Source organism: Pongo pygmaeus, chromosome 14 (assembly GCF_028885625.2).
Source record: "Pongo pygmaeus isolate AG05252 chromosome 14, NHGRI_mPonPyg2-v2.0_pri, whole genome shotgun sequence".
NCBI classification, from domain to species: Eukaryota; Metazoa; Chordata; class Mammalia; order Primates; family Hominidae; genus Pongo; species Pongo pygmaeus.
In genome coordinates this window covers 56792166-57080523 of record NC_072387.2, presented here as the reverse complement: position 1 = coordinate 57080523, position 288358 = coordinate 56792166, and the positions used below count along the sequence as shown (strand labels likewise).

At 38.1% G+C, this 288358-nt stretch overlaps 4 protein-coding genes, 1 long non-coding RNA gene and 2 pseudogenes across 16 annotated transcripts; 6 read left to right on the top strand and 1 right to left on the bottom strand.

The window, feature by feature from the left end:
- Nucleotides 1-10260: 10260 nt before the first annotated feature.
- Nucleotides 10261-67909, top strand: RCBTB2 (RCC1 and BTB domain containing protein 2). 8 transcript variants are annotated; one of them, XM_054446762.2, is made up of 14 exons: nucleotides 21621-21639; nucleotides 32418-32516; nucleotides 34782-34877; nucleotides 41429-41584; nucleotides 41814-41964; nucleotides 44272-44438; nucleotides 44993-45151; nucleotides 45290-45397; nucleotides 46423-46565; nucleotides 54153-54343; nucleotides 55202-55328; nucleotides 57311-57450; nucleotides 60685-60815; nucleotides 66624-67909. In XM_054446762.2, exons 3-14 carry the CDS (start codon nucleotides 34821-34823, stop codon nucleotides 66762-66764), a joined length of 1671 nt encoding a protein of 556 aa, XP_054302737.1. In that variant the 5' UTR covers nucleotides 21621-21639; nucleotides 32418-32516; nucleotides 34782-34820; the 3' UTR covers nucleotides 66765-67909. The 8 variants fall into 8 exon arrangements, with proteins under 8 accessions (XP_054302735.1, XP_054302737.1, XP_063506933.1 ...); XM_054446765.2 differs by lacking the exons at nucleotides 21621-21639; nucleotides 32418-32516 and adding exons at nucleotides 21859-22025; nucleotides 35223-35287; XM_054446764.2 differs by lacking the exon at nucleotides 21621-21639 and adding an exon at nucleotides 35223-35287.
- LOC129011624 (uncharacterized) lies at nucleotides 50265-51156 on the top strand. Its single transcript, XM_063650866.1, has one exon. The coding sequence runs from the start codon at nucleotides 50413-50415 to the stop codon at nucleotides 51034-51036; it is 624 nt and encodes a 207-aa protein (XP_063506936.1). The 5' UTR covers nucleotides 50265-50412; the 3' UTR covers nucleotides 51037-51156.
- A 7066-nt stretch (nucleotides 67910-74975) lies between the features above and the next one.
- On the bottom strand, nucleotides 74976-249869 carry RB1 (RB transcriptional corepressor 1). Of its 4 annotated transcripts, none has more exons than XM_054446102.2 (27): nucleotides 249438-249869; nucleotides 246080-246206; nucleotides 207290-207405; nucleotides 204798-204917; nucleotides 202159-202197; nucleotides 201013-201080; nucleotides 189679-189789; nucleotides 186849-186991; nucleotides 184837-184914; nucleotides 182213-182322; nucleotides 181205-181282; nucleotides 176291-176378; nucleotides 172746-172862; nucleotides 170143-170199; nucleotides 169703-169734; nucleotides 169547-169623; nucleotides 168343-168539; nucleotides 97651-97769; nucleotides 94330-94475; nucleotides 90868-91013; nucleotides 86926-87030; nucleotides 85688-85801; nucleotides 85432-85595; nucleotides 83470-83500; nucleotides 80034-80176; nucleotides 79473-79522; nucleotides 74976-76868 (listed from the first exon to the last, which is right to left on the bottom strand). In XM_054446102.2, the coding sequence occupies exons 1-27, from the start codon at nucleotides 249572-249574 to the stop codon at nucleotides 76795-76797; spliced, it is 2787 nt and encodes a 928-aa protein (XP_054302077.1). In that variant the 5' UTR covers nucleotides 249575-249869; the 3' UTR covers nucleotides 74976-76794. The 4 variants fall into 4 exon arrangements, with proteins under 4 accessions (XP_054302077.1, XP_054302082.1, XP_054302081.1 ...); XM_054446107.2 differs by having other exon boundaries at nucleotides 74976-76887; nucleotides 249438-249842; XM_054446106.2 differs by lacking the exons at nucleotides 83470-83500; nucleotides 85432-85595; nucleotides 85688-85801; ... (19 more) ...; nucleotides 246080-246206; nucleotides 249438-249869 and adding an exon at nucleotides 80355-83341.
- On the top strand, nucleotides 133458-135597 carry LPAR6 (lysophosphatidic acid receptor 6). Its single transcript, XM_054446108.2, has one exon. The coding sequence runs from the start codon at nucleotides 134313-134315 to the stop codon at nucleotides 135345-135347; it is 1035 nt and encodes a 344-aa protein (XP_054302083.1). The 5' UTR covers nucleotides 133458-134312; the 3' UTR covers nucleotides 135348-135597.
- On the top strand, nucleotides 225041-225530 carry LOC129011274 (PEST proteolytic signal-containing nuclear protein-like; annotated as a pseudogene).
- On the top strand, nucleotides 233059-236682 carry LOC129011271 (protein phosphatase 1 regulatory subunit 26-like; annotated as a pseudogene).
- Nucleotides 249788-264556, top strand: LOC129011275 (uncharacterized). Of its 2 annotated transcripts, XR_010123575.1 has the most exons (7): nucleotides 249788-250001; nucleotides 250985-251139; nucleotides 256349-256479; nucleotides 257016-257051; nucleotides 259015-259178; nucleotides 261589-261690; nucleotides 262305-264556. It is a non-coding gene; the product is annotated as an uncharacterized LOC129011275 (long non-coding RNA). The 2 variants fall into 2 exon arrangements; XR_008493305.2 differs by having other exon boundaries at nucleotides 256349-257051.
- Nucleotides 264557-288358: the final 23802 nt, after the last annotated feature.

The following is a 288358-nucleotide window of genomic DNA, read 5'->3' as shown; positions in this document are numbered from 1 at the left end:
TAAACCTGAATGACATTCTGTGAGTATTGCATTCTAAAACTTATGAATTACAGATAGTGATACTAAGAGGAAAAATTATAGTTTTAAATGTCTACATTTTTAAGATAGAAAGTAGATGAGTTAAATGTTCAATTAAAAGTTAGAAAAAAAGAATGGAGTAAACACCCCAAAATTAGAATTACATAAGAAAGTCTAAGTAATTCTCTGACAAGATTGATCAAGAAAAGAAGGCACAAATAAACCATATGAAAAATAAAAGAGTTTAACATAAAGATCATTAAAACTTAACTAAATACTATGAACAACTTCATGATAAAAAGGGCATTTTTGGTTTAATGTAAATTATGTAAATTGACTCAAGAAGAAATAAAAAACTTGAGTAGGTCTATATCCAAGAGTAATATTTTAAAATATTCAACTGATACAGGGTAGACAATGATGAAACCAAAGGACAACTAACAAATCCAAACAGACAATTGCTGAAAAAAACTGGTATTGACTTATCATGGGTACTAGATTACTTTCAACCCCACTCATAACTTTTGAAAAAATTAATTCAAAGGTTTAAAAAATAAACATACCAAGAAAGCACTATGCCCAGAAGAGTTTACAAACAAGTTTTACCAAAACTTTAAGGGGCACATAACTCTTTTTCATGTGCACAATGTGCAGGTTAGTTACATATGTATGGCACATGTATACATATGTAACTAACGGGCACATTGTGCACATGTACCCTAAAACTTAAAGTATAATAATAATAAAAAGAAATGTCTCTAATAGAGGCCAGGTGCAGTGGCTCACGTCTGTAATCCTAACACTTTGGTAGGCCAAAACAGGCAGATCACCTGAGGTCAGGAGTTTGAGACCAGCCTCGCCAACATGGTGAAATCTCATCTCTACTAAAAATACAAAAATTAGCTGGGTATGGTGGTGCACACCTGTAGTCCCAGCTAGTTGGAAGGCTGAGGCAGGAGAACTGCTTGAACCTAGGAGGCAGAGTTTGCAGTCAGCTGAGATCATGCCACTGCACTCCAGCCTGGGCAATAGAGTGAGCCTCCATCTCAAAAAAGAAAAAAGAAATAAATGTTTCTAATGGAAAAGAAAACTCATTTACCCACTTAGAACCAGGCAAGAAAATATAAGAAGGAAAAATTGAATGTAAGCCTATGTATAAATATAGGTGCAAATACTATAAATAAAATTTTAGCAAACTGAATTCAGCAATGTATGCAAAAATGTTATCATGACTTAGAAGCAGAGAGTAGAATGATGGTACTAGATCCTGGGAAGGATAGTGGGAAGAAGGGATGCCAGAGGTTGGTTAAGGAATCAAAAGTACAGTTAAACAGGAGAAATAAGTTCTAGCATTCTATAGCACTATAGGATGACTATAGTCAACAATAATTTATTGTATATTTTCAAACAGCTAGAAAAGAAGATTTTGAATGTTCCCAACATGAAGAAATAATAAATGTTTGAGGTGATGGGGATGGTAATTACCTTGATTTGATTATTACACATTGTATGCATGTATCAAAATATCACCCTGTATCCCATAAATATGTAAAATTATAATGAGTCAATTAAAAATAATAATTTAAAAAATTATTATGACTAACCAGTTTATCACAGGAATGTAAGGCTAGTTTAAGGCATGAAAATATATTAATATAATTTGCCATATTAAAAAATTTTTTTAATATATGATCATCACAATATATGCCCAATAAAAGCATTTAATAAAATTCAACATTTATTCATGATTTTAAAATAAACAAAAAGAATATTTAATTGAGGAACAGAAGGAAACTTTCTTAAACCATCAAGAACATTTATTAAAAACTTATTACAAATGTCATACTTGGTGGTGAAATGAACTTTAAAAAATTGTGCTCTTAGTTCTTAGTGATGTAAAGGGAAAATGCAACATTATCGCAAATGTGAATGAATTTTATTCCTCTGACATTTCTCTTCATATCTAAAAATTTATTATTTGCTCCCATGATATACATCAAAAATATCTAAATTTTTTAGCATAGAGTCCAAAGCTTTCTTGATTATTGCCACATAAAGTAGATAGTATCCCCACTGGCATCAGTTAAGATCGGTTCAGTCGGCCAGGCATGGTGGCTCACACCTGTAATCCCAGCACTTTGGGAGGCCGAGGTGGGCGTATCACGAGGTCAGATCGAGACCATGGTGAAACCCCGTCTCTACTAAAAATACAAAAAATTAGCCGGGCATGGTGGCAGGCGCCTGTAGTCCCAGCTACTCAGGAGGCTGAGGCCGGAGAATGGCATGAACCCGGGAGGCGGAGCTTGCAGTGAGCCGAGATCGCGCCACTGCACTCCAGCCTGGGCGACAGAGTGAGATTCCGTCTCAAAAAAAAAAAAAAAAAAAAAAGATAGGTTCACTTACAGTGTGCAGAGAACACACGAACAGTGACTTATAGAAGACAAAAGTATGGTATGGCAACTCTACAGTCATCAGAGACCCAGGCTCTTTCTCAATTGTTGCTCTATCATCTTCAACATATGGTTTCCATCCTGTGGTCCAAGAAGCTACTTTAGGTCCAGCCATCACATGCACATTCTGGCCAAACAGATGGAAAAAGTGAAAAAGAACGAATATCCCCTATCTCTAAGGACATTTTCAGGATGTTGTACACATCACCTTATGCTTATATCCCATTGTCTTAGCTATATGCCATACCTAGCTACAAGCGCAGCTGGAAATGTAGTTTTTATTCCAAGTGGCTAGTACCCAGCTAAATTTTGGGGCTTCTATTATGGGGAAAGAAATGAAGAACTGATATTGTGAGAATAATCAATAGTTTCTGACACACCATCCTTCTCCCTTTCTTTTCTCCTTCTCCAAAAGGGAGAATACTAATTTGATTCCAGAATATTGACTGGGTCATGTTGTCACAGAATCCTTGCGGTATCACTTCTCCAGCCAGAAACCTCTGTGGCCGGGGTGCCTTCTGCCTGAGTATTGCTCATGCTCATTGGGCTCATTCCGCCCACTTGGCCCAGCAGGCTGCACTCAGCTCACACTACTGGCCCAGATCCCACACCTGCCAAGTGCCAGCCAGGCATAGACCAATGAAGGGTGTGTGGGTGAGTGAGCACAGGGTCCAGACATGGCACACAGCCAGTCACACTGGTGGGGCAGGCAGCTCCAGGCATGGGCATAGGTACCAGCTCCATGCAAGGCTGCAGCTGGACTAGATGTACTGCATGCAGCTTCCACTATGGGCACCTGCATCTGGACAAGGGGAACATGGTGGCACCTGGAAGTTTGGAGATGCCAGAAACTGCAGAACCCCAAAGAGGTTATCACAGCCTTGGTTCAGGGAGCCCCTAGGTCTGGGATGCCCAAAGGGCCATAGCGCTTCTCTCCTTGTCACCCACAACATGGTGAGAGGGAAGCTGGGGGACGCATTTCAGCCCTGTTTGTGTTACAGCTCTTTTAGTCCTGCCATTTGGCAGGTCCTGAGTTCTTGTCCCATGTCCAGGAAGAATGAGGTACACACACAAGTGGATGGTGAGCAAGGCAGAGAGGAGCTTCATTGAGCGGCAGAACAGTTCTCAGGAGACCCTAAGTGGGTAGCTCCTTTCTGCAGGCAGGTTGACCAATGAGTGTCCAGCCCTCAGTGGTGAGGAGACCCAGAATGGGTAACTCCTATCTGCGAAAGGCAGGTTGTCCCATCATCAGCCTGAGTCTGGCTGAGTCCAGAGTTCTTATGGGCTTCAGAGAGGAGGGAGTGCATGCTGATTCATCTGTGAGTGGCCATGGATGGGCCGGGAAAAAGCACCATAAATTCTCACCCCATTTGCAGAACTGGCAGCCTGGCCCCCCAGCTTCACACCATCCCTGGCTTGAAGGTGGGGCTTCACTGGAGATCTGTCCCTTTCTACCCAGAAGCCTGTCTGCCTCCTGCCACCATCAACCTGCCCTCTATGGCACCCATGGCGCCCAAGCTGTTTGTGCTCAGGGGTGCCTGCAGGCCCCTGCAGAGCTGTCCTCAGCACCCCCTCATCATCCCTCTGGTGCTCATGTTGGAGCCCAAAGTCTGGAAGGAGCTGAGGTGGCAAGGGGCTGGCATGTCAGTGCTGCTCCAAGCATGTGCACACCTGGCCAGGTTGCAACAATGCTTGGGCTTGGCCTCAACTTTCCTCCTAAATTGGAGCAGCCATTGGGAGCAGGGAGAGGCCAAACAGTGGGTGCAGGCACTTTCAAGCCTGCAGGGGCAGGGGTGCTTCCTGGGTCCCCAAGAGCACAGGGATGACTGGGTCCTCAGCCTCGGCAGAGTGGCTGCAGCTGTGCCCAGGAGGGCAGGGCTCTACTCCTCCAACTCAGAAGCCCCCACCTGTTCCCTGCTCCTGTCAACTCCATGGATCCTGCAGCCCCTGCTGCACCTTTCCCACTGCAGTTGGCATCATGACTGCTGCTGCCATCGATATTACTCTTGAACAGAGCCACTGCACAATAAAAGGTCTCATGCATAGATGCATTGATGAAACCCTTCTTGGATGCTCTGCTCCATTTCTTCCCTCCATTAAGCTGAACTGGTAAACTGATCAAGGCTTGGTCTGAGGGATAATCTAAGCATCTTTGTTTCTGGTCTCTTTTTCTTGATTTATAATTGTCTGGTTGTTCTCAGGGCAGGAGTTTGCTAGTGGCTTGCTTTGGGCATGCATGGGATGTGAATCACATGCTTCCTTCTACTTTACCCAAAAGTCATGTCTTAAGGGTTATGGGCTTGAGACCAGCTAATATGCAAAATAAAATGGATATATTGGTTTTAGTTTTAGAGAAAAAGTACTTGGAATCAAAGTCAAAATCTCAAGGGACTGCTCAAGTAATAAAAGATGGTAGCTAAATTGTTTTACATATAGAAGGAACCAAAGAGGCTGGAGGCTGTGAGGTGGAAGGATCAGAAGGAAAACCACCTATAGTAGGATGGGGCAAGGAGAGATGAGAAATGACAGTGGGTATCTGCAGGCTGTGTTCTGGGCAAATACCTTGCCAACCTCTTTTTTCTTATCTGTGAAATATTCAGTAAAGTGTTCATTGTTCACTAAGGCATTATATGAATAGATTCTTGATGGAATTCAAAGAGGAGGAGGAGACAGGTGACAACCTGGATTCTACCACTTGCAAGTTCAGAAACTCAAGACAAACTAACTTAAGAAAGAGAAAAGGAAAGTAAGTTGGCTTATAAAACAGGGAAGTCTGGGGATGAATTTAGATTTACGCATAGTAAATAACATTGTTTTCTCTCTCATTTCCCTTCTCTCTCCCTGCATTTCAATCTCTCTCTCTCTCCTTCTCTCTCCCTGCATTTCAATCTCTCTCTCTCTCCTTCTCTCTCTCTCTCTTTCTTTCCATGGCTGCTTCTGTTTTCCTCTTTCTGTTGGCCTCACTCTTTTCCTTTCCACTGAAGACAGGCTTCCTCCATGCAACCAGGGAAGGCACCCACTGGTAGCCCCAGATTCACATTCTCCCAGCCCAGCCATCCCAGCAGAAAAGCAATTCACTCACCACATTTGTGTATCAGTTCAAAAGAAAGCTGTTCCTGTGGAATCATGTGGCCATTCTTAAACCAATCAGTATATCAAGCATATAATGAACCATGAGCAACCCAGTCTGGATCACATGACCATCCCATGGCCAGAAAGTAATTGACATCCTGTCAGTCCATTTGTGGTGCTATAACAAAATACCTGAGACTGGGTATTTTAGAAAGACAGAAATTCACTTCTTACAACCCTAGAGGCTGGCAAGTCCAAAATCAGGGCACGAGCATCTGCAATCTGGTGAAGGCCTTCTTGCTGTGTCCTCCTATGGCAGAAGATAGAAGGACAAAAGCGTTCGGACTCCATCCATCGAGCCCTTTTATAATGGCATGAATCCATTCATGAGGGCAGAGCCTATATGACCTAAACACCTCCCAAAAGTCACCATCTCCCAACACTTGCATTGGGGATTAAGTTTCCAACACATGCATTTGGGAGGACAGATTCAGATCATAGCACAACCCCATCCAGACCATATGGAGTTAGGAAAATGTTCCCCAAGGCAAATGGGGTACTGGGACCAAATGTGCTGGGCAGGCAACAATAACAACAATAACAAGATCAAATAACCCAACAGTTTCCCCAGTCCACTATACTATGTTATGTTTTCTATCTTTAAACTAAGATTAAATCACCACCCCAGAACTGAGCAATTCATATTCTCCTACCACTGTGAAAGTGTTGAATGGATGGTGTGGAGAAATAAAAATGGGCCTAACAAGGACTGATAATACCATTTTTGAGTCAGAGGAAAATTATGGAAAAAACTGGGTTTGGCTTGGCAGCTTTTTCAGGGATGCCAAGTTCATGACAGAATGGATTCCTAGAAATAAGATTAAGATGTCAAAGTATGTTCATATTAAATATTGACAGATTTTACCAAATTGCACTACAAAGAAGGGGTTTCAGTGTACACTCCCACCAGCAATGCCTGTTTCCCACACCCTCAGCAACACTTTATATTATAGAACTATTTAACCTCTTCCCTCTGAATAGTTTATATGATGGCTTTGCAAGGCAGGGTAGCTTGCAATTAATCGTGAGAGGAAATACATGGTTTTTTTCCCCAGATTTCTTAGCTGAGGATGGATTCTTTCTTTTGTGTATGTAATGATCTATGCCTATAATAAGTCCATTTTAGTTCCTTTTCTAAAATGAAAGGATGTTTTAAAATGGAGATAGTAATGTGCATTTACTCAATATAGAGAACATATGTGTGTTTTTTAGACCAATTCCATCAGTGTAGAATGTGATTTCATTTCAGGAGTTTAAGTGAACAGACTGAGAGAAACTCTTAAAAAATATGAAAGATTAAAAGGCCTGAGAGATAAAACAGTTTTCATAGAGAAGAGAAAATCTTCTGGAGAAAGAAGCTAATTTTAAATTAAACAGACCGCATTCCCAAATTCACTTGCTGTATTTATGAAGCACTGTTGGAGAGAATCTGTGCTTCATGACCTGACACTGCTGAATGGTGCAATCCTCCCACAAATACCAGGGCTGGCCTATACCTGTGGTTTTGCCCCCAAAAGCCAAGGGCAAAGTTACACTCAGCCAGAGTCTTAAATGCCTGGCTAAAAAAGGTCTGAAACACAAAAGCAAATATGGGTAGGTTTTCATTTATTCTTTTTCCAAAATGTCAAAAGCAGATATTTATTTATTTATTTGAGATAGGGTTTACTTTGTCACCCAGGCTGGAGTGCTGTGAGAGGATCATAGCTCACTGTAGCCTTGAACTCTTGGGCTCAAGTGATTCCCCAACCTCTACCTCCCCAGTAGCTAGGACTACAGATGTGCACCATCACACCCAGTTATGACCAGGCCCATTCCAGAAATTATAAGAACACTCCAAGGTGCTAGAGATGGGGGTCTCGCTATGTTGCCCAGATGGTCTCGAACTCCTGGCCTCAGTGGATCCTCCTAAAGTGCTGGGATTACAGGCATGAGCCACTGTGCTTAGCCTTAATTTTTTTTTTTTTTTTTTTTTTTTTTTGAGACAGAGTCTTGCTCTGTCACCCAGGCTGGAGTGCAGTGGCATAATCTCGGCTCACTGCAACCTCCACCTCCCAGGTTCAAGCGATTCTCCTGCCTCAGCCTACCGGGTAGCTGGGATTACAGGTGCACACCACTATGCCCGGCTAATTTTTGTATTTTAATAGAGATGGGTTTTCTCTATGTTGGCTAGGCTGGTCACGAACTCCTGGCCTCAAGCAATCCATCTGCCTCGGCCTCCCAAATTGCTGGGATTACAAGCATGAGCACCACACTCAGCCTGGCCTTAATTTTTTAAATAAGAGGTTGTATACATGTTTTACCTACTAGATTTAAATAGAAATTTTCTGTGTATGATTAAGACTAGTTATATATTAAGATAGAATTAACCATGTAAGCCTTCTGATATTGTAGCAACAAATAGAGATGAAAGGATGCAATTTATACATTCTCATGAAATGGTTACTTGAGTTCCATTGAAATCTGCGTTCTTAGCCTAAATGTAGTAAATTGAGATAATATGGATAATCTCAGTCAAAACTCATTTATCTCCTCATTATTTAACTATATCAGGTCCAAGTTATGCCATGTGACTCAGCTCTTCATTTTCTAAAACTTTAAAGTTTTAAATCCATAGGAAGTTTCATCCATTTTTAAAATATGCTGTAAAATATGCTGGATTCAGACAGACCTGGGCTTGGTACTCAGTTCTTCTTGAACAAGTTACTCAGCCTCTTTAAGCTTCTCTTTTATAAAATGAGGACAGTGACACAGTGCTCATCTCATGGAGTTATTGTGAGGCTTAAAATAGGTCATATGTAAGGGCTTAGAGCAATGCCTAAACACAATATGCATGCTCCAATATTGTCATTATCACTATGATTAATGGCACATGGTACCTAGTACACAGCACTCAATAAATGTTAGTTCCTTTTCTCTCTAACAGAAGCTCTTGTTGCCATGGTTCTGCATTTCAAATCATTTGCCATATACATGTCTTACCACTAATTGATATTCTAAAGCCAAATCAATTCAGGGTAAAGGAGTTACACTGAGACAGGAGTTTCAGGGACAATGCTAAAAACATCAACTTTGTATCTAAAAAATAGTTTTGATCATATTCTGTGAACAGAAGAGAACTGTATGACTTAGCGGTGTCAGCTTTCTAGCATTATCTTCAAAACACAATTCTGCATTTCACAGTGGATGCATTCATAGGGATCCATAGGCCTGTATCCTCTGATGAGCCTAGAAAGCATCAGAATAATCCTCTTGATGTCTCAAACACTGAAAGAAAAAGGGAGGGGACCAGCAGGTTTCCTGAGGATTGTCTCTTTGGGGTAGAAAATCCTCTGAGCTTTTTGGAAGATGTGGAAGATGTATCTGATCCATGAGCTGGTTCAAGTGGTCCTAGTGGGGAAGGAAAGGGAACAGGGGACTAGGAAGACTGGTTAAATGAGGGCCTGGACATTCCCATGAATGAAGTAAGTGGCAGTGCTGGGTCATAGGTGATCAGGAAAGAGAGACTGCTATGGAAAATGTTGAGATATATAGGTGTGCTGGGAAAGCATTCTAGGACGTTGAAACCCCGAGTGAGCCAAGGAAAAGCTAAATCCTAATCAAAGAGAAGTCCAAAAGAAAGCCCTGTCAATCTTGTGGAAAGAGATGAGAAATAGAAGTGAATTGAGGTGAAAAGTAAATAGAAGAGAGCATGGGGCATAGCCACAGAACCTGGAGCATTGCATCGCATCTTCCTGGTTTCTCAATAGTGTAGGTCCTGCCTACTTGGCAGCCCTGTTGTAAACCATTGACTGATAATCGCCTCCAAATTTGCCTGTCTTAAGCTTCATTTCTCCTTCTATAAATTACTTGAGAAGTCCCCTGGGAATAGAATCAACAGCTGTTTCGGTGGTGATGTTGGGGCAGGGTTTCAGTCCCACGGGCCATACCCCAGGCTGCATAGCTCCAGGGGATAGGGCCAGAAATTTTCTACAGACCTCTCTCTTAATTTTAATTTTGGAAACCCTGAAGCTGAGTTTACCTCAAACCCATTACAAGGGTAATTATCTCAAAGTTCAGAAAAAATTAAAATGTTCATGTTGTTTCTTATTCCACTGTCATGTATATGAGACCATCAGTTTAGACTATACTATTGAGCTTTAGAAACATTATACCAGGTCTTGCAAAATGAGACGATACATTGGTTTCCAAGGTTTCTCTAGCGACTTGTGTCTCAGGCCCCAAACCCTAGATAGGAACTAGCACACCAGATAGGAATCTCAGGAGAGAGGATTAAATGGACTCTGGTTCTAAATAATACAGACTCAATACCGTTTCTTCTAGGTGAGGCTCTTAAACTTTCTCACTGACCCATGCATTGTGATTTCACAGCTGGGATGGCATTCTTGAGCTGAAGCTGATGTGAGATTCCGGATTTTGAACAGCTTGGTGGGGAGACAGCCCCAACCTTCCTTCCAGGTTGCAGATTTGCTGCAGTATCTCCAGACCCATGTTGGCTCAGACTGGAATGGCAAGATCAGGTTTGAGTTCCTGCTGTTCCAGAGAAAACTTAGGAAGGCCTCATCTGACCTCTAACTAGATTTCAGAACAGTCTGTTCCCTAAAGTGAAATTTGAGTGAAGAGCCAGTTTTGTAGGAAGGCTGCAAATGATCAGGCCCATTCCAGAAGTTATAAGAACACTCCAAGCTGAGGGTGTGAGGAACACCATCCCACTGAATACCCTAAAAGGAGAACAGAGAGAGGATATCAAGGCTCCAATATGGCCCTGGGATTGATGGCCTACTGTTTTTGTACTGGGGTCAGGATCACATCTTTATCTGTATGTATGGGGAAGTGATTCCTACTGTCAGTCATCAAGTGAAGAGGTGGATCTGTCCAACCAAAACACAAATCTGCAGATGTCTTGGCTTAGTTTTACGAGTTCCATGCTGGCTGCCAGGAACCAACTGTTCCTCCTTTAGAGCTCTGACCGAAGGATGGACAGAAAAATCTTGTTTTCAGTTTAACCCTTCTGAAGACTCCAATGATGCTAAGAGAAAACAAGAGAGAAATGACCAGAGACTATACAATGTAAGTATTTGCCTAATTCCTGCTTTTTCCTCTCCTCTCCACTCCATCTCAAAACCACTGCTCAAATTCCTCTGGATTCCTTTAACCACGTCTATTTGTTTCCCTACATCCAACCTGTCCCCCTCATGTCATCCTCCAGACCGTATCTGCTCTTTGTTTAATATTTATCAATGCCTTTGAGGAACTGCCTTTCTAGATTCATCTCCAGCCTCGGCTCCATACGTTTCTTTCTGGCATTTCTGACTTTACTTTATGAGATCCAGAGAGTAAGTTTATAGCTTACGTTGAATTTGTCACAACAACTTTCATAATGCAGGGCATGCAGCACTGAGCCTATTTCCTTTGTCTACTGTGATAGCCTGGCCTTGACTCCCTGTGCAGGACCAGCCATTTAAAGGATCATTAACAAAAGAAAGAAGACCCTTTTTCAATTTTACTCTGGAAGCCTAGAAATTTTTTAAAAATATCCTTTCTGTTTTAAGAATATGCAGTGTCTTAGGAGAATTAAATGGACCCAAGAAATTGAAATTTCTTAAAGGTAGGCTAAAGGGAGACTGCTTAACATTTTTACCACTAAGTGAAAAATGTACTAATTTTATTTTTCTAGTGAGTAGAAAATGTCTGTCTATAAAACTCATGTTTTTCTGAAAGTGTTTTCTCTGACAGGATGACTGTGTTCCACTGGGCTGGAAAGCATTATTAAGTATAACAATAAACTACACAAAGAAAAAAATCACAAAAATTTTCAGATCAGGAAATGCTTAAATGTTTCCAAAAATGTTTATCAGTAAATGTTATTCCAGAATTGAAACATTGCCTGTTGATGATCATGCCATGGAGAAAATCATGTAATGCCAGTTATGAGATCTTATATATTTAGAAAAAAACCCATTATAAGTAACATGAGATAAATAGGAATCATACTTTTTAAAAAAGATTATTATTCACATAAAAATTTAAACCTTAAACAATATAAAAATACAAGAGAGAAATAAATTAGTCAATATTTCAGCTCTCAGAAATGACCACTCAATATTTAAGTATTTCCAAGCAGGTCTCAGTGTAAACAGACACACTTGTGTTCAATTTTACATATATAGTTTTTATGACTTGTATGTATATACAGCTTTCCCTGTCAAAAAGTCTGGATCTGCAGTATTAGTGTTCACAATTGTGCATTTGTGTCACGTATATCCATTGAGATGTTCCAAGCTGCAGCAGCACCTCTCCAAACAAGTCCTCATGTGACAACCTAAAAAAAGCAGGAAGGGAAGGAGGGGGCAGCTGGGTGGGTGGGTGGGCGTGTGTTTTCAGAGGCCTCCTAGTGGACTTCCTTGTATGAAACTGAAGCATGATATTTCCCTGACCCCTTCGTGGGACTCACAAAGGGGCTGTCTTGTTTACTGAGCCCACAGCTCTCAATTCCTTGAGGGAGGGAGCACGCGAGCAAATGAGGCAGGAACCGGAGTGCACGGGTGCTAGAACTAGCCAGCTGCTTCAGTGCCAGCAGGAGTGAACTCCACTCACTTGGATCTGTTGCGCTCCACTCCTCACGGGAGGGAGCACATAGGTGAGCAGGTGCAGGAGCCAGGGCGAGTGCTTTTGGGTACTGGCAGGAGTGAACTCTGTGCAGGCCCTGCGGCAGCATCTGCAGGGGGGTGTGCCTGCAACCCCTGAAACCCCAGAGGGAGTGCTACAGTGCCCTTTTAGCTTTGCCTGCTGTACACAGACAACTTGAGTGTTAACAGCTCAGCAGTTCCTCTGCCTTTTCATATGAGGTGGCTGCCTTCTGCCAGAGAGGGCAAAGGGCAAGTGTGACAGCTTTTTTGTATCCTCACTCATGGCTCCCGAGCTCTTGTCCAGCATCCAGGAGAAATGAGGTCTCATGAATGAATTGAAGGATGGTAAATGCATGGATTTTATTGCCAATGAAAGTGATCGTCACCAAGAGAGGGAGCTGAAAAGGGGACAAGATGGGAAGGTAATCTTCCCCTGAAGTCTGGCAGTCTCCAGCCAGATTCTTCTCCAAAGTTACACCACCAAGTTGTCCTTCTGAAGTCAGGCTGCTTCTCTCTGATGTCCAGCCGTAGTCCCTGATGTTCAGCTGCTTCTCCTCTCTCTGCCAGCTGAGCCTGATGTTTTTATAGGCACAGGATGGGGGACAGGGTGGGGCCATGGTTGCTTTGGAAAAGGCAACATTCGAGTAGGGAAACAGGGGCGTAAGTTCTAACTTTGGGCCGCAGTCTCAGGCTTTTCAGCTTGAGATGGGGCTTCACCAGGGACCTGCCCTTCTTTGCCTAGAATTTCTCTGTTCCCATCCCCATCAAAATGTCTATGGCTAGGACCAGTCACATGGCCCCCCCAGACACTATCAAGTGAGAATGAATTGATATGACTGTCTCAGACAAGCCAGGCTTGCTCCTCTGTGATCATCACAAAAACCAGAGTCCTGTGGGCAATAAAATAAGCTTAAATTCATGAGTTCACAACAATACCAACAAAGAAACTCAATTGGTGGCCATTGCAGACTGCTAATGACCAACCCATTATTATAAAATTATTATAAAAACTGGCAAATTAAGAGACAGAATCAAATGCTTATCATGCTTTTCCTATATCATTGGGAAATCAAATCATTGAGGAAGAAAGTTTCCCTTTATAAAAGCATGTCAGCTAATAAATGAAGATGAAATGATAGGGTTAGGATATCACCATTTCCAGTATCTGTTGAGTTAATGGATCTAGGTATTGAGCACTAACAACTACCAATATCACAGAAAGAAACGACCCAACATTATATGCCTCCTGGTGGAAGGACACAATACCATCTAGGAAGTCATCTTGCCAAAAATATAGAACCTGAATCTAACCAAGACTCTAGATCCAATCACACCAATTTGAGGGAAATATGAAGGGTACATTCAAGGAAATCAGATTTTGGAAAACTCAGTGATTGGCACAATTGTAGGCTACAGTTTGTTTACACCTCTACTTGTTTTTTTTTTCTTTTTTTAATTTATTTTTTATTATTATACTTTAAGTTTTGGGGTACATGTGCACAACGTGCACGTTTGTTACATAGGTATACATGTGCCATGTTGGTTTGCTGCACCCATCAACTCGTCATTTACATTAGGTAGTTCTCCTAATGCTATCCCTCCCCCAGCCCCCCACCCCCAAACAGGCCCCAGTGTGTGATGTTCCCCTCCCTGTGTCCATGTGTTCTCATTGTTCAGCTTCCACTTATGAGTGAGAACATGAGGTGTTTGGTTTTCTTTTCTTGTGTTACTTTGCTGAGAATGATGGTTTCCAGTTTCATCCATGTCCCTGTAAAGGACATGAACTCATCATTTTTTATGGCTGCATAGTATTCCACGTACACTTCTACTTTTTATAATTCATAATGTACAGAAAAACCTTTAGGCCAAACTTAAAATATGCAAGGAGGCAGCTTTAAGCTAAACTTGATTTAACAATTATAAATGTTTCTTATCAGATTTAAGGTCTGCATTAATGTTAATGCTGGCTGGCTTTTCCTGAATTCCAAAAGGGAGGAGGGTATAATGAGGCATGTCTGACCCCTCCTTCCCATCATGGCCCAAACTAGGTTTTCAGGTTAACTTGGAGCGCACGTGGCCAAGAGGAGGGTTCCGTTCAGATGGATGAGGGGCTTAGAATTTTATTTTTGATTTACAACTATTAAGCATGAACCTAGCCTTCAGCGTATGTAGCCACTTACTAAAGATTTCTTTGATCAAAAATGACTACAGACTATTAAATTTTATCAAACATTTTCCTCATCGTCAATTAAAACATTTCTATTCCTTTGACCTATTATTATGGAGGAATATATTAATCAATTTCTTAACACTGAATCATATTTACATCACTGAAAGGAACCCAATCTTGGTAATCATACAATATATTTTTTAAATTATTGCTAGTTTCTATTTGTTACATTTTATTTAGTATATTTTTCCTACTTAATATGCAAAATGCCATCTTTATCACATTTTGTTATCAGTTGGCTTTGCAAAAATCTTAAAATATTAAGGAAACACTAAGTCTAATCCTCCATTTTTAAAGGTAAACATTTTTGAGGCCCCCAGAATATTAAGTGACTTACTAAGTTCACATTATTTTATTATTTTTTTAATTCCCTGCAAGTGTTGCACATCTACTCTTTTTTTTTTTTTTTTTTTTTTGAGTTGTGGGGTCTCGAAAACTCTGTCACCCTGGCTGGAATACAGTGGCACAATCAAGGCTCTGTGGCCTTGAACTCCTGGGGCTCAAGTGATCCTCCCACCTCAGCCTCTCTAGTAGCTGAGACTACAGACATGAGCCACCACATCCCACTAAGTTCTTTTGTGTGTGTGTGTGTGTGTGTGTGTGTAGAGACAGGACCTCACTGTGTTGCCCAGCCTGGTCTTGAACTCCTGGCCTCAAGCCATCCTCCTGTCTCAGCCCCACAAAGTGCTGGGATTACAAGTGTGAGCCACCACACCTGGCCGTTTTCCACTCTTTATATCCAGTCTTGCTAATTTCAACTCCTAAAATTTTCTCAAATCCATGTTTTCCTCTCTCTTTAAGCCCACGCCACTGTTAACACTGAGTTCAAGGACAGCTGGTGTCCTGCCAGGGTTGATGCAATAGTGTCTTCAAGTGGTTTCCCTGGCTCCAGGCTCACCCTTCTCCCCACTGGCATGATGGTGAGCCATCATGTTGTCCTCCTGCTTAAAATCTTTTGTTAGATCCTATGATACATCTTGCTGTTACATTGCCAAGGCCTTCTATTATTTGGCCCATTTACCCTTACATCTCATTTGGAAAGAGGCCGCATGGTCCAGTGGAAAGAGCTCCAGATGGGAATCAAAGATGGATTTGAGTCCTAGTTCCACCTCTTACTACTTATGTGACCTTAGGCAAGTTACCTAAGTCTCCACTATCTCACCTGTAGGATGGGGCAAAAATGACTTAAGTTGCCAGTAACTGTAATGTTGACAAAAAGAGTCAAACTCTGTAAAATATTTGAAGGGGTTTATTCTGATCCAAATATGAGTGACAGATGGCCCATGACACAGCCCTCAGAAGACTGTGAGAATATTTGCCCAAGGTGGTCAGGATAAAGCTTGGTTTTATACATTTTAGGGAGACATAAAACATCAATCAATACATATAAGGGGTATATTGGTTTAGTCCAGAAAGATGGGACAACTGGAAGGAGCGGCTTCCAGGTTATAGGTAGATTCAAAGTTTTTCTGATTGGCAATTGGTTGAAAGAGTTAAATTATTGTCTAAAGACCTAGAATCAATAGATAGGAATGTCTGGGTTAAGATAAGGGGTTATGGAGACCAGGGTTTCCATTATGCAGATAGAACCAATAGAAGGGGATGTCTGGGTTAAGATAAGGGGTTGTGGAGACCAAGGTTCTCATTATGCAGAGGAAGTCTCCAGGTAGCAGGCATCAGAGAGAATAGATTATAAAAGTTTCTTATCAGAGGTGATTCTCTCCTGGAACAGGAAAAAGGAGGGAGGAGGAGGGGATTCTCTTTAGAATATAGATTTTCCCCACAAGTCAGCTTTGCAAGACTATTTCAAGATATGGCAAAGAAAATGTATTTGGGCTTAAAATATTTTAATTTGCTTCCTTATCTATCATGTGATGTTATGCCAGAGTCAGGTTGGAAAGTAGGCCACGTTACATAGCACTAAGTAAAACCCATCTGATGAGACTATGGTTTGGAGGGCGTGACTCCCCAGGCCCCAACATGGTGAAACTCGGTCTCCACTAAAAATACAAACATTAGCTGGGTATGGTGGCACGTGCCAGTAGTCCCAGCAACTTGGGAGGCTGAGGCAGGAGAAGCACTTGAACCTGAAAGGCAGAGGTTGCAGTGAGCCGAGATCGTGAAACCGCACTCCAGCCTGGGTGACAGAGGGAGACTCTATCTCAAAAAAAAAAAAAAAAAAAATTATTGCTATTTTAAACAATTAATTTTTACAAATTTATTTTTTAATTAACAAAATTCTTTATATTTACGGTGTATAACATGATCTTTTGATATATGGATACATTATGAAATGGCTGAATCAAGCTAAGTAATACATGCATTACCTCATATACTTATCATTGTGTGTGTCTGCTGAGCACATTTAACATCTGCTTTCTTGGCAATTTGTAAATATACAAAACATTGTTATTAACTACAATCACCCTATTGTACTATAGGTATCTTGAACTTATTCTTCCTACCTAACTGAATTTTTTTATTCTTTGACCAATATCTCCTTAATCCTCCCCAGCCCCAGCCCCTAGTAACCACCATTCTGCTCTTAACTATGAGTTCAACTTTTTAAGGTTCCACATATGAATGAGAGCATGTGATATGTTACTTAATGACCTCCAGGTTCATCCATGTTGTCACAAATGACAGAATTGTCTAATTTTTTTTTAAGGCTGATTGATTTTTGACAAGGCTGTGAACACAATGGGAAAAGAACAGTCTCTTCAAAAAAATGGTGTAGGTAAAATTGGATAGCCATATGCAGAAGAATGAAATGAAACCTTTTTTCTCACACCAAATACAAAAATCAACTAAAAATGGATTAAAGACTTAAAACTTAAGACCTGAAACTATAAAACTACTATAATGTAGGGGAAAACTCCATGACATTGGTCTGGGCAATGATTTTTTTGAAGATGACCCCAAAAGCACAGGCAACTAAAGCAAAAATAGACAAACAGAATTACATCAAACTATAAATCTTCTGTACAGCAAAGAAAACAATCAACAGAGTGAAGAGAAAAGCTAGCAAGTTGGAGAAAATGTATGCAAACCGTACATCTGTTAGGGCATTAATATCCAAAATATATAAGGAATTCAAACAATTCAATAGCAATAAAACAACCCAATTTAAAAATGGGCAGAGGACCTGAATAAACATTTATCAAAGAAGAGATGCAAATGGCCAAGTAGATGAAAAAAAGTTCAACATCATTAATCATCAGGGAAATGCAAGTTAAAACCACGATGAGATATCACCCCACACCTGTAAAGATGGCTATTATAAAAAAGATGAAAAATAACAAGTGTTGGCAATGATGTGGAGAAAAAGGAACCTTTGTTGATGGGAATGTAAATTAGTACAGGCATTAAGAAAACCAGTACAGAGGTCCTCAAAAAATTAAAAATACGACTATTTTTAGCAATCTCATTACTGAGTATATGTCCAACGAAAATGAAATCAGTATATTGAAGAGATATCTGTGCTCCCATGTTCACTGCAGCACTATTCACAATTGTTGAGATAAAGAATCATCCTTAGTGTCCATTCATGAATGAATGGTTACTTTAATTTTCTACAATTGCCCTATTCCCTCCATATAGCCTTTGTTTCAGCCTTACTGAGCAATTTATAATTCTCAAACACATCACATTTCTTATTCTACTTAGACTACTTCCCTTCCCTAACACTTCCATCCCTAACCTTTGTTCTCTTAGCTAACTCATATACACACTGACTCAGCCTCCCAAGTGGCTGGGATTACAGGCACCCACCACCATGCCTGGCTAATTTTTATTAGCAGAGACGGGGTTTCACCATGTTGGCCACGCTGATCAAGAACTCCTGACCTCAAGTGATCCACCCGTCTCCGCCTCCCAAAGTGCTGGAATTACAGGCATGAGCCACGGCACCCAGCCCACACTGAAAACTTAATGCTAAAGTAATTTTGGAAAGCCTTCTTTGATCACCTCTTGGTATTTTGTCATTCTTTCACTATTGCCACAATAAGTGTATATGTTCCTATTATCATCTTTATCACTTTTATATTCTAACACCAATTATAACACCATGCTGAGATGCACAATGCTATACAGCATGGTAATAGCATGCATCAGTAAAGGTGCAGTGTGACTGATACCTCTACAAAACACAGAGCTGGGCAGTGCACCAATTTAATGGAGTCTCAAGGAATTTAAGTTCTAGAAAACTAAGGTGCTACCCAAGGTCATTCACCTAATCAATGGCACATAGGGCACCAAAGTGCAGGCTGCTTGCAGTCATTCATTCATGCATTCAATCTGTAACAAGCAGACTGATGTAGAAATTTACTGGTGTTAAATTTTTGTTCTGGAGACTCAAAGAGGAAAAAAAGAACATTTTCCTCTTCCCTGAAGCATAATTAGACTTTCTGAAATTCCAAGAAAAAGTCAAAAGATGGCCCCATCCAACTTTTCTTGTGATTAGGGCCTTGGTGCCTGGATACCTGAAAAGAAAAAAGCAAGATGAATTCCTCTGCTTTTGGATAACTAAGGGAGGCTTAAAGATACCCCAAAAGCAGAAGTAATTAGGGGGTTTAAAAAGGGAAGAAAGGGAAGACTTTTATTGCAGGTGGATCCCCATTGTGGGCTGGAAAAGGACAAGGGCTCCTAGTTTCACAAGAGTAGTGTCATGAACTTGTTAGGACATAAGAAGTGGCAGGACTAAAGCCATGTCTTGAAATACAATTGCTAAGGGAATGAGAAGATAGAGAAGTCCAAGAACCAAACTCTGGGCATGCCAATGGCTGGAGAAGTGGTGGATGAGCCAACGGAGCTGCCAGTGAGGTGGACGAACCAAGAGACAGGGGCCACCTGAAGGCCAGCGGAAGAAGATGAATGCTTCAAGATGGCAGCTGTAAGCAAATGTTTCTAATGCTGCTGATAGTTCAGGTGAGATAATGGAAAAGTAACCACTGATTTAGCAATTCTGAGGTCATTGGTGACTTTGCCAAGAGGAGTTTCAGTGGAGGGGTAGGGGCAAAAGCCTGGCTGAAATAGATTCAAGAATGAATAGGAGGGCCAGGCATGGTAGCTCACATCTATAATCTCGGCACTTTGGGAGGCTGAGGTGGACAGATCACCTGAGGTCAGGAGCTCTAGACCATCCTGGCCAACATGGTGAAACCCCATCTCTACTAAAAATTCAAAAATTAGCTGGGCATGGTGGCACACACCTGTCATTCCAACTACTTGGGAGGCTTAGGCACGAGAATCACTTGAACCCGGGAGGCAGAGGTTGCAGTGAGCTGGGATTGCGCCACTGCACTCCAACCTGGGCAACAGAGCAAGATTCTATCTCAAAAAAAAAAAAAAAAAGAGGATGAATAGCAGGAGGGGATGAGGATACAGTGAGTATAAGTGACTCTTTTAAGACATTTTGGAAGAGACCAGAGAATACATTGGTAGCTGACAGGGGACATATAATCAAGGAACTTTTTAAAAGATAGGCAAATGTTGCACAATGTTAATATGCTTATGGGAATGATCAAAAAATTAATGATACAAAAATTAATAATGTAGGATTGAGAGGTGACAACTACCTGAGTGAAAACCTTGAGACTGTAAGGAAGACAGGATCTAATACAAAGGTGGAAGAGTTGAACTTAAATAAGAGCATGCACAGCTCATTCCCAGTAATGGGAAGGAATACAGAGTGCACAGGTCCAGATGTAGGTAAACTTGGGAGATGTGGTGATGGGAACTTTAACTCCTGAAATACTAACCTATACTCTCTCAGAGTCTAAATTTTTAGTCTACTGAATTCAGCAATACAATGAAGTTTAGCAGACCAAATTATCCAAAAATGTTGAAGGAAACTTATATGTGATCGAGACATTTTTACCTTTTACTTTTAATTTTGACCGCCCTGGGAAAAACTGTTGAACCCATATAAAATTAAAATCTTTAGTGAAACACATTCTTTTATAGGTATATATTAAAGTTTTAACTTCTGAGATAATATCAGTTTTCAAAACACTAAGACATGTTTTTATTGTTAGCTAATTGTCAGGCTTCAGCTGAAGCACAGCGTAACGCCTGCATGAACTTCAGCTGTCCATAACGCGTAAAAGACCAAGTGTGCAAGGCAAACAGATCTTGCCATGGTTGCTAATGAAAGAAACTTAATCTCTTGGGGCCTGAGTTGCCTTATCTGTAAAGTAAGGATAATCCTTGCCTTACAGGATTATTGTGAGCTCCAAATAAGATAAAGCTCTTGGCACACAATAGGTGCTTAAAAAAAAAATGTCTGCTATCATCACTGAAGTGGGCTTTTTCTGACAGCAAACCTGTTTAACTCATAAATTTCTTTCATTGATAAGATGTAACCAATGGAGAAACTTGGGGCAGGCACACGATGCCTCTCTGCAACTTCCTGTTAATGTATACTTACTTTTTCTTCCATTTAGAGCTCTACGAGAAATACCTGTGTACCATCTTGCGTGCCTCCTTCTGAGGCTCAGTGGGCTATGCTCAGAGAATAGAGATAAATGTCTGCCCTCTGTAGCAGAAAGGCAGTTATACATTTTAGAATGATGTTTTTCCGAAGAAATGACAAAAGCCAGACGAAACAGATTGACACGGTCACTGTGGTTTGGAATCTCAGTTTTTCTATTTAGCTTTACTACTTTTGGCTCTACACCGTAGAGGAACCAGTGTCCTCATGAAACAGCCAGTATAAAAGCAAGCAGCTTACTTCATAGGAATAGCTAATAACATTTCACTGTTGAGCATTTTACCAAAACCCACTCAGGTCAATTTAAGTGTAGAGCAGTGGAAGAAATTATTGCACATTGCAAAGTTGTGGTGCATTTTACTTAAATCTACAAAGGCCAACAGAAGTGCAGTGTAATATAATAAATTACTGCAAAATACACTAATAAGGGGAGAAGGTGGCTGTTTCCGAAGCCCTTGGCCCCAAGGTAACTGAGGTCATCCCCCTGAACCCCCCAGCACACATCCTCATTATTTCAGCATTTGTACTATAGGGGTTTACAAGACTTCCGCCCCACAGCAATGGGGTGAAAACGTGAAGTGATCGGAGCTCCCAGATAGAGGGGCCAGCAACAGAAGAAAAGCTGGGGAAGGCTGGAGGAGAGGGGCTGTGGAAAAGGTTGCTCTCAGCATCATACACGCCTCATCCTTCTAGGTCGGGTATCCACAAATTCCCAAAATTTGCGAGAACGTAACCCTGGAGAAGGTGGGGGTGACCCACGGAGGAACTCCCTGGAAAAGCGGAGGCGGCCCCAATGGGAGACTCCCGGGGGTCAACTCCGAGGGGAGGGGGCGTCTGCGAGAAAGGGGAGGGGCGGCGGTGGGCAGCCTAGGGAGGAGAGGAGGGGCGAGACGCCGTCGCCAGCCCCCTCCCCTCGTCTGCACTCCCTTCCTTTCCCTCTCGGCCGAGCACCCGAGCGCATCCCGCCGAGGCCGGGCCGTTTCAGGGGGAGGCGCCAACTCGTCGCGGCGCCGGGCCCCTGACCGTGCAGTAACCGCTACCCAGGAGGCGGAGCGGACAAGGCTCCGGCCTGCGCGGAGGTAAGAGGGTGGAGGAGTGGTGTGGGAGGCCGAGGGGGATCGCGGCCGTGACGTGGGATGCTGTCAGGTACCACTGGGGCAGGCCACCCCTCCCCGCCCCTGCGGCCCGGCCTCCCCGCCAGAGACCGCTGAGGGGCCCAGGGGACTAGAGCCGCGACCGTGCCACAGGCCTAGGCGTCGTCGCGCATGCGTAAACCTGCTGGCGGGAGTTAAGAGCTAGGTTCTGGGGCTACACCCAGCCCAGGCCGCAGGCAGAGGCGGCCCTGCGCATGCGCAATTCCGCTGGCGTGGGCCCGGCGCGCTGCTCTGCGACTACATCCTGCCCAGGCCGCCGGCCTAGGCTGCGCTGCGCATGCGCGAGTCCTCTGGTAGGGGTCGCGTTTGGCGTGGTTCCAGGGTGATCATCTGCCCGGAGGCCGCTCTCTTCCTAAGCTCCCGCGTCAGGTGTGGCTGGGAGGGCGTCACAGGTCCCAAGGGAGCGTCTTGCCTGAAGTTTCTCCTTCCTAACCCACTCGCTGCACTGCATAGGTTGCTGATGTTTTCATTTCTGTGGCCTCGACCCCTAGGCTCCCTTCTCATAAATCTAGTACCCCAGGTCCCGGGCCCCGGACCGGCTCGCTAACTCAGTGGCAGTATATGCTTTCGACATTTGGTCCTGATGTCCAGGAATAGCGCGGAAAGTTTGACTTTGTTAGGCGAAGCCGTTTTGGAACTGTGGAGGGATGGGAAGAAATCGCCGAGTGTCTTAAGCCGCGACATACTGCTCTGCTCAGCCCTGGAAATAGAGGTTTTCAGACATTGAAAACTTTCCAAGTGCTCCGTCTTGGCGAGAAAGAACTGAATTGGAAGGCGAATTTAGAATGAACTTTTTGCTTTTGTTCTTTGCAAAAATTACATAAAATGTTGCAACAGTTCGAGACCAGGACTATAACAAAACACATTTCGTGGAGCTACTTTGTACTGCGCTTGGCGACTTACCTTGTCAGAGCTGAATAAAAGTGGTTGAGTTCACAAACAGTGCTCTGGATCGTTGCTCTTTCCCCCAGACTCGAAAGTGACAGTCACTGTTTAACGTTTATTGAGCCTCCTGGCTTTGCACCTTCCTAGTATTGCGTTCCTGCTGGGTTTTACACCTTACTAGACAGCGGGTCTTAGTTAAGTCAGTTTCGTGACTCCTGGGGCTCCTGTGAAGAGTTTCTAACAATGTCATTACTGTGTGCTTTGTAATCTTATATGATGTGCTGATACAGATATTTGGGGGCTGGAATAGAAGAGCCACTTAGGCTCAGAGAATGAGTACTCTAGGTGAAATGTAATCTATTTCCTGCTAGACAGTACATGCGTGTTATTAAGCAGCAGGTAAAAGCAACAAGAATGATACGTTCTTGCATTAGGTATATCTCCCAATGCTATCCCTCCCCCCTCCCCCCACCCACAACAGTCCCCGAAGTGTGATGTTCCCCTTCCTGTGTCCATGTGTTCTCATTGTTCAATTCCCACCTATGAGTGAGAATATGCGGTGTTTGGTTTTTTGTTCTTGCGATATTTACTGAGAATGATGATTTCCAATTTCATCCATGTCCCTACAAAGGACATGAACTCATCATTTTTTATGGCTGCATAGTATTCCATGGTGTATATGTGCCACATTTTCTTAATCCAGTCTATCATTGTTGGACATTTGGGTTGCTTCCAAGTCTTTGCTATTGTGAATAATGCTGCAATAAACATACGTGTGCATGTGTCTTTATAGCAGCATGATTTATAGTCCTTTGGGTATATACCCAGTAATGGGATGGCTGGGTCAAATGGAATTTCTAGTTCTAGATCCCTGAGGAATCGCCACACTGACTTCCACAAGGGTTGAACTAGTTTACAGTCCCACCAACAGTGTAAAAGTGTTCCTATTTCTCCACATCCTCTCCAGCACCTGTTGTTTCCTGACTTTTTAATGATTGCCATTCTAACTGGTGTGAGATGGTATCTCATTGTGGTTTTGATTTGCATTTCTCTGATGGCCAGTGATGGTGAGCATTTTTTCATGTGTTTTTTGGCTGCATAAATGTCTTCTTTTGAGAAGTGTCTGTTCATGTCCTTCGCCCACTTTTTGATGGGGTTGTTTGTTTTTTTCTTGTAAATTTGTTTGAGTTCATTGTATATTCTGGATATTAGCCCTTTGTCAGATGAGTAGGTTGCGAAAATTTTCTCCCATTTTGTAGGTTGCCTGTTCACTCTGATGGTAGTTTCGTTTGCTGTGCAGAAGCTCTTTAGTTTAATTAGATCCCATTTGTCAATTTTGGCTTTTGTTGCCATTGCTTTTGGTGTTTTAGACATGAAGTCCTTGCCCATGCCTATGTCCTGAATGGTATTGCCTAGGTTTTCTTCTAGGGTTTTTATGGTTTTAGGTCTAACATTTAAGTCTTTAATCCATCTTGAATTGATTTTTGTATAAGGTGTAAGGAAGGGATCCAGTTTCAGCTTTCTACATATGGCTAGCCAGTTTTCCCAGCACCATTTATTAAATAGGGAATCCTTTCCCCATTTCTTGTTTTTCTCAGGTTTGTCAAAGATCAGATAGTTGTAGATATGTGGCATTATTTCTGACGGCTCTGTTCTGTTCCATTGATCTATATCTCTGTTTTGGTACCAGTACCATGCTGTTTTGGTTACTGTAGCCTTGTAGTATAGTTTGAAGTCAGGTAGCGTGATGCCTCCAGCTTTGTTCTTTTGGCTTAGGATTGACTTGGCGATGCGGGCTCTTTTTTGGTTCCATATGAACTTAGATGACGAGTTGGTGGGTGCAGCGCACCAGCATGGCACATGTATACATATGTAACTTACCTGCATGTTGCGCACATGTACCATAGAGCCTAAAGTATAATAATAATAATAATAATAATAATAATAATAATAAAAAGAAAAAAAAATTCCTAGCATCACAGAATAAATACTACTTGATCATAATGTATGAGTCAATTAACATACTGCAAAATTTGGTTTGCTACTATGTAGTTGAGTATTTTTACATTTGTGTTCATCAGGGATATTAGCCTGTAATTTACTTTTTATAGTGCCATTGGTTAACTTTGGTATCAGGGTAATGCCAAATTGGTAAAATTAGTTTGAAAATATTCTCTCCACTTCAAATGTTTGTAACAGTTTGAGAATAATTGGTTTTTATTCTTCTTTAAATGCTTAGTAGAATCCATAAATAAAGACATCGGGTCCTAGACTTTTCTTTAAAAAAAAAAAACGATAATGTGAAATAAAGCTCTAGAGTTTGTTACACACACACACACACACACACACACACACACACACAAGAATGATACGTTCTTGCATACCCCACCTCCACCACTCAGGCCTTATTGCTCTTGCTGGGCTCGCCAAGCGGACCCTCACCCAAGGGCGTCTGCGTTTTGGTATTTCCAGTATGCTCAATGCTCACTTTACCACTCTTCGCAAATCTCCATGGCACAGAACTTCATTTAAGTCTTGAAACAATTGCCATCATTTCAGAGAGGTGACTACCTCACCTAAACCGGCTGGCTCTCGAAACTCTTGTACTGCTGGTTTGGCTTTGTAGCACTTAATCACCATCTGATATTACATATTTGTAAGGGTATGATCAGTCTATCTCCACCATAATTGAAGCTCAGAAGGTATTTGTTAATTGTAGAAATAAAATGGGAAACTAACTTACTCCAGAGATATTTTTGTACTGAACTCAACCTAGATTCATTCATTTATTCAACAAAAATTTATTTTCTATCAGGTCCTGTCCTTGATGCTTGGGATGCATCAATGAACAAAAGAGACAAAGATCCCTTCCCTCTGGAGCTTACATTCTAGCAAAGAATGATAAAAAACATATTTGTATATTAGGTTAGAAAAGTACAAATGCTATGAAAAAATGAAAAAGGAGAACAGAGAAAGGGAATTGGGAGTGCAGGTGGGGGTTGCAGTTTTAAACATCATGGGTACGGTGAGTCTGAGGATGAACCAAAGGTTATGTTTAACATGGAGAACTGGGTTTTAGAAATAAATCTTCTTCTGGGAGAAAACGTTCTTTATCATGCTCTACAATGTCTTTTATGGGAGCCCACAGCATGACCCTTGTGATAAATGTCACCATTTTTTATAGTATATAGGTGAAAAAACATTTTTTTCCCAAATAAGAGTTCAAATTATTCAGGAGTTTATAGTTTAACTTAGCACATCAAATGAAGACGCTGGACTTTTACAAGGAAGAGCTAGCCAGACATCTATGTAAATTGTGCTGAGAAAAACTGTATGTTGTCTCCACAGTTTTTGCAATTGCTTCTAAATGTCCCTCTGATTGTGGATGACTAGTGAAGATCTTTTCTAAGCATGGTCATTGCTTTTCTGTATTTGAAACTGTGTAGGAGAGGAGCTTAAATCACCTGGTGTGATGTTATGCTATAAGGTATTAAATGACCTCTCTTAGAGGTATCTGAATGAACCAGATAGACCTAACTAAATTTCAATCCATAATTAAAGAAGGCTTAGAGAAAGAGGGTGATGGAGAAGAATAATTTTAGAAAGTAAAGTGTGTTTCCCCTCATGTCCTTTACTTACATAGATTACAAATACTCTGTTCAAACACCAAAATATTATTAATCTAGGACCATAAATGTAAGGAATCCGTGGAATTTGCTTATGCCCTATGAAATTGTCATATTCAAGTTTGGTTTTATCGGTGGTTAAAGTAAAATTTAAATGCCCCAAGATACTGCTACTGTTGAGGTTTACTTGGATTTAAATTACTACAAATCAGGCCAGGCACGGTGGCTCACCTGTAATCCCAGCACTTTGAGAGACCGAGGCAGTCAAATCTTCTTGAGCCCAGGAGTTAGAGACCAGCCAGGACAACACGGCAGAACTCTGTCTCTACAGAAAAACGAACAAAAAAAAAAATGAGCCAGGCATGGTGGCACACACCTGTAGTTTCAGATACTTGGGAGGATGTAGTCAGAGGATCACTTGAGCCGGGAAGGTTGAGGCTGCAGTGAGTCATGATCACACCATTGCACTCCAGTCTGGGCAGTAGAGTAAGACCCATCTCATAAATAAATAAATAAATAAATATTGCTACAGATTAAAATTGTCCAGGAAAAGGCAGATTGGAGACCAGGAATTACTGGGGTTACAGAGTGACATTAAGGACTCTTGTTAAAGACTAAAAGAGAGTTCTACATGGAGATTTTACTTCAAAGGAGTGGATAGCTTGCCTCCTGGTAAGGGATATTCATAATATCCATCAATGGAAGGCTGAGATGATACTTCCAGCTTTCACTGTCTGGAAGGAACATGTATCCAGTTCACATGGTGATCACATTCTAACAACGTGAAGGTTTCCAGGAAACTTAAACCATAATAATTTTTCAGCATTAATCTGACATTAGAGCGGGTTTCTTTTATGTCTTCAGCCTTGCTAATTGGCCTGAGCTAATAGCTCTTATGTATATCTCCCTATGGAAGATGTTTTGAGCTAACAAGCACCAGTAGGAGATGGTATGTGAATAAAACAAATTTTGACTACATTATAATATGTCCTGTATTATGCTGTGTATATGCATGTATATAATACTGAACAAAACCGATCTCAAGTGGAAATGAGCCAAGGCCAAGAGGGCCTGCCATGTTGAAGGAATATATATGCTGTGGGTCAAAGATCTTTAACAATTAGGATCTCTGTAGCAGGTGTGTTAAGATTTTTTTTTGAAAAATCGGATTAAATCTATAAGGACCTAGATTTAAAATGGATTTACAAATGAGATCTCAAGTCTCAACTCACATTAGTGCATATAACAACTTAAAAATATTTTTATCATTTATGTTGGTTATTTTTCATATTTGAAAGTGACACTTTTGCTGTGTGTGGCTGAAAAGACCGAAGTTGTCAAGCTCAGTAATCTTTTCAATTAAATACCACTTTGCTTTGTACTGAAGATCTAATTCATCACTCTTGTTGAAATTTGGAAAACTTTTAAAAAAAACAAATAATTAAAATAGTAACAGTGTTTCTGTGTTCTACACAACAGTTTTCTGTTTTTCATGAACATATGGCAATACCATTTCCTTTGAGGTTGTGTGCTAGTTTTAGTTATGCTTTTAGTGTTTTAGTTTTGTCCGTCCTGTTTATAATTGTTCCATTTTAATTAGCCACGTAGGTATTTTACTGTTACTTGTCATTGATTTTAGACATCTAAGTGGAGCTAACATTACAGCTAACACTATCCCTTTTTGCAAGTGAAAATTGGGATCATGTTTTATTGTATATGTATTTATATTATTTATAACTTGAAGATGACCCTTAAAAAGCTATTAAAGATACTATCTAATGACTCACCTAAGGATATATTTGGGAACCATCATTATCCTTTTGAAATTTACGTGGTCTGCAGCTCATTAGCACACTGATGCTGTAAACTGCATGCTGGTGCCCTAAAAGACATCGATATTATTTAATTTTCTGTTTCTTTTGATTATAAAAGCATCAGCAAATGTGTTACCCACCCAGATGGGATAATTTTAAGCATAGAGTTCTATATTGAGAGAATTCTAAAAATATTAATGTGTTTCTCAAGCATAGCTTTAGAGTTGATCTCGTTAAGTTGAATTTTAAAATATGTAATACTGGGACTTCTCTGCAGGAATTGCTATTTTTTTCACCCCTTCTTCTGTAATCACTTCTAAAGAAGAATTATTGGCATTTAGAAGCCCCTGATTAACTGCAAAATATCAGTACTTAAAACCTACCATTGGGTTGGGGTAATGTGGACAGAAGTCCCTAAGAGAGCTGGATATTGTTTTGCTCTACGTTATTCTGTTTGCTCTCGTGTATTTGCTTTCAATTCAGTTCCTACTGCAGGCACTGAATTAATATTTGTTGAATGAATTAGGCAAATGAACCTATGTCCCATAATCAGCTTAACTCATTTTTTAGGTCAGAGGTATTACCGAGTAATATAACACATTGTGTAGCAGATACACTGATTAATACTGATTACTTTACCAAAAATAATATGTACAGACTGCCTGTTATATCTTTTGCACAGGGAAATGAATTATTTGACTTTATGTGAGGATTAAGAATGAATGTGTTTATCACATTATCAAAAGAGTGTCCCCTTATTCAGTAGTCTTCAACTGTGTAGTTTTTAAGAGTGTAGAGAAAACTCTCAACATAGAATATATAGAAATAAGGAGTTATCTGCCCCAAACAGGGATACTTTAAAAATAAATTCGTGAACTGTACAATTAGGAAAACAGCTAAAATAGGAAATGTCATGTGACAGGTTACCTTACTTGATATATATTTGGCTTTGAAACATTACTTTTATACAGACTTGAACTACTGGCCACCGAGTGTCCCATTTGGAACCTTTAAAGACAGAGATCAGTGGCAGGAACTTCTGCTTGGAGAGGGTACTTATCATTACATTTTCTATTTATATTGTGAGGCAAACATTAGCACAATAAGATTCTGTAAAAACAATTTTAGGTTTCATTTTAATAAAATGAGGAAATACATAAGAGACTGTTTTGCAAAGAACAAAGCACCTTTTAATATAAATAACTATATATCATATATATATATATATAAATATATATGAGCCAAGTATATATCCCAAAACAAACATATAAGGGAAAAACTAATAAAGTAACACATAGTAAGATAGTAAGATAATCTTTACTGTCATCCAGTAGCAAGATGATATGAGATGATCTTATGCTGTAACACTGTCACTATGAAGAAAATCTTCCCAATACTGTTGCCAGCTTCTGCCCTGGCTCTACAAAAAACATTGCCCTCCTATGCAGAAAAGGGGGACATCTGTAAGCAGATTTAGACCATAAGTAGAAAGCACATTTTTGCCATTTTAATACACTGATATTAAACATTTTTTAACTATTTTGGATTTTTCTTACAGGTACAATAGTACAAATACTACTCATTGGATATGTCGTTTAATCCTCCTATTTAAAAAAATCTATTTATTATTATTATTTTTTGAGATGGAGTCTCACTCTGTCACCCAGGCTGGAGTGCAGTGGTGTGATCTTGGATCACTGTAACCTCTGCCTCCCAGGTTCAAGTGATTCTCTTCCCTCAGCCTCCCAAGTAGCTGGGACTACAGGCACACACCCTTACGCCTGGCTAATTTTTGTATTTTTAGTAGAGATGGGGTTTCACCATGTTGGCCAGGCTGGTCTCCAAACTTCTGACCTCAATTAATCCTCCCGTCTCTGCCTCCCAAAGTGTTGGGATTACAGGCGTAAGACACCGCGCCGAGGCTATATTCATTATTTTAGAGACAGAGTCTTGCTCTGTTGCTTAGGCTAATGTGTAGTGGTGTGATCATAGCTCATTAAAAAAAAATTATTATTTTTCTTATTTTTTGAGATAAGATCTTTGTCACCCGGGCTGAGTGCAGTGGTGCGATCATGGTTCACCGCAGCCTCGACATCCTGGGTTCAAGCGATCCATCTATCTTAGCCTCCCGAGTAGCGGGACTACAGGTGTGTACTACCACGTGTAGCTAATTTTTAAGTTTTCTGTAGAGACGGCGTCTTCCTATGTTGCCCAGGCTAGTCTCAAACTTTTGGGGGCCTCAAGCGATCCTCAAAGTGCTGGGATTACAGGTGTGAGCCGCCATGCCTGGCCTTCGTAGGGTATTGATTCAATTTTATTTTATAGATGGCTAAAGAAATTATGAGTTTTCATTACCAAACGTTTATTGAATTTCCATGTCCTTGGTAAAGGCAAAATTAGAATGATAGAATTCTCATTTTAAGAGTTTATTTTCTTTAACATTGGGTAACCTTAATCTCTCCATCCTGAGATGATTAATTTAAGCTTAAAATCTTGAAAACCATCTTGTCAGACGGAAAAGCCGTAGCATACCAATTCATTGACAGAGTTACATGGGACCTTTTATCTTTGGTATTTCCTCCACCAAAACTTCCCCATGAAAAAATTCCCATCAAAGTCTAGCCATACATATGTTGGTATCTATAACACATTAAAATAGTACTATCTTCTGTATGTTTTAAAATGTTATCAAATAGTATACCATATGTATCATTTTGTGACTTAGTGATTTTGGTGAACATTGTTTTGTAGATACACCTGTTCTGATTCTAGATAATTTATTTTAATAGCTATATAGTATGCATATGCCACAGTTTATTGGTTTCGTTGATCAATTCGTTCTTTCTTGCTTTTTGCTATTGGGAATATTTGTGTGTATGCTCTAGAGTTTATCTAGGGCAGTGTTGCTAAAATTGCAGGACTTGTTAGTGATCTGGAAATTAGTGGGCTGAGATCAGCATTTTCTTTTAAAATGAAATTGAACAGGATAAAATAGGGTAGAGTAGGGTAGAATACAATAGCATAAAGTAGAAAAATGGAAAAGATATCAAGCATCTCATGTAGGAGGAGTAAGAATTATTTTGTGAAATTTTTGTTTCAGTTGTATATACATATCAAAAAAGATGGAAAGACTGCTGTGGTCTAAATATTGTTGAATTGTTCTGTAAAGTCATTGTACCAATTTACATTCCTTCTAGCAGTATATATGAGTGTGCCTTCTCATCTACATCCTCGCCAGCACTAGGCATTGTCTCCCTTTAACTTTTGATGATCTGATAGAAGAGATCTCTTATTGTGGTTGCATTTCGATGATAAATAACATGGTGAACTTGAGTATCTTTTAATACATTTATTAATTTATTCTTCTGTGAACTGCATGAATCCTTTGCTCACTTTTGAATTGTGTCGTTTGTTTTATTCTTACTGATTTGCAGGCATTCTTTATATATTTTGTGTATGGATCCTTTCCAAGCTGTCCATTATGTATGTTACAAATATCTTCCGCCATTCTGTGGCATATTTTTCCCTTTGTTCAAGTTTACTGCTCTTTTCTTTGTGTTTTATGCTTTCCTGTCTTATGTATGAAATCTTTAACTGCTCTAAGGTCATAAATATATTTCTATACTTCTAAAAGTTTGAAAGTTTTGCTTTTTTTTACATTTCCACATGGATTCTCTTTTATTTTCCATATGGAAATACTGTAGATTAAAATCTCCTTAGTGTGCATTTTTTTCATGTGTTTCAGTGTCCAAATTGTTGAAACCCTCTCCTGAAGCTTATAAAGTATGATATTCTAAAGTTATATTTTATAACTTTAGTATTTTTATAATAGAGCATCTCTGCTGCTGACTTTTTAATAGTAGATAGCACAGATACAATTTTTAAACTGTATTTTTCTCAGATAAAGAATGGATTGTTAAATGTGCAAGATAGTATGTTCTTTTCCTTCTGTTTTTCTCTAATAGAATTTATTTGTGTATTTATATTTCCAGTCACATTAACTTTGCTCTAGAAGACAACTTTACAAGGATCTAAAAAGAACAGGATTAAAGATGACTGAATACTGGGTTCCAGAAATTTAAAACAATCAGGTACAAAAGTTTTTGGAGGGAATGCTCCCAGCCAGTCAGTATAAAATAAAACTGTTGAGAATGTACACAAGAAAAACTTGAAGTATCTAGCCCTGAAATACAGTGGAGGGTCCCAAAACAAGGGCTTTGGAATAGTCCTGGTTCAAATACTGGCTCTGACACTGATTGGTTGGTGACTATTGGTCACGTTACTGAAATGTGTGAATAAAATGGAGGCAATGATTAACCTGTTTCATTTGGATATTATAAAGATTAAATGAGATAAGGTGAGGCACTTAGTGCCTGGCACAGAATAACTTTATTTTTACTGTTGTTATTGCTGTTGTTATTTAGAATACATTTTATCACATCATGGATATGGCTTTCTGTATGTATATTGTGAATTGTTATTTTAAGTATGTATATCAACATATCGTTAATAGCCTGGTGAAATCACATGGATAACAGGGTAAGGTAATCTCCACATGTATTGCACAAACTATACGTGCAAATTGGGGATGATAGTTTTCTTTATTATGTATGCATCACATTGAAATAATGTAAAAAAAAAAAAGCCAACCATCTCCCACAATGCTAAAAAATTCAAAACACTTTTTAATAGTATTATACAATAGTAATTAATCTTGACAAATTTTTAAATCTTGAAGGACTTTTTGATTGACAAATATGAAATTATGTTAATCTGACATTTCATTGAATTTGAATCCTGCACGTCATTTCTTTGAATGTGGTAATTTCCATGACATACATACAATTATGTCTTAACCTGATGTCAGATAAACAGAATGGCCTGTTTTCCCACCATTTTAATTTTAAAGAGTTTAATTATGCTTGAAATTGATAAAAGACACTGAAAAGAGGTTATTTCCTACTCAAAAGCCCAGGATCACTTTTTCATGATTTTAGCACATTAGCAAGATTTCCCTTCTGCTAGGAACGAAAGGGGCCTAAGGTAGTGCAGTGAGGGGCAGTCACATCTCTACTTGGTCCCTTCTCCTTTTTTCTCTTCTCTCCCTCTTTCTTCTCCTCTCCTTTTATTTTTTATTCCAGTAAACTTGGGGCAAATATGGAAAAAGTGTTTCCTGGTAGGATGAGGCAGAAGGAGAGGGAACTTTGGTTACAGGCCAGTTCCAATATACAAAAAACTGGGTTCTAAGGATGCTTTGTATGAATACGTTGCGTTTACTCTGAGCCTTGGGCTGTGGGTTATAGCAATGAAGGAATCATCGTCTGCCCTTTTGAAGAGCTTACCAATTAATAGAGAAGGTACATCATACAAGAATAACTGTCATATGAGGCAGAATTTGAAAAATTCCATCAGTGTAGTTAAAAACAAAACAAAAAGTGCTGTGGAAATACAGAGAAGAGGTCCCAGCCCATTTGGGTAATCAGGATCCACACTGATGTAAATCTCAGTGGCAGTCATGCTGGGTCTTAGAGAAAATTAGGGTTTTAACAGATCTGCTAAGATGCCATAGATAATATGTAGTAAGTATTAATTAAAACGACAGAATATCTTTCCATATTGTCGATCAGATCAGTTTATAAATTTTTAAGTGAGAACTTCTAAGTAATCTTCTTAAAAGCAAGCATATCTTTTTTACTTGTTTCCAAATGTTAGAAAGTAATACTTTGCTATTAATTTTCATAATTTTAAGTTATTATAATTCTGAATAAATTATGATTTCTCGTATTCTGAGAGATCTTTTTATAGCTGAGGAAAAAAATTACTAATATCATCAAGGGCATAGAAGACATTGATAAGGAACACTGTTTAGACTTGGCCGTATTTTGATTATTGTTTTTATCTGTCTATTATGAGGCTCTCACTCTACTGTAGAAAATACCAGATAAAATGTTCTGGTGTTAGTACCTGAAATAATAGATTGTATTTAAGTAAATAGACCCTACCTCGTCAATTGGAAAAAGCAACATCATTAAATACAGCCTTATTAAATTGCTTTTTGGAGGAGAGAGAATATTTTATTTTTATTTATTTTTAATGATGAAATAGTTAACTACATAATGATTAAACCACAGTCCAGACATATTGCATAGCTTCTGCTAGGGCTGCTCCTGCTGTTACTTCTACCTGGTAGAAAGTAGGTGATATGGGCATGGTTATTAAGGCAAGAACATTTCGTGCATTGCTACATATTTGATGGCTGTTGTTTCAGATTTTTCATTAAGTCCAGAATAACAAAGCCACATTCATTCATTCATTTTTTCATCATTTTCATTCATTTCTCCTTTTTTTTTTTCCAGCTTAGCAAATCATATATTCTTCTGTGGAGCTGAGAATTGATGTCTGCTCTTCCCAGTGATTTGGAAATTTCCAATCCCAGAGAAAAGTTGACAAAGGTCTAAAATTTATTTTTCCTTATCATAGGAAGTCAACTCTGAAATGAAAATTTTCTACTCATTTCCTTTATAGAGTTAAGGACACATGTATATTTTGAGACTACTTTTTCAGACCTCAGCAGGAAGATTCCCGTAAGAGGCCATCCAGTAGTTCCAGAACAGTTAAAACATTTTTGGAGTTTTATAGCTGTTAATTCCCGTGCCTAAAGCTGAATTCCTTTATCTTCCTTTCACAACATTTGAGCTTAGCTTATTTTCTCTGCTAATCAGAAGTAAAGTAATTTTAACCTGCCTGGTTCCATCGAACATAAGGGATCCTGATTTTACCACATACTTTTTCCTCAGGGACTGCCCAGGACTGAGTCCATATGGAAGAAGAACTTCCTCTTTTCTCTGGAGACAGTGGCAAGGTTAGAAAAAAATCATGCCCTTGGAGCATGTGTGTTCTGTTGCATGAAACATACTTCATGAAGCACCTATTGGTCACCAATAGGAAAATCAATGAGATTCTATCTTTGAGGGGCTCACAGTGTAATCACTGAGATGCCAACAGATAATTGTTGTGGGTATGGAGAATGCTGAAGGGGCCAGCAGGGAACTGATATACCTCAGGTGCAGAGAAAGGGCTCCCAGAGATGGTGACAGTGACGGATGAGGCGCAAAGGCCATCCCCTACTTTCAGACAGTGCTGGCCTGCAAGAGGCTATGAGTTGATCAATGTTTATCCCATTCCCAGAGATTTTTAAAATTATAAACTGTCTGATCTTAGATGATACGTTCTCAATTCATCATAGACATTCTTTAATTTCTTTCTTCATCACATCTGAACATGACAGTCAACCAACTTAAGTCTACTCAGTGTCCAGTTGATGTTAAAAGCCTCATATCTTCCTGCATGCGTATTGATTTCCATCTCGTGTTATTTTGTTGAATTTACATAATATCTGCTTATTGCTATTAACAGCTTAATATTAACTGTCACTATTATTTAATAAAATCAGGTCAAAATTCAATAAAACTGTAAATAATTATGCAAAGCAAGCATCGTGTACAAAGATGGCAAAGCTTTTGAAACTAAACTGTAGCTTTACCATGTGCAGACTTAAGTGTTCATTTGTGAGCCCTTGTAGGAAAGTCCAAAAGTAGCTTATAAAAGTAATGTGTAGAACTCGAGAGTCTTACAAAAATGTTAACAAAAAAATTCCGAATTTTTCCTAGGAACAGGTTTCATAAACTAAAGAATAGATTCACCAAATCAGCAATGAAATTACTGTATTATTACTACATAGTGATTGAACATACACAAATATATATACAAAGTGTTATAATGAATGAATGAATATTTATAATATAATGAATACTATATAGTGAATATATTTATAAGATATAATGAATATATACCAAGTGTTATAATGCTAGAAGGTACTCAAAAGGTGAGGTGTTGGCACTTTTTCTTAACTCTTTTTTGCTAGGTATGCCTAATGTAATTTTGATTCTCTTTAAATACACTGTATTTTAAATTGAATTGCAACAACTTGATAGTTGTCTATAATTAAGTGAAGTATGGTTGTACACTTGATTCTTCATATTGCTGGAGAAGCATAGTTATACAGGTATCACACACTCAAAGGAATAATAAGGTGCAATTTGGTCTCTAATTTTGTGGCAGATTTATTTCCTTAATTATGTTTTCCTCGAGCTAATATTAAAATTTCACTACTTGACATTTCTCAAACAAACGCCAGGTCTTGAAGGAAGAGGAGGTGGGCTAGATGTGAGAAAAGTAGTAAAAGAAAGCCAGCCTGGGTTAATTATCACCTGCAGTAGTGTTATTTGCAGTAAGGAGGGTTACCTGTGCCAAACCAGGACTGAATTCTAGGGACACCATATTGCCATGCTCTCGTTCCTTAGTAGTGCTTTATTCCCCATACAGATTTTTCTCTTGACCATACTTGGCTCTTGCTCAGCCAGTTTCTTCCTTGACAGTTGGGCACGGAGTTGATTGGGTCATTCTGCAGAGACAGCTGCTGTCATGCAGAATGGCTGCAGATAGATTGAGGCTCCTACGGGGGACTATTGTGTGAATCCTACATTGTTTCATGAGTGTGCTGGACAGAAGAATGTGTATTGCTTCTGTGAACAAAGATGCTGTAATTCCTTGAGACTGACACAGGTAGAGTATCCCTTATCCGAAATGCTTGGGACCAGAAGTGTTTGGATTTCAGATTTTTTTTTTTAATTTTAGAGTATTTGCATTATACTTACCAGTTGAGTATCTTTAATCTGAAAACCTGAAATCTGAAATGCTCCAATGAACATTTCCTTTGAGCAGGACCTTCAAACATCATAATTGGTGCTCAAAAAGTTTTGGGTTTTGGATTCAGATTTTTGAATTAGGGATGCTCAGCCTGTATTAAATATGTACTTCAAAAAATGCAAATACATGCATTTTATAAATTTAGTCATCAGTTCCCTAAGTAATAGTTGCCCTAACAAACTTAAAAATTGGGTCTTTGATGACTAACTTCCAACAGCCAGCCTTCTGCCAGAAATTAAAAGCAATGTATTCACATCTCTGTTGTACTTAGGTTATATTGTAATTATTTGTTTGCTATTAAATTGTGACCTCCTTGAAGGGAATGATCATGTCTTATTTTTGTATCTTAGTCAATGATACTATCAGATCCCACATTCTCTTGACTTGTAGCATCATTTCATAAAACTTACAGACTGGAGGTTTCATTAAAGAAAACACACACATTGGAATCCCAGTAGCCAGTAGAGTTACGGGCTGGGTACCATAGGTTTTTTATACAGGTGGACCAGGAAGAAAACCTAGAACTAATCATTTGTAGACAGGTGTGTAAGAGCTGGCTGGAATTTACAGCCTGATTCTAGACATCCAGAAAACCATTTGATTTTATAGCAGAGCAGGACGAAATATAAAACTCTGCTTGCAAGGGAAAAATGAAATATCAGTCAGTCATTGTATCTTTCCATGTGTGCTGTTTGTGGAAGACAACCCACGGTAGGTATTATTGCCTGTTCCTTAAGGAGTCTGAGAATAGCCAAAGCCCTGCAAATGCAAGCAAACACTAGGTCTACAGGCAGTATCATAGTTTATGTGAACTTTTTACTCAACAATCAGATGATATGTGGAAAGAACTCTGGGCTTTAATCTGGCTCATCTACTGAGAAGCTAGTGATCTTGAAAGATTACTTAGTCTCCCTGTGCCCCAGTTTCCTCATAGGTAACATGAGAATAATATCTATGTCCTACAATTGTTGTGAAGATCAGAAATAAGATATAGACATTATTAGATTATTAACATCTGCGTTAAATACTTGTTCCACTTCCTAAACCTTGTTCTTTTGGAAATTTACAGACTTAAAATAGGAAAAAAATTAAAAATGAAGACCTCATAGAAAATAAGATTTCTTCACGATATTGGGTGGTGGGGTAATTTAAAGTAGAAGCTTAACTAAAAACTAACGTAACAAAATTCCATCCTCAGCTCTATTGTGGCCTTGGGCAAGTTGCTCTTTTTTCAGTAAACCAAATGTCACAGAGAAGAAATACAAATTTTAAATAAAGATTCTTGGATTCCTCGATTAATGTAACATCACCATAGAACACTGTGTTCCTAAAGTTATATATATAATAAAATTGGGGACATAGTTTTACACTTGCATATAACTGGAACTTCTTACATATGTGAGATTTTTTTTTTTTGAATTCCAAATTCCAAATTAAGGTTGTCCTGTAGGAAATGCCTGTGGATTTTCCTACCTCTAAGATATATATATATGTATATATATATATATATATTTTTTTTTGTAAAGTACTCTGTAACTAAAGTAGATGCAGAAACAGTAAGCACTGTTTCAAAAGTGAATGGGAGAACCAACTGTTGGTGTTGCCCAAAAGATAATAGAAGGTGTCTTTCTTAGGGCAAGGTCTTATGATCCAAGTGGCACGTGAGGGAACATGACTAGATTTGGCATCAGGAGAGCTTAGCCCTGGTACAGGCTCTGCCATTAACTCACAGGGTGATGCCGATAGCAGGGACAAGCTGCTTGTCTTCTTTGTTAGTTTCTTTGTGCTGCTGTAACAAATGACTACAATTCAAACAACAGAAATTTCTTTTCTCACAGTTCTGGAGGCTAGAAGTCTGAAATCAAGGCATCATCAGAGCGATGCTCCCTCGATATCTCTCAGGAAGAATCTTCTCAGCTTCTGGTGGTGGCCCCCAGCAATCCTTGCTGCTCCTTGACTTCCAGATGCATTACTGCAGTCCCTGTGTCTGTTGTCACCTGACCTTCTTCCCTGTGTGTCACTGTGTGCCCTCTCGTCTTCTTTTAAAGACATAGTCATTGGATGTAGGGTCCACTCTAATCCAGTATGACTCCGTCTTAACTCATTACATCTGCAAAGACCCTATTTCCAAACAAAGTCACCTTTTGAGGTTCTAGGTGGATCTGGACTTTGGGGGAAGCCTTTCAACCCACTGCAGCTCCTCTCTGGGGTTTCTTTGGGTTTCTCAGAAAATTATCTTTTGAGCTCTTTTTAGCTACAGCATTCAATAGTGCCATGAAGATTATTCAGAAAAGATAGAAACCTGAAAACAAAGCTTTATTTACAAGAAAAAAGCTGGTGGCTCTGCTTGTTTTTGCTTTAGGTCCAGTGGCCATTGGGACAGCTGCTCCAAGCATCCTAGCTTCCCTTTACTGACTGCAGACTTTACTTTGGATACAAGTTAATACTGTTGACCGTGATCCAAAGGAAACTTAGAAGTTTGAGGACTTAGTAACAAAGTTGTGTTTGATGATATGGCTCAGGTGAAGTAGAAATGGGGAGCTCTGGAGCCGAGAGCAGGGATTTGGGGCCCAGTTTTCGGAATGGCTTCCATGTGAAGGAGTTACAGAGGATGGGATGGAAAGGAGGGCTGTGAGTCTGGAAATGAGTCACAGCCATTCATTTACTTGTTCATTAACCAACACAATGGTAGGTATTGCATTGTTAGCTCCTTTCAAGGGATGGATGACATGGTGGTGAAAGACTCCGTCTCTGTCCTCCTGAAGTGTACTCAGGAGTCTGTGAAGGTGGCCCCAGAGAAATTCATGTTAATGAGGACAGGGGAGGCTTACTAAGTTAATAGTGTGGACTTGAGAAGAGCAGAGTTGCTGACTTGTGCTCTCCTAAGGTGGAAGGGACAAGTAGGTGTTCAGATCTGTAGAAGGTAAGTGGATAGTTCAGTCAGTTATACACCAGACCGCATTCCCAGTAAGGTTGATTTAATAACTGATGGGAAAGAGAGGCCTTAGAAAATCTTTGTTGCTTTAAATAATGTATAAGTTTGTTGATGTTGTGGGAAATAGCAGACATGCCATTTGATAGACATATTGGCTGTTTATGTATCTTATTATAACCTTCAAAATGTTGGCAAGTTGAAAAGTGTATCAGTAAAAATGCCTCCAAAGTAGCAAATAGGTAAAACTCTTTCAAACAAATTTATAACTTGCTCTTATAGGAGTGTGGGTGCTCATGATCTTAATGTGTATGCTGTTAGGGGGTTAATTGTGACCCTGCAACATTTATGTGTTGAAGTCCTAACAGCCAGTACCTCACAGTGCAACTTATTTGGAAATGGGGTCAGTGCAGATGTAGTTAGTTAAGATGAGGTCATTAGGTTGGACCTTAATCCAATATAATTGGTGTCCTTATAAAAAGGGGAAATTTAGATGCAGAGATATGCAGGGCATGGGGGGAGATGATGTGAACAGACATAGGGAGAAGACAGCCATCCACAAGCTGAGAGAAGCACAGCCTGGAAGAGATCCTTCCCTCACAGCCCTCAGAAGGAGCTAGCTAGCTGATACCTTGAGTTTGGACTTCCAGTTTCCAGAACCATAAGACAGTAAATTTCTGTTGGTTAAGCCACCTCGCTTGTCACTACTTTGTTACGGCTGCCTTAACAAACAAGTACACGTGTTTTCTGGGTGTTTCTTCCTGCCAACTCCCAAACTTGCTTGAGGGATGAGGAAACCCACCAGTTCCTCAAACTGAAGGCCAGGTAAAGCTTGCCCATGAACTAAAACTTTGGACCATTTTCCTTGGTGTCACTTTCAGCATTGTTCTTTACCAAGCATTGTTCTTGACTTAGGCAGCAGATGACATGGCAGCTCTCTCTCTCTCTCTCTCTCGCTTTTACAACCAGCCTAGTTTCCACAGCTACTTTTAAGACATAGCCAACACTTAAAGTATCTGTTGAACATTCAGTTCCCAGAAGCCCAGCTTTGGATGACTCCTGTGTCCTTGAGGACAATGAGTAGCGGAGACCTGGTTCCATCCGGGCCTCCGCTGCTCGATGGCTGTGAACCGCCCAGAAGCAGCTGACAGAGGCAATCCCTGCAGCTGCGAGAGGCCTCTCGAAAATAGATGCAGTTTGTTCTTCCCAAAACCAGTGTTCGCCCTCTTCTACAGAACTGAAGGGGCAGAGAAAATTCACTTTTTAATTTGTCGTTTCAACATATATTTTTTTCCTTTTCAGCCAGTACAGGCTACTCTGTCATCTTTGAAGATGTTAGATGTGGGAAAGTGGCCAATTTTTTCCCTTTGTTCTGAGGAAGAACTACAGTTAATTCGTCAGGCTTGTGTCTTTGGCAGTGCTGGCAATGAAGTTTTATACACTACAGTAAATGATGAGGTAATTTTGAAGAAAATAAATCAGCTACTCACATTTTTAGAAATGGATTTGCCAAATTGAAGATCTTGGGGGAACTAAGGAATAAAAGGTTAAAAAAAAAGCATGGAAATTAGGTTTTATTTATTATATAAAGAAGCAGTTTGCTTAAGGAAGATGATTCCTGTTTGGATGTAATTTATAGATTTGTTAGAAATAGAACTGCTTGAACTAACAGTGGTTTTTCCCATAGATTTTTGTGCTTGGCACAAACTGCTGTGGCTGTTTGGGGTTAGGTGACGTCCAGAGCACCATTGAACCTCGGAGACTGGATTCTTTAAATGGCAAAAAAATAGCCTGCCTCAGCTATGGGAGTGGTCCACATATTGTCCTTGCAACAACAGGTAACCTAGGAACCCCATGTAGAATTTCAACTTTATTTGCAGCTGCCCTTGAGAACATTGTTTAATTGGTTGAGAGTTGCTAGCTCTTCCTGTGAAATTGACTATATTTTGGATGCCATTAAACATGAATGTATCTGAATGCCAGCATAAGGTGATGTGGCAGATGGAATCTAGGAATCATTGGCATTTTAGGTGTATGAACGACAATGCTATAAGCCCAGTAAACACTGCCAAACTGATTGTGGACTTTGGCAAGTCTGTCTGAACTTTGGATTCTTGATCTATGAATTGAAAGACTAAACCTTGTATCCAACATCTCCCCACCAACTCTTAGCATTTTGTGATTCTTACACTAAAGAATGACTGATGGCTGTAGTTGGCGTTAGTAGTAGGGATTAGCCACTTCATAAGGGATTGCCTAGAAAAATTCCTTGCTCTGAGTGAAGCAAGGAGGAAAAAAGGAAGAAAATAAATAAAACTTCTCCCCAGAAGGTCGTAACCATGGATTTGTAGTTTAATTCACATCAAGACTGAACGGTCCAACAAATCTCAACCCTTGAATTTATTCAAGGTACTGGATGGCAAGTGCCTTAAGGGCATGATAGAAGTTAATGCAAATCCTTTCTAAGGGAAGGCGCCTTTATCCTTGGCCTGAGAGAATTAACCAAAATAATTGTTCAGTGGCAATAAGCAGCACATAGTCAGAGATAACCAGATATACAGTAGTCGCCCGTTATCCTTGGTTTTACTTTCTCAGGTTTCAGTTACCTGCAGTTGACTGTGGTCTGAAAGTATAAATTTAAAATTTCCAAAATAAACAATTCATAAGTTTTAAATTGTGTGCCATTCTGAGTAGGGTGACATTTCACCATCTTACTCCATCCCACCTGGGACATGAATCATCCCTTTGTCCAGCATCTCCGCCGTAGACACTCCCACCTGTTAGTTACTTAGTAGCTGTCTCAGTTATTAGATTGATTGTCTTGGTTGCATAGTGCTTGTGTTCAAGTCACCCTTATTTTACTTAATAATGGCCCCAAAGTGCAAGAGTAGTGATGCTTGCAATTTGGATGTGCCAAAGAGAAACCATACAGTTCTTGCTTTAAATGAAAAATGGAGAGTTTCCATGCTGAGGTTGTTAAGATTTATGGTAAGAACAAATCTTCTATCTGTGATATTGTGAACAGTACATTTTGTAATTGTTCTATTTTATTATTAGTTATTGTTGTTAATCTCTTACTATGCTTAACTTACAAATTAAACTTTATCATAAGTATATATGTATAGGGAAAAACAGTATATACAGGTTCAGTACAAGAGTCTTAGAATGTATCTCCTGCAGATAAGGGGGGCTTGCTATGCAAGGAAACAAGGTACCATGAATGGGAACCAGAAGAAACAACATACAGCAAGAACGGATTACTAAATATCAGGCATTAAAATTATCAGACACCAATTATAAGACAGCTGTATTTATTGTTTGAAGAAATTAAAATGAGCTTGAAGATAATCTGCAGGGATTATAGAAGATTTGAAAAGATCCAAATGAGCAATATGATTATCAAAATGAAAATTCAGTGGACAAATTTTGTAGCAGTTTGAACACAGCAAATTAGTAAAATTAGTAAACTGGAAGATGAATGAGAAGTCATTATTCAGAATATAACACAAAGAGACAACACGCTGGAATATACAGATGAAATGAGTACAAACTGTATGATTCCATTTATTTAAATTTCAAAAACAGGAAAAACTAAACATTTGTATGCAAGATGCATATGTGAGGGCCTTTTGGGGGGTGATTATAAGGTTATATTTCTTGACTTAAGTAGTAGTACATGGGTGTGTGCTTTATAATTTATAAAGCTACATATATGTTTTATAAACTTTTCTGTATATTATGCTACTCAATAAATAATAACAAAGATTTTTAAAAATCAACTTGGTGATTATTTTAAAGATAAGGAAATTAAGACCCAGGGGAGTTAAGTGGCCTTATAATCTTTTGACTTCATTCTAATGTTTTTGCTATTACTCCCAGCAGCCTTTTCTCTGCTCTTTATTAAAAACTTATTTTCCAGTTATTATAACTGCATGCATTTACATTTCACCTTGTTGCTTTGAGGTAGAATGCAGTTTATACTTTCCAAATAGATTCTTTTGTAGAATGACTTTGGTGGAATGGGGAAGTTGATTAGCTTTTTGCACCTGAATTTTTAGATTTCATTTGTGGAAGCTGTGCTACATATATTTTCATATAACGAAGTAGATGTTGTAAAAACTGGTTGTCTTTCTTTTTATTTTCAGAAGGAGAAGTCTTTACCTGGGGTCATAATGCTTACAGCCAGCTGGGCAATGGGACAACTAATCATGGTTTAGTGCCCTGTCATATCTCTACTAATTTGTCAAACAAACAAGTCATTGAAGTTGCCTGTGGGTCTTACCATTCTTTGGTGCTAACATCTGATGGAGAGGTGAGAAAAGTCAGCATAAAGCTCATTGATTTTTTTCAATAAGATTATGTAGACTTCTATAGTAGTCCTGGAAATACAATCATTTGATTAAAATAACCACCTCCCTCAAATTCAGCCTTATTTTTGGTAGCAATTCACAGTCAGGGTGTTGATGTTGTGACATTTACCTGTACGTAGTAAGGTCTTCCATAATTGCAAAATTTAAAAGGAGGTGTTGTTCCTTCTCTGTTGCTGTAGTAAAGAGGTTATTTGCAATAAGAAAAATCCCCAAATGCTGGAAAAGATGGCTGGGGCAAAGTAGATACTTTTGTGTTACGTTTTATTTAATAGTAATTGTTACGGTTTGTATAGATAACACCAATAACCTAATTTTATAAAATCATGTACATTGTGTAAGAATGAATTTTGTAAACACTTCTCTGCCTGTGTTGTGAGGATTTATGAATGTGAAGCACTTTGAGAGGAAAGACTCGGTGCCACAAGTACATGTCAGTGTCCAGTTGAGACACTTTATAAATTAATGTGTTTCATTTACTGATCTTTCCTTTAAACAGGTATTTGCCTGGGGTTATAATAACTCTGGGCAGGTAGGATCTGGATCAACAGTTAATCAGCCAATCCCTCGAAGAGTCACTGGCTGCCTACAAAATAAAGTAGTTGTGACTATAGCGTGTGGGCAGATGTGCTGCATGGCAGTAGTAGACACGGGGGAGGTAAGGAAGTTATTTTACATCTTGTTTAAAAACCGTGTTTGCCACATGAGTCTCATGCCAGTATGGTATGTCCCACATAACAGACAACTTGCTGGCCATTTGTCTCTTGAGAGGATTGAGGGTCTCATTTTCTCTCAGGTCTATGTCTGGGGTTACAACGGAAACGGGCAGCTCGGACTTGGCAATAGTGGCAACCAGCCAACCCCTTGCAGAGTGGCAGCTTTGCAAGGCATCCGTGTCCAGCGGGTACGTCCACTGTCAGTTTGTGTGCGTGTATTTTTAAGTCTTCACTGGCAAAGATATCAATGTATTAAAAACATAGATTTGTTGGCAGGATGAAAAGTTTAGCTGCTTGGATGTCTTCATTAAAGTAAAGGTTAAATCTCTTTTTCCTTGAATTAAATTGCAGCTGTTCAGAAAATTTCTGTTCCAGGGCACTGTCACATACCTTTTGGAATATAAATTGTTACAAGCTTTCCTGAGGAAGCTTTGGCATAGCGTACAAGAGCCTTAAAAGCCTTTATACACTTGGACCTGTAGTTCTACTCCTAGGGAATTTCCCTGAGGAACCAACAATTCCTGTAACTGTCTTACAGAATTAGTTAAGAAGATACATATACATATAAAAAAAGGATAACTTTAATAAAAAACAATAGGTATAACAGAATTTACTAATCAAATCATAAGTTAATGATTAGATAAATTATGCCAAGTATATATGCTGGAGATGATGTATTATATACAAAGAATTTTTAATGATGTGGAAAACTGCTATGTGTAATGGTAAATAAAATGAAGCAAGATACAGAACTGCTTATACAACATGATCAGTAAAAAAATGCTATAGGTGCATATCTCTATGTCTATATAGAAATAGAAAAAGCCTCTGATCTTCAGAGTACTTTTATATTTATATTTTTCTATATTTTTCAAATTGAACATGTTTTACTTTTATAATCAAAAAAGAAAATAATTATTTAAAAAATACGAGTGTCTGTTTCTTACATTCCACTCATACCCCTTGATTTCTGTGAGCATTAAAGCTCCAGTGAACTGGGGCAGGTGCTCACGCCAGGGAACTCATGGCAATCTTACTGCAGTTCTGGCCCACATGTTCTGGAAGGATGTTGGTTAACTTAATGCTTGCCTCTACTACGGGTAGGCTGCCTCTTCCTTTCTTTTTTTTCATTTTTGATTCTTAACCTACTTTGTGGAAGCAGTGAAATAATTGCTTCTATTTGCAGTCCTGAGTGGATTTTTTTTCCTTCCAGGTCGCCTGTGGCTACGCACACACATTAGTATTGACAGATGAAGGCCAAGTGTATGCTTGGGGCGCCAATTCTTATGGGCAGTTGGGCACTGGCAATAAAAGCAACCAGTCCTATCCTACTCCTGTCACTGTGGAAAAGGACAGGTAACATGGGCATTTTCACAGTCCCCACACTGGTCTTTGGTGATTGTGATTAAACAGGACTTAGATATATAGAGAATGGTGGGGAATGTACTGCTAGTGTTAGAATATTATTTAACAAGAGTATTTATTCCTTTAGAAAAATTGGCTTTGGAATTGTTGGGGAGGTTGATTGTATGTTAAATATGCTATTTTCACTTACCCATGTTTCATCTATACCTCCAACAGCTATTCTAAGCAAACTGCAGTGACTAAACTTGCAACAGCTGTTCTGTTACTCTTCTGCCTTACAAATCACCCTTTTGCCCTCCTCCTTTTCCTGTTTTACATTCTTAAGGGGGTGTCAATAACATTCGAGGTCGCTCTTCCCTGGCTTAGGAAAAGGTACCTTGCATGGGGTATAAAGCTGGTCAGGAAATTAAGATTTACTTTTGTGCACTTGTTTGCAAGGTTGTGTTATGTAATTAGCACATCCAGAATTAGTTTCCACATTATTCTGATATTTTTGAAAGCCTTTGGAATTTCTCAAGCATGGTCAGATCGCTGCCTTTTCACTTTTCATTTCTTGACAGTAGTATAGAGCAAAAACGTTTCATTATCTTTTCTTTTAAACCAGGGTTGCGGTCATTGTAGAAATGAATGCTGCTGTTTTTACTGCATATATCTTTATTATATTTAATTTTAAAAGAAATATACAGACAAACAGATTAGCTCACATTTATATGCAGTTCTTTTCTAATTTTCTGTTGGAATACTTAACAACGAAAATGAAGAACCAAATTGTCATTTTTCAACTGCCTCAGTTTTCATTTGAGTATTGCGAACTTGGCTGACTTTCTTTAACCTATGTTTTAAAAGTTTTATTTAACCAATTTAACATAGGTTAATTTTATAGGTTAAATAAAACTTTTTTCTCCAAAAACCTTAAAATTTAAGACCCCTGGCCCCTTCAGAATTGGGAGGAGGGACAATAATGGAGGCAGGAGGTGGTGCAGGCAGATGCCTGCAGCTATTCATTCACACATCTTGTAGCTTAGAGCTCCTCAGAAGAGAAGGGACAGTCCTGAGGCTTTGAATAACCACAAAAGTGCCTCAGCTGGTAGGGACACTTAACATTTAAACTGAAAAACAGAGTTAAAGGATCAAATAAAGATGACATGGAAATAAAAACGATGGATTTGTGTGGCCTGTTATTTTTTTATTTTTATTTTTTGAGACACAATCTCCCTGTCATCCAGGTTGGAGTGCAGTGGTGCAATCACGGCTCACTGTAGTCTTGACTTCCCAAGCTCAGGCGATCCTCCCACCTCAGCCTCTGGAGTAGCTGGGACTACAGGAGCGTGCCACCAAACCTAGCTAATTTTTGTGTTTTTTTGTAGGGCCAGGATTTTGCCACGTTGCCCAGGCTGGTAGCTCCTGGGCTCAAGCGATCCTCTTACCTCGGCCTCCCAAAGTGCTGGGATTACAGGTGTGAGCCACTGCGCCTGGCCTGGCCCATTACTTTTTATGGTGCTCCTACACTTCCCCAGAACTTTAGCATATCCGTCCGTAGTCTCACAGAATCTGCCATCGTTGCCCACCAGTGACTTGCTGCATTGCACTGCTGGTCCCTGATCCAGAATGAACACCCAAGGCTTCTGATTCAGGTTCTCACTGGGGCAGATGGATTGTGGGGCATCAAGGTGGGAGAGAGAAAAAGTAGCAGAGAAGCAGGTAATGGGAATGGAAGCTGTGTGAGTGCCAAGTTGCTTAACTAGACGTTGGGAGTTATCTATTGCATTTCTGTCTTCTTAAACTGCAGTTATTTTTGAATTATAATTTGGCTGTAAAAATCATGGATGGGCCAGGCACTCACGCCTGTAATCCCAGCACTTTGGGGGGCCAAGGCGGGCAGATCGCCTGAGGTCAGGAGTTTGAGACCAGCCTGGCCAACAAGGTGAAACCCTGTCTCTACTAAAAATACAAAAATTAGCTGGGCGTGGTGGCGCATGCCTGTAATCCCAGTTACTTGGGAGGCTGAGGCACGAGAATCCCTTGACCCCAGGAAGTGGAGGTTGCAGTGAAATCGCAACAGTGCACTCTAGCCTGGGCAGCAGAGTGAGACTCTGTCTCAAAAAAAAAAAAAAAAAAAAAAAAAAATCATGGATGAATGCTTTAAACGAGATGTTCCTGATTTTCTCAGTTTTCCGTACTTGAATTTCAAGTGGTGGTTTCTGAACTTGCACAGTTTTAACCAGGCACTCAATCACGGGCGTATTCCGAGGGAGGGGTTTATAGGTCTGTGCTGGGACTTGTTCTGCACTTCTCCACCCTTTCCAGGGATGGGAAAGTCAAGTATATGTCATAACTTATCCCTCAGGAACCCCGGAGCCTTACTTCTGACTCTTCTGTGGCCCATTACAGGAAAGCCTGACTAATTAGGAACTGGATTGAATGTGGGGTGGGGTGGGTTTCAGTTCTTAGTTACCTGTTCACACAAGTGGGAAGGAGAAATCTGTCTACATTGTTTTCTTTGCTGGAACAACCATCCAAGGGAAACCTTTTAAAATCTTTCCCAGAAAAAGATTTTATTTATGATGGAGAATACTGATAATTGTCAGCAATTTATGTTTACATAAAAATAAGTTTAATGATTAAAATGATTATCTTCTCCTAATCCAGTCATTCCCAATCTTTCTGAAGTTTCAGTACCTTGGGGACAGATTGACCAACATTTGTATCTTTGTTCTTAACGTTCCCTAACAACATATTTTAAACTAAACTGATGTAAAGCTAACTTTTCCTTGAATTTCTGAGAATTCTTCGACTTCTGAGGTAGTTGGTATAATACTTGGGCTCTTACAAAACCAGGATTGGGAATCCCTGCTGTGGATCTGTCATCTTTGCTGTTTCTTCTCCAATATTCTTCTCCCTCACAGATGACCTTTCACCCCTCTTCAAGGTTTTCCGGTTTCTATTCTTTCTCACTCTCTGCTTTTTCATTTCTAATACTTCATAGCCAATAAGCTCAGCAGTTGTTGTTGATCATTCCCTTGAGGTGACACAAAACCTGTTTATTATCAACATGTAGTGATTTTTTTTTCCCATTAAAATTGGCTACAAAATAAAGTGTGAAATACGCCAGACATCCTGATAGTAAAGGTTAGCTCAGTTGATAGTCATTGTCTGTCGCATGTCTGACTGGAAAATTGGAACGTCGGTGTTTGCTGCTTGGTATGAGTCCAGTTTGAAAACCAACGATGACCTTAGGCAATGGCAGGATTCCTTAGTGGTTGCTTGGGTCACAAGCCTAGACCTGAAAGTACCCTCTAAACTTTCTCCACTCTCATTCCTGTAGCAGCTACTGCAGCCAACCAAATCTGCGCCCCACCCCTGACTTCCCATGTGGAGCCGGGTGTGCCAGGTATACGTCACAAGGCCATGCCCAGGGACAGGCAGCATCACGTGGCCTTCCCTGATCCACCCTTTGGCTCTGTCTGTCCCAGCCCTTCTCTAGAGAGTAGTGTCCCACTTCAGGTCACCAGCTGCTCTAGGGGCAGAGGCTACCCCCTTTCATGGACACTAATAACAAATAACAAACATCTCAGAAGGGAACATAGGAGCAACATTATTTGGCTTTTCTGATGTTGGGCAGATCAGTGAAGGATGCTGTTGTGCTCCAGTCACTGACATTTTTCATAGAACATTACCCCAAAGGACACAGAAATGATTCCAAAAAATGTAGAAGTCTTTGCCTAGTAGGTCACTGCGAAGTGCTAAAATCTGAAGAAAGGAAGAGCAGTTCACAAATGCTTATCTCCACATTGTTCATTGGGCTGCCCTAACCTCCCCTGCTCCCAGAGGATACCAGATGGCTTTACAATTGAGGTGGTTCGAACACAGAAGGCCCTTTTTCCTTTTATTAATTGCTCAGCTATCTGTACATTGGCCCCCACACCTGCCACCTGACCAGCGCAGCTTCTGCCTCCCTCAGCACTGCCAGCTGGGGGTTTTCTTAGACTCATCCTCTGGGCCACCTTCCGCTCCTCTCCCTCCCTCTGCGTTAACATCCAGGCCACCCTCATTACTCCTTGGCAACCTAGCTTGGGTTGGCCTCCTCAGCCAGCCTTCCAGACTGCTCTTTCTCTCCCTTGCAGCCTGTCTTGCACACCACTGTGGCCAGGTCAGTCTTTTGGAGAATACCATTTCCTTACATCATGGCCCTGTTTACAAAGCTGTTTCCCATTTGCCTATCACATCAGATCAAATCAGAACCCTTCGGCTCTGGATTGAAACCGATGCCACTGTTGCTGGCAAGCCTCATTGCCCTCCGATCCCGGCGTTGGCCTCTGTCCCTGTCAGGCCTCGTAAGATGCTGCTCTCTGCCGTCCTGCCGTCTCCAGCTCTGCCTGCATGTTGGTCCTGCATTGCTCTCCACCTCACAGACTCTTATTCCACGGCTCTGGCCAGTCCAAAGCATACATGGCCCAGTTAGTTCCCTTTTACTTGAAATATTCCCTGAGGAGCCCCCAGGTATTTTTCCTTACTCACTGGAGACTTGTAGTCAGGGCCACACTGATGTCATTTGGGAATTATTTGCAAAGTCACAGATCTGGACTCTCTCTCCAGCTAAATCATGAGTTCCTCAGCTAAGTCACGGGCCCACAGTTCCTGCAGCAGCTGGTAAACACTTTTAGTCACGGAAGGAAGCCTTTTTCGGTTCTCAGCTCTGCCAAGGAACTTATTTCATGTACACAAAACCACAAACCGTGAGAGGATTGCTGCCTGTATCCTGTTCCCCCTCATCTTTTTTTTCTTTAAAAAGATGGTAAAGCTGATTATAAGAATTTAAATAACGTGGCCCTAGAACTACACTCTGACTCTGAGCCCTGTGTCCTGCCCACAGCACCAGGCCATGAAGACAGACCATGTTGCTATCCTCACATTTGCTTGTAACTTAGGAGGCTTGCCAGTAAAATCAATGGTAACAGTGGACGTACTTCTCTTTGAATAAGTTTATTCTATTTCCTTCTCCCATTTTCTTTATTTGTTGGAAAGAATGGTGCTGATTGAGAAGCCAAATATTATTAACCATTTTCCCCATCTGGCACGGTTCTTTTGCACAGCACTGGATTAGGCCGGGGGACTGGCCTAACCCTGCAAATATCAGGAAAGGACTCTTCTAGGGAAAGTCATACTAATCTGAATTGATCACTAGAAATACATGGTCTCTACCTAAAAGATGCTTTGTCACTTAAAAGGCTGAGTAGTCGTCATAATGTAAAGAAACCTCTACTGTCATGCAACCATTTGCACCCAGCCGTTGTGCCTGGTTGGCACTTAACATTTTATCATTTGATTCTCACACCAGCCTTGCAGTGTGATGAAACCAAGGCTCCTAGGTGCTAAGTGACATTCCCCTAGTCACGCAGCCTAGTGGTAGAGCGAGGATTCAAACCTAGTTTTTGTTTTCCTTTGAGCTGGAGCTGCAAGAAAAAATAAATAAATAAATAAATAAAAAACAAACCTAGGTTTGACTCCAAATCCTGAGCTCTCCCCTGTGGGCCATCGTAGCCTCTTTTCCTCTAGTATTTGTGGGTGGTTTTCCTCTAATAAGTCAGTGAAATTGCTGCACATGAGAACAGCATGTTTCAGCCTCTGAGGCGAGCCGGTACAAGCTCCAGGTTCTGTGATGACACCTCCCTCCTGGTTTGAGAGCAACTGCCTAAAGGAGGCAGTGGAGGATCATCCTCACCCTTCAGGTGCTAGCCCGTGTCAGTGGGGTCTTACACAACCTTTGCTCTGTGTTGTTGAGTCTTCCTCAGTCAGTAAAGTGACCCATAGATTATATTCAGTAAGACACCATGTTATGTGCTTAGAGAGAATTAAGCCAGTGATTAGGCCTGCTGGAAACTGGTCATCTCGCTGAACAGGTGAAACGGATGCATAAAGTAACAGGGCCAGGCTGGAGTGGTGTGGACAGGAAGTGCTGCAGGAGCTCAGGTGAGCGGGAGTCCTCAAACTTGGGGCAGTTTGAACTGGGCCTTACAAGATGGGTAGGGTTTGTAAGGCAGAGAGAAAGAACATTCCTGAACAACCATGTATGAAGACATTGAAGGGCAATGAGAAAGCCCGTTTGTTGAAACAGGGTGTGTGGACAAAATTGACTTGTGAGATGTCTACAGAGGTGACGCCAAATCATGGACGGAGTTATGTCGTGTGTCAGGACTTTATCTGAGAGAAGCCACCGCCCGTGTGAAAGTTCTGATGAGAACAGTGTTCCAAGAGGATGATTAACCTGCCAGCACTGTGTGAGTTGGGGCAGAAGAGAGAGTCTAAGGCAAGGGAGACCTGGGAGGCTGTTACAGGGGCCAGATGTGGGGTGTGCCTGACCCCCCAGTGGTGGCTGAGGGGGACGTTACAAAGAAAGCATCTTTGTTATTTAACTGGATATTCTAAAGAAAGTGGTAAATGAGGAGGGAGAAGTCAAAGATGACCCTGAAGTTCTGAGGATGCTGGTACCATTGTCTGCTGTAGCAAAATCAAGATAGGGACTTCCCCTGGGTTAAAAGAGTTTACCATTTTCCTTTAATCTGTATGGTGGCTTATTCTGATGGAAAAGAAATTACTTCCAGATCAACAAGACAATGTTTTCCATTAAGAAGTGTTCTGAGGCCAGGTGCAGTGGCTCACACCTGTAATCCCAGCACGTTGGGAGGCCAAGGTGGGCGGATCACTTGAGCTCTGGAGTTCAAGACCAACCTGAGCAACATGGCAAAACCTTGTCTCTACAAAAAATACAAAAATTAGTCAGGTGTGGTGGCTTGCACCTGTAGTCCTAGCTACTACAGAGGCTGAGGTAGGAGGATCACTTGAGCCCGGGAGGCAGAGGCTGCAGTGAGCCAAGATCCAAGATTGTGCCACTGCATTCTAGCCTGGGTGACAAGGCAAGACTCCTCTGTCTCAAAAAAAAAAAAATTGTTCTGAGAACTACCTGCTCATCAATCATGAACTTAGAGCAGTAGGGTATATCACATAGTGATCCTAGGGAACTGCTCTCCTGGGCTCCAGGTCATACAGCCCAGTGTGGTAGGACTACTGAATTTACTCTGTGCAATAGGAGTTGGAATGACCCATAGCATTCTAAAAATTGGTGAAGTCTTCATTAAAATATTTGTTTATTGGCCCTCAGTCCAGATGACCCAAATCTTTATTATTTTCTTCGGTAAGTGATGTTTTAGGGGGAAAAAATTTAAACCACCCTTTTTTGATAGGGGGGACCACTACTCTTGTGGGTTATACTTGAATTTCAAAACAGTATGGTGCATGTTTTTATAGGCCTACTGGCTAGAAGTGGTACAAACAGATCTTCATTAGTTATAAGTGCCATTGAAGTGTGGCTTAAGTGTAAATAATGGTTTGGTGCCTGATAATTTAGGAGATGAGGTGTATGAGTCATGTGGTGTTTTTTTTTTGTTTTTGTTTTTTCCTTTTCCTGACCCTTTTTGTAATTTTATGATGTCCCACATCAGTTAAACCTGGCGGGAGGAGGACACAACTTGTTTCTGCCCCTGGTCACTGTGCTTATGTGGTGTGTGTTTGTGAATTTAGGATTATCGAGATTGCAGCCTGTCACTCCACACACACGTCTGCGGCCAAGACGCAGGGTGGGCACGTGTACATGTGGGGCCAGTGCCGGGGTCAGTCTGTGATCCTCCCGCACCTCACCCACTTCTCCTGCACTGATGACGTGTTTGCCTGCTTTGCCACTCCCGCCGTCACGTGGCGCCTTCTCTCCGTGGGTAAGCTGGTCACTGTCCATTTGGGGGATGGCCTGAAAATCTGGGAAAGAACTCAGGGCTTTACTTTGATAATGAGGATTTTGTTAGGTGCACTATCATAATTTATTTTTCTCTGATGGGCTTCTGCAAAAGGGAACTAGTTTTATTTTCTTCAGAGCATCAGAAATCAACACCAGTACTAAACTAAAAGTAATTTTATTTGACTACTTTTTTTTTTTTCTTTAAGAGAGAAAGATGAAGTCTTGCTCTGTTGCCCAGGCTGGAGTGCAGTGGCGCAATCATAGCTCATTGTACCCTTCAGCCCCTGGACTCAAGCGATCCTTTTGCCTTAGCCTGTTGAGTAGCTGGGACTATACATACCCACTACCATGTCTGGCTAATTTAAAGAAACTTTCTTTGGAGGTGGGGTCTTGCTGTGTTGCCCAGGCTGGTCTTAAACCGTGGGCCTCAGGCCATCTTTCTGTCTCTGCCACCACCAAAGTGTTGGGATCACAGGTGTGAGCCATTGTGCCCTGCCCTTATTTGACTGCTTTTTAATTTTACCGAGAAACTGTGTTTTTTACTTTTAGCTAGCGTATTTACTCAAAATGTTTAAAATTTCATGCAAAATTAGTGATGTGGCTTGGGACTTTTTCTTGTTATTTTGCCAGATTTATAAGCAGATATGTGTGAGATTCTTATTCTTAATGATTGCAGAGATGCAAATCTGTCTTCAGGGGAAAAAACCCATTGCTCAGTTGCTCAATTATTTTGAGGAATTGGTACTTTCGTGAGCATCAGTAGAGTAGTGCCGTATCCTGTCCTGTGTGTTCATTATGTCTGTAGCTAACTCTGGAAGCATTTGCATTATTCTCCTAGAACCTGATGACCACCTCACGGTGGCTGAGTCACTGAAGAGGGAATTTGACAACCCGGACACTGCAGACCTGAAGTTTCTAGTTGATGGAAAGTACATTTATGCACATAAAGTCCTTCTCAAGATTCGGTAAGGAATCATTTATTTGAGAATTGAGAAAAATAATTCATTCAACAATTATATTCTAAGTGTCCAACTATATTAGGCACCTCAGTAATAAATAAAAATTGTAAGGCTGATTTTGCTCTTACAAGCATACAGTGGAGCCGGGAGAAATATACGTGAAACAAGAAATAACACAGGTTGTGTGTGGTTCAGGGAATCAGTACCATAGGCGTTCCTTAGGCTTGAAAAGTGGGGTGGTCACCTTGGCAGCAGGGAGCAGCCAGCGCACACTGCAAGTGTGTCCTGTGCTCTGAACACCGTATTGATACTTGCACGTCCATCTTTACCCTCTCTGCCTGGGAATCAAGCTCAGCTCTTAATAATCACCTTCTTATAATCACTTGTGGGGTACTTTTAGATGGTTTAAAAAAGAGAAGATCAAGGCCTTTCCAGACCAAAAAGGTCTATAGTGAGGCTAGCACAGAGATTTTTAAAAATCACATTTGTGAATGTTTTTGGGCAGTGAGCTGTGTGCATTTCAAGTGTGCAGTTTGATGAGTGCTGACACATGTCTACGCCTGTGAAACCACTGCCCCACATCCAGACAGAGAACATTCCCATTACCCCTCAAAGACCCCTCATGTCCTAGCCCTGGGTGACTGCAGCTCCTTCTGTCACTGTAGATAAGTTAGCATTTTCTAGAGTGTATTTAGATGGGATGGTACAGGATGCATTCGTTTGTGCCTGGCTTCTTTCTCTTACATGATGATTTTGAAATTCATTATGTTGTTGTGTAACAGATATTTAAATCCTACTGCAGTGAGTCACAAACTCAACACAGCATTTTAGTCTCAAGTTCCTCTTTAGTAAGATCAAGCTGTGCAGCGTTTGTTCACTCTCTCTATATCACATCAACCTGCATGAAGGAAGGGGGGTGGATTTGTTTGCCGTAACACAGTACTACAGCCCGGGTGGCTTAAGCAACATAAAGTTCTGGAGGCTGGAAGTCCCAGATCAAAAGTGTCAGCTGGATGGGTTTCTTGTGAGGCTGTGAGTGAGAATCTGTTCCTGCCTCTTTCCTAGCTGCTGGGGATTTGCAGACAGTCTTTGGCCTTCCTTGGCATGTGGCTGCTTAACTCCAGTCAGCATGTGGCATTCTCCCTTTGTGCATGTCTGTGTCCAAATTTCCCCCCACCTTATTTTTTTTAGATGGCAGAGTCTTTCTGTATTGCCCAGGCTGGAGTGCAGTGGCCTAATCTCGGCTCACTGCAACCTCCGCCTCCCAGGTTCAAGTGATTCTTCTGCCTCAGCCTTCTGAGTAGCTGGGATTACAGGTGCACACCACCATGCCTGCCTAATTTTTGTATTTTTAGTAGAGATGAGGTTTCAGCATATCGGCCAGGCTGGTCTCGAACTCCTGACCTCGTGATCCACCTGCCTCGGCCTTCCAAAGTGCTGGGATTACAGGCGTGAGCCACCGCACCCAGCCCAAATTTCACCTTTTCATAAGGATGCCAGTCATATTGGATTAGGGCCCACCCTAGTGACCTTCTTATAACTTGATTACCTCTTTAAAGGCTCTCTCTCCCAGTAAGGTCACATTTTGAGGTATTGGCCATTAGGACTTCAACACAGGAATTTTTAGAGGACATCATTCAACCCATAATGGAGTGAGGAAACAGAATTACTTAGATTTTATAAAAATAAACCCACTGATTTCTCTAAATGCTGACAGTGGTTGTGGTGTGAGAGAGATGCCAGGGAGCCCAGCTCTATCCCCATTAGCACAGCCATTGGGGCTGCTTCCCAGGCCACCCCTGGCAGCAGGTTTGCATGTACAGCCTTGCTGAATAAATGATTGTTTGAAAACCCTGGCCAGCAAAGAAAGTGAGGAGCCACAGCAGGGACGTGCCAGTGTGCACCTTCGAGAGAAGGACGTGGTCCTCACAGAGGCCGTCTGTCCTGGCTGGGAAGCTAGGATCTGACATGCTGCTTTTTTCCTTCAGATGTGAGCATTTTCGTTCGTCATTGGAAGATAATGAGGATGATATTGTAGAAATGAGTGAATTTTCATATCCTGTTTACCGGGCCTTCCTGGAATACCTGTACACAGACAGCATCAGCCTTTCTCCTGAGGAGGCAGTAGGTAATTGCCAAAGACTTCCAAAAACTTGGCAAAATGTTGAGGAACTGACAAGATGGTTTCTATAGAACCTAAAAGAAAGTCACTGTGAGGGTAATTACAGAAGTATTTCTTTTTGTGTGTGTTGAATCCAAACACGTTTCCCTTGTTACTACTTTATTACAAAGGTTGACTGGACAGATAAGAGAGAGAAGAATCAAATCATCACCACCGTGGAGCATTGCAGGCAGCAGCATGGAGGAAGGGACAGAGACCGAGGGCCATGCAGCAGATCCCCGTGTCTCCACCAGCAGGGTCCGGGAATTACACTTATTTCAGACTGTGGGCCTGAGTCAATCAAGTCTGTGCCCAGCGGCTTCAGAGGCTGGGAAAATGGGCATTTCCAGATGGCCGTAGCTTGGCTAAAAATTCTGTGGTTTCAGTAGAAAGGAAGAATGGATGTGTGTGTGAGAGAGAGAGAGAAAGAGAGTGTGTGTGTGTGTGTGTGTGTGTGTGTGTGTGTGTTGGGGTAGGGGTCGGGAGAGAGTCAACTAGCAGCTCTGCCACAGGAGAGATGTGATCTGTGTTTAAAACATCAGTTATTATATTGGTTCAGGTGTGAGATGATGGTCTCCTGGGTTGGGGTTGTATAGCAGTGGAAGTATTGAAAAGAGATCAGATTCTAGATATATTTTAAAGAGGTTGCTGATGGGATTTGTTGATAGATGGGATGAGAGGTGTGAGTTGAGAGAGAAGGATGGCTGCACTGAGGTACTTGGCCTGGGTAGCTGCCTTAATGGAAGTCCTATTCACTGAGGTGAGGAAGATGGAGAACAACAGGCTTGCTCTGGACTTTGAAAGTCAAAGGAGTTTGAGCTTTCCATTAGATACCCAAGTGGCAATTTTTTTTTTTTTTTTTGAGACGGAGTTTCACTCTTGTTACCCAGGCTGGAGTGCAATGGCACGATCTCAGCTCACCACAACCTCCGCCTCCCGGGTTCAAGCGATTCTCCTGCCTCAGCCTCTCGAGTAACTGGGATTACAGGCATGCGCCACCACGCCTGGCTAATTTTGTATTTTTAGTAGAGACAGGGTTTCTCTATGTTGGTCAGGCTGGTCTTGAACTCCTGACCTCAGGTGATCCGCCCGTCTTGGCCTCCCAAAGTGCTGGGATTACAGGCGTGAGCCACTGCGCTTGGCCCCAAGTGGCAGTTTTTTATAGGCCCACCACTAATATTTGTGGGGCTCTAGCCAAGACTCCAAATGGAGACCTATGTTCCATGCGTCTAAAAATTTAAAGTTATATGTCAAGCTAATGAACTTCAGATAAAAATATGTCCAATCCTCCCACCTTGAAAAATGTAATTTCATTAAGGAAAGGACAGGTTTCAGTTTTAGTTGACATTTAGAGTTGCAGGACTTCTTGTGCCAGAACCCAATGGCACAGGCAGGACAGACCCCTCCTCCAGCAGAAGGGTGTGTGGGCACCCTAGCTTGCATTCCAAGCTCTATCCACCCCCAACCCAGGTTACCCTTTTGGGCCAGGGGTCTGCACATTGGTGGTGGGGTCTAAGGGAGGAAATACCCACACATGTGGCCTCAGGGCCAATTATGCAGGCAGTCCCAGGTTCCCAGGTACCCAAAGTGTGGTCTAGAAGTGGGCATGTGGCTCCTTAGCCACCCCGTGCTGAGGGTGTGTGTGGAGGAGGCGCAGAGCCGGGGCTTGGGGCAGAGTCCTCTTTTAGGGCAGTGCAGCTTGCATGTGTGTCTGAAGCTTGGGGCCAAAAACAATGAAGCCATTCACAACTCAAGATTTCAATGTCCTCCAGTGGGCTATCTGTCTTTTCCTCTATAACTTTGATAATATTTGTTATTAAAAAAGCAAGTTTCCAACCAAAGTCTACCACATGTATAAGATTTATTAGCAGATAGACACAAAAACAATTAATATGGTAAAATTGATGAAATCCCAGCTCTTTATACTTCGTACACTCTACTAAGTACCTTGCATGAGAAGTTAGCTTGAGGTGGACATGACAGTGTTCTAGTAGCCGGATTCGCTAACCTTTTGATCCTGGCTACCACTCATTTCACCAATGACAAACTAATTCTGACATTCTTTATGCTAATTACAAATCCTGTAATGAACATTCAGAAAAACAAATAAGATCTTTCAGATGCTGATTGACTGCTTCAATTAGAGTACTTCCTATCATTCCTTGGGGTAGATTAAAATTAATTTACGTATGTCACCTCACCCAGTCTACATTGAATTACTTGAAAATAGGGACAGGTAATATAACAGGGCTCACCTGCATATATAGATGATATTTAAAACCCTGGGGCTGGGGTTTTGGGAAGTAAGTGAGGAAAGTATCTGAGGATTTAACCCTGGGGCACTCAAACATTTGGAAGTCAGGAAAAATGATCCAGCCTAGAAAACTGAGGAGCAACTAATTAAAGAGAAGAAGAATGCAAGCAAGTGACAAAGTGTCCTAAGGAGGGCATTATCAACCATATCAAATTCTGTGTAAATGTCGAGTAAGAGGAAACCAGAGAATATTGCACCCTCAAAGACATTGTGACCGCCACAGGTGTGACCGCCACGGGTGTGACTGCAGTAGTGGTGGGGATGGGGTTCTGCTTGTAATGGCTTGAGGTCAGAATGGGAGGTGGGAAGATGGAGACAGCAGATACAGATAGCTCTGTCTAGGAGTTTTGCTGTAGAGAGGAGCAGTAGGATAGGGTAACAGGAGGCAGACACGTGTCCATGAAAGGATCTCCCCTCCCCTCTTCTCTTCTCTCCTCCCTTCCCCTCCCCTCCCTCTCCTCTCCTCCTTCTTTTCTTCTGTTTTCTTTTCTTCTTTTCTTTTCTTTCTTTTCATGGCGGGCACTCTTACAGCATGTGTGTGTGCTCCTGGGAATGGCCCAGGAGAAGCTGACATTGAGATTGCAGGGGAAGGGGGTCATTCAAGGTGCACATGCTTTTTTCCTAGGAAAAAAATATTAAAGCTATTTTCCCTGTGCTCCTGTTTTTCAACAGCTAATGATTTGTGTATCGTATTTGCTCAGCTTGGCTGCCGTCCTGGGTAGAGCCCCACACTGAAGTGTTAAGTGTCAGTCAGCATCAGTCTATGCAGCGCTTCACTGAGGATTATATCCAAAATAGTGTCAAAATCATCTCTGAGTGGCTGAGTGAGCGAGTGTAAATCAGGATGCTTGAAATCACTCCCGCTAATAAACACGTCTTCCCTCCAGGACTGCTAGACTTGGCTACATTTTATAGAGAAAATCGTTTGAAAAAGCTCTGCCAACAAACTATCAAGCAAGGCATCTGCGAGGAGAACGCCATCGCTTTGCTCTCGGCTGCGGTGAAGTATGATGCCCAGGTAAGGAAAGCTTGCTTCCAGCTGCCGGCCTCCTGGAGAAATGGAACCCAGGTGTCTGCCTCGTACCTTAAACTAAAAGAAAGTCTGGGTAGAGGAAATATTTAATATTTAAAAAAAAAATGAAGTAACAAGAGTACTAGACAACACATAAGCGAGTATTTATATAATGTTGGGATGGACATCAAAGGCAGAAGCCATAAAGGAAAAGATTTATAGCTCTGACTTAAAAAGATAAAAAACTTTTATCCACGTAAAAATACCATAGAGAAACTTACAAAGTAATGAGACACTGGGAAAAATACTTGCAACATATAATGAAGTCTGTTTACCAGAGTGAAAAACAAAAAGACAATAGGAATAGTTTGGTTGAAAGAAATGGACCAAAGAACAAATGGCTCTATAAATAGACAAAAAACATAAATGAAAACAAGGTATAACTTTTCACCTGTCAAAGCAGGAATATATTTTTAGAGATAATGTATAGGATCAGAATAATGGTGTTCTCCTAAACTGCTGATGAGAGTACAAATTGGTATGGAGAACAATTTGGTATAATATGTATTAAGCGCCTTAAATTAAAGACGTAATTCTTCAAGGAATTCACTTATAAGTATTTATCTTGAGGAATTAATCATGGATTTGGACAAAGACTTAGCTTCAAAGGTGTTTACTGCAGCAGTTTATAATTTTGAAAAATTAGAAAAAGGTTAGTGTGAATAGTGGAGGCTTGTTTATAAAATGTTAATATCAAGAAATTATGCAGCTATTCAAGATATATCACTAAGTGAAAAACTGTTATCCTATTTTTATTTTTTAAAAAAGTATAAATAGCTGAATAAAAAACTAAAATTCATTATCTACATAGAAAAAAAGACTGAAAACTATGCTTAGTGGTTATTGAATAGCGGGATTGTGGATGATTTTTATTTTCTTCTCTTTGCTTATTTTTTTTTTAACTTTTACAGTGACCATGTATTGTTATGATAATAAAGAAAGGAAAGAAAACCAATCTTAGAACCAAATCTTTAGGAAACAGGCCGTAACATCTTCGAGTCAGTTTCCTTTTGGTATAAGGATATCCTCTCCTTTGGTCAAAGAAAACAGAGACATTTTAATAGATGAAAGGTTATAACTTTTTTTCTGTTTACATAAATGATACTATGCTTATTAAAGAAAATTTGTAAAAGACAAAAAGTGAGGAAGGTAATGACTCATCAACCAGAGAACATTAGCACTTTCATATAACAGCTTCTGAGTTTTTGTTTTATGTCACATTATATATTTGTAAATACTTGAAACCTAGATTTTTTTTTCACTTAACATTTAAAAAAAAAGTACTACCTCAAAACAATGACATTTAAAAGCACAGTGAACGTTTTATATCAAGGCAATAACACACTGAGCACTTACAACACAGAATGTTTCACGGTCAGACAAGATCTCTGCACTTTTCCTAGTCCATTCTTTAGCATCACGGTGATGAACCGTGGTGATGGAGGGGCCATCTCAGATGTCAAGATGGTGGCACATGGTGTTTGCATCTGAATCAGGCTTCATTTTTAATACTTTTTTATATTCTCTATTTATGTGAATTATTTGTCTGGCTACCTTCCAGCTCTCTGTTTTCTAGAAAGTAAGCTCTTTGAGGCATGGCAGGGACTTCGTTTTGCTCACAACCATATCCCCAGTGCTAGGACGGCGTCTGACACAGAGTAGGTACTTATTAAATACTCCTTTCATGGATGTTCAGTTTTGCCTATAGAGATGCACTGTTTTACTACAGTCTGTCCAGCTAATTGCTGTACCCTAAATTAGTATAATAGACTATAAGTAAAATAGACTGTATATGTACTTAATGTAAAATACAAGCTTTTGTAAATGAAGAACAGTGCTGTATTTGATTTGCCTGGCTCAAATAAGCAAGAAATGGGCTCTTTCAGCAAATTATTATCCCTCATGCTGGACTGTCACTTAGTACATAACTAATATGAGCCAGGGATTATTCTAAGCACAGTTCATGTTTCATTTACTCCTCAAAACAACCTTATATGACATAGGCATTATTATATTAGATCCAGTTTATAAATGAGAAAACTGAAGCTTGGGGAGATTAAGTAATCTGAGTAAACTAGTAAACTGCAAAACTGGGATACAGTCCAAGATTGGGCAAATTTTAAAACCGCATGTTTAACTACAATTCTCCATTGTCCTCAATATTTTGAAGTCAGGAGTATTTATGCATGGATTCAACAAATATTCACTGAGTGCCTGTTACATGCCTGGCACTGCCCTAGGCACTGGGGTACTCCAAATGAACAAAACAATCCAAAATCTCTGCTCTCATGGGAATTTCTGGTGAGGGGAGATGGGTGATCAATAAATGAACAGGATATATAGTATGTCAGATGGTGACAAGTGATATGGAAAGAAGTAAGCCAGGGAAGACAGCCTAGGGAATGCCATCCTGAGATGAAAGTTGAAATTTTAAATAGAGTAGTCAGGGAGGCAAGACATCAGTGAGCAGGTGACTCAAGCCAGAGACCTGAAGGAGGTGTGGGTGGTGTGTTTGGGGAAAAGCAAGCCCGGTGTGGAGGGAGCACAGTGGGGAGGGAAGTAGCTGATGAGGCAGGGAGATGGTGCGGTGGAGGTGCACAGTGGCGTGTGTGGGAGGAGGCAGGGCCTGCAGAGCCCATAGGCAAGTTTCAGGAATCAGAGTTCCAAGGTGAGTAGCCATCAGAGGGTTTGGAGAGGAGCAGATATGATGCGCATTTGGAAGTAATCCTCCTGGCTGCTGTGTTGAGGAGGGAGGGAGGGAGGGAGAGAGAGAGAAGGTGAGAGAGAGAAAAGTAAGTGTGTGTGTGTGTGTGTGTGTGTGTAAGTGATGATGGTGGATTGGTCCAAGTTATCACCTGTGGGGATAGTAAAAAGTGGTTAAGATTTTGAATAAAGTTGAGCCAACAGGATGTGCGGATGGATTAGATGTGAGGAAAGAAAAAAGACGACTGAGGAGGTTCTGTGCCTCAGCAACTGTAAGGATGAAAGTGGCATCTATTGAGATAGAGAAGATAGGAGCAACATTTTGGAGGAAATATCAGGAATTTGGTTTTGAGTATGAGAAGTATGTGATGTCTATTAGACATCCAAATGGAAATGTCTAATAAGCAAATTGGATAAGCAAGCCTGGAAGTCAGAGAGAAATGTGCTGAAGTCAAAGCTATGAGGCAGTGACGTGAGACAGGTTTGAGGATTAAGTCCTGAGCACTCTGTGCTTAGAGGTTGAGGAGATAAGGAGACACCAGCAAAGGAGACTGAAGAGGAATGAGCAGTAACGGAAGAGAGAAACCAGCAGACCGTTTCCTGGAGGCTGGGAAAGAAAGCAAAACAGGAAGGAAGAAGTCCGAACCACACCAGATGCTGCTGGCAGGTCTGCACGAGGACTGAGAACTGACGAGTGGGTTTGGCGATGAGAACGCCGGGGGGGGCCTTGGCAAGCAGTTTTAGCGTAGTGAGGCGGGAAGTCTGATCGGAGCGTGGAAGTAGAGGAACTGAAGATAGGGAATAAAGGCAGCTTTTCATGATAATGTTATTATAAAGATAAAAAGGAAGAGGTTTAGGGGCATTTGAGGTAAAACATCTTTACTTTTTTAAGATGTAGGAAATGGAAGCTTGTCTAATGATGCAAATGACTCAGTGAAGGGGAACAAGCCAGTGATGTAGGGGACAGTTGGTAGAGCAGGGCCCCTGAGTAGGTGGAGCAGTGGGATCTAGTGACAGAGCAAGGGCTCTGCTTTCTATAGGGTCTTGGACCTTTGATCCAGAGAAGATTGCATCCACAGGCCTCTCTGTAATAGGCAAGGAGACGTGGTAGGGAGAACTTGTGGAGGTTCTTTTCAAGTGATTCTGGTTCTCAGTGAAATAGGAAGTTATGTCAGCTGAGGATGAGGATGAGAGGGGAGATGTCAGGCTTAGGGGGAGAAGTATGAGAGTCCTGTAGGAGAATGAGCAAACTAGGAGAATGTGGTAGGACTGCAGGACAGAACAGAGGGCCCCATTTTGAACATGAAGCCGTATAGAGTGGTAGCATTCAAAATAGACTACAATTCTTTAACTGTAAAATAATGGGGGCCTTGTTTTATATGTACAGAATTCCCCTATAACCAGTACTACCACCCTATGCCAATTTATTGAATTCTTAGAATCACAGGAACTCTTTCCAAGTCCTGTCCTTAATTTAATATTTAGGGGAAGATCCCACTCTACAATAAAGTAAAGGAGCATGGATCCAAGTGATAACTTTTTAGGGTCCTTTCATTCTTTCATTAATTAGCAATTTTCCTGATGCTATCCAGATCTGTGAGGCATCAAACTGCCCAGCCACCTAACTCCAGACACACTCTAATGTATGTGGTGTAGGTATGAATTCCTCCATTCCTCTCTGTAGAGTTCAGCCAAAGAGATGATGCATCTCTATCTGGTTTCACTTTTGTGTGCTGTAGGCAAAAATGTCATTTCTGAAAATTTAAGCAACAGCACATAATTTTAAATGGATCCTGAGATATTCAGCATGTATCATTGAGGCACATTTTTATGTATAGTATGCTGTGATGACAAGTGGGTGTGTGAATTTTCCCTGTTTATCACTGAAGGCTTACCTGGGACAGAGACACATCATATTGCTGGTGTGGTACCAACAGCCTGCCCAGTTATGTTCAGGCATGAAATAAACATTTTCCTAGTATAGTTTCTTTCTTTTCTTAAAAGAAAATGTACCGTAGGTTTATATGTACATTGGCAAGGCTATCAGCATTATTTTTTTTTTATTTTTTCCATCTTCAGCATTTGCTATAATTTATGTCTAAAGAAGAAAAGACTATCATGTGTAATGTGCATATGTAATTGCTTAGAAAGTATTTGGGGCTTTTATTTTTTATAAATTACCTACAGTAGCTTGAAGAGGAAACTTTTAAAAATTGACCACCATCTAGCAGCATCTTGTCCTAGGCCAAGTAGCCTAGGGTTTGAGGCATATTGGAGGTCTCAGCAGTCTGCCCTCACTTCTCCAGGGCCAAAAAGCATCTGGTCAGCCTCATTCTGATTTTCAAGTTATAGTTCTAATCTAGAGAATTATTACAGCATTATTCTTTGGCCCAGAGTGCATTACAGTAAGCCAGAAAACACCAATCTATCGGGTCTCTCTTACCAGAGACTTGGAAGTCATGATTTCTTTAAAGCATTTTCCCAGTTGAGATTATTGAAGGCATACGTAGTGTGATCAAATCCATCCTTCCCATCCTGTGTCGTCTCATAAAGGGAAAAAGCGGTGGCCTGTTAGTGACTTCAGAGCAGCAATTTCCTGGCATTACTGCTTTTTATGGCTTACCTTTTTCTTCCATCAACTCTTTATAGGCAGACATACTTAAAGACCCTGATATAAATATAAAAGAGGAGTATAGGGCTTTTAACAGTTATTGAAAGTGAAATCAACAGTTACAAATACTGTCACTAGACAAAGGAACCAAGGAATTCACACACTCACGTGCCTATCTCTGGGAAGAAAAAGATTCTTTACCTAGGTTAGTGCGGAGGAACTTGAATGTTACTCTGTGCTACTTAAATTTTTACAAGCATAGATGATTCATATTTGTTATACTTTTTATGACTATTCTTTAGGTATTACCATGCCATCATTTCCTCCACTTGGCTATCAAATCCTTTTTCTTTGCCTAACTTGTTTTAGCAGTTTTCATGCTATGTTGCATTGAATTAGGAAATATGAATTTATTAAACCATCTTTGTTGTTGTTCCTAGGATTTAGAAGAATTCTGCTTCAGGTTTTGCATAAACCATCTGACTGTAGTAACACAAACATCAGGTTTTGCAGAAATGGACCATGATCTCCTGAAGAACTTTATCAGCAAAGCAAGCAGAGTTGGAGCCTTTAAAAATTGATCCCATCTACAGGAAAGGAGTTTTTGAGCCTTTCCATTTCCCCTGCAAAAGCCAGAGATGAATCACTTCTCTTTAATTAACAGTATGTATGATGAGCTACGTTTGGCTGAGTACTTGTATCTGTCAAAAGAAGGATGGTGGTGAGTGGTCTTTGTCTGCCTAAACCCAGTTTATGTAGAAAGCATTGAATGTTCTGATCAGATGTGACTAAGGTCAAGGAAAAAAAATTGAAATATCTTATTTACCATTTCCTCTTTTGAGTCACTTAAGTTGGACACCTTTGGTACCCTGGTCTCAGTGTATGCTATTCTGGCCCAAATGTTCCATTATTCAGCTGGCTAATACCACATAGATAGCTTGACGAGGAGTGCTGTCCTTACCACATTTTCAGCACTCAGCACAGTGCCTTGTGTATAATAGGCACTCAATTTATTATAAATCTTCAGTACATCCTGAGAACAGCTTTAGTTGTGGAATACTGGGGGAAGGAATAACTTTCACAAAATAAACTTAAAACAGCCTGTAATTATTGAGGTTCATATTCTTCTGTTATATCATTCTGAGAAATTGTGGCTAATTTAGAACATTGTTTAGAATTCACAAAAGGCCTTGGCAATTAAATTGTCAGAGTCCCAAGGGCTAATTTTAATTTTCTTTTTACTTGGAGTCGTTCATTAATTTCTCACATAGGATTATGGAGTATGAAGTATTATCTTTGAATGAAATTCCTGGGCTGATCTGCCTTACATAATCACATAATGTCCTTTGCTTTTCTTTGTGTTAAGAGGGATTTGCCTCTGTAAATGAAAATGACAATGTACTTTTCTTGTAGTTGACTTTCATGTCACTATAAAATAGGTCTCTTAACCTGGCACCAGTATAACTATAAAGCACTAGCTGAGAAGGAACTGATACTTACATTTCATGGACAGCATTAACAAGAATGAGATAAATTTATACTTTTTAGATCAAAACAAATTACCTAATTGCAAAAGAGAAACTGGAATGGAACATAGTCTCAGATTCTTCTAATATGTATCTCACAATATCATGTAATGTAAAGAAAACCCTTTTGGAATTAGAATTCTTGTTCTGATGCTGAACTATTTGGTAATAAACTGCTTATTTGCAGATAACAGAACAAATGTGTTGGGTTTTTTTTTTTAATCCCAAAACAGCAGCAAAATTATAAAATGTCAACCTCATGTCTCTTAGATGTACATAAATCAGTTGGATATATTATACTCTTATCAAGCAGTTACTCAGATAAAGTCTCATAGGAAAGCCCACCCTAGACCACAAATAGCTTATAAACAACCTAATTATCATTCATATTATTGCCTTGGTCTGCTCTTTATTGGCGAGGTGACTTTTTTGAAGACTATTTTTGTAAAACAGTTTTAGGTTCACAGCAAAATTGTGAAGAAAATACAGTTTTCCCTTATGCCTCATGCCCCTACACATGCACAGCCTTCCCTGCTGTCAACACCCCCCGACCAGAGTGGTGCATTTGTTATACCTGATGAACCTGCTTGGACACATCATTATCACCCACAGTCCATAGTTTACATTAGGGTCCATTGTTGGTGGTGCACATTCTGTGAGTTTGGACAAATGTATAATGACCTGTGTCCATCATTATTGTATCATAGAGAGTGGTTTCATTGCCCTAAAAATCTTCTGAGCTCTGCTTATTCATCCCTTCCTCCTTTGCCCCTAACTCCTGGCAGCCATGGATCTTTTTACTGTATCCATAGTTTTGCCTTTTCCAAAATGTCATATCATTGGAATCATACAGTATATAGCCTTTTTGGATTGGCTTCTTTCACTTAATAATATGCAATTAAGTTTCCACAAGTCTTTTCTTGGCTCGATAGCTCATTTCTTTTTAGTGCTGAATAATACTCCATTGCCTGGATGTACCACAGTTTATCCATTCACCTCCTGAAGGACATCTTGGTTTCTTCCAAGTTTTGGCAATTACGAATAAAGCTACTATAAACATCTGTGTACAGGTTTTTGTGTGGACATAAGTTTTCAACTCCTTTAGGTAAATACCAAGGAGCATGATTACTGGATTATATGTTAGTATGTTTTGTTGTTTTTTTTTTTTTTTTTTTAAGAAACTGTCAAACTGTAATTCAAAGTGGCTGTACTGTTTTTCATATCTATGAGCAGTGAATGAGAGTTCTTGTTGCTCCACATCCTCACCAGCATTAGGTGTTGTCAGTGTTCCAGATTCGGGCCATTCTAATAGGTGTATAGTGCCATCTCATTTTTGTTTTAATTTGCATTTCCCTGATAACATATGATGTGGAGTATTTTTTCATGTGCTTATTTGCTATCTGCATATCTTTGATGAGGTGTCTGTTCAGATTGGTAGCCAATTTTTAAATCTTTTTTTTTTAATTGTTTTGAGTTCATTATATATTTTGGGTAACAGTCCTTTATCAGATATGTCTTTTGCAAATATTTTCTCCCAGTTTATGGCTTGTCTTTTCATTCTCTTCGTTGGGTCACATTTTGAATCCATTATTTCTGCTATGATTTGGATGTGGTTTGTCCTTTGCCAAAACTCATATTGAAATTTGATCCCCACCGTGGTGGTGTTGGGAGGCCTTAGGGCCTGGTGGGAAGTGTATGGGTCCTGGGGGCAGATCCATTGTGAATAGATTAATGCCCTCCAGCAAGAGTGGGTTCTGGTTCTCTTGGAACTGAATTAGTTCCCAAGACTGAGTTGTTATAAAAGGGGTTTCAGGCCGGGCGCAGTGGCTCATGCCTGCAATCGCAGCACTTTGGGAAGCCAAGGCGGGTGAATCACGAGGTCAGGAGTTCAAGACCAGCCTGGCCAACATGGTGAAACCCCATCTCTATTAAAAATACAAAAAATTAGCCAGGTGTAGTGGTGGGCACCTGTAATCCCAGCTACTCGGGAGGCTGAGGCAGGAGAATCACTTGAACCTGGGAGGCGGAGGTTGCAGTGAGCTGAGATTGGCACCACTGCACTCCAGCCTGGTGACAGAGTGAGACTCTGTCTAAAAAAAAAAAGGGATTTCAGCGACCTTGGTTTCTCACCACATGATGTCTTTGTGCACATCTGCCCCACTTTGGCTTTCCACCATGACTTGAAGCAGCCCGAGGTCCCCAGCAGATGCATCTGCCCAATCTTGAAGCTTCCAGCCACCAGAACCATGAGCCAAATACACCCCTCTAATTTATGAATTAACCCAGCCTCAGTTTTTCTGTTATAGCAACACTAAATGGACAGAGTTTCTCTTTAACAAATTGCTTAACCATTTTTCTTCAGACTTTATCTGCTAGAGGCAGAGTCTGAGTGTCTCTAGATCTAAATCTGAATCCTGTTTTTAAAACTATATAGTTTTATTCTGTTGTTATTTTAGAAGTAGCATTATACCATTTGTTTTAATTTTTTGATAAGTTTGCTGTTTTATCCAACAAAAAAACATTCAAACATGGCAAGTACCTATAGCATCTGTTCTGGCCATTAGACAACCACAGTCTTTGTTTCTTTGGTCTCTCTCCCCCACCTTCCTGTGCTAGCTATAGCTGACTAAGCTTTTATAGCTTCACAGTGTCTTCCTTTTTCTTGCTTATTTCTGACAGAGTCTTCTGAAGCTCCTCAGTGCCTTTTTCTTTTGTGAACTCATTTCATATAAAAATTGGAACACTCAAAGGGGAACAGATAAGTTTACTTGGGGATGAAAAATGGACTACCCTTTACACACTCCACCATGGGTCAGTAGGCATACTGCCAGAGTACAGGTTGTTACTCTGGACTCTTACCCCGTTTTGCTCCCTAAGCTTTGTTTTGTGTAGGTTTACATGCCTCTTATCTCTGCACACAACAGAATAATCTATGGATTTTTTTTTTTTTTGAGACTGAGTCTCGCTCTGTTGCCCAGGCTGGAGTGCAGTGGCGTGATCTCGGCTCACTGCAAGCTCTGCCTCCCAGGTTCATGCCATTCTCCTGTGTCAGCCTCCCGAGTAGCTGGGACTACAGGCGCCCGCCACCACGCCCAGCTAATTTTTTGTATCTTTAGTAGAGACGGGGTTTCACAGTGTTAGCCAGGATGGTCTTAATCTCCTGACCTCGTGATTCGCCCGCCTTGGCCTTCCAAAGTGCTGGGATTACAGGCGTGAGCTACTGCGCCCGGCCTTTTTTTTTTTTTTTTTAAGACAGAGTCTTGCTCTGTTTGCCCAGCAGGCTGGAGGTGTGATCTCAGCTCACTGCAACCTCTGCCTCCCGGGTTCAAGAGATTCTCCTGTCTTAGCCTCCTAAGTAGCTGAGACCACAGGCGCACACCACCATGCCCAGCTAAGTTTTGTATCTTTAGTAGTGACAGGGTTTCACCATACTGGTCAGGCTGGTCTCAAACTCCTGACCTCAGGTGATCCACCCACCCTGGCATCTCAAAGTGCTGGGATTACAGTCATGAGCCACCACGCCCTGCCCAAATTCAGTACATTTTAAAAGCTCCACAAGTAATTTGATGTTCAGCCAAGGATAAGAATTAGTGGTTTAGCCCTTAAAACTTCTGACGCCAAACGATAAAGAAGAGCTAGTTTTAGATCTGAGAGATGACAGATGAGTCCTGGGTGGGGGTACATCTATCTGAAAAAACATGCTTTCTCTCTGGTCTTTGAGGATAGGCTTGCCATTGACACTCCTATGGGAAGGAAAAAGATTTCCTTTTTAAAATTTCCTTCTAACAGATGAGTGTTTGAAGAACCTTAGTGATATGTGAGAGAAAAGGTACATTTTCATAAGGACACTACATTAGAAATTAATGGATCCTTTTTTTTGCACAAGTTTATCTTAGATTTTCCCAAAAGTTTTGTTTCCTCTCTTGCTCACACAAGGAAGTCAATGTTTTAGTGCTTCTAAAATAATTGTCCACTAATTTACACAGAGAAAGGTTAAGATTTTATAGGAGTGAAGAAGTGCCCTCATCTGCTGATAGAGGTTTGTGAAGATGCCATTGAATTCATTTTAAAAAACAAAGGTTAAGAATGTTATGTTCTTCAGGTTATAGTTCATGTAAATTGCCAGTCATTCTGAACCTTAACATGGAGAGTTTTATTTAGAGGCTGGATTCTTAACCAGGAATAATGAAAAGATGCAACTACAAACTATATAATCTTAACTATCTTATTATGCAACCCCCGTTTATTACATCAACAGAGTTGGGAGAATTGTGAAGAGAAAGGAAAAAATCAAATCTTACTGTTATTTTTAATTCAATCTTTGTCAAAACACATAGAAATACAAAGCTTCCCAATTTTCTCAGTAAATTCAGTTAAAAATAACATTTTGTATTTAGGAAGTAACTGAGGTTGGTCTGTGTAGTACATTTAACCTTTTGTATTGTCATTGTTTAATATGACAATTGTCATATGTCAATACTAATATATATAGTCCCAAGATAATGGACACACAAAGTATTGAGAATGGATGACTATGCTTACTGTGTATTAAAAGAGCTTGTTTGAATCTCACGTAGATATTATACAGTGCTACCATAATATATTTCTATTTAAGAAAGTACACCTGTGGTGGAAATTTAATATTTCTGGAGGTAATGTTTGAATCGTCCTGTAAAATATCTATTTAGTCCAAAGGAAAATTCTACTGAAACTTTACCTATGCTGTGTGTACTATATTAGCCCTAAAATGAGGAACAAAAATATACTTCTAAAAGCAAGTTTCTATGAAATCATCCAGATGATAATAGAACTAGTATAACTAGTTTCCTCCTGGCCATTTGTACCTTTAGAAAGCTGTAATGAAAAAGTAAATAGGCCAGGTGCAGTGGTTCATACCTGTAATCCCAACACTTTGGGAGGCCAGAGTGGCAGATCACCTGAGGTCAGGAGTTCGAGACCAGACTGGTCAACATGACGAAACCCCATCTCTACTGAAAATACAAAAACTAGCCGGCGTGGTGGTGCGCTCCTGCAATCTCAGCTACTGGGGAGGCTGAGGCAGGAGAATCGCCTGAGCCCGGGAGGTAGAGGTTGCAGTGAGCCAAGATCGTGCCATTGTACTCCAGCCTGGGCAACAAGAGTCAGACTCCATCTCCAAAAAAAAAAAAAAAAAAGTAAATATATGAATTTGAATTTGCCCCTTTTATTATAGTGGGTATTTATTCATTGGAATATACTAAATTCATCTCTAGAAGTGAACAATTCTCCGCCATGCAGACAAAATTTTAGTGTCATTTAGGCCGCTTGATTTTCACGTGACCTAAGAGACTGCATTTCATTGAAGATCCCCGCCCAATATAAATACAGCCTATTGAGATATGCTTGCTGCTTTTCCTGCTCTGCGCACTTTGCCTTTCTTCTTTCAGGAACAAACATGTCACTGTTCCAGAAGGAAAGAATTTCATCTGCCATGTTTTTGAGAAATCATATAAATTTAAGATAATCCCTTGTCTGAAACCCTTGGTGCCAGATGGGTTTCATAATTTTGGGGGAGTTTAGAATGATTAGATGATAATATGGTACATATGCCAAATAATACGTAACACCTAAGGTGGGTCTGGGTTAGCTCCCACTCAAACATATTAATATTTCTGCAGTGAAATGAGAATATTCCAATTATGATAAAGATTATAAATAGCTCTGTGCCAGTTTACATATGGTTTTGATGCCATATGACTTTTGGCACAAAACACACAGAATCACTTGGATTTTAAAGCTTTCTCAATTTTGGAACTACAGATAAAGGATTATAGACTTGTAATATACATAAACGCCTTTTATACTTTGCATTAGACGAAGAGAAATACTTGCTGCCCATTTTGCTATGACCTCCTAATTGTTCTTCAAACACACCAGACATACTCCTACCTCTCTCTGTGGAATGTTTGACTCCTGTTTGTGTCTGGCTCACTCTCTTGTCTCCTTCAGATCTTTGCCCAAATATCACTCAAGTCTTTCCCTGATCACTCTCTTTTAAATTTTAAAACTCCTTTCCCTACCAGCCTTCCTTGCCCTCCTCTTTGCTTTGTTTTTCTCCGCAGTCTTTAATACAATCTCACATACTATGTATTCCTCATTTATTCATTCATTTGCTCTCTTTGCCTGAAACTAGAAAGTCAGTTCTGCAAGGATGGGGATTTTAGTTTTATTTATTCATTGTTATAGCTCTAGCATTTAGAACTGTGCCTGGAATATGGTAGATACTAGTACATGGCATTTTAAAAGAGGAAGAGAGTGTTGTTTGTTTTCACATACTTGGAAAAATATGGAAAACATATATTCTGTTTCTTCCTCTACAGATGGACTTTCTAGGTGCTAGACCTAAAGTGGTAAATAAGCATAGATAGGCTGATGGTTACAATCTGGGGTGGGGAGTGGCTAGGGATGGGGAGACAGGTAACAAGAAAGGCAATTTCAGATGGTGGAAAATAGTGATAGATGGATGCTGTTACACTTTTGAAGGAGAATGATACAATACAAAGTGATGATTTTAGCTTGGTGGTCAAGGAAGCCCTCTGAGCTGAGTTCTGAAAGACAGAAAGGAACTGGCTATGCAAAATTTTGGGAAAAGAGTATTCCAGGCAGAAGGAAGAAGAAATATAAAAGCCTAAGGTAAGAATAGGCTTGGCATTTTAAAGAAAAAGGTTCAGTGTGGCTAAAGCACAGTGACAAGGAGAAAATTCTACAAGATGAGGATGGGAAGTCAGTAGGGGCTTTATAATTCCTGTTAAGTACTTCAAGTAGAGAGCAACGTGAATCAATTTATATTTTTAAACAATCATTTTTGTTCTTTATGGAGTTTGACAGTAAAGAAAGAAAGGGAACAGGGAGACTAGTTAGAAGTCTTTAGCAGTGGTCCAGACAAGAATTAATAGATAGCTCCTAAGTTTTTGACTTGATAAGTGTTTAATAAAATGGAGAAAGACCAGGGTAGAAAAAAATAGATTTTTATTTATTTGATTTTAGTTTATATTTTGAGACATTGGGTAGAGGGGAGTAGGAATCAAGAGTTCTGTTGGCTATAAGAGCCTTGACCTCTGTGAAAAGATCAGGGCTGAAGAAATAAATTTGGAAATCTCTAGCATATAGAGCCCCTTAAAGGCTAGGAATGGATGAGATACTAGGAGAGTTATCTTCTATCTATCTTCTCCTAGATAGAGAAGAGAACATTAGTGTACTTAATACAAAGAACACAACATCAGACCATTAAGACTCTTAACAACTAATTTATTTTAAAATAGACAAACTATTAATTGTAGAAAATAGTAACATAGCAATTTTAAATGTACAGTTTCAACCAATACAAAAAAGCAATAAAGCAATAATATCTGAAGCATTATTTAAGAAATCTCAATACACGATCTCTGAAGTTCCTAAAATTCTGGCACTAATTCTAATGTGAACTTAGTAGCAAAAGACCCAGAAATAGTAAGCCCTTGACCTAAAAACTAACTGATTTGTATGATATTCATGCAGAAATAATGATGAAATGGAGTCAAATTTTCTAGTGTCGTTGTTATCAAAATAACTGTCAAAATAGTAAGTTTGAAACTTAATTGAGCACAAAATAAAATTTTGTTTTCTAACAAGACCAGATTTCTTTTTAAAAATAATTCTGAGTTAGACAAAGTGATTTTCCTAAAAGCTAGCTGAAGCTACCTTAAATATCCCCTATTTTAAGTTACAGCATCTCTAAATAAGTTAATCACACAAGATAGTTTAAACACACCTTTAGGTGTAGGGGAGGGGAGAAGCGCCTCTTTTTCTAATGCAGCTGTTTTAATTTGAAGCTTTTGCACAAAATCAGATAGAAACATTAATGCCTAACCCATAATGACCCTTGATTACTTGTAATTTTGGACTAGAAATAATGTGGCTTTGAACATGCCAGTGTTAGACCATACTGACTTAAAAAAATAAAAGATAAATAGACAATTGCCAGTTCAAAAGATACATGGAAGACATGTACCATTCCAGAGAAAACACAAACCTTCCCAAATTAAGGAGGGCAGAATAATTTTGAGATGCAATTAGACAAATCTCTATGAAAAAAAAATTAAGGCTCCTATAGTTAACAGTCTGTTTATGGAGTAAAATTAATTTGTATCTTAATTCTTCAGGACCAGAAACATTAGAAAGTGCACTTGGGATATACTGTGTTAGGGTCCTCTATACCTAAGATCTGGTAGAACACTTTACTTTTTCAAGTACTAGATGGGTACTTTATAAATTCAGTGATCTGAATGGTATAAAAACCAAGAGTACTATCAATAATCCTCATTTAAAAACATAAGTTGGATGAAGAAAATAATCAGTAAGTTCTTTTAAGTTCTGAGGTATGAAATCTGTTTCAGTAGTATGATAGTATCATATGGTTATACTTTGCTTCCAGCTTTTATTTAATTAAAAGCAAAATTTTATAAAACAAGCACACAGTATATCAGATTCCAATAGTAAAATAAAATCTAATGTGTGAAATTCGTAATTTTTTTCTAATTTCTAATAATATCCATTTTTGCAGAAGAGTTCAGGATAATTTGGGTGAATGGGCAGTCAATCAAATTGCATTTGGAAGATAGATAGGACACATTTTCTAAGGATGTTCATGTTAAATTAAAAAAATATACATATAAATTAATAAAAACAAGAGCAAACATCACCTATATGCTACAAAAGAAGGCAAAGTAGTCAGACAGGCATGGGTTATCAGGACTCCCACTCTAGGGCCATTCTTACTATCCATAAAGCACAGCATATTTTACTTTGGAAGAGGAAACAATCTGCTACAACTTTTTATATGGCAGGATTTACACAAGATTTTCAATCTTGTATAAATAACAATGACTAACATTTCAAGTGGCTTAGGAATCACCCAAACAATTGCATCTGCACATTTTATATCCACAAAAAGAGCTGAAGATATTAAATGTGGCCATAAACAGAACCTGGGAAAGTTATACAGTCACATCTGTCAGAGACAATGAATCCAGAGGTGTACACAGTATCCACCAAGGTCCTGAGATCCTCATTTCTCTTCCTTGTTTGAGGTATCCATGCTATCATTCATTTTCTGCTTTTGCATTCGTGTTCGAGTAGAAGCTGGAAAAAGGATGAAGAACTGTTAACAGCATTGATGGTACTGGGCAAGTTGGCAAGTGGCTGCCATATATATTATGCTCATGTCAAATTGATGGTGCTCAGGACCTTGCAAAAGCAGTGGTCTTCATTCTAGTATTTGACAGTACTTAGGGAGTTATAGTTAATTTATTGCATATTTCAAAATAGCTAGAATTGTAATGTTCCTAATGCAAAGAAAAGATAAATGTTTGAGGTGATATATATCCCAATAACCCTGATTTGATCATTACACATTGTGTACACATATCAAAACATCACATGTACCCCTAAAAGATGTATAACTATGATATATCAGTTAAAAAAAAAACAAAAATTCCCTCCCCACCCCAAAAAAAGCAGTGGTCTCCAAATCTTTAAAAATCATATATCCCTGTGAGTAAATTTTTTTCCAAGCCTGTACCACAAAAATATGTATGTATGTACAAATTATAAAACACATACCCCAAGCAAACATTAAAATGAGATAAATAGAACTTCTATTTTATGTACCCCAAAAGATGATCTTGCATACTTCAGGTATGCCCCATTTTGCAGGCCACTATTCTAGAGATGAGGTGGTTGATGCTTGGCATATACTTCAGCAGACTAGAATACTCGGCTGGCCCAGATTGAATCTGCCAGAGTGAGTGGTGGTATTCTTTACAAAGCTATAGTTTCCCTTATGTTTGCAGATGCCTTGCAGGTACTGCAAATACATCAGATCATAGCTCATTTAAACTAAGCATGGATTTTTTTTTTTTTTTTGAGACAGGGTCTTGCTCTGTTGCCCAAGCTGGAGTGCAGTGGCATGATCATGGCTCCCTACAGCTTTGACCTTCTGGGCTCAAGCAATTCTCTTACCTCAGCCTCTCCAGTAGCCGAGACTACAGGCACAGGCCACTATGCCTGGCTAATTTTTGGATTTTTTTGTAAAGATGGGGTCTTGCTATGTTGCCCAGGCTGGTCTTGAACTCCTGGCCTCAAGCAATCCTCCCACCTTGCCCTCCCATAGTGCCGGTATTACAGACATGAGCCATCATGCCTACCCGGGCCATGGCCATGTTAAAAGCATATTATGAATTACAATATAGACAAAGCCAGGATACTTATTAAATTTCTTAAAAATTCTTAACTTGATTTTAGAGGTAGGCATGAGCTCTTTATAAAGAAGCACATTTGGAAAAATGGAATGCCCTTCCATTCTGGGCAATCCAGCATTGTATGATGATCTTTTCTAAATGTAATTCTTTAAGAAAAGCTGAAGAGCATCCTAAAGAAATGCCTTAGCCTCAGGGGTTAAAATTCTGCCTGCTTTGTCACAATTTTGTAGATGCACAAAGGTCCTGAACTTTGGCCTGGCAGAGGAAGCTCACCATCATAGCCAAGTGTGTCACTGGGAAAGGTACTAACTATAGCAACTGAACTCTTCTCTAAGAAAATATACATGTTTTTACAGCTTTCAGCTCCTTTTTAAGTGCATATTTGTGGGTTCCAAAATGTTTCCATATGTCTTCAAGGCCTGATTTTGGTTATAAGCCTCTTGTCTATTTTCATGTACTGAGGGGAAAAGATGCAACTATTTAAAAGTTAAAATAGGAATATATAAGTTGACATAAAATCCAAAAAGAGATTCGTTTATAACTAGAAAATTTTGTTTTAGTTATTTAGTTTTAATTACACTTTAAAAATAATACATAGAAAAAAAGCATTCTTTTAAATATCTTATTTTCAAAGTTAGTATCTACAAAGATGTATTAAAAGAAAGCCTCTCATTTTAATTGGTGTTGTTCTCATTAGTGTGTCCTGTGACCTAGGAATGATAGTTTTAACACCTGTCTCCTGAATATTTGTCTTCTTTCAAAATCCCAGTTCCTTTTCCTATCAATGGATCTGGCAGCAGATACCGGGAAATGTTACACTCACTACCATAGCTACGTAAGACAACCCAATAGTAGTTAGTGAACATTTATCTCTTTCCTAATGTGCTTTCCATCTACTATACTTGGATTAATTTTTTTGTCTAGTCTCAGAGTAGTTTTGAATAGAATTCCACTTACCCTAACATGATATCACTCTGTATAACTTGGAAAATGACATAGTGTTCTTTATTAAAATTCTGATTTCCAGTAATGGAAACTTTTGTTTGAAATTGTTTTAAGATTTGCAAATAAGGGAAGTTTAATAATGGTAGAATCAAAGGTTATTCCTTAAATAAGGGTGATGATGTTTACATATGCTAGGTTTATAAAACCTTTCCCTATAGCTAACACTCCTAAATAGTTCCTCTTTGTAGTTCTGCTAAAGTATTTTCTAACTGTAGCCATTTGTGTTGAATGTGGTCAAGCAATGTTTCACTTCTTAGTCTTCCTGCACGAAAGATCATAGAAAGGGTAAAAATGACCTTCACTTTGCATCATACATTTAATCCACAAATGTTTGTAGATAAATAACCTTGATTGAATTATATTTTAAATGCATAAACAAACCTGCCAACTGAATAAATTATATTCTTTTATATAACGAAAAGACTTCTTGCAGTGTAAGCAATTGTTTCTTTCATTTACACAAGGTGAAATAAGTACTTACTCATTTCTGCCAGTTTCTGCTGAAATTTGGACTCTCCTGGGAGATGTTTACTGCAGATTAAAAAAATGCAAAACATTTCATGTGTATTTATAAATAGAAAACTCAAATTTCCAGTAACTATGATGCTTTTGATGACTTATTTTATGCTATTATTTTAGTGAGTAGCTTTTAATTTTAAAATTTAAAAACTAACCATCTAAAACATAAATGTCACAAATTTATGATGCTATGTATTTTTTCAGTGGTTCTTACAAAACACAGTGGTTAATATTTTTCAAGAGTAAACATTTTTAAATTTAATGTTAAGAATAACAAAATTTTATCAATAGCTTTGTAAAAAAGATCAGGGTTTATTAGATATCTTCACTGAATGTTGGTACGCAATTTGTAAGGTGTTTTTAACTTTGCACTACACTCATATCTATTATTTTGAGCCATTCTCACAACTTCCCAATAAACTTGCCATGAAAGAAATTGGTATAAGCCAGGAGCAGTGCTGAGACTCTGGATTCCCCAGATGACCATCTCAGCTACTGGAAAACATTAAAAAATGGTTCCTACCTTCCATCTGCTTCATCTGATCCTTCAATATCAAAGCGTAGTTTTTTCAGCGGTTTAGGAGGGTTGCTTCCTTCAGCACTTCTTTTGAGCACACGGTCGCTGTTACACACCATCTGATTTATTTTCTGGAACTTCTCAGAAGTCTACAAATTACAGAATTCTTTACTTTACATCATTAAATGCCAGTGTTTTATAGTTAGCAACCTCAAGTTATAGTCTGAGGTGTGTCAAAAATCAGGTAGAGGTAATAACTTCATTTAAATTTTCTGCTTCACTGGACCAAATAAAAGATAAGAAAAATCTAAAAATCAGAATAACTACCTAATTCCATCCCCAATTAAACACCCACTCTTTGTAAATCCTCCTGTCTTTTCCCATGCAGCTCACATTCTTCCTCCAGCAACTGCCTACTCTGCAAGTCCTGGTTCCTCATTTTCAGAACCCACCATACAGGACTACTTTTCAGCAGTAGGCAAATCAGAACAGCTTTCTGGAAACTTGTTTTTGTCATTTTTTTTTTTTTAGGCTATTATACAACCAGAAGGAAGGTCACAAGCATTTGATAAGAGATGATGTGTTCAATGAATAATAATTTTTGATTCACTTTATGGGTATTATGTTGACAAGTCATATAGACTTTCTGATATAAATTATATCTGATTTGACTGATAGATTCAACAGTGAGGATTAGCTTTGCCAATTATACTTTATTTTCCAAAAATTAAATGAGCGAATTCTCCCAATATTAAATTCAAAACAGGTTTTGATGGTAAATCTATTTGGAGCACATATACCATTTAACAAAAACTAAATCCCATGCTGCTATTAAATGTATAATATTTTAAATTATCAGCTTTAAGATATGGAAGTACATTCAACTTTTTCCCAATTATTTTAGAGGTTATGGCAAGCAAAAATGTTTGAAGACCACTATGTGATACCTAGCCAGCTCCAACTGTCCTTATAAGGTCCCATAGCTCCTTTGTAAAGCCTGACAGCTGCAGCCCATCGTGAACTATTTGTAACGCACATTTTAATATTTGGTCATTTGGCATACAAACTTTTACCTCTCCCTAGTTACTTGAGGCAGTGTGGTGGGCAGCCTCTCAGATGGCTCCCAATGACCCCACCTCCTGGTATTCACCTCCTTGTGTGATCCTCCTCTCGTGTGTGGGCTAGATCTACTGTTGTCTTGCTTCTAACCAAAATAATATGCCAAAAGTAATGAGCTGTCATTTCCAGAATCAGATTACAATAAGACTGTGACCTCTCTCTTGCTCTTTATTTCCCTGCCTCCCTCAGAGTCCCTGCTCTGGGCAAAGCAAGCTGCCATGTTGTAAGTAGCAAGTAGCACTATGGAGGGGCCCAAGGGCAAGAAACCAATAGGGGGGCCAATAGCCATCGAGGATCAGCCAACAGCCATTTGAATAAGTCTGCCAGTGAATGCTCCTCTAGTGGAGCCTTGAGATGACTGCAGGCCCAGCTGACACCTTGATCACAGACTTTGGAGAAACTCTGGCCCAGCTAAGTCATGCCTATATTATTGACCCACAGAAATGGAGATAATAAACGTTTGTTTTAAGTCACTAAGTTTGGGGGTAATGTATTATGTAGCAATACATAACATAGGCAGTCTTCCCATTCCTATAAGAATATAAGCTCTCTGGCCAGGTGCAGTGGCTCACATCTGTAATCCCAGTTCTTTGGGAGGCTGAGACAGGGTATTGTGGAAGCCAGGAGTTCAATACCAATCTGGCCAACATAGCAAGACCCTGTCTCTACAAAAAATTTAAAAATTAGCTGGACATGGTGGTGCATGCCTATAGTCCTGGCAACTTGGGAGGCTAAGGTGAGAGGACTGCTTGGGCTGAGGAGTTTGAGGTTACAATAAGTAGGTGACAGAGTGAGACACTGTCTCTAAAAATAAAAATTAAAAATATAAGCTCTCAGGGGAGTGGAGATGGTGCAACATATTAACAGTAATGCATACTGAATATGGGACTGCTGAATTAGTGACTTTAATGGAAGGCCAACTAGGGTTGTGGATTTGCAGCCTAGAATAAATGTTTCAAAGCAAAGCTTTCCCTTGGATCTCCTAGAATGAAGCTCTGCCACTTTCACTGAGGCAGGATCTCATGTAAACAATTCCTAATCTGTGTACCAGAAAAAGAATATCCTAGAAGTCTGAGAGGAAGGACAAGCAAAAAGTGCATATGTATGGAAGGAGACCAGTAGGCAGGGACAGGCTGGTGACATTTGGATATCGGGCTTACATTTTGGAGTATCTCATTTCAAATCACACTCATAATGAGTGAATTTCAAAACTGTATAAACATTCCTGTGAGGTTATGTACATACATACATGGTATCATCGAAAGATATTTGGTCTTTGTCCCCGGTTCCTGGAACAGAGCTCCTAAAACCCTTCAAATTTCATGAGTGATAAGGGTGATGGGACCATCTTTTGTTCTAATGAGGTGATACTTGGTGGGTACCTAGCTAATTTAGGATGGAAGCTGGTTGCCAGAAAGACCAAGTCTTGAGTAGAAGCTTGGAACTTTCAGCCCCACCCTCTATCCAGGGAGGGGAAGGGGTTGGAGATTGAGTTAATCAATTATGCCTATATAATGAAAACCCCATAAAAACCCCTCAACAATAAGGTTGGGAGACCTTTGGAGTTGGTAAACATGTCTAAGTGCTAGGAAGGTGGTGCACCCCAACTCCCCAGGGACAGAAGCCCCTCTGCTAGGGACTCTTCTGGACCTCACCCTATATAATATTTCTTCATCTGGCTGTTCATTTGTATCTTTTATGATGAACTGATAATAGTAAGTAAAATATTTTCAAGAGTTTTGTGAGTAGTTCTGGCAATGGATCAAACCTGTAAGGAAGAGGCACTATCGGAACCCCCCAACTTTGGATTCAAGTCAGACGGAAGTGTGGTGTAGCCTGGGGACCTGACACTTGTGACTGGTGTCTGCAGTGAGACCATTTCGGTGGGACTGAGCCCTTGGACCTGTGGAGTCTGATGCTGACTCTGGGTAATTAGTGTCAGAATTGAATTGAATTGTAGAACACCAGAGAGTTGAAGAATAGATTTGGGTGAGAAAAAAATCTCACACATTTGGTGACAGAAGTGTTGTGAGCAAAAACAGCTCACGTATATATGTATGTATATACACAAATGTATATATGTATTATATAATCTCAAATGGATATTTAGAAAAGTTTTGAAGTTCACCAATTAGGAGTATAATTTGAGATTAAACTTGATTTGAAAGTAAATCTGAGATATATATATCTCATAAAATTCTATGCAATATGCCTGGATGAGGTGTTTGAATAATTGCACTTGGAAATTCAAATTATAGAAAGCTTTAATTTCTTTTATACTTACAATGCATACTATTATATTTCATAGAAAGAAAATACTCACCCCAAATGATTCACCAATTGATACTAAGATTCTGTCAAGTTAAGATGAAATACCAATTAGTAATAAAAAACCATATACAATTTTGCAGAGATGAGCATAGATACATCATTCTGAACTATTAGGAATACCAAATTAAAGGTTACCTCTACCCTAGAACCACTGATAAACTATATTCATTTGGGAATTATTCTAACAGTGCCCGTTTAATCATATACTCACCTAGTCTCTTAGTTTTAAAGCAAAAGTTATAGGTCTGCAAGAACATATTCTGCCATTGCCCATATTTAGGGAGGGCAAAGGAAAGTTTCAAGTTTACCCCTACTTAGCTCTTCATAAATCAATGGGTAAGTTATCAAATTTCTTTCATATTTTCTCATTTAAAATTCAAGTTATATTTGGAAAAAACTTAGAATATTAAGTAATAATCAGAATTCTAATTAGCGTCTATATTGATATAGTAAAGGCTATTTATCATATATATAGAGTCAGAAATCTTTATTAGTCTGTCTTTATTTGAACCATATAATTTATGTTCTTTATAATAAAGCTGAAGAACATCATTAGCCTGATATGACTCGACAAAGATTTGAAAACATGAACATGGAACTAGTGAATATAGAGATTTTTTTGCCCTCCAATTCCTTGATAAGTGGCCATCACTCTACATATAATATTTGATTAACCAAAGTACCTAAATGTACTGGGTAGAGTGTTAAGATGCTCTCCTAATGCCTGGTCAATGATTTATTAGTTAGGATGTTCAGAATGTGACGTTTTTGCTGAAGAATACCAACACAGAATTTATTTCACTAAGGATCAGCAAGTAGCCATCATTATCACCATAATATGGACTAATTATCACTATTAAAAAAAACTACCTAAGTATACATTTTCATATAGTGGCATGGAACAATGTAAATTTTCTTAAATAGACATGACGCGGCATCTTAGCAGCTTAGAACAAGTAGTAGATATCAGTACACAGATATCCAACTACAAGAACACCAAATAAATAAAGGATGCTACAGAGACACATGAGAGCATTTGTATCATATTGCCAATTATTTCTTACTTCATATTTTTCTGTAGAGTTTGAAATTTTTATAATGAGTATGTACTACTTAAATAACTAAATATACCACGCAATATTTTCTGAAAGGCCAACATATGCCCCCTTTTCTTGCCCATTAGGTATAACCATATGGGCTGATAATTTCTGAGATGAGACTACATTAACTATACTAGCTAATCTGCCTCCTACTTTACACAAATAAAGTCAGTTTCAAATAGCCCATGATAACATATAATTAGTCAACTGAAGCACTTCAAAGCCAGAGAGCACTTGTGGTTGGATGTGGAAGATAATATAATGATTTGTAGTTGCATACAACCTTTCATCTGAGAATTTAAAACAGCTTCATACTCATCATTTCCCTGATCCACAGCACCCTTGTGAAGTAGAGATAGAGACCTGCCCAAGGTGAGGTGTAAAGAGGCCGACGGCAGGATTAGGGATGGACCTCTAAAGACTTAATTGACTGTAATCTACATTTAATATAACAAGCAAAAGGAACAAAATCCACAGGAAGCAAAATTTACAGGACATCCAATAAACTACAAACTAAAAGTACTCAACCTAAAGTAACCTGCTTTGTTTAGCAGATTGGCTATTTACAAAAATATGAAAGTGTTTTGAAACATATAACCAAACTGGTTCTCAAACTGTTCTCAAAAGAAGATACCCTAACAATCAGGAAAGCTGATAACTAAATCTGTAAACCCATCCAAGTAAATAGATTTTCTTCACCCCACCCCCATATTCTTATTATGTTACTTAAATAAGCAAATAGAGTTTCAAGAGTCTAGCTTGTTTGAAATGAAGACTGCTTTATATTTTTTATTCTTGGATCAAAATAATCCCCCTCTCATTCTTTACTACTTCCCTAAAGAGAAAACACACACCTTGATCTTGGAGTCATTTTTGTTGGTGTCGGCAGACCTTCTGAAATTTTATATGGACTCTTCAGGGGTGAAATATAGATGTTCCCTCCAGGAATCCGTAAGGGTGAACTAGGAAACTTGTAAGGGCTTCGAGGAATGTGAGGTATTGGTGACAAGGTAGGGGGCTAGAGCAAAAACAAAAAAGTAGATTTTTATATAATGTTTTGGTGGACCCATTACATTAGATTTTTCCAATCAAAGGATACTTTCAACCTACCCTGGTGGAAGCATACTGCAAAATATTTGTTTTCAGTCTCTGCATGAAGACCGAGTTATAGAATACTATAATAGAATCATACTCCTCTTCTTTGATCAAAACACGTTTGAATGTCTGAGGAAGAACAGTAAAAAAAAAAAAAAAAAAAAAAAGTAAAATTTACTTGTTAAATGAATTTTCAAATTTCTACCCTTAGATTTTCTTTTCTAATAGTTTATAATACTTTTTGACTGGTAAGAAGCACATATTATAAAGGAAAAAATAATAAATAAATAAAATTACTTCTTAGGCTTGGATTATAGCTGCTCTTCTAGAAGTGAAATGTCACAGAATGATTGAGAGAAATAGCCAGGCAGCAGCAGATGGAATAGCTGGCCATCCAAGAAGAGAGGAGTAGATAGACTGGTAGAATGGAAAGCATGATGGGAATCAAAGGGCCGGAGCTGAGCGAAAGCCAATAATATTATCCATCAATATTTGGACTACATTCTCTGGCCTGTACCTCCCGGTATCCCCCCAATCTATAAGAGTTTCAGTATGCATTACTCAATTGCAAGAAATAGACATTTAGTAAAAGCACTATATTTTAGTGATAGTTAGATTTCACTCAAATTTTAGGTAAAAACACAGAGGTTATATCAGATGCCTCTGATATATACAATTAAAATGATTGAATTTAGAAAATAACTACAAACATACAAACAAAAATGACTTGGTTTGTATTACTTTTGAAAACTCCAATAATAAATGGGAAAAATATCCCACAACTCACTTTCCACAGAACAATATGAAATGTGTCATACCAAGTATATTTTACTACTACTATTTCTCTAAAGGGAAGGTAAACCGGAAACACAAAATGTGTTTATACTGAACATCTGTATTATTTATTTGCAAGGCTGCATTTATACTGGCTTTTCCTATAAAGTAATAAAAATAACTTCAAAGAATATCTAATGTTCTATGACTCATGTCAAGTTTATTACAAATACCTGCTTATTACAGGGATAAAATATTACTGATTAACTTTATAAAAAACTATGAATATGGGTAATTTCATAATTACCCTTATCTTTCCAATTCTATTTAAGTTACAAATAAGTAATATAAAAGTTTTTATTTGTGAATTTACATAATAAGGTCAGACAGAATATATGATCTCATTAATGAATAAAATTACCTGTGTTATGTTATGGATATGGATTTATCAAAAAAACTTACTACGGAAAATTACCTACCTCCTGAACAGCATGAGGAAGATCCTTGTATGCTGTTACAATGATTTTGAATTTAAGGTCTATATTCTTCACTTTGCATATGCCATACATGGAACACATCATAATCTAGTAAATAAATATGATGTAAAAGTAGTCAGAATTTTATTACATGGTTTTGTTCTTTAAAAATACCATTTTCTTTCTTTTAGCCTCAAAAAAGAAAGGTTTAATTTCCTACAGAGTTATTTCTTTCCATACTGAGCTCAGTTTGAAAGTCTACATGAAGTGTTTAACCCAAAGTGTGTTTAAAGAACAAAATGCAAATCACCAAGGCTCAATTATTCAGGACTGATCACCTGGTTTGTAAATTACCCTAACTTTGGCTCTTGTCCCTTAAATGTTTCCCAGAAAAGTTGAAACTAGAATCAGTTAATTTTGTATAACTAGCACTTCAAAAAGCCAGGTGTGAAAATGTTTCAAACTATTAGATAAAACGATATTGAACACACTTGGTGATGGTGGTAAGGAGGCTATGGTGACTGGAAGAGCATGTAAGAGAGTCTTATGTGTTGCTGACAACGTTTTGTTTCTTGATCTGGATGCTGGTTATATAACTAAGCTCAGTTGATGAATTTTTGTTAGAATGTATCCTTTTGATACACAGGTTTTTACATATGTGTATTACATTTCAATAAAAGATATTTTAAATGCAAAAATAAGATCTGAAAATGATTCCCTGTGACTTTAAAATGTCAGACTTTATTTGTATGAACTTTATAGCCTAATTTAAGTACTCATTGCTTCTGCAACATTCTCGCTCTTACCTACTATTGCCAAGAATGCCAAATAATCATTTTTGCTTGGCATCCTACAGCCAAGTGTAGACAGTGTAGTCCTGGCATAAGAATAGCTTATGTAGATCAACGAAACAGAATTGAGAGTCCAGAAATAAATATTTATATATTTACAGTCAACTGATTTTTTGACAGCTGTCAATGAGGAGAGAAAAAAACTTTTCAAAAAACGGTGCTGGAACAACTAGTTATCCACAAACAAAAGAATGAAGCTGGACTCCTACCTCAACTATATTAAAAACTTAGCTCAAAACGGAGCAAAATCTAAATGTAAGAACTACAACTATAAACCTTTTGGAGGAAAACAGGGATAAATCTTAACAACTTCAGATTTGGCACTGGTTTCTTAGATATGACACTAAAGCATCAGTAACAAGAAAACAACTACATAAATTGGACATCATCAAAATAAAAAACTTGTGTTTCAAAGGACACTAACAAGAAAGTGAAACAACTCACAGAATGGGAGAAAATATTTTCAAATTATATATGTGATAAGGGACTTGTATGTAGACTACATAATAACCCCTTACAGTTCAATAATAACGAGACAAATAACCCTATTAAAAAATGGGCAGTCTGGGCATGGTGGCTCATGCCTGTAATCCCAGCACTTTGGGAGGCCAAGGTGGGTGGCTTACTTGAGCTCAACCATTCGAGACCAGCCTGAGCAACATGGCAAAACCCTATCTCTACAAAAAAATACAAAAATTAGCTCGGCGTGGTGGTGTGTGCCTATAGTCCCAGCTACTCAGGAGGCAGAAGTGGGAGGAACACTTGAGCCTGGGAATTTGAGGCTGTAGTGAGCTGTGATCATGTCACTGCACTCCAGCCTGGGTGACAGAGTAAGACCATGTCTCAAAACAAAATGGGCTGGGCATGGTGGCTCATGCCTGTAATCCCAGCACTTTGGGAGGCCAAGGTGGGCGGATCACAAGGTCAGGAGTTCAAGACCAGCCTGGCCAACATAATGAAACCCTGTCTCTACTAAAAATACAGAAATTAGCCAGGCTTGGTGGCACACACCTGTCATCCCAGCTACTCAGGAGGCTGAGGCAGGAGAATTGCTTGAACCCAGAAGGTGGAGATTGCCGTGAGCCGAGATCGTGCCACTGCACTCTAGCCTGGGTGACAGAGCAAGACTCTGTGTCAAAAATAAAAAATAAAAATAAAAAAATAAAATGGGCAAAGGGTCTGAATAGACATTTCTCTAAAGAAGATATACACATGGCCAGTAAACACATGAAAAGATGCTCACCATCACTAGCCATCAGAGAAATGCAAATCAAACCACACTGAGATGCCATTTTATACCGACTAGGATGGCTATGATTAAAAAAAAAAAAATTAAAAAGTTGGTGAGGATATAGAGAAATTAGAACCTCATACATTATTGGTAGGCATGTAAAATGGTATAGCCACTTTGGAAAATGATCTGGGCATTCCTCAAAAAGTTAACATAGAATTATCATATGACCTAGCAATTCTACTCCTAGGTATGTACCCAGGAGAAATGAAAACATGTACGTGAATGTTCACAGTAACATTATTCATAATAGCCAAAAAGTGGAAACAACCCAAATGTTTATCACTTTATGAATGATAAGCATAATGTGGTACATATCCATACAATGGAATATTGTCTGGCAATAAAAAGGAATGAAGTACTGATACAAGCTACAATACAGATGAACCTTGAAAACATTATGCTAAATGAAAGAAGCCATACACAAAAGACCACATATTATATAATTCCATGTATATGAAATGTCTAGAAGAGGCAAATCCATAGTGAGAAAATAGATTAGTATTGCCTTGGGCTGAGGGGGTAGGGGAATAGGAGGTGACTGCTTGAGGGTATGGAGTTTCTTTCTGGTGTGATACAAATTCTAAAATTGATTGTGGTGATGTTTGTATAACTCTGTGAATATACTAAAAACCACCGAATTGTACATTTTAAATGGGTGGTTTTTATGGTGTGTGAATTATTTCAGTAAAGCTATTAACTATATATGTATATATTTTTTTAATTAAAAAAAATTTTTTTGAGACAAAGTCTTGCTCTGTTACCCAGGTTGGAGCACAGCGGTGTGATCTCAGCTCACTTGCAACCTCCGCCTCCTGGGCTCAAGAAATCCTCCCACTTCAGCATCCCAAGTAGCTGGGACCACAGGTGCAAGTCACCACACCTGGCTAATTTTTAAATTTTTTTTAGAGACAGAGTTTTTCCAGGTTGCCCAGGCTGGTCTCAAACTCCTGAGCTCAAGCGATCCACCCACCTCAGTCTCCCAAAGTGCTAGGATTACAGGTTTGAGCCACTGCACCCAGCCAAAAGTATATTGTTCTTATTAATCTATTTTATAGAGAAAAAGGAGGATATGAAAAATGATTCTCTCATTGCAAACTAATTGACTTCATTCGTTCATTCAATAGGTATTGTTTTAAATCAACTGATTCTTAAGTCTCATGCTTTTTTCACACTAAAATGATATCTAGCTCACTACTACATACAAAAAGCCTAGGATAAGAAGGTTCTTCAGCTATTTTTTTAACAGGTAAGATCTTTTGTGTCATTAAATAAGTAGTTACTAAAATGTACTCTTGAGCGTTAAAGCTTTAATTTGTAAGAATTACAACAAAAATGTAAATGGTAGCCAAAAAGTGAACATATATTAAGTCTAATAAATTGATCTAGTTTCTCATTTGAATCTAATATTTTCTTTAGAAATCACTTAACAAGGCTGGGTGTGGTGGCTCACGCCTGTAATCCCAACACTTTGGGAGGCCTTAGGCAGATGGATCACCTGAGGTCAGGAGTTTGAGACCAGCCTGGCCAACATGGTGAAAACCTGTCTCTACTAAAATACAAAAATTAACCAGGCATGGTGGTACACGCCTGTAATCCTAGCTACCTGGGAGGCTGAGGCAGGAGAATCACTTGAACCTGGGAAGCGGAGGTTGCAGTGAGCCGAGATTGCGCCACCGCACTCCAGCCTGGGCAACAGAGTGAGACTCTATCTCAAAAAAAAAAAAAAAGAAAGAAAGAAAGAAAGAAATCAGTCAACAAGTAAGTAGGGAGGAGAGAAGGTGAAGTGCTTGATTTTCTTACTTGGTCCAAATGCCTGTCTCTCATGAGTTCATACTCATTCTGCAGGGTGTGCTGGAAAAGGGTCCAGATGATGTGTTCTAGTTCTGGGTGCTCAGACAGAAGGCGTTCACAAAGTGTATTTAGCCGGAGATAGGCCAGCCGATACACTGTGGGAATAAGAAAAATTAGTCATTTTTACTGTTCATTTTGAATTACAAGTAGATTTTTTTCAAATCATGAAATTGCTCTAATTATAATGCTGTTAAGTAGCATTTTAACAGAAACCTCATTTCTACCACTCTTTTTTTTCCCCCAGAGAAACATGTTTACTGGTGGGATACAGATGAAGAAATGCAGAGGGCAAGGCATGTGAGAAGGGGCATGGATTTTCCTTGCCCTCCCCAGACACGCTATTCTCCAGGAACCTCCAGTTGGACAAATATCCAGAAGCTCCCAGAACCAGGTCCTTTTGAGTTTTTATGGAGGCTTCATTATGTAGGCATGAGTTTTTCTAAAAAATAGGTGTTTGGGGGAACAGGTGGTGTTTGGTCACATGAATAAGTTCTTTAGTGGTGAAGTTTAAGATTTTTCTACCACTATTTTCCTTAAAAATAATTGATTCCTTGGGTTAGCACAGTTCTAGGTACATACCAGGCAGAATGATACTTGCTGAATTAACTGTTATGGCATGAAATTGGGGCAGAGGTGGGAAGTAGTGGAGGAAAGATCATAAGACACTGTAAAATTAGACAAACCCAATAGGGTTTGTTTCAATTCCATTAATAATCACTCACCACTGGTCATTCCCACTATCAATATTAAAGAGGAACAATCATTTTTTTAAATTATATAATTGCCAGTGTCTATGAATTTTTCCAATCCTAAAAAAATTAAACCACACATTTCTCTATAAAATACCAATGGAACATACTCTGTTGAAAAATGGTAAACTTGTAGATTACCTAAATGTAAAATGACTGCAATATGTAATTTATTTAGTTTATAAAAAATACTACTGAAAATGCAAATTTGGCAAAAAGGAATCCATAAAATTGAATTTTCCTTCATCTACTTTAAATATCATATAAAGACCCTTTATTTCTTTCAACGACTTGCATGCGGCAATTTGAACTTTTTAAAGCTAACAATTTATCTCAGTGGTCTTAAACTTTAGCATACATCAGACTTAGCTGGAGCGTTGTTAAAACAAAGTTTTGAGGGCGCTATCTTAAGATTTCTGATTGAGCAGGTCTAGGTTGGAGCCCCAGAATTCTCATTTCTACAATTTCCAGGTGATTGGATTCTGCTGGTTGCGAACGACACTTTGAAAACCACTGCTCTAACCTAAGGATAATATCTGACAATATGCCTGTAAAGCTCAGCATAATTCTTACTTGAATAAAATCAGGAAAAAGATTATCATGGAGGAACATGACCTTTTACTGTCTTTCAAAGAGTTCCAAGTGGATGTGCACTAGGAAGTGTATATGCATGCACAGACACTCAAATCAACCTCCCCAGCCCACCATATATATATACACACTCAGAGAATGCTACATGACCTGGTTACTGGCCTTCTTAAATGTCCTGAAAATATCCAGGAAATGTGTCTGCAGTAGGCAACAACACACTACTTTTGTATGTACATCACACCCGCTGCAGCAGGGAGGCATGGATGGGGCGGCACGCTCCAGGAAGCCCGGAGGAGCCGGGGACAAGCAGGAACCCCGCCCCTTCCGAGTTGGGACAGGAGCTCCCCAGTGCTTCTGCAGCCGTCCAAGCCACTGCTGCGGACCCAGGCATCCCTGTGCTCTCTGGGCTGGGGAGCAGGTGGGAGTCCCACCCTCCCCAGTGCAGCTGCAGCTACCCAAACCGTGGCTGTGGACCCAGGCATCTGTGTATTCTTGGGGGCCCGGGAAGGCACCCCCCCCACCGCCCTCGCCCTCGCAGGTTCAGAAGTGCCTGCTCCCACTGCCTGGTTTCTCCCTGCTGCCAGCGCCCACTCCAATCTCGGAGCAAAGTCAGGGCTGAGCCTGGGTGCTGCTGCAGCCCAGCCAGATGGGCGCACGCTCAAGGCAGCGCTGACACGCCAGCCCCCTGCCGCCTCAGCCCTCTCCAGACTTTGGGTGCTGACAAGCACGGCGGGGAAGCTGAGGCAGGGGCTGAGGGCAGCTTGGCACTGGCCTGCAGGTGCCCCTTGATGCATGGATGGTGGCAGGAGGCAGATGGGCTCCTGGGCAGAAGGGGATGAGTCCCTGTTGAGGCCCCACCTTCAGGCCAGGGAGCGCTTGAAGGCTGGGGGTGGGCGCTGCCAGTCCCACGGACAGGAGTGAGGACTTGTAGTACCTTTTCTGGGCCCACTAGTGGCCGCCCATGTACCAGTCGGTGCACACTTTCTTCCCGCTGAGGCCCACAGAAGCCCAAGGCTCAGCCAGAGCAGAGCAGAGGATGGAGAGACAACTAGCTGCAGAGAGGAACTACCCTCTCTACTGATAGCTGAACACTCGTCAGGACGAGCAGCTGCAGAGAGGAGCTACCCTTTCTGCTGAGAACTGAACACTTGTTGGGACGACCTGCCTGCAGAGATGAGCTACCTTCTCTGCTAGGAGCTGAACACTCATCGGGACTTTGTGGTTACAGAGAGGAGCTGCCCACTGTGGGTCTTCTCTAAGCTGTTCTATTGCTCAATAAATCTCCTCTTCACCTTGCTCACCCTCCACTTGTCTGTGTACCTCATTCTTCCTGGTTGCGGGACAAGAACTCAGGACCCACCAAATGGCGAGGCTAAAAGGGCTGTAACACAAACAGGGCTGAAACATGCCCCTTGCTCGCCATGTTGTGGGTAAAGAAGAGAGAAGAGCTGCGGCCCTTCGGGGAGACCAGAATTGGGAGCTCCTTGAGCCAGGGCTGTGACTCCCTCTTTGGGGCCCTGTGGTTTCTGGCATCTGCAAGCTTCTGGGAGCCATTTTATTGTTCCCCGGTGCCAGCTGTGGAAACTGCTTGTGGTGCGTCTGGTCCAGCTGCAGCCTCACAGAGAGCCGGCACCTGTGCCAGCTCCTGAAGCTGCCCGCCCCGCTGCAGCAGCCAGCATTTCTGACTGTGTGCAATGGCCAGATCTCATGCTTGCTCACACACCCCTCTCCGTTCCATGTCTGACTTGCTCCTGGCTGGCATGGACCCAGGCTGGTAGTGTGAGCCGAGTGCAGCCTGTCAGACCAAGGGGCTGAAACGAGCCTGGTGGGCCTGAGCAAAAATCGATCAAGGGCGCCACAGGCCACAGAGGTTTCCGGCCAGAAAAACGACTCCGAATAGTCAGGAAAGATCTCGCAACATTATCATTTCCATTTTATAGATGAGGAAGCTGAGACACAAAGATATTAAGTGACTTGCCCAGTAATGTACCTAGAAAGTAGAAGAAACATGATTTGAACACGGTCAGCCTAGTTTCAGAGTCCATGCTCTTGAAAATAACCATCTACTAACCTTTTTTATAAAACAGTGACAGAGAGGTAGATTTCAATGGCTTCTGGGTCTGGAAGGCTGAGGTTGCTTGTGTCTCTGCATTTGCAGTAGAATTTACACGTGTAGTTGAACCTTTCTTCTTTGGAGATCTTACAGGAGAAAGATACCTAGATATATTTAAAGGAAAAGTCTTCATTTCAAGTTGGCTAAGAATCACAGATTATACATACACTTCAAGGTTGTACACCCAGATACATCTTGTCTATTTAATTGGTATTATATATCAAATTCACTGAGCAGACTATTTATAATGCAAGCTGGGAAAGATATATTAATAGGAATACTGCTTGTCATCATCATATCTAACTCTATTTTAATAAATGGCTTTTCCTGGGGATTACTGCCTTATTAGAAAACAATAGCTATATATGTATAATGTACAATTTTAATAATTATAGTGGGATTGAGACCATAAGGTGATTCCAGCTTAAAAAACAATTTATTGATATTAAATAGTGTTATCTTGTTTTTGTGATTCTCCTCCTATGGTTCATATCTAAGATTTCAGTTATACACACAGATTTACATACACCTAAATTACACAGTACAGAATTCTATGAATTAATACTTCAAATAACATTATTCAGATTTACACCATACTAAATATGTCAGGCATAACTCAAGGCAGGGATATTAGCAAATATTATCGTTCTGTGTTGCCCCTATTTAACAGAATAATCTAGATCTACTTTCTGATTTTCTTTTGGTAGCTGGCAAATGAACTTATTTTTAAAGACAAACTTTAAGAACAAAGAGAACAGGAAGTAGAATTTGTACCTTACTATGGATGTTTCTACAACATGTAGTTTATTAACCAGTACACTAAGAAAAGCGACTCATTATCACAATGATTTTAGAAGGACCAGTGTCTGGTCTAGTATCCACTTTGGATTTTCATTCAGTTCACTGACAGTATTGTAAACTGGCCTAACTTGGGCAAAGTTAGTCTCTGAAGTTCTAGGTGTAAATATCCAATTACCTACCGGATATAACTACTCGAATCTCAGACTTAATAAGAACAAAGCAGAGCTCTGGATTTATTTTCCCATCTCAAAGAATAGCTCCACATTACATCTAATATCTTAAGTAAAAAACCTAGGGTTATTTTTAATTTCTCCGTTTTCCAAATTCCTGAAATTCAACATAAAACCAATGTAAAACCTATTAATTTATCTCTAAATACACCCCAGATCTCTCCATTTCTATTTCTAATACCATACCTTAGACCAAGTCACCTACATCCCTCATCTGAACTACAGAAATAGTCTCCAAATTGGTTTCCTCGCTTTTTGCCTTGCCCTGTCCCTTTCTTTCCTCCAAACCCACCTGTACTTCAGAGAGCAGCTAGAGAGTGGACCTTTAAAAATACAAATTATAGCAAGCTCCATTCCTGCTTAAATGGTTTCCCACTATCCTTATAGAATCCAAACTCCTCACTATGGCTTGTGGGAACCTACAAGATCTACCCCAGCTTAGCTCTTCAGTCTCATTTTGCACCATTCTCCTCTTCCAATAACCCAGCCACACTAGGATTTCTTTCTTTCTGTTCCTAAATCCAACTAAGTTTGATCTGCCCTACAGCCACTGCACTTACTGTTTGTTCTGCCTGGAATGCACATCATGCAGATTTTTGCCTAGCTAGCATCAGCTTGCCCTTCAGGTGTCACGTCAAAATATCACTTTATCAGAGAAAGGAAAGTGCCACTAAGCATTCTATCAGCCTCTCTGTTTCTCTCTTTCACACCACTCTGTTTATTTCCTTTGTTGCACTTATTATACTCTAAAATCATCTTACATCTTGGTTTACTTGTTCATTGCCTGTGTTCCTCCTCCAGAATGTAAGCTCTATGAGGGGAAGGACCCAGGCCATCTTACTTCTGTATTCCCAGTGCCTACACCACTTTCTGGCAGTTAACAGATGACTGTTTCTTGAATTTAAAAAAAACAAGGCTTAACTTATTTATATAATGCATTACTTAGGAAACAAATGTATGCATGAAGGCAGGGTCTCCATATGCCAGAAACACTTTGGGTACAAGTTAGCCTGAAAATGACATCTCTGGAAAATGGTCCCTGCACTAATACAGAATACTGTAATGTCAGTTCCTACACAGAATTAAACAGAAACAAAATATTATGCACATTTCTGTGAAAGGCAATGTAGTTAGAGTGATTAAGAGCCTGGGCTTTGGGATTAGATAGCTTGGGTTTGAATTCTGTTGACCTTAGGCAAGTTATCTTATTTCTCTAATTCCTATTTTATAGATAACAGGCTGACAGCAGTATCTATTACCTTATGGGCTGTTATGAAGATTAAATGAAAAAATAAATCTTAAGTACTTAGGCCATTGCCCAGCACACAGTTAGTAATTGCTTTTGTGAAAGGAAAATAAACACTTGGGACTCCAATTCACTATGCCAAAAGGAAAAAATTAAGCTGAAGTCTGAGTCATGCAAGAAACTGCCTTTCCTTTTGTTCCCACACAAATAAATACAGATAAAAGGTTAAATACCTCCACAGATAGCGACTCTATGTTCACCTTATTTTATGTAAAGTGTCGATTCACTCAGCATGAGATGGATAGATCATTGACGATTCCTCTACCTGCTCTTTTTCTCTTGCAACATGTGGATTACCATACCCTTTTTCTTTCCCCTCCAGACTGACTTTCCCATTTAAATATTGGAGCCCTCAAAATCATCATTGGAGAAAGGCACAGATCTCTCTCCTGGGCATGTCCTTAACCTTGGCAAAATAAACTTCTACATTGATTGAGACCTGTTTCAGATACCTTTGGGTTTACATTTTCTTTTCCCATCATCATCACCAGCACACAACTGGTGTGTGTTAGTCCACATCCCATACTTCTCCCTACACTTATCCTATGCTTCACTCCAAATGGACTGACCTGCACACTCTGAAAAATGTTTTCTGCTTGCTTTGATATTTTTGAGTTAATGCCATTCTGACTCTTGGAACACACTCCTCTGTCTCCTCTATTCTCTCCAGTTTCCATGTTGAAATCCTATTCCACCTAAACTGCCAACACTGCCATGAAAACTGCTCTCATTATGCAAATCCTAGGTGATTCAGTAGCACTCTGTACTCTTTTATATGACTTTATTTGGGTCAGGTACCTTTTATTACTAATTTCTTAAAAACAGAAACAATTCTTATTCAAAATTCTATTCCCTACAGTTTCATTATAGAATGTTACATTGCACTTATGCTTAAAATCTATTTGCAGTTTGAATGGTCAACATAACATATATTTTGCTTACATATCTGCTGCAGTGTGATTATTCTGGAGAGGAAGATTAAGAGGACAAGCAGATTCAAGGTGATCAGTTGGTCCTTCTCGGTCCTTTGATTGTTTAATAAGATCAAATAAAGGTGAATCCTATATGAAACATGATGAGATTAAAACCACATTAGTAAGCATAATTTTCCCAGGTACATATCAAAATCATATTGTTTGACATGGTAAGCACTGTGAATTTTAGGCACAATTGACAGTGGCAATTTAAAAGTCAGAATGAAATATTTTTCTCTACTTTGAAATTCCCAGTTGACAATTTTTGTACTTCCCACACACAAAAAAGTAGAAAAATGTATAACCTTCAATGCTTATATTAGAAAATAAGTTAGAAGTTAGGGGGAAGACGGAAAAAAAACAAAGAAAGTGGAGAGAAAGAAATGAAGACATGAGCAGAACTTAATGAAACTGAAAACAAAGATAAAACACAGTTTGGTCAACGAAGCTAAAAATGGGTTCTTTGAAATAACTAATAAATCTCCAGTCAGATTGATCAAGATAAAGAAAAGAGATAGGCAGTATTAGGTTGAAAAATGGGACATAATCACAAAGATTAAAAAGATAATAGGGAATTATTATCAATAATTTTACATCAATAAATTGGAAAACGTAGACCAAGTGGAAAATTACTACAAAAATACAAATTACCAAAACTCAATAAAAAAGAAATAAAATAACTTACATAGTCCTGCAACTATTAAATAATTTGAATCAATAATTTAAAATCTTCCCAAAAATAAAACATCAAGCTCATTTGGTTTTACCCGTAAATTCTACCAAACATTCAAGGGACAGATAATTCCACTTTTACTCAGATTGTCTTCCTGGAATGGAAAAACTAGAAACATTCCTCATCTCAATTTATGAAGCTAGTACAATATTGATACTAAAACCAGTTCAAAGAGCAAACAAACCCCAAAGCTAGCAGAAGACAAAAAATAACCAAGATCAGAGCAGAACTGAAGGAGACAGAGACAGAAAAAATCAATGAATCCAGGAGCTTATTTTTTGAAAAAATTAATAAAATAGACCACTAGCTAGACTAAGATAGAAGGAAAGAGAGAAGAATGGAATAAACGCAATCAGAAATGACAAGGGAGATACCACCCTTACCCCACAGAAATACAAACAACCATCAGAAAATACTATAAATACTTCTATGCACATAAACTAAAAAATATAGAAGAAATGAATACATTCCTGGACACAGACACCCTCCGAAGACTGAACCAGGAAGAAATCAAATCCCTAAGTAGACCAATAACATGTTCTGAAATTGAGGCAGTAATAAATAGCCTACCAACCAAAAAAAAAAAAAAAAAAAAAAAAAATCCCAGGATCAGATGCATTCACAACTGAATTCTACCAGAGGTACAAATTTCTACTGAAACTATTCTAAAAAATTGAAAGGAAGGGACTCCTCCCTAACTTATTTTATGAGGCCAGCATCATCCTGATAGCAAAACCTAGCAGAGATACAACAAAAAAAGAAAACTTCAGGCCAATATCTCTGATGAACATCAATGCAAAAATCCACAATAAAATACTGGCAAACCAAATCCAGCACACACCAAAAAGCTTATCTACTATGATCAAGCTGGCTTCATCCCCAGAATGCAAGGCTGGTTCAACATATGCAAACCAATAAATGCGATTCATCACATAAACAGAATTAAAGACAAAAACCATATGATTATCTGTGGTTGCAGAAGAGGCCTTTGATAAAATTCAACATAATGTTAAAAACTCTGAACAAACTAGGTATTTAAGGAATGTATCTCAAAGAGCCATCTATGACAAATCCACAGCCAACATAATACTGAATGAGGAAAAGCTGGAAGCATTCCCCTTGAAAACCAGCACAAGACAAGGATACTCTCTCACCAATCCTATTCAACATAGTATTGGAAGATCTGGCCAGGGCAATCAGGCAAGAGAAAGAAATAAAGATATTCAAATAAGAAGAGAGGAGGTCAAATTATCATCTTAACCCAAAACTTTCTTAAGCTGATAAGCAACTTCAGCAAGCTCTCAGATACAAAATCAATGTGCAATAATCACTAGCATTCCTATGCACTAACAATAAGCAAGCAAAGAGCCAAATCATGAATGAACTCCAATTCACAATTGCTACAAAATGAATAAAATACCTAGGAATACAGCTAACAAGGGAAGTGAAGGGTCTCTTCAACAACTACAAACCACTGCTCAAAGAAATCAAAGAGGACACAAACAAATGGAAAAACATTCCATGCTTATGGATAGAAAGAATCAATATTGTAAGACTGACCATACAGCCCAAAGTTATTTATAGATTCAATGCTATTCCCATTAAACTACCATTGGCTTTCTTCACAGAATTAGAAAAAACTAATTCACATGGAACCAAAATTCATAAAATTCATATGGAACCAAAAAAGAGCGCAAATATCCGAGACAATCCTAAGCAAAAAGAACAAAGCTGGAGGCATCACACTACCTGACTTCAAACTATACTACAAGGCTACAGTAACCAAAACAGCATGGTATTAGTACAAAAGCAGACACACACACGAATGGAACAGAGTAGAGGACTCAGAAATAAGACCACACACCTACAACCATCTGATCTTTGACAAACCTGACAAAAACAAGCAATGGAGAAAGGATTCCCTATTAAATAAATGGTCCTGGGAGAATTGGCTAGTCATATGCAGAAAATTGAAACTAGACCCCTTCCTTAAACCTTATACAAAAATTAACTCAAGATGAATTAAAGACTGAAATGTAAAACCGAAAACTCTAAAACTCCTAGAAGAAAATCTAGGCAATACCATTTGGGACATAGGCATGGGCAAAGATTTCATGATGAAAACGCCAAAAGCAATCACAACAAAAGCAGAAATTGACAATGGGATCTAATTAAATTCAACAGCTTCTGCACAGGAAAAAAAAAAAACCTATCATCAGAGTGCACAGACAACCTACAGAATGGGAGAAAATTTTTGCAATCTATCCATCTGACAAAGTTCTAACATCCGGAGTCTACAAGGAACTTAAATTTACAAGAAAAAAACAAACAACTCCATTCAAAAGTGGGCAAAGGATATGAACAGATCTGAATTCATATAAATTGGAAATTTCTGGATGACTAAAACTACAACAAACTAAATTAAATGGAATCTTCAGAAGTTAAACAACATTGGTTAAAGATGGCAAATTCAATGCATACATTAACTTTCTCTCATAAAACCCCACTAAAACGGCAATAAACTGACTTATTTTAAAAGACATAAACCTTTCAGATACAGCTTTTTTTTTTTAAGAGACAGGGTCTTGCTCTGTCACCCAGGCTGGAGCATAGTGGCACAATCATGGCTCACTGTAGCCTCCTGAGTAGCTGGGACTATAGGAATGCGCCATGGTGCCCAGCTAATTTTCTAAAAAATTTTTTGTAGAGACAGGGTCTCCCTATGTTGTCTAGGCTGGAGATACAAAATTTTGAAAGCCTGGAAGGCAGATACACAAATGGTAACCTACTCAGTAGGTTAGAAAAAACTGAATTGGAACTCAGCAGTGAGGAAAGCCAACAGGCAAACCAGATAAACTTTTAACCCACCAAAAGGATGTGGCAGTGGTGATACCAGGTACTTTGGGCAGTGAGGTACTGAGTAAGAGGATAAAAGACCTAAAGATATGCAATGGGGGTTTCTTAAGAAATTGCTCTATCAAATAACTACACAAGGAAGTTCACAAACCTCACCCAGGTGCTCAGAGCTTCTAACTAATTTTTAGTGATTTACTCTTTCATATGAGTGGCAATCAAATATTTCCAGAAAGTCCCTAATATAAATGTGCCAAAACAAAACAACAAAAAGGCGATCTGGGAGATGCAGAAACTATGCAGGGAGGAGAAATTTAAAAAGAAAGAAAAAAAAATGGCGATTACTCAACAGTTCTTTCAAATAGGAAGTTACTCATGCCTAAGCAATACATTCCTAAATACTATTTTTATTATTTATTCTGCTCTTAATTCACTCAACAGAAAAAAAAGCATGAAGACCAAGTTTAAAAAAAGCCATTAGCAATAAAAGCACAGGTCCTGGAATTAGAGATATATAAGCTCAAATTCTTGTCTACTAGTTTGAAGTTTACTAGTAATGAAGCATTTTGCTCTCTGAACCTCAGTTTCATTACTTGAAAAGCAGGAATACAGCACTCATTCTGCAGCATTACATGATACGTCACATGAAGTGACTTCAAGTAGCCACTTGAACATTCAACTCTTTTCTCAGCTTTCAGTGATTTGGCTTGATTATTTTATTTGAATCTCTTGGATGTATGTATGAATGTGTTAAAGATGCGCTTTCAACTCTAAACTTTCAGGAGAAAAAAACTGTCTTTTCTTAAATTTACTCTTTTCCTTTCTACATGTCAAGTAGGTACTTGATAAGCTGTGAATAAAAAGAGGCATGCTAATCATATAGTCATTACACATATCACTGCAAAAGTTTAACAATTTTCAGCCCTTTTTCAGTTCCAGCAGACCAACAGGAGATGGGTTATTATCTGTAATAGTGACTCACTACAGAAATAATTCTTAAAGTGGAGATGGTGAGCATGAGTTGTCTCCTATGGAGCCATCAGAAGAAAAGGTGTCCTACAGGAGCTGGATTTTATGGGGGGAGAAAAAAGAGAAGGTGGCATGTATGCTTTGGAAAAAGAAGCAGACTCTACAACTCCCATCATATAATTTTTGTTGACAAGTCATCTTTTCCTATATTCATTAGGGGCACTGCAGTATAAATAATGGCTTTCATCTGAGCAAAGTAATGCTAACAATTAACACTTAAGAAATTCATTCCAGCTAATACACATATTGTTATACTAAATATTTTATACTTTCTAGCCATGGATGAATTGAATATCTTTAACTAAAATGGTATGAGTATAAACCCACATATATTCAAGAGTGGCCTACTACCAATTTTTCTCTCAAACAATGAAATTTTAGGAGACTCTTGAGACCTTGCAAAGATGTGCAATTAATAGGACTTAAGTACACTAATTAGATATTTTAGATACTTTCCAGATATGAGATAAAACCTAGTTTGTGCTTCAGATTCACCCAATAGGATTATACTAAAAGTAAATTTCTCTTCCAAGGATTAAGGTGGCATTTTTCACCAATAGTCTTCATATTTCATTCAAATATCACTTTTATCACTCCATCACCCCAAACCAAATGGTCACACAGATATATAGATATTGGTTTATGATGATGAGTATGTCATGATCATGGGAAAAGTATAGTGCAGTAGGTAGGAGCACAAACTCTGGAGCCACAGTACATGGGTTCAAATCCTGGCCACCTGTAGCTACATGACCCTCGATAAGCTTCTCAACTGTAGAGCAGAGATACTAATGATAATAGTAGTAACTTAAATCATAGTATATGAGAAGTGAATTAATAATGTTAAGAATTGGGAACAGTGCTTGACACAGAGTAATATATAATATTTGATATTATTATGGTTGTGATTATTTACACCTATGAGTGCCATTATACAAAGAACACTCTATTTCCTCAAATGTATGACTGTATGCCTAGTTATCCATCCATCCACCCAGTATATATTGTATGTCTATGCTAGGAAGTAGAGCCATAAATGTAACAATGCTCCATTTGTCAGACACTAAATAGCCTTCAAGGAGTATTTCAGAAGCATCTGCCCTATTTGACCTTACTCAACATCTTCACTTGATGTCTATGTATAAAATAAACTTTAATCATCCTCTACCACCCCGCAAAAAGGTCTGCTTCTCCCTAGTCTTTACCATATCATTAAATCACTCCTTATATCCAGTTGCCCAAAGCAAAAAAGACAAGGAGTCATCATTATTATTCTTTCTCTCATACTTATCCAAGACACCAGGCAAGTCATATTGGCTCTAAATTCAAAATATATTCCAAGTCTAACTTCTTTTCATTACCTATACCATTGCTAGAGTCAGAGCAATTCTTATCTCTTTTCTGTCCCACTGCAAAAGCATCCTACAAACTGGTTTCCATACTTCTACTCTTGCTGCCTCCTAGATGTCCTCATAGAGCTAATACGTTACTCCTTATCCCACCTCCATACTCAAAACCCTGCAAGAGCTTCCTGTCACACGTAGAATAAATTCAAATGCCTTATCTTGGTTTACAAAACACTACATGAGTTCTGGCCCCTTGATACCTCTCAGACCTCATGCTCTAACACTCTTCTTACTCCAGCCATCCCGGTCATCTTTCTATTCCATGATTGTGGCATAATTCTTCCTTTCTCTGGGTTTTTGTGCTTGCTGTTTCCTCTGCTCAAAATACTCTTTGACCATGCTTCCTATGACTCACCCCACTCTATCATTCACATATCTCCTCAAATAGCACCTCCTAAGCAAAGCCTTGTCTAAATATCTTGCCTAAGACAGCCATAATTCCCATTTATTTGCTACTCCTACCTCTGCTCTATTTCCTTCATAGTATTGATCACCACTTGAGGTTATGTTATAAATTCACTTATTTTCTTATTTATTATCTCTCTACTAGCAAGCAAGATGCAGGAAGGCTTGGGCTTTGTCTGTCTTATTCAATAGTATCCCCAATGTTTAAAACTGCCTGGCACACAGTAAGGGCTCAATAAACATTTGTTGAATAAATGAATAAAGTGAGAAGGTTGATATTAAGATAACTTAATCTCAAAGTTATCTGAGATTAACTCCACCTCAAAGTGAGAATAAGATTTAAAATGGGGCCAGGCGTGGTGGCTCAGGCCTGTAATCCCAGCACCTTGGAAGGCCGAGGCAGGTGGATCACCTGAGATCAGGAGTTCGAGACCAGCCTGGCCAACATGGCGAAACCCCATCTTCACTAAAAATACAAAAATTAGCCGGGCATGGTGGCACGCACCTGTAATCCCAGCTACTCAGGAGGCTGAGGCAGGAGAATCGCTTGAACCCAGGAGGCAGAGGTTGCAGTGAGCTGAGATCGTGCCACTGTACTCTAGTCTGGGTGACAGAGCAGGATTCCCTCCCAAAAAAAAACAAATAAAGGGAACCTTCTTAGTTACATATACCCTAAATCCTCTAAAAATATGTGTTATCTGCTCCTTTCCCCCAGGTTTTTTACCTCAAATATTAGTCAAATAGAATACGTGTACATGTATACCTTAGCCATTAAGTATAAACAGATAAACCATTTCAGACTTGGGTCTTTGAAATAATACTTTGTTCCTACTTACATGGTGCTCAGGGTCTGGTGAGAGGAGGCACACAAACAAGGAAATAAGTATGTGATGACAAAGTCAGAAAAATCCTATGAAAGCACAGGGTTCTCTCATGAAGAACAAACAGGGAGATCCAGGTGGATGGGGTGGGTTCAAGGAAGGCTGATCTGGGAAGGTAACATGGATGCTGAGCCTTGAAATGTGAGAAGGAGGCTGTGCTTTGAAAGGAGAAGGGGCAGAGATCTTCCAAAAGATGAAAGAACATATGCTAAGAAACTGATGTTCTTTCAGAAAATGAAAGAGGCCACCAGAACTAAAGTACCCAGGTGGGATAGTGGAGAGGTTGCTAAAGAAGAGGTTTCTGTATGATCATGCAGAATCTGAAAGACCATGGTAAAACATTTAAATATTCTAAGAGAAACAGGAAACCAATTACAATAGAAATTCTGTTTTAGGATAAGTCACTAATATAGAGATAGCTAGTTCAATTGTGTCTGGCTTCCTATCACATCACTAGCACTTAATACAGAATTGGGGTCCTAAAAATATTTGGCAATGATGACCTGTGTTGCTTTCAGGAAAGTATTCCAAGTGATAGGGCCCACCATAATCCATATTGCCTTAGCTCTGTTACAACTGACAAAATTTTCTATCAATTTCCAACTTCCTAGCTCCAATGTCTCAAGAATATGCCAGGCGGGTGTAGGCACAGCTCCAGTGTCAGCAAACAACTTTGGGGTTGTATGCATATAACTCAGGAGTTAACTCTATTGATCTGTGAAATTAAAAAAAAAAAAACAAAAAACTACTATTTACTCAATTCACTTAAGTCTTTAACTTCATATTATGCAAAACTGAAAATACATAACAACTGTTGTGTTGTTATAATGTTGGGTGTGGTAGGCCTCAGGGGCAGGCCTCAGACCTTCTCTTGCCCTCCTTTAACCTGTTCCAAGGCAGGACTCTAATTTTTCCCCATTGTTGTAAATTGTGTGTCTTTAAGAACCTCCCCAGAGAGGGTTTTTGCCCTATAATGTAGGGGAGGAATGCTGACATCATAAAAACTGGATTAGGAGAGCTTCTGGATAGCTGAACACATGGAGGTTTCTGGAGGGTGTGGCCCCCAGAGGGCATGGAAGCTCTGCACCCCTGCTCCCATACCTCACCCTACGCATCTCCTCATCTGTATCCTTTGCAATATCCTTTGTAATAAACCGGTAAGTGTGTTTCGTTTGATTTTTTCTTTTTGTTTTTTCAGACAGTCTTGCTCTGTGGCCCAGGCAGGAGTGCAGTGGCACAATCTCGGTTCACTGCAACCTCTGCCTCCTGGATTTAGGTGATTCTCGTGCCTCAGCCTCTGGAGTAGCTGGGACTACAGGGGCATGCCACCACACCCAGATAATTTTTGTATTTTTAGTAGAGATGGGGTTTTGCCATGTTGGCCAGGCTGTTCTTGAACTCCTGGCCTCAAGTGATCTGCCTACCTCAACCTCCCAAAGTGCTGGGATTACAGGCTTGAGCCACTGTGCCCAGTATCCTTGAGTTTTGTGAGCCGCTCCAGCAAATTAATTGAACCTAAAGAGTGTGGTGTGAGAACCCCAATTTGAAGCCAGTAGGTCAGAAGTTCTGGAGGCCTAGGATGGTGTCTGGGGGTATGAGGGGCAGTCTTGGGCACTGAGCCCCCAACCAGTGGGATCTGACACTATTTCCAAGTAGACAGTATCAGAACTGAATTGGAGGATGCCCAGCTGTTATTTGCTGCTTAGTGTGTGGGGAAAAAAACCCACACATTTTGTCACAGAAGTCTTTTGTGTTGACAACCGTTGTGGTGGTATGAGAGCAGAAGAAAAACACAGTTTGAGAGAGTTTTTTCCTACACACCACTATGTTCTGGGTTTTTACTTCAGCAATAGCATGTCATCAACAAAAATGTTTTTCAGCTTATCTTTTTTCCAGAAGAAAAAAAAAATGTATATAAGCAATATAAAACATAGCCAGGTCTAAAAGCAACGGAGGTGCCTAAGATGGAAGCACCTTGTTAAAGCAGACTGAACAGATCCAGTGTAATAAGAGTTCAGAAAATCTAATGATTAATTTCAAGCTTAGACGATTAATGGCCTAGGTCATCCTTAGAATGTCTGCAGGATTCTTTTTTTCTTCCCTACATTTTAATTATAAGCAAACCTTGAATATTACAATATAGGGCATTCTTTTCTTAGCAATACAGATGAGAGTTTGAAATCATAATTTTAAAATTGTTTTCTCTGATAACTATGTGTTCAATTTGCTTTGTAAGCTCCTTTCATTTTCTATTTATTATGAATACATTAATTTTTTAAATGAAAAGCAAGTATAAGAGATGTCTCTTTTTTACCCTTTAACAAAGAAAACCCTTTATCTATGAGTGCAACTACGATTTTAAATTTAACTAAGTTCTTCTTGGTTAAAACAAAATCATATAATTAATATTGACTCTAGCCCTTGATCATAAATTCTTTGACACAGTAGAAGAAAGCCAAGGCAAGGCAGACCGCCTTACCCTAATCTTTACATATATGAAGCCAAATACTAAATTTCAACCAAAAAATTAAACTTTGGATCATGTGCCCATCAGGCTATGCATGTAAATAACAAACATTAAAGTTAAAAAATATGCATTAGCTATTTGTACATAAGTAAATGAAAATTAACAGGGCCCAACATAGACAATATTATACATAAAAGAAAGATGTCTTCATCAACTCTAGCCTCTCTCTTCTTTGCCTCACAGAACATAGCAAAAGTTATCTCCCAAATTTCAACTACTTCTATCTCAGGAAAAATAGTTAATATTTTCTAGAACATCTGACTTTAGTTTTCAGTTATATTTTATACTGTAAACTCCTATTTTCTGATATGGCTTGTAATTTATTTGGGAGGCACCATATATCAGAGTCCCCAAGGAAGCTTTATTAAACGTGCATGCCAGGTTTCCCTTTTACTCCCAGGATTTTGATATACCCAAAAAGAGAGAATATCTACATGTTAGAAAAGCTCCTAAGCAGATTCTAATGTAATCCTACTATTCTATCTCTTTCCTACCCTATTCCTGATACTTCTCTCATATACATATAAATATATTTAGACCTATGTATATATGTATGTATGTATCTATCTAATCTCCTCCACCACCTCCTTAAGAAGTATAAACTATATTCCTGCGTTTTTCTAATTCTGATATAAATTTCTGAAAACTGACTTAATATTCTTTCTTAAATAGCAATATTGTGATAACAGTTCAATTTCTTGTCTTCTTAGGTTCAAAAAGGCCTTCTTTCAAACCTTCCCCAAAGCCTATTTTCTGGAATACTAATAACTCAGGCAAATTTGAGGTCTATCAAATGTAAAAAGTACAGACTCTACTGTGAATCTCAGAAATTCTCTAAATGATAACACATTCAATAGCTGACAGAAGACTTTTGTTTCTCTTTTTCCCAGCATTTGGGCTAAAGTGATGATACGGTAAGAATGCAGAATATTCTAAACATTTCATTAACTTTAGTTTATGAGGATTAATTTTTAACTTTATCCCAGACTCAGTGGGCAAAAATTTTGTGTGGACTGGTGAGGATACTGCACTATAAGGAAGATTAACAACCGTAATCTTTCTCTCATGCCTGATTTCGATAACTATGATTAATGATTCAAAGTCATTACCTTATACTTCATGATTCTATTTTATTTCTCTCACTACCTCACTACCAAAATTCTGTCTTCATGATTATCTTAATTTAATAAGAGTACTAGTTAATATTTATTGAATATCTACTATATGCTAGGTTCTATGCTAAATATTTTACATATATTATCTCATTTAATCTTCAAAATATGTCCATAAAGTAGATATGTGTATTTTATAGAAATTATAAATTTTGCCCCATATTATATGGCTGATAAGTGATAGAGCAGTGATTCAAACCCAAGTCTACCTGTCTCTAAAACTTGTGCCGTTAGCTGCCATACTAGCATGGGAGTCACATTCCTTTGCTTACTGTCTCTTTCACTCCTTCTTTGCCCATTGTCATGCTTTTAACCATGTTTCTAGGTTGCTGTTTACCCCTACAATTAGTTCCACTGGCCACAATTCCATCTATCATTCATTCACTGATCCATTCATCTAGAGATGCTAAGAGAAATAGCACATTCATAGTAGTACCCACTACATAGAGTTGTTGTGAAAATAAAATAACCTATATAAAAAGTTTGGTATGATACACGACACATGATAAGCAATCAATAATTCTACCCTCAAAGAGTTTAACAGATGACATTTATTGAATGCCAGACATAGCACCAACCATATTACTTATATTATTTAATTCTCACAACAAACTCTGGAAAGAAGGTAACTATTTTTTAAATGCCATTTTATAAGTGAAGAAAGGCAGACAAGGAGTAAATTGTCCAGTCACGTGACTAAGTGGTGGATCCAGGACACAGTTCCAAACTGTTTGATTTCAGAGCCTTTGTTTTGAAATTTTATGCTATAGTTTACAGTCTAATGGAAAAAAAAAACAGATAAATAAATAAAAAATAGCAACACAAAGTGCTAAGTACCACAATAAAAGAATACATAGGGTGCCATGAAAATCAGAAGAGCAACTAACTCAGATTAGGAGCATTAGAGAAAACTTCTTGGAAGAGATTATGCTTGAGTTGAATCCTAAAGAAAGAACAAATTATTTTAAGTAAAAAGCAGAATAGTGTGCTCAGAAGCAAGAGAAGAAAAAATAATATGGCCCTAGGGAAACTTCATGTAGCTAATCTACAAGATAACAAAAATAATGCTTACTATAGGGCTGTTTTGACAATTAAATTAGATAATAAATGTAAAGTGCTTAGAAGGGCACCTGGCACACAAGCCTTTGAGACAGAAATTTTTCTTTCCATAATGCTAAAATACAGATTTCATAGCAAGGAAATAGCAAAATATAAACTCACTGAAGGATTTTAGACAGGTGACTACCAGGGTTCAGATGGGACTTTCAGGGAGTTCTTAAAATTCCAATGCCAAGCATATAATGGACACTTGGTAAATATTTCTAGAATATTGACATATGATGCAGCCATATCATGAGTTAAATTAACTACAGCAAAGCACAAACAAGAAAACTGATAATAGGATTTGTTTTCTAATTGACACTAAGTCATAACTGTGGCAGCCAGCCTCCAAGATCTCCCTAATAATCTCTGACACTGGGTATTTACACCCTTGTGTAGACAGTTCCTAAACTGTACCAGGGCTAGTCTGTGGGCCAATGACATAGGGCAGAAATGATGGCATGTCACTTCTGAGATGAATTTATAAAAACCTGCAGTTTCCATCTTAGGTTCTCTCCCTCTCTAGGATCTCTTCCACTGGGGTTGAGGCAGGGAGCTGCTATGGAGTAGCCCTATGGAGAGGCTCATGTGGCGAAAAAAATGAAGCCCCTGGCCATCAGCCAGCAAAGAACTGAGGCCTGCCAACAACCACACGAGTGAACTTGGAGGCAGACTCTCCAATCCTAGTGAAGCCTTAAACTAGCTGCAGCCTTGGATGACAATTTAAGAATCTCTCATGAGGAAACATGAGTCAAAATCACACAGTTAAGCCACTCCCAGTTTCCCGACTTTCAGAAATTGTGTGAGATAATAAATGTTAGTTGTTCTAACAGATAATTAATATAGCAATTGATCTTTTTTAACTATAAAGAAAAGATTTCATGGAATACTTAACTTTTGAAAGTAAAATATGTATATTTCTTTCTAAAGCATTGTTTCTATCCAGGACTTGGGCAGTAGTTTTCTCTTGTACTCATCTCATGTTATTACTTATCTACTCAAATTAACTGTCAGCCTAATTGCTCTCTGAACAACACTTCACTCTGTTTTGCTACTTAGTCCTGTGAAGGAAACCAGGCTCTCACTGTCAGCAAGATTAGTATAAATTTCACTGAGTAAATAATATTGATAGAAAAAGTAGAAGCCATAAGTCTGTTCTACATGACTTTTCATAACTAACATACATTTCTAAGGCAAGCATGAACTTGTCTAGAGAGTAAAGGATTCCAAGGCTATTAAGTCAAGGTGCTCCGAAAAGATTCTGATTATCAAAGTAAGTACAAGTCAGTAGTGCTAGTAGAAAAATTAACAATAGAGGAAGTGGAAGGCAGAAATTGCTATTGTTTTCTGGGTATTTTAAGGAATATTATTAGAACTACATTACAGGAAATGTTTTTGTACTACCCTAAGCTAAATTCTAAGACTGTTTTGCCTCGCAAGAGGAAACTAGAATAGAAAACAGAAGAATTTTGGCAGACCTTGGCCTTTCTGAAGATCTTTTCCATTTTACCTTGCTGGTCCTTTAATACTAATATTTCTGCAGATCTGCTTGCCAATACATATGCTGGCTGAGCCACTATCATGATTTTTTTTTTTTTTTTTTAAGAGAGAGTCTTGCTCTTGTAACCCAGGCTGGAGTGCAGCGGTGCAATCTCGGCTCACTGCAACCTCCGTCTCCTAGGTTCAAGCGATTCTCCTGCCTCAGCATCCCGAGTAGCTGGGATTACAGGCATGTGCCACCACACTCAGCTAATTTTTGTATTTTTAGTAGAGATGAGGTTTCACCATGTTGGCCAGGTTGGTCTCGAACTTCTGACCGCAGGTGATCCGCCTGCCTTGGCCTCTCAAAGTGCTGAGATTACAAGCATGAGCCACAGCACTTGGCCTCATGATTTTAACTATATCTATATTATTCCTAAGTCTACATTTCTGACTAAAACTATGCTTTCAAGTTCTAGGTCCATATTTCCAACTGGACACCAAAGATATCCACATGAATATGTGGCAAACATCTCAAATATAATAGGTTCAAACATTAACATGAACTCATTTCATTCATCACCAACCAGCTATGAGATGGTCTTTCAATATCTACTTTGGTTAATTGTGTTATCAACCACCTAATCACCCATAGTACAAATCTTAAAATTATCCTCAGTTAACCTCAGTTCCATCCAGGACCTAATCTTTTCATTCATCCTTTTAACATATTCATGTCTTTATATTTACAATAGATTTCTTTTGGATAGCATAGAGTTGGGTTTTGTTTTTCATGCACTCTGATAATCTCTGCCTTTTAATTGGGCTGCTTAGAGCACTGACATTTAATGCAATTATTAATATAAATAGTTTAAATTCTACATCTATTTGTCTCATCTTTTCTTTGTTCCCTTTTTGACAAAGATACAAAAGCAAATCAATAGAAAAAGGATAGCCTTTAAAACAAATGGTGCTGAAACAACTGAACATCCATGGTGCCCAATTCAGCACTCCCTAAAAAGAACCTCAACCCAAATCTCAAACTTTGTACAAAAATAAACTTAAAATGGATCATGGACTTAAAATGTGAAACTATAATTTTTTAAGTATAAGGGAAAATCTTCAGGATCTGGAGTTCTTAGATTTGACACCAAAAGCATAATCCATAAAAGGAAAAAGTGATAAACTGGACTTTATGAAAATTAAAAACTTTTGGATGAGAAAGATGATGTGAAGAAGATGAAGAAAGAAGCTACAGGCCAAGAGAAAATATTTGCTAACTACATATCTAACAAAAAAGACTAGTATGGAGAACATATAAATAACCCTCAAAACTCAATGGTAATAAACAAACAATCCAATCAGAAAATGAGCAAAGACATGAAGAGAAATTTCACCAGAGAAGAAATACAGGTCACAAATAAACAGGGAAAGGTTAATCAATATCATTAGCTATCATCCTGATGGGAAATGCAAATTATAACCTCACTGAGATATCCTTACACTATCAGAATGACTCAAATAAAAAATAAAGACACCACCAAATGATAGAAAGAATGCAGAAAAACTGATCACTCACTCGTATATTGCTGGCGGAAATTTAAAATGATTCAACCACTCTGGAAAATACTTTTGCAGTCTTTTATCAAAGAAAATGCAAAATAACCATACAACTCTTCAATTTTACTCATTAGGCATTTATCCCAGAGAAAAGAAAACTCATATTGATACAAAACATAAATGTTCATAGCAGCTTTATTTGTGATAGCCAAAAACTGGAACCTGCCCTGATATTCTTCAACATGTGTCTGGCCAAAGAAACTGTAGTACATTCATACTACAAAATACTAGTCAGCAATAAAAAGGTATGAACTATTGATACATGCAATATAGTGAATGGATCTCCAGAAAATTATACTGAGTGAGAAAAAAAACTAATCCTGTTTGATTCCACTTATATAACATTTTTGAAATGACAAAATTTGAGAATTGAAGGGCAGATTAGTAGTGGCCAGGTGTTAGGGACAGGGGTAGAGAGGCTGGAGGGATATGGGTGCAATTGCTTGTGGTGGTGGATCCATGGACCTACACATTTTCACCAGGTCAAGCTGCCTGGTGGAATGGTGTATAGTGGAAACCCCTGAATAGTGTCCCTCTACAGGCCTGGTGTTCCTGGGCTGAGACAAAGAGTCTCGGTTGTAGGGTTAAAGAGACTTGTGGGCCAGGGTGTTTTTTGTGGCTGGGTCCCTTCTGCTGGTTTCACTTGCTTGCCAGGAGCTTCCTAATGGGGAAGGGAATCTTAGGAGTCTTAGGCTTGTTGGATAAAAGCACCTGAAGAAAAATGACTAATGCTATTTCCAGATATTGCTGACAGAGCAATATTGAAATACTCTATCTGTTAAAATTTTTTTCTCTGTTTTTATTATCAAGACTGAATCCAAAAACAGATTCACTGAAGAATAATTTTATTTATTTATTTATTAAATGGAGAGAGATTCTCACTATGTTTTCCAGGCCGTTGTCAAACTACTGGCCTCAACTGATCCTCCTGCCTCAGCCTCCCAAAGTGTAAGGATTACAGGCATGAGCCACCAGGCCTGGCTCATTGAAGAAGAATTTTAAAACTTCAATGTTTCAATTTATAATATAATAAAATACAAAGCTATTATGATTGAAGAAATTATTTATTTTAATTCTCAACATTTTAAGAACATATATTCTTGTAACCTTTAAATAAATATTGAGGCCAGGCACAGTGGCTCATGCCTATAATTCCAGCACTTTGGGAGGCCGAGGCAGGAGAATAACTTGAATCCAGGAGTTCAAGACCAGCCTGGGCCACATAGCAAGACCCTATCTGAAAAAAAGTATATATGTATATGTATATAAATAAAAAATATTGAGGTAATAAAGACAAAAGTTGTAAGATATGCTTCTTCTCAAGAAGAAACTAATTCAAAGATGATGAATGGAATAAATCTGAATAAGCCAAAGTCCTTGTTTGTCTAGTTTAACTGAAAGTTTTCCAAAAGATATCATTGTTTTGTAATACAATGCATACCTACTAAAGGTAAAAAAAAAAATGCATTTTTGTTAACAGTAAAACAAATACAACAGTGGAACAGTGTTATCAAGAAACAATCATGCTTTTGTCATAGGATTTGGTGTAAGTTATAAAAAATGGTTTCATTTAAATACAGTCTATCCTATGTGGCATACTTATTTAAGACTTATTTAGTGGCAGAAATTCTCTGAACAAAAATTTTTTCCAGATTCATCTCCAGCAGGTACTCTGAGGGAGTCCCTGAAAAAGCTCTTTTAAGTTACAAAGCAAGGCAACAGAATCCCAATTCTCTTCTTCAAATAGTACACATCTTAAATAAGAATTTTAATGCTTCTAATCAAAGATAATTTTAAAATTTAGGGTTAGTGGTATATTTAAATAATTTTAAATGTTTTAAAACATCAAAGTACATTTTCCTATGTTCTATATTTACCAGGTATACTCATAAATAGAAAAGCACATATGTATCTTTTTGGAAAAAAAATTAACGTCTAAAAGAATCTATTTCTAATAAGTCACATTTTAGATATTTCATAATACTGAGATTTAGTAGCTTACATGTATGTTCACATCAGAAATTAATTTATTTCTCATATTATTTAAAATGTACAGTGGTTAAAATCACTTTGAGAAACTTATGGTATGACAGAGTTTATAAGACACAGTAGAAAGAGTTCTTATCTAAGAGCACATAAAAAGAAAGAGCAGTATTCTATTTCAAATTAAAGATATTATTCTCTGATTTCAACTATATAAGCATAATAGCAAAGACTGAAATTAAATCTGGAAAATCATAAACAGCTGATTTACGAGAGTTGTAGGGTTATGCTATCTTTTTTCCTTTTAATTTTATTCTGTCTCTTATAATTGCTTTTTAAGAGCCTTAATAGTAATATCTCTCCTATATTATAAATTAAAATTTTATTCCAAGGAAATAAAATTTTATATTCCTGTATGCTCACTCAAGCATAGTTAGGACAAATAATTGACAGAAGTCAAGGAAGACAGTTGACATAGGCTGTCAGATGTCCCTGCTATCAGGGAAATTAAATTCAGGAGAAGAAAGTGCAGTCTCTTGAGGTAAACAGGATGCTAACCAAAGCATTAAAGAGTAAAAGACATGAACCTAATCACTGAATGGTGAGAAGAGACAAGTCAGGATGGAATGTGACTGAAATGGAACTGTTGACCTGGGGCTCTTTAATGAGAGACAGCTACTCTCTGAGAAGTATTTAGTTTCAGAACACTGGCAAGTAGCCCAAAAAACAAAACAAAACAAAACAAAACATGCATTCCTATTTTATGAGGTGCCATGAAAAATAAGAATCAGAAGCAGAAATGTAGAATCTTGCCAAGTTGAAATACGGTTTAGAAATTTCTAATTGCCCCAAAGATCTTGGGGACATGAACATGGTGAGTGAATTTCTGGGAGGTGAGCTGGAAATACAGATTGGAGAAGGCCTTTTAAAGATGTTGATCAGTTAAAGGTTAGTTCCCTGAGACAACCACATGATTCTTTCCTTCACTTCTTTCAAGTCTCTGTTCAAATGTCCCCTTGTTAGCAAGGCCTACTTTGACCTCCCTATATAGAACAGTAAAAGCCCACCCCCTTTTTCCTCCTAAATTATTTTTCTTCAGAGAACTTATCACCATATGACCAGTTGTATAATTGTTTATTTATTGATTGTCTTCTCCAAATAAAATACAAGCTCGGGGATTTTGTTTTATTCACTGCTATATTCCCAGCACCTAGAAAAGCACCTGGTACACAGTTACACTCAATAAATATTTTGCTACTGGAAAAAAAATAAGTATCAGTTGACCCAGAGATGAAGACAACATAAGCAGGAAAAATTTTTAATATGCCTGTCTTAATTCCCTATTTATATGGCCAGGGCAAAAATCTAGCAATCTTTTTCGGTTGGATTGAAATAGTCCACTTCTGTTTAACTAAAACAACAACAAATGGCTGGGCTTTAACAGCGGGCCTTTTGTAGAAGCAGTCCTTTGGTCTTTTGTTTCTAACCTTTCTGGAGTAGTGCTCGTATCTTCTAGTATAGACAGGAAACCCTCAAATTTTCCAAACATGTGAAAACACTTGATTAAAGCAAGCACACTAGAAAACCAATAAAAAAAAGTAACCACAGAAATTTTGCTCTGGGAATAGATGACTAGTGGCTTAGAATCATACCAATAATTCTTCTTTACCTTTGAGTATCAGTATCTGTTAAAGAGCTAGTCTCTTTCTTTGAATTCCAATTGGGTTAAGAGCGAAACATTTATCTGCATAAATGCCTAAAGTCAAAATATGTTTTTGGTTTTAAGCATACTTGCTTTAATGTTCATAGCACTAGTCCTTAAAAATCAATCATCTATAATAAAAAGAAAAGAAAGAAGTCTAATCAAATGTATAGTCATTTTTATTTTGAAGGCCAAAACTTAAAAAATAAATACAAATATTAAATTTGGGTACCTAAAACTGAGAACCACTTTTAAGTTAAGGACAAAATGATATGCTTGTTTAGATGCATTTCCCACCTTTTTGAATGGGTTGTTATTTTTTGTTAGTTTGCTCTAACAGACTTGTTTCCATAAAGAAATTTGTCATTTAACTATTCTGTAAATGTTATAACTCGTATGATTCATATGATGGACTGATGTTTTCTTTCCACTTTATGTTGTTCTAGCAACAAAATTATTTAGTCAAACCTATCTTTTTTTAAACATTAGATTTTATATAATACTTAGCCTCTACTGCTATTTTTAAATATATTATTTTATTTTAATTGTTAGAGTTGGGCTGTCACCCAGGCTGAAGTACAGTGGCATGGCCTACTGCAGCCCCAAACTCCTGGGCTCCAGAAATCAATCCTTCTGCTTCAGCCTCTTTGCTGGGATTACAGGTGTGAGCCACAGCAGGCCTCTACTGTTTTTTGTTTTTTGGGTTTTTTTTGTTTTTGAGATGGAGTCTCGCTCTGTCACCCAGGCTAGAGTGCAGTGGCACAATCTCGGCTCACTGCAACCTCCGCCCCCTGGGTTCAAGCCATTCTCCTGCCTCAGCCTCCCGAGTATCTGGGACTACAGGCACGTGCCACCATGCCCAGCTAATTTTTGTATTTTTAGTAGAGACGGGGTTTCACCATGTTAGCTAGGCTGGTGTCAAACTCCTGACCTCAGATGACCCACCTGTCTCGCCTCCTGAAGTGCTGGGATTATAGGCATGAGCCACAGTGCCTGGCCTCTACTGTTATTTTTCTAACGTGCTCATTTTTTTCCAGAACTTATATGGAGTCATTTTTTAAATGAAGTCATTTTTTATTGAGATTATTGATCTAGCTAGAATTTATTTTGGTATAAAGAATAAGTCAAAGTCTACCTCTTTTTTTCAAATTGCTATCCTGATAACTCATGAGCATTTACTGAATTATCCTGAATTTTCTCCACTGATTTGAAGTGGATAAATTATCATACATTAAGTTCCCCTGAGTATGGGATTATTTCTGGACTCCTTATAACTAAAGAAATGCAAACTAAACAAGATACTACTTTGACCTGTTAAAAGTCTAATAATAATCTGGTTTGGGTGAAGGTGTGGAGAATGCAAATTAGGAAGGGATTTTTTTCTTGGAAATGAAACTGCTAGGCAATATAACCCACAGTATCTACAGGTGAACAAACTTGTAAAAACATGCACTGAAAACATACTGAGATTTTTACTGGAATGGCATTAAATGTATAGATTTGTCCCAGGAAAACTGCCTGGCACATGTTCAAGTGTTCTCTTATGGCCTTTATTAAAGTTTTGTAGTCTTTTGCATTGTTTTCATCTACATCCAGCACTTTGCCTATTAAGCTTATTCCTAAGGTATTTTATACTATTTGTTATTGCTCTAAATTGAATATTTTTCATTACATTTTCCAGTTGATTATTGCTGGTACATAAGTTGTCTTATTTGAGAGATTGGCACCAGTTAATTTAAAAAGCTAAGCAGGAAATCCTTTTAAAATAATATACATAATTCCGTATAACATTTTAATTTTAAAAACACAAAAAGTATATTCATTTGAAAATCTCTTTACGTAAAGGTCAAGGTTTTTTGGTTTTTTTTAGTTCTAAGTTGTTTTTCTTCTATAAACCACACCAGTAATGTGGGTTTATGATTTTCACTATGTGCAGGGTGAGGACATAAAAATGCAAAGGAGACTGAGGCCTAGAGACACAATCCTTCTACTTTCCGACCTGGGCGGGTTCGCCCCTCCTTAGGCAACCTGGTGGTCCCCTGCTCCTGGGAGGTCACCATATTGATGCAGAACTTAGTGTGGACACCTGATCAGCATAGCGCACAGCCCAGAACTCCTGGGCTCCAGTGATCTTCCCACCTCAGCCTACAGAATAGCTGGGACTACAGGTATGTGTCACTGCACCTAGCAATCCTTTCTAGTTTCTTACGTTGCCCCCTCATATCTTTTCTACATCTAACTCTACAATATTTTCTGCAACTTGCCTCTGAGTCATTTCAAAGCACCGAACTTGGTTTGACTAAAACAACCCTTTTTTGCACTTCAATTTTATAACATTACAATAATATGAAAAACCAGCAAATATAAATCTGGGAGTAAACAATGCTTAAACTTTTAATACACACACAATTTCACTACTGGGAGCAAAAGAATTCAGGTATATCAGAGAATAGCTTTACAGCCACAAGCATGCAGCTTCCAGGAGCATCCCGAGAGACCAATCCTTTTCAACTTCTACCCTTCAGTAATAGGTAAAAGATACAAGTCAATAAGTGTTTACTTTAACTGAAGAGTACTTGGATTTCTGATAATAATCTATGCTGGAAGGTGTTAAATTTACTATTCACAGAAAACCCTTGTTCTAATTATTTGAAAGCAGCAGAGATATTTCCTGCTTTTGTATAAAACTTGGCACATTACTATGTACAAATGCAAACTTTTTACATAAATAAAGATGAAGCTAAAAGTGAAGGATGGTCATCATACGATTTTAATCTACAGAAGGATGAAAATATCTAAAATCTCTTAATCTTAAATTTCTATCATAATGTTAGAATTTAGTGTTTTAAAAAGTCTATATAGCTTACTCATTTAAAGAGAAAGTTCTTTGCTTAATATTTACCTAAGCTATGGACGAAGTTTTCTATTTTATGTCTGATACGGTTTGAATGTTTGTCCCTTCCAAATCTCGTGTTGAAATGTGATCCCCAATGCTGGAGGTGAGGTTTGGTAGAAGATGACTACATCAGGGGGGTGGATCCCTCATGAATGGTTTAGCACCACCCCCTTGGTGATAACTGAGCTCTCACTCAGTTAGTTCACAAGAGATCTGCTTGTTTAAAAAGTGTATGGGACCTCCTCCTTCCTCTTGCTCCTGTTGTCACCATGTGACATGCCTGTTCCCCCTCCGACTTCTGCCATTAATATAAGCTTCCTCAGGACTCACCAGAAGCTGAAGAGATGCTGGTGCCATGCTTCCTGTACAGCCTGAAGAACCGTGAGCCAACTAAACCCTACTCTTTTCTTTATAAATTACCCAATCTCAGTTATTTCTTTACAGCAATGCAAGAACAAACTAGCACAACATCAGTAAGAAAAAAAGGGTGACAGCTACCTGTTACAATGAGAACATTTGACTAGAAGTCAAGAAACTAGGATTCGAGCTCCTGCTCCAGCAATAATCAGCTATGGTTTTAGTTTCCTAAGTTGTACTTGAGTGACTGGAAGGAGAGCTAAACTATATACCAAAGAAGACGAATGACTAGTTGTAACAGGGGTAAGGTGGACTTTTATTCTGAATTTCTAGGATCTAGTGCTAGCTCCAACATTAGAGGATATTAAGACTAATGCAATATGCAACGTGTTAACCACTAAGCAAACTAACTTAGAAATATATGCGGTTTTTATAAGCAAAGCCTATGTCTATTTGATTTAAATTGGCTGTACATTAGCAGTGCTAACAAAGGCATACCAAATGCATCACATGATCAGTTCTTTATCTGACAGCGCACAGGCATTCTATCTGGTCAAGAAAACAAAACAAATCTTATTGTTCCATGTTTTCCCACAACATAACCTTTATTTCTATAAAGTTAAGATATTATAGGTGATGTCATCTATAATAGTATCTTTTTAGAGTTTTACATTCAAAATATGTTTTCATTTCATTTTATTCTGAAAACTCTTCATAAGGTCAAAAGGGCATGTCATATCCATCTTAAAGTTCAGGGCAGAGTTTGCCCAAGGTAAGGTCAAAATTTAGAAATCAAGGATTCTGGATCTCTAGGTCACAGTGCTTTCTATTATCCCTTTATGCATGCACTCACTGAGTTGTATTCTTTCATTAGACAAACATGTATAAGGAACTGGGTTGGGTATTTCTTGTGAGGACCCAGTTTTTAGTTTTGACTTCGTCATTCTCCGCCAATAATCACTTTGTAATCCTAAGCAAGTCACAACTTCTCTGAATTTTAGTTTCTTGGTCTGTAAAATTGAGACAATAACATATGTTCTTTCTGTCATTCAAAATTAGTGTGGAGACTAAATTAGATAGAAAGCTAAGAGCTGAAAAGAATTCTATAGGTCTAATTTAATACTCTCCTTTTACAAATATACAACAGAGAAGCTAAATTATTTGCTCAAGGTCATGTCATTTTTTTTTCCTTTGAGAGTTGAGGTCTCTGTATGTTGCCCAGGCTAGACTGGAATTCCTGGGCTCAAGAGATCCTCCCACCTCTGCCTCCTGAGTAGGTGAGGCTCAGGAGACGCACATTAATTTTTAGTAACTTGGATTAGAATCCAGGTCACTTAACACCTAGTGAAACTGGTCCTTTCATTACACTTTGCAGCTTCTAGAGTAGGTGAAAAATTTTTGAAAGCTACAACCTACCTAGCCTTTCCCAACTAAGGTTTTATGACCAAATTCAGCCTTTATGCCACAAGGCATATATTGTATGTGAAGAATTAACATCTTCCAGGAATTCAGAGTAGGACTAGGTTACAGAGCATCCTTCAGAGAATGGAGAAAATAGTCACTCAAATAGTTTTCTGTGTTTTTGGATGAGAAAGGCAACATGACTATATTAATGGGACATTATTACCAGGAATGGCTCTAGCCTTCAAGACCTGAAATTTAAAATTTGTATTCAACTGTAAAGCCTAGCCTTTATTACACATCATCTCCTCAAGAAGCTCTTTACTAAATTCGTAGATTCTCATGTCTGTGTTACTAATAGCTGTTGTTATATCTTGTATTGCAATTATTTCTTTGTTTTGTATTCTTTTTTTTTTTTTTTTTTTTTTTTGAGACAGAGTCTTGCTCTGTCACCCAGGCTGGAGTGCAGTGGCATGATCTCCGTCACTGCAACCTCTGCTTCCTGGGTTCAAGCAATTCTCCTGCCTTAGCCTTCTGAGTAGCTGGGATTACAGGTGTAAGCCACCACACCTGGATAACTTTTTTGTATTTTTAGTAGACAGAGTTTCACCATGTTGGCCAGGCTGGTTTCGAACTCCTGACCTCAAAAGGTCTGCCCACCTTGGCCTCCCAAAGTGCTTGGATTACTTGCATGAGTCACCACACATGGCTTTGTTTTTCATTCTTAATTGAATTGCACGAATATGTCTTAAAAGGCAAACTAAGTACTGTGGAAGTACAGAAAAGGAACTGATGAGATTAAGAAGACTCCATAGAAAAGACGTGATATGATTCTAAGAGTTGGAGATGAAGAAGCAACAAGAGAACTCGGAAAAAAAGATAAGGAAGAAGGGACAACTCAAGTGTATGCACAGATAAATATGCTTATTCAAGTTTTAAATCTTACCACAATAACATTTTCACTCCTCTTGATTTCCTTTCCCTACTTGTTTGAACCTGCTTCAACCATCATTCCCATCAACTTTTACTTTGCTCTAATCATCATTCATCACCCTTTAAATCTTTCCTCTTCTACTCCCATCCAACTCTATAAAAGTTGGTTCAACTCTTTGAACTTGGGTAGATGACTCACATTCTGGTAAAAAGTAACATAAAGTATTAAGTGTTTACAATAATGAAAGGAAGGTAAATCACTTCGAAATGATACCAATAGACTTATGGTAATACTAGTCTAGAATTTAAGATTTTTTCTCCTTAGGCTGAAAGATCTTTTTATAGAAAATAAATATATTCTGTCAACATAAATTACAAATGTTCATTTCTCAAATTGAAAATGGTTTATTTGTTTCTATACCTAAATAGAAAATTTTATCATAATGAGCATCAAAAGAATCCCAAATGAGAAAACTGCTTTTTTCGTAAGTGTAAATTAAGGGATGGAAGTCACATTTCACCATGACAAACATTTGCTGCATGCAAAATGACTAAAGTAAGTTTAGAATAATTCTTTTTAAATTTTAAAATATCAATGTTTCATACTTTTTTCTTTCTTTCTTCTTTTAAGAGACAGTGTCTCGTTATGTTGCCCAGGCTGGAGTGCTGTGGCTATTCACAGGTGTCATCAAAGAGCAATGAAGCCCCAAACTCCTGTGGCCTTAAGTGATCCTCTTGTCTCAGCCTCTAGAGTAGCTTCGACTACAGGTGTGTACCACTATGCCTGGCTCACACTTTCTTTTGAACTTAAATGAATTTATTTCTGTTTTAAGTCTCACATACTCTCTCATCTGATCTTTTTCTTTTTTTTTGCATATCCCCTGTTCTCAATGTTATGTACAATTTCAATTATGGCCTTCAAAACTTTTAATGAGAGAATTCTTTAAAGTTTTAATCGATTCCTCTTTGATCAATTTTATAGTAAAAGAACACGGTGTCTTATTGTGGAAAAAAATAGATTTTTTAAAGAAGAATGCTATTGAAACATAAAGGGAAGCCTTTTACAAAATATTTAATCTTATACATGTTTCTTGTGCAATCTGTTTCAAAAATCAGAAATCCTTAAACATAAAGAATGGAAGGTGACTCCTTGATCTATTATACCTGAGAGTGAAAAAACCCAACCTGCGGAGGTTGCAGTGAGCCGAGATCGTGCCACTGCACTCCAGCCTGAACGACAGAGCAAGACTCTGTCTCAAAAAAACAAAAACAAAAACCCAACCCAGCAGCTTAAGCAGTGAAAGTACTCAAAGAATCAGAATCAGATGTCATTAAATTTTAAAAACCGATGCATTACATAATGAAATTCACTCTATTTCATTCTTTTTATTTATTTACTTATTTATTTGAGAACAGGCCTCTCTGTCACTCAGGCTGGAGTAAAATGGTACAATCATAGCTCAATGCAGCCTCAATCTTCTAGGCTCAAGTGATCCACCCACCTCAGCCTCCCTGGTAACCAGGACTACAGGTGCACACCACCACACCTGGCTAATTTTTTGAAACAGGGTGTCACTATGTTGCCTAGGCTGGTCTTGAAATCCTGGTCTCAAGTGATCCTCTCATCTCAGCCTCCCAAAGTGTTGTGATTATAGGTGTGAACCATAGATCCTGGCCAAGATTCACTATATTTTGAATTGGTTGTATATGTAGGCTATATTCTTTCCTTTTTGTTTTTTTTAGACAAGGTCTTGATCTGTCACCAGGCTGAAGTGCAGCGGTACAATCAAAGCTCACTGCAGTCTCAACCTCCTAGGCTCAAACAATCCTCCCACTTCAGCCTCCCAACCAGCTGGGACCACAGGTTCACATCACCACACCCAGGTAATTTTTAAATTTTTTATGGAGACAGGGTTTCCCTATGTTGCCAAAGCTGATACACTATATTTCAAATCAGTCTACAAGGTTATTATGGCAACAGTCCTAAAAAAAGGCTTGTCTTCACCATTTTTTAAAAGTATTATACTTCAAGTATTGGGATACATGTGCAGAACGTGCAGGTTTGTTACATAGGTATACACGTGCCATGGCGGTTTGCTGCACCCATCAACCCGTCATCTACGTTAAGTATTTCTCCTAATGTTATCCCTTCTCTAACCCCCCACCCCGACAGGCCCCCATGTGTGATGTTCCCCTCCCTGTGTCCATGTGTTCTCATTGTTCAGTTCCCACTTATGAGTGAGAACATGTAGTGTTTGGTTTTCTGTTCCTGTGTTAGTTTGCTGAAAATTATGGTTTCCAGCTTCATCCATGTCCCTGCAAAGGACACAAACTCATCCTTGTTCATGGCTGCATAGTATTCCATGGTATATATGCGCCACATTTTCTTTATCCTGTCTATCATTGATGGGCATTTGGGTGGGTTCCAAGTCTTTGCTATTGTAAATACTGCTGCAATAAGCATATGTGTGCATGTGTCTTTATAGTAGAATGATTTATAATCCTTTGGGTATATACCCAGTAATGGGCTTGCTGGGTCAAATGGTATTTCTGGTTCTAGATCCTTGAGGAATCACCACACTGTCTTCCACAATGGTTGAACTAATTTACACTCCAACCAACAGTGTAAAAGCATTCCTAATTCTCCACATCCCCTCCAGCATCTGTTGTTTCCTGACTTTTTAATGATTGCCATTCTAACTGGTGTGAGATGGTATCTCATTGTGGTTTTGATTTGCATTTCATTAATGACCACTGATGATGAGCTTTTGTTCATATGCTTGTTGGCCACATAAATGTCTTCTTTTGAGAAGTGTCTGTTCATATGCTTCACCCACTTTTTGATGGAGTTGTTTGCTTTTTTCCTGTAAATTTATTTAAGTTCCTTGTAGATTCTGGACTTTAGCCCTTTGTCAGATGGATAGATCGCAAAAATTTTCTCCCATTCTGTAGGTTGCCTGTTCACTCTGATGATAGTTTCTTTTGCTGTGCAGAAGCTCTTTACTTTAATTAGATCCCATTTGTCAATTTTGGCTTTTGTTACCATTGCTTTTGGTGCTTTGGTCATGAAGTCTTTGCCCATGCCTATGTCCTGAATGGTATTGCCTAGGTTTTCTTCCGGGGTTTTCATGGCTTTAGGTCTTACATTTAACTCTTTAATCCAACTTGAGTTAATTTTTGTATAAGGTGTAAGAAAGGGGTCCAGTTTCAGTTTTCTGCACATGGCTAGCCAGTTTTCCCAACACCATTTATTAAACAGGGAATCCTTTGCCCAGTGCTTGTTTTTGTCAGGTTTGTCAAAGTTGAGATGGTTGTAGATATGTGGCATTATATCTGAGGCCTCTCTTCTGTTTCATTGGTCAATATATCTGTTTTGGTACCAAGACCATGCTGTTTTGGTTACTGTAGCCTTGTAGTATAGTTTGAAGTCAGGTAGCATGATGCCTCCAGCTTTGTTCTTTTTGCTTAGGATTGTCTTGGCTATATGGGCTTTTTTTGGTTCCATATGAAATTTAAAGTAGTTTTTTCTAATTCTATAAAGAAGTCAATGGTAGCTTGATAGGGATAGCATTGAATCTATAAATTACTTTGAGCGGTATGGCCATTTTCACAAGATTGATTCTTCCTATCCATGAGCATGGAATGTTCTTCCATTTGTTTGTGTCCTCTTTATTTCCTTGAGCAGTGAAGTTTGTAGTTCTCCTTGAAGATGTCCTTCACATCCCTTGTATGTTGTATGCCTAGGTATTTTATTCTCTTTGTAGCAATTGTGAATGGGAGTTCACTCATGATTTGGCTCTGTCTATTATTGTTGTACAGGAATACTTGTGATTTCTGCACATTAATTTTGTATCCTGAGACTTTGCTGAAGTTGCTTATCAGCTTAAGGAGATTTTGGGCTGAGATAATGGGGTTTTCTAAATAGATAATCATTGTCTCTGCAAACAGAGACAATTTAATTTCCTCTCTTCCTGTTTGAATATGCTTTATTTCTTCCACTTTTCTGATTGCCCTGAACAGAACTTCCAATACTATGTTGAATAGGAGTGGTGAGAGAGAGCATCCTTGTCTTGTGCCAGTTTTCAAAGGGAATGCTTCCAGCTTTTGCCGATTCAGTATGATATTGGCTGTGGGTCTGCCATGAATAGCTCTTATTATTTTGAGATACATTCCATCAATATGAAGTTTATTGAGAGTTTTTAGCATGAAGCGGTGTTGAATTTCATCGCTGGCCTTTTCTGCACCTATTGACATAATCATGTGGTTTTTGTCTTTGGTTCTGTTTATGTGATGGATTATGTTTATTGATTTGCATATGTTGAACCAGCCTTGCATCCCAGGGATGAAGCCGACTTGTTTGTGGTGGATAAGCTTTTTGATGTGCTATGGATTTGGTTTGCCAGTATTTTATTGAGGGTTTTCACATCGATATTCATCAAGGATATTGGCCGAAATTTTCTTTTTTTGTTGTGTCTCTGCCAGGTTATGGTATCAGGATGATGCTTGGCTTATAAAATGAGTTAAAGAGGACTCTCTTTTTTTCTATTGTTTGGAATAGTTTCAGAAGGAATAGTATCAGCTCCTCTTTGTACCTCTGGCAGAATTCAGCTGTGAATCCATCTGCTCCTGGGTTTTTTTTGGTTGGTAGGCTATTAATTACTGCCTCAATTTCAGAACTTGTTATTGGTCTATTCAGGGATTCGACTTCTTCCTGGTTTACTCTTGGGAGGGTGTATGTGTCCAGGAATTTATCCATTTTGTCTAGATTTTCTAGATTATTTGTGTAGAGATGTTTATAGTATTCTCTGATGGTAGTTTGTATTTCTGTGGGATCAGTGGTGATATCCCCTTTAGCATTTTTTTATTGTGTCTGTTTGATTCTTCTCTCTTTTCTTCATTAGCCTGGCTAGTGTTCTATCTATTTTGTTAATCTTTTCAAAAAACCAGCTCCTGGATTCATTTATTTTTTGAAGGGTTTTTCATGTTTCTATCTCCTTCAGTTCTGCTCTGACTTTAGTTATTTCTTATCTTCTGCTACCTTTTGAATTACTTTGCTCTTGCTTCTCTAGTTCTTTTAATTGTGATGTTAGGGTGTCAATTTTACATCTTTTCTGCTTTCTCCTGTGGGCATTTAGTGCTATAAACTTCCCTCTAAACATTGCTTTAGCTGTGTCCCAGAGATTTGGGTATGTTGTGTCTTGGTTCTCATTGGTTTCAAAGAACTTCTTTGTTTCTGCCTTAATTTCATTATTTTCCCAGTATTCATTCAGGAACAGGTTGTTCAGTTTCCGTGCAGTTGTGCAGTTTTGAGTGAGTTTCTTAATCCTGAGTTCTAATTTGATTGCACTGAGGTCTCAGAGACTGTGTTATGATTTCCATTGTTTTGCATTTGTTGAGGAGTGTTTTACTTCCAATCGTGGTTAGTTTTAGAATAAGTGTGATGTGGTGCTAAGAAGAATGTCTATTCTGTTGATTTGGGGTGGAGAGTTCTGTAGATGTCTATTCAGTCTGCTTGGTCCAGAGCTGAGTTCAAGTCCTGAATATCCTTGTTAATTTTCTGTCTCATTGATCTGTCAGATATTGACAGTGGGTGTTAAAGTCTGCCACTATTATTGTGTGGGAGTCTAAGTCTCTTTGTAGGTCTCTAAGGACTTGCTTTATGAATCTGGGTGCTCCTGTATTGGGTGCATACATACTTAGGATAGTTAGCTCTTCTTGTTGCATTGATCCCTTTACCATTATGTAATGCCCTTCTTGTCCTTTTTGATCTTCGTTGGTTTAAAGTCTGTTTTATCAGAGACTAGGATTGCAACCCCTTTTTTTTTTTTTTTTTTTTTTGCTTTCCATTTGCTTGGTAAATCTTCCTCCGTTCCTTTATTTTGAGCACGTGTCTTTGCACGTGAGATGAGTCTCCTGAATACAGCACACTGATGGGTCTTGACTCTTTATCCAACTTGCCAGTCTGTGTCTTTTAATTGTGGCACTTAGCCCATTTACTTTTAAGGTTAATATTGTTATATGTGAATCTGATCCTGTCATTATGATGCTAGCCATTTAGTTTGCCCATTAGTTGATGCCCATTAGTTTCTTCATAGTGTTGATGGTCTTTACAGTTTGGTATGTTTTTGCAGTGGCTGGGACCAATTTTTCCTTTCCATATTTAGTGCTTCCTTCAGGAGCTCTGGTAATGCAGGCCTGGTGGTGACAAAATCTCTCAGCATTTGCTTGTCTGTAAAGGATTTTATTTCTCCTTCACTTATGAAGCTTAGTTTGGCTGGATACAAAATTCTGGGTTGAAAATTCCTTTCTTTAAGAATGTTGAATATTGGCCCCCACTCTTTTCTGGCCTGTAGGGTTTCTGCAGAGAGATCCACTATTAGTCTGATGGGCTTCCCTTTGTAGGTAACCCGACCTTTCTCTCTGGCTGCTCTTAACATTTTTTCCTTCATTTCAACCTTGGTGAATCTGACGATTATGTGTCTTGGGGTTGCTCTTCTAGAGGAGTATCTTTGTGGTGTTCTCTGTATTTCCTGAATTTGAATGTTGGCCTGTCTTGCTATGTTGGGGAAGTTCTCCTGGATAATATCCTGCAGAGTGTTTTCCAACTTGGTTCCATTCTCCCTGTCACATTCAGGTACATCAATCAAACACAGGTTTGGTCTTTTCACATAGTCCCCTATTTCTTGGAGGCTTTGTTCGTTTCTTTTCATTCTTTTTTCTCTAATCTTGTCTTCACACTTTATTTCATAAAGTTGATCTTCAATCTCTGATATCCTATCTTCTGCTTTGGTTGTTGATACTTGCGTATGCTTCACGAAGTTCTTGTGCTGTGTTTTTCAGCTCCATCAGGTCATTTATGTTCTTCTCTAAACTGGTTATTTTAGGTAGCAATTCCTCTAACCTTTTTTCAAGGTTTTTAGCTTCCTTGCATTGGGTTAGAACATGGTCCTTTGGCTTGGAGGAGTTTGTTATTACCCACCTTCTGAAGCCTACTTCTGTCAATTCATCAAACTCATTCTCTGTCCAGTTTTGTTCCCTTGCTGGTGAGGAGTTGTGATTCTTTGGAAGACAAAAGGCATTCTGGTTTTTGGAATTGTCAGCCTTTTTGCGCTGGTTTTTCCTCATCTTCATGGATTTATCTACCTTTGGTCTTCGCTTCAAATGGGGTTTCTGTGTGGAAATCTTTTTTGTTGATGTTGATGCTATTCATTTCTGTTTGTTAGTTTTCCTTCTAACACTCAGGCCCCTCTGCTGCAGGTCTGCTGGAATTTGCTGGAGGTCCACTCCAGACCCTGTTTGTCTGGATATCACCAGCAGAGGTTGCAGAACAACAAAGATTGCTGCCTGTTCCTTCCTCTGGAAGCTTTGTCCCAGAGGGGCATCCACCAGATGGCAGCTGGAGCTCTCCTGTATGAGTTGTCTGTCGATTCCTGCTGGGAGGTGTTTCCTAGTCAGGAGGCATGGGGGTCAGAGACCCACTTGAGGAGGCAGTCTGTCCCTTAGCAGAGCTTGAGCACTGCCCTGGGAGATCTGCTGCTCTCTTCAGAGCCAGCAGGCAGGAACGTTTAAGTCTGCTGAAGCTGCACCAATAGCCACCCCATAGCACCCTTCCCCCAGGTGCTCTGTCCCAGGGAGATGGCAGTTTTATCTATAAGCCCTTGACTGGGGCTGCTGCCTTTTTTTCAGAGATGCCCTGCCCAGAGAGGAGGACTCTAGAGAGGCAGTTGGGCTACAGTGGCTTTGGTGAGCTGCAGTGGGCTCCACCCAGTTCAAACTTCCTGGCAGCTTTGCTTACACTGTGAGGGGAAAACCACCTACTCAAGCCTCAGTAATGGCAGATGCCCCTCCTCCCAAGCTCCAGCATCCCAGGTCGACTTCAGACTCCTGTGCTGGCAGTGAGAGTTTCAAGCCAGTGGATCTTAGCTTGCTGGGCTCTGTGGGGGTGGGATCCACTGAGCTAGACCACTTGGCTCCCGGGCTTCAGCCCCCTTTCCAGAGCAGTTAACAGTTCTGTCTCACTGGTGTTTCAGGTGCCACTGGAGTATGAAAAAGAAAAAATTCTGCAGCTAGCTCGGTGTCTGCCCAAATGGCTGCCCAGTTTTGTGCTTGAAACCCAGGGCCTGGGTGGTGTAGGCACCCGAGGGAATTGCCTGGTCTGAGGGTTGTGAAGATCACGGAAAAGGCATAGAGTCTGGGCTGGAATGCACCGTTCCTCATGGCACATTCCCTCATGGCTTCCCTTGGTTAGGGGAGGAAGTTCCCTGGCCCCTTGCACTTCCCGTGTAAGGCGATGCCCCACCCTTCTTTGGCTCGCCTTCCATGGGCTGCACCCCCTGTCTAACCAGCCTCAATGAGATGAGCTGGGTACCTCAGTTGGAAATAGAAAAATCACCCACCTTCTGCATTGATCTCGCTGGGAGCTGCAGACTCCAGCTGTTCCTGTGTTCACCATTTTAACATCTATCTGGCTCTGTTTAATTTTCGCTCCCCCCAAAAAATCCATATAAGAAATAAGTTGATTCTCAGAGTTAAGTTCCAGAAGTGTAGAGATCCACATTAAAATACCAGTTTGCCTGAGTTTATCAAATATAAAAGTATCTATTAAATATAATTGATTATATGGATTCATTACTTCCCTTTGCAAGTAGTTACTCTGTATTTTTCCAATTCTAACCTAAGAATTTTTCAAAGTTTCTAAATTCCCCTTTGGTTCCTTAATTAGAAGCCAAATTTAATATCTGGAAAAAATGCAGTATTCAATTATCTTCTTCCTGTTGAAAGAGTCCCTCTGCTACGGCTCTTCCTCAGTAGAAACAACTTGCAACAAAATTCAAGTTTATGATTCACTCATCAGCAAACATGTGAGAATCATCTACAAAGAACCAAGAATTGTGGTAAGAATTATACAAACATTTACTATGATACTGATAATAATGAAAAGCCTAATTCAACAAATAGTGATCTATCCATTTTTAAGCCCCAGTAACTCAAACATTGAAAAACTATAGATGAACAGGCCGGGCACAGTGGCTCACACATGGAATCCCAGCACTTGGGGAGGCCGAAGTGGGTGGATGACTTGAGGTCAGGAGTTCAAGACCAGCCTGGCCACATGGTGAAACCCTATCTCTATTAAAAATACAAAAATTAGCTGGGTGTGGTGGCAGGTGCCCGTAATCCCAGCTACTCGGGAGGCTGAGGTGGGAAAATCGCTGGAATCTGGGAGGCAGAGGTTGCAGTAAGACAAGATCGCACCACTGCACTCCAGCCTGGGCGACAGAGTGAGGAAAAAAAAAAAAAAAGAAAGAAAGAAAAAGAAAAAGAAAAGAAAAGAAAAAACTATAGATGAAAGATTTAAGTGAATAACAAGTCAAGTGAGTAATGACAATATGTAGAAGAATATTCTAAGTAGAATTAATACATTTTAATTCTTTGAATGAGAAAATGCCATATTCAAAATGAAAGTAAAAGTAGGATGAGATCAGCATATACAACTGCATATATTTCATTAATTAAAGATGACTAAAGAGGAGACTATCAATTTGAAAGAAGATTACTAAGATGGTTTTTTTAAAACATACTGAACCAAATTAAAAAAAATAACACTAAGACATAACTACTAACAGAAAATTTTTTCCAATGAGAATACAAGCTTATTAACCACTCCTTTTTTCATTAATGCTCACTCAGCTTCTACCAGCCTTCTAATAAGAACACACACATACATTTTTTCTAAACCAAATGTGATATAAAGATATTCAACCCTTCAAAATTTTAAGTATTGGTTATAAGTAATACTCATCTTTTTTTGTCATTTGATAAGATGAATTTTCTAGTCCAGACAGTAGAAATAGATTATAGTTAATCAACAAATGACAAAAATTGCTGAGTGTGAAAGAATGGTGCAAAACAACACAAAACATGTTACTGTAATAAGTTATTTTTAAGCTAAGTAATTTATGAGAAAAAAACAAATTGTTCTTAAATTACTTAATACCCAAGAGGAAGAGTTTCAGCTTAAACTAAACCAAATTAAAAAAATAATAACAGTAAGGCATAACTAGATCTAGCCTTTTCTGAAAAAAATGATATTTAAAACAAGAAAAACATGTGCCATAGAGGTTGTGATATCCTCAATCTTTGAGGAAATAACACCTACATTTCAGTACCCTCACCTTACACACACTTTCTTCTTCTATTTTGGAGTCTTTAAAATATAAGTATACTTTTTTTTTTTTTGAGATAGTCTCGCTGTCGCCCAGGCTGGAGTGCAGTGGCTTGATCTTGGTTCACTGCAACATCTGCCTCCCAAGTTCAAGCGATTGTCCTGCCTCAGCCTCCTGAGTAGCTGGGACTACAGGCACGCACTATTGCCCTAGGCTAATTTTGTATTTTTGGTAGAGATGGGGTTTTGCCATGTTGGCCAGGCTGCTCTCAAACTCCTGATCTCAGGTGATCCACCTGCCTCGGCCTTCCAAAGTGCTGGGATTACAGGCGTGAGTCACTGCGCCTGGCCCAAAATATGAGTATACTTTAAATATAAATATATAAACCATTCATAGAAACTTTTAGATGAAGACAAAATCTGAAATATATTTCAATATATAGTTAATGTCATATTAAGGGATTAAGGGAAGAGCTGGGAGGAAGAAGGAAGACAAGACCATGAACCTAAAATTTTGCCAAGTAGTAGGATTTTTATTCTCTAAACCTTATTTCAATCAATTTAAGGTTAAAAAAATTTTGTTTAAAAAGATGCAACTTCATTTTGTGCTTAGAAAGTAAGATTAACACCACACCAAAGATAAAGATTCTTGAGTTTGTTCTTTGGAGAAATGAGTAATTTAAAAATTTAAACAGCTCTAAAATATTAATTCAACTTCATAGGAAAGAGGAAAGAATGTTAGAAAATTGCTTATCAAAAACTAATGAGACCCAGGATAAGAGCTACTCATAATAACAATTAAATATTGAGGATTTTTCAGAAACCAAGAGTCAAATGCTTTTTATACCTTAAAGGTTAAAGGCCCCTGTTTCATAGTCATTAAACAGTTCTTTGAAATGCTATGTTAAGATACCACTAACAATTTCAATTTATAAATACACACCCATATACATTTTCTTTTCCAAATTGTCATATCCCAAACACGAAAACAATCGAATAAGAGAACAGGCTGAATAGTGATTTTTTTCTTTCAATTATTACTACTGAAACAAATCAAAACAACTCTGAGAGGTTGCCAGCACCGCAGAAGGCATTTCCACATAAAAAGAGTTAATGAGCAGACCACGCAGTTAAATAGCCAGTGACCATTTGCAAGCCTCCTAGGTATATTCCCAGCAGACACGTTATCAGATTAAAGGAAGTGCAAACAAACTGGGCTGAAAGTTTCTTTGTCCAAACCCAGCCTCTTCTTCCTGTGATGTCATATTACAAATCTAGGAAGCCTTTCTTTTTCACTTCAGAGAAAGCGACCTCAAGATACAGCTGGCAACTGAGGAAAAGGCCTCAATTCAGCAAGAGCTAACAAGCTTGGGAATTTATTTCGGAATCTTTAAAAGACTCTTCTGCTTACCCACCATCTGGGATCCACTGCAGGAAAACAAAAAAGGAAAACTTCATTTAAAAGAAGCAAGAAGTAAAATGGGACAAATTGGGAATGTTTAAGTCTCTGAAACTGCACTGAAAAGAAAATAAGATTGACAACTTAAGCTTAACATTCTGAGGCATAAAGAAACATTAACTTTGGAGTATTCATCTTGACTACTGAAATACAAGTTTAGAAGACAAGTGGTTTCATTCTGGTCACAGATCACAGCTTTTCTTTAAATTTATAATCCTATGGGTTGGCCTCGTTGACTGTATTTTTTAAAGGTTGCTCGTCAGTTAACTGAGCCTTGGAATTCATGGATTTTCTAAAGACTAACAAATGAAAATATTTTCCTGTTGAAGAACCCAGCGGAAATTTTACAGCAACAAATTTCATGTTTCTTTTGGATATTTCTGAGAAAAAGGAAATATTTATAAAACCATCCAAAGATCCAGATAATTTGCAAATAAATTGGAGGTTATAGAGGTTATAATCTGAATACCAAAGGAGACTGCAGCTGATGAAAGTGCTTCCAAACTGAAAATTGGACGTGCCTTTACGATGGTAAGCGTTAACAGCTCCCACTGCTTCTATAATGACTCCTTTAAGTACACTTTGTATGGGTGCATGTTCAGCATGGTGTTTGTGCTTGGGTTAATATCCAATTGTGTTGCCATATACATTTTCATCTGCGTCCTCAAAGTCCGAAATGAAACTACAACTTACATGATTAACTTGGCAATGTCAGACTTGCTTTTTGTTTTTACTTTACCCTTCAGGATTTTTTACTTCACAACACGGAATTGGCCATTTGGAGATTTACTTTGTAAGATTTCTGTGATGCTGTTTTATACCAACATGTACGGAAGCATTCTGTTCTTAACCTGTATTAGTGTAGATCGATTTCTGGCAATTGTCTACCCATTTAAGTCAAAGACTCTAAGAACCAAAAGAAATGCAAAGATTGTTTGCATTGGCGTGTGGTTAACTGTGATCGGAGGAAGTGCACCCGCCGTTTTTGTTCAGTCTACCCACTCTCAGGGTAACAATGCCTCAGAAGCCTGCTTTGAAAATTTTCCAGAAGCCACATGGAAAACATATCTCTCAAGGATTGTAATTTTCATCGAAATAGTGGGATTTTTTATTCCTCTGATTTTAAATGTAACTTGTTCTAGTATGGTGCTAAAAACTTTAACTAAACCTGTTACATTAAGTAGAAGCAAAATAAACAAAACTAAGGTTTTAAAAATGATTTTTGTACATTTGATCATATTCTGTTTCTGTTTTGTTCCTTACAATATCAATCTTATTTTATATTCTCTTGTGAGAACACAAACATTTGTTAATTGCTCAGTAGTGGCAGCAGTAAGGACAATGTACCCAATCACTCTCTGTATTGCTGTTTCAAACTGTTGTTTTGATCCTATAGTTTACTACTTTACATCGGACACAATTCAGAATTCAATAAAAATGAAAAACTGGTCTGTCAGGAGAAGTGACTTCAGATTCTCTGAAGTTCATGGTGCAGAGAATTTTATTCAGCATAACCTACAGACCTTAAAAAGTAAGATATTTGACAATGAATCTGCTGCCTGAAATAAAACCATTAGGACTCACTGGGACAGAACTTTCAAGTTCCTTCAACTGTGAAAAGTGTCTTTTTGGACAAACTATTTTTCCACCTCCAAAAGAAATTAACACATGGACATTTTAAAGTCTTTAGTATAAAGAAAATTTGTATTCAATGTGTTAAGCATTAACATGTATTTTATTTGTGTATCCACTCCATCTGATTTTTCTGAGCCATTTTGATTTGTTCCTTCATTAAAAAAATCTCTTAAAGTTATTTAGTGTCTAAAAGTGACTGATTTAAATTATGTGGTGACAATCTGTAATGTCTTTGAATTCCTTTTTATATTAAATGATTTAATTTACTAAATTATTTTATACTAATTTATATAAGTTTAAATACGTAATATTTTATTCAACATACCATTTTTATTTTGAATTAAAACTACTAATCATATTTCTTAAACTATGATTAACAAATGAGAAAGAAGAGTAATTTGAAATAAATGTTTTGGGAGTATTTTAAAATATATATATAACTAAAAATGTAGTCTTCTGTAGAAATGATGACATATTAACATTGTTGGAAGATCTTGAGCAGTAACACACTGATAACATTTTGGGAGTTTGGTCTGTGTAGGCAATTTGTAGAAAGCAGATGCTATCTATATGGTATGCTTTGAAGTGACTATTTTGATTTTCTGTATATAACACACCCAATTTCAAAATGATATATGCCACAAAAATTGAGAGGGAGAAAACTAATAAAATGTCATTTTGCTAAGTTTTTACTTAGCAAAAAAATAAAATACTACCAGAGGTACATTTTAAAGGTGCACTTACATCACAGTCAAGAACTTATGTTTTAAGTATGTTAGGTCAGAGAAACACCAGAGATAGTAAAATATAGTACTTGGCATTTAGAAAGTAATATACAGTCACGTGTTGCTTATGATGCTTGCTTAGGTAATTATGTCGTGCAAACATCATAGTGTGTACTTACACAACCCTAGAAGGTATACACTATTACACACCTAGGCTTATATGGTACACCCTATTGCTTCTAGGCTACAAACCTATACAGCATGCTACTGTAAAGAATACTGTAGGCAACTGTAAAATAATGGTTCTTGTGTATCTAAATATATCTCAACACAGAAAAGGTACAGTAAAAATATAGTATGATAATCTTTTGAGACCACCATCGTTTATGCGGTCATTGACCAAAATGCTGTTATGTGATGCATGACTGTAAATATTTTCTTTTCCTTCACTCTTCTGACCATTTTAAGCCAAATATTGGAAAGTTCAAAACATTATTTCAAGTAGGCAAGATGTTATTGTACGTCAAAATGATTAATTAAGGACACAGTTCCTTACATTATAAAGTAACAAAACTACAAGGCCAAATAACTAAACAAAACTATATTTTCATTTCGCTAAACATAAAATGGGTCTGGCTCTGAGGTATACTTTAGAAAAAAAGTACCAAGTACACTAAAACTTTTTTATTATCCAACATATTCCTTTTTTAAAAAAATTCAGGCCGGGTGCGGTGGCTCACACCTGTAATCCTAGCACTTTGGGTGGCTGAGGCGGGTGGATCATAATGTCAAGAGATCAAGACCCTCCTGGCCAACATGGTGAAACCCGTCTCTACTAAAAATACAAAAATTAGCTGGGTGTGGTGGCACACTCCTGTAGTCCCAGCTACTCAGGAGGCAGAGGCAGGAGAATCGCTTGAACCCAGGAGTCGGAGGTTGCAGTGAGCCAAGATCTCGCCACTGCACTCCAGCCGGGTGACAGAGCGAGACTCCATCTCAAAAAAAAAAAAAAAAAAATCAAGCAGTTCTCCAAAGTTAACTAAAAAAGAATGCCTTCTATTTAAGAAAAAGGACATGTAATTAAATTCAGCATCCAACCTATCTGATTTCTACTGTCTTAATCTTTCAAGTCCTCAATACAACTTGGACAAAAAACTCTTTTAAGACATAAATTTGATTTTTGCTGTTCTCTGGGTTTGAGCTGTAATGATTTCAGAAAAATCACAATCATTTGCTAGACAGGTAAACACATTTTCAATAAAATAACAGTGGGGTTTTTTTTTTTAGGGATCCATGGTTTCCTTTAGATAAACCTAAAGCAAAATACATCTTTAATGCCTTCAGCCCAGGATTTCCAAGTTACAGTGAGATATGATCACACCACTGTACTCCAGCATGGACGACAGAGCAAGACCCTATCTTAAAAAAAAAAAAAGAGAGAAAAGAAAAAAACCCCCAAAAACTAGTGAAGATACTAACTATGGTCCTTTATATCCCAAGAGAAGTATATACATAATATAAATGTGTTTTCTTCCATTGACCTGAAATTCCTTTATTTGATATTACACTTCAGTAAATAAAAATACACTCTTTCTTAAACATACTGAGTTGAGAAGCAACTACCAATCTACTGATCTGGGGGAAAGGGGTGGAGAATTGTATAACTTTGAGATTTCTCGGAACTCTCCTCAGCTTAAAGATCTCAACTTAAGGCAAGATCACAAAGCATGAATATAACTTTAAAATGCAAGTAAAACAGTCATTAAATAGTTGTTATTCCTATGTTCATGAAGAAACTTTTTGATGTCTCTTGTCAACATGAAGATAAATGAATCAAAAGTTTTGTAAGATTCTTCATAAAGCAATATATAACAGATAACAAACATGGTTTTCTCATCTAGAACTATGGAAAAAAAGTGTACCGGAACAAAATTTATTTTCCTTTGCTAGTGTTGTACTTTGTGGTAAGTCATATATTCTGAGGGTTTTCTCTTCCCTTCCCCCTTTATTCAGAAAAACCTATATTAATATTAGAACTCTGATGATTTTACTTTTGATTACCTGAAAATGATAGCACTAAGCCCCCCTACAAAAACTGTGCCCACTGTTATTAACATTTTCATAAAACAGTAGATGATTTGACTAATCTTCCTTTCCACATTAACTCCCTTCAAAGGAACACAGTAAGCTGAGAAAATTTTTCAAGTGTGGAAAAATGACTTTCCAGCATCCTAATAATTTCTGAACTTAGAAATCATCTTTACTGAGAAAATATCAAGTACCTAGTTTATTTTAAAAAGCATAAAAATATATGTATTATATATAATATATTCACAGAAAATTAAACTAAAGACACTACTTAAGGAGCTATCAACGAACCTTGATATTCTACATTCAAAATGCTGAAAAGTAAATTGGAAATATAAATCCTAATTATAGATATTGGTATTTAAAGAAATTAGTCACTAAATTGAGAAATATAAAATAGAAAATGGAGCAAACTTCATATTCCCATCTGAGAAACATTTGGTTCATGAATGGTACACAGTTATCAAGAATCTGAAGCAATTGCTTTTTGGTCCTACAATTTTGGACACCTGATGAACCAAGTATTTTGTCCTTTGTCAATATATTAAATTACTATTTCCAAGAAGAAGCATTACTACCTTCCAGCACCTAAACTTTTTTTGTGCCTAAATGCCAGTCCAACTCTGAATGTCACAAATGTTCTTAGTTGTGAATAAATTTTTGTGTAGAAACAATTTTATAAACAGTGCTTAGGCAGGGATGAAATCTTAAAGACTCCAAAAACAAACTTTTTAAAAAGCTTTTTGGGGCTTTCCTGAAAACTGAATTACCCATTTATAACATGGCTTCTAAGAAATAAATTACAAATTAAAAAGGACTAATGAACAAACTTAAGAATGTAGAACATATTAATATCTAAACCGACCAGAGTATTTAATGATCAACAACATTACTTATTTAGCAATATTTTCCAGAGATCAACATGTACATAACTCCTAAAATCTCTAATTCTCAAATTTCTATTTTCTCTCTTTATCATTTTTACTTGATGTCAGATAGTTTTATAAAAGTACAAAGAATGTCAATTAAACAAGGCAACAGATCAGATAATAAATGAATAGGAGATTAACACCAGGCAAACTTCTCTCTCTTTTTTATTACCTTAAAATGATAGTGTTAAGCCTCTCCTACCTTCTTGTCTTCCTGCCCCCAAAAGATTTACTACAATAACCTCTTAAAAGGGTAGAAAATTACCTCTTTCATTGGAAAAGCAGTGTTAAAAACAGAATTCAAAAGATAGAGCCCCAGAAGGGGTATAATTCAAAAATTTAATAATCAGTTTTCTCAAAACTTGGTTTACTCATAATAGATTTCAAGTGATTTTAAAAAATAAATAGTTGTAAGAAACAATTATGTGTTGTATACTTACAGCAGAGTTACAGTTAATAGCCATGGGGTAAATGTGCTAAGTTCCATTATCGTCCTATCAAAATGGCTTCTGGAACATTCACAACTTAGAACAGAAAGGGCCTGATGGTCATCTGATGTAACTATACCTTAGGCTGAGGAAACTGAGGAACTGTAAGACTAAACAACGGACACAATGTCACATAACAAATTAATATAGAGCCAGGGTAAGAACCCTGTTTCTTTGTTTCTTTTAATAGAAAGATGAGGTCTTGCTATATTGCCCAAGCTGGACTTGAATACCTGGGCTCAAGCAATCTTCCCACCTCAGCCTCTCAAGCAGCTGGGACTACAGGTGCAGGCCACTGCACCTGGCTGAACCCAGTTTCTTTGTTTTTACTTGTCTAGTTATTTAATGGTGGCGAGGCAAGCACCATAGGCAAAGGCCCTGTGGGAGAGAACTTGGATACTGAAAGAATTAAAACATTCAAAGTGGCTGGAGAAATAGGGCTGACATCTTACACATATTTATATGCCATGTTAAGACCACGTTAAGGGCTGAGAAGCTGTGGAAAGTCCTCAAGAATTTCAAGGTAAGGGAGACATGATCAAATAAAGATTCGTCTGATACAGGGTAGAGATGCACTTGTCTGCAGCAAGAAAAGAAAAATAATCACAATAAGAACTACATTTATACAATTTAAAGGGCTCTTCTTATCCTTTTCTTCTGATTTGTCCTTTCTCCTTTATTAAAATGGGAGAAATTCTTTTTTAAATGATGGTGATAATAGATGAGAAGAATATTTTAATGTCATTACTTGGCAAAATTTGGACAGTAGCCATCATGGAGAAATTGCTACCTTCATACATTTCTGGTGGGAATGAAAAATAGTACAAACCTTATGGATGGGATTTGGCAATATCTAACACACACATACACACACACATTAACCCTTTGACCCAGCATTCTCACTTCTAGTTATTTATCCTCAAGACACAATTTCAATTACATAACACACACATACATGTCCAATCATAGAAATTGGTTGAACAGACTGTAGTATATATACAAAATACAGTACTATGCAGCTGTAATAATGAGAAATATCTCTATAACTGATATGGAATGACTTCAAGAAGGTAGTGTTAAATGAAAAAAAGCATAAAAGAGCATACATTTAACACAAGAAGGTAGTGTTAAATGAAAAAAAAGCATAAAAGAGCATACATTTAACACAAGAAGGTAGTGTTAAATGAAAAAAAGCATAAAAGAGCATACATTTAACACAAGAAGGTAGTGTTAAATGAAAAAAAAGCATAAAAGAGCATACATTTAACACAAGAAGGTAGTGTTAAATGAAAAAAGCATAAAAGAGCATAAAAGAAAAAGGCAAAATAAAACGTGTATACCTGCTTATTTTTATAAAAAGAAACACAGGAAAGATAAACCAAAAAACAAGGGTGGGGTTGGAAATGGGATAGAAGGAATATCAAAGAATATGACATTTTTCAGATTATACCTTTTTGTATAGTTACAACTTTGGGAAACATGTTAATGCTTTATATTGGGTATTGACAAACTTTCTTCTCAAGGAGTAGATAGTAAATATTTTAGGTTTGCAGGCTCTACTTTCTGGCTGCAACTTCTCAACTCTGTACTGCAGTGCGAAAGCAGCCACAGACAATATATAAACGAATAAACTGGCTGTGTTACAACCAAATTTATGGTCTGTGGGCTGTGCATGCCATCTCCTGTTATATGCAGTCAAAACTATGGGTCAACAAGGATGGGGGAAAAACACCCTAGAACTTCATTTATTTTAGTGTTTGGCACATAATTGGTCTCAATAATTAGAATGAATCTTAAAATTCTTCAAAAGCCCGAGGAAAAAAGGCAAATTTTCTTTTGTTAATACACAAATTCATTATTACTCTTATTACTTGATTTATCAACTTTAAACTGTATTTGTTAAATTCCCACCATTTAGATGAGGTTATAAAATTGCTAAAAGAAACCATTTTGTTGTTGAAGGCATCCTTTACGAAACTATCTGATTTCTCATGTGGAACAAACATTTTCTGGGCTTGTTGCATCCTAGGACTTTTTGCATTTTTCTCTCTGCACTGGTGTGACAGTTTTTTAATTAGGTCTCATGATTTCCCTTTTGTGGATTCTTTTTTCATTTTATTAAAGCATATTCCCTAGTAATTTCATTTCAAAAGGGCAGTCAAGAGATAAACATTCTGAGTCCTTGCATTTCCAAATTTCATTTTGCTGTCATATTTGACAAATTTTAGGTTATAAAATATCCAGTATTCCTACTGAGAACTTCTGTGCTGATCTGGATCTCATTCCCCTAAAATAACTTACTTTTTCTCACTGGAAGCTTTTATAATTTTCTCATTATCTTTAGAATTCTGAATTTTTTGCTGGGTGGGGTGACTCACGCCTATAATTCCAGCACTTTGGGAGGCTGTGGCAGGCGGATCACGATGTCAGGAGTTTAAGATCAGGCTAACCAACATGGTGAAAACCCGTCGCTACTAAAAATACAAAAATTATCTGGGCGTGTTGTCGCGCGCCTGTAATCCCAGCTACTCAGGAGGCTAAGGCAGGAGAATCGTTTGAACCTAGGAGGCAGCGGTTGCAGTGAGCGGAGATCACACCATTACACTCCAGCCTGGGTGACAGAGCCAGACTGTCATTAAAAAAAAAAAAAGTATCCACATTCATTCATCATGCTTGGCACTATGGGCCCTTTCCATCTGAAGCCCCCTGGTTTTCATTAGTTTTGGAATTTTTTTTTCTGTTCTTTTTTATTATTTTCTCTCCTCCATTTCCTCTGGTCTTTCTTATGGTAATGAATAAATATTGAACTGAGGTACCTGAAAATACCAAAGTAAGGAACTACATAACCTACCAGTACAATAGTTTGTTGTATTTTCCTCCTAGGAAGAACTGCCTTTCCTATTTCTTTTTCTTTAGGTCTGTTACAGAAGTCTGGGTTTACTTCAATTTCTGTTCTGCTTCTCTCTTTGGCACCATCAGGAAACCCTAGCCCCGTGTCTGTAAGTGTACACAAAATTTGAAGGTGGGCGCAGGCTTGTATCTGTATAGTTTATGCACTGAACAACAACATGGGGCTTCAGTCTAAACTCTGCATACCAAGCTTAGGGTTGCTGTGTCCAGACGGCATCTTTTTAAAATTCATTAGTAAAAAGGAAAGTGCTTTTTTTTCTTTTTTCTTTGAGACAGTGTCTCATTCTGTCACCCAGACTGGAATGCAGTAGCGCAGTCACGGCTCACTGCAGCCTCAACTTTCCAGGCTCAAGCAGTCCTCCCACCTCAGTCTCCCAAGTAGCTGGGACTACAGAGGTGCATTTTCTTTATTCTCATAGGCTGGCATGGCCTTAGATGGGGGACTGGTCCAGGTGTTTCATGTTCTTAAAATGTTGCTCACAAAGTGTAGTACCCAGACCAGCAGCATCAGTATCACCTGGAAACATACCAGAAATACAAATTCTTGGACCCTACACTGGAAACTTTGTGACTGGGCTCAGCAATCTGTAATATGTGTTTTAACAAGCCCTCCAAGTAATTTTGATGCATGCTCAAGTTTGAGGACCATTGCCAAACAGCACTTTAGAAAACCTTCCTGATATTGCCCCACTCTCTGTATCTGCTACTTTGAGCTTGGGGGCTCTCTAAGACTCCCACTTCCACCAGTCCCCTTTCCTGGGGGTGTTGTGTGCTGTGGTTTTCTCTACTTTATTGTATCCACAATACACTCTTCATTTATTTTTGTACTAAAAAAAAAAGAATCAACTCCTCCACTTCCCTCCACAGTTTTTCTGCTTCACAGTCTGAGTACTGCTGGGTTTCACTCCCCTATGGTATGTGTCTTTTTTGTCACTTCTGTAGGGTTTGCGGGGAGAAAGGAGGTAGAAGTGTGTGGTCAGTCTGCTATTCCAATACGCTGAGTTCCATTATCTCATTATAAATGAGAAATAGTTTCATTTTTAAAAGCAATTGCACAGTCCAAGTTACACAAAAAGTCATACTACTTAAGCCCTTTTACTGCTGCTAAAAAATAAAGTGTTTTTACATCAAAACACAGATCTTTAAATTACTAATAACAGAACCTTCAATTTAATTTTCTTTTAAAACTGGGAATTTTCCAACTAATTTTACCAATTATTGTTAGCTCATATTTTAATAGGACATAAAACCAATGAATCATAGGTTTTATATATAAAAAAGGTAAAAAGGTTTTATATATAGTACTTTATGAACAGAAGCAGTTTATTTAAATAAAAATGAATACTACTTAAGACTTAGCACTAAAAAATTATACCATTTGATTTATATGTCATATAGGTAATTTTTGCTAATGGCCAAAATTATTGGACAAAAATTACTATATGTTGTGGTCTCATAAGACTTCCTGAGATGACAAAGACTGAAACACACATGATTCAATATAATCTTAGCTACCTAAAACAAGGGGAAAAAATGGACCAGCATTTAAAGAAAAACAAAGCAAAGGACACATATAAATAGTTTCTGTAGGCCAAGAGTGGCAGCTCATGACTAATCCCAGCACTTTGGGAAGCCAAAGCAATAGGATCACTTGAGTCTAGGAGTTTGAGACCAGCCTGGGCAAGAGCAAGACCCCATCTCTACAAAGAATAAAAAAATTAGCTGGGTGTGTTGGCTCACACCTGTAGTCTGGCTCACACCTGTAGTCACATCTACTAGGGAGGCTGAGGTGGGAGGATCACTTGAGCCCAAGAGTTCAAGGCTTCAATGAGCTATGATTGTGTCATTACACTCCAGCCTGGGAAAACAGAGTGAGACTCGTCTGTTAAAAAAAAAAAAAAAAAAAAAAGGTTTTCTACAAGGGATTTCTTTACCACTCTCCATCCCTTCCCCAGGCCATTTGTTCTTCATTGGAACTGAAATGTGCAAAAGTTTATTTTCAGAAGACCCCGTTAAAATATGTGGGTTCAACTAAATCAGATGCCAATCTAAAAGTGTATACTATTAAAGGTGCCCGATATTCCTATGAAAAAGATAATGCAAAAAAATTATATTTTCAAGAACTGATAGTAAGTTCAGTATTGGATTAGTGTATCCTATGTTCATTTTTGTTTATGACTCATGTAAAAGACAAGTAATTTCACTTCTCCACCTTTTTAATCTTAATGTTTAAAAGAAAAAAACTAAATGATAAAACCTAATATAAAAACTATCATTACTTAATATGTAAATTTAAAAACTTTTAGACAATTAAATTATCTTAAAATAAGAAAAGGGCATAATGATAAAATGACCAGACTTAAAAGATAGCAAGACAGATTTATGTTAGTCTTTGAAGAATTCTTAAGGAATATAATCAAAATCTTAAAAATAAATTTGTTGTTATATTTAGTGGAGATAAGAAACACTGAAACTTAGCAAAGTAAGAAAAGACTTTTTTGAAAAGGCTAAGAAACAAATCCAGCTGTTTCCTATTCTACATTTCCTTATCATGTTCTAAATCTAGCACTTACAGGAAGACACCAAAAATACCTTTGATATTTGGCCATTTCTGAGAAAAGCTGAAAATATGAAGAACCAATTAAGTAAATTAGTAACAACACCAAGGATCACAAATGTGTATGTTGAAACAGACTGGGTCGTGACAGTTCAGAGTTTTTAAAACATGCTATAAATATTTGGAAAAATGAAATGCCAAAAAGTTGTTCTATTTTATAATTAAAGGTAAGTAAGCTTAGATGATTGAAGCACAATTGCCTTAGAGTAGTTCTAAAATTTTAGTAAACTCAATAATTAATAACAGCCTTTTATTTTGCTGCAGAAATTCAGAAGCCACACTAATTAGGATCGATTTCTCCTATTTCTCTTCTTTGTTTCTTGCATATCCAGAATTCTAGAGCCCTTCCTCACAATTCCAGTTAAGATTTGACTGTAAGTTAACAAACTGAAAATTCTAACACTAAATTCAAGTAATTATCTAACATCATGACTCTTTATGAAATTCTCTGAATAAGAGTATATGTGCTTCCATCCCACAGGTTAGGTACAGAGAATATGTCCTAGCTATTCTTCTACCATTGCTACTTCCCTTCTTGTTTGTACTTGAATAGTGAACTAACACCACCCTCAGGGTAATTACTGACATGATTCATAACTAAAGCAATATAACAAATTCCAGCTGTAATATAACAGTGAACACTGCCCATGCTTAACAATGCTGGAGTCCCATGATGCCTTTTCCCCCTGAACTTTTTGAGAAGGTGATGGGGGAGGAGGGGTGCCTCAAGAGAAGAGAAAAATTCTCTGTACTTATAGTAAGCCAAGATAAACAGGTTAATACTGTGTAACTGTATCCTCAGTTCTCTGTTCTTATGAAATCACTGTATAGTAGCGGAAAAGGAATGAAGGGTACTAACAATTAACTGTTATGTTTCTAATTACTATTCTCATAAATGCTCATTTATTCCTCACAACAACTCTGAAAGTTATCCCTATTTTACATACAAGGAAACCTGAGATACAGAGACATAATTTGCTCAGAACCACACCAAAGCAAGTTACATGACATCTCTGGACCTCAGGTCTCTTTATCTATAAAATAGGGATAGCAATGTTTACACTTCCAGGCTTCTGTGAATATTAAGTAAGATCCGCTAATTCAAAGTCCAGGCCCTTTTTGCCATAGCATAGTAACACTCACAAACACAGATAAAACATGAGCAAATAAACTAATCATGACAATGCACATACCAAACAGTAAACTAATATACACTAAAAGGCAACATAGAGGCTAAAATATAGTCTCTGGAACCAGATAGCCTGAGTTAAAATTCTGGCTCTGTCACCAACCAGTTTTGTGGACAAGGGAAAGTTTCTCCATCGTGAAACAGTGATGAGAGAATCTATTTCATAGAGTTGTGAGAAGTTATGAGTTAATACACTGAAGCACTTTTAACAGTACCTATAATAGGACATATGCAAAAACATTACCTATTATTACTTCTACACTGAAATGTCACACACATAAATGAGAGTTATTTTGATGCTGGTCTGTATAATTACCAGACAAACTTCCAAAGAAGTAAGCAAGTTTAGGCACTACTTCCTAAACTAAGTTTCTATGAGCTACCTACAGGACATTCCTGAGTTGTTAGATTTTTGTTTGTTTTTTATTTTTGTACATCCTTGAATTTCTTAGTCCCTTTTGCCAATTAATGAACAAAGAGAACGGGTAATGTGTATAATATGGATGGTGTGGTGGGGAGGAGTGACATGAATAGACAAGTTATGAATATTTCTCTACAGTAAACTCTGGCATTTTTTCATGTGTCAGAGTGTTTTAAAATTAAAGAAGGGGATAGATACATAGAGAAAATAATAGACTTAGGGATCAGACATAGGACTCAGCTACTACAAGTTACTTGAGCAAAGGTTTAGAAATGAAAATGATTTTATGTTTAAAATCATAAACAGATCTGGATGAAGAACTCAGGCTTACATAAGCATTTAACACAGAATACCTGCATTGATTTATAACAGTTATCTCAGTTTCTTTGGATTTTCTTATTGTTGTCCTTTTTAACATATGAGGACCCACATGAAAACCTATTTAATGCCTTATTAATCCTTAACAATGATGAAGAAGAAATAGAGTTATTTTATTACATTGAGCTTATATTCCTAGATCTTTAAGCAATCATCTAATTACATTTCATATGTAGCATATCCTTGCTACATTTCAGTGGATGATTATTCATGAGTTAAATTACTATCCTTTTTTTGTTCGTATTCTTTCTGCTCATCTATCTTAAAATTTTTGTAGATTATTAGTTCACTAGCAGAAAAATAATGTCACTACAAAACATTTATTCCTAAGATATTGCCTTCTTTTATTTTCCCTTCTTTGTCGTTACATTTTTGCATTCGTATAGAAGATGACTTTAGGCATACCTGGAATCTTTTACTAAAAACAGAGGAAGAGTAAAACAACAAGAAAAACCTCAGGTCTAATGTTTCAGTCTACAAAAACAATCTAGATGTCTGTTTCACCTCATTCTCACCCCTTCCCTTGAAAGTTGATCCAAATACCTAATTTCAACCTAAATTATTGTGGATTCTGAAAACACTTATAGTAAAGTCTCATTTCTAGGAGTTGCATGAATGAAACATATATGCATACTAGCATTTACTTTTATAATATAGTTTGCTCATTTTTGTAAAGTCTTCTTTTAATCCTTCTTCCTGAGGAATAAGTCAGACCAATAGTCACAGCGCACTGCACAAAGGAGCTAGTCAACAAATGTTACTTTTCCATTTCTTGTTACTTATTAGCTCCTAGGCAAAACACTTCCCTTGTTACTCAGGATAAAAAATACACATACATATTATGCTTTCACTTAGAATAAAATTAACTTACTATTTATATTGCTCCCTTTATACTGTCCCATATGCCTAACTATATATTATAGAGGTAATAAAAACAGCATGAATGATTCCACAGAAATAATATAGTACAGTGACAGAGACTTTTATTAGAAACCAGTATGGAATTTGGAATCAAACCAATATGAGTTCAAATGCCAACTGGGTGACCTCAGACAAATTACTTAAAGAGAGCTGATGATCTGTTCTAGGGAAGTGTAATGAAGTATATTAAAATAATAATATAATAAATATAAGAGACAGCTTTAAAAAAAATTACAGGACTCTATCAAACTATTGAGAAAGAAAAGGAGAAAATGCTCAGTATTTAAGCCCAGATGATTTGAAAAGTAATGGAAAAACAGACATAGTGGGAAGGAAGCAAAGTTGCATTTAGAACAAGCTAAATAATTTCAGTTTTGAATAATGAAGTCAAGTCACCTAAATCACTTGAGAAACTAGTATTTAGCTGTGGAAGTCAAGGGCAAAGCTATATTAGGAATACATTGGGTCAGAGTGAGAAAGGTTAAAGCTTTAGCTATGTTTTCAGAATTGAATTGTTTAAAATTAAAATAAAATGTTTCCTCTTTCTGGCAAAGAAAAGTAAATACATGGTTATTTTAGGTAATTCATGAGAAGCTTATGAATTACCTAAAAATACAGCATAATTACTTTATCATTATATTAGCATGGCTGTTGTGTAAAAGTATATATGGCATCATACTGCTTCATTGTCCTGGCCCATGCTTTTAAAAAGTGTTAAATGTGGCTTAATCGTTATCTTACAATTCACTTGTCTTCCTGAGTTGTAGCTCTCAGCAAAATATAACTTAAAACAAATAATGTCTAACGGTAAATACTTAAAATAATTCTGCAAAGTGCACCAAAGGTTAATGACCCACCATACAAACATACAACAGATATCCTTTTTGGTTTTTTGAGAGCCACAGACTGTTCTCTCTTTTGTGTTTGCTTCCATCAATTTTGACATTTCAAAAGAATACCAAAAAAGCTTAAAATTTTGTTTATAAGTTTGTCAATAAATTAGGACTCTAAAACTATGGGCTATTCTTTACAAATTGTACTCATACATAAAATGACCCTCGATTTAAATTTGAAAAAATAATTTGAAAGATATATTTTAAATATTTTCTTTTTTTTATTATACTTTAAGTTCTAGGATACATGTGCAGAACGTGCAGGTTTGTTACATAGGTATACACGTGCCATGGTGGTTTGCTGCACCCATCAACCCATCATCTAGGTATTTCTCCTAATGCTATCCCTCCCTTAGACCCGCACCCCCTGACAGGCCCCGGTGTGTGATGTTCCCCTCCATGTGTCCATGTGTTCTCACTGTTCAGTTTTAACTTATAAGTGAAAACATGTGTTGTTTGGTTTTCTCTTGCTGTGTTAGTTTGCTGAGAATGATGGTTTCCAGCTTCATCCATGTCCCTGCAAAGGACACGAACTCATCCTTTTTTATGGCTGCATAGTGTTCCATGGTGTATATGTGCCACATTATCTTTATCCAGTCTACCACTGATGGGCATTTGGGTTGGTTTCAAGTCTTTGCTATTGTGAATAGTGCTGCAATAAACATATGTGTGCATGTTCTTTTTAGTAACATGATTTATAATCCTTTGGGTATATACTCAGTAATGGGATTACTCGGTCAAATGTTATTTCTGGCTCTAGATCCTTGAGGAATCGCCACACTGTCTTCCACAATGGTTGAACTAATTTACACTGCCACCAACAGTGTAAAACCGTTCCTATTACTCCACAGCCTCTCCAGCATCTGTTGTTTCCTGACTTTTTAATGATCACCATTCTAACTGGCATGAGATGGTATCTCACTGTGGTTTTGATTTGCATTTCTCTAATGACCAGTGATGATGAGCTTTTTTTCATATGTTTGTTGGCCACATAAATATCTTCTTTTGAGAAGTGTCTGTTGATATCCTTCACCCACTTTTTGATAGGGTTGTTTGTTTTCCTGTAAATTTGTTTAAGTTCCTTGTAGATTCTGGACTTTAGCCCTTTGTCAGATGGATAGATTGCAAAAATTTTCTCCCATTCTGTAGGTTGCCTGTTCACTCTGATGATAGTTTCTTTTGCTGTGCAGAAGCTCTTTACTTTAATTAGATCCCATTTGTCAATTTTGGCTTCTGTTGCCATTGCTTTTGGTGTTTTAGTCATGAAGTCTTCACCCATGCCTATGTCCTGAATGGTATTGCCTAGATTTTCTTCTGGGGTTTTTCTCATTTTAGGTCTTATGTTTAAGTCTTTAATCCATTTTGAGTTAATTTTTGTATAAGATCTAAGGAAGGGGTCCAATTTCAGTTTTCTGCATATGGCTAGCCAGTTTTCCCAATATCATTTATTAAATAGGGAATCCTTTCCCCATTGCTTGTTTTTGTCAAGTTTGTCAAAGATCAGATGGTTGTAGATGTGTGGCATTATTTCTGAGGTCTCTGTTCTGTTCCGTTGGTTTATTTATCTGTTTTGGTACCAGTACCATGCTGTTTTGATTATTGTGGCCTTGTAGTATAGTTTGAAGTCAGGTAGCGTGATGCCTCCAGCTTTGTTCTTTTTGCTTAGGATTGTCTTGGCTATATGGGCTCTTTTTAGGTTCCATATAAAATTTAAAGCAGTTTTTTCTAATTCCGTGAAGAAAGCCAAAGGTAGCTTGATGGGGATAGCATTGAATCTATAAATTACTGTGGGCAGTATGGCCATTTTCACGCTATAATTCTTACTATCCATGAGCATGGAATGTTTTGCCATTTGTTTGTGTCCTCTCTTATTTCTTTGAGCAGTGGCCGCTCTTAATATTTTTTCCTTCATTTCTTTTATTTTTTTATTTCATTATTATTATACTTTAAGTTTTAGGGTACCTGTGCACAATGTGCAGGTTAGTTACATATGCATACATGTGCCATGCTGGTGTGCTGCACCCATTAACTCGTCATTTAGCATTAGGTATATCTCCTAATGCTATCCCTCCCCACTACCCCCACCCCACAACAGTCCCCAGAGTGTGATGTTCCCCTTCCTGTGTCCATGTGTTCTCATTGTTCAATTCCCACCTATGAGTGAGAATATGCGGTATTTGGTTTTTTGTTCTTGCGATAGTTTACTGAGAATGATGATTTCCAATTTCATCCATGTCCCTACAAAGGACATGAACTCATCATTTTTTATGGCTGCATAGTATTCCATGGTGTATATGTGCCACATTTTCTTAATCCAGTCTATCATTGTTGGACATTTGGGTTGCTTCCAAGTCTTTGCTATTGTGAATAGAGCCGCAGTAAACATACGTGTGCATGTGTCTTTACAGCAGCATGATTTATAGTCCTTTGGGTATATACCCAGTAATGGGATGGCTGGGTCAAATGGTATTTCTAGTTCTAGATCCCTGAGGAATCGCCACACTGACTTCCACAAGGGTTGAACTAGTTCACAGTCCCACCAACAGTGTAAAAGTGTTCCTATTTCTCCACATCCTCTCCAGCATCTGTTGTTTCCTGACTTTTTAATGATTGCCATTCTAACTGGTGTGAGATGGTATCTCATTGTGGTTTTGATTTGCATTTCTCTGATGGCCAGTGATGGTGAGCATTTTTTCATGTGTTTTTTGGCTGCATAAATGTCGTCTTTTGAGAAGTGTCTGTTCATGTCCTTTGCCCACTTTTTGATGGGGTTGTTTGTTTTTTTCTTGTAAATTTGTTTGAGTTCTTTGTACATTCTGGATATTAGTCCTTTGTCAGATGAGTAGATTGCAAAACTTTTCTCCCATTCTGTAGGTTGCCTGTTCACTCTGATGGTAGTTTCTTTTGCTGTGCAGAAGCTCTTTAATTAGATCCCATTTGTCAATTTTGGCTTTTGTGGCCATTGCTTTTGGTGTTTTAGACATGAAGTCCTTGCCCATGCCTATGTCCTGAATGGTAATGCCTAGGTTTTCTTCTAGGGTTTTTATGGTTTTAGGTGTAACGTTTAAGTCTAATCCATCTTGAATTAATTTTTGTATAAGGTGTAAGGAAGGGATCCAGTTTCAGCTTTCTACGGCTAGCCAATTTTCCCAGCACCATTTATTAAATAGGGAATCCTTTCCCCATTGCTTGTTTTTCTCAGGTTTGTCAAAGATCAGATAGTTGTAGATATGTGGCGTTATTTCTGAGGGCTCTGTTCTGTTCCATTGATCTATATCTCTGTTTTGGTACCAGTACCATGCTGTTTTGGTTACTGTAGCCTTGTAGTATAGTTTGAAGTCAGGTAGCGTGATGCCTCCAGCTTTGTGCTTTTGGCTTAGGATTGACTTGGCGATGTGGGCTCTTTTTTGGTTCCATAAGAACTTTAAAGTAGTTTTTTCCAATTCTGTGAAGAAAGTCATTGGTAGCTTGATGGGGATGGCATTGAATCTATAAATTACCTTGGGCAGTATGGCCATTTTCACGATACTGATTCTTCCTACCCATGAGCATGGAATGTTCTTCCATTTCTTTGTATCCTCTTTTATTTCCTTGAGCAGTGGTTTGTAGTTCTCCTTGAAGAGGCCCTTCACGTCCCTTGTAAGTTGGATTCCTAGGTATTTTATTCTCTTTGAAGCAATTGTGAATGGGAGTTCACTCATGATTTGGCTCTCTGTTTGTCTGTTATTGGTGTATAAGAATGCTTGTCATTTTTGTACATTGATTTTGTATCCTGAGACTTTGCTGAAGTTGTTTATCAGCTTAAGGAGATTTTGGGCTGAGACAATGGGTTTTTTCATGTCATCTGCAAACAGGGACAATTTGACTTCCTCTTTTCCTAATTGAATACCCTTTATTTCCTTCTCCTGCCTAACTGCCCTGGCCAGAACTTCCAACACTATGTTGAATTAGAGTGGTGAGAGACGGCATCCCTGTCTTGTGCCAGTTTTCAAAGGGAATGCTTCCAGTTTTTGCCCATTCAGTATGATATTGGCTGTGGGTTTGTCATGATAGCTCTTATTATTTTGAGATACATTCCATCAATACCTAATTTATTGAGAGTTTTTAGCATGAAGGTTGTTGAATTTTGTCAAAGGCCTTTTCTGCATCTATTGAGATAATCATGTGGTTTTTGTCTTTGGTTCTGTTTATATGCTGGATTATATTTGTTGATTTGCATATATTGAACCAGCCTTGCATCCCAGGGATGAAGCCCACTTGATCATGGTGGATTCGCAATAAAAAATGAAAAAGGGGATATCACCACTGATCCCACAGAAACACAAACTACCATCAGAGAACACTACAAACACCTCTACACAAATAAACTAGAAAATCTAGAAGAAATGGATAAATTCCTCAACACATACACCCTCCCAAGACTAAACCAGGAAGAAGCTGAATCTCTGAATACACCAATAACAGGCTCTGAAATTGTGGCAATAATCAATAGCTTACCAACCAAAAAGAGTCCAGGACCAGATGGATTCACAGCCAAATTCTACCAGAGGTACAAGGAGGAACTGGTACCATTCCTTCTGAAACTATTCCAATCAACAGAAAAAGAGGGAATCCTCCCTAACTCATTTTATGAGGCCAGCATCATCCTGATACCAAAGCCAGGCAGAGACACAACCAAAAAAGAGAATTTTAGACCAATGTCCTTGATGAACATTGATGCAAAAATCCTCAATAAAATACTGGCAAACCGAATCCAGCAGCACATCAAAAAGCTTTTCCTTCATTTCAACCTTGGTGAATTGAACGATTATATGTCCTGGGGTTGCTCTTCTTGAGGAGTATCTTTGTGGTGTTCCCTGTGTTTCCTGAATTTGAATGTTGGCCTGTTTTGTTGGGTTGGGGATGTTCTCCTGGATAATATCCTGTAGAGTGTTTTCTAACTTGGTTCCACTCTCCCTGTCACTTTCAGGTACACCAATCAAACTTAGGTTTGGTCTTTTCACATAGTCCCCTATTTCTTGGAGGCTTTGTTCGTTCCTTTTCATTCTTTTTTCTCTAATCTTGTCGTCACGCTTTATTTCATTAAGTTGATCTTCTATCTCTGATATCCTTTTTTTCTGCTTGATCGATTCAGCTATTGGTACTTGTGTATGCTTCACAAAGTCCTCATGCTGTGTTTTTTCAGTTCCATCAGGTCATTTATGTTCTTCTCTAAACTGGTTATTCTAGTTAGCAATTCCTGTAACCTTTTTTCAAAGTTCTTAGCTTCCTTGCATTGGGTTAGAACATGCTCCTTTAGCTAGGAGGAGTTTGTTATTACCCACCTTCTGAAGCCTACTTCTGTCAATTCATCAAACTCCCCTTGCTGGGGAGGAGTTGTCATTCTTTGGAAAAGGCGCTCTGGTTTTTGGAATTTTCAGCCTTTTTGTGCTGGTTTTTCCTCATCTTCATGGATTTATCTACCTTTGGTCTTTGATGTTGGTGACCTTCAAATGGAGTTTCTGTGTGGATGTCCTTTTTGTTGATGTTGATGCTATTCATTTCTGTTTGTTAGTTCTCCTTCTAACACTCAGGCCCCTCTGCTGCAGGTCTGCTGGAATTTGCTGGAGGTCCACTCCAGACCCTGTTTGCCTGGATATCACCAGCAGAGGTTGCAGAAGAGCAAAGATTGCTGCCTGTTCCTTCCTCTGGAAGCTTCGTCCCAGAGGGGCACACATCAGATGGCAGCTGGAACTCTCCTGTATGAGGTATCTGTTGATTCCTGCCGGGAGGTGTTTCCCAGTCAGGAGGCACGTGGGTCAGGGACCTACTTGAGGAGACAGACTGTCCCTTAGCAGAGCTTGAGCACTGTGCTGGGATATCTGCTGCTCTCTTCAGAGCCAGCAGGCAGGAACGTTTAAGTCTGCTGAAGATGTGCCCACAGCTGCCCCTTCCCCCACGTGCTGTCCCAGGGAGATGGGAGTTTTATCTATAGGCCCCTGACTGGGGCTGCTGCCTTTCTTTCAGAGATGCCCTGCCCAGAGAGGAGGAATCTAGAAAGGCAGTCTGGCTACAGCGGCTTTAGGGAGCTGCGGGAGGCTCTGCCCAGTTCGAATTTCCTGGTGGCTTTGTTTACACTGTGAGGGGAAAACTCAAGCCTCAGTAATGGGGGATGCCCCTCCCCCTACCTAGCTCTAGCATCCCAGGTCGACCTCAGACTGCTGTGATGGCAGCGAGAATTTCAAGCCAGTGGATCTTAGCTTGCTTGGCTCCATGGGGGTGGGATCCGCTGAGGTAGACCACTTGGCTCCCTGGCTTCAGCCCCCTTTCCAGGGGAGTGAATGGTTCTCTCACTGTCATTCCAGGCACCACTGGAGTATGAAAGAAAACTCCTACAGCTAGCTCGGTATCTGCCCAAACAGCCTCCCAGTTTTGTGCTTGAAACCCAGGGCCCTGGTGGTGTAGGCACCCGAGGGAATCTCCTGGTCTGTGGGTTGCGAAGACTGTGGGAAAAGCATAGTATCTGGGCCGGAATGCAACGTTCCTCACGACACAGTCTGTCACGGCTTCCCTTGGCTAGGGGAGGGAGTTCCCCAACCCCTTGTGCTTGCCGGGTGAGGTGATGCCCCATCCTGCTTCAGCTTGCCCTCCGTGGGCTGCATCCACTGTCTAATCAGTCCCAGTGAGATGAGCCGGGTACCTCAGTTGGAAATGGAGAAATCACCCGCCTTCTGGGTTGATCTCGCTGGCAGCTGCAGACCAGAGCTGTTCCTATTCGGCTATCTTGCCAGCCCATCCTAAGTATTTTCTTATGTAAAAGTATGTTGGCCAAGTACTTGTGTAACTGAATGAGGAAATTTGCTAATATTTGGTAACCACAGAAAAAGAGTATGACAGAATCCAATTAGTAATCAGCTACATTTGACACATTTAAAGGAGACTCAATGTTTATGTGACTTACCAAAATTTAATACAAGAAAATAGTTAATAACTAGTACTTCTATGTTCTCCATATAGTAAGCACCCCTCTGAAACAGCATAATGCATCAGTCAGAAGACCTGATGCATTTAACACAAGGAAGCGGAAATGATACCCTAAATATTCTGTAAGTATACATATTTCATATTTATAAATGCTTCATCAATCACTAAGCCTTATGTTTAGTAACCCTGCCAGCTCTGATGAAGAAACAGGGACCAGATTCGTTTAAACAACCACAAAATTGAACAACATAAATAAAAGAATTCTTTTTACACAATAAACAACAGGCAGTACAGAACAGCAATCCCTGGGAGAAGGAAAACAAATGGTGAGCCCCATTATTGCCACAGCTTACTGCCTGGGGACAGTTTATGGTCCACAGTCCAGAGATGAGAAACTGGAATGCAGCCCAGTGGTCCCCCAGTTGAAGAAACAGAGTTAAGAAATGGGAGATGCCAAGGCAAACTAAAATTAGCAGGACAGAATACTAGAGAGAAGAAAGCTACAAAAAGAGAACTCCAGAGGTCTGCAGAGGGTTAAGCTTGAGTCTTCAGCTGAGTACTGATCAGTGCATGGATGTGAGGATACTACTCAAAACCAGGGAAGAACCATGGGAATGAGTAGAATCCTTCCAGGAGTTGACACAGGGTCAGGAAGAGTTCTGCTTTCCACTAGCCAGAGTGGAAAAACCTTGTCATATATGGGACATTCAGTAGAGTACTCAGAAGAGCAATGCCTGGATAGTGAAGGAAAATTGGCTATTGATTAAAGACTGCTCTGTGTCCAGAAACAAAAACCAGATAAATAAATAAATGAAGCCTTAAAAAAGTCAAATTATTTCCAGATAATTTAATTGTGTTCCAAAACACCGGTCAAAATAGTGAAAGGAATACAAAAATATCCAGGACCCACTAAAGCAAAATTCACGATATCTGGCACCTAACAAAAAAATCACCAAGCAGACAAAAAAGCAGAAACATACGACTGTTAAAAAAAAAAAGAGAGAGAGAGAGAACTATCAGTCAAGAGAAAAGACCTAAAAAGACATAGGTACTAGACTTAGTAGACAAGGATATTTAAAAAGTTATATTACCTATATCCCATATGTTCAGGAAGGTAAAGAAAAGCATAAACATAATAAAAATAGATATGGAAGATATAAAAAGGACCCAAATCAAATTTCTAGAAATGCAAACTATAAAATACAATATAAAATACAATAAATGAGATTAATAGCAGATTAGATACCTCAGAAGAAAAAAATTAATAAACTTGAAGATATAGCTTTAGAAGGTATTCAACATGAAATACAGAAAGAAAAACCTGCAGGGGAAAGATACAGCAAAAAAAGAACAAGGCCAGGCGTGGTGGCTCATGCTTATAATCCCAGCACTTTGGGAAGCCAAGGTGGGTGGGTCACCTGAGATCAGGAATTCGAGACCAGCCTGGCCAACATGGCAAAACCCCATCCCTACTAAAAATACAAAAATTAGCCGGGCATGGTGGCATGTGCCTTTAGTCCCAGTCACTTGGGAGGCTGAGGCAGAAGAATCGCTTGAACCTGGGAGGCAGAGGTTGCAGTGAGCTGGGATCATGCCACTGCACTCCAGCCTGAGCAAAAGAGTGAGGCTCCATCTCAAAAAAAAAGAAAAAAAAAAAGAAACAAGGCAAACCAGAAGACAGTGGAGCAATATTTTTAAAGTACTCAAAGAAAAAACAAAAAGACTATCAACCTAGAATTCAATACCCAGCAAAAGACCTTTTAAAAATAAAGGTAAAATGTTTTTTTCCAGACATAAAAGCTGGAAGAATTCATCACTAATAGACATGCGCACAAGAAATGTTTTTTGTTGGCTGGGTGCGGTGGCTCATGCCTGTAATCCCAGCACTTTGGGAGGCCGAGGTAGGCAAATCACGAGGTCAGGAGTTCGAGACCAGCATGATCAACATGGTGAAACCCTGTCTCTACTAAAAATATAAAAATTAGCCAGGCATGGTGGCGTGTGCCTGTAATTCCAGCTACTCAGGAGGCTGAGGCAGGAGAATCGCTTGAACCTGCGAGGTGGAGGTTGCAGTGAGCCAAGATCATGCCACTGCACTCCAGCCTGGGTGACAGAGAGAGACTCCATCTCAAAAAGAAAAAAAAAAAAATAGAAATGCTTTTTGTTTGTTTTATAAGAATAGAGACAGAGTTTTGCTTTGTTGCCTAGGCTGGTTTTGAACTCCTGGCTTCAACAGATCCTCCCGCCTCAGCCCTGCTAAGTGTTGGGATTACAGGTATGAGCAACTGCCCCTAGCCAAGAAATGTCAAAAAAAAAAAAAAAAAAAGTTTTACAGTCAGAAGGAAAACAAAAGGAATCTGGATCTACACAAGGAATGAAGAGTACTGGAAAGGTAAATATGTAATCAAATAAAAACATCTTTTTTCTCTTGTTTTGAACTCTCTTTAAGAGATAATTGGTTTAAAACAAAAGTTATCAATGTATTGTAGAGCTTATAACTTCTGTTGAAGCAAAATGTATGACAACAACAGCCCAAAGGTTGGAAAAGGGAAAATGGAAATATACTATTCTAAGATTCTTATACTGTATGTGAAGTAGTGTAATACTATTTAAAGAAAGACTATGAAAGATTAAAGATGCATATTATAAATCAAAAAACACCAATTACAAAATAAAACAAAAAAGTATAGACAGTAAGCCTACAAAGAAGATAAAACAGAATTTTAAAAATTCAATCCAAAAGAAGGCAGAAAAAGAGGAAAGGGAGAAAAAGAAGATGAGAAAAATAGAAAATGAATAATAAGATGGAGAATTTAAACCCAACCATATCAATAGTCACATTCAATTTAAATCTAAACATCCCAATTAAAAGGCAGATATTGTTAGACGAGATTTAAGAAAGCAACACCCAACTATATGCTGCCTACAAGAAAATCACTTCTTTAGGAATAAAGACACATATAAGTTAAATAAAGAATGGGGAAAATATGCCATGTTGATATTAATGGAAAGAAAGCTGGAATGGCTTTACTAGTATCAGGCACAAGTAGTTTTCAGAGCAAACAATATTATGAGGGATAAAGAGAGGGTCATTTTATAATGATTAAAGGGGTAAATTCATCAAAGGACATTACAAATCTAATACTTTATGCACCTAAATTCTATATGTTGGACATTAGATTAGGTATTGAGAGAGAGGTTAGTTTTTTTTTAAGTGAGCCAGGAGTTTTGCTTCAGGACCTCTCTAGCCCCCTGCCCCATTTAGTCCCACTTGTCTCCTGGTTACTCCCCTCAAGCACTGAAGACGTTAGTCTTTATTTCAGTCACATTCCTCCTCGCTACATGTCCTGGACTCTTGCTCACTGTACTTTTTGGCTCCTTGACCAGGATCCTCATGCACTCCCAAGATCATTTCTTAAAATACAGTAAACTACCAAGAAAGGTTCTGCCTCCAGAAATTCTAAGGTGAAACAACTCCTTGACTACAACCTCCTACACTTTCACTCTCATTGTTACTCCCACTACACCTATTAAACTTCATTAAATTCATTAAGTTCAACTTCATTATTTAATGAATGAATTCTTTAATGAAATAGGCTGTTACTTTTTGTTTATTTGTTTTGGGGTTGTTTGTTTGTTTTGTTTGTTTTTGAGGCAGGGTCTCATTCTACCACCCAGGCTGGAGTGCTGTGGTGCAATCACAGCTTACTGCAGCCTTACCATCCCAGGCTCGGGCAATTCTCCCAGTTCAGCCTCCCAAGTACCACAGGTGTGTGCCACCACACCTGGCTAATTTTAAAAATTATCTGTAGAGACAGGGTCTCCCTATGTTGCCAAGGCTGGTCTTGAACTCGGACTCAAGCAATCCTCTCACCTTGGCTTCCCAAAGTGCTGGGATTACAGGTGTGAGACACTGCACCCTGCCAAATATCCTGTTTCTTAAAACCTCTACTTTCACTATGAATCTCCTATCTTCTCTCTGCAGGTGAAAACTCCAAAGCTTAACATTCTAACCACTCGAGGGAGGGAGGATGGGAGGAAGAGAGCTGAGTGTGCACCAAGGAGCAGTAAGATGCCAGACTTGTGAGTGAAGAAGCACCTTGGAAGTGGACCCTATAGCTCCAGACACCTGCTGACACACAGTCGGAGACAAACCACCCAGTCAAGTTCTCCCCAAATTCCTGACCCAAAAAATCATAAGCAAAATAAAATATTTGTTTAAAGCCACTAATTTGTTATCCAGCAATAGAGAACACTTCTAATGGCTCTTTTCCATCAATATTTAAACCCTACCTTTCTCATTTAAAAAATACGTATATATTCCCTCCACTTCACATACATCAAGCTGTATCTTTACTTCTGTTATATCTTTATTTCTCTTCACAGGCAAAACTTTTGGTAAAAGCAATCTATTATGACTGTGTCCACTTTATCTCTCATTCAGATCTCATCCTATCCACACCTCTTCATTTAACAGTCCTTGTCACTGTCACCAGTGACTTCATTGTTGCTAAAAGTTTTCAGCTCCTATCTGAAAAGTCTGAGTGAGCAAGCACTCACTCAGACTTTGTAATGCTCTCTCCCTCCTTTTCCTTTTTTTCAATTTTTAATTTAATTTAATTTAATTTAATTTTATTTTATTTTATTTTATTTTTGAGATAGTCTTGCTCTGTCACTGAGGCTGGAGTGCAGTGGCACAATCTTGGCTCACTCAACCTCTGCCTTCCGGGTTCAAGCGATTCTCATGCCTCAGCCTCCCGAGTAGCTAGAATTACAGGCATTCACCACCACACCCAGCTAATTTTTGTATTTTTAGTAGAGACAGGGTTTTGCCACGTTGGTCAGGCTAGTCTCGAACTCCTGGCCTCAAGTGATCCACCTGCCTCAGCCTCCCAAAGTGCTGAGATTACAGGCAGGAGCCATTGCACCTGGTCGGTCTCTCTATGATACCACTTCTCCTGATTTTCCTCTTATCTTCCTGGCTGTTCTATTTCAATCTCTTTTGTAGGCACAGGCTTCTCTTTTCTGTCCATCCTTTAAATGTTAGAGCTCCTCAGAATTCTATCTTTAGCCTCCTTCTCTTCTCATACTATATTCTCCCCTTAAGTGATCTTATCCCTTCTCCAAACTTCAGTTACTCAGCAAAGCATAAGGATTAATAGCTTTGGAGCCAGGAAGACCTGGGTTCAAATCATAGATCTTGCCATTTAGCTTGTGGTGGTCTAGGGCAAGTTATTAAACTTTTCTAAGCATTCATTTCCTGATCTAGGGTAAACTACCTCATGGATTGTTATGAAAATTAAATTTAAGAAGTGCTCACCAAAGTGCCTGGCACAAGATAAACTGTCAAGAAAGGGTGGCATTTTTTATTACACACGTGTGGCAGCTCTTAGGTCCATAATCTTAGCCTAGAATTCTTTCCTAAGTTCCAGACACACATATCCAACTGCTACTTGACACCTCTATTGAAATGACGTATAATTACTTAAAACTCAATCAAATGAAATTCATCTTCCCAAGCAAACCTCATTCAATCCTAGGTATCTTATTTTAATGAATGACGCTACTATCCACTTAAGTTATACAAGCCAGAAACCTGCATGTCATCATAAGTTGACTCCTCTCTGTCCTTTACCCTTATGTAATTAACTGCTACATTTTATAATACAATGTCAGATATTGTTTTAAGTACTTTACATGAATTTAACATGAGATATGCACATATAGTAAAACAAAGTTTATAAATGACTAGTAAGTATATGGATAATAAACAATTTAAGACTAAATGAGGGAAGAATGACTATAGACTAGGATGATCAGGAAAGGCAAAATGGACCTTAAAATCTGGTCAAGAAAAAGGCAGAGGAAAGCATTTCAAGACTCAGGGACAGGCAAAAACAAACATGGTTGTGTGAGTGAAAGACAAGTCTGAGTGGGGAAGAGAATACAGGCAAGGGTTCTCAAACTTTTTGGACTCAAAACCCTTTTATATTCTTAAAATTACTAAGGACCCCAAAAGCTTTTGTTTGTGTGGGTTAAATCTATTAATATTTACTTTGTTAGTAATTAAAACTTTAGTTAAAATTTAATTAAAACAGAAATTTAAAAAATTACATCCTATACAATTCACCCATTTAATTTGTACAATTCAATAGTTTTTAGTATATTCACAGAGATGATAAAAGTGTTATAAAATTGACTACAATAATGAGTCAATTTTACATTTTCATTATCTCAAAAAGAAACACCATACTCTCTAGCCATCATCCTCGAAACACCTAGTCCTCCCCACCAGCCTTAGACAACCAATAATCTACTTCCTGTCTCTACTGAATTGCCTCTTGTGGACATTTCATATAAATGAATTTATACAATATATGGTTTTCTGTGACTGGCTTTTTTCAACATCATGTTTTCAAGGTGGTTATATATTCTTCCATTAGGAAGCATAAAGTAGCTAATAGCTTTTTTACATTAAAGGATGTTGACGGCTCAAAAAAACTTGAGAAAATTTAAAAATATTTATCTTAATAAACCCATTATGTTAACATAAATAATTTTTAATGAAAAATAACCATATTCTACAAAACAAAAAAGATAGAACAATAGCACTGTTTTATGATCTTCTGAATGTCTTTACTATCTGGCATAATAGAAAAGAGCTGAATTTTCCTATCTGCTTCTACATTTACTTTGTTGCAATATGCTGTTTAGGTTGAAGTATACAAAGAAAAATCTGGCCTCATATGGAAAGAGGAGGAGTACTTTAATACCCTTTTCAGATAATTATGGTTATTGTTTTCTGACACTATGCCAAAACTCAACAAGTCATCGTTTCTTAAAGGTTAGTTGCAGGGTGGAACTGGAAACAATCTCAATGAATCGAAATAAATTTTTCATATTTTAAGACCTTAAAATCCATTGGTTTATCTTGAACTTTTAATGAATCTCTTACCCGTGAATGATTTTATAACGATGTATTTGGTCATTTGGAAATACTGGTTCACTGAATTATGTACTTCTTGTAAATGTTTACAAATCTCTATATACAATATTTTAAAAATCACATTCATTGATATCACCACCGATTTAATCAGAAAAGTATTTTATATATTAGGACTCTGTCAAGCTTTCAGTGGTGGATACAAGTTTCTAAAATTCTAATTTTACTTGAAAACACAAAATTTATCATTGGCAACATTGACTGTCAGTTGTTTTCTTTGAAATGACAGGCTCACTTTGTTCACTTTCAAGAATCTACCACATACCCAAGCATGAATAAACACAATTGCTCATCAGTCTTACAAGTAATACATGTGTTTCAAGAAAAGAGTGACAGGTTCAGTTCACAACTCAACCAATAAAATAAGTATTTTTCCTCAAGACAACTATCATACTTTGGTATGCAACTTTCTACATACTTCAATTTCATCACATTGAATATTAAAAAGACATACTCAAGAGTGGAGATTTAAAAAAAAAAAAATACCTTACAGGTCTGTAGCCTAGAAGCAACAGGCTATTCCTACCTTGATGTGTAGCAGGCTATACCACCTAGGTTTGTGTAAGCACACTCTATGATGTTCACACAATGACAAAATTGCCTAAATGAAGTATTTCCTAGAATGTATCCCCATCATTTAGCAATGCCTAACCAAAGTTAACTTAAAGCTCCCATTCTAGTTTTTTTGTTTTTATTTTTTATTTTTTTAAGACAGAGTCTCGCTGTGTTGCCTCAGCAGCCTCCCAAGCACCTAGGACCACAGGAACATGCCACCATGCCACCACACCTAGCTTTTTTTTTTTTTTTTATAGAGATGGGGTCTTGCTTTGTTGCCCAGGCTGGTCTTGAACTTCTGGGCTTAAATGATCCTCCCACCTCAGCCTCCCAAAATGCTAGGATTAGGTGTGTACCACACACCTGGCCTAAAGCTCCTATTCTATAAACCTGCATTTGGTTTCTTTGACCTTCTTTCTATGCTGGATAATTTTATAATTGTATCCTGAACATCATAAATGTTAAATTGTGAAGATCCTAAATTCTGTTATTTTTCTAAAATTAGAATGGTTTTGTTGTAAGAAGCAATTATCTTTGCTTAACTTGAACTGTTGTTTATTGGGCAGCAACTCCAGTCTCAGTTCAGATCTTTTGCCCTTCATTTGGCTGTTCTGAGTCTGTGACACACAGGAATTATTCAGATTTCAGACAGAATCTGGGTACCCTTTCTTGGCTCTTTCCCTTGCAGGATTCTTCCACTCTCTTCAGTAGCCAAGGTTTCCCCAGCTTCAATTTTCCAGTTTCCCTGGTGAAGAGACCCATAGTTTTCCCACTGACATCCTTGCCCTACCTTACTGTCCTTCCCTATACCTACTGCACTTAGCTCTAGACTAAAAGCGTTCTCCTCAGGCTCCCAGCTCCCCTCTTCTCTTTCTCAACTAGAGTCTGTTCTTCCTGTCCAGTAATTTCAGTCAGTTACTTTTTGTATTCCAAACAGGTAGTATAGTGGTCTTTTTTGCAGTAGGGTCTTCTTCCAACATTACCAGATGAATATGTCCTCCACAGGAGGTCTTTACCTGAGGAATTAGCATGATGAGATTTACATTATGAGCAGATTTCTCTGGCTGCTGTGAGAGAAATGGTCTCAAGGTAGCAAATGAGAGATCAATAGGAAGAGTCCAGAATAGTCCAGGAAAGACAGACCACATAGGGAATAAAGCATCTGACATACTTTGATTTATAAACATTTATTGAAAAAATATGATAAATTCTGAAAATACTGAAACTAAGACATCCAAATTTCATTTCATCACCTGCTGGCATTATAAACCTCTTAACAGATTTAATAGGGCCAAACTCTTGGAAGTCATTTCATCTAACCCTTAGGTATGATGCATTCTAAAGCACCTGTAATCCCCCAAATTTTCAGAGAATGAGATTTCACTAGGTTTCTCAACAGACTTTTCCAGCATCTTACACTCATATATTGCCCGTTAATCTCTCTGGGATGAAAAGAAACAGAAGTGGGCTTTTTCCTTCTTGATTTATTTTTTCTCAAGGCTGTCAAGCAAAAATGCTGAACCCAGTTCCCCACACAACCATTAAAAATAAGATGATGTTCTTTCTTTCATTAAATTATTGGCAGGACAGAAGTAAGCGGCACCTCATTTGAAATTTCCCTCAGTCAACAACTCTGTGTGAATATGTTCCTATCAATCTACAGTTTTAACGAGAATTTTTTATTATGACACAGAATCGAAAGACTATGAAGGCTTGCTCTGGGCCTTTATCTGGGTGTTGTTTACACGGATGTGTTCAATTTGTGACAAATTCACTAAACTGTCACTTGAGATATATACTTTTTTCAATATGTGTTATATTTCAAATTAAAAAAAAAAGTCTGTGAAAACGCCAATGTATCTATGCCATATCCCTTCTCTATAATGTCAATTATTCTCACAGGAAAAATACACAGTATCCTGTTTGTGTGGCATAACTTATCATCACAAAGTCATCCACTACCACTCAAGGTTTTTATGATTAAAAATGTAATATAAGACTCAAACACTAAAAATATATGACTAAATAAAAGTCCTCTATAGTTTCATCTGCCAGAGATACTACATTTAATATTTAAATTCAGAGGCTTATGACTTCCACGTCTCCTATTGTAAATCAATCATACTCTTTTCCAAATTTTGCGCCTGTCACTTTTTCTCCAAAAATTCTCAAAAATAAAGGAATATTGTTTAGAAGCCCTAAATAACTGAGCTAAACAGGCTTGAGTACAAGCAATTTTTAAACAGTAAATTTCTATTACATCCTCCACAATTTTCCAAGGCTTTATCTTTTTTGTATCTTCACAATATCTCTCTCAATTCAAGGCATATGGCATATGTTCAATAAATATGTGTTGACAGAAATAAAATTAATTCTCTAAAAGAAATAACAATAGTCACTTTCAGATGATACAGGAATATCTCAATATCAATTTATGGGAGGAGAGGACACATAAGTCTTTAAAAAGTACTCTATGTGCTTATTTTATTTACTTATCTACTTATTTATTTTTACTTTCACTTAATTCCCCAGATTCAGAAAGTTTTCTTCTAAGTACTCCTTATCAAGTGTAAATTCATTCCATAAGTAGTTATGAAATTCAATAATAGGAGTGTAACATTCTTCTATCAACTTCCCATGTTTCTCTCCTCTATTCACTCTGTCTATATAGCAATACAAGAAAACACTAAGAAATAAATTATTGCTTAGTCATTAAAAATTCAAAACATAAGGAAATTAAAACTAAGGTTACATGTGCAAATTAGGATTATGGCATACCTAAAGTCTCAATTCTTTAATTACCATTTCTATATACTGATACAAATTAAAAGATATATACTTAGCTTGCAACACAGTTTCAAAAGAAACCATTAATCTACAAATCTGATGATTCACAAAGTATTATCCAACTATGCAGATTTGAAGAGCATAACCTCAAGTTGCCACTTTTATTAAAACAAAAGCCTTATCAATAGTTATAATGCTATAAAGAGAATCCTAGACAATATAATTTGTGCCCCTATATTGATTGAACCAATACCTATAATTGAACAATAGTATAGATTTTTATACTTTAATAATGGGAAAAAATGAATCCTACTATATTTAACAAGAAAAAAATGCACTTTTTAATCATCTAAATAGCATAATCTCACAATTTAAGAGCAGACATTTACATTTTCAAATATATAACAACTGTACTTTAAATAAATTATCTAAATACTTTAAAGAATTCTGTTTTGGTTTAGAACAGGGCCCTCAGAAATAATACCACACATCTACAACCATCTGATCTTTGACAAACATGACAAAAACAAGAAATGGAGAAAGGATTCCCTATTTAATAAATGGTGCTGGGAAAACTGGCCAGCCATATGTAGAAAGCTGAAACTGGATCCCTTCCTTACACCTTATACAAAAATTAATTCAAGATGGATTAAAGACTTACATATTAGACCCAAAACCATAAAAACCCTAGAAGAAAACCTAGGCAATACCATTCAGGACATAGGCATGGGCAAGGACTTCATGACTAAAACACCAAAAGCAATGGCAACAAAAGCCAAAATTGACAAATGGGATCTAATTAAACTAAACAGCTTCTGCACAGCAAAAGAAACTACCATCAGAGTGAACAGGCAACCTACAAAATGGGAGAAAATGTTTACAATCTACCCATCTGACAAAGGGCTAATATCCAGAATGTACAAAGAACTCAAACAAATTTACAAGAAAAAATCAAACAACCCCATCAAAAAGTGGGTGAAGGATATGAACAGACACTTCTCAAAAGAAGACATGTATGCAGACAAAAGACACATGAAAAAATGCTCATCATCACTGGTCATCAGAGAAATGCAAATCAAAACCACAATGAAATACCATCTCACACCAGTTAGAATGGCAATCATTAAAAAGTCAGGAAACAACAGGTGCTGGAGAGGATGTGAAGAAATAGGAACACTTTTACACTGTTGGTGGGACTGTGAACTAGTTCAACCATTGTGGAAGTCAGTGTGACGATTCCTCAGGGATCCAGAACCAGAAATACCATTTGACCCAGCCATCTCATTACTGGGTATATACCCAAAGGATTATAAATCATGCTGCTATAAAGACACATGTACATGTATGTTTATTGAGGCACTATTCACAATAGCAAAGACTTGGAAGCAACCCAAATGTCCAACAATGATAGACTGGATTAAGAAAATGTGGCACATATATACCATGGAATACTATGCAGCCATAAAAAAGGATGAGTTCATGTCCTTTGTAGGGACATGGATGAAGCTGGAAACCGTCATTCTGAGCAAACTATTGCCAAGACAGAAAACCAAACACTGCATGTTCTCACTCATAGGTGGGAATTGAACAATGAGAACAGCTGGACACAGGGTGGGGAACATCACACACTGGGGCCTGTTGTGGGGTAGGGAGAGGAGGGAGGGATAGCATTAGGAGATATATCTAATGTAAATGACGAGTTAGTTGGTGCAGCACACCAACATGACACATGTATACATATGTAACAAACCTGCACATTGTGCACATGTACCCTAGAACTTAAAGTATAAAAAAAGATTCTGTTTTGTTTTAAAGTGCCATGTTTTAAGAAAAGCTATTCTTAAATAAATCACTGTGCTGTATTAGATGGTTTAGGGTGCTCGAATAAAGCTCCATTCTAATATTCCACTTGATTCTTGGGCTGCAGACTGAAATAATATTATTCATTAAATTCCCTATTTGTTCTTGAGGTAGATGTTAAGAAACACCTCTCACTAACGATAATTTGTTAGCCATATGCACATGAATGCATTTCTTCAATTATTTAGCTACTTACTGAGAGCCATGCAAGGGATTCCATGATTCGATGTTCACATCGTTCTAAATGTTTTATCATTTCTCTTGTCAAGTTGCCTTCTGCTTTGATAAAACTTTCAATCACTTTGTAAAAATCAAAGGCTTTTAAATTAAGCACATTCAGAATCCATGGGAAAGACAAATCTGTTCCAGAATCAAGATTCTGAGATGTACTTCCTAAAAATGAAAAAAAAAATGTAACTATTTATGAAATATTAACCCTTGAGCTAGGTATTTTTTGGAAGGTATTATCAGACAAAGAAAATAGTAGAAAAGTTAAACAATTTTTATTTAGAGCAGAATTTTTTATTTTGGAGTCTACGGATTCATAGGAAATAGCCTTCCAATTTTGAGTGTATGCACATCTGTGTTTTTCCTAGAGAAAGGACTTACAGCTTATCTCAAATTTTCAAAGATTTAAATACCCTAAACTTACATCAGGAACAGGTTTAGTAACTTATCAGCCATTCATTAGCATATCTATTTTAATTCTCATTAATCCTTGGTAAGAGGATAGACAGATTCTTCAAGATTCTGCTAATTTCATTAGTTACAAAATGGTATCTCTTTAAAATATGCATTTCTTGGTTATAAATGAGGATTCACAGTTTTCCTTATTTGTTTACTAATAAGGAAACTAAAAGTTCCTCTTTTTCCGTTTTGCATCCTTATACAAATGTTCCTTTTGTTTCTGCAAGCAAAACTTTCTTTTAACATTTGCAACATAATTTGCAAAGTGATATACATTTATATTTTTAAAAACACTGTAATTGGCCTTTGTTCTGTTTAGCCAGTGGATTCTAGCTTCAATCTTTAGTTTCATAACCATGGAGGTTATAGCAGTGCTTCCATATCAGTAGAGGCCACTCTTGAATACTCCTTTGGCACTCTACAATCTCAAAGGTCTTCGGAGGGATTTCAAAAGGTACCTTTTTTGGATTCAGTATACCAGTATACTCAGAAGAGGAGTCTAGTGAAATATTATCCCCAAGATGGCCTCAAATAACTCAAATAAGCCTCTTAAATGGCTTATAATGACTAATTACATTCTTCAGTATATAGTGATCTAAAATAAGCATTCCTTCTCCTTAACCTCACACTATCCCTCTCCCCCAACCAAAGAAACACACCACATTTTAACTTTAAATTGAACAAAAATGTTTATTTATGAAAATTTAACTTACTGCTATATGTGGCCATTACAACTTCAAGAGCGCACGCCAATAAAGACATATGAAAAATGTTGTCATTCAGAAGTTTGCTAAAGGAAAAAAAAAAGATTATAAAATACTTACTTCTATAAAAAGAAAAAACTTTTTTATTAAAAGTAAAAAATTTACCTAAAATTTTGAATGGATAATCGTTCTTCTTCCTGAAACAGATAATTAAAAAAAAAAAAAAAGAAGAAGAAGAAGTTGTTTAATTGAAACCTTATTTGTGTCAGCATTGAATTTTTTTTTTTTTTTTTTTTTTTAGATAGTGTCTCACTCTGTTGCCAGGCTGGGGTGAAGTGGCACGATCTTGGCTCACTGCAACCTCCACCTCCCCGGTTCAAGGGATTCTCCTGCCTCAGCCTGCCGAGTAGCTGGGACTACAGGTGTGCACCACCACGCCCAGCTAATTTTTGTACTTTTAGTAGAGACAGGGTTTCACCATGTTGGCCAGGATGATCTTGATCTCTTGACCTCCTGATCTGCCCACCTCGGCCTCCCAAAGTGCTGGGATTGCAGGTGTGAGCCACCGCACCCGGCTGAAATTTTTTATATTGTTTTTAACTTACTGATTTAAGCATGGATTCCATTACTCGGTAATACAAGCGAACTCCAAGTTTGTATCGCTACAAACAAACAAAAAGAAAAATAAGAGCCTGCTATTTTAGAAAATCACAATTATGAATTGTTTTTTTTTTTTTGAGATGGAGTCTCACTGTTTTGCCCAGGCTGGCCTTCACACTCCTGGGCTCAAGAGATCCTCCTGCTTTGGCCTCCCAAGAGGCTGGGATTATAGGCATATACCACTATACCCAGCTGACAATTACTAATTTTTTTAAAAGCCTTTTCTTAAAACATACTTCTCACCCTTCTTAGAAATATGGCCGCCAAGACAACACAAAAGCTAGCTTGTCTAAAACTCATGACTTAAGTATTAAGTGGTGATTAACATTCCCAAGTAAATTAACAAGAGGGTAGGTCCAGTACCTGGATTTCCTTAACTCCATTTCAGTTTATATCATTCATACTAAAGATAGGTTATGTGCCCAGTACTATTTTAAGCACTTTATGTACCTTATATAACATTTCTCATGACCTAGGACATGTATTTTCAAGATAGCTGTCTAAGATTAAGAGGACAGTCTTTGTCCATAAATTTAGTAAAACTGTCACAGGCAAAAATCAGATCAAACTGACCTTATGAGCAAGAAGTTTTAGCCAAATAACTAGTTCCCATTATTTGAAAGAATAACCAAATTTTAGAAATATAAACACACACCATATTATTTCATTCCAAATTAAGAGCAAAAATCTCATATATAATCATGCACCGCATAACAATGTTTTTGATCAATAACTGACTGCATATCTAACAGTAGTCCCATAAGATTATAATGGAGCTGAAAAATTCCTATTGTTTAGTGTAATGTTGTAGTGAAATGCATTACTCACATCTTTGTGATGATGCTGATGTAAATAAACCTATTGCACTGCCAGTCATATAAAAGTATAGTACATACAATTATGTATGGTACATAATACTTAATAATGAATATGTTACTGGTTTATGTATTTATTATACTATACTTTTTATTAGTTTAGAGCATCCTCCTTCTACTTGTAAAAAAAAAAAAAAAAGTTAACTGTAAAACACCCTCAGGCAGCTCCTTCAGGAGATATTCCAGAAGATAGCATCATCATCATAGGAGCTGACAGCTCTATGCATTTTATTGTCCCTGAAGACTTGGGACAGAATTTGGAGGCAGAAGACAGTGGTATTGTTAATCCTGATCCTGTGTAGGCCTAGGCTAATGTGTGTGTTTGTCTTTGTTTTTGGCAAAACTGTTTATTAAATTGAAAAAAATTTTAAACAGAAAAAAAGCGTATAGAATAAGGATTATAAAGATTTTTGTACAGCTGTACAAGGTGTTTGTGTTTTAAGCTAAGTGTTATTATAAGAGTCAAAAGTTTTTTACAAACTGAAGATTTATAAAGTAAAAAAGTTACAGTGAGCTATGGTTAATTTACTACTGAAGAAAGAAAAAATGTTTATGAAATTAGTTTAGCCTAAGTGTAGTATTTATAAAGTCTACAATAGTGTACAGTCATGTCATAGGTAATGTTGTAGGCCTTCACATTCACTTGCCACTCACTCACTGACTCATTCAGAGCAACTTTCAATCCTGTAAGCTCCTTTCATAGTAAGTGCTCTGTGCAGGTGTTCCATTTTTTATCTTTTGTACTATATCTTTACCTTTTCTATGTTTGGATACATTTAGATACACAAATGGTAACACATTATGTTACCATTACCTACAGTATTCAGTACACATGCTGTAGAGGCCTGTAGCCTAGGAACAAATAGGCTATATCATACAGCTTAGATGTACAATCAGCTATACCACCTAGGTTTGTACAGACACACTCTACCAGGTTCACACAACAAAATTGCCTAATGATGCGTTTGTCAGAACATATCCCTGTTAAGTGGTGCATGGCTGTAGAATCAAAAAGAACCATTAAATATCAATGTTTGAAACACTGATGGCATCAAAATATAACCTCACTACACTGAAATAAATGTGTACAGTGGACTCCAGTTTTCCAATATATTTTTGTATATTATACTCATTAATGCCACACAACAAAGCAGAGCAAATATAGAACCTGAATCTCAGAGAAGTTAAATGACATGACCAAGATCAACAATGGTAGAACCAAATATAAACCCAGGGCTGTCACTCCATGGCCCATACTCTTACCTATTATATTAGCTTTAGATTTCCTGAAATAATAATAATATCACTCAATAATATTACTGACAAATGGCATGTATAGTCCCATTCACATTAGGATATGCATACATGAACAGTCATACATGTAAAAGTCAAAGCAAAATCAAAAATTTAATATCAAAGATTTCAACTTTTTTCTTAGTTGTATTTTCCAAAATTTCTACAACGGCTATGTGTTCCTTTATTACATAGTTTTTATAATGGGGTGGGAGGTAGTTTTCCATAAATAGCAGCATACACAGGCAGCAGGGATATAGTACCTGCCAGTATTTTATACTACTAGACAAATACTGTTAGAGTATTTATACAAACTGGAAAGATGCTGCTTTTAACATTATTACTCTATAGTACCACTAATTAAAATGAATTCAAGTTACCTGTGATCCAATTTCGACACATCCCTGTCCCACAGCTTTAGCAAATTTCTCTTTAAAGATGTATCCTATATCCTTCACTCTTTTCAGTATACTTTCTTTTGGATTCACTGTGCAGTTCTTTAGGAGGTAAAAACAGAAATCAATGTCGAGGACACTGTGTAATCAGAATTAATATTTTCTGCTCCATAATATATGACTTTTTAAATTGTTTATAAAAATGTGGAAACACTTCCACAATAACTAGTTAACCACAACTACTGAACATAAGCAGACAATATCATTTCACTGGATGTTAATGACCAAAAAAATACTAGAGTACAACTAAAAAACCCTGTTATCTAAATTTTCTGCCACTAGGCTAGAGAAGAGCAAATTTGTTAAGTTTTCCATCCGTCAGAAAGAGCCCCATACATTCTCATAAAATATCTTCAATTAAGAGTTATATTGGGATGTATGTTGCTTCCAAAAAAGCAAATGAAATAAAACCAAGGCTTGAGCTTGGTATCATTTCCTAATTTTTTTTTTTTTTTTTTTTTTTTGAGATGAAGCGTCACTCTGTCGCCCAGGCTGGAGTGCATGGCACAATCTCGGCTTACTGCAACCTCCACCTTCCAAGTTCAAGTGATTCTCCTGCCTCAGCATCCCAAGTAGCTGGGATTATAGGCATGCGCCACCACGCCTCACTAATTTTTGTCTTTTTGGTAGAGACGGGGTTTCGCCATGTTGACCAGCCTGGTCTCGAACTCCTGATTTCAGGTGATCCCACCACCTCGGCCTCCCAAAGTGCTGGGATTACAGGTATGAGGCACCATGCCCAGCCCATTTCCTAATTTTAAAATGTGCTTTGAAAGAGTTATGAATTAGCTAAATCATTGAATTACATTTTCAGAAATACAAGATAGGGAAATTGTTGCAAAAGAAGTTCCAATACATGTATCATTTGGAGTGGGGCTATTCAACTTTAATAATTAAAACACATCACAAGATGATGTATTAAAATGCATATTATAACATATAATATTATATAATTCATATTATGATATATAAAAAGTAATCACAGCATGATTCTCATCAGCTACAAAGATTTATTCTATTTTTTTATCCTTTATACATAAAACACATTCAATATACACATTCAAATATAAAGTTTCTAAAATTAAGATTATGGCCAGGCGCAGTGGCTCATGACTGTAATCCCAGCACTTTGGGAAACTGAAGTGAGCAGATCACCTGAGGTCTGGGGTTTGAGACCAGCCTGGGAAACATTGTGAAACACCATCTCTACAAAAATTACAATAATTAGCTGGACATGGTAGCAGGCTCCTGCAATCCCACCTACTTGGGAGGCTGAGGCACAAGAATCGCTTGAACCCCGGAGGTGGAGGTTGTAGTGAGCCAAGATCATGCCATTTCACTCCAGCCTAGGTGACAGAGTGAAACTCTGTCTCAAAAATATGTATATATAAAAATAAAAATAAGATTATAACTTTCATTGTAATGTGCATTGTCTGTCAACATTTTCACATTCTAGAATATCAGCAATTCTATATTCCTGGAAAAAAAAACAGCACACAAATCTTAGAAACATATAACAAACAAGCATTTCCTGTCATAAAAGAATTGTTGCCAAAATGTCCATTAAAATGTTCATAGCTTCTAAGATTTTACCTGGAGGGAAGGTGGCATTAATTTTAAAAATGAAGAAACTTGAACTAATAAGGAAGTAAAATGAAGGAAAAACATAATGACCTTCAAGACATGTTCACTTTGACATATGCAACTTATCATCTACATAATTAAGCTTTTAAGCTTCATTAAAAGTTAAGCTTTAAATTGAGCTCTAGAAAATGTCTTTCACATGCACTCATATGTTCACTGGTGTGCTATTCACAATAGCAAAGACATGGAATCAACCTAGGTGCCCTTCAGTGGTGGATTGGATAAAGAAAATGTGATACTTATACACTATGGAGTACTATACAGTCATAAAAAAAGAATGAAATTATGCCCTTTGCAGCCACATGGATGTAGCTGGAGGTCATTATCCTAAACAAATTAATACAGAAATAGAAAACCAAATACTGCATGTTCTCACCAATAAGTGGGAGCTAAATATCAGGTACTCATGGACATAAAGATGGCAACAATAGACACTGGAGACTACTAGAGGGAGGAGAGAAGGAAGGGAGCGAGGGTTGAAAAACTGTATAAAAACATAAATAAAGATCATATAGTTTCCAAGTTTAAAAAAAAGTCTTTGAAGCAGAATTTTTTAAAATAAAAAAGAACTCCTACATACTCCAAATATTGGAGGAAGTATTCAAAATGATATGAGAAGAAAGGGCTTATCATTGTTTTAAATTGTTTCATTATCCCTTGCTAAAAGGTTTAGGTAATTGGGGTACATATGTTTTGGCATATATTCTTGTGCTATAGATAACTCATAAACAAAAGCGACTTTATGCATGTTGGGCAAACAAAATCAATTCTGAGCCAAAACAATTATGAATATGATGACAGAAATTACTTTGCTAATTCCTGGGGGAACATAGCAAGAGATGACAACAGATTATGACAAAATCACAGGCAGGTTATGAATGAATTGTTAACAAGTTCAAAAAGCACAGTTGCTGAAATAAGCCAAATTTTAATAAGTCTCCTAACCCTATGTCCAATTTTAGTGGATGAGCATTTCAGTGGGTCCCAACCCTCATCTGAGTTTAAGTAAGGAGTGAAGGAGCAAGCAAGCAATATAGATGATAGTTTCATTCTCTCTCTTTCTCTCTCCTTGTCTTCAAGGGAGAGAGGGTAGCAGATGCCTTCAGATATCAAACTCATTGTCTATCAGGAGTTGCAAACTATAATGCTAACAGGGCCTGGTAAGAATTGTAAATAAAAATGGGTTAAATACTGGATGAAAAAGATTGTAGGGGTATGAGGAATGTTAAGTCCTATCTAATACTACATTCAAAGAAAAGATCTTAAAAGTAGCCAGAGAGAAAAAGATAGATTAACTATAAAGGAACAACAGTTAGATTGAGTGGCATAAGACTTCTTAACTAGCAAAAATGGGATCCAGGTAATGTATTATCTTCAAACTTATAAGAGTCTAAAAAACAAATGTCAACCTGGAATTGAAGATCCAGCAAACCTATCTCACAAAAAAATAAGGGTAAAGAAAATTTCAGATCAAAAAACAAAATAAAACCTCAAAAAGTTCATCCCAAATTAATACCACTAAAGTAATTATCAAAGGATATAGCTGAAGAAGAAAAAAATTATCTCAGAAGTAAGGCATAAGTTGCAAGGAAGAATGGTGAGCAAGGCAAATAGGTAAACATAAAAATTTTTTAAATAACACTGTACAAATAAAACAATACTACTAATAATATATAATTTGTAGAATTAAAAAAGCAAGAAAAGATTATGGATAACACATGTTAGATAGGAGATAAGTATTTTAAAAAGAACTCAGTACTTTAACTTTTAATTTCAAGTTTCTTCGCCAAGATATTACAACAAATAATGTTTCATATATGGCTTACGTTAAAATAGGAAATCAGATTTTCTGAAGGTTGATCACTTGCTGAATTTAAAATCATCATTAATTGTTGGATAGTGTTCATAACAGTCCTAGAGGGGATAAAAATAGGAAAATGTGTTAAGCAATGAAGGGAGAAAAAAAGAAAAAATGAAATGTTTTCTATCTCCCAAGTTAAATGTATCTTCAAATACACTGCCTCCCACTTGTCTTTACATTCCCTCAAATAAGACTGTGGTTTATAAGAAATTACGTTTTACTTAAATCTTTAAGAAAATATGTATTCACAATCAATAAGTTTATAGTTATAGAACAGATATACTTATTTACTAATAAAACTACATATCAATAAAATAGTGGCATTATTTTTAGGAGAAACTATATAAACTGGCAACAAAATGGTATTGTTTTAAGAAAACATTTTTACAACCAAATATTAAACATTTTCAAATTAAAGACAATAAGATATTTAGCAATGCAAGTAAAGAATCAGATGATTCTTCTTTACAGAGACCTTCAAGAAGAAAGGATACTAAGATCCTGGATACATTTAAAAATCACCATTTTCACAGCATAAAATTAGGTCAATCTCTTAAGATCTTGTTAATTCTATAATTTTATGTGTGTGTATTATGAAGGGGGCAGTGTATGGTAAATATCTGTTACAATTTTGGAGTAGATGAACATTTGGGACACTTTAATTATGCAAAGAACTGTAGAATGTTTAGGGCTGAAAAGATCCTGAACTATTATTTAGTAAAATATGCTCAGTGTTCTCAGCTAAGCATGTCTAAACCAGTATTTACACTTCCTCATTTTTCTTTTCTTCTTTTTTTTTTTTTTTTTTGAGGAGTCTTGCTCTGTCGCCCAGGCTGGAGTGCAGTGGCGCAATCTTGGCTCACTGCAACCTCCGCTTCCCGGGTTCAAGTGATTCTCCTGCCTCAGCCTCCTGATTATCTGGGATTACAGGTGCCCACCTGGACTAAGTTTTGTATTTTTAGTAGAGACGGGGTTTTGCCATGTTGCCCAGGCTGGTTTCGAACTCCTGCCCTCAGGTGATCCGCCCACCTTGGCCTCCCAAAGTGGGATTACAGGTGTGAGCCACAACACCCAGCCTCGTCTTTCAAATATATTGCAACGCAGCTTCTATATGCTTCTGTGTCCACTAATCATATTTAAGCTACAGTGATTAAAGCCACAAATGACCAACTGGTAAAAACAAAAGACTTTTCTCATTTGTTCTAATACTTGACCTTCCTTGAAGCATTTGACACTGTTAGAGAAATACTTGCTCTTAATGAAACTCCCTCCCTTCCTCAGCTTTCTTGGCTTCACTCTCTGCACTCCCCAACCATACTTTCCCATTCTCTAGAACAGCGGTCCCCAACCTTTTTGGCAACAGGGACTGGTTTCATGGAAGACAATTTTTCCATGGACCACGGAGGCTAGGGGGAATGATTTTGAACTGTTCTACCTCAGATCATCAGCCATTAAATTCTCATAAGGAGCACACAATCTAGATCCCTCACATGCGCAGTTCACAATAAGGTTCATGCACCTATGAGAATCTAATTCCACTGCTGATCTGACAGGAGGTAGAGCTCAGGCAGTAATGCTCACTTGCCTGTCTACCTCTCACCTCCTGCTGTATCACCCGGTTCGTAATGGGACACAGACTGGTCTGTGGCCCGGGAACTGGGGACCCCTGCTCTAGAACCTAACAATTTCTGTCTAGTCCTTAATGCTAGCATCCTTTAGGCTTCAGCCCTTAGCCACCCACTCTTGCCATTATGCACCCTCCCTTCAAGCAATCTCATTTTTTTGTATGGGTTTAACTCCCCTGATGATTCCCAAATCTATAGAAGGCTATCCTACTGCTTACTAGATATCTTCTTCAGAAATGCTTCAAGAACAACATTCTAAGTGTGAATTCATCGAATATTTATCAAATCTGTTATTGTTCCTTCATTCCCACCACTATCATTGGTTCAGATCTTTAAAACCTCTCAAGTAAACTGCTGCAACAGACAAGTCCACAGATTTTTATACACTACGTCTGTGGTAGTAAGGCCTAGGCATATTCCTCAGTGGAATGGGACATAAAATTTTTAAAAAGAAAAAACAAAACAAAATTCCTCAGGTTATTCTAATTTGCACACCTAGTTAAGAACCTAGTTAAGAACCACTGAGACAGACTGACAGGTCTATTTCTCACTTTTTCTTATTCTCCTCAGTCTATCCCCCCACAGACTATTACCATGTGAACTTGCAAAAATTATGTCTGATTTTATCCTTACCCCTGCTTAACATCCATTTATAGCACAGGCTATATCATGCACATGCTATAGTCCAAATTTGTGAGTATGGCACATAAGGCCCTTCATAACTAGTAGCCACTCTCCTCTCCTGTGACGTCCTACTCTCATTTTATAGTCAATCAATACAGAGCTGCTAATAGTTCCCCAGATACATTGTGTTGTGTGATATTGTGAAATAGATGTTTGGTCTTTGACCGCATATCCTGACGTACAACTCCTAAAATACTTAGAAACTCCAGTGATGTCCTTTTGTGTGCTAATGAATTGACATGGCTGGCAGCCCCTAGGAAGCTTCTGGATGGGGGCTGGTCACTAGAAAGCCCCAGGCAGAGTTAGAGGGTTGGAACCTTCAGCCCCAGCCCCCAACCTCTGGGAAGGGGAGGGAATCTGAAGGTTAGGTTGATAATCAATAGCCAATGATCTAATCTGTCATGCCTATGCAATGAGGCCTCCATAAAAACCCAAAAGGGCAGGGTTCAGAGAACTTCTGGATAGCTGAACATGTGGAGGCTCCTGGATGGCTGTCTGGCCAGGGAGGGCATAGAAGCTTCCCATCCCACCCCCCATACCTCATCCTATGCATCTTTACATCTGTAACCTTTGTAATATCGTCTATAATAAACCAGTAAACAGAAGTGTTTCCTTGAGTTTTGTGAACTACTCTAGCAAATTAATCGAACCTCAGAGGTGTTATGGGAACCCCAACTTGAAGCCCTTTGGTCAGAAGATCCAAAAACCCAGACTTGCAACTGGCATCTGAAGTTGGGGCCAGTTTTGGGGACTGAGCCCTCAACCTGTGGGATCTGACACTATCTCCAGGTAAGCAGTGTCAGAAGTAAATTAGAGGACACCCAGCTGGTGCCTGCTGCAGAACTGATTGCTTGTTTCTTGGTGAGGATAACTTTCCCACATTTGGTCACAGAAGTCTTCTGTGTTGATTGTTGTTGGTGGTGTGACAGCAGAGTTTTCTCCACTTACATGTTTCACAGTTCCATCCCTTTGAACATGCTGTTCCCACTCCCTAAAATCTTTATCCTGTGACACAGGCCTTTGCATGTTTCAAAATTCAGTTCAGACATTGCTTTATAGTCCCTTTTGTGTCATCTCATTATCTTGTCCAAAGTATATACTATACTTATATGAAAATGTATTCATTTACATATCTATACAGTCATTTGAAATATATTACTGATTGCCTACTATGTACCAAGTTTTATAACAGGCCCTAAGTATTAGACAGTGGACAAAAAAGTTATGGTCTCTGTGATATGGAATTTTAAGGCTATTTTGGGTATTAGTAAAAAACAAGCAAACACAAATGAATCTACCAGTATAAATTGGGATACATGCTATAAAGGAATGGAACAGGATGCTATGAGAAATAATAAAATACTTCAGAGAGAAATATCTTTTCAAAAGCAATATTTGTGCTGAATGAAGAGTAGCAGTTGGTAATCCATGGAAAGAAAAGGAGGAAGTTTCAAGAAGAAGGAATATCAAGTACGAGAGTTTTCAAAAAACTTGGAAAGCCCAAGAAACTGAGAGAAGGCCAATATGTGGCTAACACAGAGTGAGAAAGAAAACAAGATGAGGTTGGAGAGGCAACAGAAACCAGACCATATAAGATCTTTTAGGCATTGTTAAGGAATTTGCACTGTATACCAATTGCAGTGGGAAGCAGCCAGAGGGTTTAACAGCAAGGTGAACATAACTGATTTACATTACTAGGAGAAATTCTGGGGGCTCTATGGAGAATAGCTTTGATGGTGAGGAGACAGGAACAGTGATGAGACCAGAAGGAGCAAGATCAGGTAGTAGGCTACTGCAAAAAATCCAAGAGAAAGAGAACAATGTCTTGGACAAGAGTTGTGAGAGCAGAAATGGAGAAAAGTAGATGGACTCAGGAAATATTTTGGAGGTAGATTATTCAACAAGCCTTGATAACAGATTTTGGTGTGGGAAATGAGTGAGGAAAAAGACATAAAAAATAGTTCTAATCCTTTAAGGTTGTATGCAGATCAAATAGTGATACTTTAATTTTTTCTTTTTTATTTACTGAAATGGAACACATTCCTATTTTAGGTTATGTTCCTTAAGAACAGACAAAACTAGGTCCAATAACCATATCTTCAGCAACCAGTAAAATGCCCAGTACACAAAGATTATATATACACATTTTTTTTCTTTTTTTTTTTTGAGACGGAGTTTCGCTCTTGTCACCCAGGCTGAAGTGCAATGGCACGATCTCAGCTCTCTGCAACCTCCGCCTCCCGGGTTCAAGTGATTCTCCTGCCTCAGCCTCCGGAGCAGCTGGGATTACAGGCACACACCACCACCCCCAGCTAATTTTTGTATTTCTAGTAGAGACAAGGTTTCACCATGTTGGCCAGGCTGGTCTCTAACTCCTGACCTCAGGTGATCTGCCCGCCTTGGCCTCCCAAAGTGCTGGGATTACAGGTATGACCCACCGCACCTGGCCTTCAATATATATTTCTTACCTGTATGTATGAATACATAAAGAAACATGTGAACAAATCTGAAACACTATAAAGCCATGAATAACAAAATTATAATATAATTAAAAGTAGGAAAATTCATACCTAACTGGAGTGTGTGGAGGAATTATATTCACCTCTTCATCAAGGTTACTTTTTCGTGGTGTTCTCTGTGTTTCAAAACTAAATAACAATAAGCGAAGTCATTCACATACTGAAAATTTATAATTTGTGCTTTATGCATCAAAAAAGCAGTATAATGCTTCTGCTGTCTCATAAAATCATATAAAATGATAACAATAATAGATAGGATAGAAAATAGATGACCCAGCTGCTGCTTAAATAAATAAAATATTTTTCACTAGTAACTGTTTTTAATTGTGGGTCTCTTTCCATTATGTTTATGACAAAGAGGTACACCAATCATTAAATCTTTTTTTAAAAGTGAAAGTCAGATGCTTTCTCCCTGGTGGTATTGATATTCAAGTTTTTCAGTATTAAAAAGCATTAAAACTCAAGTTTTTCAATGCAGTATTCCTTCTAAAAACTTTATTTCCACTTAAATAAAATTTAAAACATTTTACTGTGTTTAACTTCTAAATTACGCATATTTTCAGTTTCATATTAAAAGAGTTCATGCTAAAGACACAAAATTAACTTTACTTATGATCAGTCAAAAATTTTAACAATCACTCTCAACCATTCCAATTTTAGGTTTCTACATGATAATAAAAGAGACTACACTTTTGTATAAACTTTTTTTAATAAACCAGGCAGGTAATAGTATATGAAAGGATAGAAATAAGATAAGAGACCACTATTTGAAGAAACTAATTACTTTAGCCATTATCTTTTGGTGCACATTTTAAAAAATTATATTCAGTTAACTGCAAAAAGGTAACTGTTATAGGACACACAATTCACATTAAATCTATATTTGTAGATAAGTTATATGCTTAAAATACTGTTAACCTTTTCTTTGTATAAAGACATTTGAAAGTAATTTGTTATAAATGATATCTAAAGGTCACTAAGCTAAAAACTATATAATCTACCTATATCGGTATCAACCTATATCTAAAGCAAATCAATCAAATATACCATGTGCAATACCTGTCTATAGAATCAGTCTGAAGAGTTTTATCATGATCCAAAAATAATCTTGCATCTAGATCTTTATTTTTAAGATAAATTTCTTCATATCGTTTAGACAGACTTTCAACCTTGAAAGAAAAAAGTCACTGACAATTATCCTTTACATGCCATTACATCTCTCAGCACACAGAGGCACAGATTTCATTAAAGAATTTTTGTATAATATACATTTAATTTTGCAATATACACTGAGTTCACATGCAATATAAATAAGTGAGGTACAGAAAATTGCAACATTTGTTCAACTTTGATTCTAGGTCTATTTCATGCATAGAAAAGATTTATTAGAATTTTATGTAGACAAAGATAGCCAATGCTACAAAACAGTACCTAAGATAAAAATAGGTATTATAATAACTGTTTAACTGCCAAGATTTTCCAAACATCCCATATATGCTTTACTTTTAATCTTTTTTTTTTTGAGATGGAGTTTCGCTCTTTCACCCAGGCTGGAGTGCAGTGGCACGATCTCGGCTCACTGCCACCTCTGCCCCTGGGGTTCAAGCAATTCTCCTGCCTCAGCCTCCCAAGTAGCTGGGATTATAGGTACCTGCTACCACGCCCGGCTAATTTTTGTATTTTTAGTAGAGACGGGGTTTCGCCATGTTGGCCAAGCTGGTCTTGAACTCCTGACCTCAGGTGATCCACCTGCCTTGGCCTCCCAAAATACTAGGATTACAGTTGTGAGCCACCGCGCCCAGCCTACTTTTAATCTTTTATGCTTATCAATATAAAATATTTTTTCAAACATTGTTGCAAATCCTCTTGATTACATATTCTACCAATGTTTTCTAAACCCTTTGGTTCACTCCAGTACCCTTCAGTTAAGTATCTTGGGCAAGACAATTAGCTCAATTTATCAGTTCAATTAACACACTTGCACAATTTATTCCCAATCTTAGATACTTTTTCAATTGCTAGAATTTGTAAATCTTTCATCAGTTCTGATCCATAATTTTTTAATCATACTTTAAAAACCAATGCCCAAGAGAAAACTATTGGCATGCCTTCTACTGTGACTTTTAACGCCAAAGTGATTCCAACCTCAGAGAAGTAAAATTGCATTTTAAAAGGAGTGATAGGAAGAAATCCAATTAAATGCAAACTTTTCATTAATCTTCGTAAATGTATTAGATAGAACAGTAATCCATGCTTGATTAAGTTTAATCATTGTTCCTGTCCTACCTTAGTTGAGGCACTGATTACCAGTCATCTACTGATTGGCTATATTATGTGAAATATTGGAGAAAAAGTAAAATTACTCTTAAGATTTATATTAAAACTGCAATCCTTTTAAAGAAGAAAAAAAGATTGCTACAACAGATTTTAAAGTTATGAACAGCCTCTTTTTGGTAACAAAAGTGGTAACAAGACGCATTAATATAACATTTGGTCCCTTCTTGCCTCTTCAGCACCATATTTTAATTGTTCTGCCCTGTATCCCAACCTTAATGAATTACTTAGAGTTCATTGATCAGACCATACTATCATACATCACTGCACCTTTGAATCTACAACGTCCAGCCCTTGGAAATGCTATATCTGTAATGCTTACTCAGATGTGAAATCACATCACCTCTAAACTATTTTCCATAAACTTACCAGCCCTAGTTTGGATTAGGTAGCTCTCCTTTGAGATATCACAGAACCCTGTGAATACTTTTTTCACACTCTTGTAGACTCCTGTAATGGTCTATTTCTTTGTCAGCCTCTCCCACTAGCACTTTAAGGATAGTGACTGAGAGTGAAATCTCTGTATCCATAGTATCTAGCACATGCCTGACATATATTAAGCATTCAAAAAATATTTGTTGAATTAATAAATTAATTCAAAAACTAGCTATCAATTCAGATTACAGAACTAGCAGTCTAGCTATTTTATTTCATGCCTTTTGGTCATAGTGACTAATACTAGGTCTTCTAAAACACTGGTTTTGTTCTTCATCATTTATCACAGCATCCTTTTCTCCACATATTTCATCTTACCATGCAAAGCTCTCAGTTATTCTGTTGTCATTGGAAAGACATTTGTAGCAAAATGCAAAACAAAACAGATGGATGGAATGTCACTAAGGTAAAACACTTCTGCAATAGTCACAGTCATTTCAACAAATACATTTGTATTTTCAATTAAGCAGTTTTTTAAAATCCTCAAAAGAGATGTTCCACAATATAGATGTTCCACAATATAGTAATGCCAATTATGTTGATGGCATTAATCATGGTTCCTACACTTAATGATGCTTACCAAAGCAAATTTAACGGTTTATATTTAGCTATTAATATTTAGCTATTTAATGGTATTTAGAAGTTTAAAAGTCTATACTTTGATTTTGGACAAAATTCAATAAAGATTGATTTCTAGTATAAATCACAAAATGATGCTAATACATTTGATTATATACTCAAAAGCTTTTTGTTACTATACAAAAGTTAGTTTCACCGCAATTCTACTTGGCTAGATTCTTCTTGGGCAAAAAAAAAATTTGATACACAGTAAATTGATCTAAGAAAGTTAGACAATTATCCTCCCTCCACAGTCTCAAAACATTAATATTTTATTAAATTTCCTTTCAGATTACCTCTGGAAGTCCATTAGATGTTACAAGTCCAAGAGAATTCATAAAAGGTATAAAATTTTTGAAATAAACATTTTTCACCTGAAAAAGATGAAGTTACAACATGATCATTAAAATTTAAAACAAAATCTAATCTCTTGACTCTTGAACAATGCAGGGTAAGTTAGAGGTGTCAATCCCCCATGCAGTAAAAAATCTGTGTATAACTTTTTTATTTTTTATTATTTTCTTAGAGAAGGGGTCTCTCTATATTGCCTAGGCTGGAGTGTAGTGGCTATTCACAGGTGCGATCACATGCATTACAGCTTCAAATGCTTGGGCTCAAGCCATCCTTCCACCTCAGCCTCCCAAGTAGCTGAGACTACAGACCTATCGATTACTTTTGAGTACCCAAAATTTAACTAACAGCCTACTGTTGACTGGAAGCCAACCAATAACATAAAGATTCAATTCACATACATTTTGTATATGTACTATATATACATACTATATATATCATCTTCTTATGATAAAGATAGAGAAAAGAAAATATTAGGAAAATTGTAAGAAGACAAAATACATTTACAGTAAGTTTATGTCATCTGTTAACAAAAATCATCTGCCTGCAACAGCAGGCAACTGCAACTACAGTTTTGTATGTATTTTATGGTATAGTAAATGATAAAATAGACTAGTATCTACATATATTTTGTACATTCATGACATGCCTTTTTCTTAATTTTTCTGTATTTGTAGGCTACATGGTTTGCTACAAGTTTTTTCAAATTATTGCCAATCTCCAAAATTTTTTCTAATATATGTAATTAAATTTATCTGTGTATAAGTGAACCCATGCAGTTCAAACCTGTTGTTCAAGAGTCAACTGTATATTTGTTGAAATTAGTAAGCCATAGTGCAAAAACTATGATATATCTTGATAAATCATTCTAATACTTCTTAAACTAGATTTTAGGACCACACTCTCATTCCTTCCCAAAGTTAACAGAGAAATTTCAAAGATGTAACATTTTTTACTGCTATCTGGTGTTAGCAATTGTGGACAATAAAACAACTATGAGAAAAACTGTATGGTAAAAAGGAAAGAAGCAATAGTACCAGATATCCCAAAGTCTAATGTAGACTCTGTAAATAATAAGCTATCAGTCCCTGGAAGCTTGTTTACTCATTATAAAAAGGAGATTGAATACATTATTTGTAAGATTCCTTCTAACATCCACATTCTATGAACAACACAAGTAATTCCTGGGAATTCATATGTATTCCCCAGCGGTCATTATGTGCTGTAATATTTAGAAAGAGAGTAATTATAGAAGGCCAAACAGAAATTTAATGTTAGTATCACTTATCACTAAACTAAAACACTAGAGCACTACAGTTTTCTAAGCAGGGCTTTTTTGGTTTGTTTGTTCGTTTTTGGAGACATAGTCTCACTCTGGCGCCCAGGCTGGTGTGCAGTGGTGCAATCATGTCTCACTGTAACCTCAAACTTCTGGGCTCAAGCAATCCTTTTGCCTCAGTCTTCCAAGTAGCTGGGACTACAGGCACATGCCACCATGCCCAGCTCATTTTTTTAAATATGTATTTTGTAGAGACGGAGTCTCGCTATGTTGTTCAGGCTGGTCTAGACCTCCTGGCCTCAAGAAATCCTCCCACTTCGGCCTCCCAAAGAGCTGGGATTACAGGTGTGAGCCACCATGCCCAGCCTTGGCAGGGTATTTTAAAACATTAGGGATATCAGTAATCTCAGAGGAATTAAAAAAAAAAAAACTACATTTGAAAACTATTGTCTCGATTATATACTTTTCAGTGATTCCAGAGTGAGGGAGCTACTCTCTTTAAAATCAAAGTAACTAAATATAACGAATTAATTTTTTCTAAATATTTTGCTACTGCAAAAGAGTTAGCACTAATTACAAAAAAAAACACGCTCATAACAAAAGAAGTAAATATTGTTAGGGAGAACTTACATCTAAATCTACTTTAACTGTTTTAAAGAAATCATGAAGTTAAATTACCTCATCTATATTACATTCATGTTCTTTACAGAGAACTTCAATAATTCTTGTATCATTTTCTAGTTGTTTTGCTATCCGTGCACTCCTGTTCTGACCTCGCCTGGGTGTTCGAGGTGAACCATTAATGGGTATAACAGCTGTTTCTGTAAAAGTGGTAAATTAGATAAGAACAATTGTATATCCACCATATAAAATAATGAAGTATTCTAACTATAACTTAGGTCAAAAATAATCTTGGTAACATTCTACTACTTTTACTTACTAGGTTTCATTAGAAGGATAACAATTTCACCCATATCTACTATGAATTATGTACTAATATTAGTTTTTGCCATCCCTCTTCTACTCTGCTCCCAAAAAGAACTGTAAACTACAGTCTCATAAACAAATACAAAGAGAAGGCATGGAAATAGCCAACTTTCAAACTAAATCTAAGTGTATTTTAGTCTGCAAGAGGAAAAAAATGTTTTCTGTCCTAGAGTCTTAAAAATAATTAGCAAATATTTCTGAATTCAATTTCTAGACATAGCATAAAAACAATATTTTAAGTTTAGTAAATTATGATGTTTTTAAAAGATAGGTATAAAATATGTTATAGTAAATATAATAATATGATAATAAACTGTGATTTAAAAAAAATCTCCTGGATTATTTTCAGCATTCCCAATCCAAACTAAATACAGGTTCAGCTATTAAAAATATTACAGATGGCTGGGCGTGGTGGCTCATGCCTGTAATCCCAGCCCTTTGGGAGGCCAAGGCAGGTGGATCACGAGGTCAGGAGTTCAAGACCAGCCTGGCCAACATGGTAAAACCCCGTCTCTACTAAAAATACAAAAATTAGCCAGGTGTGGTGGTGCATGCCTATAGTCCCAGCTACTTGGGAGGCTGAAGCAGGAGAATTGCTTGAACCTGGGAGGCAGAGTTTGCAGTGAGCCAAGATCGCGCCACTGCACTCCAGGCCTGGGCAACAGAGTAAGTGAGGCTCTGTCTCAAAAACAAAAACAAAAACAAAAACAAATTACAGATGATTAAGTATAAAAAGTATGTATTGCCTCTAGATCCAATCAACAACTTACAAGAAATTGAGAGGACAGAGGAACATGTTAAACTATACCATAGAATATGATCAGCAAAAACCACACTGTGGAAAACTCAAGACAATCTGATTATTTAAAAAATAAATTACAAGGAAAAAAAGAAAGGATGGAAGAGAAACTTTTAAAAGAGTTTTTAAAACATGTCAACCAAACACAAAGTATAAATCTTATTTAGATTCTCATTCATACTGTAAAAAAAATTTTTAATTATTTTTACAAGAAAATCTGAGCACTTTCTAGACATTCAGTAATATTGAGTCACTATTGATTTTTAGGTGTGATAACAAACGGCACTGTAATTATGCTTTTTAAAAAGTATTTTTTAGAGATACATACTGAGATGTATAAGGATGAAATGGTATGCAAAGATGTATTTCAAAATAATACAGCTGGGGGAACTGAGCAGGCGATGGGGCTACAGATTAACTGTAAGTTATCTGTTGAAGTTACATGATAAGTACATGGAGGCTTATTATACTACTATTTTTGTATTCATTTGAAATTCTCTACAACAAAATTTAACTAAGAGTTACCATATTCAGTCAGTTCAATAATACCCCATGCTGATTTCTCTTTACAGAGCACTTAGAGAATTCAAATGTACATTTGAATTATCCAAAAGAACAAAGACTGTCAACCTAAAGTAACTTGCAACATCAACTTATTAAAGTTATAACATTGAAAAAAAGTGGGGAAAGGGTATATAAAGGAAATTTATAAAATTTGGGACAAAATTTGAAGTATATTTGTTTTCTATATAGAATTTTTTTTCTTTCTTTCTTTGCATGTGGTTTCTGCTAAATGAAGGTTTCTGCCTTCTTTGCCAAACCATGTTCAACACATTTTCAAAATTCTGCTCCATACTTCATTTTTCCACTAAATTCTTGTTCACAAAGTTTAACGAGGTTTCATCCTTCCATCCATTTCAACAACACTTTGAAACTTCCATGTTATCTGTTATTTTTAGCATTAATACTTTCATCATTTTAGAAGCAAGGAATTAGTCTCAACTTAGGTAAGTTTATATTTTTCTGTATATAATAATATAATAAGTGACTTTGAAATCCTACTCTTGAAGCCATGAAAGGAAGCAATTCTAGGCTAAAAGGAATATACCTTACTCATACTTCCTTAATGCTATCTAATTATATTAGCAAGTTATTTTTATTTAAATATACTTCCCATCTCATCACTCATCACCCACTGAAATAGTATGAGTTATAGCTTATATACAAAAAAACACATAGTTATTACAACATCCAATAGTAATAAAAACTTAGTTAAGCTGTTCCCTTAGAATAGGCCACTCTTCCCCATGCAATTTCATTCATATATTTTTCTTGTTTCTTGCTTTTCTTCACTGGGAATGCCCTCTCCCAACATCTTTACTGAGAATGCCTTTCCCCAACCCTAACCACTCTTCCATGTTAATTTCAAATACTACTTCTTTTATATGGTATTCTTTGGTCTTCCACAGCTGGAAAAACTTTCTTGTCTCCCAAACCTCCACTTGTTGTATTTTGACCCAAACCACTTTCTACCATATACTCTAATCATTTGTTTCCATGTCTTATCTTTCCTTCTATAACTTACACTACTTATGGGCAAAGTCCATGTCTGATTTATTTTTTATCATCCTGTCAGCCTTAGAACCATGTTTGGTACCCACTAGACATTCAATAAGCAACTGCTGAATGAGAAAGTAAAAGGGGCATAAATTAAATACTTACTATATGGTTCTTTCAGCAACACGGGAGGTGAGAGTTTAATAAAATAGTCAAGGACACATAGCATTAACTGAAATGAAATCACCAGATCATCTTCCATTTGTAATACTTCCCCTGAAAAAAAATTTACATTTTTAAAGAAAGTTAGAGATTCAGATCTTTGTATGAGAGAAAATCGTAGGGTAGAGTATATCCATAAATTCACTCATTCAACAATCACTATCAGCATGGTAAAGATTTTCTTTTTTTTGTAAAAAAAAAAATCTGTTTTAAAAGGTATAAAATACGTAAAATAGAAATATATAAAATTACAGAATTATAAATCAAGTGTTAATTCTACTCTGAGAATTTTACATTTAAGTATTTCTGTAATAATTAATTCTTTATGTCTAAAATCATTAAAATTTTGCTTTTCACATTTATTTCTAATTTTAAGAACTATAGAAGTATTACTCCAGAGAAAGATTTTGAAGTATGATAAATGCTAATCTTTAATTCTAATTTTATAAATATTTTATTTATATTTGTATAATAAATACTTTATTTATAATATAATACTTAGAATTCAAATATTTAATACCAATTTTATAAGTATATTTATTATATAAAATTACTAAGTTTATTAGAATTTATTCTAATTCCAATTATTCAATTTATTCTCATTATCTAAAAATGTAAAATAATTATTTTATTTATAAAATTATGATTTTATTCCAATTATTTATATCTAAACCTTATATATTTTTAATTTAACCCCTCTAAAATCTTACAATAACCAAAACCATTAAGAGATAACAAAGTTAGTATATAAATTTAAAGTCATCTATAAAATAATGGTTCACCATAAAATCTTTAAAGTTATTAGAATATATACACAACTAGATGGCTGTGAGAAAATAAATGCATATAACAGATACCTAAGAAAACAAATAGTGTAGTTACATAAAATATACAAATCATGATAAAACACAGCTATTACAAATTTGCTTATGGCTCCATGTCATACATTATTTTTAAAAGAGAAGTTCAATTTGATTCACTTTCTATTTTCTGAGTATCTGATTGCTAAACCAGTAATAATCTCAGCAAACATTGGAAGTGCAGAAACTTTGTGAGAAAACAGATAACGTTACATCTTTATAGGTTTTCTAGATACAATGGTATGGTGCAAAAAATATGTTTGCAATATATTCACAAATAAGTTATTTTAAAATACCATAGTGGTAAAGAATAATATCAAGGATTTCTAGGTAAAAACGGTAAAATGAAGTCAGATGAAAGAATCTCTCTCAAGTACATTCTCTTGCTTTCATTTTATTAGGTATTAAAGTGCTGGTACCAATATCAAATGAGAGACTGAGTGAGACTAATTCAAAAGGTATCCTCATCTTTTGCCTCTCTGACTTGGAGGGAGAAACTGCTGATAAGAGAAGGGTAAAATGGAGGAAGTAAACAACTATAGCTTATTTTTCTGACAACATAGAGACTCTAGCATACTGTGTTGAACTGGGGACAGTTTGAATCCCAAAACAATCCTGCTATAGAAAAAAGATAAAACTGCCACTAGAAGTGTTCTGTTATAAAGTTCATTCTAACAAAAACTCAGCACAACAGCTTGTATCATTACAGTTGAATTATCTACTTTCTCCCTTACCTCCTGACTAAAAGCAGATATAATAAAAATGCCTGCTCCCATACCATAGCTCTTTGGGGAACATAAACAAGTCACAGATTAAGTGCAGAGTGAAGGGATATTCACTCACATTAAATCAGAGAAAACAGAACATGAAATCAGGGTTACTTACACACATACAGTCCCAGCAATATGAGGGGGAAAATCACAGTGATTATGTAAACATAGAAAATCAAAAAAAAATCACAACATAAGACGGGGAAAAAAATCAGACAGAGAACCCAACCTGAAAGATAATCTAAAAGAAGAAAATGCCCTATGAGTTCTTGCACTAAGAACGTAACCAGCTGAGGCTGATTTGAGTGATAACTCCAGTTCTCCCACATGGGTCAGCCTAGTGGTCAATTAAACTCTCTCTACTGCAATGCCACAATCTTGGTGGATTGATTTTGTCTGTCCAGCCAGCAGGAAGAACCCATTGGGAGATTACACTTTCCCTTTACATTCCTTATCGCAAATGTAGTTAAGTATTTCTGTGATTTTTCATTTAATGTCTATCTCCCTTACTTGACTAAGTTCTAGCTGAGCAGGGAACACATATATCTTCCACCACTTTAACCTAGCACCTAATATCATGCTTGAGACATTGTAAATTCTAATAAATAACTAACTGTTGAATCAATAAATAAATGGTAATATTGAAGCTTCTCCTGATCATCATCTTACCCTCTCTGATGCACAACCATGACCTTTAGTCACCTGTAATGTACTATATGAAATATAAACGTGCCTCTGAGATAAGAGGGTAGCATCACCATCACCACCTCACAGCTTTTACGTGGCAGCCATCACATCACTAAGTGTACCCCTCCCTGTAGAGACCTGATGCTAATCTAGAGTCCTTCTTAACACAATGGGCTGGGAAGCCACTAGCAATTGATCTGGGTTAGCAGGAGGGTTAAAATCCATTTGCTATTCTCTATTCTCAATATATTTGTTTAGTGATCCAAATACATATTATTGAATAATTCGTCTATTATAAATCCAATTCAATAAAAATGTATCATAAAAAAGAAATTAATGAACAAATTATATAAAAGCAAGGAACTAGACAAGCTAAGAAAAAAGCTGAGGACCAAATAACACCATTACAAAAATAGTTTAGCTCAAAATGGAAAAAATGCTTGAGATAAAAACAGCCAATATGTAAGAAAAAGATTTAAAAATTCAGAATAATATGAGAGAAGACAATAAATAGGGAGAATAAAAGCAATCCAACATAAGAAAATGTTCCCAAAATACAATGGTATAGAACAACCTAGCTGAATAGAATATTTTTAAATAGAGTATGTTAAGATTTTCTAAAATGAACAGCAGGACCTTCAGTTTAAAAACGGATATGGTGTTCAAAAAAAAAAAAAAGCTAATACAGAATAACAAAATCAAGAAATATTATCCTGGTTAAGGTATTAAACCTCAAATTAAAAAAAAAATTCTTCAGGAAGTAAATGAGGAGCGGAATTATGCTAGTCTTCAGCTTTCTCTACAGCAATGTTCATTGCCAGAAAATATTGTCCTTAGGGAAACAAAATATGACACAAGAATAGAATACATGACAAAGCTGTCCTTCAAGTATAAAAGCTATAGACATGATTCATAAACATGTCAAACATAAAGAACATGGAACCAAAAATCATATTTTTAAAAACTTGTTGATTGTAAAATACAGCCAGCTAAGAGATGAATAGAAATAAAGAACTGAGAAATGGAGAAACTATGATATAGGAGTTACGATAACCTTAGAATCCATTTAAATACAGAACTGAGACTAACCAAATGCAATAATCATAATGACAAAATAGAATTTAAATGTTATAATACTTGATAATGCCATAACAATAAAATGGACTAATCTGAAAATGGAGAGGGGGAGGCACCAGGAAGAGTGAGGATAGTAACCTTCTTCAACCAGATTAATGTATATTGCTTTAAATAAAAAAACACAAACTTAAATAAAATAAAGATTGTAACCTCTTAATTTTTTTCACATTTTTTCATAATCTTAGAGAAATAATTTTAGAAATAATATCACTTAAAGTGACAAAATACTTATCTAAATTTAAGCAATTCCTTCCATTTCTCTTTTTCTTCTATAAAATTTCAGTGAAATTAATTTTTATATTTTAAAGGTAGCACTGTAATATGAACCTAGTCTTAGAAAATTATATTCGTGAATGCACTCAACTACCCATCTTTTTAATCAAAATGTATATATGAAGATATATCTGGAATAACAATTACATAATTTTTTAAATTTTAATTTTTGTGGGTACATAGTACATATATTTATGGGGTATGTGAGATGTTTTGATACAGGCATGCAATGTGAAATAAGCACATTATGGAGAATGGGATATCCATCTCCTCAAGCATTTATCCTTTAAGTTACAAACAATCCAATTACACTATTTTAAAATGTACAATTAAGGTATTATTGACTAAAGTCACCCTGTTGTGCTATCAAACAAGTCTTACTCATTTTTCCTATGTTTGTGGACCCATAACCATCCTCACCTCTCCCAAACCTCCACCACCCTTCTCAGCCTCTGGTAACCATCCTTCTACTCTCTAGGTCCATGAGTTCAGATTTGATTTTTAGATCTCACAAATAAATAAGAATATGTGATGTTTGTCTTTCTGTACCTGGCTTATTTCATTTAACATAATGATTTCCAGGTCCATCTATGTTGTCACAAATGACTAGACCTTGTTCTTTTTTATGGCTGGATAGTACTCCATTGTGTATATGTACCATATTTTCTTTATCCATTCATCTGTTGATGGACACTTAAGTTGCTTTCAAATCTTAGCTATTGTAAACAGTGCTGCAACAGACATAGGAGTGCAGATACCTCTTTGATATACTGACTTCCTTTTGTTGGGTATATACCTGGCAGTGGGATTGTTGGATAACATAGTAGCTCAATTTTTAATTTTTTTGAGAAACTTCCAAACTGTTCTCCATAGTAGTTGTACTAATTTACATTCCCACCAACAGTGTACATGGGTTCTCTTTTCTCCACATCCTAGCCAGCATTTGTTATTGCCTGCCTTTTGAATATCAGCCATTTTAACTGCAGTGAGATAGATATCTCATTGTAGTTTTGATTTGCATTTCTCTGATGATCACAGATGTTGAGCACCTTTTCATATGCCTGTTTGTCATTTGTATATCTTCTTTTGAGAAATATGTATTCAACTCTTTTGCCAATTTTTTGGTCAGATTATTAGATTTTTTCCCATAGAGTTGTTTCAGTTCCTTATATATTCTGGTTATTAATTGCTTGTCAGAGGGGTAGTTTGCAAATATTTTTTCCAATCTGTGGGTTGTTTCTTCACTTCATTCATTGTATCCTTTGCTGTGTAGAAGCTTTTTAACTTGATGTAGATCTCATTTGTCCATTTTTGCTTTGGTTGCCTGTGTTTGTGAGGTATTGCTCAAGAAATTTTTGCCCAGACCGATGTCCTGGAGATTTTCCCCAATGTTTTTATAGTAGTTTCATAGTTTGAGGTCTTAGATTTAAGTCCTTAATCATTTTGATTTGATTTTTGTATATGGTGACAGATAGGGGTCTAGTTTCATTCTTCTGCATATGGATATGCAGTTGGGGTCTAGTTTCATTCTTCTGCATATGGATATGACAGATAGGGGTCTAGTTTCATTCTTCTGCATATGGATATGCATATGGATATCCAGTTTCCCCAGCACCATTTATTGAAGAGACTGTCTTTTCCCCAGCATATGTTCTTGGCCACTGTCAAAAATCAGTTCACTGTAGGTGTGTGGATTTGTTTCTGGGCTCTCTGTTCTGTTCCATTGGTCTATGTGTCTGCTTTTATGCCAGTACCATGCTGTTTTGGTTACTATAGCTCTGTAGTATAATTTGAAGTCAAGCAACGTTGTCTTTCTGCTTAGGATAGCTTTCACTATTCTGGGCCTTTTGTAGTTCCATATAAATTTTAGGACTGTTTTTTCTATTTCTGTGAAGAATGCCATTGGTATTTTGATACGAATTGCATTGAATCTATAGATCGCTTTGGGTAGTATGGACATTTTAATAATATTAATTCTTCCAATCCATGAAAAACATAAAATATTTTTTCCATTTTTTTGGTGTGCTCTTCAATTTCTTTCATCAGTATTCTATGGTTTTCATTATAGAGATCTTTCACTTCTGAGGTTAATTCCTAGGCATTTTATTTTATGTGTGGCTATTGTAAATAGGATTACTTTTTAAATTTCTTTTTCACATTATTCACTGTTGGCATACAGAAACATCACTGATTTTTGTATGTTGATTTTCTATCCTTCAACTTTACTGAACATGTTTATTAGTTCTAATAGTTTTCTTGTGGAGTCTTTAGGTTCTTCCAAATATAAGATTGTATCAGCTGCAAACAAGGATAACTTGACTTCTTTCTTTCCAATCTGGATTCCCTTTATATCTTTTGTCTGACTACTCTATCTAGGATTTCCAGTACTATGCTGAATAACAGTGATGACAGTGGACATCCTCGTCATGTTCTAGACGTTAGAGGAAAGGCTTTCATTTTTTCATTAAGTATTATACTAGCTGTGGGTCTGTTATATATGGCTTTTATTACGTTATGTTCCTTCTATCCTCAGTTTTTTTAGGGTTTTGGTCATGAAGGGATGCTGAATTTTATCAAATGCTTTTTCAGCATCAATTGAAATGATCATATGATTTTTGTCCTTCATTCTGTTGATATGACATACCACATTGATTTGTGTATGTTGAACCATCCTTGCATTGCAGGGATAAATCCCACTGTGACATAATGAATGATCTATCTAATGTATTATTGAATTCAGTTTGCTAGTGTTTGTTGAAGATTTCTGTATCAATATTCCTCAGAAATACTGGCCTATAGTTTTCTTTTTTTTAATGGGTCTTTATCTGGTTTTAGTATCAGGGTAATACAGGCCTTGTAGAATGAGTTTGGAAGTATTTCTTCCTACTCTATTTTCCAGAATACTGTAAGTAGGATTGGCATTAGTTCTTCTTTAAATGTTTGGTACAATTCAGCAGTGAAGCCATCAGGTCCCAGGATTTTCTTTACTAGGAGACTTTATTATGGCTTCAACCTCATTACTTGTTATTGGTCTGTTCAGGTTTTGGATTTCTTCCTGGTTCAATCTTGGTAAGTTGTACATGTCTAGGAATTTGCCCATTTCTTCTATATTTTCCAGTTTATTGGCATATAGTTGCTTATAGAAGCCACTAATGATACTTTTAGTTTCTGCAGTATCAGTTGTAATGTCTCCTTTTTCATTTCTGATTTTATTTGTATCTTCTCTCTTTTTTCCTTAATCTAGCTAAAGGCTTGTCAATTTTGTTTAACTTTTTTAAAAAACACATTGTTTCATTGATCTTTTGCAATTTTTTTCATTGCAATTTCATTTACTTCTGCTCTGATCTTTCTTTTCTTCTACTAATTTTAGGTTTGATTTGCTCTTATTTTTGTACTTCTTTAAGATACAATGTTAGATTGTTTATTTGCATTTTTCCTCTTTTTTTCAACTATAACTAACCCACAGCCATCATCATACTGAATGGGAAGAAGCTTGAAGCATTCCCTTTGAAAACTGGCACAAGACAAGGATGCCCTTTTTCACCACTCCTATTCAACAAAGTATTGGAAGTCCTAATCAGAGCAATCAGGTGAGAGAAAGAAATGAAGGGCATCCAAATAGGAAGAGAGGGAGTCAAACTATCTCTGTGGCAGATGACATGATTCTACATCTAGAAAACCCTATAGTCTTAGAGCCGAAAAGCTCCTTCAGCTGATCAACAACTTCAGCAAAGTTTCAGGATACAAAATCAATGTATAAAAATCACTAGTATTTCTACACACCAACAAGAGCCAAGCTGAGAGCCAAATCAGAAAGGCAATCCCATTAAAAATTGCCACAAAAAGAATACATAGGAATACAACTAACCAGGGAGGTAAAAGCGCTCTACAACAAGAATTTCAAAACACTGCTCAAAGAAATCAGAGATGACACAAACACATGGAAAAACATCCCATGCTCATGGATAGGAAGAATCGATATCATTAAAATGGCCATACTGTCCAAAAAAATTTACTGATTCAAGACTATTCCTATCAAACTACCAATGACATTCTTCACAGAAATAAAAAAAACTATTTTAAAATTCAACTGGAACCAAAAAAGAGCCTGAATAGCCAAGGCAATCCTAAGCGAAAGGAACAAAGCAGGAGGCATCATATTATCCAACTTCAAACTATACTACAGGGCTACAGTAACCAAAACAGCATGTTACTGGTACAAAAACAGGCACATTTCTTTCAGAATAGTGTAGACCAATGGAACAGAATAGAGCACCCAGAAATAAGGCTGCATACCTAGGACCAGCTGATCTTTTTGACAAAGCTGACAAAAGCAAGCAATGGGAAAAAAGAATCCCATTTCAATAACTGGTGCTAGGATAAGTGGCTAGCCATATGCAGAAGATTGAAGCTGGACCCATTCCTTACACCATATACAAAAATCAACTCAAGAAGGATTAAAGATGGCCAGGCCAGGTGTGGTGGCTCATTTTTGTAATCCCAGCACTTTGGGAGGCTGAGGTGCATGGATCACCTGAGGTCGGGAGTTCAAGACCAACCTGGCCAACATAGTAAAACCCCATCTCTAGTAAAAATACAAAAATTAGCCGGGCATGGTGGTGCACACCTGTAGTCCCAGTTACTCAGGAGGCTGAGGCAAGATAATCACTTAAACCCGGGAGGCAGAGGTTGCAGTGAGCCGAGATTGTGCCACTGCACTCTAGCCTGGGTGACAGAGTGAGACTCTGTCTCAAAAAAAAAATAGATCCTGGACATAGGAACGGGCAAAGTCTTCATGATAAAGACACCAAAAGCAATCACAACAAAATCAAGAATTGACAAGTGGGATCGAATTAAACTCAAGAGCTTCTGCACAGCAAAAGAAACAATCAACAGAGTAAATGAACAACCTACAGAATGGGAGAGAAATTTTGCAAACTATGCATCTGACAAAGGTCTAATATCCAGCATCTATAAGGAACTTAGACAAATTTGCAAAAGAAAAAAAACAAACCCCATTAAAAAGTGGGCAAGGCACATGAACAGACACTTTTTAAAAGAAGACATACATGCAAGCCAATAAGCATATGGAAAAAAAGCTCCATATCATTGATCATTAGAGAAATACAAATCAAAACCACAATGAGATACCATCTCACACCAGTCAGAATAGCTATTACTAAAAAGTCAAAAAATAACAGATACTGGTGAGGTTGCAAAGAAAAGAGAACACTTATACACTCTTGGTGGAAGTGTAAATTAGTTCAAACATTGTAGAAAGCAGTCTGACAATTCTGCAAAGAGCTAAAAGCAGAACTACCCTCGGACCCAGCAATCCCATTACTGAGTACATACTCAAAGGAATAGAAATCATTCTACCATAAAGAAAAAAGCACGTGAATGTTCACTGCAGCACTATCCACAATAGCAAAGACATGGCATCAACCTAAATGCTCATCAATGACAGAATGGATAAAGAAAATGTGGTACATATATACCATGGAATTCTATGCAGCCCATAAAAAAGAATGAGATCATGTCCTTCACAGGAACATGGATGGAGCTGGAGGCTATTATCCTTAGCAAACTAATGCAGAAACAAAAAACTAAATACTGCATGGCCTCACTTATAAGTGGGAGCTAAATGATGAAAACTTAAGAACACAAAGACGGAAACAACAGGCACTGGGGTCTACTTGAAGGTGGAAAGTGGGAGGAGGGAGAGGAACAGAAAAAATAGCTATGGGATACTGGGCTTAATTCCTGGGTGATGAAATAAGCTGTACAACAAACCCCTGTGACACAAGTTTACCTATGTAACAAACCATCACATGTACCCCCGAACCTAAAAGTTTTTTTAAAAAAAGACGTTTTCCTCTTTTGTGATGTAGGCAATTGCAGCTATAAACTTCCCTCTGTACTGCTTTTACTGTATCCCATAGGTTTTGGTTTGTTATGTTTCCATTATCATTTGTTTCAAAAATTTTTAAAATTTCCCTCTTAATTTCTTCATTGACCCATGGTCATTCGGGAGCATATTGTTTAATTTCCATGTATCTGTACAGTTTCCAAAATACTTTATTAATTTCTAGTTTTATTCTATTGTGATCAGAGAATATGCTTGATATTATTTCATGCTTTTTTAATGTTTTAAGCCTAACACATGTGTTTAAGCCTAACACATCCTTAAACAAGGATGTTTAAGCCTAACACATCCTTAAACAAGGATGTTTAAGCCTAACACATCCTTAAACAAGGATGTTTAAGCCTAACACATCCTTAAACAAGGATGTTTAAGCCTAACATCCTTGAGAATGATCAATATGCAGAGAAGAAGAATGTATATTCTTGGATGAAATGTTCTGTAAATATCTATTAGATTCATATGGTCTATATAGTGCAGATTAAGTCTGATGTTTCTTTGTTGATTTTCTGTCTGGAAGATCTGTCCAATGCTGAAAGTGAGGTGTTGAAGTCTCCAGCTATTTCTATTGTATTGGGGCCTATGTCTCTCTTTAGCTCAATAATATTTGCTTTATATATCTGGGTGCTCCAGTATTAGTTGCATAAATATTTAACACTGTTATATCTTCTTGCTGAATTCACCCCTTTATCATTATATAATGACCTTCTTTGTCCTTATAGTTTTGTTCTTGAAATCTACTTTGTCTGATATAAGTATAGTGACCCCTGCTCTTATTTCGGTTTCTGTGAGCATGGAATATATTTTTCCATCCCTTTATTTTCAGTCGGTATGTGTCTTTATAGGCAAAGTGTGTTTCTTGTAGGAAACAGATCAAATGAGTCTTGTTTTTCCATCATTCAACCAGTCTGTGTCTTTTAATTGGAGACTTTAGTCCATTTACATTCAATGTTATTATTGGCAAGTAAGGACTTACTCATGCCATTTTGTTATTTGTTTTCTGGTTGTTTTGTGGTCTTCTCTTCCTTCTTTCTTTCCTTTCTGTCTTCCTTTAGTGAAAGGAATTTTCTCTGATGATATGCTTTAGTTTCTTGTTTTTTATTTTTCATGTCTACATTGTATGTTTTTTGGTTTGAGGTTACTATGAGGCTTGCAAATACTATCTTATAACCCATTATTTCAACTGATAACAAGTTAACACTGTTTGCATAAACAAACAAAAATAATAAAAACTCTATATCTTAACTGCATCCCAATTATGTAATTTTAATGCCGATTATCCCTGGGTGGATTTTAGGTAATTTTTCTTTGTGCTTTCGTGACCAAAATATTTTATTTGAATTATTTATCATGAGCAAATATCATTTTTATGAAAACAGTAACATCATTATTCTTCAAAAAAAAGAAAGGCAGGGAAGATGGACTATTAGAAACAAAAATGAAATAAAGCATTTCCCAGGTTGTTTCTAGTACCAGAATTATAAGAACTTGCTAACAGTTAATAAGCCATGCAGAGAATGAGGGAGGAGTACATTACTCAATAAAAATTGGGGAATTTAGTCCAAAGGAATGCCAATTTAATTATTACATTTGAAATATTAGCATTTAATAAATATAATGAACTTACCTTTAGCTAATAAAAATGTGATCCAAGAAACTTTTAGCACCAATGAAGAATTTATTTCAGTAGATATCCTATTAAAAAAATAGAAAGCAGAAAAAAACAGCAAAAATGTATCACTGAAAGTTTTCCAGATATATCTTTTGAGTGTTTCTTGTTGTGCATTTAAAAAAAAAATGACCTTAGTTAAATGCATAATAGAATGCAGTCCATTTTAAATGCATAATTTACACCTGAGTTTATTCATTTAATGTTTCTATGTCTTAACAATTCTAAGATATGATATGTAGCCCACAGAACAGTATACATTCTTGACCACGAGAAGCTGCAAAAAAAAAAAAATTAAGAAAAAAATACTACACATTTTGAGAGAAAAATTTTGTAAAAGAAATACTGAATATTTCAATTCTAATATAAAAATATATAAAAGACATAGTATGCTATAATATACTTTGTTTCAAATTACCTTAATATTTTTTGCTCTTTTTTCTGATTAATTATCAACACTGTGAGCAGAAAAATGAAGGTTTGGATGACTTTAGTTTGCCAATTTAACACTTTGCCTTGATAATCTTTCCATAGACATTCACTTGTTGGAATTAATAGATTGATATCAATTAATCAGTAAATATATAATTTCCCTTTATATTAATTATCTTCAATACTACTCCAATGAGGCAGAAAATCTCATGTACTACTCATTCTTTTTCCAAGAAAAAACTCTGGAGCTCTACATGGGCATACTGTTAGAGTATGCATTACATATTTAAAATAATCATTTGGAAATTTTAATACAGATTTTTACATTTATTCTCACACAGAAATTATGCTGATTATTAGTTAATAAAGTGCCTGTAACAGACCCTCAATAAAGATTTAGTCAACGAATTTGCATTTTTCTCAGAGTTGGTGATATGTTGTCCTGAATCAATTCCACCTTATTAGTTCTTCCTTGTAGTACAAGGCATGTATTTTATACTATTTTCTTTGTGAGAAGATAAATAATCTACACAGGACTTAAATCTATGGGCTTAATTTATGAAGTAGCCTGCTATAATCGATCAAACTAACCCTAAGTATCAAGATGTTTGAGATTATTCCATAAAAATCTTTTTTTTTTAAGTGAAAAATAACATTCTGTGAACTACTTACGAACTGCTGGGTTGTGTCAAATATATAAGTTCACATGTCCTGAAAGGAAAAACATTATGACTTTTTAATATTTTTTCATAATTTAGAAGTCATAGTAGTTTTCTCATGCTTTATTCATCTTCTTTTAAGAAGTATACATTTTAAAAACAAAAAATGTACAGCATTATAAAACAAAGTTCAAGTAGATTTTCCCAATTTATGACATCTCACATCACTGTAATATATAGTTACAGTTAATCCTCTCAATTACTCTTCAAAAAAAGGTACAAATAAGATAGAAAAAACCCAGCTGATCCACCTAAGGTTAGTAAAGTTTACTCTTTAAATTATCTCATATGATTTGTCAATAAAAATTTTAAATCCCTTTTACAAAGTCCTGAGTGGTCTTTTGAGGCCATTCCGACTGTTACTCCCTAATTTAAAATCATTCAAGGAGTTTCCACTGCCTGCAGGGCAAAGTCCGAGATTACTACCAATCTGATCCCTTCTTACCTTTCAGCCATTAGCAATATCAAAGCACATCCTGATATCACTGCTTTGGCTTTGTACACATGCTAATCTCTAAGATGCTCGCTCCCAGTTCCCATTCATTTTGCTTGGTGAATTTCTATTTTTCCTGTAAACCCTATTTGGACATTCCCTTCTGTGGTTTTTTCTCTGACCAAAATCACCACTATAGTTACCCTTCACCCTTAAACATATACAACGTAATGCTTTGTCCACTATGTAATTTCTGCTTCTTACAACAGAAACAAATATCCAAGCAGATTCCTTATCTCAGACAGCAGAGAAAACAACTTGGAAGCATCCAGTCGAAATTACTATAGCAGGAAAAAAAATCAGAACTGTACCCCAAATCACTCCTACCAATGAGTCCCCAAATTCTATATCTAGAAAAAAAACCCCTGATAATTATAGATCTTAAAGTACTTATATGTATAGAATACTCATTAAAGTTGGCTTAAAGAAGTTTTTGCTTGCTTTGTTTACTAGAGAGGTAATACATCCTCCTTACAAATGGAAGTTACTCGTATAAAACTTGGGTTAACATTGTGGTAAACTTCTTTCCAGTCATTTCGTTCTATGCATTAGTGGTCTAGGTTTCTTCCTTACACACAGTCATAATCAGAGTATATCCTGCTTCATTTGTTTAACATTAGAAGCACTTTCCAATATTGCCATTATTCTTTATCACATTTTATTTTATATTTATAACATTTTATGTTTAGATATGTTTAATATTTATTGTTTAACTTTAGTTGTGAATATACAGTTGTTTCCAGTTTTTCAGGGGTCTAAATAATATTGTACCAAAAAAACTCTAAAGCAACGTTGTATTTAGGATCATATTAAAATAAGCTACCAGATATGAATTAAAAAGGTTGTAAACAAGTTTAAAGAATAGAAAAAAATTTAGAAAGTCACAATTAGGTAAATTTTAAAAGCCAAACACACACACACACACACACACACACACATATAATATTCTACTCAATGTGAAACAATACCCAAAGGAAAGAAACATTCTAAAATATGAAAAGTGATTCTCTCCACTGTTGACATTTTGGTCGATTCATAGTTTATTTATGCCTTTGTGTGTTTTCCAAGTATTCTATAATTAGTTCATGTTTGTTATGCAAATTAGATAATTTATCTCCATTAATAATTAAAAATTCCCCTTTTTCTTGTGCAAAAAGCTTATATTCTCATCAAGAAAAGACCAAAAAAAAAAAAAAAAAAAAAGATGGCCAATGCTACCATATTACAATTAAAACCAGGGGCAAGAAAAGACAGTCCTTCAAAAGCCCTAGGCCTTTGAGTTTTTTCTCTAATTTTTCTCATCCTCCACCACAGTTGTGAAGTTTTAGTGATCAAAAAAGAAAAAGGGGGAGAAAATAGAGGCATCCTCCTAAGGAGATGCTTCTTTCCACCTCTATCTCCGTCCTCATTCTCTCCAGAATAGGGCCATGCCTCTTTTACCCTTCTCCCTTTACCATGCTATTACACAATTGCTTATTTAGCTAACACAATAACTTTCATATTCTCTTAACCACAAATGAAATGAGCCTCAAAACAAGCATGATAACAGACATATGCCAAATTAAGGGCTGAAACATTTGGGGTAGGGAAGTACAGTTTTGATGAAAAGTATAGAAAAAACTTAACCTAAGCATATTAATTATGCTCCTACTTGAACTGTAATGGAAAAAGTCCTCTAAGCCACCATTGGGAGTACAAATCATTACTTCATAGTATAGGTCACCTACACCATCCATTGCCACTGTTTTCTTGTTTCAAACTAAATAACACTATTAGGAAGAAGTTTAAATTTATGTCACCATTCTATTCAGAACTAGAAGTTTTCTGGCAAAGAAGGCTAAAATGGGAGATAAGCTTAAAGTTTTTGAAAACAAATGGAAGACATGAAAGGATAATAAAACGGTTAATTTTCCAGGAAGCATTCAGAATGCATATTACTGGATAAATAAGAAAGCTAAGAATTAATGAGCTAACATTAAAAGGGACAAGTCTAAGAAGTAATACTAACTTTACTAAATGTGTTAAATAATTCCCAGAATCTAATTATGAACAATGACATAAAAAATCAGAGTGTAACCCTAATAAAATGTTTACTTTACCTTTCCAATTTGCTGAAGAGTGCAAACAATACATCATACTTCTTCAACAGTCTTGACATAGCATTATCAACTTTGGTACTGGTATCGATTTCTTTTAGTAAGTTAAAGAATTTATGGACACTACAAAGGAAAGAATAGAAAAAAGTAAATCAGTAACCTTAAAAATTTGTGTTATTTCATTTTCAAATCATAGATATTTCAATTCAAAAGATTATCAGCTCTACATCAAATCACTACTATATCCTTTGGAAGGAATTACTTTTTGCAAAAACAATTAGCCTTCAACTTACACCTCTATTATCTATATACCTATGCTTATATCTATTTATCATTGAGAATATAAGAAAACGAAGGGTCAAGAAGAGATATGCGTATATTTATTCTGTATCTATGTGTTTTAAAAAACATGAGTTCACATCCATTTATCCAATTCCAATATAAAACCATATGCTTCATTTTAGTGTTTCCCTTTCTATATTTGTAACTCTTCCTTGACAGTGGGAAATCTGGAACCCATTCATCCTCAGTTTACTTACTCATTTAATCAGTCCCCCTGTAAGTAACCATCTTCCATCTCCAAAGCCACACCCTCCCCCATGTGGACACTTTTCTGTTCTTCTCAGAACTGACTCCCAGTTCTGGACTTATCCCACCCCTTAGCATAGACACTTCCTCACTGTGGTAGGGCTCTGACTCCCCACAGCAGGCTGCCCTCCTCACCTCACTTGTGCTCTGACTCCCTGCACCAGCTGCCTACACACCCTGCTTAGTCTCTGACACTGCACACAAAGCAGCCACATCAGGTTGCCCCCACACAAAGGATGCCCTCCTCACCCTACTTTGACTCTAACATCCTGCTCTGGGCCCTGTGGCACCCTCCTGTCAGAGATACACACCATAATGCATACTTTATTTGCCCCACCAATGATTTTAGAATTGAATTATTTTTGGAAAAGGAAAGTTGATTTAAAAAATTTAAGCAGTTTAAATAATAACTTTAAATCACTCTTTGTTACTCTTTTCCATAAAAATTAACATATTTGAAACATCAATACATACATTTTCCAATAGGATATTAAAGATAGTAATCATCAACTACATCTCACATGCTAATTTCTAATCATGAATTTTGTATAAGGAATTATACCAAAGCAGCTAACTGAAACAAAAGATAGTCACCTGACCCATCCATAGGCTGTCCAGCAACCAATGAGTTATAGCCCTCACTCAAAAAAATGGGCTGGACCAATCAAACACTGGGGAAATAAAAGCTTTAGCTAATCAGCAGGGGAACCAAAAGGTTATTAAAGTTCCTATGATACAGAAAGGAATGGGGGAGCCATGACAAGCTATGTGAAAAAGCAAATAAAGAAAGAGTAGAAATGACAAAGAATAGAAGATCAGAATGTTGATTAGAAGAGAAAAGAGAAAGGAACAAATCTGCAGATATATCCAGAGAAAAAGAAATCAGCCTCAGAATAGCATTTATTAAAGAACTACTCTCAGTTCCAGTTTTTTTGAGGTTACCTGTCCTGAGATTACCATGAAAACTGAATTGTTACAACAAAGCCTTTTTTCTAGGGGAAACTTAAGGGAAGAAAAGAAGGAAGGAAGAGAAGCAGTGAGTGCCTGTGGTGTTGCAGGTATTGACTCTATGAACTATTTATGTTATTTCTATTATTTTGTATATTTACAAATATACAAGGCCTTTGTTTCCACATTTTATTTAGATATAGCAAAAAAAAGTATTTGTTGCATTTTCAAAAATGCAATAATTTAATCTATCTCATTTAAATAAAATATCAATTATGTTTAATTCTAGATGTCTTTGTTCAAGGAGAAACATTACCTATTTGGTAAAAATATATACTGTTGCATTTTTGTAAATATGTTGCAAAGAAAATGACTGGAAGTCCTGGATACTTTCTGAAGATAAAGTTCATACATTATTGAAAACACATTAATAAACTCTTCTTATGAGGCTTATAAACTCAACAACAAACACCTATTAAGTAATTAACTGGCTCAAGTATTGTAGCATGTTCAAATCAATATATAATCTGAAAAAAGCATTTAATTATAATATCCTCTATGTTAAAACAATCTTAGGCTTTAATAAATCTTACCTAAATACCTTTAAGATAAACTCAAACTACTTATATAAAGGTTTTAATATAAAACAAGCCTATTTACAAATCCTTGCTTTTCTGTTCACTTTATTAACAGCCACAATTAAGAAAGCTTACACATGAATAGTGAGAGACACAATGAAAATTTTTCCAGGACACAAACTGCTACCTCTTAAAGAAATACAGCATAAATACACTTTCATAACGGCTCCATGAGAGAATGGCAGTTCACTATTTGGTCCAAGTTCTTTACGTTTTACTTTATTTGAGCATTTCTCACTAATTCACTAAAGTCTATTGAGAGGAAAATCCAGAATTCGTTTCTTTTTATGGCAGAGGCTTATATTATACAAGAAACTTTACCTGATTTCTATATTTTTCTGTAGCTCAGTAAAAGTGAACGGCATCTCATCTTGGTCAACTGCTGCAATAAAGATACAGATTCCCCATAGTTCCTTTTTCTTTTGAATATAACCTCCCTGGGAACAAAAAATAAAGATCAAATATTTCATTAAATAATTCACACACTGGATACTATGTTAAAACTGTATTATAACTGATTTTTTCTTATTCAGCATACAAAATAAATGTTTATAATACCGTATATTTGTAACACATCCTTCGGATGGCATATATTTGAAAGGATTTCATTTTACACTAATAACAAACATTCAAATTTTATATTATAAGGCAAAAAAGTACTAGAAAGATCAAAAAATTAAATAAGTTATTGTGGAAACTTTAGGGGTCAGTCAATTCCTCAAAATAGTTTCATTTTTCAATAATCCAATGTCATCGAAGCTAAGTTAAGAGATTTAGAGTCCATAACAAATAATTTGTTTGAAAAAAAAGCCCACGTTCTTATTCGCTTATTCTTTCCTTGCTCTATTCATTCATTCCTTTTATCAATTTATTTATTCAAGTATTTTTAACCTTGTATTTCATGTTTCAGTTCCTTAACTGCCTTCTTTGTAAAATCAAAATAAGAATATGTACCCCATTTTGTAACAATTAAATGAAATTATATTTATAAAGCCTTTGGCATAGTATATAGCATACAATCAGTTATTAATGATTGATGGCTATCATTATCACTCGAGTACTTTTTCACTATCTTTAGAACACATTTTTCCCCACAATATATACCACCCCTAAATATTACATTTTATGGGTAAAATTTGGATTATATTAAGTTGGAAACAAAAGAAATGTCAAATTAATGTTCATTAAATAGTTGGAACTATTTACTTACACTTAACTGGAGATTACAATAGAGCTAAAAAGCATGTAATACTATCTTACATTATTTTGAAATATCAATTATATAAAAGCTTTAGGATAAGTGAGTTGTTCCAGATTACCAAATTTTACAGGTAATTAAAGGTTTACCACCATCCAACTCTAAACTTTTTCTTAATTTTAGCTACTTGGGATGTAAATATTTTACAACTTAAATTACAATTATACACCCACTAGAATAGTTAAAATGTAAAAGACTGACAATATCAAGGGTCAGTGAGGATGTAGTGCAATGGAACACTTAAACATCACTGGTGAAAATGTAAAATGGCACACTCATTTGGGAAAACAAGTTTGGAAGTTCTTATAAAGTTAAATATGCACTTTCCATAACACATAGCAATTCTACTCCCAGATATTCATACCCAAGAGAAATGAAAACATTATATGTGAATGTTCATAGCAGCTTCAGTCATAATGGCCAAAAACTACAAACAACCCAAATATATATAAAAAAAAAAGAAGTGCATGGAAAAATAAATTGGGGTATATCCCTACAATGGAATGTTATTTGACAATCAAAAGGAAATGTCCTAATATATATAACAACATAGATAAATCTCAAAATTATTACACTGAGAAAAAGCCAGACTCAAAAGGATGCACTGCATAATTCCTTTCATATGAAATTCTAGAAAAGGCAAAACCAATCTTTAAAGTCAACAAGTAGATCCGTAGTTGCCTGCGGAACAGAGGGCAGGTGTTGGGAAATGACTGCAAAGGAGAATGAAAGAACTTTCTGGAGTGATCAAAAAGTTCTATATCTTAATGGTGGTGATTATATGAGTGAATATGTCTGTTAAAACGTATTGAACTGTGCACTTAAAATTGGCATATTTTGTGTATGTAAATTATACCTCAATAAATCTGATTTTGAAACTATGTTACATACTTACTGTTTCTGAAACTGAAGATACAAAGTACATACTGCTTCACTGTTTTCATGACTAATTAAGAATATATATCTTAATAAAATGAACAAAAATCAACTTCTGTATTTGTGTTTATGTTAATATGGTCAATTTCTTGGGAACTAATAAGATGTCAAAGGTTGTTTGTCTCTTTAATAAATAACCCCAACTACCATAGTCTTTAAATTTTTATGCTTATTTCTTACCATTTTGGTTTGCTTCTTTGCACTCAGGCAATAAATGCTCTCAATATATGTCCTTTCATCAATTCCAGCCTTTTTTTCTCTCTCTCTCTCTTTTAAAGATTAAAAAATGAAGCAAAAGTTGCTAAAATTTAGTATGTTGTTTATTCATTTTTTAAAGAGCGAATTTTATTAGAACATTTAGTAGTCAAAACAATGAAATACAGTATCATCTGATATGATAAAATGCATAAGTGAAATGTTCTACAAGTAGATTCTGATTTTTAAGGACCTGAAGAACTTTCCTACAAGCAAAATGTGACCTTTATTTCAGATGCAGCTTGTGTTTTTACTTCCATAAGAAGTATATTTCAAGGAACAGAAGCTTTTAATTTTGATTAAGCTCAATTTATTCATTTTTTTTCTTTTATGGGTTATGTTTTCAGTGGTAGGTATCTATGAAATCTTTGCCTAACCCAAGCTCATTAAGACTTTCTCCTATGTCATCGTCTAGAAGTTTAGGTCTATGCTTCATTTCTGGTTAGTTTTTATAAATGGTGTGAGGTAAGGATTGAAGTTCATTTTCTGCATTTGGATACCCAATTGCTCCAGCATTATTTGTTGAGAAGAATATCCTTCCTCCATTACCTTCACACCTCTGTAGAAAATGAACTTATAACAATATATATATGTGAGTCTACTTCTGGATTATCTGTTCTGTTCCACTGATTTAGTTGTCTTTTTTCACCAATATCGTAATGTCTTCATTATTGTAGTTTCATATATTTTGTTCATTTTTAGTTGAGTTTGATTCAAAATTTTTTAATCTAAAAAAGTCATTGGATTCACTTCTCATCATACAGATGAAAAATTAAAGACTAGAAGATGGCCGAATAGGAAAAGCTCCAGTCTACAGCTCCCAGCATGAGCGACGCAGAAGACGGGTGATTTCTGCATTTCCAACTGAGGTACCAGGTTCATCTCACTGGGGCTTGTCAGACAGTGGGTGCAGGACAGTGGGTGCAGCCAACCGAGTGTGAGCCAAAGCAGGGCGAGGCATCGCCTCACCTGGGAAGCACAAGGGGTCAGGGAATTCCCTTTTCTAGCCAAGGGAAGCTGTGACAGATGGCACCTGGAAAATCGGGTCACTCCCACCCTAATACTGCGCTTTTCCAACGATCTTAGCAAACGGCACACCAGAAGATTATTTCCTGCGCCTGGCTCGGAGGGTCCCATGCCCATGGAGCCTCGCTCATTACTAGCACAGCAGTCTGAGATCGAACTGCAACGCAGCAGCAAGGCTAGAGGAGGGGCGCTCGCCATTGCTGAGGCTTGAGTAGGTAAACAAAGCGGCTGGGAAGCTTGAACTGGGTGGAGCCCACCGCAGGTCAAGGAGGCCTGCCTGCCTCTGTAGACTCCACCTCTGGGGGCAGGGCATAGCTGAAAAAAGGCAGCAGAAACCTCTGCAGACTTAAACGTCCCTGTCTAACAGCTTTGAAGACAGTAGTGGTTCTCCCAGCACAAAGTTTGAGATCTGAGAACGGACAGACTGCCTCCTCAAGTGGGTCCCTGATCCCCGAGTAGCCTAACTGGGAGGCACCCCCCACTAGGGGCAGACTGACACCACACACAGCTGGGTACCCCTCTGAGACGAAGCTTCCAGAGGAATGATCAGGCAGCAACATCTGCTGTTCAGCAATATTCGCTGTTCTGCAGCCTCCGCTGCTGATACCCAGGCAAACAGGATCTGGAGTCGACCTCCAGCAAACTCCATCAGACCTGAAGCTGAGGGTACTGTTAGAAGGAAAGCTAACAAACAGAAAGGACATCCACACCAAAACCCCAACTGTACGTCACCATCATCAAAGACCAAAGGTAGATAAAACCACAAAGATGGGGAAAAACAGCAGAAAAGCTGAAAATTCTAAAAATCAGAGTGCCTCTCCCCCTCCAAAGGAACGCAGCTCCTCGTTAGCAATGGAACAAAGCTGGATGGAGAATGACTTCGACAAGTTGAGAGAAGAAGGCTTCAGATGATCAAACTTCTCTGAGCTAAAGAAGGAAGTTCAAACCCATCACAAAGAAGCTAAAAACCTTGAAAAAAGATTAGACAAATGGCCAACTAGAATAACCAGTGTAGAGAAGTCCTTAAATAACCTGATGGAGCTGAAAACCATAGCACAAGAACTATGTGATGAATGCACAAGCTTCAGCAGCCGACTCGATCACCTGGAAGAAAGGGTATCAGTGATGGAAGATCAAATGAATGAAATGAAGCGAGAAGAGAAGTTTAGAGAAAAAAGAGTAAAAAGAAACAAACAAAGCCTACAAGAAATACGGAACTCTGTGAAAAGACCAAATCTACATCTGATTGGTGTACCTGAAAGTGACAGGGAGAATGGAACCAAGTTGGAAAACACTCTGCAGGATATTATACAGGAGAACTTCCCCAACCTAGCAAGGCAGGCCAACGTCCAAATTCAGGAAATACAGAGAATGCCACAAAGATACTCCTCGAGAAGAGCAACTCTAAAACACATAATTGTCAGATTCACCAAACTTGAAATGAAGGAAAAAATGTTAAGGGCAGCCAGAGAGAAAGGTAGGGTTACCCACAAAGCGAAGCCCATCAGACTAACAGTGGATCTCTCAGCAGAAACTCTACAAGCCAGAAGAGAGTGGGGGCCAATGTTCAACATTCTTAAAGAAAAGAATTTTCAACTCAGAATTTCATATCCAGCCAAACTAAGCTTCATAAGTGAAGGAGAAATAAAATCCTTCACAGACAAACAAATGCTGAGAGACTTTGTCACCACCAGGCCTGCCTTACAAGAGCTCTTGAAGGAAGCACTAAACGGGGAAAGGAACAACCGGCACCAGCCACTGCAAAAACATGCCAAATTGTAGACCATCAAGGCTAGGAAGAAACTGCATCAACTAATTAGCAAAATAACCAGCTAACATCATAATGACAGGATCAAATTCACACATAACAATATTAACCTTAAATATAAATGGGCTAAATGCTCCAATTAAAAGACACAGACTGGCAAATTGGATAAAGAGTCAAGACCCATCAGTGTGCTGTATTCAGGAGATCCATCTCACGTGCAGAGACACACATAGGCTCAAAATAAAGGGATGGAGGAAGATCTACCAAGCAAATGGAAAGCAAAAAAAGGCAGGGGTTGCAATCCTAGTCTCTGATAAAACAGACTTTAAACCAACAAAGATCAAAAGAGACAAACAAGGCCATTACATAATGGTAAAGGGATCAATTCAACAAGAAGAACTAACTATCCTAAATATATATGCACCCAATACAGGAGCACCCAGATTCATAAAGCAAGTCCTTAGAGACCTACAAAGAGACTTAGATTCTCACACAATAATAATGGGAGACTTTAACACCCCACTGTCAACATTAGACAGCTCAACGAGTCAGAACGTTAACAAGGATATCCAGGAATTGAACTCAGCTCTGCACCAAGTGGACCTAATAGACATCTACAGAACTCTCCATCCAAAATCAACAGAATATACATTCTTCTCAGCATATCACACTTATTCCAAAATTGACCACATAGTTGGAAGTAAAGCACTCCTCAGCAAATGTAAAAGAACAGAAATTATAAGAAACTGTCTCTCAGACCACAGTGCAATCAAACTAGAACTCAGGATTAAGAAACTCACTCAAAACCGCTCAACTACATGGAAACTGAACAACCTGCTCCTGAATGACTACTGGGTACATAACAAAATGAAGGCAGAAATAAAGATGTTCTTTGAAACCAATAAGAACAAAGACACAACATACCAGAATCTCTGGGACACATGTAAAGCAGTGTGCAGAGGGAAATTTATAGTGCTAAATGCCCACAAGAGAAAGCAGCAAAGATCTAAAATTGACACCCTAACATCACAATTAAAAGAACTAGAGAAGCAAGAGCAAACACATTCAAAAGCTAGCACAAGGCAAGAATTAACTAAGATCAGAGCAGAACTGAAGGAAATAGAGACACAAAAAACCCTTCAAAAAAATAATGAATCCAGGAGCTGGTTTTCTGAAATGATCAACAAAATTGATAGTCTGCTAGCAAGACTAATAGAGAAGAAAAGAGAGAAGAATCAAATAGACGCAATAAAAAATGATAAAGGGGGTATCACCACAGATCCCACAGAAATACAAACTACCATCAGAGAATACTATAAATACCTCTATGCAAATAAACTAGAAAATCTAGAAGAAATGGATAAATTCCTGGACACATACACCCTCCCAAGACTAAACCAGGAAGAAGTTGAATCCCTGAATAGACCAATAACAGGCTCTGAAATTGAGGCAATAATTAAGAGCCTACCAACCAAAAAAAGTCCAGGACCAGATGGATTCACAGCTGAATTCTACCAGAGGTACAAGGAGGAGGTGGTACCATTCCTTCTGAAACTATCCCAATCAATGGAAAAAGAGGGAATCCTCCCTAACTCATTTTATGAGGCCAGCATCATCCTGATACCAAAGCCTGGCAGAGACACAACAAAAAAAGAATTTTAGACCAATATCCCTGATGCACATCGATGCGAAAATCCTCAATAAAATACTGGCAAACCGAATCCAGCAGCACATCAAAAAGCTTATCCACCATGATCAAATGGGCTTCATCCCTGGGACGCAAGGCTGGTTCAACATACACAAAACAATAAACATAATCCATCATATAAACAGAACCAAAGACAAAAACCACATGATTATCTCAACAGATGCAGAAAAGGCCTTTAACAAAATTCAACAGCCCTTCATGCTAAAAACTCTTAATAAATTAGGTACTGATGGGACACATCTCAAAATAGTAAGAGCTATTTATGACAAACCCACAGCTAATATCATATTGAATGGGCAAAAACTGGAAGCATTCCCTTTGAAAACTGGCACAAGACAGGGATGCCCTCTCTCACCACTCCTATTCAACATAGTGTTGGAAGTTCTGGCCAGGGCATTCAGGCAGGAGAAAGAAATAAAGGGTATTCAATTAGGAAAAGAGGAAGTCAAATTGTCCCTGTTTGCAGATGACATGATTGTATATCTAGAAAACCCCATTGTCTCAGCCCAAAATCTCCTTAAGCTGATAAGCAACTTCAGCAAAGTCTCAGGATACAAAATCAATGTACAAAAATCACAAGCATTCTTATACACCAATAACAGACAAACAGAGAGCCAAATCATGAGTGAACTCCCATTCACAATTGCTTCAAAGAGAATAAAATACCTAGGAATACAACTTACAAGGGATGTGAAAGACCTCTTCAAGGAGAACTACAAACCACTGCTCAACGAAATAAAAGAGGACACAAACAAATGGAAGAACATTCCATGTTCATGGATAAGAAGAATCAATATCATGAAAATGGCCATACTGCCCAAGGTAATTTATAGATTCAATGCCATCCCCATCAAGCTACCAATGACTTTCTTCACAGAATTGGAAAAAACTACTTTAAAGTTCATATGGAACCAAAAAAGGGCCCGCATTGCCAAGACAATCCTAAGCCAAAAGAACAAAGCTGGAGGCATCATGCTACCTGACTTCAAACTATACTACAAGGCTACAGTAACCAAAACAGCATGGTACTGGTACCAAAATAGATATATAGACCAATGGAACAGAACAGAGCCCTCAGAAATAGTACCACACATCTACAACCATCTGATCTTTGACAAACCTGACAAAAACAAGAAATGGGGAAAGGATTTCCTATTTAATAAATGGTGCTGAGAAAACTGGCTAGCCATATGGAGAAAGCTGAAATTGGATCCCTTCCTTACACCTTATACAAAAATTAATTCAAGATGGATTAAAGACTTAAATGTTAGACCTAAAACCATAAAAACCCTAGAAGAAAACCTAGGCAATATCATTCAGGCCAAAGGCATGGGCAAGGACTTCATGACTAAAACCAAAAGCAATGGCAACAAAAGCCAAAACTGACAAATGAGATCTAATTAAACTAAAGAGCTTCTGCACAGCAAAAGAAACTACCATCAGAGTGAACAGGCAACCTACAAAATGGGAGAAAAGTTTTGCAATCTACTCATCTGACAAAGGGCTAATATCCAGAATCTGCAATGAACACAAACAAACTTACAAGAAAAAAACAACCCCATCAAAAAGTGGGTGAAAGATATGAACAGACACTTCTCAAAAGAAGACATTTATGCAGCCAACAGACACATGAAAAAATGCTCATCATCACTGACCATCAGGGAATGCAAATCAAAACCACAATGAGATACTATCTCACACCAGTTAGAATGGCAATCATTAAAAAGTCAGGAAACAACAGATGCTGGAGAGGATGTGGAGAAATAGGAACACTTTTACACTGTTGGTGGGACTGTAAACTAGTTCAACCATTGTGGAAGACAGTGTGGCGATTCCTCAGGGATCTAGAACTAGAAATACCATTTGACCCAGCTATCTCTTTACTGGGTATATACCCAAAGGATTATAAATCATGCTGCTATAAAGACACATGCACATGTATGTTTATTGCGGCATTATTCACAATAGCAAAGACTTGGGACCAACCCAAATGTCCAACAATGGTAGACTGGACTAAGAAAATGTGGCACATATACACCATGGAATAATACCATGCAGCCATAAAAAAGGATGAGTTCATGTCCTTTGTAGGGACATGAATGAAGCTGGAAACCATCATTCTGAGCAAACTATCGCAAGTACAAAAAAACCAAACACCGCATGTTGTCACTCATAGGTGGAAAGTGAACAATGAGAACACTTGGACACAGGAAGGGGAACATCACACACTGGGGCCTGTCGTGGGGTGGGGGGAGGGGGGAGGGATAGCATTAGGAAAAATACCTAATGTAAATGACGAGCTAATGGGTGCAGCCCACCAACATGGCACATGTATACATATGTAACAAACCTGCATGTTGTGCACATGTACCCTAGAACTTAAAGTATAATAAAAAAAATTAAAGACTAGAGAGTTAAGACAACCAGTTAATTTTCACAGACCCAAAACCCTCGTTTCCTAACACTTAATTTAGTAATCTTCCATTTAAAGGTTTTTTCTTATTACATTTCTATATTGATGTCCTTAACATTTTCACTATCGAAATCCTTAATCTCATTGCCCCCATCAAGAGTTCTGTCCTCTTACCTAGGGACTAAGAGTTCTGTCTCTTAACTAGAACTAAGAGTTCTATCCTCTTAATTAAATAGAAATATTTTATTGGGAAGGCTGAAGATGCACATTATCTAAAAAACCTCATATTCTTCTCCACATTAAATCCTTCTTTTTTTTTTTTTTTTTTTTTTGAGACAGAGTTTCGCTCTTGTTGCCCAGGCTAGAGTGCAGTGGCACAATCTTAGCTCACTGCAACCTCTGCCTCCCAGGTTCAAGTGATTCTCCTGCGTCAGCCTCCCAAATACCTGGGATTACAGGCATGCCCCACCATGCCCAGCTAATTTTGCATTTTTAATAGAGATGGGGTTTCACCATGTTGGCCAGGCTGGTCTCGAACTCCTGACCTCAGGTGATCCACCCGCCTCAGCCTCCCAAAGTGCTGGGATTACAGGCATGAGCCACCACACCGGGCCACACATTAAATCATTTCTAATCATCATATATTCTGGTCTTTCTCAAAATGTTTCTTCATCTTCATCAATAAATTCCTCTTCTCTTCTGACCTAGACAAATGGATATTCTCCTCCATTCTCAAATTAACAACTCTAATACCACCCCTATTCCCTCCCATTTTAGATCACACTGCCTCTTGTATCCTTCAAGACCTAGTGTATTAATTCCTTTCTCTGTCTTTTATAACTTCTCTAACAGTTCTCTCTCTCAAAGTTTCCCTTTGGCTACAGGGAAGCTTACAATACCTGTCCCTGCATCCCTAGACCTTATCAAGCTACTGACTTCACTATACATATACTCCCCCTCACTATATACACACACCTCTCATTGTTCTCACTATTCCCACACACACTCACCATATGCACTATCAGAGTGCACACACACCACACACACTGAACACACACCCCGAACACACACCCCTCTCACCACACAAATATTATTTTACTGAGGATATTCTCTAAGTCTGCAAAAATCTTGGCTTTCTAAATCAAATGGCCTTTTTTGGTTTCATCCAGAAAGACCTCTATGCAGCATCTGACACTGTTGCAATTTTTCTCCTTCAATATACCTCCATGCAACTTTTTTCATTAGCTTTTTTAAATGCCCTCACATCCTCATTCTCTTCTCTTTTCCTCTCACAACTTTTTCATGGGGTTTCTCAACTCCATGGGCTTTTTTCCCACCATTCTCTTTTTTCCTCAGCACTCTCATCCACTCCTATAGCCCTCATCATCTCCATATACAGATGATTCTCATATCTCATTCTGCTTTCCAGCCTGATTCCTCTTTTAAGCTCCAGGTCTCCTTTTCCAACAACAATTTGCAACCTAAAATCTGTAACTGACGTGTTTTCTTGAAAATTATGAAAAGGACTCAGGATAGCACTTTAAAAATTGTTGAAACAGAAGAAAAGTAATTCCTAGCTAGCCAAAACAATTCCCCCACACACACCAAAAAAAGAACAAAAAATGGTGGGGGGGGGGGGGAAATGGGCAAAGAAGAAGCACTTTGCAAAAAAAAAAAAAAAAAAAAAGGTACTTTCAACATATTTTGAAAATGGTGAACCTCAGAATAATGTCAATTGAAGGACATTTTGTTAAGGTACATAAAAATCCTTAAAATACCTCAGTTTTATAGCTAAAAATTTAACAAGTAAAAATAGAGTTGAGTCAAGATTTAGAGTAACAGAATTGCATGCCTGCATCAGGGCATTTCATGTGCCCCATAAATGTGTATACTTGATATGTACCCACAAAAATTAAAAATTAAAAAAAGATTTAGTGTAATAGATGTTTGAAAAGTTATTTATAATAGCAAAAATAGTAGGAAGAGCCTAAAAATCTTAAAACAGAATGGTTAAACATATTGTGATAGAGCTATATCATAGAATAATATAAAACCCCAAAACAGTTTCAAGGAATATTAAAGGAATATGTAAAAATATCCAACATATAACATTAAGAAAAAAACAGAATAAAAAGTTCTGCACATATTTTGATTCCAATTTTGTGAAAAAACAAAAAAAGAAGAGAAAATGAAAATACATATTAAAATGTTCACGATTATCTCTACATGGTAGGATTACGAACAGTTTTCATTTTCCTTATTAATCCTACATAGATTTTTTAAATTATCTACAATTGTAAAATAGGAGAAAAGTCAATAAAAGTGCTACAGTTACATAAAGCAGGAGAAAAATTAGAAATGCTCGAGAAAAATCTTTATCAAAATTTTAATCACATACATTACAGTTTAAATCAAAATCTACACTCAGTACTTGAAGAGATTACCAATTATACCATCATTTAGTTGAGTTCATTTGAACCAATCTAATGATAACCCCTAATTAGTGACAACTTATACTCGCTTTTTTAAACAATGCGCTTACTTACAAAAGAGCTCCACCAAGTGGTGACATAAATCATCTTGGAAATATCAGAAAATTACTACTATGCATGCTATCATAACCAACATAAATTTAAGTTGCAATTTCAAAAGTTAAAAATAATGTTCTATCTAGCTTGCACTTTGTGAAATATGAAAGATGAAAATAAGTCATAAGAAACACGTGCTTTTGTGCTCTACCTCAGGGTCAAAAGATATATCCTTACACATAGTTCATGAGATTGTAATAAGTAATTAGCAGTAGGGTTACATTAAATGAAATATGAAGGTATTACAGAGAAATAGGGGGAAGAACTGCCTTTATCTTTTGCTCCTAGATTTCCTCCTTACCTAGGTGATACGTAGGAACAGAAGGAATAACAGGCTAAGACACCAGAAAATTTCACCTGTATAATATGAGCTTACAGCAGTCTAGTGTTAAGGACATTATTGGATGTGCACAGAAGTAAAAGGCAAGAGTGGCAAAGCCAAGAAGAGGAATGTAAAAACTGACCTTACTTGTATTCAATCACATTTTTGAAACAACATGCAGGGGTGAACACCATGTGAGTCAGTCACCCAGTAACACAATGCCTTTGTGGGTAAGAAAGTTGATTCTATTCCCAGAAAAACATGTACCTGGCAAATTCAGATTTACCTGGCCATCTGCCCAAAAGTTGAGCACCTGGGACTCCCTCCCTTAAGAACTCTTACAGATCATGCAGCATATGGTCAGAAAAATTAAAATAAATTTGAAAAACTCCTACGGAACTCAGTTCATAAACCTGTCAGCTCTTAACTGAACTGTGACTTGCTTGCTTGCTCATTTGTTCCTATCTCAACTACTAATATGTAAGCATCCTGAAGACAGAAATATTGTATCTAATTCACTACTTTACCCCAAGAGCCCTGTAGTGTCCAGCACTAACACTAACGTAGTTCTAAAAAGAAAAAAAAAAAAAAAAAAAAAAAAGCTGTGGCAGTAGCTACAGAGTGGCTTTTTCTCTCTTTGTTTTTTTTCTTTTTTTTCTCCGTATGCTCAGAGAAACAAGCAGCAACTGAACCACCAAAGTGTAAGTTAAGACTGTTGGTTCCACTATAGTTTCTTCAGCTCCCATTCACACATTGATAGCAAACTGGTAAGTATCAATAAGGGTAACACACACACACACACACACAAAGAACAACATTACAGACCTCATTTTCTGAACAGATGATACATAACCTACCTAGAACTAAGTTTCTGGTCAAGCTCTCTGCTTAGATTATTGAGCTCAAAGCCCAAAAATGATCCATCCAAAAAGGTATAACCAAATAGGAAAGAAAACTGCCACCATACTCAAAGGGCTACTAATTAGCTTTTCTGCAAAACAGCTACAAAACTGATGTCTACTACTCTTGCAAACAAGGTTGAAAACCATTGAGTAAGGAGATTAATTCCTACAACTCAGATCCAATTATATGGATTAACAATATCAACTCCTTTTACCAAATATCACATGTGCTGTTTCAAAAAAGGAAATCACCAACAAACAAATGAGGTGACATTTTTTTCCAGCTTTATGGAGGTACAATTGACAAATGAAAAAGTTTATATTTAAGGTGTTCAATGTGATATTTTGATACATCTATACAATAAGAACTGATTATATCAGTCATTCCATATCCACGGTTTCACTTTCCACAGTTTCAGTTTCCCATGGTCAACCATGGTTTGAAAACAGGTGAGCAGAGTACCTATTTTGAGAGAAACAGACTACATTCACATACTTTTTATTACAGTATCTTGTCATAATTGTTCTATTTTCTTAGTCATTGTTACTAATCTCTTACTGTGGCTAATTTACAAATTAAACTTTAACACGGGTATGTATGTACAGGATAGGAAAAAACATAGTATATATAGGGTTCAGTACTATCTGTGGATTCAAGCATCTACTGAGGGTCTTGGAACATATCCTCTGAGGATAAGGGGGGACTACTGCACTACAATCAAGCTAATTAACATATCTATCACTTCACATAGTCACCATTTTGTCTGTGTGTATGTGGTAAGGATACTTAAGATTTCTCTTAGTGAATTTCAAGAATACAAAACATTAACTATAATCAACCATGCTGTAAATTAAGTGTCCAGAACTACTACTTTTTTTGTTTTTGTTTTTGAGACAGGTCTCATGACAGGGTCTCACTCTGTCACCCAGACTGGATTGCTGTGGCACAATAATAGCTCACTGCAGCCTCAACCTCCTGGGTGCACAAGCACTCCTCCTACCTCAGAGTCCCAAGTAGCTGGGACTACAAGTACATGTCACCGCCTGCAAATTTTTTTTTAATTTTTGGTAGAGATGGGGGTCTCCCCATGTTGCCCAAGTTGGTCTCTAACTCTGGCCTAAAGCAATCCTCCTATCTTGGTCTCCAAACGTGCTGGGATTATAGGCGTGAGCTGCCACATCTAACCCTTACTCATTTTATAACTGAAAGTTTGTACCCTTTGACAAACATCTCCACATTCTCCCCAGGCTCCCCACCCCTGCTAACCACCTTTTTACTGTTTGTATGTATTTGACCTTTTAAAGATTCTACATGTAAATGAGATCATGCAGTATTTGTCTTTCTGTGTCTGACTAATACAACATAATGTCCTTCGGGTTCATCCGTGTTGTTGCAAATGGCAGGATTTCCTACCTTTTTTAAGGCTGAATAAAATTTCAATATATATAACAGATAGTCCTTGACTTACAATGGTTCAATTTGCGATTTTTCAACTGGGTTTGTCATGATCTTAATGCAATTTTAATTTAAGATATTTTTGACTTACAATGGGTTTATCAGGATATAACCCAATCATTAGTTTAAAACAATCTGTACCACATTTTATCTATACATCAAATGACAGACACTTAGGCTGTTTCCATATCTTTGCGACTATGAATAATGCTGCAATGAACATAGGAGTGTATGTATCTCTTCAACATACTGACTTCATTTCCTGTGGATATATACCAAAAGGTAGGATTGCTGAATCATGTGGTAGTTTTAGTTTTAATTTTTTGAGGAGCTTCCATACTGTTTTCCATAAAAGACGTACCAATTTACATTCCCACTAACATTGAACAATAGTTCCCTTTTCTCCACATCCTCTCTAACATCTGTTATCTTCTGACTTTTTGAATAATAGCTATGAGTCCTCAGAGTCCTGAGGTGGTGCAGGGTATCACATGGTGAGAGAACTGAGCATGCTAAGATGTTAGCTCGGGATAAAGCCACTGATGCCACTCTCATGAAAACCAATTAATCCTTGAATAGATTGATCCATTCATAAAGGCAGAGACCTCAGGACTCAATCACCTCTTAAAGGCCCCATCTTTGATACTACCATATTGGGAATTAAGTTTCAATATGAGTTTTAGAGGAGGAAAACATTCAAACTGTGGCAGATGTCTTTTATTTCTTTTTCTGGCCTAATATCTCTGGCTAGATTTCCAGTACTATGTTGAATGCAAGTGACAAAGTGAGTATCCTTGTCTTGATCCTGATCTTAAAGGAAAAGATTTTAGGTTTTCCCCATTGAGTATAATGTTAGCTGTGGGCTTATCACATATAACCTTTGTTGTGTTGAGGTACATTCCTTTTATACCTAACTTGTTGAGAGTTTTCGTCATGAAAGAATGTTAAATTTTGTCAAACACTTTTTCTGGATCTATTAAGATGATCACATAATTTGTCCCTCATTCTGTTGAAGTGGTATATTTATAGATTTGCATATGTTGAACCATCCTTGCATCCCAGAGACAAATCCAATTTCATCATGATGTATGATCCCTTTAAAGTGCTGTTGCTAATATTTTGTTGACGATTTTTGCACATATGTTCATCAGGGATATTGATCTATAGTTTTCTTTTCTTGTGATACCCTTGCCTGACTTTGGTATCAAGGTAATGCTAGCCTTGTTAAATGAGTTTGGAAGTGTTTCCTCCTATTCAAATTTTTGAAAAAGTTTGAGAAGGATTGGTATTCTTCTCAAATGTCTGGTAGAATTCACCAGTGAAGGTCCTGAGGCTTTTCTCTATTGGTAGATTTTTTATTACTGATTCAGTCCCTTATTTGTTATTGGTCATTCAGATTTTCTATTTCTTCATAATTCAGTCTTAGCAGGTAGTATGTGGCAAAAAAAATCTGTCTCTTTTAGGTCATCCAATTTGTTAGTATATAATTTGTTCAAAGTATTCTCAAGATTGTATTTCTGTGGTATCAGTCATAATGTCTCCTCTTTCATTCCTGATTTTATTTGAATCTTCTTTTTTTCTTATTCTAGCTAAAAGTTTATCAATTTTATCTTTTCAAAAAAACAACTCTTTTGTTGCTCTTTTCTATTGTTTTTCGAGTCTTTCATTTATTTCTGCTGTGATCTTTCTTATCCCCCTCCTTCTATTAACTTTGGGCTTATTTGTTCTTTTTCTACCTAGTTCAGAGAGATGTAAAGTTAGGTTACTTATCTGGGGTCCTACTGTTTCCTTCATGTTGGTATTTATCACTATAAAATCTTCTGTTAGAACTGTTTTGCTGCATTCCACAAATCTTGATGTGCTATTTCCATATTCATTTGTATCATATATATTTTTTTAAATTTCCATTTTGATTTCTTATTTGACCACTGGTTGTTCAGGAACATGTTTAATTTTCACATATTTGTGTATTTCCAAGTTTTCCTGTTATTTTTGCTTTCTAGTTTTATGCCATTACGGTCAGAAAAGATGCTTGATATTATCTCAATCTTCTTAAATATATTAATACTTGTTTCATGGCCTGACATATGATTGATCCTGGAGAATGCTCCATGTATGCTCAAGTATAAAGGCATTCTTTCCATGGTAGTTGTCAAAATTGGTGTTTCTGAAGGACAGTGCTACTATTCCACCATCTTGCTGACATCAGCTGTCTAACCATTCTTATTCTACACAATGCTGAAAATTATCTTAAACTGAAATTTCCATTTTGGGGAATATGTCCTGAGGAGGTACTAAGACAAAAGAGGAAAGAATGGGTCTTTCCAAAAGAGCAATGAGTTGGCATTGGAATAAGAGAATTCCAAGTTGAAAGAGAACTGAAAGAGATCATTAACCATTAAGTCTCATGGTCTAGGAGTTTCTAGGGTTCCAAGTCATATAATGATAATCTGGCGAGTTTTCCAATACTTTAAAAAACCTATATGTGTGCTTTCAATAAAGCTACAATAACTAAAATAGAAAATACTTTACCTTTGCTAAAATTCAACGCAGTATAGTAACACAATTTACCTGATGCTGATGAAAAGCACTAGTTGGCAGCTTTGTATACCTTGAATAAAACTAGGGAAAATAATTGCTTAATAAACAAAGTTTGGTAGACAGTTTCTGAAACACAGATTCAATGTGGGTGAAAACTAATAATGGGTACCTGATGATTTTCAAGTACACTGTAATTCTGAATCAACCTGGCTTTAAAAATAGTTTTTAGAATATGATGCTATATCAAGATGCATATAAATGAGGTAAATTAAAACAGGAACATAAATAGAAATGTTTATTTTATATTCTTTGTTTGATAAAATAATTTACTCCAAAACTCTGCTAAATATCTAGGTCTCATACACTTGATTAAATGTTTATAGTTGAATACATAAGAGACAGAAATAACTACCAATCTGAACATCAATAATTATGACTATCAGGCCTTTAAAATTATAATGTACATAAATAAGGAAAGTTATAATGTATATAAATAAGGAAAAAATACTTCACTGACATTATAGCCATCTATTTTAAGACTACATCTGTTAGATCTATATTATATTTACATAGAATGTAGAGATATTTAAAGTACAGGAAAACAATTAGTTCTATTAAATTGAGACTTAAAGATATCCTAACTCATCTGGAGCCTATAATAATCTCCACACTGATTTGAATCCTATGAGAGAGGTGTTATAGCAGTGTTTGATGTATCCTTCTTGTATCTACTTCTGACAGAAACGACAAGACTTAGGGCTTGACTCTTGACTGTTGGGAGCTGGGGGTGGGGAAAGTTAAAGAAATACCTTGTAGCTATTTTCTATATCTAATTATTTATATCCCAACTTGTATTAGAAAGATTTCTAAAATCTTAAAAAAACAAGGCGGCGGGGAAAATGGCTGACGGGAAGGCGGGAGAGGAGAAGCCTGAAAAGTTGCAATGAGCTGGAGCTGCCAGAGTAATGGAGAGGAAAGTTCCAGTCACAGCGCTGAGAAGCGATCAGCTGAAGAAGAAGCTGCAGACCTCCAACAAAGCCTGCAAAGATCTCCAACTTTGGATTTGCCATAGGTAGTCAGACGACAAAGAAAGCAATCACCCATATCCATCAAACTTGGATCAAGTAAGCCTAAAGAAACTGTTCCAACTCTTGCTCCAAAAACTTTCAGTAGCAGCAGCTTTTAATGAAGATGAAGATAGTGAACCAGAGGAAAGGCCTCCAGAAGCAAAGATAAGGATGAAGAATATTGCAAGGGATACACCAACATCAGCTGGACCAAACTCCTTCAATAAAGGAAAGCATGGGTTTTCTGATAACCAGAAGCTATGGGAGCGGAATATAAAATCTCATCTTCGAAATGTCTATGACCAAGACAATTAAATGATGTTTTGAAATTGCGGTGTGGGTGGGTATAAAGTTAAAAAGAACAGTTTCCTTTTTTTAAGAATGGTATAAGACTATCTTTGGAGCTGCTTTTTTTTTTTCTTTTTCATCTTTTTAAAAGATTGAATGGTACACTAATAAATGAGAGTTTGAAATTAGAGGTAATTTATGTTTCATATACAGATTTCAAGACATTTGCTAGTTTGGTAGTTTCGTGTGATTAGTTTCCAAAGTTTACAGATAATAAATCAGAAAAGGTACCTTTTTAAGAATTGCCTATTTTTTTAGACACAACTATTAGCACATTAAGAGGGAAGCAAAAAGTTAATTGTCTATTCAAAACTGCAAGCAGTTACTCTCTTAACTCCCTTATTACCTAAACTTGTCTGGCTCCCAGGAACAGCCTTATAGAGAGAGGGAGTATTGTATTGGGAGGAAAATGTTACTGAACTATTGACTGAAAGTACATTTAGATAAAATTAAAATACAGCTTTTTTCTTTATGGGCATTTATTTTCTTTCAAGTCATCATAAACTAGGTGTTGCATTGCTATCAATGGATACAGACGCTTAGCTCTTAAAATAACTTTTTTATATGTAAACTGTTGAATATTTGAAATAGCCCACTTCACCTTAATGGGTCTTGTCTATCTTCATTAGTCTTCAAAAAAAACCATTTGCTACCAAAGTAAATCAGTATTTTGAATGTGCTTCTCTTATTTTTTGTTTATTAGCTAGTTCCTGTAAGCATTTCTACCAGAACTTGAAGCGAATCATAAGAAAACTGTTTCTTTTAAAATACAAACCACCACCAAAAATTTAAATGTACATATTGCTTAAGTATTTGGCTGCTTTTATTTTTTAAAAGGTATAAACACCAAAAAAAAAAAATTTAACATTGTATGAAGACGGAAAACAAGAAGATGCACTTTCTGTAACTTTGTCTAAGGATTTAAATTACTAACTTGTGAAATCCAATTTGAATTGAACTTAACTACTGGCTTTCTTACTAGTAAAATTATATGGTTTATTTTAAATGTATACATACTGACCAACGGCCTCTCAAAAAGCACATTTTAGATACTGAAATAGAAGGAAAGAAAATGCATCTTCAAACATTTTTTGGAATCTCACCACACATACTTCGTTAATTTGTGTATTGTAGGGTGTTTTCTTTTTGTATTTTTGTATTGTATACGAACTTTTTTTTTAGTGTGACAGTTAAACACATCTTTAAAAGCACAGTCACAGACAAAAAAAAAATACAGTATAAAAATTTCCTTGAAAACTCCTACTACAATATTGTATTTGGAGGCAGCTTCAGACTGTTTTATTGGTGGTAACTGCTCGCTGAGCTCTTTTAGTTGGTAATAACTCAGAGAAGCAGCCTGTGTATATTCCTAACACTTTGTTCACTAGTATTTAAGTTTAGAATAAGCCCCAGGTAAAACAATGGAAATGTATATAGAACTCTTAGTTCTTATATGATTTAATTATATTAAGATACATGAATTTAACTCACTTTAATGTAGGCAAACTATCCATTTTTGTCCATTTTCCTGTTTGTTAAAATAACATACCTCTTCTCATATTCTTTTCTTGACCCAAATGAAATATTAACCTAAGGTCAAGCTGGGAGAGAGAAACAACTGAGATGAATATCTTTAGTAAAATACCAATAAATTTGTCAAACTCAAAAACAAACAAACAAACAAAAAACAAGACCAAAAAAATCCAAAATAAGTGGGTAAAGAAAGTCAGCATTTTTTTTGTATTCATTGAGATACAGAGGAAAAAAAAGAAATTGGGCATTTTTACGGAGGACAATTTTGGATACTGTTTGCTTATGTATTCGATTTATTCAATAAATATTTACTAAATGCCTACTAAGCACCAAACACTATTCTAACTGCTAGAAATATATATTAGTGAACAAAACAAACATTCCTGTTTCTTGGAGCAGAGGGAAAAAGACAGTAACCAAAAAGCAGTATAAATAGGTAAACCATATACTATGCTAGAAAAAGAATAGAGTACAATGGATAGAGAAGTTCAGGGAGAAGTAGGGGCAGGTTACAGTATTAAGCAGAGTGGTCACAATAGGCCTCTTTGGTAAAGTGAGATTTGAGCAAAGACTATTCTATGAGCAAAGACTTCATTCTATGAGCAAATTTAAAATTTTTAAATGTGAATACCTTCTGACCTAGCAGTTCTACTTCTAGGAATCTACACTATAAAAGTACTCTCATTTGTGCATGAAAATGTATATATAAGGATAAATTACCACAACAGTTTGTAGTGTCACACATTCAAAAACAAACTAAATGTCTCTCAACAATGAAATTCATAAATAAATTATGATATACCCAAAAAATAAAAAAAAAATCCACTAAAAGGATTAAGCTAAATACAGAGGGAGATGTGCTCTTCAAGATATATTGCTAAATGAAAAAAGCAAGGTATAGAATAATGCAAAACTAGAAACTTTTATTAGTTGCCTCTGAAAAGAAGTGGGTGGCTTAGGGAAAGGAATAGGAGACTTTTTACTGTGTATACTTTTCTTTCTTTTGAATCTTGAACCATGTGAATCTAATGCCTATTCCAAAATTACTGATGATGACTTGTTAAAAGGTGTAGATAAGTAAGACTTCAATTGGGTAAAATTAAAATCCTTGTGTATATGCTGGAGGAAGGAAAAACTGGAGGGACAAAGTAATCAAAAACTATCAGTGGTCATTTGTATGGATATAACTAGGAATAGAAAGAGAGCAATGTTTTTCAGGGACATGGATGGAGCTGGAGGCCATTATTCTTAGCAAACTAACGCAGGAACAGAAAACCAAATGCTGCATGTTCTCACTTACAAGTAGGAGCTAGATAATGAGAACACATGGAAACACACAGGGGAACAAGACACACTGGGACCTATCAGAGGGTGGAGGGTGGGAGAGGAAGCGGATTAGGACAAACAACTAGTAGGTATTAGACTTCACTCCTGGGCAATGAAATAATCTGTACAACAAACCCCCATGACATAAGTTTACCTATGTAACAAAACTGCACATGTACCCCTGAACTTAAAAAAAAAACAAATCCCATGCAATGAGATACTACTCAGTAATGAGAATAAATAAATTGTTGATGCATATGCCATCATGAATGAAGCTCCAAATAATTATGTTAAAACAGTGAAAAACAACAACAACAACAACAAAAGCACAACTGCTTGTGGCAATGTAAATTAGTAGAGCCACTAAAGAAGAACAGTATTGAGGTTCCTCAAAAAAATAAAAATAAAACTACCATATGATACAGCAATCCCACCACTGGGTATATATCCAAAAGAAATAAAAACAGTATATCAAAGAGATATCTGCATTCCCATGTTGAATGCTGCATTTTTCCCAACAGCCAAGACATGGAATTAACCTGAATGCCCATTAATGGATGCATGGATAAAGAAAATGTGGTACATATAAATAATGGAATGTTATTCAGCCATAAAATAGAATGAAATCCTGTCATTTGGAACCAGAGAACATCGTGTTAAGTGAAACAAGCCAGGCACAGAAGGACAAGTACCACATGTTCTCACTTATATGCAAGAGCTTAAAAAAAAAAAATTGAACTCATGGAGACAGAGTAGAATGATGACTACCAGAAGCTGTGAAGGGTAGTGGGGATGGGAGGATAAAAGAGGAGTTGGTTAATGGGTACAAAAAGACAGTTAGATAGAAGGAACAAGATCTAGTGTTCTATGGAAACACTACATAGTCACAATACAGTGACTATAGTTAACAATAATTTATTGTATATTTCAAAATAAGTAAAAGATTAGAATTGGAATGCTCCTAACACAAATAAGTGATAAAAGCTTAAGATGATGGATACTCCAACTACCATGATTTGATCATTACACATTATATGCTTGTATCAAAACATCACATGTATCCCGTAAATATGTACACCTATTATGTCTCCATAATAATTAAAAATAAAAAATTTTAAAGTAAAAAAGGAGAGCAACAGAGACCCGCTCTTTATAAAGTGTGATTTATGTTAAAACAAGTCTTTATTTACTTATAATTGTGAAAGTAAAATATAGAAAGTTGAAAAAAATGACGAGAAAAATGTTAGTATCCCCCAAAATGCACACTATCATGAAAGCTGGCAGTTAAAACAGTAACAAACAATTATAAGATTCATAGTATCTATAAGGTTAAATTAAATTAATTACTTAGCTTCTCCAGAAAAGCTTAATGGGTCTTGGACCAAAGATTTCTTCCATGGTTCCTCATGAAGAAGAAAACACACTGTAGTAAATAATATTGGCCAAGAGTGAAAACTTTTATGAAGTCAAAGCCTTTAAGAACAAGCAATTCTAAAAGTAGGCAGTACAATTATATGTAAGATATATCTGGCTATTTCATGACGAAAGTACATGATGATGAATTTTTGTAGAGTTATCCAATACACACAATAAGTATAAACATTAGGTAGTGAAAAAACAGGGAAAAATTGTTTGATTAAAATTTTTTAGAGAATAGAGAAATAAAGAAAAATCAATAAAACCAGAAAAAAAATTTTAAATCACCAACATTGAGAAACTTCTAGTTAGACTTACCAAGATAAAAGACAGAAGGCTCAAATTAACCAAAATCAGGAATGAAATAAAAAAAATTACTACTAACCTTACAGAAATAAAAATGATTATAATGGCAATGCCATGAACAATTATTTGCCAATGAACTAGGTAACCTAGATGAGGTAGACTAATTCCTAGAAAAATATAAACTATAAAAACTGATTCAAAAAGAAACTGACAAATGAATACACCTATAACAAGTAAAATGACTGAATTAGTAATTTTGAAACTTTCCAGAGAAAAGTCCAGGCCCAGATGGCATCACTGATGAATTCTACCAAATATTTAAAGAAGAATTAATATCTATTCTTCACAAACTGCCCCATCAAAACAGAAGAGGAGGGAACACTTCCCAGTCCATTCTGTGAAAGGCCAGTATTATCTTGATACTAAAATCAGACAAAGACATCACAAGCAAAAAAACTAAAGACCAAAGTCTCTTATAAATATACGTATAGAAATCCTCAAAAAAAAAAAATTAGCAAACCAAATCTAGCAACATATCAAAAGGATTATACATTGTGACCAAGTGGGACTTATTCCAGAGATGCAATGTTGGTTTAACACCTGAAAATCAACTAATATACTATAGCATTTCAATAAAGAACAAGAACCACATTATTATATCAATAGAAGCAGAAAAATCATTTGACAAAATCCAACACCCTTTCATAACAAAACACTCAACACCCTAGAAATAAAAAATTCTTCAGCTGATGAAAGGCATCTACAAAAACCCCACAGCTAACATCTACTTAATGGTGAAAAACTGGATGGTCTCCCACTAAGATCCAGGAAAAGACAACAATGTCCTTCTCATCATTCTATTCAACATTCTATTGGAGATTTTAGACAAAGCAATTAGGCAAGAAAAAGAAATAAAAGGTATCCAGATTTTAAAGGAAGAAGTAAAACTATCTCTATTTGCAAATGACATTATTTTACATATAGAAAATCCTAAGGAATTCACTAAGAAACTATTGAAGCTAATAAATTAGTTCACCAAGTTTTCAGAGTACAAAATCAACATACAAAAACCACCTGTATTTCTATATACAGCTAAGTAATATGGAAACAACCTATGTGTCTGTCAACAGACAAGTGGATAAACAAAATGTAGTATATATAAACAATGGAATATTATTCAGCCACAAAAAGAAAGGTGATCCTGTCACTTGCCACAACACAGGTGGACATGGAGGCCATTATGCTAAGTGAAATAAGCAGACACAGAAAGTAAATTATTGCATGATCTCATTTATATGTGGAATCTAAAAAATAGGGGGTGTCACCAAAAACAAATGCAACAAAAACAAAACTAAGTAAATGGGACTTAAACTGAAAAGTTTCTGCATAGCAAAAGAAATAATCAACAGAGAAAACAGACAACCCTCAGAATGGGAGAAAATATTTACAAACTATACATCCAACAAAGGATCCAGAATCTACAAGAAACTCAAGAAAATCAGCAAGAAGAAAACAAATAATCCCGTTAAAAAGTGGACAAACTAGATGAATGGATTTTTGTTTTTGTAACGCAGTTTCACTCCTGTCGTCCAGGCTGGAGTGCAATGGCGCAACCTTGGCTCACTGCAACCTCCGCCTCCTGGGTTCATGTCATTCTCCTGCCTTAGTCTCGAGAGTAGCTGGGATCACAGGCGCATGCCACCACGCCCAGCTAATTTTTGTATTTTTAGTAGACACGGAGTTTCACCATGTTAGCCAGGCTGGTCTCGAACTCCTGACCTCAGGTGATCCACCCGCCTTGGCTTCCGAAAGTGCTGGGATTACAGACGTGAGCCACCGCGCCCGGCCAAACGGACATTTTTCAAAAGAAGATACACAAATGGCCAACAAACATGAAAAATACTCAACATCACCAATCACAAGGGAAATACCAATTAAAACCATAATGAGATACCGCCTTATCACAGTCAGAATGAGCATTATTAAAAAGTCAAAAAAAGGTGCGGGGCGGTGGCCGCAGCGCGCGGGGAGGCGGGGCCCGGGCCCCGCCTCCCAGCGCGGGAGCCGAGGCGGACAGGGAGGCCATTATGCTAAGTGAAATAAGCAGACATAGAAAGAAAATTATTGCCTCATTTATATGTGGAATATCAAAAAGGGAGTGTCACCAAAAGCAAATGCAACAAAAACAAAACTAAGTAAAGGCCAGCCCCAGAGACCCGGGCCCGCCGCCTCCCCCGGATGCCGGACGCAAGCGCAGGCAGGGTCCGCGCGGCGGGTGGCAGGGGGCCGGGCCGAGTCAAAAGTCTATTTAAAAAGCAGAGAGAGGATGCCTCGGAGTGATGAAGGCCTTATCCCTGGGGCGCTTGGGGACACTGGCTGCCGTTTCACAGTCGACCTGGATGCAAAGAGAATTTCAAGAGCTTGTTGGTCAGGTCAAGAATAAATCTATGCGTAACGTCGTCCTGATCCTGGGTTTATAGTCGTCGTCCTTTTTAAACTGCAAAGAAGCATTTGCAGACTTTATCTCATGGGCACCACTTGCCAATCTTTTTTTTTTTATTTTTTGAGACAGAGTCTCGCTCTGTCACCCAGGCTGGAGAGCAGTGGCGCGATTTCGGCTCACTGCAACCTCCACCTTCCGGCTTCAAGCGATTCCCTGGCCTCTGCCTCACGAGTAGCTGGGACTACAGGCTCACACCACCACGCCCAGCTAATTTTTGTATTATTAGTAGAGACGGGGTTTCAGAATGTTGCCCAGACTGGTCTCAAACTCCTGACCTCGCGATCCGCCCGCCTCGGCTTCTCAAAGTGCTGTGATTACGGGCGTGAGCCACCGCGCCCCGCCGCCAACCTTTTGAGTATATGAAGCTGGCAGAGAAATAAAGCGTCGTCCCTCTGCGCGTCCCTCCCCGTCTGCTAGAATGTTTCTCAGGAACGCTACTCCACGGGTTGCTCCCCAGTCCAAATGGGAGGCCTTTGGCCCACCAGGGAGCTTTAGATTCCCCGGGTGCTTCTCGGAGGCTGACGAGGGCGTGGAGAGCGTGTTGGTGAGCGCCCGGGTGCAGATGCTCATCAGCACGCTGCAGCGCAGTGGGGCTGCTCAGGGCACCAGCGATGAGCGCGCTGCATCGAGGGGCCACAGGGCAGACGCCAAGCCAGCTGCCAAGCCCACCGTGCACAAGGAGCAGCCCGCATTGCCTGCCTGTGGTCTTGTTGCTGACTTTGACCCCATGAGGGAGGAGGAAACTGCAGACTTTGGCCGGTCGGTGCTAGATTCAGTGATGATTCCATGGACCGGGACATTGGGGAAGCCATCCAGGAGTACCTGAAGGCAAAGAGTGGAGCCGCACAGCCCGGGGCTGGCAAGGGCCAGCCAGGCGCAGCCCAGCCTTCCAGGGCCGCAGGCAGTGGCAGTAGATGTAAGCCAGAACTATCTCACGGCAGTGCCCCGACTTCCGTGTGTCCCCCCAAAACTTGTACCTGGCTCAGGTGGTGGCCTTGGCAGCCAGGTGAGATCCAGTGAGGACTAGGGTTCCGCCTCCCCGGTCAGCGCGAGCAGCAACGACTCCTTCGAGCAGAGCGTTAAGGCGGAAATAGAACAGTTTCTGAATGAGAAGAGAGAGCATGCGACCCAAAAATGTGATGGGGTCAATAGATAAAAAACCAGACCCAAACGAAAATTCGACCAAGTCACTCTTGAAATCCCACCAAGAGCCAGCCGCAAAGGTGGCGCATCGGCAGGGTCTGAGGGGCGCCCATAAAGAGTTCGCCTTTCGCAAAACTCCCTGGTTAGCAAAGACGAACGTGCAGCCCAGAAGCCTCAAGTCCAGGGTCACGACCAAGCAGGAGAACAAGGGCAGCCCGAAGCCAGCAGCCCCCTGCAGCCCTTCAGAAGCACCACAGAATAAAAGCGGGGTCAAGAGGAGCGCTGGCACCCTGAGAAGGGGAAAGCAAGTCACGAGTGCGGCGCAGGCGCCCGAGGCGTCCGACTCCAGCAGCAACGACCGCACTGAGGAGGCCATCCAGGTGTACTAGCTGCGGCAAAGGAGGCCAACGGGAACCTGCCCCAGAGGGCCCAGCTCCGGGAGGAGAGAGGACGCCTGACCCTCCAGCACACAGCACAAGCAGCACCACAAAAAAGTGCCTTGCGCGAGACCCACAGGAAAACACCCAGCTAGAGGAAGCCAGCGGCCACCAAGGCCACAGACCCTTGCCCGGGGCGCCTAGATGCTGACCATTCCCCACAAGCTCCCGAAGGAAACCAAAGCTCCGCCTCCAGCGAGCCCGGCTTCCAGGAGCGAGTTTGTAGAACGGTCCTCGTGCCAGGCAGACACGTCCGCTGAACTGGCTCGCGGAAGCAATCTTGGGCATTTCCAAGACTACCCTGCTGGCCCCCATGTAACGCAGCGACAGGTCCCTGTCTGCAAGCCCACTATTCTACTCCCCGAACGTGCCTTCCCGCTCTGACGGCGACAGTAGCTCCGTGGACAGCGACGACAGCATCGATCAGGAAATCCAGACGTTTTGACCCTCAAGGCACAGTCGGGGAGTTTGCTGGCCAGAGGTGAGAGCTGCTCTCAGGCTGCCCAGGGCCCACTTTCACCGCCTGACCCCAACAGCCAGACCAGTGGCCCCAAGGCCCCCGTCTCTAAAACACCGGACCCGCCGCTGAGCTGCAAAAGGAAACGTATAGGCGGCGGCCATGCCATAAGGCCGTCCACGCCCAAGAAAACACGAGAGGTGGTGAAAGATGGCGGCCAGGATGCCAACCACAGACAGGCGTGAGCCGTGCCCGGCCATGAGGGGCGGGACCTGCCCGTCCAGGGCAAAGCCAGCGAGGTCCCGGGAGGGGAGGGCGCAGCCAAGGGGCCCGGCGACACTCGCATGACGCAGGGCCAGGTTAAGACAGACGAGGTGAGGCACCTGGACGAGGAGAGCTCCGAAGACAAGAGCAGCTCCCTGGACAGTGACGAGGACCTGGACACGGCCATCAAGGACTTAAGGTCCAAGCAAAAGCTCAAGAAGAGGTGCAGGGAACCCAGGGCTGCGTGCAGGAAGGTCAGGTTCAGCACTGCCCAGACGCACTTCCTGGAGCAGCTGGGCGGGCTCCGGAGAGACTGGAAAGACAGAAGCCCGCCGGTGCTTAATAGCTGACTCTCCAAGTCCAAGAGAGACAGCGGCGAGGGCCCAGGGAATAAACCTCCCAGTGTCTGTGGCAGTATGGCAGACAGGACGAAGCGGGAGGGCGTCAGGAGCCAGGACACCTACCCGGCCTTCCGAATGAGGGGATGCGCCTCTGCCTCCGCCTCTGAAGGGAATCCATTTCGCCAGGGAATGCCAGGGCCCAGCTCCCAGCCCCGGCTCCCTGTCTGACGACAGCAGTTCAGTGGACAGTGACGAGAGCATCGAACTATAGATTAGTAAGTTTTTGGCGGAAAAGGCCAAGGAGTCAGTGAGCAGTTCAGAAGTTCAAGCAGAGGGCCCTGCTGCTCTCGGGAAGGGGGGCTCATTCAGGCCAGGGTTGCTGTGCAGGAAGGAGCGGGCCCCACCGCCTGGCGTGTGCACGCGGAGCCAGCGGGCCAGGGGGGTCCCACAGCCGGCAGAAGGGCCATGAGGTGCAGAGAGCGCTGGAGCACAGGGCACAGCCGGCCTGTTCAGCCAGGGCGGGAAGGGGCTCTCTGCTGCTCTCGCCCAAGGGGATCCGGCACCGCCCAGGAGCACCAGTGGCAGTGTCTCCGCCAAGGGGCTCTCAGCGAGCAGGAGAAATGATTACATTCAGAAAGACTAGCGCTCACGAGGGGCCGAGCATGCTGCCAAAAGTGCTTTTGTTCAGCTGCCCAGCAGTGCCACAGCGGGCACCGAGGCCGGAGGTGCTGGGGGTACCTTTCACATGGGCTGCGGGAGCCGGGGCTTCCTGATCCCCAGCCAGGAAGCTGAGAGGGACTCTGGAGCCCAGGCTGACCACACCCTGCCCGCGAGCGACTTCACCCACCGGACCCCGTGCGCGCTGCGCTCGGAAGGCAGAGATGCGGAGTGGAGGCGGGGCGTCGGGAGCGGGAAAAACAAGGGGTCCGAGGGCCCCGCCTGGGGCCTGCCCAGCCTACCCCTTGCGGGCTTCTCCCCGCGCTGTCCAGCCAGCTCTTCCATTTTGGAAAGCGTGTCTCTCAGGGGAGCAGGCAGGCCAGCCTCTTCAGCCCGACATGGGGCTGCCTCCGCAGGGCCTGTCCTTCTCTGCCTTCAGGGAGGCCCAGGCCGGGCCCAGCCCTGTCTTTGGAAGCCCATACTTGCTGGCGAAGAAGGACAGCGGGCCCTGGCCAAGCAGGAAGGCACAGACAGGGCTGAGTTTGCCCGACAGGAGGAACTCAGGCTCGGAGGAAAGCATTTTAGACCTGAGGTATTGACGAAGGGTCATCGATAGGGACGACCAGGACCAGGACCAGGACCAGGACGCCTTGGGCGGGGACGCCTTGGGCAGTGACGCCAGTGACTTCAGCGACACTTCGCGCACGGAGGACAGTGGCGGCAGCTCAGCAGTGAAGGTCTAAGCCCTCGAGTTATGGGTTTGCGTCCCGGTTTCCGTGCATTTGTGGAAAGGGGCGTATCTGTGCGTGTATCCGTGTATGTGTGTGATGGTTCTGTGGTTGCAGGGAGGGGAAACAGGAGTCCGTTATACATAGCCCTGTATAGACGTACACCAACATGAAACAATGCTTTTATTTAACAGATGTGTCCTGGTAAATATGATTTTTGTAGTTTTCTGTAAGTTATTTAAAGTGATGTAAAAAATATTTTTAGAAAATACTGTTGTTCATTTTGTAGGGTGTTCCTAATTGCAATTTTCTGTGTTCTGCATACAAGTCTTAGATTACAAAACATTTGGTTCTTATCATCGCAGCCAAGTTCACAGAGATTCTGATGTTTTTTGGTTGATTGCTGGTGAGAATGTCCATCGGTGGCTGCAGCAGTAGCCTGAGGAAGGCCGAGCTGCCCTCCCTGGGAATCACTCAGATGCCCCAAGGTGTCCGCCGGGAAGCTCGCAGGACAGCACTTTTTATACAGAGGACACCCCCGCCCCCGACCACCCCCCTGGTCCTTGGAGGCCAGAGCACATTTGAAAACTGCAGTCACAGCCGTCCGCTGGAAAAACGATTTGAAGCACAATGGCCAGCAAGCACGTGAGAGCTCCCTGTTGCTGTGAAATCCCCGCGGATGTCAGCGGCTGCTCTGCAGCTCAGCCCTGGGCCTGGGTGGATTCATGTCCAATCTTTTTCAATCACTAGATGATTCTAACATCTAAATAAACCCCTTTTTATATGGAAAATAAAGTAAAAAAACAATAGATGTTGGTGAGGATGCAGTGAAAAGGGAATGCTTACACACTGTTGGTAGAAATGTAAATTAGCACAACCTCTATGGAAAATAGTACGAGGATTTCTCAAAGAACTAGAAGCAGATCAACCATTCGATCCAGCAATCCCACTACTGGGTATCTACCCAAAATAAAAGAAATCATAATATCAAAAAGAAACCTGCACTTGTTTATTGCAGCACAATTCACAACTGCAAAAGTACAGAATCAACTGAAGTGCCCATCAACCGATTAGTGGATAAAGAAAGTGTGGTATATAGCTCAACAAACTAGGCACTGAAGGAACATACTTCAAAATAGTAAGAGCCATCTATGACAGATCCACAGCCAACATCATACTTAAGAGGCAAAAGTTGAAAGCATTCCCCTTGAAAGGCAGAACAAAATAAGGATGCTCTCTCACCACTCCTATTCAACATAGTATTGGAAGTCCTAGCCACAGCAATCAGACAAGAGAAGGAAATAAAGGGCATCCGAATAGGAAAAAAGGAAGTCAAACTATTCCTGTTTGCAGATGATGATTTTACACCTATAAAATCCCATAGTCTCTGCTCAAAAGTTCCTTCAGCTGATAAGCAAAGTTTCAGGATATAAAATCAATGTACAAAAATCACTAGCATTCCTATGTACCAACATCCAAGCTGAGAGCCAAATCAAGAATGCAACCCACTCACAACAGCCACAATAAAGAATAAAATATCTAGGAATACAGCTAACTAGGGAGGTGAAAGCTCTCTACAAGAATTACAAAACACTGCTCAAATAAATCAGAGATGACACGAACAAATGGAAAAACATTCCATGCTCATGGATAAGAAGAATCAGTATCATTAAAATGGCCACACTGCCCAAAGCAATTTACAGATTCAATGCTGTTCCTATCAGACTACCAATGACATTCTTCACAGAATTAGGAAAAAGAAAAAAAAACTATTTTAAAATTCATATGGAACCAAAAAAGAGCCCGAATAGCCAAGGCAACCCTACACAAAAAGACCAAAGCTAGAGGCACCACATTACCCAATTTCACCCTTTGAAAAGATGTAGTTCAAAGGATACGAAGTAGCAAATACATAGGATGAACAAGTCCGGAGATCTAATATACAACATGAGGACTATAATAAATAAAATGGTACTGTATTAGAGATTTTTGTTAAATACATAGATTTTAGCTGCTTTTTTTTTTTTTTTTTTTTTTGCCCAGGCTGGAGTGCAGTGGCACGACTTCGGCTCATTGCAACCTCTGCCTCCCGGGTTCAAGCAATTCTCCTGCCTCAGCCTCCAGAGTAGCTGGGACTACAGGCGCACACCACCACACCCGGCTAATTTTTTGTATTTTTAGTAGAGACAGGGTTTCACCATGTTGGCCAGGCTGGTCTCAAATTCCTGACCTCAAGTGATCCACCCACCTCGGCCTCCCAAAGTGCTGAGATTACAGGCGTGAGCCTCCAGGCCCAACTGATTTTAGCTGCTCTTATCCAAAAAAAATAGATTTTATTTCTATCCACCTACAATGAACAAGCCAAAAAGGAAAGAAAACAATTCCATTTATAATAATATCGCCAAGAATAAATGTTTAGTAAGATTTATACTCTGAAAACTGAAAACACTGTTGAAAGAAATTAAAGAAGACTTAAATGAAAAGACATTCCATATGCATGCATCTGAAAACTTCATGTTGTTAAGATGGCAATAGTCCCCAAATTGATCTACAGATCCAACATAATCCCTATCAAAATCCCAGCTGCCTTTTTTTAAAACAGAAATTGACAAATTGATCCTAAAAATTCACATGGAAATTCAAGCACCAAGAGTAACAAAAGTAATCTGGAAAAAGAAAACCAAAGTTGTCAAACTCACACTTCCCTATTTCAAAACATACTACAAAGCTATAAAACATACTACGAAACAGTATGGTACTATCATAAGAATAAACATACGGCCGGGTGCGGTGGCTCACGCCTGTAATCCCAACACTTTGGGAGGCCGAGGCGGGTGGATCACAAGGTCAGGAGATCAAGACCATCCTGGCCAACACAGTGAAACCCCGTCTCTACCAAAAATACAGAAAAATTAGCCGGGCGTGGTAGCAGGCACCTGTAGTCCCAGCTCCTCGGGAGGCTGAGGCAGGAGAATGGCGTGAACCCGGGAGGTGGAGCTTGCAGTGAGCCGAGATTGTGCCAGTGCACTCCAGCCTGGGGGACAGAGTGAGACTCCGTCTCAAAAAAAAATAAAAAAGAATAAACATACAAAGCAATGGAATAGAACTGAGACTCCAGAAATAAACCCTGGTTTTTATAGTCAACTGATTTTCAACAAGGGCACCAAAACAATTCAATGAAGAAAGAATAGTCTTTTCCATAAGTGGTGCAGAGACAACTGGATATCCACATTCAAAAGACTGGAGTTAGACCTCTTCCTCACATCATACACAAAAATTAACTCAAAAAAAAACAAAGAAACCCAAGACTTACAAGAACTAAAAACCATATGACTTTTAGAAGAAAGCATAGAATAAGTCATCATGACCTTGGGTTGGTCAAGGCCTTCTTAGATACAACATCAAAAGCCCAAGCAACCAAAAAAAAAAAAAAAACAACAACCAAAAAAAAAATAGAAAACTGGACTTCATCAAAATTAAAATCCTACGCTGCAAATGACATCATCAAGAAAGTGAAAAGGCAACTCACAGAATGGGGGGAAAAGTCTGCAAATAATATATCTTGTAAGAGATATGCATAAAGGAGAAGCTTTAACTGCATCTTAAAAACAGAATTTAGGCTAAAAGAAAAAAGAAGGGTATTCCAAAAAAAGGGGAGATAGCATGAATATGAATACTATCATATTCACATGGAAGATATTCATATGGAAGATTCATATGGAAGGGAGGAGAACACAGGCATTGGGGGCCATCAATGGAAATAAAAAATAAGACTGGAAGGAAGGTTAAAGCACAGACTATGGAGAACTACAAATACTGAGACAGTGTGGACTTTACTTCTTCATAATGGTGGTGGGAGCATGGGAGGGTGTTACAATGGAGGCTATTGAGAGTGGGTTGTAACAATGAAAAATAAATTTTAAAGCAAAAGGGGCAAACTATAAACCAGTCTTTTCTAAAAATCAGACACAGGATGGATTGGATGGAGAAAAGAAGAGACTAGTCAGAAAGAGGCACTAAAACATGCATAAAAAAATGCTCAAGTCAGTGACATAAGCTTCCACCTTCTGAAATTAAAAAAACAAAAAGGAAATTAAAACCAAAGCAAACAGTAAAAACCAAGCACTGCTGGTAAGAGAAACGAAGGGACAGATGTGAGAGGCAATGCAAAAAGATAACTTGAGACTGAATGGATAGGTTTAAAATAGAAGGAGTCTGGTATAGTTTTAATTAGTCCTATGGATAGACACTCAATACCAAGGTAAACCTGTAAAGAAAGCAAATGGTAATGTAAAATTCCACTTCTTCCTAGAATGCAGAAAGCTGCAAAGAGTATTGCTCCCACCCTCACAACAAGAACAAGCCAGATAAGGAATAAAAACATAACCTTTCTTGAAATCAACATATCCTTTCCTTATATTTCAGATTATTTAATTTCTCCTAAAAAAAGGAACCTCCAGTGAGAGAGAAGATATAAATAATGGCTCATCTGTGGCACAACATGAAAGGAAGAGACACAGGGAACCCTAACAAAAGTAAAAAATATTCAGCTAAAAATTTGTAATGAATGCTGATTACAAAACAACAAAAATCCATTTAAATATAAAAAAGAAATAGGTTAAAATCAAAATGAAGGCAAACGATACACAATGTAAAGAGTGATCACAAGAAAAGTGGAATGGATATGTGGACACTGCAGAACAAAAGATATAAATTTGGATAAAAAAAGCACAGTACATAATGATAAAGGTACCAATTTACCGAGAAGGCATAAAAATTCTAAACTTGTATGCACCCAAGAATAAAGCTTCAAAATACACTAATAAAGGCCAGGCACAGTGGCTCACGCCTGTAATGCCAGCACTTTGGGAGGCCGAGGAGGGCAGATCATGAGGTCAGGAGTTCGAGACCAGCCTGACCAACACGGTGAAACCCTGTCTCTACTAAAAATACAAAAATTAGCCGGGTGTGGTGGCACATGCCTATAATTCCAGCTACTCGGGAGGCTGAGGCAGAAGAATCGCTTGGACCCTGGAGGCAGAGGTTGCAGTGAGCCGAGATCGTGCCACGCGCTCCAGCCTGGGCGACAGAGCAAGACTCTGTCTCAAAATAAAATAAAATAAAATAAAATAAAAAATACATTAATAAAAAACAGAATTTAAAAGGGTCATTCTAATTATAGTTGGAGGCTTCATATTTCTCCCTCAATAATTAGTAAAACACATAGAAAGAAAATCAGTAAGGATATGGATGATCTACTGTACCTTTTCTATGTATAGATACACAAATACTTACCATTGTGTTACAATTGCCTACAATGTTCAGTACAGTAACATGCTGTACACATTTGCAGACTAGGAGCAACATGCTATACCACACAGCATAGGTGTGTCATAGGCTATACCATCCAGGTTTGTGTAAGTACATGCTATGATGTTTACACAATGATGAAATCACCTAATGACGCATTTCTCAGATGTGTCCCCATTGTTAAGCAACACATGACTGTATTTATTTAAAATATAACCACCATATCACAAAAATAAGTAAGTGGCTCTATCAAGGGCAATATATCCCAAAGCTCTTTGAGATATGTATATCATACATTTCATATACATATATATGTATGTATAACAAAAAGCCTATGAGGTTCACATTCAGGTATTATTTCTGCCTTACAGGTGAGCAAACTGAGACTCATAGAATTAACCAATTTGCCTAAAATCATATAGCTACAATATAATTACAACCAAAGTTTTCTGCCTTGAGGTCCAAGGCATTTTCGATTCTACCACACTACCAATCAAGATGCAGAAAGTAAACCAAAATTCTAACAGCTGATTCACCTTAAGTCACAATATGAACAGCAGCTTAGCCAATTTCTTAATGGAAAGTCCTATTCATATGCTATAAGCAGCATAAACACAATCTAACCTTATGAACAAAGCTAATCTTTATTATTACACTTTACTAAATATTTATTTTAAAAAAAGAAAACACTTTTCTAGACAAAATACCACAAACTTTTCCTTTAAAGGGATTAATATATGCTTTCATGTATGCATAAACAACTTTTCTGACTCTAAAACACTTAAAAATAAGAATTTTAACAAACATACTACATCAAAATCACTACAATGCATTTAAAATTGCAACCATTTTAACTGATATCCTAAGTTCTCCTAAAAAAATACATTAATGATAAAATTTTCTGGGGTATTTCTTAAGTAAAATTATTCTGTTTGCAAGACCTAATATACATACTCATTGACTCTAATAAGAGCTTTATATGCATTAATTTATTTAATCTGCACATAACTCCAAGATCCAGAAATTATTGTCAGTCCCTTTTACAGATTAGAAAACTAAGGCTTGAAAATTGTAGATAACATGTTCAGGATAATGGAGTTAGGACATAGTATATCTGTTTGACTCTTAATCCTTGCTCTTAACCCATCCTCTATCCCAATAAACATCACCTACTTTCTATTGTTAAAAAGGGTTTCCTTTTTGACAATATTCCTCCTCTTGTTTCAAAGAAGATAGACAACTGCCACTAGAATAGCTGCACTGGAAACACATTCATTCTGTCATTACATTTGCTTCTTAGAACACACTCTATCACATTCTCCCTTAGATATTATTATATAAATGAAGGTTAAATTCTCAGGCCAACCCTCAAAAACGTAACTCTCACTTAAAATCATATTTCAAGGAAAAGTCTGTTGATTTACAACAGGACATCATCTTCCGTCATACCCTTCAAAAGCACACCTCAAATCCCAAAAATAACATGAAATTCCTTTCTTACCTTCCTCCAGTACCTAATCATAAATAATTTCACACATCCTAGTCCCCATCATGAGCTCCATTAGGAAATAAGATTTAAACTGGGCCAGTTCCCAGGGAAGGTAGAGACAAAGCCAGGATGAAAAAGGGTAATAAAGCAGTAACATTTGCTTATACATGTATTCAATTCTTAGCCTCTACTGTTAAAACTATTATTCTTATAGTTTAGTACAAAAAAAAAAAAGTTACGTGAACTAGGCTGGAAACCTAACTACTATATCAAACTTGCAAACAGATTTGGAACACAATGCACTTATAAATTGAAAACTACAGTATGTATATTCACTAATACTCTTTATAATCAGCTATCCCTTCCAAAATTTCTGAACACTAAAAATCTAGTATTTTAGGAAGAGAAAAGTGAAGGAGCTCTGATCCCATTTAATTGTATATGCACAAAAACAGCTTTGTACATGAAGTACCCAAGTCAGTTAAAATATACATTAGATGCCTGGGGATTATAATACCCAAGTCATACATTCAAGATACTTCAGTATTCCTCTCTTTTTAGATAAGAAATGTGAGACTATGTTCAATTCTTTGGAAATTATGACACTTGTTTTCTCCTTTTTACTGCCAGAGATTTTATTTAATGGTTTTAAACAATTTTCTTATGGGACATACATAAACACATTCTGCTGTGTTAATCAGATCAGTAAAAACAGATATATACTCTTACACTACTATGTTGAGAAAGTAAATTCATTAAAAGTATCTGAAGTGTAATCTAGCAATAATCATCAAGAGTCATAAAAATGTTCATAGCTTTTGATTTAGTAATTCAACTTATAAGAATTTATTCTAATAAAATAATCAGAGATTCATTCATTAATTTATTTAACAAGTTATCAAGGACTCACTTTGTGCCAGGCATTATTCTTACGAATACAAATGTTTATTACATTATTTTATAGCATCAAAAAGTTGGAAAAAACCCAAATATCCAGTAAGAGTTAACAAATTAAAATACATCCAATAGCTAAAATATTATACTATCACTAGAAACTATATTACAAAAAAACTTTAATAAGAAAATGCTCATATGAGAAAAAACAGGAAAATACAAAACTATGTGTAACTACATGTAACTATACATAACTATATGTATAATCTCAAATTTATATTTGAGATCTTATTTCCTAGGGACCTTGGTCAAGTTACTCAACCTCACTCTAAGTGTCTTCATCTGTAAAATGAACATTTCACATTTTACACATAAAATAAAGATTTTATATTTCATATCTCCATGATTTTTAAATGAGTTATTTGTAGATTTGTAAAGTTCTGTTTTTTGTTTTTTGTTTTTTTTTTGAGATGGAGTCTTCTCTGTTGCCCAGTCTGGAGTGCAGTGGCATGATCATGGCTCACTGCAACCTCTGCCTCCCGGGTTCAAGCAATTCTCCTGCCTCACCCTCCCAAATAGCTGAGATTACAGGCATCTGCCACCATGCCTGGCTAATTTTTGTATTTTTAGTAGAGATGGGGTTTCACCATGTTGGCCAGGCTGGTCTTGAACTCCTGACCTCAAGTGATCACCTGCCTGGGCCTCCCAAAGTGCTGGGATTACAGGTTTGAGCCACCACGCCCAGCCTTATTTTTATTTATTTATTTTTCTTGCAACAGGGTCTTCCTCTGTTGCCCAGGCTGGAGTGCAGTGGTGCAATCTTGGCTTACTGTAACTTCCGCCTCCCAGGTTCAAGTGATCGTCCCACCTCAGCCTCCCAAGTAGCTGGGACTACAGGCACACACCACCATGCCCAGCTATGTAAAATTCTTATACTATTGCCCCAGTACATATAAAACTCTAGTAATTATTTGCTGCTTTTATTAAACATATACATATATACATACGCAAAGAAAAAACATGAAAGGAATATATCAAAATATTTTCAAGATCCTGAACTCTAACAAAACTAATTCTGAGTCAATCAGGAAATCTGAACACTGATTGCATATTAGAAGGTATAAAAATTATTTTATAAGGTATGGCGGTGTTTTTTTAAAAGTCCTTGTATCATAGTGAATAAAATATAACTAAGACCTGCTTTAAAATAGTTTGGTGGGAGGCATTTATGGAGGGATTTTTTTCAAACTTTTTTTTTTTTTTTTTTGTGAGACAGACTCTCGCTCTGTTGCCAGGCTGGAGTGCAGTGGCACAATCTCGGCTCACTGTAACCTCCACCTCCTGGGTTCAAGCAATTCTCCTGCCTCAGCCTCCCAAATAGCTGGGACTACAGGCGCACACCACACCCTGCTAATTTTTTTTTTTTGTATTTTAGTAAAGACAGGGTTTCACCATGTTGCCCAGGCTGGTCTCAAACTCCTGAGCTCAGGCAATCCACCTGCCTCGGCCTCCCAAAGTGGTAGGATTACAGGCGTGAGCCACGGCACCCAGCCTCAAACATTTTTAATGTTAGCAGAGGTAAATTTCCTCGGGGTAATGGAATCATTATTAGCTTCTATTGTCTTTATATTTTTCTATCTTTCCATTTTTGTATAGTGATTTGAAGTTGTTTTTAAAATGAGAAAAAAAAATTTCAAAACGTTTTAAGAAAATCCTTACCAATACTCCATCCACAGATGAAACTTTCTCCCAAGTTAACCAAGCTCTCTCTCTGACATGATCTGGTATCTTTAATTTCTGACATAACGCAGTAAAATCAGGTTCTTCTGTTTCTTCAAACTCAAGCCTACCAAATGAAAATAATCATATAATTGGCATATACTTATAAATCAAATTGATTCAGTACACACTTGTTTCAATAGTTTGCACATAACACCATTGTGAAAGAGAACATTATTAAATACTTTAAGATCTTATTTTATCTTAGAAAAAAATTACACTTTAAATTTAAACATGTGATTATCTTTTTCATGGTCATTCCAAAATAAGGATACCACACAGTGAAAAATATTTGCTTGCATGGTAAGTCAAACATACTTCAGAGCAGCAAAACACTTCTGTCAAGGAAAGTAAATGTAATAGCTAAAGCTATTTGGGAAAATAGGATAAAGATAACAACAAAAAGATAAAAACCCATAGATAATATATAATTCAACACCAGTGACTTTGTCAAACTGTAGTCTTCTCTTATCAATGTTTCATATAATCTCTCTACCTACTAGCACATCTTACATGATGCGACTGCTTATTTTTGTCCTTTCCCCTTAACAAAGACAAGCATTCAATAAATTCTTGTTGGCTAATTCATTTTCATTCATCTAATTTCTATGTGTTATCTACTAATAAGAATAGTATGAAGAATAATTAATAATTTTTGAGTATTTACTATGATCCTGTAGAAAGACCTTAAACATATGGTTTCACTGAATCCCGACATCAGCCCTTTTAGATAAGTATTCTCATCTGTAAAAGTAGACATTTACAGATGTCTGTCAAATCAGAGAAGTTAAAGAACTTACCTTAGGTCTCAGCTGGTAAAAGGTAAATCACCATGTGAGCCCAACAGTCTAACTCTATAATCCATGCCCTTGACCACTATTCTAGACTGCCAATTCCTCCTTCAAAACATAATTAGTTTTTGTTTTTTTTTCTTGTTTTGAAATACGGTTTCACTCTGTCATCCAGGCTGGGGTGCAGTGGTGAAATCATGGCTCACTGCAGCCTCAAACTCCTGGGCTCAAGGGATCCTCCCACCTCAACCTCCTGAGTAGATGAGCCTACAGGTGTGCCACAGTGACTGGCTAATTTTTAAAAAATTTTTTTTAGAGACAGGGTCTTGTTTTGTTGCCCAGGCTCCTCTCAAACTCCTGGCCTCAAGCAATCTTCCCACCTTGGCCTCCCAAAGTGCTGGCATTACAGGCGTGAGCCAACATGCCTGGTCAGCTTTTTTGTTTGTTTTTTTTAAAGACTGGGGTCTTGCTTTGTTGCCCAGGCTGGCCTCCAACTCCCAAGCTCAAGCGATCCTCCTGCCTCAGCCTCCTGAATAGCATGGACTACAGGTACACGCCATCACGCCCAGCTCGAAACATGATTAACCTTTGATTATTTCAACAATGAATGTGGTATGCTGTTCCTAGTGACAGTTTCCCTTCCAGCTACATTACTTAGGCCAGAGATAAGGCAACAGAAATAAGATCTCAACTCTCAAATCAGGAATGGAATCTGTCACTGGAAGTGCAGTTGGACTGAGCCCTGATTCCATCTCCAGGCAAGATGCTCAGCATCAGACTGCACGGCAGTGGTTCTACCCTTGCTGGTTAATTTATAGAGTTCAACTGTCTATGTTAATGAAACCCTTTGTGGGTATGCATAATCAAGAACAGACTGTATCTTGTATGGTTTTGACTTATAAGAGAATTTTTTATAGTTCCATTACTTAAAATATATAAAGTGAGTTAAAAAATGAAAGAAACAGTCCTCTTTTTTCCAAGCAGTGGCCAGAACGTCAGTATTCCTGGTTACCCTACATTAGAGTATGCTTCGAAAGCTGTGTGCATAACATGGAATTCTTTAGAGTAGCCATTACTGCATTTTCCCAAGGGAAATCTGCAAGAATTGGATACATCAGAATTTAATCAGAAACTAAAGTCATGTCTTTTCCCAGAACATGCCCCAGACGTGGTTTTTAATTTTTTGTTGTTGTTATTTTGGTTTTTTAACGAATATGGTTTTTAACTGACCTATAAGACAGTCCATTTAAATATATAAATTTTTAATAGGCTTCCACGGGCCATTTCCTAAATCCCACTTCAATCTTTTCTGCCGTGAATTGTTAGTGTCTACCGAGTGGAAAGAAATGGGTGAGGGTGAAAGGATTTGGTGATGGACAAGAATGGGATAGAAAATAGTGAAAAACAGAAACAAGTCCCATTCCCCCTGCAATGAACTTGTAGTCTCAAAGTAGAACCAGTGCTGACAATAATGACAATTACACTCTTTCAATCATAGCTATTTAACCATAAAGTAGAACAATCAAGAAAAGTAAGATGTTGCAATACAATAAATACTTCAAGTTCTAGTGCATTCGTATGGACTTGCTTAAATTTAGATTCCACTTAAATAAGGGAAAACGAAAATTTCCATTTGAGCACAGAACCACTAATTTTGTGCCAATAACAAAGGCAAAAAGAGGGGACACCAGGATCCTTGCTGGTTCAAAGTCAAAAGGCAAAATGGAAGAAATAATGAGACAAGCTGAAGCCGACTAACACGCAAGAAGTTCATCCAACAGGAAAAAAAAAAGTTTAGAAACTTTCAAGCACTTCTGGTAAATGTCTCACGAAAGTTTTGCCCATGTACCAGTTCCTCTAAAGAGTTACGCTCCATCAATCACTACAGATGGCTTTGAGTCCCCAAGGCCTCGATGCATTATTGTTCTAAGGAAACGCCGCAAAGCTCCTGAGCCGAGTATCCTGTGGGCAATGGACACTCAGGACCCTGCGCTTCTTGTCCAAGGCTTTCTGGTCGGCCTCTCCCACGAATGGACTTCAGATGCAGTGCACGCCCGGAAGAAAATACTTCCCAACTGTTGCATCGTGTGAGACTAAAACAGAAAGTCAGACGACCACCGGAGTACTCCAATTCTCCGGTGAAAAACTCTCCCACAGACACCATTTTTGTATTTTTATTTTTCATTTTTTGCGTCTGATGGACGCTCGCAACGACCCTCTGCCTCCGAGCCTCACAAGAGGGAACTGCACCTGTCACTTCGCTCAGGACCCTAGCCCCACCCGCCCGACACCTGTCAAGTTGAAGCCAAGACCCCTCGCCCAAGACCCCAGAATCCTGTCACCATTCTGCAGACGCTCCGCGGTGGCGGGGGGCAGGGAGGGCGCCTCCTCCCGCCGGGACCCGGCCCCTGGCGAGGACGCGTCCCTGCCGAGACGCCTTGGCGCCCGCCCTAAGGACACCCGGGGCGCCCTTCCCGCATGAGGCGACGGCGGCTCTGCTCGCTCACCTGACGAGAGGCAGGTCCTCCGGGCCGCTGTCCTGCTCTGGGTCCTCCTCAGGAGGGGGCGGCGGCGGCGGTGCTGGGGGTTCCGCGGCGGCAGCGGCAGCGGTGGCGGCCGTTTTTCGGGGGGTTTTTGGCGGCATGACGCCTTTCCGCAGCAGGAGCCAGCGAGCTGTGGAGGAGCGCCGGGGAGGACGACGCGCGCGCACGTCGGGGCACGCCCCGTCCTCTCCCGACTCCCGTTACAAAAATAATTTCAACGTCCCCTGAGAAAAACCGGACGCGCCCTCCCCCGCCCGGCAACTGAGCGCCGCGTCCAACCGCGGGAAAACGTCACTTCCGCCCGCGGCGTCACGTCCGCGAGGCTCCCAGGCCCGCCGGCGTCTGTGGGGAACTGGGGCGCTGGTCGGTGCGCGGGCTGGGACGCTAAGTCATGAGGGATTAAACTGGGAAACCTGGCGTGGGTCCAGGCGCCTTCCAGGAGGCATCCGGCGCGGCCCGGACGTGTTTCTACCCGGAACCACCTCCTCCAGGCCGGGGTGCCGTTAACGGGGCTATACAAAGAGTCTGGTGGGTGACTGTGGGCCTCATCCCTATCCCGGGGTCTGGTAGGGAAGACTCTCGGGCCCCGCAGGGAATATCTGGCTAGTGCACCCTTGGCGGGCGCGCCCCTCTCCCTCCCTGGGCGACGCCCGCCCTCTCATCCCGCCCAATCCGTTTTGCAAAGTCGGCCAAAACAAAAACAAACTTGGAGCGCTAATAGGTGCTGAACTTTACCAGTCGCTAGAAGATAGAAAATGTTAGATTAGACAGTTGCTGGCCTTTTGGGGATCACTGGTTAGGGAAAGGAAGGGAGGGAGCTGTGGGGAATGAACGGATAATAGTGTAATAAAGGATCGTAGTGGTGTAAGAACGGGAAGCACCGTGGAAACGTCTAAGGAAGATTTTCAGGGGAGCAGTAGCTGTTGAATAGAAGTTTGTCAGGCAGGCCTGACATTTACTTTGTACCAGGAACTGTGCTGGCCACCTTAGATAATTATCTTATTTAATCCCCAGAAACAGCCTTTCTTTTCTTTTTTTTTTTCTTTTTTTTTTTTTTACTTTAAGTTCTGGGATACAAGCGCAGAACGTGTAGGTTTGTTACATAGGCATACGTATGCCATGGAGGTTTGCTGCACCTATCAACCCGTCATCTAGGTTTTAAGCCTGGCATGCATTAGCTAAGAAACAGCCCTTTCAAATGGGTAGTATTAGCTAGTCTACCTTGCAGATGAGGAAAGAGGCTCAGAGGAGTTAATTTGTCCAATACCAGGGCAGATGGGTAGCAGAGAATTTGAACTCAACTCTATTTGATTCCACTTGTCTGTTATATTATGTTGATGAAGAAAACAGTGACAGAGAAGGAGCGTTGTGCAAAGGCACAAAGACATCAGAAAAGAGCTTGCTGGGACTACTACCATCAAATATTGGCTTAAAGTTGTATCACTTCTGTGTCTTGGTATTTGTACCAATAGATTATCTAGTTTGAGTACGTGTTTTTTTCTCTTTGGCAGACACTGTTATTGCCCACTCTGAACTCGTCAACTGAGAAGGAATGAGATGGTTTATGCTGTGAATAAAATACAGTTGTGCTCTGATGTAAATCCCCTCATCCTGGAGCAGCTGAGCAAAGTCTAAGGCAGGAAGAACCTTCAAGCAGGTCATGGCTGTAAGCCTCCTGAGTTTATCCCAGCAAGTTGTATAAGGGATTATCTTTTTATCTGCATATTATGACATATGTGAGGATGTGTAAAGGTTTGGCAAGCACTGGCCTACTCAACAGCCAGTCCTACCTAACTTCAGAAATCTTGCTTGGGGGCAAATGTCAGGAGATAGGGCCCAGGCCCAGGTCCAGCTACAAAGAATGAATACAATTAAAGTGCTACTTCTATTCACCTCACCCCAGATTAGTTTAGGCAAGAGCTCAGGATGCAGTTTTGACATTTGAAAGATAAGGAGTAGTCTGCTGGGAGCCTGATAAATTGAAACACAGGGATGGCACAGTTCTAAATATTATTAAATAATAGTAATATTAAGTATTACTGAGGATGTGACACTTCTGATTGCTGCAGCCATTGTAACGTGAGGCAAGTCAACCTACAGAGAAGGTAGAAATGCTGATACTGGTGCAGGAGGAATGTCAAAAGAATCTGGATCCCCAGTGTTATAAATGAGCCTCTGATTTGGCCAGCCCTGGATCTGACCTAAGCTGAGCTGAGGTTTTCACTTGTTTGCAACAGAAAGCATCATGACTGATAATGTTTCTCCTGTGCATAGCTTCAGGATAGAGATCAAATCTTGGGTATCATCGTTGCCTTAGTACCTAGCACAGTGTTAACACACACAGTAAATGCTTGCTTACTAAAAGTAGGGATGGCAGGAAAGTGAAGGAAAGTTCTAGGAACTGAAGTAAACTCTCTTCATATGTAGATATCACTTTATTTAAAACCAGTTTATCAACATCTAGATTACATTTATGTAATCTAGATTTATTTATTACCATATTACAATTATGATAAAGAGATTTCTCAATTTACAAAAGAATGTATATCTTGATCATGGATTAATTTAACTATGTTCACTAGTATGTAAAATATATTTTCCTGCATCCATAAAAAGGAATGAGATCATGTCCTTTGCAGGAACATGGATGGAGCCGGAAGCCTTTATCCTCAGCAAACTAACGCAGGAACAGAAAACCAAACACTGCATGTTCTCACTTATAAGTGGGAGCTAAACAATGAGAACACACGGACATGAAGAGGGGAACAACACACACTGGGGATTGCTTGAGGGTGTAGGGTGAGAGAAGATCAAAAAACTGCTTATCAGGTACTACACTTGTTACCTGGGTAGTGAAAAAATCTGTACACATCAAACCCCAGAGACATGCAGTTTACCTGTATAACAAACTTGCACATGTATCCCTAAACCTAAAATAATAGTTTGAAAAAAGTGTGGTGTATATATCATAATATATACACATAAATAGATACACACACACACACACACACACACACACACACACACACACACACACACACACACACACACCCCATAAAATAGACCCAGGAAGGGGAACAGCACACACTGGTGCCTGTAGGGGGGAAAGGTGGTGAGAGGGAGAGCATCAGGAGAGCTAATGGTTGCTGCTGGGCTTAATACCATGGTAATGGGTTGATCTGTGCAGCACACCACCATGGCACACATTTACCTGTGTAACAAACCTGCACATCCTACACATATACCCGGGAGCTTAAAAGTTGAAGGAAAAAATAATAAAATATATTTTCATCCACACAACTCAGAAGCAATTGAGTTCACCATCAAAATCTTTAGTTTTCTGTTGCACTACCAAAGAAGTATTAGAATTTCGGCAGAGTCTAGACCAGGCACGGTTGCTCACGCCTGTAATCCCAGCACTTTGGGAGGCCAAGGCGGGTGGATCACCTGAGGCCAGGAGTTTGAGACCAGCCTGGCAAACATGGTGAAACCACATCTCTACGGAAAATATGAAATTAGCTGAGTGTGGTGGCAGGTGCCTGTAATCCCAGCTACTCTGGAGGCTGAGGCAGGAGAATCACTTGAACCCAGGAGGCAGAGGTTGCAGTGAGCTGAGATCATGCCACTGCACTCCAGCCTGGGCAACAAGAGCAAGACCCCGTCTCAAAAAAAAAAAAAAAAAAAAAAAAAAATATATATATATATATATATATATGTATGTATATATTTCAGCAGAGTCTTAAAAAAATTCCCCCTGAAATTCTTGAAATTCATGGATCTCTTCCAACCTGCTTGGTCATTTTGAGAAGATTGCTGTAAGACTCCTACAAAAAGTATATGTATTTCTTAGATTTTCTGTCTGGAGAGGGAACTCTTCAGTTTGAGACTCCTTCAGTGATATAAAAATCTGGGGAAGGGTCTAAAAAGTCTTCCTTCAAAGTTTTCATACCCCCAAGCTACCACACTATTTCCATTTCTTAACCACCTAGCTCCTTAGAAGGGTAAGTCTCCATTGGTTGTCTCTGCTTCCCCAATTTCTCAGCCAGCTGGCCCCTGGCTTGCTTTCACTACCACCAAGAGCACCCTACTGAAATCACTCTTTCAAATGTCACTGATGATAATTGTCAATCCCATGGCTTCTTTTGGTCCTCAACCTACTTGACCTTTCTTGCAGTCAATATAGTTAACCACTTCCCTCTTAAAAATTCCCTAGTCTTCCACAAATCTATGGTCTCCTTGTTCTCCTCCCTTGTTACTTCATAAATTCCTTCACTAGTTCTGTTTCTGCCAGTCCCTTCAACGCAAGTGTTCCCTAGAGTAACACTACTCAAAGTGTGGCTCTTGGAACAGTGTCAGTCTGCAAACTGTTTGTGTTTAGTCCACAAGGAAATAAGTACAGAAATTAAAAGGATAAATGCTTAGCAGTGTTTATATCAATTTGACATTTCAGGAATATCCAAGTGCATGATCATTGGACATTGCTTGTTGAACAGTTCAGGTATTCTTCAACCTGGTTCTTGAGTTGCAGGTGGCATGGTTGTGTCCCTGTCATGTGCAATAGTACGATATTACAATGAGTAAAATTTCAAGGTTTGTCACCTGCAACCCAAGAGTAAAAATCTATGAAAATATAAATATTTATTTACTTATATAACTTGTTATTTTTACAATCATTTTCATTTTTAATCAAGCCTATTTTTTGTAAATTCTTAGCTAAATTAGGGAAGTAAAATTTGTGTCATTTGTTTTTAACCCTAAATTATAGATGGCAAAACAATCCTTACTGTCCAATTTTGCCAATACAAAACACACATCAGTAATGTGTTAGTAATCATAGTAGTGAACTAAATAATGATCAGAGAAGTAATTCCAAAGAATTAAACAAATAGGAGTTTGTACTAATTTTACTCAGAAGTATAATCCCTTGTTACTGAGTTTGTAGCCATAACTCATAGTGAAGTGCTAAAATCATTACAGACTAATGAAACAATAAAGCCATCAAACTTAAAGGACATTTATATACAAAATATTAAAAAACTAATAAATTTTATAAAATACCTGAGTATTTTCTATCAAAACAAGCTCCACATGCAAGAAATTCATGGATCTAAAATCTGTTTATTTCATTGAAAGATAACTTGAGTGACAGTTTTTGAAACTGGCTACTGATGAAAGATTGAAGATGAATTTTGAAAATAACGCATTGTTTCCATCATTAAGGCTAAAAGTTAAAAGTGATTATCCTGATATTGTTAAATTGCTTTAACTCTTCTTCCGTTCCCTTCAACATATTTTTGAGAGACTAGACTTTCTACTACTAGTGTTGTTAAAATAAAATATAAAAACAATTTAGATATATATCATCTCCTGCAAGTAGCATGTCACCAATCCAACCTAGATTAGATAAGTTAACCAGCAAAGAGCCCACTCATTTGTCACATTAAAACTTCAAATATTAACATTCATGTTGTTTAGTGGGAAATTGCTACTTCACTCCCAACTTTTTGTTAGTTGTTATGGCTGTGAAGTGATAAATATTAGGAGGATAATGGCAATTCTCTTTATTAATTATCTGTCTGGACACTTTCAATAAACAATGTACATTTTGTAATTTTTTTCTTTCATTTATGTTTGTTCTGATAATTTTTACTGAAATGTAATTCTATTTCTGTTTAATCTAAAAAATGTGAGCTTGTACAATATTTGGTGTGCCTCTGTTTTCATTATAATTTTTTGCAATTTGTTTCTATTTTACATTCCAAAGTGTTAATATCAGTTCATGACAAACAGGTAATGAAAAAGAATGAAAAGTTCCTTCACAGATACTGTGGTAAACACTGGTCTTCAAGCATCTTCAATTCTCCTCTCTTCTTGCTCTATTTCAATCCCATGACTTAAATAACTTCCCATATGCGCATGTTAGATTCTTTCAGGTTTCAAGGAATAGAGACCTGTTCAGTTTATCTGAATTATTCAGGGTTAATAATAAGGTTTGGGGGGAAAAGTGAAGAAAACAAAAAAGAACCCCTGCTGTTCCACTCATGTATCTTTTCATCCCCCAGCAGCAGACTCCCCTCCTTCCCGCCATTGTGAATATTATCATCTTCATCTTTTTATACTGTACTACTTCTGCTACACTGACCTTCTCTCCATGCCACCAAACCACACTCCTCAGTGCAGAGAATATGATTGATTCTCCTACTATACCAATTTCCGTGAGCAGGACCAATTACATAATTTGCAGGGTCCAGAGGAAAAAAAATGCAGAACTTGTCTTTCAAAAATTATTAAGAATTTCAAGATGGTGACAACAGAGCATTAAACCAACCACAGGGTCTTTCTAACATGGAGAACTAAGTGACTACACAGGCTGCATGTCCACGCAGCCAGACAGTCTATGAAGGCAGGTCTATATCTGTTCTCCTAACCAGTGGGGCTGCATGCCTAAGATGTGCCTGGCACATAGTAGACATTTGACAAATACTTTTCCAATGAATGACTCTAACAACCTCATTTTAACTTAATTACCTCCATAAAGACCCTATCTCCAAATGCAGTTTCATTCTGAGGTACTGGGAGTTAAGACTTCAAAATATAAATTTGAGGGAAACAGTTCAGCCCGTGACACCTGGTGCAAGAATGTTGGTGAGACTTTAAGCTCTCTTCTGATAAAGAGGCTAGATATTTCTCAAAACAGATGGGGAAGGAGATTAAATATTCAAACAAATCTAGCCATCACAAAGGCTCTGGCTCATTTCTGGGGTGGTGGGGTGAGTAACAGAGGTATAAAGATAACAGGCAGGACTTTTAAAAATAGAAAAAGTTAAAACATTTTCTATAATGTTTGTATTGATCCAGTATTCTCATGCCTTCAGTGCAGGCTCAACTCTGCCTAGCAGTGGCAAGGGCCAGGACCAGTGACTGAAGCAACAAACTGCCAGATGACTGCAGCTCAAGCCAATGCACAAAGCCACTGCACCAAGAGAGCAAATTCTTACATTTCCAAGTGTGTTAATTTCTCCCCATCAAGGAAAACAGCTAAGGCAATGTGTTGATATTTTCTTTGACCTAGTCATCAGGAGTCACATAGACATACAGCACTTAAGAAGTGGCTGTGACTAAAGGCACATCTCATTCATTTACAACCCTTGTAATCCCAACCTTTGTCTGATGCACAAACCCTTCCCTAGTTCTCCCCACCACCACCACTGCACCTCCAAGTGGGGACAACGAATTGTTTCATTTGCATGTGGTTTTTCTCATCAAAAATATCATTAACATGAGACAGCCCCAAACCAAGGAAACCAGAAGTGGGGTTTGTGTTTGGTCTTACTGAGAGCTTTCCCTACTTGACCAGACCCCAGCATTGTTCTAGATTTGTCTCTTGTGGGCTACAGGAATACAAACATTTTGTAGTTTCCTCTTCTTTGTTTTCTTAATGGCTTGATGAGCCACACATGTTTCTCTAAATGCACTGATTTAAATTCACACAATTTCTGCCAACTAAATTTAATGCATTTTCCTCCTCTTCTAATCAATAAGGGCCATCAGAATGTTTTGGGTGAAGATGAGTGGAAGGTAAGAAATTACATACTGTGGGCCAGGTGTGGTGACTCACACCTGTAACTCCAGCACTTTGAGAGGCCAAGGCATGCAGATCGCTTGAGGCCAGGAGTTCGAGACCAGCCTGGCCAACATGGCGAAATCCTATCTGTACTAAAAATACAAAAATTACCCAGGCGTGATGGCGCATGCCTGTAGTCCCAGCCACTCAGGAGGCTAAGGCAAGAGAATCACTTGAACCCAGGAAGTGGAGGTTGCAGTGAGCTGAGATCACGCCACTGGACTCCAGCCTGGACAACAGAGTGAGACTCTGTCTCAAAAAAAAAAAAAAAAAAATTACATACTGTCGAGTATGGCCTAAAAACAGAGAGAGACTATATTTCAGTGGTATGACAGGATTATGTTAGCTGCTAATAACAGAACCCAAAATAACAATAGATTAAATAAAAGATTAGTATCCCAGGTAAAAGTCTAGAGGTAGGAATTCTAGGACTAAGTGAAGGTTCTGCTCAGTGAAGTCCTCAGGGACACAGGCACCTTCAACTCATAACTCTTATCATCCCTGGAGGGTGCTTAAGGGTCCAGGATGGCAGCCAAAAGTCATACCCACATTTCAAACAGCAGGGTGCTGGAAGGCATAAAGAAAAAGCCAGAGGCACACGCCTGTTCTCACTTAAGGAAAATTCCTGGAAACTGCCACAATACACCTTTGCTTACATCCCATTGATCAAAACGTGGATGCAAAGCCACACCTTACTGTGGGGTACAGGGAAAAAAAAAAATTTCTGAGAATCATGAGTTCATTAACAGAATTCAGGGATCTCTTAATGCAGAAGCAAGGGAGAACAGCTATTGGGGGACCACCAGAAGTCTCTGCTCTAAAGAACAATGTAAATACCTGGTGGTAGACTGTAACACTGATGGCCTACAATGAATCACACCTACTGACATTCATGCCTTTGTGCAGAGTTCCACATTGATGCTGGGCTTGGCCTTGTGACTTGTTTGGCCAACAGGATCTCAGCAAGCACCTTGATAAGCGCTTGTGCATTAGGGCTTGCTGTCCTGAAATCCAGGTGCCATGTAAGAAGTGCGGGTTAGTCCCTATGAAGATGACAGACCACATGGAGAAAGAGGCTGAGCTCATACCCACCTGCCTACCAGAGAAGATCAGCAGAAGAACCAGTGAATCATTATTGCTTTAGTCATTGATTTGGGGGCAGTTTGTTATACAGCGATAGATAAATGGTACAGTACATAGACAAATTTCTGCAGTACTTCGAGCATTAGCACCAAATAAGTATACAACAGTGTTTGGAGCACTAAGGAGAGTATAAAATATTGCTTAAAATTGTTTCCTTGGCCTCATGAAACAGAAATCGGCTCTGATTAGCAAGCAAAAAATGACAATTTATTGGAAGAACACTAAATGGAATTAAAGAAATGCCGAAAACCAAGATTCAAGAAGGGCAGTGTGTTAGACATATCAAGCAGTGTATATGTCACCTGTAAGCCAAACAGCCTGGCCTAACTCCAGGGTCATTGACCACTTGTTTTCCCCAACTGCCACTATAGCAACCAACTGTATGGGCTCTGCCCAGAGACTACTGAAGCAACAGACTTTACATGGGCACATCCCAATGTTTCCCCTCCCTTTCCCCAAGCCACACACATCTCACCTCCCACCCCAAGAGAGCTGAGATAGTGCCTAACTGTTGGGCTTCTAACAAAGTGTAGCCGTAAGTGCAGTGGAGTTAATGTCCTTGGGGTAAATCTAATCAAAACAAGATGGGTCCAGCAGATAAACTCCTCTCCTTCCTCCACCCAGACAGATTGTCCTGAAACACATTAGTCCATACTACCTCTCAAAATATGACCCTCATGATACTGACCAATCAGCCGGGCTTGATACCAAGAGGTAGCTAGTTTGGTAATACACTATTGTATTATTAATAGTTTCTCTTCCTTCTTTGCCCAGCCCGTTCATCTTCACTCCAGTTTCTCTCAAACTACACTCAGGCTCTCTTTTCTACAGAACCCAGGCTAAAAGACTTGGCACCAGGAGTGTCCTGCAGACACTCAGGATGGAATGCTAGAGTTGGGTTACTTGCCGACCGTATGGCAATAAAGACCCGTGGCACGGTGAGTGGGTAGTTATGAAGCAACACAGTGATACCATGATTACAAAAGCTTCCCATCTGTAGCTAATTGAGATGCAGTGCAGATAGAAGGTGGGGCATTGGGATAGGTAGTAGCCATACTGTTTGAACAGTGTGGGGACAATAACTGTAAGGACTATAGAGGGGCTTGATTCTGTTGATGGAATTGTATACCTTGTAAAATAAAATGATGCCTCAGGGCAGCCACCTCTCACCTTAAGTCACACCGTGAAGGCCAGAGGGCCTCTACGGACAATTTTTAGTAATATTTAGTATAGTTTGCTTTAGGCTACAGGAAGTCACGGGACCTGATTGTAAGGGCAGAAGAGTTGAAAAGGCAACCAAATGCATGGACTTTCAGGGTCTCCTAGCCCACATGTTGTTCTTGAAAGGAAAAAGAATATTACCCTAAGACCTAGGATAGGGCATTTGGATAGATGAGACTGAGAATACTGAATCTTCCAATTTACCCCTGACTCTGTAATGTACTGGAAAAAAATTTAACAACCAGCTCTCAGGGGAGAGGGTGGTGGGGAAGGACATTTTAATATTTGCCAATTTCTGTTATGTAAACACTCCCACCTTGGTCAATTTCAAGCTACCAGCATAATGTCATCAAACACAGAAGTAAAAAGAAATGCACACAAATGGCTTCTGCAAGGTGGAATGTGCTCACTGCAGCCCACTGGCGCTCTGAACCCTCTGGCTGGCAGAAGCAGCACCTCAAGCTTGAGGAGTCTTCTCTTGCCTATAAGTTATGTAATGACTCCTTTTGATAGGTGGCTCCCCAAAATGACTCATGGCCATTTGCTAGGTGAGAGCAGCAGTGGAAGAAAGAGGAATATCAAGTATTCAAGAACTGTTAGATACAAAGTCTGAGCTGACCCTGATACCATCGTAATTCTCCAGTTAGAATGGGGACCAGTGGAGTTTGGGCTCAGTTCCAACTCGCAGTGGATCTGATTGCCCCATGAATGCATTTTATGGTTAAATCACTGAATGTATAATTAAGGTAGTTAATCTTAGCTGGCAAAACCTTCACATTGGCTCCCTGGCCTATGGATTAATAGTCATTATGTAGGAGGACCAAGTAGAAGCCTTTGAAACTGCCACTGTCACCCCAAGTCAGGATAGTAAATCAGAAGCAAGACAGCATTCTAGGAAGAATTGCAAAGATTTACATCACCATCAAAGATTTAAAGAATGCAGGGGTTGTAGTTTCCCTTATATTACCATTCAATTCTCCTGTCTGACCCCTGCAAAAAACGGGATCATGGCAGATGACAGTAGACAAACTATACTCTTAACCAGGTATTAGCTCCAAGAGGCGCTGCCATACAGCATGTGGTATCTTCCCCTGAGAAAATCAACATTGACCTTGGTATGCAGTTACTAACTTGGTAAATGTGCCTTTCTTGATTCCCATCAGCAGGAAGGATCAAAAGCAGTTTGCCCTCGTATACAAAAGATAAGAATACACATTTACTTTCTGGCCCAGGGCTATTTTAATTCTCCTGCTCTCTGTCCGGGAGTACAAAGTACAAAGGGGCAAATACTCTGGATCAATGCTTCTGAAACTCTCCAATTCTTTTTTTATTTTTTCCAAACTGTCTTAGAGCAATACTTTTGGAAATAACTGAATTTGAACAGTGTATATCTTGCTGCATGTGCAAATCACCATATGAGTTTGACAATAATCACAATGATCTATACTTTGTTCAATGAGATTAGTCTTCTGATCATGTGCTTGGAAGTCACAGCAATGGCAAATTGCTATAAAATTTCTAAATACAGATTTTCAATTTATGAATTTATCTTTCCACAGGCTAGTAACCAAGTGTTCACCAGCCAACATCTGTCTGTAGACTACACTTTGAGTAGAACAGGCTAAGTGGCCAGTAAAATACATGTAACCCAAAGAATGGGAGATAAACTCCAAGATAATTGAGGGCTTGCCACATTGATGAAGTTGTTAAGATTCAATGCTCTGGGTATGCTGGGAGCATCACCTTTAATGTAAATGACAATTTATTGCACTTCTCACCCCCTGCCACTAAGAAAGTGGCTTATCACTTAGTGGGCCTCCTCTGATTTTGAAGACAGCATGTACTGTCTTTGGGAATACAGCTTCAACCCATTTATCAGGAGACTTAGAAAATGTCCAGTTGCTAGTGGGTACTGTAGTCAGAGACATCTCAGGATTAGCTCTAGGCTGTGGTGAAAGCTGCTACTTGAACTATATAATCCAGCAGATCCAGTGGTGTCAGAGGTATTTGCTATAGATAAATGCTATATGGTGTCCCTGGAAAGTCCCAATAGGAGGCACACCCCTGAGGTTCTGGAGCAAGGCCATAACTTCTGCAACAGAGAATTATTTTCTATTTGAACTGCAGGCAGCCTCTAGGAGCTGAGGGCACCCTCCAGCTGACATCCAGAAAGAAATTGAAGCCCTAGGCTGTGAAACCACAAGGACGTGAATTCTGCCAACACATAATGTGAGTTTGAAAGCAGATCCTTCCCCAGTTGAACTACCATCTGAAAATCCAGTTTGGGCTAACAACTTGATTGCAGCCTTTCAAAAAAGAGTCAGCTAAGCTGTATCCAGACTTCTGACCCATAAAAACTGTGAGATAGTATATCTGTGTTGCTTAAGCTGTTTATTTTGCAGCAATATTTAAGTTGTTGCTGTTAAGTTACACAGCAATAGATAAATATAAAATAGTACAACCACTCTGGAAAATATTTTGACCTTTTCTTATTGCATTAAACTTACACCAACCAAATGACCCAACAATTCCACACCCTAGAGAAGTGGGAAACATAGGTCCCTCCCAAAGACTTATACCTATGTTATAAATACCTCATTATTCATAACAACTTCATTTGTAATAGCTAAAAATCAGGAAAAAAAGTCCATCAATACAAAAAAGGATAAAGAAATTATAGTATATTAATACAGTTCAATGGATGCAACTCAGCCATAAAATGGAATGAACTTTTGATATAAACACAACATAAATGAATCTCAAAAACATTATGCTAAGCTAAGGAAGCTGGACACAAAGTAGTATGAACTGTATGATTTCACTTTTATGAAATTTTGATACAGGCAAACATAATCTATGGTGAAAGAAATTGGACCAGTGGATGCTCTGGGGATTGAGGGCAAGCATTGACTTGGAAAGGGAATGGGATAACTTCCTGCAGTGATGGACATGTTCTGTGTCTTGAGATGTAGGTCACAGAGGTATATGTGTTCGTCAAAACTTTGGAACTTAAGATCTGTGTTTGCTATTATTTGTAAATTATACCTCAATTTTCAAAAAAAAATTTTAGAAAGCAAAGAACAAGGGAACTATCTGTTTGCTAAAGGATGGTAGCATGTCTTGGCCAAATTACCCCCAAGACACTTGCAAAAATAAAGAGACTAACTGATGTCCTGTGGAGTCTGAAAGAACATAAGGCTCTGGGAAAAAAAAGACACCTCTGATTGGTTGTGCCCTCTCAGCTGATCTTTTTGCTTTGAGCTTCATTGACTCAATCCACCCAAAGAAAATCACCCCTTCAATGAAAGCCATGAATTCCATATCCCATATTTAATCAACACATAGTCAGAAAATAAGCTATACACAACCAAAGCTGCTCAAACAAGTTTCAATGATAACTTGATCATCCTTACCATGTAGCTACTTCAAACATGATTTGCTTTTCACCAATTATAGATATTACTTAATTCAAAATAATATTTGTTGTGGTACTCTAGTGTAAGCAAAGTACAGAGAATAAATAATCAAAAGACCTATGAGCTCAAAACTGTCAGGGACATCAAAGACGAGAAAAGTCTGAGACACTATCAGAGTTTCAGGAGCTTAAGGAGAAAAGACGACTAAATGTAATGGGGTATCCTCGATGGAATCTTGGAACAGGAAAGGATATTAGATAAAAACTAAGGGAATCTGAATAAAGTATGGACTTTAGCTAATAATAATGTTTCAGTGTTGGTTCCTTACTTGTAACAAATGTACCATACTAACTTAAGATGTGAATAATAGGAGAAACTACGTGCAGGGCCAGAGGTGGGAAGGTATGGGAACTGTACCATTTTATCTACTTCTCTGTTAATGAAAAACTGCTCACAGCTAGGTGGGAGGAATAAGTTCTAGTGTTCTATACCACCGTAGGATGACTATAATTAACAGTACCATATTATACAGTTTCAAATAGCTAGAAGGAGGGTATTGGAAATTGCCCACACAAAAAATGATAAATATTTGAGATGACAGATATGCTATTAATAATTATCCTGATCTGATCACATTATATATAGAAACACTGCTGTGTATCCATATGTGTGTACAATTATTACATGTCAATTATAAAAAAGAAATGCAAAGTTCTTGTTCCATCCACCACTCACAGGAAGATAATCATTACTCATGTTAAGTGCTTTAGTTTGGACTTTGCTATGGCTTGAATATGTTTTGTCCACACCAAAAAGCAAACCATCAAACAAAAAAAAATTGCTCTAAAATTAAAAATTTGTTTTTTAAAAAACAAAACCTATGAGAGCAAATTTTTATATAATTTATTAGGAAGATCTTGGAGACAAGCACTGCAAGGGCGTGCTCTGGGAGATTTATCACATACAAAAGACTAAGAGAGGACAGGATTAAAATATGAGGTCAGAAGAAAAACTCAGCACCCCAGGAACAGAATCAGTGCTTTTTCCTCCAAATAGTTATTTTGAATGTAATCAGCATCAATCAGCCTCTCTTCTGCCAGCTCCTATTATTTCTATTTTATCCCCTGCCAATCTGGATGTGGGACATGTGCAAGTTCCTCCAAAGAAACTACTGGTGTAAAAGTATAAATGGGAAACGTAGTTGTTTTTGATGATTTTGTAGGAAAAATGGAGAAGACATTTATGTTGAACATGGAAAACATGTTTTAAATCTCTTTATATTGGAGATTAGTAAGGATATTATTTGGACGATAGGGGAAATTTGAATATGGACTGAATATTAGATATTGTATTGTATCAAGTTTAAGTTTCTGAGTGGAATAATTATGTTATGGTCATGTAAGAGAACAGCCTTGTTCTTAGGAGACACATGCTGAAGTATTTGGTGGTGAAGTGTCATGATGCTTACAACCAATTCTCAAATAGTTCAGAAAATTATACACCTGTGCACATTTGTCTCTTTATCTATTTTTCTGTATATCTATACACAAAATGTGTATACACAAATATTTATTAAAATATATACCCTCTTTTTCTGTGTATTATATGTAAGGAGTATATGAATAATTACTATTCTTGCAACTTTTCTAAATGATTGATGTTTGTCAAAATAAAACATTTGTGAGAATCCCCCTTAATATGTCTGTTCCTCAAAACCCACACTTGGCTCCTCACTTCCAGGGTGCTCATCTTTAACACTGTCCCAGCTTTGATGGCTCTGGAGTTTTCCACAAGATTTCTGTCTCTCTCCCATATCAAATATGTTTCTTCTGTTATATAAAATGTTTACCTCTGCTTGGCATCTACCTCCAAACTCACAATCCTAAGCCCTTCAAAATGTTCTGTGAAATCTGGTGAGTTTCAGTTAATAAGGCCTGCTCCTCTCCTGAGAAGACAGTTTAGCTATCACCATAGGCAACCTGAGCATGCGTTTTTGAGATATCATCCCTACCCCAGGTCACAGAACACAATGGTGTTTCTACCCAATGCTACTGCACAAGAATTCTGAGGAATGGAATTTTCTTAATGTCATTTCATAACTAGGACTCCAACACGATGCTAAATTAGAAACATTGACGTTATTTCGAAACTTAACGCATGTCGCATGTCATCTAAAGCTTGATTGGAAGTCAACTTCCTAATTCCCAGTTTTCAGAACACTGACAAGGACTTTCTCACAGAAGTATTAAACTTCCAGAGATGTCACAAAGCAAGAACGACTAGTTGAACTGACAGCCAAGGGCTTTCATAGTAAGCACAATAACTAAAAAGGATTTCTAGTAGTTGAAAGGTTGAATATTGATTTCTAAAGCCCTAAGTACGGTTAATTTCTTATACTGAGGGTATTTGGTAGTGATTGTCCTATTCTGGAACTGTAAGTACAGGTCAATTACACCTTACACTAATTCTAAATGGATCTCCAAGGTAAATGAGCAAGAGACTGACAGCTAAGCATCAGTAAACAGGATTTAATGTTATAATTATTTGACCTCAAGGCAGGATATCTGGGTTTGCCTCTAATACCAACATATCCCCTTTTCTCCCTTTTCCCCTCTTCTGAAATAGTTTTTTCCAATACGCCCATGTCCTTGTGTTGAGCTGTTTAAGGACCACAGATGTGCTCAACACTTACATTATTTCTCCCCATTGTCTCCTCCACCGCAAACTGATACCCCAGTTGGTGCAACTTTTTATTGTTTCAGAGCTCTTTCATGTAATTGGATCAATCCTCTCAGTAATTCAGTGGGATGTGTTTTATTAGACCCTTTTTACAACTGAAGTAACTGAGGCTCAGAGAAGTTAAGAGAATGCTCAAGGTCTCACATCTATTAATGGGCAAAGTCAGAAATTCAACCTGGGTTGTAATTTTAAACCTAGCACTTTTTTCATACCTCAGATTAAATTCCAATTTCAATGGTTTAGGTTAAAGTATTTATGAATTTTGTATGAGAATCACAATGAAAACAAAAGGAATATTGGACATTCATTGGGCCCTTTTCGTTCTTCCTTCTTCTGTTGTCTCTTCTTTCTCTTCCCATTAGAAAGAAGATCCTTTCCCAACTCCTCTCTTCTTCCCTTAAAATGCCCTCTAAGGCCAGGCGTGGTGGCTCACGCCTGTAATCCCAGCACTTTGGGAGACCGAAGTGGGTGGATTACTTGAGGTCAGGAGTTTGAGACCAGCCTGACCAACATGGTGAAACCCCATCCCTACTAAAAATATAAAAATTAGCCAGGTGTGGTGTTGGGCACGTGTAATCCCAGCTACTCGAGAGGCTGAGGCATGAGAATCACTTGAACCCAGGAGGCAGAGGTTGCAGTGAGCCAAGATCATGCCACTGCACTCCAGCCTGGGCAACAGAGCGAGACTCAGTCTCAAAAACAAAACAAAACACCCTCTATTCTCACACTAGGTCACTAGGGACCCACATCCCACTCAGACCTACCTTTTAATAGTGAAACTAGGTTAGGGGATGCTATTAATAAAACAAACACTTTGTCCACATGATATGTGTATGAGGGATATTTGCATTTTAAAAGAGAATTGTGTAATGGTTTCAATTTGCAGCCCACAAACCCAGCTGTATAAAAACATAACAAATTTATTTTTCTGTCTAATTTTTTTTCTATTTACAGCCTCCATCCTCTAAGCAGTAACAATTTAAAATTAGTCAATATGTAACTGCAGGGAAATAACTAATTTCTGGGGTGCTTGTGGCATGTCAACATGTGGGGAGATGGGGTACCTGGTCCCAGACTGCTATCACCTGGGCCTTCACTGGGCCATCCATCATCCTGTTTAGTGTTCGTTTCCTGACATGCAGATGATTGCTACCTTGTCCCTATGATCCCATTTAAAATGCTCCTGCAGGTTTGACAACTATCTTTTCAACTTGTATAAAGCCTTTGGGGTGCCCAGGAACTCATTCTACTGCCAGGCTCAGTCATGGAAACTGCAGGCTGTGACCCAAGACCCATGGACTCCTGCGGCACTCTCAGGCCCCAGAACCATCCATCTGCTTCCAGGCCACACTGTGACATATGGGACTCTGTAAGCTGTCCCAGACTCTTATCTGCCACGTAGCACCTTAGTCTCTGAGATCTTGGGTCTCCTTGGGCCTTTGCCTGAGAACACTTCTAGATTGCCTCCCGTTTCAGTTCCCACAAACTTACCTGACATTTCTGTCATCTTCCTCTTCCCCACTGGAGCAGGCTTAGCACTCTTTTCAGTGACCCACCAGGATAAGTTCTCTCCTCACTCCATTTGCCATCTGGACGTTCCCTTTCCCCTCAGCCCAGGGAATCTTTAGGCTGAAGTTAGGAAGCTTTTTCCTGATTCATATTACAATGAATTGTATATAACTTTTTGTGCTCTCAGTCCTCCTCACAGGATGTGTGTGTGTGTGTGTGTGTGTGTGTGCATGTGTGTGTCCACACTTGCCTGTATAAGTATTTGGGGTGGGCCAGAGGGGAGGAAAGAGAGAGATTGAGGAGAAGAAACTAGAGGAGAAGCTAGTCACTCATTCCTGTAGCTGTCTAATAGCAGCATGTTGCATAGAAGGAAAAACTTCATAGCTATCACAAGTATGATAGAGCTATTGAAAGTGCATGAAGATATAGGACTACATCTGTACTCACCAACTGGTGAAGCCCACAATAGCAACTTTTCCATATTTATTTTTGTTGATTTATTCGTCCAATAAATATTTATCAGACTCCTACTGTGTGGGTACTCAGAATTCAGGGGGAACTTTGATAGATATAGATCCTGCCCTTCATGAACCTTACAAGCCACTAAAGGAGGCACACATTACTCAGACTTGTAATTACAACCTATGATGGAACGGGACGCAGAGCTAGGAAAAGTATGATGAGAGAGTGGGGACTCAAGGACAGCCGCCCCGAGGAAGTGACATTTGAGCTGAGCTCTGAAGGATGAGTGGAAATTAATGAGTTGAAGAGTCAAAGGGACCGGCCTCTAGAAGGGCCTTGAGGCACTTGAGGAGCTAGAAGAAGGCCATGTGGCCTGAGCATAGCAGGGAGGAAGAAGGTGGCATGAGATGAGACCTGAGAGGTTGGCAAGGTCAAGGGCATGAAGGATCATGCAGGCCACCATGTGGGACACAGGAAAGGGTTTTAAACAAAGGAAGGACACAATCAGATTTCCTGACTGCTGTGTGGGGAATGGAGAAGAGGAAAAGCACCGGCACAAGGACACCAGTTTGGAGGCCATTGTATTACTGCCTGATATGGTAAGAACATCCTCTTATTCTCTTGTCTGGATCTGCAAGCCCAACGTCTTCTCGATGATGGGCTTCACCAGGAGGAGAAGGCCTTCAGGACATCTCTGTGACACCAGGTCAGTCTTTGGGCTGGTTGGCAGTCAGCCTTGCAGGACATGGTTTGATTAATGAGGTTTCCCAGAGCACCCAAATTTCCAATGGCCTATGTAAGATGTGGGGGCTTGGCATATGGATCACAGGAAACACAATGGCTAAGACCAAATGGCTAGAAGTAAGAGAAACAGAAGCCCCTGGGGAGGATCACTTGAAAGGGACAAGGCTGAGCCTCCTGTGGGCAATGGTACCTGGCTACACTGACTCACTCTTGGGTATCATCATGGGGGGCGGCATCCTTGGAGATGGGGAGGTAGGGATGTCAATCTTGAGTACTTGAGGCCCCTGGATAAAGTAAACTTGAACTGTTGTTACATTTTTGGTACAGCTGGTTTTATTGCCTGATTGACTTCGGGAGTTGCTGCCACTGCTGGAGAAAGTCAGTGAATGACTCCTGAAATTAATGACACAGTAAAGTTGGTGCCAATCTCTTTGGGTCCAGGAAGTGAAGGTTAGAGAAATTGTGGACCATTTACCAACTCTGATGGGTCATTAAACCTATACAAAAACCTATCCTATGTAGATGGCTCCATCAGGGGATCTGCTTATGTTCATAGAAAGCTAACAATCTCCCTCCCAGTCCAACGGAAAATTGATTGTGTGTGGGACCTTGGCCACAGCTGTAGGATACAGGACCACCTATTAGCTGTATATTAATAGGAGTGTCAAACTAGCAGAGTTCTCTGTAGGGCCTGACTGTGGGCAGTTCAGCTGGTAAGCCTTGTATCAGAACTATGAGCCTATGAACAAGTCTTTTCTTAGCATTGATATAGCATTTTTATGCATGTAGAATGGCTAGATATGCAAACAGATTCTTCACAGTTTTACCAGGAGAGAACTAGGGGTTGAAAAATAACATAAGTTCTCTTGCTTCTTGCTAGGAGCAGGAGCTGGCAGCACAGAAGGCAGATAGAGATAGAAGCATGTAGCAAGTTCAATCTTTTTATTTATTTATTTTGAGATGGAGTTTCACTCTTGTTGCCCAGGCTGGAGTGCAATGGCGCCACCTCGGCTCACCACAACCTCCGCCTCGTGGGTTCAAGCAATTCTCCTCCCTCAGCCTCCTGAGTAGCTGGGATTACAGGCATGCACCACCACACCTGGCTAACTTTATATTTTTAGTAGAGGCGGGGTTTCTCCATGTTGGTCAGGCTGGTCTTGAATTCCCGACCTCAAGTGATCTGCCCGCCTCAGCCTCCCACAGTGTTGGAATTACAGGCATGAGCCACTGCACCTGGCCTGCAAGTTCAATCTTTGTCTAAGAAGCAGAAGAGACAGGCAGTACAGAGTGAATCTGAGCAAAGATCAGGAATTGATATAAAATGATTCCAGTTCTCCATAGCTCACTCACTAGGTCTAACCAAATTAAGCACATTAATCCCAGATATTTTGAAAATAAAAGGGATCTACTTAATGAGTACTTGGATAAAACTCAATATCAAAAAAGAGATCAGTGCCTCTCTAGCATCCCACTTCTGGTGGCAGATGCACACACGGACATTCCTCGTCAGGATGGCTGTGTTGCCAGTGGAGGCACTGGCTCTATTTCTGTTCACCTGGCCTGTCTTTAGGCCAGAGTTAAAACAGGTCAGCGTAGGTTTCAAAGCATCATATGTATAAGCAAGATGGGAAACTCAGCAGCCTCACCCTTATAATGCTCCATCCAGATCTGTCCGTCACAACAAAGCCAACTGCCTTTTGATTTCTCTACCCTAAAGCCACCTCATTAGAAGTGGAGGGCTCATTGAACTTAGGGAAACAAAATTTGAAAATAAACTGTTAGAAATCACAACACTTTTCTGGCCAGATTGAGGAGATCAATACAGAATGCCCTCTCATCCACTGTACATGTTAAACCAAACATTAAACGTTACTATACCTCTTGTTTCTCTTTTTCAAAGAAGTAAAACAAGTTGGCATGGACTTTACTTCTTTCCAATCCTTATGATTAGATAACCACAAACAAAACTCTAAAGAATTTCATCTATTATAGCTAACATATATTCTGTGCCTTCTTTCTTAATTCACACAAATGTATAAGGTAGGTACTACCATTATACCCCTTTTATAGATGAGAAAACTGAGACTTTTGAGGGACCCAGTAAATTACTCAAAGTTACAAACTTCACAGGTAGCCAAGAAAGAATTTGAACTCAATCTCTTTGTGCTTTTACTTTCAACCATCCTAACACTACTGCCTCCTGACTGTGAGGATTGGCTGACAAGAAGTGAGTATGAAGACATTGGTGGGAAGTTGGGTGATGATTGGATGGCTTTAAGATAATTAGCATATGCTCCAGAGAGGCTTGAACAATCCTAGCACAGCAATTCTCAAACATTTTGGCCTCAGAATCCCTTTACATTCTTAAAAATTATTGAGGACTCCATATAGCTTTTGTTTATGTAGGTTGTATCTATCAATATTTACTATATTAGAAATTTAAACTAAGAACATTTTAAATATATATTTATCAATTTAATTAAAATAACAATAGTAAGCCCATTACATGTTAGCAAAAATGAGATAGTTTTATGAATTCGTTCCAAAATAAAAACATTTAGTGAGAGTCACATCTTATTTTAGAAAATCTCTAAGTGGAAGACAGCTGGATTCTTATGTCTTCTGCATTCAATGAGTTGCAATATCACCTGTCATATAACTCCTTGAAAAACTCCATTGCATACTTGAGAGAATAAAAGTGAAAAAGGGAAATAATATCTTAACACCATCAACAAATAGTTCTGACCTCAAGGGCTCCCTGTAAGGATCTCAGGGAATCTCAGGGACCTTCAGTTTACACTGTGAGCCACTGTCCTAGCTTCCTGGTGAAAATGATGGAGAACAGATGATTTCTATCAGATTGTTGGGAGGTTTGGAGGACATGGGGAGGTGGCAAGTATGGAAAGTGCTGCCCAAGTCAAACAGCATTAAGTGCAGATAGAGGTGGGCCTGTCCCACTCATTGCCCCCAATACAAACTGAAAATCAGGGGTAAACTGAGTCACTTTCTTGGTTGCCATTTCTAGCCACGCCACCAGGAAAGAACACTGATAAAACTTTACTGCCAGGAAAGGAAAATGCTGTGACATCTCTTGCCTCCCATCCGTTTCCAATTCAACCCAACAATTTAGGATTATTCATGCACTATATGTTTCAATAAAGGAAGGGTGAATCTAATATTATCTAAGTTGGAGGTTCAATGGGATTTAAACTAAGAAGAGATGGAGCAGATAAGAGAAATAAAATCCTTCTTTCCAATCTCCTTCCCCTGGCTCCTTCAGGGTCCTTTAGAATTCCCTAATGTGCACACTATTTGAATTCGTTTTTATATTTATGTATTATTTACATGGCCCTTCATTCAGCTTTCTGCCCAATAAGTCAATGCAAAGTTTAAGAATCTCTCTAATTGCTTTTTTAGGCAAGTATCCAATCTGCAAAATTTTAAATTAAAGGCTAGAGGGAGATAAAGGACCTTTAAATTTTCCCTTTCACAAAGGTCATAAATTGATTTGCAGCTCTCTGCCTCCTGATCTCAATGGTTGTCTGACAAAGAGCATAAACAACCACATGTACTACAGTAGGAAAGATCTATAGATTCTACATTTCTAAGTTTGATTTTTAGATGACACAACTATTATTTAAAATGAATCTTGGTAGCATTGAAATAATATAATATGCTCTATTGTTTTTTGTTTTTTGTTTTTGAGACGGAGTCTCGCTCTGTTGCCCAGGCTGGAGTGCAGTGATGCAATCTCGGCTCACTGCAAGCTCCGTCTCCCGGGTTCACGCCATTCTCCTGCCTCAGCCTCCCGAGTAGCTGGGACTACAGGCGCCCGCCACTACACCCGGCTAACTTTTTGTATTTTTAGTAGAGACGGGGTTTCACCGTCGTCTCAATCTCCTGACCTCGTGATCCGCCCGCCTCGGCCTCCCAAAGTGCTGGGATTACAGGCGTGAGCCACCACGCCCGGCCTATTGTTTTTTATTTGGCAAAAATTAGCCAAATTTTTCTAAATCTTCAAAACTGTATGGCAATGGTTCTCAAAGTATAGTCCTGGACCAGCAGCAGCAACATCACCTGGGAATTGTTAGAAATTCAAATTATCAGGACCCACCCCAGACCTGCTGAATCAGAAACTCTGAGGCAGGCTGTGTTTCATAAACCTTCCAGGTAATTCTGATTAGAAGCCTAAATAAATGATAAATTATACAATGTTTGTGGATTAGAAGCCAACATTATAAATATGTGAATTCTCCCAAATGTTTATTGACAGATGGATAAACAAACTATGTACAAAATGATAAACAAAATATGTGGTATATAAGTACAATGGAATATTATTCAGCCTAAAGAGGAAGGAAATTCTGTCACATAGTATGCATACATAAACCTTGAGAACATTATGCTAAGTGCAACAAACCAGTCACAAAGAGACTAATACTGTGTGATTGCACTTATATGAAGTACCTAGAGTAGTCAGATTGACAGAGACAAACAGTAGTATGGTGGTTATCAGGGGCTAGGGGAAGCAGGGAATGGACAGCTATGAAATGATATTGCATTCCAGTTTTGCAAAATGGAAAGAGTTCTAAGGATTGGTTGCAAAACAATCAATGTGAATGTACTTAACACTACTGAACGTACACTTAAAATGCTTAAGATGGGGGCCGGGCGTGATGGGTCACACCTGTAATTCCAGAACTTTGGAAAGTTGAGGCAGGCGGATCACAAGGTCAAGAGATCGAGACCATCCTGGCCAACATGGTGAAACCCCAACTCTACTAAAAATACAAAAATTAGCTGGGCATGGTGGTGCGTGCCTGTAGTCCCAGCTACTTGGGAGGCTGAGGCAGGAGAATCACTTGAACTTGGGAGGCAGAGGTTGCAGTGAGCTGAGATAGTGCCATGGCATTCCAGCCTAGGCGACAGAGCAAGACTCCATCTCAAAACAAAACAAAACATGCTTAAGATGGTACATTTTTAAGTTTCGTGTATTTTACCACAATTTAAAAATTTTTAATTTTAATTTAAAAAATATTATCAGGCCAGGTGCAGTGGCTCACACCTCTAATCCCAAAACTTTGTGAGTCCGAGGAAGGTGGGTCATTTGAGCCCAGGAATTTGAGACCAGCCTGGACAACATGGTGAAACCCTGTCTCTACAAAAAAAAAAGATTTTAATACATAAATAAGTTAATTAAAAACATTATAAGTCAATTGCAAATGTATAGATCTTATCTGGTTACTGATTCAAACATACAAACTCAGGAAGAAAACAAAACATTTATGAGATCAGTCAGGACATTTCAAGAGTAACTGTATACTTAATGATGAAACTAGACTGGCTAAGAGTTGATAATTGTTGAAGTTGGTTGATGGGTACATCAGAGTTACTTTTTCTGACACCCACACCCAACCACACCCACACACCCACCCACACCCACACACCCCCAAATATATATATATGTATATTTATACATAAACCTTGAGAACATTATGCTAAGTGCAACAAGCCAGTCACAAAGAGACTAATACTGTGTGATTGCACTTATATGAGGTACCTAGAGCAGTCAGATTCACAGAGACACACAGTAGTATGGTGGTTATCAGGGGCTAGGGGAAGGAGGGAATGGACAGCTATGTAATGATATTGTGTTTTATATATATATATATATGGGGGGGGGGGTCTTGCTTTGTTGCCCAGACTGGAATGAAGTGGTACAATCATAGCGCACTGTAACCTTGAACTTCTGGGCTCAAGTAATCCTCTCACCTCAGCCTCCCGAATAGCTGAGACTACCAGCATGCACTACCACATCTGGCTATTTTTAAAAAAATTCTGTAGAGTCATGGTCTTGCCATGTTGCTCAGGAACTCCTGGCCTCAAGTGATCCTCCTACCTTGGCCTCCCGAAGCACTGGGATTACAGGCATGAGCCATCACATTAGGCCTCACATATATTTTTTAAAATACCTTTTGTTTGAACATGGATGGTATCTCTATACTATTCTTTACTACTGGATATGCATATAGAAAAGATGCTACGCTTCTGTCAATTTATTCTCAGCTCACAATGACAGAATTGTTTTCAACCTTGTGTAGTAAATCTGTTTCCTTCTGTTAAGTACCATGGAACTAAATAGTTCCCGCATTTCAATTGCTCAGAAGCCAGAATAAATGGCCATTTACCACACGGCACTATCAGTTCCTGTACACAATCCAGAAATATCATTAGAAACTGGACAACTAATGAACATGTCTGTCTGCTGAAAGATATCCTGTAAGCCACAAAGTGTCAAAAACCTGTTGACTGATTACTGCCCTACAAACAGGACAGCACTGGAGACACTGGGACTGATTTTAAGGTTAAATTTATCCATGAAGGAAACAGAGAGGCAATGTTTATATGAAATGGTAGGAAACTGGATACTAAGCACATCATCTAGCTGCTTCAAACCATTGTCCCAAGAATCTGTTGCTGAATGAACAATTAGCTATTTCCTGCCATTTGTTTCTGCCCTTTATGTTTGCATTTTAAAGTATAGCGTGATGAAAGATTTTCCATCAATTTTCCCTAGTGAGTTTTCCATATTTGTACATTTCTATATTCAAGCATTTCTATATAAGAGTATGTTCAGTAATATTATAAGCAACCTTATTCTCTACTACCTTTCTTTTGGAACTAAAAGGTTGAATGTTTCTTAAAAGGCATATTTATTTAAATTTAATCATATAGGCAATTAGGTAAAAATAAAGAAACCCAAGAGAAAATATAATCTAAGCCTTATTTAAAATGTGTTTTCTCTCCCTGTCTGATGTCCTTATTGGAAAACTGGTCCTCAGCTTTCACAATAGTAGGAAACCCTTCTTGGTATGTGTTTTACAACAGTAAGACATGCTTCTGAATCCAGTAAGTTCACTACTCATCCTAAGTGTAATGAAAAGATTACTTAAGCATTTTCTTCTGTTCATAGAAGAAAAAATCCTCAGAACAGGTTGAACTCATACAATGGTAATATACAACTGAAGGAGTAAAAGATGTTAAGTTCAATTCATGCCTTGATATCAAAGTAGTTGGATGAGCTGCTGAAAAATCACTCAACCCATTGGAGTTTTGGCCTCTTCATTACATATTGAGAATATTCCAGCAGGTAATCTTTAAGACACCCGTCAATTCTAATATTCTATGCTTCTTTGAATTAACTCATGTGATTAAAATTGGTATGACATAGATTTATAGATAATCCAAAACCCAATGTCCCCAATTACAGATTTTTGTCTTTCTATTCTTTTATCTATTTTAAGTTAAAAACTCTAACAACCAGTACCACAAGAAAAGAGCAACAGTAAAGATGAGGCCAAACATGGAAAGCATGCAAAACTGGGTTTTTAATCTATGAAAATGGAGAACTTTCTGTATTTGTTTTCATATGCCTAAATGAATTTGCCTGGCTAAATGTCAAATAAAATCTTTCAAGCATTCTAAGCCACTATTAGGTTTTTTCATGCCCATCAAGTACATTCTTAACTGGCTAGATAGAATGGTCTTGTTTAACATCAATACCACAACATTCAGGAAGGAAATAAATATTAGGACTTTAGACTTGGAATCAAAAGACTCCACAACTCTTTGGACTTAGAATTAAAGACTCCAAGAGATCTGAGTCTCAATCTCCTCTTTTATAAAGTCAGAATACAAGACCTTGCTGACAAGGTCATTGTGAAGATAAATACAAGTAATGTAAAAGTAATTGCTACATAGCAGGTGCTCAAGCTGTATTTTCTCCCTCCCTCCCTCCTTCTTTCTTTCCAGAATCACAAAAATAATATCCATCCAAAATATTTGATAACCAGTGGGCTTATTGGATAATCTTTAAGGGGGCAGTGTAAGTTCAATAAGGAAGAGAAAGAAGGAAGTTTTAAGATTGATCAACCAAATAGAAAAAAAACTGAAAAGGTATATGCCAAATGTGAACAGTAGGTGTCTTTGGATTATAGGAATACCCTTGCTTTTTATTTTCCTCTTTGTTGCTATCTGTATTTTCTAATTTTTCCACAATGAACGTATTACATTCATAATTAAGAATCTTAAATAAAATTAGATGAATCTACCTGAACCAATTAATTAAGATGAACATCACACTCCATTGATGTGATGCAATAGGAAGATTATAACACAATCAATGAAGTATTCTTGCCCCACAGATTAACTAATTAACAATAATAAGAATTGAATTGAAGCCCTCTCTACCTATCTGTTCACAAAACACATGGGGATACAGGGACATTTAAAATGACACTGTGGAGATTCCATCAGAAAAATCCAGAATGGGGGGACTTCTACAAGACATATGACCCAACTTTTCAATCAATAAATGGCAGGAAGGTGGAGAAAGAAACAGAAACTTATAGATTTCAACAGACTTAAGGGATATAGCAACCCAGTGCAAAGTGTAAACCTTGTTTGAATCCCAGTTCAAACAAACCAACTATAAAAAGTGATATTTGAGCCAACTGGGCAAATTTGAACACAAATGTAGATGTGTATTAGACAATAAAAAATGATTATTAATTTTGTTAAAGACATAATAGTACTGGGATTTTGTTTAAAAAAAGAGATATATACTGCAGTATTTATGGGTGATATGATGTGATGCTTGGAATTTGCTTTAAAATACTCCAGCAGAAATAAAAATGAAATCAAATAAGGGGATAGAGATGAAATGAGAAAGATAAATTATTGCTAATTGGTAAAGCTGAGTGATGGACTCATGAGAATTTATTATATCATTTTTGCCACTCTTGTGTCTGTGTTTAAAAATTTCCCTAATAAAAAGTAAAAAATGCATGTGATCTTTAAAAAATGAAAAGGAAGTAGTCCATGGACAAAAGTGTCTCTTCTGTTCCTGGTTGTTTCCTGCTGTGCTCCCTGCCTTGTCCCCTGTCCTGATCACACACCGTGTGAACACTTCATCTATCCAGTAAGTCCTCACTTAATGCCATCGATAAATTATTAGAAACTGTGACTTTAAGTGAAGCAATGTATAACAAAACCAATTTTGCCATAGGCTAATTGATGTAAACAAGAGTTAAGTTCCTACTCTATATTTCCGGTCACAAAAACATCACCAAATTTCTAAATAAAGACCTAGTATTAAACATCAAAATAAACGTGAGCTACATATTCATGTAAGAAAGATTAATAAAAACATTCCAGTTTAAGGTAGCTGGAACATATTCCGGCAGCTCAGGGCGCCAGGCGGGAGCCAGTGCTGGACAGGACACCCTCCCATTGCAGGGCACACTCTCACACACACCCACACTCACTCGCACTGAGACAATTTATACTCACCAGTTAACCTAACATGCACCACTTTGGGATGTGGGAGGAAACAGGAGTACCCAGAGAAGACCTATGCAGACATGGGGAGAACATGCAAACTCCACCCAGACAATGGCCCTGGCCAGGAATCCTTTCTTTTTCTTTTTCCCTCATCAACATTATAAAGAACATTGTCGAATGAACTAACATTATTCAAGGACCTGCTGTGCATCTAGAAATGGCTGGGTGGGTCAGTAACATTGAAAATTGTGTTTCAAAGTCATTGCTGGGAGATTCAAAATTTTTAACAGTCATTCCAGGAAGCCCAAGGCTTTGGGTAATGTATGACTCATGGAAGAAAGGACCTTCCATTTTTTAGCTAAGGCTTGATTCTTTGAGAGATCACAAGTTAGTTGGTAGCAACTCATCTTAAGAACATCATTTTAAGGGGACTGCATCGACAATCGTCATCAACACTGAGCCAAGGAAGTTTCTGCCTGTTACCTTGTGCCTTCATGTGGAATTGATTGTTTTTTGTTGGTCTGAACTCTCTTTTTTTTTTGAGACGGAGTTTCACTCTAGTTGCCCAAGCCGGAGTGCAGTGGCGCAATCTCGGGTCACTGCAACTTCTGCCTCCCGGGTTCAAGTGATTCTCCTGCCGCAGCCTCCAAAGTAGCTGGGATTACAGGCACGTGGCACCATGCCCAGCTAATTTTTTATATTTTTAGTAGAGATGGGGTTTCACCATGTTAGCCAGGCTGGTCTCAAACTCCTGACCTCAGATGATCCGCCTGCCTCGGCCTCCCAAAATGCTGGGATTACAGGCATGAGCCACTGCACCCAGCCAGTCTGAACTCTTATCTGTGACTTTTCCATTCTGGTTTAAATTTTCCTTGTCTGCAATGCCCTGTGTTTGTAGATCTGTGACCAACCAGAGCCAGTCCTCCCCATCCTTGGCCAAACTCCCTGTGCCTAGAGTTGATCTATACTAGACTTTAATTGAGCAAATGATTCACATGCATTTTTTACTTTGCAGATTCAGACTTTGTGTATACTCTGATACTTAAAAAGTGGGTCGCTCTGTTGTCTCTATTTATTAATTCTGATTAGAATTTGGTGGGTAGAATGTCCCTGTGGTTGCAAGACCATCTTCCTGACCATGTTCTTTAAGTATCTGGGGAGGATGAGCTACATATTCAAGATTCACAACGCTCTCAGGCCCGAGCCTCATGTCTAACTCCAAAATGAGCAGACATTATATCAAATCTGATATGTCAATATCTTTTCTTCCACTGGAAGCAACAGATTTACAGAGAAAGGAGTTTGAATCATAATCCCAAAAGACAGAGTCCTGAATGCCATAACCCTGAACGCTGAAATCCCTTAAAATAAAAAAATCCCTAAAATCTAAAATCCCAAAAATCACAATCACAGGGTAGGTATATCATGTTGGGTGGAACTATTACCTTGCTATTGTCTTTATTTGGAAATTAAATATGGTTGAAGGAGAGGCATATGGGTGCCAAGTTGAGAAGGAGTAGACTGTGGACCTAATTTTAGGTGTCAACTTGACTGGATTAAGGAATACCAAGAGAGCTGGTAAAACATTATTTTGAGTGTGTCTGTGAGGGTGTTTCCAGGGGAGGTTAGTGTGTGAATCTGAGTAGATTTAGTGGTGAAGATGTGCCCTGAACATTGGCAAGCACCATCCAATTGCCTGGGGCCCAGAGAGAGCAAATACAGGAGGCAGATTGGTTTCCCTGTGAGAGCAGGGGTGGATTTTTCTTCTGTTGCCTTGGACATCAGAATGACAGACAGGTTTGCTGGCTTTTGGACTCCACGACTTACACCAATGGCCCCCCAGGTTCTGGGGCTTTCAGCCTTAGACTGAGAATTAACCTTTAGCTTCCCTGGTACTGAGGCCTTGGGACTTGGACTGAGCCATGTTGCTGGCATTCCAGGGTCTCCATCTTGCAGACAGCCTGTTGTGGGACTTCTCAGCCACCATACTTGTGTGAGCCAATTCCTCTAATACATCCTCTCTCATATATCCAGATACATATCTTATTGGTTGTGTCCCTGGAGAACCCTGACTAATATGGATTTGGTATTGGGGAGCCAAATATCAACCTTTCTAACTGTATTGCTTACAACACAATGGAAGAGATCTGTGAAATTGTTCCCTCACAAAAATGCTGTGGTAAGTGTACTTACCAATGGTAAAGATGAAAGTTTAAAAGCTAATCATTATTGGTACTGCAAAAGCAGAAAATCACTTAATTGCAGTGTCCAGGCAGGAACCAGACTTTAAATGGACATCACATACCTACAAAATTCGTGGACCACAACCACTTTCCAAATACAAGTGCGGTAACTGTTTCACAGATCACAGAAGTTAAAATGCAGGCGAAAAATACAAGGAATCTCTCCTGTTAAATTATCCAATCGTGTACAACTTCTGTGCCTTCACACAAAGCACCATGCTTATCTTAAACAATGCCCTTCATTGGCGAATAAAAAGAATTTGACAAGCTCAGTGACTTTCTGAACCAAAGACACTTGCTGATATTGAGGTTCTTCCAGTGTTAAAAATCACATTAAATGTTGAACTATTAATTAGGGGTTTGACTGCCAAATAAAATAGACATATTTACCATTAAATCTAACATAGAAAAACTAGCACATGCTTCACTTTGGCTAATGGATGGCACTTTCAAAACTGTTTCTTATTAACTACATACAACTCATGCCCCTGTGGAATCTGAAAATTCTAGAACTTATTTGCTCATTTATGTATTAATGTCTGGAAAAAGTGACACACTTCATAAATGCTTATGTGAAGATTTAGTGTAGAAGAAAATAGATTTTAATTGAATCCCCAAACCATAATGACAGATTTGGAATTAGGTAAAACCAAGGTTTCTAAAAGCAAATTTTGAGGGGTTGCCAACAAAGTTTGTTTCTTACATTCAACCAAATGTGTTTGCATTTGAAAATTCAGATGAGTGGATTGGTCATGCAATACAGGAATGATGAAAACTTCAGTTTAAAAATGTGTCACTTGCCTGCATTGGCATTCCCTGTAGCTGATGACATGCCAGGAGCTTTCAATAAATTAAAGCAGCATGTGCCTGAAAAAGTCGGCTGGTTCAAAAATAATTATGTGCGTGGTAGAATAAGAAGACACTTACACGATGGTGTTGCTGTTCAAGCACCAATATTATTTCTCCTGAATTTGTGGTCTGTATATGAGTGCATGTGAAATGGATTTCCATGTGCGCAAAACAACAAAGAAGCATGGCACAGAAAATGCAAAAATTTTATAGGGAATGCTTATGTCCATGTATACTGAATCCTAGAAGAATTTCAAAAAGAGTAGTGCCAAATAGAAAATGAATGTGAAAGAGAGCCATGCTTTAAAAGAAAAAAAAAGGTAGCTATTCATAGAGACCCAAGACTTCAAAATGATCATGAAAGTTGGCCAGCTCTTAGAAATTAGCTCTGGTGCAATTGCTCATACTCTATCCCTGTAATATACTTTTTCGTATGTTGAATTTTCTTATTACTTGTGTTTTGGGATTTTTTTTTTTTTTTTTAGTTTTTTCCCCACTATTTTAAATTGTCAGCATTGGTTTTTACAATTTGCTATGCTTTGAATCATTTCCAATACCTGAGATATGAACTGTGTAAAGACTTTTAGAGAGTTCCAACTCATTTTATGCATTTTTTTTTGCAAATTTGACTCTACAAGTGTTCTCACAACAATGACTTTGTGTGTAAACATTGTACTTTGTATGTACATTTTTGTGTAAAGATATTGAAACTTCCTCAATAAGTGAAAAGATGTCCTTTTTGTACATCTGCATTTGTGAAAGGTAAAATCTCTTGAGATTTTGGTTCTTTGGACGACTGCCTATGTGGTGATGACCCATCATGGATTTCGATTGATCTCCTCAAAAGACTTAGGTTGTCCATCATGGTATTTCAGATGACCACAGTTATATAAGCTATTTCTTTATGAATATGGTTCATCTGCTCATAATTGTCAGACTTGTGCAACTGCCATTAGTATGCCTGAGTGTTTATGCTTGCAAAAACATGTTACTGTTACCTATTTTAACGTGTAGAGTGGCCTATGAAGTATTCTGTCATATTTTTATGTTTCTCAAATAAATCCCCTTTGAAAAACGTAAACAAGCAACTTTTAAATAATTTTAAAGTTATTTTTTCCAGAATTATATTTTTGGGATTTTGCTCTTTCAGGATTTCAACATTTGGGATTATGGCCTCCAGGATTGTTATTTTTGGGGATTATGATCAACTCCCCAGAGAAAGATAGCCAAGTTTATTATTCTCCTTTCAACAAATACTCCCAGGCAGATAAGACCTGCAACCTCCTTTAGGGCAGAGTTTAGTGCTGTAATCTATACATATGGGTGCTCACTATATGTTACTAATCAACTACCAGGAAATTTGAATTTCTGGGTCATGTTGTAGAAAGTATTTCACTATAATGACAATGTTGACTTCCAAAAAATAGAATTACACTAGATACTTGACAAAATTATTTGTTGGGTTGGTTGTAGTGGCTCATGCCTATAATCCGAGCACTTTGGGAGGCTGAGGTGGGAGAATCTCTTGAGACTAGGAGTTTGAGACCAGGCTGGGTAACATAATGTAGGCAAGACCTCATCACTACAAAAAATAAAAACATAAATATTTATTTTTTTAATTTAAAAATTTGGCCAGGCGCAGTGGCTTACGCCTGGAATCCCAGCACTTTGAGAGGTCAAGGTGAGTGGATCATAAGGTCAGGGGTTCGAGACCAGCCTGGCCAATATGATGAAACCTCATCTCTACTAAAAATACAAAAATTAGCTGGGCATGGTGGTGGGCACCTGTAGTCCCAGCTACTTGGGAGGCTGAGGCAGGAGAATTGTTTGAACCTGGGAGGCAGAGGTTGCAGTGAGCCAAGATCACGCCACTGCACTCCAGCCTGGGCGACAGAGAGATTCCATCTCAAAAAAAAAAAAAATTTAAAATTTAAAAATTATGTTAGAATTAACGAGAAGCAGCTACCATTTCTATTTTGTGTCTCTATTGTTCAAACCCATTCAGACCCCAAAACATGCATATTTTTTAAAAAAGCAGTCCCTTTCTCACAGTGTTGTCTCCAAGAGGACTTTTACCTGTGAATCAGTCTGAATTTCAATATACTCTTTGCCATTTTTTTTCTCCATTGTGATTCAGCACTATCACATTTAAGGGATCCCGACATTAGAGGTAATCTGAACTTCGGATATTAAAATAAGGTAATAGATTTTGATTCTGTCTACTGAAGGCACAAGGCCCAGCTCACTTTCTTAACATGGCAACATCACTAGCACCAAATCTGAGGTGTACATAACTTGCATTCCTGTGGCCATTCCCACTTCCAGATGAAAATTCTGAAACTACAATTAAAGAAAAAAAAAGGGAAAAAAGCCAAGTTTGGTTTTGTTTGTTATCAGTTGCCCCTGAAGTCTATATAACAGAGCCATTTTTTAAAAAGGAGGCTACATAGAACCATGTTAAATTTATTGAACAAAATTCATTCAGTAAATACTTAGTGAGTACCTAATACGTGCCAGGTGCTTTACTAGGTGCTGAGGATGTAACATGAACAAAAATAATAGTCTCTGTTTTTAGGGAATTTACATTTTATTTGTAGAGACAGACAATAAACAAATACAAACATAAATACATGTCAGATGGTGACAAGTACTACAGAGAAAAATAAGGTAGTGTGGTCATGGCCAGGAAGGCCCCTAAGAGGGCAGAATGGAAAAGTCTAAGAGCAGAGGCATAGATAAGGAGCAATGCTCATAGCCACAGGGATACCTGGGCATAAGCCTTCTTGACCAGTGACCACATTGCTCACTGGGCAGCAATACGATGGGGTTAAAGGAAGGGAAACAGTGCCCACGGTTCTGTGCTTCTCTGCCCTAGTGGACATCTCACTCCACATGGGCTATGGAAACGACCACCTTCTGGAGGAGCCTCTGTGAGAAAAGAAGGGAAGCCAAGGGAAAGCTTGTCTCCAATTACTTTCTCATTTATTCTTTGCATTGCTTATTAGCTGTTTTAGGAATCTTGAGCCAAGTCCTAGTCATTATTTTTGCCCATCCTCGAACTTGAAGCAGTCTTCATGGTCTGGCCTGCATTGTGCTAATCTGTATTGTTAAGAATACACTACAAACAGACATTGCCAGCATTGAGGGTGGAGGTGAGATTCACTTTAGAAAAGGTGATCAGGCAATACCTAACGAAGTGACATTCCAACAGACTTAACTGAAGGAAGGCCGTGAGCCTTGGGATACATGTGAGGGAAGGAGGGTGTGGAATTCCTGGCCCAGAAACAGCAAGTTCAAAGGCCCTGAAGCAGGATTGCCCTTGGTTCGTTCAAAGGAAAGTGAGGCAGCTGTGTGGCTGTAGAGGAGTGAGAAAGGGGGAGAGTTATAGGAGGTGATGTAAGAAGAGCTTTGGAGGCCTAGATTACCTACAGGTAGGGCACTGTTCGACTTTTATTCTGAATAAAATGTTGGGATTTGAGCAGGAGAGTGACATGATGTGGCTTAGATTTAGAAAAGATCACTCTAGCTACTCTGTTTAGAAGAGGCTCTAGGGGCCAAGTATGGAAGCAGGAAGATCAGTTGTGAGGCCACTGCACCAATCCAAGCAAGAGATGATAGCAGCTGTGACTAGTATGTTAGCAGTAGAGACAGTGAGAAGTGGCTGAATTCTGGATAATCTGTATCTTGAAGGTAGAGCACACCACATTTACTGATGGATTTGATGTGAGTTTTATGAAAAAGAGAGGAATCTAGAATGACTTCCTATTTTTAGCCTGTGCAACTGGAAAAAAGAGCTGAGATGAGGAAACCATGGGAGGAAAATCAAGTTTGCCTTTGAACATGTTGTATCTGATAATGCCTATTGGACAAGCAAAATGGGAATTTGGAAAAAGACAGCAACGTATGCCGTAGGGGGAATTTATATGAGAAGGTACCCAAGTTATACTAGTTTACTTGAAGGGATACATTACATATTTGGTTAGACCTTCCATTCTAAAACAATGAGAAACTGAAATTTATAAATGGTTCTTAGTGTTTGTTATGACTGTAAACCTAATAATACTTGGACTCCTGCATTGTCATGTATTTATTATTTATATTTTACCAATCTACCCTCAAAAAGATATGTTTACAATAAAGATGATTTTGCAATGAAATCATTAAATAAATACTTTTTAAAACATGAGCTGTCTACAAAGACTTGTACATGCATGTTCATAGCAACTTTATTCATACTTCCCAACTTGGAAACAATCAAAATACCTACACAGAAAAAAATGATAAATTGTGGTATATACAAAAAACGGAATACTGGCAGGGCACAGTGGCTCACGCTTGTAATCCTAACACTTTGGGAGGCCGAGGAGGGCGGATTGCTTTGAGCCCAGGAGTTCGAGACCAGCCTGGACAACATGGCAAAACCCCGTTTCTACTAAAAAAAAAAACAAAAACTAACTAGGTATGGTGGCATACGCCTGTAGAGTCTTAGCTACTCGGGAGGCCGAGGTTAGAGGATGGCTTGAGCCCGGGAGACAGAAATTGCAGTGAGCCGAGATGATGCCACTGCACTCCAGCCTGAGTTGACAGAGCCAGACTCTGTCTCAAAAAAAAATAAAAAATAAATTTAAAAAGCACACACACACACACACACACAAAACAAAAGAAATGGACTACTACACAGCAACTGAAAAAAAGAACTGCTGAGTCATGCAACAACATGAAGAAATGTCAAAACGTTATGTTGAGTTTTAAAAGCCAAACAAAAAGATTATATATGTAAGATTCCATTCAAATAAAGTTCAACAATAGCCAAAAACTAAACTATGGTCATAGAAATGAATAAGTAGTTTTAACAGAAGGAAGGAATATTTGCCAGAAAGGAGCAAAATGGTATTTTCTGGGGCAATGAAAATGTTTTGATGATTGTTAACATGGACGAAGAAAAGTGTCAAAACTCACTGAGTTGAACACTTGATTATATGCATTTCGTTGCATGTAAACTATCTATAAAACTCACAACAAAATATGAGCAAACTGAAGGGTTACTTCAAGCCCTACCGAAAGGGTGATATACAGAAAAACCTAGGCTGAAAGCAATTAATCTAAGCACCGAGCTTGGCTCTGAGTTTCCCAGTAACCAAGGCAAAAGGGAAGCAAATAAATTATTTAGATGTACTACCTAATATTAACATGTATCCTAAGTGAAAAAAATTTTCCTAACACTAAATTTTTATATACTTAGATAAAAAGTACTAGATATGACATAATGCTTTTAACAGCACTTTTACAAAAGCTGAAGAAACATTTCTGGCTCATTTTTATTTCTATCAGTCCTCAACAAAAGTCAAGAGAATAATATCATGCCATGGTTATACAAAGACTTTTCTATGGGGAGTTAAAGGAAGGCACTCAGTAGTTTTTTAGAGTGTCAACTAGCTGCAGGGCTAGAATCTAGGGACTCATTCCAGAGACATGAAGGATTCTCAAATTTCACAGCCTCATCTTCCTGGATGCCTCAGCAGTGTTTCTGACAGAACTTGGGTATCAGATAATTAGGGGTTAAATGAAGTGTAATGTTCCCTGGAGTTGATTAAAACTAGATAAGTTTTAGCTGTTAAACTAGTATTTGACTAATTATATGTTTTAAGAAATGTTCTAAGAACTTGCCGTATTCATACCCAAATGGAAAACTATTCCTGCATCTTAGTCTGAAGGCTTAATGGATATATTTATCCCTGACATTCTGAAAGCTCTTCTCTCTCCTTTCATGCTTCCCAGCAGGGGCATAATTGGCAAATCAGGAAGGGCAGTAATTTGTTGTGCAGGACTCCTGGACTTTTAAGATATTTAGCATCCTGCCTGGCCTCACCTACTAACTACAAATGGCATCCTCTAGTCCTGTGACAATCAAAAATCCCCCCTACATTTTAAAATGTAGTGCCAATCCCTTTTGATAATCACTGGGCCTTAAAAGAATGTTGGTATGTTTTAAATGTGGAAAACCATCTGGCCCAAAATACCATCCTGGAAGAAGGTGGCATTATGGAAGAAGACATAATCTTGGCTTGAAACATTTGTGGATATATATACACTTCTGTCATATAAAAATCTTAATATGGCCCCCACAGAACATTTTACTTAAAATGAGGCTCTAACTTTGAACAACAAGCCCGCCAAGATGAAGTAGCCTCCAGATATAACCCTTACCAGCTGAACGAGTTAATCCATGAAATGTAGCTCATTCATTCAACAAACATTAATTTCCATCTGAATAATGAAGATTGTCTGCCCAAAAAAACCCCCTTTGGTTTTAGTGAAGTAGATACCGTATTTTCTTTTTTTCTAGCTATAGTTACCAAGATGTTTATGCCTTCCTTCAAAGTCAAGAAAACCTGTTATGTGCCAAATACTGAGGACACAGTATGAGCATTTTGCTAATAGTCTAGAGGAGGACTTCATGAAGACAGGTGATAAAGTATCATGAAAGGTATGAGAAATAGAGAGCTATGATGGCATCTCTGAGGAAACTTTTAGTCTGAGATCTGAAAGATGAGTAAGAGTTAACTTTTCTTTGTGGAGGGCAGGGGGTGGAGTGGGGACAGAGACAACTGTTTCAGGCAGGGCTGCAAGCTTATATGAGGCCAAAACTGAAAGGTTAGGATGCAAACAGAGAAATGGTGAGAGAAGTCTAGTGAGGGCAGGATTTTAGGGCTTGAAAAAAGGATTTTCTCTTAAGTGCAGCAGGACACCATCACTGAATCTTACAGAAGACATGATTAGATTTATATTCAAGGCAACTCACTCAGACCCATGGGGATGAGATCTGAGGAGAAAGTCAGACAACTGGTTGGGAAATATAGTACCCAGAATAAAAATGACAGTGGGCAAGACTACGGTGGTACAGGAAGGAATCATTCATTCATTCAATAAATAAGAGCTCCAACTATGTGTCAGGTGCCCTACTAAGGTATTGAGCAGTCTAGTGGGGGAAATATATTAACCAAACAAGCAACAAGGGCAAAATAGAAAATATTAATTATATTCAAGTCACAAAAAAGAGACAGATGATGCTATGAGACTGAGAAACAAGAGAAGCCTTTCCTAATGGTTCAGGAAAAGTTTCTCTTGACGAACGGTCACCTGAACTAAATTCTGAAGGTTGAGTGAAAGCTAACTGAAGGGTGTGGGGTGAAGAGATGGAAATAATCTTCAGGAAGTAAGAATAGCATTTACCAAGAAACAGTAAGTCAGGCAATGTGGTAGGACACTAGGAGCAAAGAGGGGTGTGGTTAAGATGAAGCTGGAGAGTGGGTTGGGACTGGACTGTGCAGCATTAAGTATTTTGGTCTTTATCCTAAGAACCAGGGGAAACCAGGAAAGTGTTTCAAGCTGGGGTGTGACAATGAAACCATCAAATTCGTGTTTTGGAAAGATTGTTGTGGCTCACGGGTGGGTGTGGGGAAGTAGAGAGAACCACTAGAGGAGAACAGCAGGAAGCTGTTAGTGACTGAAGACTGTGGGGTTTCTGGCTTGGGTTTCTTAAATGTACTCCATTTGCGATGGGGATAAGACCACATCATTTGAAAAGAAGAA

What these genes read in the sequence shown, in the direction of transcription:
- LPAR6 (XM_054446108.2), top strand. Translation starts at nt 134,313, where the DNA reads ATGGTAAGCGTTAACAGCTCCCACTGCTTCTATAATGACTCCTTTAAG.
- RCBTB2 (XM_054446760.2), top strand. Translation starts at nt 10,419, where the DNA reads ATGTATGGGGAAGTGATTCCTACTGTCAGTCATCAAGTGAAGAGGTGG. An exon ending in ACACTACAGTAAATGATGAG is followed by an intron (nt 41,585 to 41,813) that starts GTAATTTTGAAG and finishes TTTTTCCCATAG; the next exon opens with ATTTTTGTGCTTGGCACAAA. An exon ending in CAGTAGTAGACACGGGGGAG is followed by an intron (nt 45,152 to 45,289) that starts GTAAGGAAGTTA and finishes ATTTTCTCTCAG; the next exon opens with GTCTATGTCTGGGGTTACAA.
- RB1 (XM_054446102.2), bottom strand. Translation starts at nt 249,574, where the DNA reads ATGCCGCCAAAAACCCCCCGAAAAACGGCCGCCACCGCTGCCGCTGCC. An exon ending in CAGACTGATTCTATAGACAG is followed by an intron (nt 181,283 to 182,212) that starts GTATTGCACATG and finishes ATTGTTATTTAG; the next exon opens with TTTTGAAACACAGAGAACAC. An exon ending in GAGACAGGCATTTGGACCAA is followed by an intron (nt 87,031 to 90,867) that starts GTAAGAAAATCA and finishes TTTATTTACTAG; the next exon opens with ATTATGATGTGTTCCATGTA.
- LOC129011624 (XM_063650866.1), top strand. Translation starts at nt 50,413, where the DNA reads ATGGCTTTACAATTGAGGTGGTTCGAACACAGAAGGCCCTTTTTCCTT.